The 243,793-nt window shown below is 43.9% G+C and overlaps 11 protein-coding genes, 2 long non-coding RNA genes and 1 other non-coding gene across 34 annotated transcripts; 6 read left to right on the top strand and 8 right to left on the bottom strand.

Annotated features, from left to right (window-relative positions):
* Positions 1 to 862: 862 nt before the first annotated feature.
* LOC117754066 lies at positions 863 to 3,481 on the bottom strand. The gene is made up of 4 exons (XM_034572720.1): positions 3,220 to 3,481; positions 2,004 to 2,114; positions 1,813 to 1,914; positions 863 to 1,291 (listed from the first exon to the last, which is right to left on the bottom strand). The coding sequence occupies exons 1-4, from the start codon at positions 3,415 to 3,417 to the stop codon at positions 1,205 to 1,207; spliced, it is 498 nt and encodes a 165-aa protein (XP_034428611.1). The 5' UTR covers positions 3,418 to 3,481; the 3' UTR covers positions 863 to 1,204.
* A 599-nt stretch (positions 3,482 to 4,080) lies between these two features.
* LOC117754067 lies at positions 4,081 to 5,301 on the bottom strand. The gene is made up of 4 exons (XM_034572721.1): positions 5,014 to 5,301; positions 4,718 to 4,822; positions 4,507 to 4,608; positions 4,081 to 4,405 (listed from the first exon to the last, which is right to left on the bottom strand). The coding sequence occupies exons 1-4, from the start codon at positions 5,206 to 5,208 to the stop codon at positions 4,316 to 4,318; spliced, it is 492 nt and encodes a 163-aa protein (XP_034428612.1). The 5' UTR covers positions 5,209 to 5,301; the 3' UTR covers positions 4,081 to 4,315.
* A 792-nt stretch (positions 5,302 to 6,093) lies between these two features.
* slc4a2b (solute carrier family 4 member 2b) lies at positions 6,094 to 40,041 on the bottom strand. Of its 8 annotated transcripts, XM_034572812.1 has the most exons (25): positions 39,969 to 40,008; positions 32,769 to 32,847; positions 27,250 to 27,421; positions 19,591 to 19,759; positions 19,269 to 19,486; positions 18,228 to 18,352; positions 17,205 to 17,422; positions 15,329 to 15,465; positions 13,550 to 13,730; positions 13,322 to 13,457; positions 12,507 to 12,744; positions 12,308 to 12,416; positions 12,029 to 12,213; positions 11,706 to 11,919; positions 11,420 to 11,626; positions 11,135 to 11,283; positions 10,702 to 10,896; positions 10,053 to 10,280; positions 9,850 to 9,939; positions 9,588 to 9,754; positions 9,183 to 9,436; positions 8,933 to 9,102; positions 8,503 to 8,676; positions 8,168 to 8,255; positions 6,094 to 8,131 (listed from the first exon to the last, which is right to left on the bottom strand). In XM_034572812.1, the coding sequence occupies exons 3-24, from the start codon at positions 27,307 to 27,309 to the stop codon at positions 8,175 to 8,177; spliced, it is 3,705 nt and encodes a 1,234-aa protein (XP_034428703.1). In that variant the 5' UTR covers positions 27,310 to 27,421; positions 32,769 to 32,847; positions 39,969 to 40,008; the 3' UTR covers positions 6,094 to 8,131; positions 8,168 to 8,174. The 8 variants fall into 8 exon arrangements, with proteins under 8 accessions (XP_034428703.1, XP_034428704.1, XP_034428706.1 ...); XM_034572813.1 differs by lacking the exon at positions 32,769 to 32,847 and having other exon boundaries at positions 39,969 to 40,041; XM_034572815.1 differs by lacking the exon at positions 32,769 to 32,847 and having other exon boundaries at positions 39,965 to 39,999.
* A 2,750-nt stretch (positions 40,042 to 42,791) lies between these two features.
* Positions 42,792 to 48,893, top strand: si:ch73-173p19.1 (E3 ubiquitin-protein ligase MARCH11). 2 transcript variants are annotated; one of them, XM_034572831.1, is made up of 10 exons: positions 42,792 to 42,954; positions 44,929 to 45,087; positions 45,183 to 45,662; positions 46,123 to 46,224; positions 47,086 to 47,176; positions 47,619 to 47,651; positions 47,750 to 47,973; positions 48,074 to 48,315; positions 48,396 to 48,494; positions 48,703 to 48,893. In XM_034572831.1, exons 3-7 carry the CDS (start codon positions 45,230 to 45,232, stop codon positions 47,781 to 47,783), a joined length of 693 nt encoding a protein of 230 aa, XP_034428722.1. In that variant the 5' UTR covers positions 42,792 to 42,954; positions 44,929 to 45,087; positions 45,183 to 45,229; the 3' UTR covers positions 47,784 to 47,973; positions 48,074 to 48,315; positions 48,396 to 48,494; positions 48,703 to 48,893. The 2 variants fall into 2 exon arrangements, with proteins under 2 accessions (XP_034428722.1, XP_034428723.1); XM_034572832.1 differs by lacking the exons at positions 45,183 to 45,662; positions 46,123 to 46,224; positions 47,086 to 47,176; ... (1 more) ...; positions 47,750 to 47,973; positions 48,074 to 48,315 and adding exons at positions 44,061 to 44,168; positions 44,291 to 44,430; positions 44,623 to 44,783 and having other exon boundaries at positions 42,795 to 42,954.
* A 94-nt stretch (positions 48,894 to 48,987) lies between these two features.
* LOC117754123 lies at positions 48,988 to 51,444 on the top strand. Its single transcript, XR_004612356.1, has 5 exons — positions 48,988 to 49,162; positions 49,251 to 49,409; positions 49,512 to 49,665; positions 49,933 to 50,045; positions 50,151 to 51,444. It is a non-coding gene; the product is annotated as an uncharacterized LOC117754123 (long non-coding RNA).
* Positions 51,445 to 51,448: 4 nt separating this feature from the next.
* Positions 51,449 to 56,761, bottom strand: abcf2b (ATP-binding cassette, sub-family F (GCN20), member 2b). 3 transcript variants are annotated; one of them, XM_034572821.1, is made up of 15 exons: positions 56,625 to 56,761; positions 55,667 to 55,820; positions 55,328 to 55,529; positions 54,995 to 55,177; positions 54,691 to 54,862; positions 54,238 to 54,333; positions 54,033 to 54,135; positions 53,742 to 53,837; positions 53,278 to 53,397; positions 53,047 to 53,136; positions 52,853 to 52,963; positions 52,707 to 52,769; positions 52,450 to 52,578; positions 52,144 to 52,347; positions 51,449 to 52,049 (listed from the first exon to the last, which is right to left on the bottom strand). In XM_034572821.1, exons 1-15 carry the CDS (start codon positions 56,720 to 56,722, stop codon positions 51,933 to 51,935), a joined length of 1,938 nt encoding a protein of 645 aa, XP_034428712.1. In that variant the 5' UTR covers positions 56,723 to 56,761; the 3' UTR covers positions 51,449 to 51,932. The 3 variants fall into 3 exon arrangements, with proteins under 3 accessions (XP_034428712.1, XP_034428714.1, XP_034428713.1); XM_034572822.1 differs by having other exon boundaries at positions 51,454 to 52,049; positions 55,328 to 55,540; positions 55,670 to 55,820; positions 56,625 to 56,753; XM_034572823.1 differs by lacking the exon at positions 56,625 to 56,761 and having other exon boundaries at positions 55,328 to 55,540; positions 55,670 to 55,820.
* A 1,448-nt stretch (positions 56,762 to 58,209) lies between these two features.
* chpf2 (chondroitin polymerizing factor 2) lies at positions 58,210 to 61,806 on the top strand. The gene is given in 6 exon segments (XM_034572819.1): positions 58,210 to 58,617; positions 58,619 to 58,667; positions 58,670 to 58,790; positions 59,082 to 59,646; positions 59,768 to 59,950; positions 60,367 to 61,806. Coding segments are annotated over 6 exon segments (2,292 nt in total). The 5' UTR covers positions 58,210 to 58,518; the 3' UTR covers positions 61,642 to 61,806.
* Positions 61,807 to 63,698: 1,892 nt separating this feature from the next.
* On the bottom strand, positions 63,699 to 99,811 carry smarcd3b (SWI/SNF related, matrix associated, actin dependent regulator of chromatin, subfamily d, member 3b). Of its 6 annotated transcripts, none has more exons than XM_034572826.1 (14): positions 99,444 to 99,811; positions 79,571 to 79,776; positions 76,259 to 76,348; positions 73,763 to 73,805; positions 71,985 to 72,107; positions 71,668 to 71,793; positions 70,871 to 70,966; positions 68,490 to 68,591; positions 68,141 to 68,302; positions 67,958 to 68,055; positions 67,241 to 67,376; positions 66,886 to 67,008; positions 66,568 to 66,669; positions 63,699 to 66,463 (listed from the first exon to the last, which is right to left on the bottom strand). In XM_034572826.1, the coding sequence occupies exons 1-14, from the start codon at positions 99,453 to 99,455 to the stop codon at positions 66,410 to 66,412; spliced, it is 1,473 nt and encodes a 490-aa protein (XP_034428717.1). In that variant the 5' UTR covers positions 99,456 to 99,811; the 3' UTR covers positions 63,699 to 66,409. The 6 variants fall into 6 exon arrangements, with proteins under 6 accessions (XP_034428717.1, XP_034428716.1, XP_034428715.1 ...); XM_034572825.1 differs by lacking the exon at positions 99,444 to 99,811 and adding an exon at positions 87,698 to 88,247 and having other exon boundaries at positions 71,668 to 71,790; XM_034572824.1 differs by lacking the exon at positions 99,444 to 99,811 and adding an exon at positions 87,698 to 88,242.
* A 798-nt stretch (positions 99,812 to 100,609) lies between these two features.
* nfx1 (nuclear transcription factor, X-box binding 1) lies at positions 100,610 to 112,992 on the bottom strand. The gene is made up of 23 exons (XM_034572625.1): positions 112,705 to 112,992; positions 110,646 to 111,575; positions 109,757 to 109,918; positions 109,366 to 109,443; positions 109,133 to 109,238; positions 108,890 to 108,961; positions 108,648 to 108,787; positions 108,405 to 108,504; positions 108,093 to 108,310; positions 107,696 to 107,793; positions 107,322 to 107,352; positions 107,154 to 107,236; positions 106,626 to 106,734; positions 106,315 to 106,434; positions 106,163 to 106,242; positions 105,841 to 106,071; positions 105,061 to 105,134; positions 104,868 to 104,969; positions 104,640 to 104,777; positions 104,442 to 104,508; positions 102,352 to 102,497; positions 102,149 to 102,253; positions 100,610 to 101,639 (listed from the first exon to the last, which is right to left on the bottom strand). Exons 1-23 carry the CDS (start codon positions 112,721 to 112,723, stop codon positions 101,564 to 101,566), a joined length of 3,285 nt encoding a protein of 1,094 aa, XP_034428516.1. The 5' UTR covers positions 112,724 to 112,992; the 3' UTR covers positions 100,610 to 101,563.
* Positions 112,993 to 116,225: 3,233 nt separating this feature from the next.
* asap1b (ArfGAP with SH3 domain, ankyrin repeat and PH domain 1b) lies at positions 116,226 to 165,788 on the top strand. Of its 6 annotated transcripts, XM_034572155.1 has the most exons (30): positions 116,226 to 116,987; positions 133,744 to 133,816; positions 135,584 to 135,729; positions 137,997 to 138,071; positions 138,529 to 138,578; positions 138,802 to 138,931; positions 141,803 to 141,888; positions 143,795 to 143,870; positions 144,105 to 144,191; positions 144,954 to 144,962; positions 145,223 to 145,323; positions 145,464 to 145,533; positions 147,358 to 147,445; positions 147,738 to 147,786; positions 149,935 to 150,101; positions 152,490 to 152,623; positions 152,860 to 152,951; positions 153,045 to 153,231; positions 154,982 to 155,067; positions 155,938 to 156,053; positions 156,146 to 156,213; positions 157,026 to 157,133; positions 158,028 to 158,256; positions 159,845 to 159,913; positions 160,455 to 160,616; positions 162,161 to 162,239; positions 162,390 to 162,454; positions 162,534 to 163,084; positions 163,734 to 163,856; positions 164,430 to 165,788. In XM_034572155.1, the coding sequence occupies exons 1-30, from the start codon at positions 116,862 to 116,864 to the stop codon at positions 164,502 to 164,504; spliced, it is 3,477 nt and encodes a 1,158-aa protein (XP_034428046.1). In that variant the 5' UTR covers positions 116,226 to 116,861; the 3' UTR covers positions 164,505 to 165,788. The 6 variants fall into 6 exon arrangements, with proteins under 6 accessions (XP_034428046.1, XP_034428040.1, XP_034428042.1 ...); XM_034572149.1 differs by lacking the exon at positions 159,845 to 159,913; XM_034572151.1 differs by lacking the exon at positions 160,455 to 160,616.
* Positions 157,726 to 157,798, bottom strand: trnaa-agc. Its single transcript has one exon. It is a non-coding gene; the product is annotated as a tRNA-Ala (tRNA).
* A 951-nt stretch (positions 165,789 to 166,739) lies between the features above and the next one.
* On the bottom strand, positions 166,740 to 169,106 carry si:dkey-37o8.1 (uncharacterized protein LOC407641 homolog). The gene is made up of 7 exons (XM_034572793.1): positions 168,706 to 169,106; positions 168,451 to 168,630; positions 168,079 to 168,375; positions 167,860 to 168,010; positions 167,460 to 167,716; positions 167,153 to 167,387; positions 166,740 to 167,063 (listed from the first exon to the last, which is right to left on the bottom strand). Exons 1-7 carry the CDS (start codon positions 168,847 to 168,849, stop codon positions 166,957 to 166,959), a joined length of 1,371 nt encoding a protein of 456 aa, XP_034428684.1. The 5' UTR covers positions 168,850 to 169,106; the 3' UTR covers positions 166,740 to 166,956.
* Positions 169,107 to 170,166: 1,060 nt separating this feature from the next.
* On the top strand, positions 170,167 to 200,968 carry fam49bb (family with sequence similarity 49 member Bb). The gene is made up of 12 exons (XM_034572610.1): positions 170,167 to 170,454; positions 179,373 to 179,464; positions 189,592 to 189,674; positions 190,796 to 190,917; positions 191,616 to 191,721; positions 194,729 to 194,868; positions 196,322 to 196,399; positions 198,771 to 198,887; positions 198,980 to 199,059; positions 199,144 to 199,270; positions 199,348 to 199,418; positions 200,187 to 200,968. The coding sequence occupies exons 3-12, from the start codon at positions 189,602 to 189,604 to the stop codon at positions 200,248 to 200,250; spliced, it is 978 nt and encodes a 325-aa protein (XP_034428501.1). The 5' UTR covers positions 170,167 to 170,454; positions 179,373 to 179,464; positions 189,592 to 189,601; the 3' UTR covers positions 200,251 to 200,968.
* LOC117754003 lies at positions 196,923 to 198,753 on the top strand. The gene is made up of 2 exons (XR_004612341.1): positions 196,923 to 197,841; positions 197,938 to 198,753. It is a non-coding gene; the product is annotated as an uncharacterized LOC117754003 (long non-coding RNA).
* Positions 200,969 to 243,793: the final 42,825 nt, after the last annotated feature.

Below are 243,793 nucleotides of genomic sequence, written 5' to 3'. Positions count from 1 at the left end.
GATAATTTACAGTAAATGCATTACAGTCTAAAGATTAAAAAAAATGTATATTGACTCCTGGGTTATTTCAAGTTTATTGAAATAGATATTTTAATAGATGATATTTCTGTCAGACATTTCTAAATCCTTACGTTTCCAAAATCCTCAACTAGAGTCACTATGAAGATTACTCAAATTACTCAAAGTACTGAAAGTATTCAAAGTAGTCAAGTGAGTACTTTTAATATTTTAATATTCAACTGTCCCAGATCAGTATAATAAATACAAGTGGACACACATGTGACTACAGAAGCATTAGAACGACACCTTGTGGTCAAGTGTTGCTGTTGCAATACTTTATGTCCTAGAGCAGATTATTTACAGATTAATAAATTCAATCTAACTAAATTCAATCAACTTTCATTCTCAAATTCCTTCATTTCCTTTTCAGCAAATCCCATTAAAACAGTTCATTCACAATTTTCAGGCTGATTAATTCAAATTCAAATTCAATTTCTTCGCAGTAACTTGGAGGAAACGATTTAAAGTTTGTCAAAGTTTGATTAAGGGTTGAACAATGTGTAAATAAAGCTGAAAATGCAGCTGATTTTAAACTGGAACGTAACAAAGGCTCAGATTTCCTGTGTCCAGCTGTTAAATTCTGTCACAGTGTTTTTTAATTTTACTGTTTTAATGTTTTATTGCATTACTCATTATGATCTGGCGTTTCTAGGACTTGTTCTCTTTGCCCTTATATTTGATTTTCTGAAGCACCTTCTAACTCTGGTTTTGAAAGTTACTATAGAAATAAACTTTATCATTATTATGTATTACTAAAAAAGAAGTGGATTTCAATTGTAGGCCCTCGGCAGTCAAGAGGTGAGAATTGTGAAAGAGTAACTTTATTTGTTGTCGTCGTCTAACAAGTCCACACACAACGCAGATACATTATATCACGGACTTCTCACAGATGAACACAGTCTGCTGGATTCTGCGATTGCAGATAAACCAGTTTTTAATTAAGCTCTCACATCTGGGACTGTTGGAGCAAAGACGATCTCTCATCAGAGCGGTGAGGAGCCTTCAGGGGACGTTGGAGTGAGTGATTACACAGACGCACGGAGCAGCTTAACAGGGCTATGGATTCTTAAGTGTGTTTTCAGATATACTATGATATGAGGCGTGTTATTATATCGAGCATGCTAGTTTGTTTCTGAATATATGTTTAGCGGACGCGTGAGGACAAGAGTGTCGGAGCGCCACTGTTGTAGCTCATTTTTTTGCAGTTCTCCAACCTGTCCATCCTCATTTGCTGAAACACAAGAGAAAAACGCATTAAAGGGTCAGTGTGTAGAATTTAGTGACATCTAGTGGTGAGGTTGCATGTTGCAGCTGAATACCCCTCACCTCACCCTCCCCTCCCAAACAAACTGTAGAAAAACATGGCGGCCTACGTAGAGATGGCCCTCTCCTCATGTAAATATAAAGTATTTGAATATTAAGGCCCATTCTAGGGTGAAGAAAACAACAATTCATACAATATAATTATTATTATATTCAATTTCTGCCAATAGATCCCTTCTCACCTATATTTACTTTTACTATTCTTCTAAGAGTTAAGAATGATTTCATGCTACAGAAAGGATGCTGCTGGTTTATTGGATCTTGTCCACGAAGCAGGAAAAACATCCGAACATTAAAATACTGTAAAACACTTTGGTGTGAGAATAAAACATGGTCGATATCATTGAAACCTATAAAGTGAAAAGTTCCAGAGAACTGTTTGTTGAGGAGACCCCAGCGAACAGATGGCATGATGGGTAATTACAATACCTTTGTAAGTCTGGGTTTCTGGATGCAGTTGACATACGGCTTGGGGTTGGGCTCTATCTGCTCGGCTGCCATTTTGTAGCAAACTGCACAATCCATCAGTGGCTGGGGGAGGAGGCAATTACAGAAAGAGCGTGAAGAAGCTGTCGATGTTTACGTGAAAACAAATGTTTGTGTCCCTGACGTCTGCTCACCCGGTCGTGCCTGAAGGGGCAGTTCAGAGGGTCCAGCTCAGTCGTTCCTTTGGGACACGTGGTGGGTTTCATGTAGAAGTGGTGGTAGATGTATCTCACAGTGAATCCGCCCTGGAAGAGAGCGAGGTGCAATTTCAATATGAGCTAGAGAAGCAGCAAAGAAAAAGCTGGAAACATTTATTGAAAAGGACGATATAATCTGGCAGTAATTATAAAGAATATAGTACTCTTTAATTGTTTTTATCTAATTAACCTTATTAACAATGAATTCCTGATGTAATCTAGAAATTATTTCATTCACTCACATCAGAGAATTTAGTTTGCAACAGTTCAAATATATAATAAGCAAAATATCACTGTTTTGCAGTTGCTTCATATTTCAGCGCTGGCGTTTGTCCAAGTCGACAAGTGAAAGCACTCGATATTAAAACCAGAAACGCTGCCAGTTCACTCTGAGTTTCAGAGAATCAGAGCGTAGGATGATGGGAGGAATGTGGTGTCCCTCCTCCATCTCTGCTGAAAACATGTTGACGTTAAGAGCTTCAGAGTAACCTTGACCTGAAGCAGATGTGAAAACCAGTATTAACCAGAATCCCCTGAAGGCAGAGGCAGAGGTGTCAAAACCCTGAAATCCAGGAACAGGAAACCGAAAGCAAGACAAATCTGAAACACATTTAAAGTGTATTTCCTCTCACTTTTTACAGGTTCAAGTTAACTGTTTAATTTCAAAACTTGAATACAGTCCTGAAAAGAACAATCTGGACTTTTCACTTTTCCCACGTCGTCTCATTCTACTGAGTCAAGTGAAGCTTCAAGCTGAGAACTGATATAAGAGCTGGTAATAATAATAATAATAATAAAAAACTACATTCTTGCCATGCACTTTAAAAAAACTTTAAAAGAACAGCAAGAGAAAGAAGGTGATAGGTGGGTTATAGAACACATTATATGTCAAATATTCATAAAAGCTTTGCAATGTAAAATGTTTTAAGAAGAGATTTAAAAGACATTATAAGGATGCTGCCTGTCTGATCTCCAGCTGATCCACAGATTCTAACGTCACCAAACGAGACCTGGGAACAACCAGCAGAGCTCCATGCACAGATCAGTGTGAACGCTCAGGCACACGGTGGGTTAATCAGTCCAGCATGTAGTTTGGAGCGAGAACATTTATCCCTTTCAAAATCACATGAAAGTAAAGGAACTCAGAGTTTACCGCGATTTCTGACTTAACCACCGTCTTCAAGAAGCGAAAATGATGCTGAACCCCAGAATGCAGGTTGAGCTGCTCGAACGCCAGATCCACTCCCTGCATGTGGGCATCAGGCAGCTCATCGGTAAGATCCTGGGCCTCGGCAGAGTGAAGCCCAGCTCCAGCACAGAGCAGCAGCAGCAGCAGCTCGGCAGCCATCATCCAGAGAGTGTGTGTGTAGATCTGAGCTGAGAGGATCAAGTCCCTCCTCTTTAAAACAAGCCCTATTATGGCCGCACAGTGACACAGGGACTGTCAAAGGGCCAGCTGCTCCAGCTGCTCCAGCTGTTTGTCCCAGTTCCCGTAAACACAGATCAAAACCTGTCCCAACAAAACACTCTCTCAGTGGGGGAGTTTCCAGAAGTGGAATTACACTCATATCGAGAAATGTTATCGCAGCCGTGACTTGGATTAGAAAAACCAAGTCCTGAAGGAATTCTGTCAACACAACTTCATCCTCGCTTGTTGCTGCAGGAACCGAAAAGCAGGTCATTTCCAGGAAACTGAGATTTTCTCTGAATTCAGTCAATGAGGTGGTTAATGAAGGTACCTACTTGTAGCTATTATTGACATTATACAAGCCTCTACAGCCCCTCACCCTAACCATAACCATCCAAACTAAATATCTAAATCTAACCCTAACGTAGACCTAACTCTAACCCTAACCCTGAAACCAAGTCTTAACCCCCGAACAGTCCATTAAAGCTGGGTCATTTGAAAAAGTGAGGACCAGTCAAAATGTCCTCACTCTGTATGATCTATTCTTTAAATGGTCTTCACAAAGATATAAGTACAGGAACACACACACACACACAAAAACTCGTCTTGATTGTTTCACAATTTAAATGTTATCTTTATTTTTAGAGATTGACGTGGAAAGGAAACATTTCATTGCTGAAGATGTGACACAAAAAGGTTTCTCAAATGTTTTGAGTATTAACGTGCAGATAAACAACGTTCCCTCACAGGGAGATGCAGTTAAAAGCTTCTAGTTCAAACAAGTCTTCAGAGAGAGAGCAGAAATCACAACAGTGTTTTTAATAATGTGTTCAGACGGCGTTCAGTCAGCTCCTGTTGATGCCAGTAGAGTTGGAGCTCCGCTGCTGTAGCCCATTCTGTTGCAGTGCTCCACTCTGCCCACCTTCATCTCCTGCCAGTCACAAAGACGGGATCCAAACAGGAAGAGGTTGTATTATTTACAAGTGAAAAGACTGAAATCACAAAGGAAACGAGGGGATTCTGTGGACTAACCTCCGTCAGGGCCGGTTTGTGGATGCAGTGAACGTAGGGTTTGGGCTCTTGTTCAATTTCCTCTCTGAAAGTCTTGTAGCAGACTGCACAGTCGACCAGCGGCTGCAAGAACGCACACAAACAAAAGACACCGACAAGTTAGAACAGGCAGTCGCCCTCTTAGACACATTTTTCAGTTGAGCAACGGCTCTGGAAATCAGGCCAAACTCACTCTGTCGTTCCTGAACCGACACGCCGAGGAGTCCACGGTTCCTCTTTGGCACTTGGTGGCTTTAAGGTAGAAGTGGTGGTAGATGTAGCTCACATCAAACCCAGGCTGAGGAGGAAGAGGAGGGTTAGATCTGAACAACTCATCCATGAAGGGAACTGTTTACAACAGAATCACCAGATTCTTTGATGAGCACGTTTCCCTGAGGATATTAATCACAGTTTATCACAAAAACTCCCAGTGATGAGTCAACTGCACAACCAGTAAATGCCCAATCACAGATATGACTGTACAAGTACCTCGATGTCTGACTTTGTAACGCTCCTGAAGTAGAGAAAATGTTGCTGGATCCCGGCGTGAGAGTTGATCTTCTCCAGAGCCAGATCCACTCCTCCCCTGTAGGTTTGGGGGAGTTTGTCGTACGCCTCCTGTGCGTCGGAGGCGAGGAACAAAGCTCCGACGCTCGACAGCAGCAGCAGCAACAAAGCAGCCATCTTTTTCCCTGTGTCTGTAACAGTGGGGGAGCTGTGATGGGAACCACCCCCCTTTATGAGCAGGGCAGAACATCCAGCCCTCTTTTTACACAAAGACTCAGAGCTGATCCACAACATGAGGATTTAAAGACTAAAGATTAAGGCCCAGACTATAAATTTGAACTCTTTTGACATCAGTGGATTATTAAAAAAAATGATGGATATTCTAGAAAATCTTCCTCAAACGGGTTTAATTTATTTGCAGGACAGACAAAATAGTTCTAAACAATATCAGACTCCCGGGGTTCCACAGGGTTCAATTCCTGGTCCCGCTTTGTTTCATCTGAAAACTTTTTTAGTCCCTTTATCTAATCTATTTTTTTTAAATCTAAGGATTATACCATTGTTCAACTTTACTCTTTTTTTGTTTTTATTATTTAAATCCTTCAGCTTATACATTTTTTTATACGATGTTATGCTTTTTATTTATTTTACCTCTTCTTCTAGTCTTTTTAATGAAAATTGTTGCTTTTCTGACTTGAATGATTTCTTTTAATTTAGTCTGTGTTGTTTTTAATGTCCCTGAACAGCACCTGGAATCTAAATGTGTGTATGAAATGTGCTTTATAAATAAATCTACCTTGTAAAAGCCTCTGGTCGGTCTGAATAAACCATTTACCACCATGTATATGTTTCCTTTCAGATCTTTAAATTAGTTTTATATTTTTACATTTGTGTATTTGCATAGTATTCGCTTCATTTATTTTTCTAATATTTTCTAATATTTTATTTAATCTCAGGGATAGTTAGGGGTTATTTTAATTTTGTTGTGTTGTCGTCTGCAGCCCTGTGACGACAATAAAGAATCTCAAATCTATTGAAAACACGAGGGAACAATCACCAGGATAAATAGAAAATAACTTTTATTTGTCATCAATATTTGAACCATTAATGTACAAGGGAGCATCAGCAATATCCTGTCAGACTTTGTATTGCTTTCGAAACGAATCAACACATCACATTTCACAACGTGGAAAACAAACACTTTGACGTAGGCGGACGACGTTCACTCCATCCACGGGCACAATAAGCAGACACACAACCGACTGTAGTTCTCCACTGCCTTCTTCTAATAAATATACTCTTCAGTGTCACGGCCGTGATGCAGCCACGAGATAAGGGTTTTGTGAAATACTCTGAATAAATCTTTTCTTTTTTTTTCTATAAAAACAGTAATAATGCCTCATATTGCAACAGATAAATAATGGAGAGATGTTTGATTTGTGAGCGTCTGAAAAGTGCAAACTATTGTAACGTGTGTCGCCCCGAACAAAGCAGCCGCAGACACGTGCGGCCGATCGCTTCATGGTCCCACAGGCACTTGAGATTTTGTGCAGCTTTGTGACACCGAACAGGCACAAGATCACAGCGACAGGCAGGCGGAGGTGGGACGAGGAGAGTGTCACATGCACAGAGCTTTAACCGTCCAATGTCACACAGACACAACTTGAAATTAATCACAAACACCGTGTATATATATATATATATACTTCTTAATTCTTTTTAAAAACCTTCCCTCTTAGTAATAAGAATATTGAGATTGTCTACACAGCTCGTGTGGAAATTTGGTCGACCAAGCTCATGAGTGAATAAAAATTGTTTTTAACAATTAGTTCCCTCCCAACCCCCAAAACAGCACGAAATTTGATAAAACGAGGAATGTTATACCATGAAAAATGTGTGAATTAGGCCAAAACAATACAGTTATTGAGATGACTGAACTGCAGCTTATTGTTCTGATCACAAAACTATTTACACGAGCCACGGTTTTGGCACTCGGACACAGACACCAATAAATTACAGCGATTCCCCAAAAACAACCAACCAACCAAACCGAGTGAGACGTCGAAACGAACCATCAGAACTTTAGTGCCCTAAACATGTGCGTGGAGACATTTAGAGTAAATTCATTAATGTGCAACTGTGTTTTTCTTACTTTCACAAAAAAAACGTGTGTTAAGATGTCATGGCATTAGTGTACTTGCATTTTCATTTACTGTTTTTAAATTTTTTGGTATAGCATTCAGCACAGTCCTGCAAGATCTCCCTCTGTTGGTGCTTTTAACTCACGACAGGTACAGACGTTGACTTAAAGCCAAAATAAACTGCTGCGTTTGAGCACAAAAAATTACGAGTAGTTATAGGACAGGCTAAAAATCAATCAGAAGCAATTAAGAGGAAAACTAAAGCTACGCTGATATCGATTCATGGGTTTTTAAGAGGACGCTAAAGAGATAAAACAAATCACATTAAAATACAGTCATCGTTCAGATTTGGTTTCTTTAAAAAGTGCTACGAGCTTCAGGAGGCGGGCAAAGTGATCAGCTGTCTACAATAATACAGGACGAGGAAAAACAAACACCTCCGTATACGGTTCATTTCCTTCATAAGGCGCTTGGTGAGCTTAAAACACGGAGAAAAGCGACAAACTAGAAACTAGCACAAGAATATAAAAGAATGTTTGACCCACATATTCAATGTGAATGAGAGCAACCTTTCAGGGCTTAAAATTAAATCGGTCTTGCACATCTATCTACTGTTAATTTCATTTAGAGCTTCAGATCACATGGATTTGATTTTCTTTCCCCTGAAATACCTGTTTTTTAAAAAAAAGTACGAGTGAAGCACGCTAACGACCACAAAGTGCTGCTAACCATCAGAGAAGCCTCCAACAACCTGATAAATAAAGCTACTTTAATAGTGAAAAGTTTGACTCAAGCAACAACCAGACGTTCTGTGTGCTGGTGACTTGAGGAGGATGATGATGATGATGATGAGGGTCGGCGGTGCACAGTGATGTGGCGTCAAGTTTCTTTACGAGGGCTTCAAGTTGGAGTCGCTGCATCCAAGATGTCAGTGGTTGTGATTGACAGATGACGGTGTCCACTAAGAGGAGTTGACTGGTACGACGAGGGCGTGTAGCAGGGTTATACAGGCATGTGCACCTCCGCGTACTCGTTCTGACAGTCGCGCTCGTCAAACTTTGGCTCAGCGTCGTCCGCGTCCAACTGGATGAAGCAGAGAGACGTCAGAGTTAGCACAAAAACACAGAAAGAGTTCGTCTCACTTGGAGGCATTTAGAATATATAAAGTTCCGTAGTGTAATGTGCGATTTAGTTACTTGTCAATTCTCTGCATCTTTCTAATAGTCAGTGGACAAAAGTAATTTCAAAACAAAAAAGTACAGTGTATATTGCTGCATCTGGGTCGAGGGTGTATAAAGCGGTGTATGGTGCCCCCCTGTGGTAAACTTACACATTCTATCTCTCTGACGGTGAAGATGCGGCGCAGCACGAACATCTTCACAGGAATGGTGAGTATGAGGACGAAGGGGAACGCCAGAGACGCCTGTGTCGACATGACCGCCCACAGAACACCCAGACACACCAGCTGGATGCAGGTGAACAGATGCATGCGCAGCGTTCGGACCTGCAGGAAACAGATTCATTATAAAACTGACACAAGCATTTAGGAGACTCCAAAATAATCGATGCAAGGATCTGAAAATTGTATTTCATTCCTCACAAATGGTGTTTGGTTGTTGTTGCTAGAAAAGTCAACGTGAACCTGACATCTTTCAACTATTTGACTATTTCATTGGTTCTCACATTTAGAAAACTCCTCTTAAATAACGCAAAAACGTATCTGAACAGACCGAACATCAAAATGACCATGAGCGTCTCACCTTGCGTATGTAGGTGTGGTCAGGGTGATACTTTGGTGGCATAAGCAGCAGCATCATCCGCTCTGTGAGCTGGATGCCATTGAGAGACATCACGCCCATGTAGAGGAAGATACCAAACAGGACGGCCAGGGGGATCTGACGCAACAGGTCAGCGATTACAATGGACATGCCTGGAGAGAAGGAGTTTAAACATTCAAAAATCCAAACAGGGGTCAAGAGCAGTGACGAGAATTCAGTGTCCGCCACTCACCAACCATGATGGCGACCAGGAGCCCAGTGACCCTCTGCTCCTTCACCTCCTGGATGCGAGGCTTGTCTCCAGGGGCGACGGCCCTGCTCATGACTGTGAGGGCGTTGACGTGGGTCACGGAGCGCACGGTCGCGGCCGCCATCCACGGCAGCCCGAACAGAGCCGAGGCCCCGCCCAGCGTCACGATCAGCAGCAGGTCCAGATGGAAACCAGAGCCCTTCACCAGCATCCGCTCCTTCTTACTCACTATCAGGCTGCAGGAGGTCGGGGGGGGGGAGCGGTCACACAGAGGGAATCAACAGACGTGTTCATAGATGCTTTTTAAGTCTTGAAGTATTTAGGGTTTAGTATCGAGCGATAAATCAAAAGCAAACACAATATTTTCTTGACTGCAGGGTAACTCACGTGGTGATCTGCGTCTCCATGAAGATGAGGATGAAAACCAGCATAGCCGGGAAACAGCAGGCGAACATCATCCAGACGGGGAATTTACCTTCCGAACCCAGAGGGTTGATGAGCCAGCCGCGTTTTTCGGGACTCGTCACAGAAAGTCCACGGGGGACACTCAGTTTCTGGAGAGAGGATGAAGATGAAGACGGGGATGATGAAGGTCTGTATTGTGACTTTTTGGTTCATTCATTTAAAGTTTCAGTGGTTTAAGTCTTACCTGTGTGTATGTGTCTTCTATGCTGTAATCCACCAGCACCATGATGAGGATGGCGATTGGAACCCCGAAATCTCCAATGATCCTGCGAAGCTAAACACATAAAAACACACATGTATCCTTCATGTACAATGATAAATACGGAGGTGAATATATTATAATTAACGCTGCAGGACCAGTGTTTGAAAGGGATTTCAGCTCCTCACCCTTCCAGGAAAGAACGCACTGTTCTTGAACTTGCGCAGGAAGAAAGCGATGAAAAATGTCCCGGCCATGAGGACCAGGGAGAGCAGCGCCGTGTTGGGCTTGCCTTGGACATTCAGCGGCACAGGCGAGGTGCTGTTGCTCAGAACCAGGGTGGTGTTTCCCATCGAGGTGCCACCTACCGTGCTGTTGTCAAGGGAGCAGTATTTCAGTGGGTGCTCCTTGAAAATCTGAGGGTGTGAATCAGAGCACAACATTGTTACTACAGAATACACACAAACGGCATGTACGTCTGTGTGATTTACTCATGAATCACACTTTTACGTATCACTACCACACTTTCTGGAAAAATTAAATTAGCCCCAAAACCAAGCGGCTCTCAAGTCGGGGCCATAAAACTACGGTAAAGCAAACCATCCAAAACCATAAGCCTGGGTAATGGTTAAACTCTAAATCCATTTAACTTTCAGGGCCAATCAATCACAGATGATTTCAGGTGCACTTGCTAGAAAAACATACTAATTTCGACCCCGGGTTTTGAATATCCTCCAAAGATTAGTCTGTTCGGCTTAGTGTCAGCGGCATAATCTCCCAGCGTGCCAACAAAAAGCTTTTGTAATCAGGAGTTGTTATTTCAAGTTTCAGGCGTACCCTGCCGAGCTTGATGAAGGTCTCGCAGATGAAGATGAGGGAGATGAGGAAGGAGAAGATCTCCTGGGTGAAGCGGGAGACGAAGCGGACCAGGAAACTGCCTTCGAACGCCACAGTGATGACCACGATGATGATGAGCCAGAACCCGATCCAGACGCGGCCTGTTAGGTACTCGATATCGTTCGAATTGCAGAACTGTGAAAACAGAGACAGAGAGTTTTACAGGTGATGGTCGACCAAGTCAAGATCTTTAATCGTTTTAGAAAAATAAATAACAGTTGAAACCAAGTTTTCAGGGGTTTTAAAAAAAACATCTACACAAACAACAAACTTGAAAGTACCTCAGCTAGATCTTCAAATTGTAGGAATATGCTATCACCTGGAGAATCTCTGTGTCAGGTGTTTGTAAGTTGATTCACTATTTTGGACTTACACTGTAAAATGCTTCTTCAAAAACGAGCAGGGGTCCGGAGAAGCCCACGACCAGCAGCGGCTGAGCCCCGAGCAGGCAGAAGATCACGCCCTGCACGGCGGTCGACACAATCAGCTCAGAAACACCAATCAGACCGTCCGTCTTCTCACCTGCAAACGACACACACATTAACACCATAATGGACACAAACAGGGTTTCAAGTTTCACTGATAGACTTCTCACGGAAAGCATGAAAGAGATTTGACAGTAGAGTTCACACGATGGCTCAGCTCCTGTGACACTCACCGAGCAGGCCTCCGAATGTGATGGCCGGAGAGAGGGCAGCGAAGTAGATGAAGATAACCGCAGCCATGCACTGACTGTTGAGGGCGTCCTTGAAGTCGCTGACGTACTTCGGGTAACGCCGCTTCACGTCATGTATCAGGCCACCAAAGGGGCGTCCTGTGCGCGCTAAAGGGTCGGCTGACTTTTTCAGAGGATCGAGGAGGGCCTCTGGGCGACAGGAGAGAGGACATTGTTAACCTATCTCAAAAAGACAGTAAGTCATGCTCCTAAAGTTTCTGATGTTTACCGTTTTCTTCGACGCTTATAGTCTCTTTGAGCAGTTTGACCTCCTGCTCCGCCCTCTTGCGCAGCATCTCCCGCTGGAAGCCAGCGACGGAGCGCAGCAGCTCGTCACCTCCCATGTCCGACGGCGGCAGCACGATGCTGCCGTCCAGGAAGCTGTTGATGGCGTTCAGCAGGTCCTGCCTCTCATCTGCCAGGTAGGCTACCTCGTGGAATTGCTGGATGATAATTCAGCCACAAATAATAAGTAATGTGTGTAGTTGTTTTTTATATTTTTCTGTGTTTGTGTGATTTTGGGGTTTATCTTTAAACAACTCCCTCGCTCACCTTGTCAGACATCAGCGTGGAGATGGAGCGTCCTATCTGGTGGTAGTCAATGCTCGTGCTGGGGGGTCCCAGCATAACAAAGAGGAACCTGACAGGCACAGGGACCTCAAGGACGGACTCCAGCTCCACCGCCTCCAGCAGCCGCACAAACGCCATGGTGGGCTGCTCCAGGAAGTCCACACTTCCTAGAAGACGGCGAGACATAATAGTCAATGAAAGGTTAAGGAATGTAAGTGAGTTTCAGTTGTCCAGGTGTCAAACGTCGTGTTAGTAACTCACCCACAAGGACAACTGTGGCCTCTGCATTTTCAGGAATCTTCTCCAGCAGCTTCAGCTCATGTTTGGATTTGGATCGATGCATTCCAGTCATTAAGGACGACTCCTTCTGCTGAGAACAAACAGGACAGGGGGTCAGATCAGGAGAAAGAAAAATATCAGTAATTGAGATTGTTGGGCCACACCTGAGCTTCAGAATTACCTGTCCATCGTTCTTCTCCACGTCGACACGTGTGTCCGTGTCCACCGCAGCGTGGACAGTGCCCATGAGCGGGTCGGTGGCAGACGGCTCTGGCTGATGGGCGTGGTTGGCACCGTGGTTGGCACCGTGGTTGGCACCGTGGTTGGCACCGTGGTTGGCACCGTGGTGGTGTGTTAGGCTGGCGGCGGAGATGTTCCTGGGGAATGGGCTGGTGTGCTCTTTCTCGTCGCTCGGGTGACTAGGGGAGGCAGGGAGAGGCAGAGAGAGGGTGAGCAGGAGGAAGAGAGGCAGCGACCAGGCATGAAGCCACCTAGTAGCAGGAAGTGTGCAGACGTTCGAAGAAGAGTTTCACGAGTGTGTGGCCCTGTTATTATCCAAAGGGGCATAATTGCGGCCTCTGGGATAAGACACATATCACAATAACCCACAGCACAGATTTTCCTGTCCACATTTGAACTAACATCAATTATAGGTAATAATATCCAACAATGACCTGTAAAGAAGTTTTTACCACCCAGCTGCCTTTTAAAATGTATAAGGTTATAACTAAGGTTGTATTCTAAGTGAGCAGAAAAAAATATTTTACTTCTCAGATTCTCAGACCATCGTCCAAAACCCCCAAATATTCAGTTTACAATAATACGAGACAAATAAAAGCATGTAAACCTTCTCTTTTGAGGCTTTTTTCCATTTTTTGCTGAAGAAACGATTAAAGCGATTCATTGATTTCCAAACTAGTTACCTTTTCTTTTTGTTGACTGACTAATCAGTTAATCAATAGATCGTTTCAGCTCCAAACCGATGTTACAAATCACCTGTGTTTAAGCAGCAGGGCCCTCAGGACGTTGGCTCGGTCTTCGGCTTTGATCTGATCAGAAATGATCATCTGCTCCACCACTTGATGTGCGATGCCGGGCAGGGTCTTCTGGTCCAGGTCCAGCAGCACCGCACCTGCAAACACACACACACACACACACACACACTGAGCTCTGTCTCTTACGAAATGACTCGTGCACACACTTGACTCGGTTTCTCCCTCTTACCATGCGAGATGGTCTTTCTGAGCTCCAGCAAACTGCGGAAAGACAGAGACGCCACGTGAGGTTTCCCCCAGCGGTCCGTCTCCTCCTCCACATCCTCCTCAAACTTGATCCAACGAGCCGTTTCCTTCCACTGCATCTCCTGGTTCTTGTCCATGGTCAGCTCGTTCAGCTCTACAAACACCTACGGACATCACACAGGAGCGGGTGAGACACGACACAGCACGTCTTTACGATCCAGACCAAACAACATGCATGTTCAGTATATGCACAAAATATACCACCTCATAGCAAAAGCACTGTTTAGTTTCCCAGTGGATATAATCACACTTGGATTAGGAGCCATGACTTCAGAGAAGCATCTTGTATTTTAGCATCAGAAAACAGACTTCATGCTTACTGGGATTCTCCAGGTTATTATCCCTTGATGTTCAATTTAAAAAAAGGCAGAAAAAAAAGCCAATAACATCTTTAAAAACCTAACACTAAAAAAGGCGAGAGAGGAGAGACACTAGTGTTCTGTGCGCCTCTTAACTCTCAGCATCAAATATCAATATATAATTCAGGTTATTAACTGAACACCATGCAGGTCAGTCACAGTCCGGAGTGAAGTAAAAAATGTCCAAAAAAACAGGCTTGGAAAAAAATAAATCCCCTAATTTGCCGCCATGTGCCGTTAAACACCTGCTGCATGCCAGTGAAATCACGCTCACACGAGTCAGACCTGACTCTGGCCAGTCACCCAGCCTCACCTTCTGGTACCGAGCCATTTTACCGGAGGGCATCATGACGCCTTCTGGCCGCGAGGCACTGCGGTACAGAATCACCGGTAACGGCTGGAGGAGCGAGACGGTGCAGGAGAGGACTCAAACACTGACACAGACAGCGGCACAAAGGATGGGACCTCACCACGACACACATAGCTAATAGTCCCCACAGCACACACACCTGACAGGGACCTGTTGGGCTGCTGGGGGCTCGGAGCACTGTATGAGTGTGTGTGTGTGTGTGTGTGTGTGTGTGTGTGTGTGTGTGTGTGTGTGTGTGTGTGTGTGTGTTAATAAAACATAGCTCTCCCGCCCTCAAGAGCTCCCAGTGTCTGGTTACTCAAGCTCCCCTCTCTCCCTCTCTTCTTCTTTCCGTGTGTGAAAGAAAAGAACTCATTCATTCATTTTTAATTGTCTCCATCCCTCCCGTTCCCATCCACAAAAAAAAAAGAAGAAGAGAGAGGGCTGCACTAAATGTGACAGAGGAAAAGAGATGGGGGACATTTCCCAGGATTAGCAACAATTTACCGTCATATTTGAGGAAATTATAAAGGTCGGAAGGAGAAAATAAAGATTCAAATATAGAATATTCTCCCACCGAGGTTCATCAAACTGAAAGGATATTAAAAGGCCCCCTCAGTATTTTTTCTGACCATATGAAAAACAACGATTAATTGTTCTCACCTCTTGCTCTGGAAAACTGCGACAAATTCCCTTTAGATTATTTTTCGGGTATTTAATAGACCAAACAATTAATTGAATTTGAGGCTATTTTTATCATCGTACATTTGGATCCTGATTAATTGATTCCATCCCTATGCTGTCGAATAAATAAACCCAGTCACCCTCTTAAATGACACTTTCCAGGTATAGTTTTGTGAAAATGAACTTAAGCACAGATATGGACCTGGGACAGACAGGTTTATATAAGCAGAGATTAAATGATGCATGTACAGTAATGCATGTCTCGCCTTAAATGCCGAAGAGGCTGTATGACAAGTGAGTAATGTTTCACCTCATGTGGGCTATGGTCCTGCTTGCGGCTGCGGGTGGTCGGCTCCTTGTGGTCTTTACCGGTGTGCACCACTTGTCCCTTGGTGCTCTTTCTGACCAGGTGTCTGCGCATGCCGGGGACATCTTCAAAACGATGACCTGGTGGAGAGAGAGGAAACGAGGGGGTGAGACTACACCTTTAACAATTTAAAAGACATTTAAAAAAAAGTTATTCCCAACACAAATCCTAAACGTGACATCCTGCCGGTAGTTTGCTCTGTTCAGTGTGTTTTCTTCAGCCTGTGACACGTTGACCTTTCACCCTGAGTTCAAATCTCAGCCCAGGGAGTCACACAGGGTGAGGCCACTTCTCTTTTGTCTCCACAGCCCCGCAGCAGAGAGTAGGGTTACTCATGGTGGCAGCGCACCGGACTCTGAAAAGGATGCTGAGAGAGACCCTGGGTGGCACAGACACGACGCAGCACCGCGGGCACAACTGTTTCTGTCAGGCGTTACGATCTAAAACATCAACGTGCCTGTCTGCACTCTGTAAACGAGCATGCAAATATAATTTCACAATATCGGAGAGACGCAAAAGCTGCAAAGCAAGGACAGAAAATCTCTTTGTGAATACCAGTCGTCTTACCTTCATCGGCGCTCGTAAATTCTATGTAACAAACAGTGACGCGTTTGAGGGTCTTCATCGATGTTCCTCTATCCTCTCCTCTCTCTACTTGGACCTGCACAATCCTCAACTCTTACTGAGAAGGTGCACTGTCAAGTTGCTCCATGATGTGTTCACTGGAGTGTGAGTCAAGTACGGTGCAGTGAAATGGGGCCTGACTGGCACGGAGCTCTTGAAGGAGGGGAGGAAGGACAGCGGTGGGCGTTGGGTTAGCGCTGGCACGGCCATCTGTCTACGTGACCCACTCAAACCGGACTGTGGGACTTACGCTAAAGTTTTGACAAGATGGGAAAAGTAGTAATTTCTTGACCGGCGTCCGACCCCGCGGAGACGGAGACTATCAGAAAGCATCAGCGAGCCGAGGTGTGAATTGGCTCCGGTTGAACAAAAAGGGAGGGGCGGTGATCTAATAATTCCTATTGTTGAGCAGCAGCCAGAGACACAGACTTTCCCAGGATGATTTACGGTGGCGGGAAGCAGATAAAAGAAGACACAAAATAACTGGTGTCTTCTTTTGAAGACTCCACTTTTTATTACTAAGCCTCATAAAGACCGAACACTGTAGCCGGACAATATCGAGCCTGTTCCTCAAACTCCAGCGTCTCCATCCTGCGTCTGAGGCAGTTTAACTATTCCGCTCGTTCCACTCCACTAATAATTAAAGCTTATGAACTTGGATCCCGTTTTCTCAATTAGCTACCATGATGGCTCGGGCCCGGGTCCAGGGGCCTCAGCTGACAGCAGGAACGGCTAATTTAATTATGCGAGCCTGTCTGCCACACTCTCTGATAAGCTGCTGCTGTCCGCTGAGGGGTCAGCTGCCTGACGTAAATCTCCCCGGCCCTGGACACAAGCCCACGCTGGGCCAGGGGGCCCGGGGACGTCAGTGCAGTGGGGAGCAGACTGCAATGTAGAAGGGGACTTGAGGTGGCCCCCGGCACTCGCACGGATATTTCTGGAGGAATCCAGACGACAACAAAGCCAGGACTTCATAACTGTTATTGTCTAATCACATAACAATGCAGAGGTAATGAAGCTACAAACTATTAAAGCCATTACTAATAATAAAATATAGATTATCTTTACAGAAACAATACGGAAAGCAGAAAGGATTATAGGATCATCCTTCCAACAAGTTTCATCGAAATCCATCCAGGAGTTTTGCGAAAAAGTTAAAGTAAAAATAATCTTTAGACATTTGGTCTATACTCACTCTTGATGCCGTCCAGGTCAGCGGAGGCCAGTGTCTGAGCCTCGCTCTCGTCCGTGGGGATGCGCTCGTACTTGGCCTGCTCGGTACCCGTCATGTTGCCCGTGCGCCGGCGGTCTTGCAGATCGTAGCTGCGGCTGGTGGATGACACCCGGGCCAGTGCTATGTGTTCAGGGGGCCCTGACTGAGAGGGGCTGGAAGTGTCGGATGTGTCCGGCTTACTGGAGAGAAAAGCAGAGAAACCAGGGCAGCTGATTTACTATTTTCCCCAAACATACCTTGTTTACAATTAGAAACTGCACAGGCAAATTGACTCTTCATTTGCCTTAAAACAACAAACACACCCTTTACTGCTCTTGTTTATCATAACTTTCTTTCAAACGATCAGCAAGTCAGCAGTTAAGTTAAAGGCCGCCTTGTGATCCAGATATCTCACCCTTCTATTGATGCTCCTTCTACAATACACACGATTAAATACTCAACAAAACTCTTGGAACAGAATGAACTCACCGTCCTTTTCCTCCAGTATCAAGACGCTCGCTTTCCCTCAACTTTCCCACCCTGGTATAAAAATCCTCTGTGACTATGCCCCTCTCCGACGGACTGAGAACAAGCAGCGTGCCTGAGTAAATGCAGCTTTATCCCAGCTCAGATTCAAACCCTCATGAAGTGGAGAAGTAAATGTCATAGGTGGAGCCTGCGGCAGCTGAGGTGTGTTGTGTCCTCTGGAGCGACAGGTGATATATGGGTCTCTGAGGAGAGGATTACTCTGGCCCATCAGATCAGGCCCAGCAGGCCCACTGGATGCCTGAGACATGGTAACGTACAGTGTGCGCCCCGCAGACCAATAAGACATTGTGTGCCTGAGCGGTCTAACCCAATCAGAACAGCTGTGAGAACACTTCAGCAACATGGCAAATAGGAACATTACGCAATCACTGCAGCAGGTAAAGTCTTATTATGAAGCCGAGCGTCTCTCTCACACAGCGTTTCTGTTTATTTACTGATTCCAAGAAGTCGACTCACTCTGTGGAAGTGACATCCTCAGCGTCTGCTCCGACACCAGACTGTGGTACGATGTCCAGCGATCGGGATGTGTGAGGGCTCTCTGTGCCCCGTGTGGCTGCATGGTCTTCATCGGAAACAAAGAACTGTGGAGGGAACGCAGAGTGTGAGAGCAGAAGATGGACCCAAAATGTGAACGGAGAAACTGAAAATAATCACTCCTCTCTTCTGTTCACCTTAACATCACAACTTGAGTACAGATCGACACTTGTCACTGTTCTACTTTGCTATTTCTGATGTTAATTTTTTTATAACTGAATAAAGTGCAGTCTCACACACAAACATTTGCTTGGAATGTGTTAAAATACGATCCTATAAATCCTGCGACAGTGAAAACTACCTAGTTACACCGTGATCAGGTTAAACCCGGTCCTGTTACAGCCTTTTGATTCAGTGAAGTATCATAATAACAAACACGAAACCCCCGGATGAATAATTCACTGTACTGAAATATTCATAGAGGAAAATATAGTAATGACACGACAGCGAGAAGACAATGGGCCATTTGTTCTGCATCACATTCCTGAACGGCCGTGTGAAGGAATTGATGCAGATAAAAAACAGACGCTTTACATTAACAGGGGTTCTACTTTTCTATGGACAGTTTGAGACACTGAAGGGAAACAAGATTTTAACACAAGCAAGACACGAGTGTGGCTAATACCAATGATCCTTGCAATTGTGTGTTTTACACGTTACAGTAAACTGGATATTTTAAGGTTTTTGATTGTTGGTCAGAGAAAAGAAAAAACTTCTGAAACAAGAACTAAAAAAAGAGGTTAGTTTTTTAAATTAATGAAAATATGATTTAGTTTTATCGATCAGATTATTACTGAGTCAGCAGAATAATCGATAATTTGTGGGTTTCATCCCTAGTTTTTGTATAAACAAGTAAAAATCGTCAATGAATAAAAAGACATTTCAGTGAGTCTATATTAGAATATTTTTACACAAAAGGGGTAAAACCATCATTATAAGACTAATATGAAGCCAAAGCATTACCTCCACATCCCTCGCTCTCTCTGAGTCAGATGGAGCAGAACTTGCCTCCTCCTCCTCTTCCTCTTCATCCTCTCCCTCCTCGATGGGGCCACTGCTGGGAACGTGGCTGCTTTTGTGGTCTTTTTCCTTCTTCCTTTTCTTGCCGCCCTTCTTCCTGCGTCCCTCTGAGGGCAGTTTGGACAGAGGCCGGTGGATGTGGTGAGACGAGTGACGGTGGTCTGCGGAGAAGAAGATGGAGCGGAGACGAGACACGATGATTAGCAGGTGCAGTGAATGTTAAAAGTGCAAACAGCAACTATGATCTGTGTGTGTGTGTGCTTACATTCAATGTCCTCGTCATGGTAGGGGTGGTGCTGCTCATCGGGGACGACAGAAGCCGGGCTGAGGATCTGCTGGAAGCGCTGGACGCCCAGAGATTTGTTCAGGTCCCCATCGTCCTCTTCCTCTGTGCGTGGCGTCCCGTGTAGTGACGAGGCAGCAGGGGCCTCTGGCTGCGACACAAACAACAACAGAACAAATAAGTAAAAATCACTACGTACTCAAAACCTGCTTTTCGAAACAGTATTGTGTTTGCCTTTCACTTAAACCGACACTAGAGGGCGGTGTGGTGCTGTGAACACACCAGACTCAGGGCACCATATGAGGAGTCATCTAACTCATGCATTCTTGAAAATAAGCTTTAGATTAGAAACAATGGCCCCGAGCTTCAAACAGTTCCTTGATTTCCACGCTGTGGTGTGACAGGGATCATGTGAGTGATAAGAGATCTGTTTTCCTGCAGCAGGACGCGTTGCCCCGCTGTGCCCGGCTCTGCTGGTGGGATGTTGTGATAAGGGTTGTCTGGAGTGATAGGTAGAGTGGATCGACTCCTCACCACAGAGTGAATGTTGCTATGACTACGGCGCGGATGCCTCAGATCCCGCGGCGAACCCAACCTGTGGAAACACTCAGGGGCTACACGTCAACTGATGCGCCCTCGGGTGGTTCTCAGGACACCCGACGTATCTGCCATAGATTAGATTTTCCACAGAGCAGCAGGCAGCCACAGAAACCACCTGATGAAATATAAATATCTCTCCTCCGACCTGCAGCTCCTGCTCCGCTCAGTGTCAAAGTCACACTTCAGCTGATGCACAGCAGACCTCGAGATATAATGTATCCATAACTGCAGTGATAGAAAGCAACTGAATCTTTTTTGACATTTGATCCAGTGTCTAGTTATCACGTTTCACATTTAGTACTTTCACGAAGGGAAATATCCCCTTTGAACATATCAGATGTTTTATTATGAATAGCTGTTGCTCACCCAAAGAGGCTGAGTGGGTTTGTTTCCTTCCTGTCGACCCCCTCACTTGATTCCTGTGCCGTTTACACCTGGACTAAACTAACTGTTTATAATATAGTTGGAACAAGCTCCATCAAGACCATATTCATATAATATACCTGTCAAATAAAGCATTTTTTTAGCAGGACTTGCATTCGTCATTGTAATATTTTAAACATGTTTTGCTGATAACGCAGCTACACTTGAGTAAACTTTTGATAGCAGAGGTTTTACTTGTTATAGAGTAAATTAAAGTTACGATATTGGTAACTTAACGTAACGTACGTGTGACAAATTGTTACAAGAAGCATAAATAAAAGTGGAACAAATACATTAATTCAAATTAACTCTTTCCTTTGACTTACACGGCATAAACAACAGCTGGAATCTACATACACATATGGAGTTTCATCCACCCCTGGGTCATGTATGTTCCACTTTCAACACATTAGGCTCATCAAATCCATCAAGAAGAGAAAACGGTTTCACAACACTCACCAGATGTTCACGAACTCAGGGAATGTCCGAAGAACGTGTGAAAACCCGACTCCCATGACCCACACGGCCGTGCTGCTTTTTAGCCTGACCTGTTTTACATGCCACACACAGGTGACAGGAGGAGGAAGCCCTGCACTGGGCTGCAGAGCTGCCGACGCTCTCCAGAGTCAAAGTAGAGACGGGTCAGCCTGTTTGTTCAATATTGACCCAAGGTTCAATTCCTCATATGGCTATTTTTCTGACAGACCAGCAAAGACAGTGAACAAACTCTACATTTAACTCCAGAACAAACCACAGAGACAATGCAGCGCTTTGTAGCCGCAGATGACTCTCACACAGTTTCTTTAAATGGACTTCCACATTAAAAAAAAGAAGGCCTGAATGGAAAATAAACTGCACATTTGGAAATAGATCTAACGTTTTTAAACGAGAACCTTTTTCTGTCAATGAGTCTCACCCTGCGTCCACATGACGTCTCAATATCTAAGTGGATGAGCGAATCAAGAAGCTGAAGAACACATCACCAGGTGACTATAAGCCCTCTGAGCACTGCTACACAATCCGGAGGTTTATTTTTACTGAGCTCTCATTCATATCATGGTTTCCCAGTGAATCCCTGCAGGTGGGAGAGATGCGCGAGGGATTCTCCAGGAGGTGAATTCTCCACAGTCAGAACCATGTGCAGAAAACAAGCAGAGGAGAGCCGAGCGTAAAAAAAAACAGAACTGACCAGAGGACGAAGGAACCTTTGACTTCGGCGAGGAGCTTCCAGAGACTTACCTCGCTCATGGCCCCGTGAGCTTGATCACAGTCGGTGGTTTTTGGAGGTAACAAGCGTCAGAGCTCTCCACCATGACAACACTGGAGCTCTGACACTCAACGCCTTGATTAAGAAGTGCAGGGGGGGGGGGGTATACCTCTGCCCCTGCTTATCAAAGCCTCGTGATACCCTAATCAGAGCCCTATCGGCCAACCTGCCACCTTCGCCTGTCCGCTCATTGTGCCAGGGCAGAATAAACAAGACTGTCAATCTCGCTTTGAGGACAAACGCGGCCTGAAAGGACACGGCGTGTTTGAACAGCTCGGAACAAAAACCTCACGTTGACATTCATCTCCACATTTTAACTTTGCCCCACGAAGCCTAAATATTGACCGAGGTGCTTTTAGTCAATGCGCCTTCAAGGGCAATGTAAATGCAGAGGAACTAAACATGTCACACTCTTCAAAGGCGCATTTATGATGGCTAATATTGACCGATGACATAATAAGAAACAGGCTGGAATGAAATTGGATTTTCAACGTTGTGTGAAAACCAATCAATTTCTACGTGACAAATAACTAAAACTAATATTTGAGCTGGATGGATTTGACTGGAGAGGAAAAAATTTTAATTGCTAAACTATATTAAGTCAAATAAAACAGCTCGTCGGTCTGCGTGCGAGATGGGAGCTTTCCAACAGAGCATAATTCAATAATACACTTCAAGAAGCTAATTCACCGCACTCATCCAATCGATGCATTAGATTATAAAAAAGACTATTCAGCGTACTGTCATGCATTTACATTTTTGAACCCTCATGATTTATGCCAAATATTGCGTTAAAAAATAAGCAGCTCAGGTAATTTCCCGTCTGCTTGAATAACAAATAAGACCTGAACAAGACTCAGAGCCTGTGGTCTGAGTCTGAGGATCACGGAGGCCGTAGTGATCTCTCCAGGAGTTGAGGTATTTCAGTCTGGACCAAAGTGGCGGACTGACAGACGGACGTTGGCATCCCGAGAGCTCGATGGCTAAGATTAGCATTTGAAATTTCAACCCAAGGAATAAAGTCAGCTGTAAAACAACTGTAGGGAAAATAAAGATAATGAAAAGTTCATCTTCAGAAGGAGCAAGTTTCTGTGTATGTGCAGAGTCAGTGTTTCTTCACGGGGTGACGGCGAGCAGACGCTGCAGAGGGAGATTATCTGTGTCGTGAGGTCGTCTCCAATCCCACACAGTCAGCACTGGAGGGGAAAGGGTGAGATAGGGCGGGAATGTTGTAGTGATCCCGGCGTCGGACTGTGTGACCGATGAGTGGCTGCATTACTTCATATCTTAACACGAGTCTGCAAGCAGATCCCAGTGGCTCAGGGTTTCTGATTATGATTGCACGCGACAGAGGTTTAACCCAGTTCTGTCCCACTTGTGCGTTACGCAAGCAGTGATTGTCACAATTCCTCCCATTGCATCATGGTTTCTACTATTTGCTCAGCTAAAAATAAAATCAAATCTAAACTTTCAGCCAAAGACAAACAGAGCATTTGCCTGAGGTAATGTTTTCTCCCCTTTTATCTCAGCTGAAGATGTGATCATATAATTGAGTAAGACGATTCTGCCGAGACGACCACATGCACGTCACAGGAAGTATATGAGGTTGTGATAGAGACGAGGGGGTGTGAACCTACTGATCCTCACTGAGTCACTGATACACTTGTACCACATATGGATGGAGACATGATGATGATGATATATTCTGCATGCACGACATGATCAGGACGCAAAGAAGAAACCAAGAGGTAACAAGAGGATACACCGCGCTACTGTGTAGATTTCAGTCCTGTTTTTTCCATCAAGATCCATTAATTATTCTCTGGGAAATCACTGAAAATGTCCAAAAAACCCTAATCTTGCAATGTCAAAGAAAAAAAAGATTTTAAAAAGTCCTTTCTTGGCCCATGTTCCACCCTGTCACCAAGTTTCATGGATATCGATTCTGTAGTTTTTGCGTAATCCTGCTGACGGAGGAGAACGGGTTTCCTGAATTGTGTGAATTTAGAGAAGTTGAGAACAAACCATGTTTCCCTCTGTGTTGCCCTTATTATGATGAGTCAAGAAAATCTACATTACATGAAAAATAATCTACAAATGTTCTGGTGCACTGCTGACGGCAGATTGGAATGGTTGTTTTAATTTTAATGTTTACACGTGGGCTTTATCTTTATTTCTAAATCTTGGGGGAAACCATCAGGATGGTTTATTTGTCTGTTATTGTTATTTATGCAACTCTGGTTTCTGATTTCTCTCTCTTTTTTTTTTCAATTTATAAATAATTGTGTCTTTAGGCTGGGTACAGAATGTGCATGACACAATTATAAATATCACTCAAATCAATGTTTTGTTCAATCTGTACTAAAACAAGCAAAACACAGTAACTGGCAGCTCGTCACTTTTTCAAAAATCTGAAGTTCATCTGTAATGTTTCCCGAGATTATCTCAATATGTCACCACATGGTTAAAAATGGCCATAACAGGTTAACGTGTTCTGTTCTCCCGTCGAGAAATATTTCGTAATCCACCTGCATGCGGACATTAGAGGGGGGGGGGGGACTAATTAGTGACACATTAAGTTAACCGTGGTTGGTTGTAATTATAACCTTGACTTGCTAATAACTGGGAAAAGTCGTTCAGCTGTTGACAAAGCAAAGAGACATACTGGACTGGACTGAACGTTAACCAGCGTCAGAGTTCGTGCTGAGGTTTCACCTGAAGAAGCAAAGTCAGGATACACATCGGCTCAGAAAACGTCTATTTGCACTATTCAGGATAATGTATAACGACTGACCGGGGATGATAAGAGCGAAACTGAATGTCACGCACACAAACAGAAAGCCAACCATGCTTTAGACGCACATGTCGCGTAGAGTCCTCTGCGCTGCAACTGAACAAACTCACCTTCAACGCATAAAGATAATCCATCAAATAAACACACAGGAGCAGAGCTGCAGCCTTGAGCATAGATAGAAAACTATACTGTTTCTGTTTTTCTATTGTCAACAGCAAAAGCTAGAAGTGCTGCGGCCTCTTCTCTGGAAACTATTTCCCCACTTCAGTTACCCCGCGTCACATGACCGGGGCAGATCTTCAGGGTAGGAAGAAGACGTTACTCAGTTTCACAATGTCGGCCCTTGAAAATCTGAACAGGATTATCTGGACTCTCCCTGGCCACGCACAAAAACACACATTGTTAAGGAGATAATAATTAACTTGGTGCAGTTGGAGGCGAGAGGAACAGCCAATAACGGCGAGGCCAGTGTCACAGAGCAAACATGTTTTTATCTTCACTGAGCTTCTTGAACTCAGGGCTTCCTGCTGGCGCGTCTCATCAAGCGGAGTCACACTCTCGTCCACTGTGTCTCCATACGTTGTTTGTCTTTCCGGCTATAATTAGCTATAAAGACATGCAGATTATGAACAGGCCTGAAAGAAGATCCCCGAGTCATTCAACACCTTCACCGTGAAAAAATTTAAAGTTCAAGGTCGACAAAGTTGCTGTGGGTGTTGTACTAAGGATGGGCCGTGCTGACCTTTAGAGCATCTAACACTGATTTGTATGTGTCGTGACATCACACTAATGTTTTATTTTTTCATTTCTAACCTTCCTTATAACACATTGTTTTATTTGTTTTGTTAAGTTTGGTGCCTGTTATTGTTGAGATATTGTTGCCCCCCCATTTGTTTGTTCGTCAGCAGGATTACACAAACGGATTTCCACAAAACTCGGTGTAAGGATGGGACACAGGTCAAAAAAGAACCCATTAAACTTTGGCGTGGATCTGGACAAAAGGGTTGTCACCAATTTCCCTGGGAAATATTCATAGATCTTGATGAATAAAATAGGTAGAAATCGATAAGCGGACTGTGAACGTGCTCCACTGACTGCCATTCTAGTTTTAAGATGAAAATAGGAGGAAATAAAGGGTATTAAATAGCCCCACATGTAACGAGAGGGTGTCATTCTGTGTCAAAAGGGCAAAATAACTCGTTAGACACAGTTAAATCAATGACCCTTCTGTCTTTCTGCACATCCGTCATGGATCCACGGTCATGGATCCACTTCCACCTCCTACATACTCTGCATTCTCTGCCGTGACAGCTGGGATAAGATTACAAACTTGAACAACACACATGTTGTCCGGCGACCGAGCCCCTTCCAGACTCCGGAGCAGGTAGTGTGTGTACGCTGGGGCTGTCGCACACAGTCGTGGACAGTTGGGAGAGGAAGCAGCTGACAGAACACTGACAAAAGTGCTACGCTAAGAGAAAGCTCACGTTTCCTCGAATGGGGTCAGAGGGAAGAGCAGAACAATGCTGATGCTGCCGAGTGAAAAACCGTGAACGGGACGATTCAATTAGAATACGTACTGTCACTTTATCTCTCATAAGACGTCTCTCCAAGAAGCCTCTATCACTTGTTACTGAGCAGCAAATATCTCATTCAGCCAGCAGCACAGTGACTGATCAGGAAAATGCTAAAGTCAAGTCAGAGAGCATGAGATTTGAGGTGGTGAATCAGTAAGGAAAACACGATAATCCTTATTATTCCTGGAATAAAATAAGCAAAATAACTCTTGGAATTCATTAAACACTGTAAACTGATGATATCTTGCAAAATCAAACTATCTGTGTGTGGATTCTTCCTTTAAGCTTTCGATATTTTCTGCCTCAATATCTTAATGATCCGGGGATGAACTTCTTGAGGAGATCTCGAGTGGAGGAATGCTGCTTCCCTTGGCCGCTGACCAGCTGCCCCCCCCTTGGGCTTTGCCAGCCATGTTTACTGTATCACATCAATCCCACCACGCAGCCATGCAATTATGTTTTTCATTACCGCGTGCCAGTATTACTTTAGTGTTTCCAGCCTCTGGCAGCCCGTCAAGTTAAAGAGAAGAGGAGGGAAACTGTGTTAGTTGTGGGACAACTCACTTTCTCCCGTGCTCTAATGAAAAGGGATAATTCAACAGGCGTCGCTCTCTGTGCGGATCTGAAACGTTTTTTGAGCTATTCTGAACATTTTTTTATTGTTGCTGTCATAAGTACATCAGGGACCTGGCTCCGAGATGCGACTAGATTTGTACGTACATAACCTCGGAGGGATCGGCACGTCCAAAGTACACACTGCGGTGCCAGAGAGGACGGAGAGAGCTGATGCAGCATCAATGTTGCAGAATGTGAACTACAGTAAAAGGCAGGCTTGGAGCTGAGGAGCCATCGTCTCGTACATGAAACGATCACAATCTAACCTAACCTGGTTTGTCGCCGACTCTGGCTCAAGCGTTTCATTGTGCGGCTGATAGCGGTGCCCTGACTGGACAGACTGAGGCCTGTCTGCGTGGACTTACACTGTGAATGACCGCTGCCACGGCATCTGTAATCTGGCTGGGAGTGCCGGGGTTGCTCATGGCTCAGCAGTGGAGTTGCTGCTGGAGAGGAACTGGAAAGCTGGTGTGGATCAGTGCGGCTTTAGCCCTTCTCTTTCTCGCTGGGACTCAGACAGCTTTTGGGCAGCATAACCTGGAGACAGACACAGATCCGGGAGTTAGCTCACATGAAGCTGGAGATTCATAACTTACAGGCAGAGCAATATAGCTGTGGGCAGGTAATCTCTGAATATGAAGCGTGACCAAAAAGTTAAAGGACGGCTGTACAGTATATTGCAGGACATTGGATTTGAAATTAAAATAATATATTTGAGGTTTAAGGTCTGATTTTGGGCTTTCAGGATGTTCACATTCATATCTGGTAAACAATGTAGGACCTTAAGCCTCTTTTACACTACAACCTTCAATTTTAGGACATTGCAGCAGGAGTGAGATCATAAACACACATGGATAAGATTTTAAGGCAAAGACAGTGGACTGTTTTTCATGGTTAATCTCACGGCAAAAATATCCTGGAACAAGCGAGAAGTGAAAATTGGTGCAGAGCAGGTCAGAGCATCGAATGGAAATATACCAGGTGTGTTACTGTCAATGGATCATAAACTCCAAAAGGATATGAGATGAAATATGAAATATAAAGTCTTAATTATGATGAAGATTATGTTGTATTGTGCAAAATAGTTTGTGCCCTTAAATTATACCCAGACTATGAGTTTTCACCCATGCTAAATGCTAACACTACTTAGCAGTAAACACAAAGTACAGCTGAGGATGATGGGATTGTTAGTTTTGCAGTAACAGTAAGTTTTGATGTAGTGGTGGCACTGGTGGAAAAGTGAGTTAGTACAGTTCCTCCTCTAGGACAGTGGTTCCCAAACTAGGGGTCGGGACCCCCTGGGAAATAAATATCATTCTGGATAATGGGGGTTGCATGTCTGTGGTGCAGTTATTTTGGGGGTCAGGGGATGAGAAGTTTGGGAACCTCTGCTCCAAGTAACGTGGATGTCTGTACAAAACTTCATGGCAATCTATCAACTTGTTATATAAACACATTTCAGTCTTAAACAAAGCGTATTGACCAACAAACATTTGCATCCCTTGAGCTTTCGTCACTTCTCTACATGGATAAAAAGAACTGATTCCTACAGTTTATCTGACGTGGTTGTAGACGTCTAAACAAGTCAGACATCTTAAATCTGAGTCAGTTTTGCGTGTCACAGCCAGTGGGCTGAAATGCAAAGCCGAGCTAAACACACTTCACTGTCCTAACACTGTCCGTACTGTGACTCGCAGTCATCTTAGAAGTAATCAACAGTTCCAGGATTTCCTGGAAGGACCTCAAGTACCTTTGAGACCGGGATCCCACTTCACAAACACTAATGGCTTCAGCTAAATGTCAGATCTGTGATGTGGTGGAAAAACTTTCAGACGGTTGCGTTATACTTGAGACATAATAGCAACAGCGGCAGAGGAGGTACAGGCTTTTATAAACAGTGACACTCGCGTGTTTTGTCATTGTGCGAGTTATGATCTGAAGCCCTGCAGAACTTCCCCACCGCCATTCAAGGTCATTAACCATTACTCAGATAAGAGCCAGATAACACAGTGCTACTGTGTCGAGGAACCTTTGATAAGCAGAACAGCACGCGCCTCAGCTAACCTCCACCTCTGTCATTCCAGAGTCTCCGTTATACAATTGAACTGCAGGAAGATAAATAATCATCACTCAGGCAGCCGGAGAAACTCGGCCAGAGACAGATAAGAAGTTAATGGAAATACTACAAGGCGACAATAACGTACAGAAGTAATGAGTTCAGAGATTAAGACTATAGAGGGACACCCTTCGTCAAAGTGACAAGTGTCCCGCCCCCAAACCAATCAGATGATGCCATGTCATGGCTGTCAACTCAGCCATGTTTGTCTTTTATGATAATTAATATTATTCTAATTATTAACTTTTATTATAACATATAAACCCTAGACTGCACCCTTGTTAGATTGGAGATTCAAATTAAAATACTTGCTCACTACATTTATGATGTCATACTCTTCCGCCTCAATAAAATCTTGTAACATAACTAATTGATATTGATAAAATAACTGTTGATGTAATTGTAAAAGTGAGTAAAAGTAGTAGTAGTAAAATAATCCAAATTGTAGAGGATGTATTGCTAAACACAATATTATTAAACAAATTGAAGCAAAGAAGGAAAGAAACTTGTTTCACAGTTATTCTGATATTTAGTTCTGGAAAACTGCCCTGAAACCTTCTCAAAGTGTCACTCCAGTAACATTAACAACAGAGCAATGGTTCCCCTTCAGTCTCACAGCAGAGGAGAGCCCTCTTTGGGTTCACTTTCCAGAGTCACGGTTAGAAATCAAGCTCTCTGGCAGCAGCTATCAAAGAAACGATAAGCTTCCCTGATGCCTGAGCACAATCATATCAACGACCTTGTCGACAGCGAGGGACTTCTATCTACGTTACACTAAAGTACAATCACTGACGAGAGATGTGGGAGCATGAAGGAGCCGGACAGAGTGAACTTGTATTCAGACGAGGATTAAACAAAGACATCACCTTCCTCAGGGACCCGAAACTGAGAGTACACCACACACCGTTCTGGCACCGCTCTACGTTTGCTCTGCCAAACCACTTATCAATGCACCAATTGTTAATTACAAACCATCAGCTGTTCAACTGCGACACAACAACGTCAACTGGTTGGGGACATTGCAATCCGTGCATTGATTTTGATACAGGAGACTACTACGTTAGCTTGGCGTGCTCGAAGATTACTTTCTCAGTAAACCTAGACCCCGGCACCGTGGAAGAGGCTGGGCTGGCTACACAGGGATAAAGTTACAGAACCCTGGGATCCTGGGCAAAAACCATGGGAACCAGCTTATCTACCTCCGGGCATGTCTGTAATAATACTGTTAGGATAACAATAATGATCAGAAGAAAACAATAATACCAACTGCAATCGCCCGAGTAGGCTCGTACATTAAAAAACATAAAAGGTACAATCAGAGGGCTGCATAAGAAGGAACTGATTGTTCCTTGTGTAATATCTGAATTGCCCAAAAGGACGTGGACGAGTGCTGACGCTGCATGAGGAAGTGAGGACAAGATGCTCAGTGTTTCTCCTGGAAGAAGTTCATCACGTCTCCCAGGAGTCATCGGAGTGCGCACACCTCGCAAACTGTTCCTCAAGGAAGACGAGGTGTGTGGCATGTATTTTTCCTCCAGACTTCAAAACCTTTCCATACTAGATTTAGTCACATCCCCAAATTGTGCACACACAAGGGTTTGGGAAAACTATCCTTCTGGGAGGAAGTAAGTATGAAAACAGGAAGAAGGTAACTGCTTCAAACGGAGCCTTGTCACAAGCAGCTATAATCGTTAAAAAATGGAAACATGGCTGTCTTTCTAGTATCTATAATTTCAGACATTTGGAAAGAGTTAACTGAAAGACAAGCGTAAACATTGACCTGGACCTATATACCTGAGCTAATCTGGGTAAATAGAAAATGTGTTATAAACCCATAATGTCTTCCCTGTGGCACTATAGGTTAACTCAATGTGTGACAGCATAAGGAGCTGAGCTGTCATCGTCATCTGTCCCTCGGACAGACAGAGAGGACGGGAAGATCACGGTACACAACCAGGTCAAGTGTGTGAAGATGCTGCTTTGTAGCAAAGAAGTAAGTAAACAAGTAAAAGAATATCAACTCTCTTATAATAACAAAGAAGGAGATTAACACTCCTCCGTTTATATTAATCCTATTTGACTGATTTAACAGCTGACAGTGTGTAACCAGCTGTTTATAGCTTCTGCAGTAACAGGGCAGTGGTTCACTATCTACAGGCCGATCATATAAAGTCTGAGTTCAGGTGAATGTCATATATTGACATATGTGTCATATCTTTAGACGTAGGCATTAGATCAGGTCAGATAAGAGGTTTGGCTTTTTTGAGTCATTCGTGCAGATCTGTCATAAACACTTATGGTGACTAATCCCAGAGATAAAGATAAACATGAAAAGATCTCTTTGGTGTTTATTGATTATTGATAAAGGTGTCCTGGTTACTTCCTGAGAAGAACAATTTCCTGCTTTTACTTAGAATACAAGGTATTTATAGAGAATTAAAGGGGAGTAGGACAGACTTGGTGAAAACAAATCATCAGGAATTAGCCTGGCATCATAATCATAGTGTGTTTTCTCACAGTAGCATTGGGAAGTGATGAGTTAGCACAAAATCCCCACTGAACATCCTACAAAAGGTTAAATATGACCAGACGCTGTCAGATTTGTTTTAATCTAAGTCAAGACCTGTGTGTCAGAAAGGTTAATTTTGTTCCTGACGGTCTTTCACTGTCATCTCGTGTGACCTTTTGGGTTGAAAATAGAGAAAAGGTCCACAATTCCTCCTCATGAGGAGATTAACGTAAAGGAGTGAGACACTCAGACCACTGGAGGGAGTTTACGAGCCAACACAGGCCCGCATGCGACCAAAACCAGTGATCGGCCTGGACGCTCGGCCCGGGCCCGGCTTCAGGCGCCAGCTTGGCTCGTGTACGTTTGGCCACAGACTGAACGCTCGTCTGCAAATTCTATCAGAGAGGCATAATTAAAGATCAGTTCAATAAAATACACAAACTGACAATAAAAAACGTCTCTGCAGAAACGGAAGATTGAGGTTCAAACCTCGGACGCACAGGCCTGGAGGACGAGAGGACAGGAGCGGTGAACGGTTCCTTTAGAGAAATGGGTTTAAAAACAAGAGTGAGTGATTTGCTTTTGTTTAGCGGACAATGCATTATTAAAGAGAGTGAAAACAAGTGATTGTCTAGTTGTGATAATCCCAAGTGACCTGGAGATAATTTGTGGCCTTTTTATCTCACACAGTGACACACAGGGACATTCTGAACGCTGCTGTAACTTCCCAGTAATAAACACTTTTATCGTATGTGTTAGATATACGCAGAAGATGAAATATAAAGAAAATGAGCCCAGTGTTTTGATTCATCAATCACAGCTATCAATTCCAAAAACACTGAATTTAAAGTCGCTCATTTCTGATTTATAAAAGTGGAAAAGCATCTTGTGCCTTCTGAAACTCAAGTGGTGCATTTGGAGAGTTTCTCTGCTGTGCAACCTGTTGAACTTGATTTGTTTACAGCCGCTATGGCTTCACATCATCATCATCATCATCACGGTCCGAGCCTGACTCAACTCAACTCCTCATTCAAGTCGATTGTTAAGAAAGTGTGACACTAACAGGAAGAGTTTTGTTATGTTTGATTTGACCGGACAAACAGCAGCTCGGCTCTTCTAATTAACGGCCGACATAACACGAACAATGGATTAAATTGACCATAACTGCACAGAAAATCCACAAAGTGACAAAGGAGATCAATTGAAAACATGACAAGTGGTTAAGAAATATAAGAAACAAGTCCACGACTGTACCATACCTTTGTGTGCTTACTGCAGAGAAGCCACCGCAGACATTGTAGTGCAATTCTGAACTCTGCTGTGAAGAGCGACCCGATGCTGGTCAGAGTGCAGGACGAAAAACAAACAGAGGGAGAGAGGAAAGAGATAGGGAGACAAAAGAGGCGAGAGTCAGAGATGTGGCGAGTGCGCGCCGGCCGATCGTGTGGCGTCCAGCCCCTCGTCGAGCTGAGTGCTCTCTCAGACCAACATGCACCAACTGATAACAGCAGCCTTCCTCCTCAGGATTATGTTTCCTCCTCCAGCCTGCTGACAAGCAACCATGTGACTCCAGGACCCATTCAGCACTGAGTCAGAGAAGGCTGTTGCTCAGACACCCACCCGCACATACACACACACACACACACACACACACACACACACACACACACACACACACGCACACATGCACACGCACACGCACACTTGTGGAAAATCAATCCCAAAGATTGTTATCAATCTCTAATGTCTTGGTTGTACTTTTTATCCCTCATAAGAATACAGTGTCTACTTGCAGCTCCTCATCACTTGTTGCAAATTTCCACCTCTTTTCACTTCATCTGAATAATTACCTGCAATTTTGCACAAAAAAAAAAAGGATCAGGGGTAAGTTAATAATAATAACAAATTTTAACCAACGCATAAAGCAAAGTGTTGGACAGATTAAGATTATGACCTGATGATGGTGCTAGTGAGAAAATGTTTTTCATGAGGCAAACATTTTCCCATTTCATTGCAATTCCAATCAATCAATTCGTTTTCGAGGGATTTCTTTCAAAACCACAAATCTGAGTCTCGTAGGGGTCCTTCAATTTATCATGGGGACCTTGAGTAGACACGTTTATGTGGACACCAGTATTATAATACTCTGAACAAGACACTGACATGTAGACAGCCTTTTCTGATTACCTTAACCTGAATAAAATCATATTTGAAATAAGCAATAATCAAGTGTTTTCACAGCATTTTTGACAAACAACAGTTACTAACGTCCCCTGGGTTCGGGTGACGACGTAGTGAAGTCATTTTGACGTGCGTCATAATCAGACTCCGCTCTATGATATGTAAACAGGAATCTGAATGGGATACTCTACTAGCAAATAATCAAAATAAGGTCTTAGTCAGAATAAGATCAACAGTCAGAATATTTCCATGTAAACATAGACATAGAATGTCTGTTTTGTGCCAATCTGTAATAAGATGTGATGATCTTGTCAAAGTGGTGGACTGGCCCACGGACGTGGAGCCACAGTGCTGTCATGACTGCGCATGCATCAAATACGTGTTGTATGGTCCTTTAATCACATGAGGATTACATGTGTGGAAATACCGTATCTATTCTAAAACTGACTATTTTAAGTCTACGGCAGTGACAGAAAGTTCCTGTTGCGACACAGACAGTGATCACCTGCTGGAGAGAAGGATTCGAGAAGGATTGGCACAAAAGCCTGGTTTACCACCACGTTCAAGCAAACGATCATTTAAGATAATACAAACCGCAGGACAGCGGGTGAGTCATTACGAAGTTGAACATTGGGCAACTTTACTTCTCGTGAAGGGCAATGCAACTTGCCCCCAGGTTCTTAGCACTAACTTTGGACATGTTTATAAAGCTGCAGAGGATGTTTATTCATTTGTGAATATGTCTCCTCTGTTCATGAAATGAGCAGTGAAGCAATAACGTGTTACCAAATATGTCTTTAATTATTAATCGGTAATGACTTTCAGTATAAGTGTGGATGCAGAAATGTCCACACACTGTATCCTTAGGTAATTCAGAATAACGTCCATCAGGTTTGAATATTTTCACCTAGAATATGAGCCTGTTCTGGTAAAATATCAGTTTTGGTGTAAGTTTAGGGAATTTATACACACCGGGGTGCCGCAGGTTCTTACGCGTATTTGGCAATGGAAAAAATAACTTGTCATATACTGGAGGAATCAACACTATTACACAATTAATCCCACCCAAAGTCATGAAAGCCGCTGGAATAATTGTGTTTTGCAGCGAACAAAGAACAGTCCTGTGATCTAAACAAGTTGCTTACCCGTTCGCCAAAAAAGTGCTGCATTCCACATCAGCTTACATGAGCCTTAGGGCTAAAGAAATACCCAACCCCCGGAGGAGTGTGTGTGTGAGTGTGTGTGCACGTGCATATGTGTGCGATATAATTGTTTGTCCCCAGGGATGTGGACTTTACTGTGGAGTCACATGCATGTCTTGCGGGGAAAAGAAACACAGTCAAGGCCACAAGCAGCTACAATTGAAGTCCACTTCAAAGTCGGGGCTTTCCTCAATCCCAGCAGTGGGCTGATAATAGCATCGTCTGCTGTGGTCAACTGTATTACGTGGTGTGACTTCATGCATGCAAGGACGAGCTGCAGCTTTGTCTCAACCACGAGCATTAGACAATACACTCATTTCACAACACTTAACCTGCACAGAGAAGAGACACTGTCCTCACCCTTATGCTGCTTTGCACAATTTGACGGTTTTAAATTTCTTTGGATAAATGTGGTGAAACACAGAAATCGAGAAGATCCTCGTGTACAATGCAAAACAACTTTCTCTGCTGAAAGTTGTCAAAAGAAAAAACAACGTGAAACAACATTCTTTTTCTACACAATAACATCCCATGCTCAGTTTTCGAGCTATTATCTCAAACGTTCACACAACTCGGGAAAATTCTCTCTCCAGCTTCCTGTTATTCTTCTCTTCCTCCGAGTCTAAAACGAGGCCATATTCCGAGACATAGAGAAAAACACACTTACAACGTCCACAAGCTGAATTGAGAGAAACTCACCAGAACCGAACCCGGTGCTCTCACCCGGTCGAGCCTCCTAATGCAAACACTGCCCTCGGAGACGCTGTATACCTCGGACAGCTGCCCTGTTGGCGGGTCTCTAGGGGGATTTGGCAGTGGTGTATGTTGATAGCTGTGCCTCTGTTGCCTCCGAGTGTTTTAGCCTGAAATAGCTCAGCAGTTTAGAAGTCCCCCAGCCAAGTCCCTGAGCCTTTCAACATGCAGACATCTCTACCTCCCCGCTTCACAGCCCAGTGACCACACGACCCCGCTCGGGGGTTTGGCAGCGTCCGACACTTCGTCACGACTGTGCTAAGTTACTCTTTGTGCACGCAGCCACTGGAACGTGTCCAGTCTCACACCGCTAACAGCTGCACGTGGGTCAACGTATGCCTCATCTATATCTCCCTGTGTCTCCCAGCACAGGCTTCAGGCAGCGGCGGCTGTGCTCAGGGCTGAGATAGCACCTGTCTCGGGGGTGAAGAGGGATTAAAGAGGCAGCTAACATAATGTCAGCCCATTGTCCTCTCCACCTGAAGAGAAAATAAAAAAACACCCACCTGTCAAGCACTTTTATATCTTGAGGAGGGTTATGGTGCACGGAGAGGCAGGTCAATATTTTAAAATAGAAAATGATGCAATCCTTCGTTTGTCCGATTTTTGAAATGAAGTCAAGAAGTCAAGTCCAACTCCATTAAAAATGAATTATTTGACGCTCTAGTCTTAGTAATCTGACTTCTCACAGGTAAACCAGTTTATTCTAGAGATATCCAAATAGATGTTTATGTTTCAAATGCTGTATTTTCCACATTTCATAAATACGTACATTGTTGTCATTGTAGGAGTCTCTCTTATTTTTCAGGTGTATGTAAAGTTTACATAAATTCTGACCTATTCGCATATGGGTGCATATAGGTGCACATATTTTAAACAGAGAGGACATGTGACTTGAAAGGAGGTCATCTGCTTCAAAGTGGAGAAGCCATCCCTCAACTGAGGAGGTCAACGACTCCACCATCAGAAATACTGTCCTGTCATCTCTTCCTAGGAGATTTAACAACCATTCGCACAAGCATAAACGTAGCATGAAGTTATGTATTTTAAACTAAAACATATTTGTGCGGATGTAGCACAAAAATGGTTATTTGCACTTTGCACTTTCTCAGGTAGTATAACGATATCTGTCAGGCTCTAGACATCAGGGGTCTCGATACTGATCCCACAGAAGTTAAATACCTGGGTCAAGTACAACCAGGTCCTGTTGCCCTTGTTTCTTGGCTAATCTTAGACTTCATGTATAATATATTAACAGTATAAATTAGACAGGAGGTTTACTTGTTTTTTATATCCCCCTTACGGCTGCAGCGGTTCTGAAGGTGCGGCACTTCTGCTCAAAAACACATCCAGAGCTGCTCAGGTTGCACGAGCTGCACAAAAGCTAAAAGCACGTTCTCACAGAAACGTGGTAATTGTGAAGCTTAGACGCAGAATGCTTGTGATAACTGTATTTACTCTCATACGACTCAGACAGGGGGCCGGGAAGAAAATCTCCCCACGGTTCTCAGAACGCAGACAAAGGCCTAAAACATCTCACACTGAGGTCACACACAAATCCGCCATTGATCGATTTCCTGGGAAACAAGGTGATGTGAATATGTGTGTGTGACAGATGACACAGGGTTGAACCTTGTACTCCTGTGGGAATGGACGACGACAGTGAAGGTGGATGGAGGGGGAGTAGAGAAGATGGCAGACTATATATATATAGACTATATATTTATGTAGCTAAATGTTTAATTAGACGCTCAGAAGAGACGACAAACAGCAGACAGGTCAGGAGTAGCCTAAACTGTGCACGTTCCAGAATGTGTTGCCAAAGCACTTTAATGGTGATTGAATGCACATTAGCAGCAGAGCAACAACCAAGTAGGGAAACTGAATGAAGTGACTCTGATCTCCAATAGTAAACAGGCTTTAAATCAAGGGGGTTTAGGTCAAGAGATTTTTTTTAGATGTGTTTAGAGACAAAATATTGGGTCTGTTTATCTGCAGAGGGGAAGGTAATATAAATCCGAAGAACCGAGCACCTCTGATAAATAAAAACTTATTTATTATCTATCTCTTTTCCTTCCTTCTCTACTGCATGACCAAGCAAATCACGGCAGGAATGCGGAGACGGTCTGCTCAACTGTTTGTGCTCTGACGGGTTTTTTTTTTTTTCTTTCCTCAGTTAACAATAAGTCTGTTTGACAAATTCCACTGAGGCGAAGGAAAACAAACAAAAGCTGAGCGTGTGATCACAAAGATAAGATGTATGTATGTGATGGGTTCAAGCACCGGAACCGGATTGTGTCACAAAAAGAAGAAATTTCAGGTCGTATTCCTTTTAAAAGATCGAATGAGATCACGTTGAGTGAGATGAACGTTTCAGAATCTGTTATCCTACGAGTGTTGAAGTGCTCAGGTTATAAATAACATCGCAGTGGTTGGTTTCACTTTGATTTAATATTCTCTAGGTAAAGTGTTCCCTCAAATAACCTGGACGGCACATGGAGATGATTTTGCTGAGTCAGCAGAGGAGACGCATCCTTCCTCCATCCTGCCAGAGGGCACGTCCTGACATCTATTAGCCATGTGACACAAGGTATTCTGGGAGTATAAGGTTCCCGAAGTAGGGGGGTTGTAGGGATCTTGGAGGGGGGGTTTCAAATGGATCTATTTCACAAATAGTCAACAATTGAAATAACATTTAAATAACTATTTATGATAGCTTAAAGTGTGGTTCACTGACTGATTCAGTTGCATTCTTCTTTGGGGGTTGAAAAAAGAAATCATTGGTCACAAAATATAGAAACTAGACTTCTAAACCTACGCCAAGGCCCAACAGTCGCCTCATGAAACCACATTTAAATTCACCAGATTTTTATGTGACTCCGCACTAAATCGCACATACTTATGAACATCAGTCCCCTAAACATGCCGGACAAAACATTACCTTCCCACTGGGAGGTTATCAACTGATGAAGATGAATCCAATATTCATGATAGATTAAGGCGTGGTTCACTGACTTTTTTTAGTCACATCCCACTTTCGAAGTTGAAAAACAAAAAAACTCCCCAACCGATAATGCGATAACATTTATAACAATCAGTAGCAGAATTTAAACCTGGCTAGCTCCAATCTTGGTGGACTCGCTAGTTTCAGAGCGTCTACTTTTCCTAACGTTTCCAAATAAACCAGGATCCTAATATTCAACATCTCAGCTCCTGTGCACCAATCAGCAGTGGGATCAGTTACACATGTGTCAAAATAATGTCTCCTGTTAAAAAAACTTCTACTTCACTATTTTTCTACCTTGAACATGCAGAGAACAACTTCATGATAATAATCCTGATTTATATCACACGATTGTCTCATATTACCAACGCTACAGTACAACAGATGTACACAACACACTGTAACTATTGTTATCTGGTTATCTGTTGATCATTTAATCGATTAGATGTTTGTAAAAATCCATAAAACACTAATGCCCAAAGAGACATCTTCAAATCCCACACATTCAGTTTACAGCGATAAGACCGAGAAACTAGAAAACAAACATTGTAGGTGATTTATCGATTATTAAAAGTAGTTTCAGATTCTTTTCCTGTCAAGCAACCAAGTGATTATTCGACCACTTGCTGTCATTCAATGCAAATCTGCGGACTTGAGAATCTATGAGTGTTCACCTCATCATGGAAATAGTTTGTGGATCAATAGCTACATTAGCCAAAATCCACAGTGAACGCATTAAAGTTGCAGTCGTGTTGTGTCTGTATTTCCTCTCATGCGTGAATACGTCCCCCCCTTCCATACGCACACTTGCCACAGAGACATCTTTGTTGTGCTCATGTCACCTCATGACCTGGGAAACAAAAGATACTCAATCCCAATGAATGAGTGATGAATGAATGAGTAGAGCTGACCACACCTCGTCCTCCTCAATGACTCACTCGTCCACCGAACTCGTAAAATGAAACGTAAAATGGGGACATGATGAGGTTCGGATCACGCACGTTCATCACCTGATTCCCCCGCAGCTGTCAGGAGCCGTTTGACCACAAACCCGCCGACACGGAGCCGAGATCAGCCCGGGGCTCGAACGTGTTTCTGCTGCTGTTCCTCCGTGTTTTACCTGGTTGTGAAGCCGAGAGACGAGGAGACGAGGTCCAGAAGCAGAGGACACGTTCATGTCTGTGTGGCACTGTCACAATAAGACACCGGCTAATCACCGGCTAACGGTCTCCGGAGCCACGTCGCCTCGAAACAACTTGAATTTTTTTCGGAGACTCACAACAACAACAACAGCAGCTTATTAAGAGTTATTTACTCACCGGTGTGTTTCTACCTCAAACTCTGTGTGAATGACCTGCTGCTCCACCGCTGTCACTGCGCCATCATGGAAACAGACCCACATTCGGGAGGGACTTTCAAAATAAAGGTATAGGGGAAGTACTCAGATCCTCCCCTGGAACCCAGAACCAGTGAAAGATATATTTTTTAAACGTATTATTATGTTTATTCTATCTGTTTCCTATGTCGTTCATTTTAAATGCTGTGGTATTATTTTATTTGTTATTTTTGATTTTCTATGATTTCATTATTTCATATTACTTTTGATGTTTTGTGTTCTTGTTTTTATTGTCCTCTTTGTGAATTACTTTGTAATAGCTGTTATCATTATTATTATTGTTATTATTATTATGATTATTATTATTACTATTATTATTAGTAGTAGTAGAAGTAGTAGTTCAAGTACAAATACATAAAAAATACGAAGCCTGCAGTGCGAGTAATCGTAAAAAAAAACAATATTATATTCGAGGGAATGACCTTATAGGTAAATTAAACATACCGAAGCAGTATATATGCTGATACAAATGTAGATTTGTATAGTCATGGATTTGGGCCTTTATTTTGGAGGTGACATCTATCTGTTTCCGGTCTCCCTTTGATTATTTCTGTTACTTTGTCACCACTTCTCCAAACTCAAGTTTCTGCGCCTGCGTAGAAGATGATTCACATTTCTGATGAAAGCCTCAGGGAGGATGATGTTCCCGTTATGATGCAGAAACATGACCTCTAGTATCGGAGATTTCATCTGCATGATGATTCATTTATTGTGTAAAGTTACTTCAGGGGCTAAAAGAAAGTCGCATTGTCATTGTCATCATCATTTGAGCTGAACATGATAAACGATTAATCACTGGGCACAAAATCAACCACAAAAACTGTTTATATAAACAATCAAAGCCACAAGTTGAACTGATTTCACTTTCTCTAATGTGAGACTTGGCTGTTTTCAGTTGAATAGATTGTAAAAACTAATACAATTTCGGAAACTTTTAATATTTTGCATAAGCACATGCCTGCCACTCCTTTCCCGTTGTTAGTCATACTATATAAACCATTGCATTAGCTGACACACACGTGGCCACATAACAAACTGACTAGTGGTTCCTAGCCTGACCTGCCTGCATCCTTTCCATGTAGCTGACCTTTCTGACCTCCTACCTTCTGTTGTATTTGAACAAAGACCAAGTGAGGCCTTTCTTTTATGAACCTATAGGTGTCTCTGTTTCCTGTTTTCTGGCAGTGGTGTAACTCTTTGCGTAGAAAGACCTGTACAATTCATTTTGACTTGTCACAGCTCACTTTCACTAAGTGTCCCTCGTAAATGTTCCAGTGAAGCAGCAGGTTCAGCAAGCTCAGATCATCATAGACTGGTTAGTGTGAATGGGAAACAGAAATGTCTCGGCTCTGTGTTGCGTGCGAGCGCGCCCACTAATCACGCACATGCTGTCCACACCATCAAAGTGTAGACCACAAGGTGAAAATGTTATGTAATTGAATTAAAGTTGTAAAAACGAGGCTTACCTCCTTTTGGCAGTAGTTTGGTGCTGTCAACTTGTTCAGGGTCAAAAAACACGCTTTTGTCTCTTTTTCAGATTGTATACATCTTTCACCTTTGCAACATTCTAACACATCAAAGGGATCTATGACCACTGACACTGTGAAGGACATTAAAGAAAACTGACACAAGGAATTATTTGCTTAATGAATCCTTTGAAGTGTTCTTTTATATAAAGGCTTGGATGGAGTTGAGTAATACTAAGTCACAAACAAGTGTTATTCTTTCAGCTTAACCCTTTGATACACAACACACAAGTGACTGCTCAGTTTTTATCTTTGCAGTGAATGAATTTCATCATTCAGTATATTAGGTAATCCCCAATTAATCCTTATTTGAATTTTTCCTTTTTACTACAGAAGTACTTCAATATCTTGTTTTTGATTACCACAAATCAGTGTTTCCCTTTTTCATTTCTTACTTAATAAACAACATTTGTCTTATCACTGTAAAGTTTATGTACGTACATTTTCAATCAGGCCTGACGTGCCCACCAAGTTTGGTGAGGATTCGAGTATGTTCAAGCTGTCAAAAAATTCGATTCATTTTCCTGAATAATCAAACGAACAGCAATAGGGCCTCACACTGTCGGTGCTCGGGCCCTAATAATATATATTGTGTGTGTGTGGTATTTTGCAATATCTTACCCTAATATACCCTAAAACCCAAATATATATATTTATTGTACTTTGTATTAACGTAGATGATAAATTACCACAACATTGGGCTATATTTTTTACAAATCTCCCTCGTATTACTTTATTTGCCTTGAACATTGTAAAAGTTGATAAACGGTCACAAAAGTTTTATATGTTTTGATTATACAAATGGTAAAATCAATATGCAGAATGAGGGCGACCCCTACTGGTCGTTTACTGCAACTGAAGCCAGAAGTTATATCTTTTGAACTTTTGAATATGATTATAGCAGGCTTTCTTTCTTTCTTTCTTTCTTTCTTTCTTTTTCTTTCTCAGATTTATTTGTTTTTCTTTCTTACTTTGTCCACAGAATAATTTGTATATTTTTTACTTTGTCCACAGAATTTTTTTTTTACTTTGTCAACAGATTTATTGTTTTATTTGTTTTACTTTGTCCACAGATTTATTTGTTTATTTTTTACTGGGATGACTGAGGTCAGAGGTCGGGCAGTGGTTGGGGGTGGGACCTTGACTGGATTGGTCCGGGGCCTGTGGGCGGTGTGTTCTCTCCGCGGCGCTGATTGGCTGCTGCGCTGTGGATTTCCTGTCTATCTTGAGCTGTGAGGGGGAGGGGTCAGTGCGGCTAGCATAGCAAGCTGCGCTGCACAACCAACCAGGAAGTCAACAAACTTCCTCACAAACACCAGTTTCTATCCGTGTTTTTCTCCACGGTGAAGCCCAAACAACGACATGAGCTCCGCGCCCTCTTCGGTAAGCTACGCACCGCCTCCATGACACTGTAATGCACAAAATATATTAGCTTGCTAGCTTGCTTTTAGCTTCTATCCTCGCCATCGCTCTCTCCAGGGGCTAGCAGTTAGCCGTCATGCTAACGTCGGTTGTTGACAGCCTCCACTGGACCAACGGACACAACAACACGCCCGGCGCTAGCTCGGAGCTAGCTGGTTGGTTTTCAGTCAATTCACTGACATCCCTGTGACTTGATGCGTTGCACCACGACACAGGCTGAAAGCAACTGCTGGAAACTTCACGTTAACGTAGATGCGGAGAGTTTAAAAAACGTTGAAGTGTGGCTCAGCCTCACTGCATGACGCAAACACAAAGAGAAAATAAAATCTGCCAACTTGTTGTCCTCGCTGGACACACAATGAAATGCAATGCACGATGATATTAATATTGTGGCGTTTAAAGGCAGCAAGTCAATGTAATCGCCCGAAAAACACTCGTGACGTATTTGGGAGAAAACGTGTAATATAAAGAGTACACGTTTCTATCATAGTGGTTCAATGTCATAATCAAAGCAGAGATACTTGTATATACTACACTGTAGTAACAACTCATAAAACTGTAGTAAAAACAGTAATAGCACATTTATTTGCTGTCAAAGATGATATTGATTATAATTTGCAGTCATGATTGGTCATGGCAGAATTAAATATAAGCTGAAAGTCGAGCCTATAAACAGAACCAGAATATTAATCTTTTTTTATGAAGATTAACCAAGTTAACCTTGGTTTGTGATCTATACAATGAATGATTGAGTTCTCTTATGTACCGACACTGTGTGTGATCAATAAATTAGGAATCTAAAAGGTAACGTGTGGATAATTGTTAGTGCAGCTGATGATGATACGTCACACGTCGCAAAAGTTCACAGACATGCAATAATATAGCTCTTAATGGAAATCCGCTACAGACAGTATGAACGACGCAATCTGCCCTTCAGTGGTCTGTTGTTTCCAGAATCACTGATCAGGGATAAAACAACCACAAAGCTAGTTTGGTCAACTGGTGCTTACGGCCTTTATTGGCATGTTAGACAGCTGCTAAGCAGACTGATTGATTTTGTTTTGCAGACTGTCGGGGAGTTATTCCTCATCCTCAGTGAGATGGGTTTCACGGAGGAAACAGATCCAGGCAGCTATGCAGGCAGGACATTTCTCTGTGCCCGATGCAGCTGAGTGGTGAGTGGACCCAGAGCCTTTTCTCAGTTCCATGTGGTTATTGCCATTCAGTAATGCTCTTTTCAGTCCTTAAGGACAACACCCTTCAGTAAATGCTGTGTCCCTCTCTCATATGTTAATAGGCTCTTGCAGGGTCAGTATCCACGGCACAGGTTGGTCAAGCAGTCATCACAGCCCGCTGAAACGCCATTTGCTGCTTTCAACCCACCGAAAGAGGCAGCAGGCACTTCAGAGTCACATCCGTCTCCCACTGGAAGTGGAGGTAAGGCACGAGACGTTTTGACTTTAGAGTATCAAAGCTGTTTTCTTTCTTTAACGCGTCAGTTGGACTAGATATCGATAAATGTATGTCTTAATTGTAATATGACATTGTTATCATACTATTAGTCTGTTTTTAAAATGGCCAAAGAAAGGATGCAAAATTATCTCATTGGACTGTCTCTGGCTTTAACAGCATCCCCTTCACTGGTGTTGAAACCGTCACAGTCATCCAACCTGTCCCCGGACCTGCTACCCCTTGAGTCACGCATCAAGCAAGACAAAAGTGACTTTGAAGACCATGAAAGACAACGTGTTGCTCAGGAGGCCAAGGCAGAGAGAATTCAAAAGAAACAGGTCAGCTGTAAAGAAAAGAAGGACTTGTGACGTCTTCTAAACAGAGCTAACTCAACCAGACTGGCAATGGAGAACAAAATCTCTTAAGGCAAATGTCTGATTCTTATTTGTGGAGTTGAACATTTTATGTGTCTTGTACTGGCAGGAACGCGAATTGGTGTTAAAGCGGATAGCTGAGGATCGGAAGAGCTTGCAGAGGAAGATCCATACCAGCGCAGTCACTGAGACGTCTCCTCCTAGTGGTCAAGTGCAGAAGCTTGGAGGAAATATTCAGACTAATGTCGATAACAACTGCATCCTCATGGTGAGGCCACTGACAAACCTTATTTTCTGATTACATGTGTCAGAATTACAAAACAGACAAATTACAGAAATTGCGGGTTTTGTGCTCTGCTGCAGATTCGGCTGCCGTCCCGGTGAGTCAATCCGTGAACGTTTCCCGGCTGATGCCGCCTCTGCGCAGTGTCATGGAGCACATCTCCGGACGTCACCCCTCCCTGCCCTTCCTTCTCCCTCCTTCAGGGTTTCCCTCGGAAGCGTTTGGGAGAGCAGAACTTGCTTGCTCGCTGCGCTCTCTGGGCCTAACACCCAATGCCGCACTGTGTATTCAGACCACTCCTCCAGAGACGCCTCAGGATCCGCCGAGTCCTGCAGATCCACCGTTAGCAGTACAGAACGAGCCACCTCAGTGCGTTGAGCCTCCCCAGCCTCCTCAGCCTCCTCAGCCTCCCCAGCCTCGTATCCCTGTCATGGAGGGAGCAGAAGGGCAGGACATGGCTCTACCTCCTCCACTACCCAACCAACTGTGGGAAGAGGCAGTCAACTATGCAGGGATCCCTGAAGCTGGTGCTTCACTGTCTGGACCATCTCACTTCTGGGGTATTTTATCTTTTTATACAGAAAAAACAAAGGGCAAAGAGATTTACAAACACATTTTCTTATGTACCTCAGACATGTTTCTTCTTTGTCAAAGCTTGTTTGCTGTGTATTATTATATTAGTAGCGTAGAAAAACACAGGATGTATAACCTTTACTGCAGCCAGACACCAGGTGGTGATCGATATAACCATGACGATGTCATATTGTCCATCTTAAATACAGTCTATGATTTTAACCTTTGACTTTTTTTAAAATTAGGCTTTTGTTAATCTTTACCCTTCCGCCCATTGTAGTTCTCCAGCTATGAGTCACCACACGAGTGACTACATTTCCCTCTGGAACATTACAGCTCGTCCCAGTTTGCAACTATGTGCTCAATTAGTTCAACAAAACCAGAATATCGGATATTATTTACATATTATGTAAATAGATGCTTTATGGTATTTCTGGTGCCCCACAGGACGAGGCCAGAAGCTGGTTGCTGGTAATGCAGAAGAAGCGGCAGGCATAGAGGTCGATGAGGAACCAGAAGCAGACGAAGAACCACCTTACATGCTGAACGGTACTGCTCCCTTTGTCTGAGGTTGTTACTGACACTTCACCCCTCCCTTGACCTTTGTTTGGCTTTCTTTCCCCACCCTTTCTCCTCCCCTCTTCCTGTTTCCACATCTTCACACGTCATCCTCTCCTATCAGAAACAGATGGCCGTGGCCCTTCACTCTCAGCTGTTGCAATAACTCTCATTCAGTTTTATTCTCCCCCCAGACGCCATGTGGGGGAATACGTGATCCGTATAGCCGTCTGTAATTATGTTTCCTGAGTAGACATTTTTTCATGTAACTTCACAATCATGTCAGTCAGGTAGAGAACTGGTGCCTCATGAGAGGATATTATGACTTCTGTTAACTACGATAGCACCAAATTATCTGTTCTATTATGTTTTGTGTGCCGGGGGATGTGTCATCTCATGATGACTCTTGTTCCGTTCATTACATAAGTTTCTCAGTGTGCAGAACATTTGACTGACTGCCATAGAAATGTGTTTCCAGTGTAAGAAAGATTAGGATTAAGAAGTATGTCGGTGAATGCCCCTTCCTGTCAAACATACAGTGCTGAGCCCGACCAATCAGATCTGAGTCCTTACTGTTGGTCAGCCAATCATATTCTGTGTTTCAGCATATGTGGTTTCATTGTGTGTTCAGGACACAGAGGGAAAGTATATTCACGGTTGTAGCTTTCCATAAAGAGAGAATCACAAATCCAGAACAAAAGATGCGGATTCGAGGTGTGGAATTTAAAATTGCGATTCCCTGTGAAAACAGTGGAAACATTTGAGGCTGTAAACGATTCGTTTTGTGGTTCAGTCTGATGATATTGGAATATTCTTGTGAACTACTTTTTGTCACTTGTGTAATTTTCACAGGAATGCCAAGGCTGCCCTTCTTTCCAGAGAACCGGATTCGAGTCGGATTTGAGCCAAGGCACCACTGGCCAGAACAAGGCAATCGACTCAGGTAGGTGTCGAGACAGAACGGCACTGATGTAATGTAAGAACTGTAATGTGCACGTGGTGATACTAGATTATATGGATGACAGCAATCAAAATATACATGGTACTGCCTTTTTAATGTTGTTCTTATTTTTTTGTGATTCCCTTGGTAACTTTGTTAAGAACAGTGCAAAGCATCATATATTATTAATGTAATAGGACAGATACTAAAGTGCATTGCAGCTAGTTGTCTACTTCACAGTCTGATGAAATTCAATTGTGTTGGACAATGTTATCCCAACGAAAACTAGAACACGACTAACCATGCATTCGGCTCTAGGCCCAGTGATGTTCTGATATAAATGCTAATGTTAGCATGCTACATGTACCGAATGACAGTGCTAATATGCAGGTTGTGTGAAGCAGTGTTAATCATGCTCACCATCTTCATTTGGTATTTGCTGTAGTAGAAGTGTAGCTGAGGCTGACCGGTTTCATGGGTAAGTGGTCATAAACGCAAAAAAAAAAAAAACTTTTGAGTGCAGTGAGCGTGGATGACTCGCACACTTTCAACCTTATTTGCATTAAAATGTTCCAGGGAGGGCTCCAGCAGAGGACCCAGCAGAGCCTGAGGGGGCAGGAGGTCGAGGGGGCCCGTGGCTGCAGGTCTGGCTGCAGTGGAGCGTCTTCAACGTGCCGCGCAGCAAGAAGACCCCAGCGCCTCCCAGGGACAGCCGTCGCCACCTAAAAGAGCCTTCAGGACACCCAGCGTACCGTCCCTATGTGCCTTGGCTACTCGAGCAACTGTGCACCTCATGACCGGTGAGCTGCAGCTGTATGACTCACTGATTTTTAAGAAGTGGGGTCTTGTTGCCTTGTTTACTCACTGTGGTCATTCTTGGCTCTGTCTCTACTCACTCAGCTCCCAGTATGCGTACAGCAGCAGTCTGGCATGTCTGACCCCGGAGCTAGCAGAGCTTCTGCTCAACCACATGTCCCGTGAAAGGCTCCTTCGTCCGCGCACCCTGGAGCTCTTCTTCGGCTGCCCGTTGCAGAAGATGGTCCTTAACTGCTACCCTTACTCCACCAATGAGCTCCTGCGGCAGTTGAGGGCCTTTACGGCGCTCAAGCATCTGAGTCTTGTCAACTCACCTCTAATCACTGGTATAAAGCTTTATCCTGGGATGTAGTTTCTGGACTGGATTGGTCAACGTCTGTGCTAATTTATGTTTATCTCCTTCTAGACTCTGGTCTAACAATCCTGTCCAGCCTGGTGAAACTCCAGCACCTTAACCTCGCTTCCTGCAGTAAACTAACGGACTCCTGTCTGCAGCATATCAGAGGTCAGTAGTCTTGTGAACGAGGCTCAGACAGTTATTATACAGGGATAACAAATCATGCAACACTGCTTCACCAGCAGCTACAGTTACGTGCAAGAATGCCAGACCCCCAACATAAGCTGCTCTGTGTTAAGTACTTGTATTAAGTGTTAAATGAGGTTATGATTTTCTTGCTTTCAAGTATTTTTCTTCTTCTTCCCGTGTCTTCAAGGTTTGAACAGTCTGTGTTTCCTGTCACTGGACCATACCAAAGTGACCGACACCGGGATGGTGTTATATCTCCAGTCAGCTCCGTCCTGCCTCTCTCAGCTCAGCCTGAATCAGACGGCGTGACAGAAGCTACGCTGGCAGTCCTTCCTTCATGTGTACCACAGCTGCGACTTCTCAGCATCAAGCAGACAAAAGGTACATCAGCTCTTCTGGCACATTTATATCTTAGTATTGTGTTTAGCAACGTGCACTGTTCTCATGATCTTTCCGTGTCTTGTTTTCCCAGGTTGAGGATGTGTCCGCTTTGGCAGAGATGTCCAGCCTGCAGACGCTCAACCTGGACGGGACACGTGTGACAGAGGCGTCACTGAAGAACATCGCCAACCTCCCTTCCCTGTCTTCCCTCAGTTTGGCGGGAGTTCCTGTTGCTGATGGCAATCATGCCCTTCAGATCATCTCAGGTCCGTAACTGGGAAGGAACAAACGAGATGAAAGAAAACGTCTGTGTGGGATCAAACTCTTATCGTGGGTTTCTACTTTCCTCCCCAGGTCTCAAGTTGACTCACCTCACCCTCCCTGGGACGCCACTCAGTGAACGACAGCGGGGTTGGCGTACCTCTCGGATCTGTCCCTGCTCTCAGAGCTGGACCTGACCGACTACACACAGGTCACAGACCAGGGAGTCAATCAACTCTCCACCATGAGCAGGTCATTCCCATACTCAATAACTGATATACTGTAATGCACACATCTTACTGAGTACTGTTACAACAGGGATGTTGAAGAGTCTCTTGTGTATATTGTGCGTAGGTTGAAGAGCTGTCACTCAGCAACACTCAGGTGACAGATGCGGGGCTTCCCTCTCTGCGCGGTCTGCAGGAGCTGCAGGAGCTGTGTCTGGACCGAACAGCAGTCACAAAGCCGAGGAGTTGCTGATCTCATCATCTGTCTGCCGCACCTCCAGGTAATTTCTCTGCTGGAATATGTCTATTTGACTGAGGATAATCTTAATTCTGACCCTATGTGATGATATCTCATAGAAAACCCAGTGTACAATCACATTAACGTTGATCACATTTAAATGTGATCAACCACCAGCTTTAAAAATGAAAGGGTGAACCTCTGCTCAAGCCTGTCTACTTAATTAACTTAAAATGAACTATGAAATGTAGGTATTTTCTCTCTTTCTGCTTTGTGCTCCTGTTCATTGTACGTCTTTCTGCTTTTGTAGGTGTTGGGGATTAGCCAGCACTCAGGTGGGAGACACAGTAGTGAGGAGAGGTGTGATCCGCTGCAATCAGCTTGTTAAAATTAATCTCAGCCGCACACGCATCACTGACCACGGTAAGCCTCCTCCACTGCCATCTGGGCTCACCCTCTACACGCACACACGTGTAATCTCTGCCTGACTTGGACCAATGTCATCGCGTGTGTATCTGTTCTCCTCAGGCCTCAAGTTCCTGAACACATGCACCTGGCTCAGGTGAACCTGGAACGGCACCGGTGTGAGTCTGATGGGTATTGCGAACCTCCTCTCTTTCACCAACATCAAACAGCATTCGGGCCAGCAACACCCGAGCCATCCCCCCCGATGAGGCGTCAGACGAGGAGTGGGAGGCCCAGTGAGCATCGATCCCCCGGCCCCCCCCCCCCCCGGCTGGGTCGGTCCTCTCATATTGCACCTGAGCGCAGCCTCTGACTGCTGCTGTCCTCTTTTACCCCCCGCTGCCTCCAGGATCACCTGGGAACGGTGTCACCAAAAACACTCCTTCAACTGCAACTAGCGCCACTAATCTGTCAATCACCCCACGCTACGTTGAAACCTTAAATGGGAGGCTTGTGTTTAACAACTAGGGCCGTTAATAACGTTTACATACTGTAACATAGAATCAATCAGTATTTACTCACACTGCAGCCCTTGGTCTCTGGAAGGAGACCACCTGACAAACGTTATAGCTTTAATGTGCAGCCCCTCGTATGTTTGAGACAACAGTGATAGGCAGAAATGTACTTTTTGTTGGAAACGTATAACAGCATGTATTTTCAGACTGTAATGAATACAGATTATTGAGACTAGAAATTAAATGACAAACTATTTAACTAATTGTCTTTTGACCAAATGTGCTTGGTTCAAATACAGATGTCCACCACTGTTAAGTTTGAGTGGATTAAATCATAGGCTGTATATAGAGATGCATGACGCGGAAACCCTTCTGCTTCACGCTTGTCTTCCTCTTAATATACAGCCCATGTTTTAGATTTACCAAGATCTGGGTTTTTTGGCCATTAATGCCCCAACATCACAGTTCTATTTCAGTTTTACCTGAAGGGGCGTTAGACCATGAAGGAGATTTAATACTTTTGGTTTTACTTTGGAATCAGACCCATATGGATGTTAGGTGACTTTTTTTTTCAGACTGCATCCTGGAGATGCATTGGCCTCAATTGATGTTTATAAGTTGGCTTTTCAGATTCTTATTTTATCAAGATTTTTGGGGGGGCAAGCATGCCATTTTCAGATACTTAGTGAGAAGAGTATATTGTAGTGGCTGTATAGATGTAGATGGTTATTTATGCAGCCTTGGGCTCACATCGGAATCCAAAGCAACTTATCATTTCAACGTTTGTCCTTGTTTACAGATGTTGAAGCAGTGTGATTTTTCCCTAGAAGCCTTTGATTTGAAGATACCAGCACTAGTATTCATTAAGTTTAGAATGAATAAAAAGACAACATAGTAGACTAGATGTGCTGTTTTTATGTTCGTTTATTCTGACAAACTCTTTATTGCATTACATTGTTAAATAAGGCAGAACTGCTTCTACACGGAGGGAAAAAAATAAAATAATAATAAGTCAACTTTTAAATATCATAAAAGCTGCTGCATACGTGATGGGATAAAACAGAACATTTGGAAAAAATAAAACTTTTCTATCAACACAGCACAATGGAATGCATTCCAAAATGCACTGAGATGCTTCAGGTGAATCAGCCAATCAGAGTGCAGCCTGAGGTGAAGGGGGGAGAGGGTTGGTGTAGCACGATGCAGCACTGTCGAAACCGAGATGGAAATACAGTACAACATGTTCAAGAGACGCGTCTGAGAAGATGCATAAAGAGATTGTTTCAGTTCTTGTCGTTGGGAGATTTCCTGCGATGCAAATCCGGCTCATCCCGTTGTGAGCCTATGGGTCGTTATACAAGATAAAGGAGTGGCTCAGTGTGATGTTGAATTAGATGTCGTGTGCTTGCTTTTCGATCTTTGATTTCAAGTGCTCCTTGTATGCCAGGATGTCCCTGTTCCACTTTGTGATGGTCTGATTCTCGCACACCCAGATCTCCTGCGCCACCTGAAGGAAAGATCAAAATGTTATAAATAACGGCTCAACTTCACAGCTCCGTTTCAAACCAAACATCCCATGAATCCATCAAATGAATGCGTACCTGCTGAATTAGCCTGAAGTCGTGGCTAACCAGCATCGTGCCGCCGTCAAACTCATTGATGGCCTCTGCCAATGCGTCAATGGTCTCGATATCCAAGTGATTGGTTGGCTCGTCAAGGAACAGCAAATGAGGGGTCTGCTGCGCCAGCCAGGCAAAACACACGCGACACTTCTGACCGTCGGACAGGTTCCGGATTGGACTGACCTGGAAAACACTTCAGGAGTCAATTCAGCGCAAAGACCAAAAAGCCAAAGAGTAAAGTCACACTTTTTGAATCAGGCATCATGTGGAAAATCCTATTCCCACCTGCTGTTTTCCCGTCAGGCCGTAGCGACCAATGATCTTCCTCATCTCCTCCTTTTCTTTGATAGCAGGATAACACTTCATCATGTAGTCCAGAGGAGACAGGTCCAGCTCCAGCTGCTCTGTCAGATGCTGTAACCGAAGGCAGAAATGTGGGAAACCGTCAATTTGAGTGTACGTGCTACTTTTCAAGGTGCGACATGCTGTGAAATGCGATGATTCAGATGAACTTGTGCACTGCAGCGTTCAAGTGCATTTACCTGATGATATCTGCCAATCTTGACGTGAGAATGTTTGCGGATCATGCCGTCGGAGGGTAGGAGCTACAAAGAGGAAAAATATTAAATATTTTCACTCTGAAAACAGGAAGTTGTTGCAGGGTCCTGGGGATGCGTTTTGTACCAACCTCTCCCATCAGCAGCTTCAGTAGCGTTGACTTTCCTGCTCCATTGGGCCCCACCAGAGCCACTCGGGTGTCCAAGTCAATACCAAACTCCAGGTCTTTATATATGTACGGCTGCAGGAAACATCAACAGATGAGTGAGACTGAGAAATAACTGAATTCAGCTGTGTTCATGCTGTGATATGAAGCGTACTCACTGTGTTGTCACTGTACTTGAAGCTCACATTCTGAACCATGATAACAGGAGGAGGAATCTTCCCACAGGCGGGAAAACAAAACGTCAGAGTCTGCAGAAGGGGAAGAGAGGTATTAGTATCAAAAGTGAACGCCCCACCCAGTGAGTGTCACCAGGTCAAAACCACTGCTCGTCTTTAATGAGGTGGTTTGCTAACCACCATTACGAGCCTACCAGTAAACCAGCACCGTACCTTGTCACTCACGACTTTTTCAGTCAAGCCTGACGCCACCATCTTCTGCAGAGTCTTCTCTTTGCTCTGTGCCTGTCGTGCCAGTTTCGCAGAACCGTGACCAAACCTGGCTATGTAATTCTGGAGGAGAGGTGTAAACAGAACAATGAGTGCACATCTTGATTGAATCAGCTGCGAGATGATTGTTTGAAGCCACTGCTTAGAAAACAAGATGAGTCACTGGCTGTGTTTTCCCCAGCAAATTGTTAGTGTCGCGTTTGCTGGAGCCTACACCCTGTCAGCTGATCAAATTAACTTAACTGCCTCAATAGCCACAATAATGGCTAAGAATGGGTTTTGTAGTGCGAAATGGCACCTGTGTCCTTTTTCTGTTAATAGGATTAATTATGCATATTCTAAAAATGTATTCAGTACTGTACAATATGATTACTGGCACCACGTAGTAATGGATTATCTTTTTTTACCTTCATGTGTGTTATCTGGTCCTGTTCCCAGTTGAAGCGCTTCATCTGATTCTCCTCCAGCTCCTCTCTGGTCTTCGTATACTGGTCATAGTTACCCTGAAGTTAAAAATAGATTGGCACGGTCATCCAACGGGTCTTCCCACACACAGAATTAGCAACAGCCTACCCCTGGTTTCCTTATTTAGCAGGAGGAAATCGCAGGAGGCATTTCAGTTCAGGATACGTCCAACACCTTTCCGATGATGCCAAACTTTCTTGATTTTACTTTAAGACACCAGCAAGGGATCTTACCGTGTAGTATTTCAGTTTTCTCTGATGTAGGTGAATGATGTTGGTGCACACACCATTCAGGAAGTCTTGAGAGTGTGAGATGAGCACAAGGATTCGCTTGAACCTGACAAGAACCAACAGGTTGTGTTAATACACATCTCCGCACATTCATCATATATGTACATAACTGTTTGGACTAATACAGCAATGAAATAAGTTAACTTACGTCTTGAGCTCCTCTTCCAGCCACACACAAGCATCCAGGTCCAAGTGGTTAGTGGGCTCATCCAGCAACAACATGAAGGGCTTGATAAACAGAGCTCTGTAAAAACAGTGGATACTTATTTTAGTTTAAATTACAGAAAATGTCACAGAAACTTAATGTATAAGCAACAGCTCTTTAATTTCAATCTTGAATAATTTGGTTCTAATGCAAATACGAGAAAATGTGTGTCCATATATGGGCTACTTCTCTTCCATGGGTGTTACCATAAATGTGTGACGGACACCTGTGTTAGCGTCCAGTGTCGCTCAGAAAACCGTCTTGATTTGAGAGCAAAACAGGAACATTCTGAATTAAATGAGGTTGGTGCCAGATGCAGCTCTGCTAAGAGCACATTTAGCTGCACTTGACACAAAGTAGCTCACATACGATGCCACAGAAGCTCGTGGTCTTTACCTGGACAGAGCAACACGCATCCTCCATCCTCCACTGAAGTCCTTCATTTTCTTCTGCTGCATAGCAGCGGTGAAACCCAAACCGTGGAGGATCCGTGAGGCGCGCATCTCTGCCTTGTCTGCATCCAGCTCCTCAAGACGCTCATACAGCTCCATCAGCTTCTCACACTCGGCTGTGAAGGAAAAGAGATACATTTACTATGGATTTCATTTAGCTACACAAGTATATGCAAGACCGTTGTGAAATAAGTTTCTTTGCTGCATGTCTGTTTGCTCAGGCCAAGTTGTTTTGCGTGTGCCCTCACCGTCCTCAGCGCCAAGTCTCTCTGCCTCCTTCTCCAGCATAATCCTCTGTTCATCCACCTCCATTACACACTCCAGAGCCGTCTTCTCACTGGGGGGCATCTCCCGGGTCAAGTGGTAAATATCGATGTGCTCGGGAATGGGAATCTCACGAAGCCCGATGGCTGACAACAGCATGGATTTTCCTGAACAGAATAAAAATAATATTACTAGCGGTCACAAAAATCTTTCTTTGGGACAACTGCTGGTGCTTAATGTCAACTCAGGGAGACCATCCTGAAACACAGGAGATACACAACTGATTGGAAACATCCTCTGCCACATAAATCAATTACCTGTGCCGTTAAGTCCGAGGAGGCCGTAGCGTCTGCCGGAGTTGAGCTCCAGATCGGTGTCTGAGAGCAGCTCCTGCCCGTGGAAGGTGAGCGACAGGCTGGCAACGTGGACATCAGTGCTGTTGGGGTGAGAGGCCAGAACGCCCGTCACCGCCCGCGCCTCCGTCTTCATGAGCTCGAACTCGTCGAGCTCCTTAGTCAAACACGCGATACCTGTCGAAACAAAAAAACATTGATTCAGAGTTTACTCTCCACATCTGCCTCAAAGTGTGGTGTGCCAGAGTGCCTCTCAGAAAGGGGCTGTCGAGATAAAACTGTGTGTATTCAGATCGGTCCTCTCACCATTGCTCTGAGCTCCGTTACTCTGGGGCTCTGGTTGTTCACCAGCCTCATCGAGCTCATCAGATTTCTTGGTGCGCTGTCGGCCTTTGGCGGCCTCCTTCTTCTTCGCTGCCTTCTTCTTGGCCAAGTCGGATGGCATGGTTGTTCAGGGCTATTCAAACAAAACACAAGAGGACTCAAATCGTAACTGCCCTCACATCGCCATGTTGTGAAAGGGGAGACAGACTCTCGAGGATGCGCGCGAGGATTTCACCATAACGCGATGCCTCTGATCGCTCCAGTCAAATCGGATCAGAGTATGAGTCAGGGTGGAAATGACTAATCGTTGGCGGATGCTGACGTCGACGGGGGGAAACACTTACCGGTTAACGCGTACAGCTCAATTTCAAGGGAAAAGGGGGACCGGTGTTAACAGCAAAAGGCCTAACGCGATTAACAATGGTGGCCGCCGGAGAGCCGGGGATAACGGTGACGCTAACCATGACCGCATTTCCCTCTCGAGTGCCTCTCGGTCCCACCTGCTCGCACGCTGGGGCTCTGCTGGCCCGGCTGCTAGCGGCTACACGGAGCCGCTAAACCCCGCTAACATCAGCATCAAACCATGTCACTTTTAGGAAGTGAGCCGGTGATGATACCGGGACACCGTGGCCCACGCGCTGAGCCTCGGTGTCACACGCGACAATGTACACCACGTCCATTCCCCCCCCCGCCACTAAAATTGCCCCGGGTTAGCTTTTCCGGCTAAGCTAACAACGGTGGTTAGCTTCAACTACCAGGCCCCGCGCCGCCGGAGCTAGCTTGACGCGAGGCCCGCCCGGCTTCGACCGGCCGGCTCCCGAAACGCGGCTAATTCAGCGGCAATCACATTTATCGAACCCGCGTGTAATCCCGCAACGACCGGCGGGTGTTATTCGTTCGAGCCGCCGCTGTCAGTCGCCATTAACGCCTGAATTACCTGTTCAATGAGTCTCTGGTCTCCGGAGCACACCGACGTCTCGTGTCCACTTTTCGCCGGGTGGATGTAGCCGCACGTCGAACCGGCAGACGGACCATATAAGGGGCCGAGGGGCGGTGAGGATCCCGGGCGCCTCCCCTTCCCACAGCACTGCAGCAAACTGGACATTTACAACGAGATTTAATTCATAAAATAATGTTGTGACTGACTGGGACTCGATATTTCATCTTCCTCCAATGCAACTTTTCCACTAAGTTCATAAACCTGATCATGATATGTTGTAAAATGTGCAGCACTTGAAGTTTATAATCAATAAAAACACTTTAACTCAGGCATCTCGATCTCAACCTGTGGAACAGTTTGAATGTGGAGTAAAAACAATGTCCCAACACAACCCAGTTCAAAATAAAGTACAAAGATATGTTTGTTCACAAGGTGCAGAGGATGTGACAATCACTACTTTTATTTTGTTCACTTAATGTTTATTGTTCCTTCATTTATCTTCCACTCTTTTTTGCTATAAATAACAATGCAAATTTGTCTATTTTTGATTTTGGGTATGTAGATGTATGAGTTTGTATATATGTATGGAAATATATAGCTTATGTGTATTATTTATATTGTATTTATTATTACATATATGTGTTGTGCATTATATACAATATAGAGCACAGGTAAACAACATATTTATAGATGTATAGGAAGCTGGTTAAGTACAAGATGATTATTAATAATTAATGACATGTGGAGAAGGGGTGAGATTAAATAAGTTTCTCATCACTTTTTGTAGATTATACTGGATGTGGGATCTGTTGCATTTCTCTCTACTTTTATCAGGTCAATAAACTATATATTGTTAATTTCCTCCGTTTCAATTACAGCTGAAGTGAATAACAATTATATAAATGTGTTATTTCCTCTGTTTATAGTTATAGTGGTGCTCTTATTCTGAGAGAGGGGGGGCCAGCTGGAGTGATGCTGCAGCAGAGCCTCAGTCAGTCAGTGATGATGACGAAGCTGATGATGAGGATGATGAGGGACGTTATTTCTCCTCCGTGCGTGTGTGTGATGAGTTTTTTTTTTTTTGAGGAAGTCAAGTAAGAAAATGGACGACTCCCCCACGGCTCCGCTTCGCGACTCTTTACCGGAACCAGCGACTCAAACTGGGATCTTTACCCTCAAGCCGTCGGCGGAGATGGACTGAGAAGCGACGGACAACAACGATGCTAACATGCTAGCCCGCTCCTCGGTGTTTGTTTCACCTTTTGAGGGTTTTAAACTCCACTAACGACACCTCTGTCACTCATTTAACTTGTTATTCTGTAACGCTAACTAAACCGTAGGTGACAGTTAACTAGTGGTTAACCCTCACCTGGTGACACATCTACGTCTCAGCTACGTTAGTTAGCTCACTTCAGAAGTAGCTAGTCCCCAAAAAAACATTGGTTAAGCTAATTAACGTGGCGTTAGCTTGACAACATTGATGTATGACTAGTTCGTTTATTAGACAACAGGGAAGTCGTATTAAACGCTAATGGTTGTCGTGCTACAGGCATTCCTGTTGTTTAAAAAAGGGGGAAACTAGGTTAAAGAAGAACTTAGCATCACCTTTTACTCTGGTATCTGAGACTGTGAGGCTGGAGAGCATCGTCTTCTAAACGTCAGCTCTGGGATGTGTTCAGATAACCTCTCATCAGAAGATTAGAAACTCACAGGAGGAGACGATAAGGATAATAAAAAACAATATGGGTGATTCCGTGAGCTTCTCCTGACATGTTTCCATTCAAACGTGCTACGCTAGCACAGGAAACCTGACACCTCCTCACATGCTCTGCACACAGACTCGCAGGCAGCACATATTTTCCAGAGCAGCCTCATCAAGCGGAGCCCAGATATGCGTCTGTCCTCGTTGCTGGCCCTGTTCAGGCCTGCGCTGCCCCTCATCCTGGGGCTGTCCCTGGGGTGCAGCCTCAGTCTGCTGATGGTGTCCTGGGACGCAGGGGGACGCCGACGACTCGTGCAGGGACGAGCTGGGCAACGGAGGCTCTTCCAGGGCAGAGGGGACAGCCAGGGGGTGTCCAGGGATGAGGCCGGAGACGAGGACATCCAGCCCCGCATTGTGCCCTATCACAAGGACCCGAACAAGCCGCACAAGAAAGTCCTCAGGTGAGTGAAGGGGGGTCGTGTTTCCTTCATAAACACCTCATGAATGAGCAGAACCATATTCTCCATTAGGTTATAAAGAGCTGTGTGAAAAGTCTGTTTCAGCTGAAGGTTCACTGCAAAAAGTTCAGACCGTTTTTTGTCTTTAAATCGTTGTAGAACCTCGAACAACAAGTTTGATTAATGAAACGAGATGAGTGTTATGAGGGGCATCCTGTCACCTTCATTATGTTTGTGCTTTTATTTTCTCATTTTTGTTGTTTCCATTTCTGTGTCTTTTCCCCTCCTCTCCAGAACCCGATACATCCACACTGAACTGGGCATCAGGGAGCGCCTGCTGGTGGGCGTGCTGACCTCTCGGGCCACGCTGAACACGCTGGCCGTGGCGGTGAACCGTACGGTCGCCCACCACTTCCACCGCACCTTTTTCTTCACGGGTCTGCGCAGCCCCAAGGTGCCTCACGGCATGACGGTGGTGGCCCACGGCGACGACCGCCCGGTGTGGTTGATGTACGAGACGGTGCGTCACCTCCACCAGCACTACGGCTCAGACTACGACTGGTTCCTCTTAGCCCAGGATGACACTTACCTGCAGGCAGACCGTCTGTCTGAGCTCGTGGGCCACCTCAGTGCAGGTCAGGACCTGTACATGGGCCGGGCGGAGGAGTTCATCGGTGGGGAGGAGAAGGCACGCTACTGCCACGGGGGTTACGGCTATCTGCTGTCTCGCAGTCTGCTGGCCCGCCTGCAGCCCCATCTCGACACATGCCGTAATGACATCCTCAGCGTGAGACCTGATGAGTGGCTGGGCCGCTGCATCATTGACTACCTGGGTCTCAGCTGCGTGGAAGTGCACCGGGTAAAGAAAACCTTCAAATTATACATATAAGAAGAGTGTTATTAGAAGTTTAAAGTGCTTCTGACGCTGAATATCCATTGTAACGCTTCTTGTTCTCCGTCAATGTTTGTGTGGCTCACAGGAGATGACCTACCGCTACTTTGAACTGGGGAAAAACGCCGATCCGGAGCGAGAAGACAGTACCCAGTTTAAAAACGCCTTCACAGTGCATCCTGTATCAGAACCGAATCTCATGTACCGCCTGCACAAACGCTTCAGCCAGATCGAGCTGGAATGGACGTACCTACAGATCGAACAGCTCCAGGTTGGTAATACACTGCTCTGCTTTTTTCACTTTAACTTATCTGATGGGACAGAATCCAGTGAGCTCCCACAGGGATGAGTTCTGTGTCACGGTGTAATGTTTGTTCTCTTCACCAAACCCGATGTGAATCATTGCTGAAACTGCTGACTGGTGCAATTATTGTCAGAAAGCCCAAAACAAAGAATACAGCGTTTTGCTGGAACATGACATTTAAAATTTCTGTGGCATGTTATTGTGACTATGATCTGCTGAAGAAGCTTTATTGTGTAAATATAGTATCTGCTGATGATAATAATGGTAATTAGGGCTGTTTTGACTTGATTATAAATATACGTTACACCACAGAGAAAGTCATGTTGTTATTTAACGGATCCTTCTCAGCTTTGGTATGACAGATTTCTGTGTGTACTCTTCAGATGCAGATCAACAACCTGAGTGAGCGGACGCCAGAGGGAAAGGCCGGAGTCACGTGGCCAATAGGAATCAACCCTCCCTTCAAGCCAAGAACCCGTTTTGAGGTGATCAACTGGGAGTACTTCACAGAGGAGCACATTTACTTGTGCGTCGACAGCGCTCCAAAGTGTGAGATGAGAGGGGCGGACCGCGCGGATGTAAGCGCCGTTCTGGAGATCGCGGTGGAGCGCCTGAACGAACGCTACCAGCCACAGCTACGCTTCCGCAAACGCCGTCTTCTCAACGGGTACCGGCGCTTTGACCCCACGCGCGGTATGGAGTACATGCTGGACCTGGCTCTGGAGGCCTATACCCAGAAAGGCCACAGTCAAGTCATTGTAAAACGGGTCAACCTGCTGCGGCCCCTCAGTGCAGTGGAGATAATCCCCATGCCTTATGTGACGGAGGCCACACGGGTGCAGGTCATCCTACCCGTCACCGCCCAGGATCAGGATTATGTCAGCAACTTCCTCGACATGTATGTGATGAACACTCTCGACACCCACGATAACGTTTTGCTCACGTTCCTGTTCATATACGATCCGTTTGACGCGCAGCGAGTCAGCCAGACGGACGTGTTCGCCGGCATCAAGGCCATGATCGGGGAGGTGGAGAAACGCTACGGCGACGTGAAGATTCCCTGGATAAGTGTGAAGACGGAGGTGCCCTCACAGGTGAAGCTGATGGACATCATCTCCAAGAAGCATCCGGTGGACACACTGTTCTTCCTGTCCAGCGTGTGGACGGAAGTCAACGCGGACTTCCTGAATCGCTGCAGAATGAACGCCATCAGCAACTGGCAGGTGTTCTTCCCGATCCACTTCCAGGAGTACAGCCCCGCCGTCGTCTACCGCGACCAGCAGCCCTCCGCTGCCTCTTCTTCTTTCGCCTCCGAGTCGCTGAGGGACGGCCACTTCGACCGCCATGTCTTTGACGAGGCCTGCTTTTACAATGCGGATTACATGACCGCACGGACCAAGATGGCTGCCGACATCTTAGACAACGAGGAGCTGCTGGAAAGCATGGACGTGTACGACATATTTGTTCGCTACTCGGGCTTACATGTGTTTAGAGCCGTGGAGCCGGCGCTCATCCAGAAATACGTACGACGAGCGTGCAACCCGCGGTTCAGTGAGGACATCTACCACCGCTGCGTGCTCAGCAACCTGGAGGGTCTGGGGTCACGCTCGCATCTCGCCATGGCGCTGTTTGAACAAGAGCAGGCCAACAGCACCTAGATCTCACTGGGACCTCTGGTACGTTGTGGTACTTCGAGAGCGTTGAACCTCTAACACACACTCTCTGCCTCGAGGAAAGGAAAGTCACGCAGAATAATGTGAATTTTAACACGGTACTTTTATGATCCACACACTGAAGTTGTCACTCATTCAAACGGAACCGTCTCGTGCGTGGACTCTGACCGAGCGAACGTGTGCTGGTGCTGAGCTCAAAGGTGTCAAATCTGACTTATGAGTCTATATCGAGGAATCTGTCACGTCTAGAGGAAATATGACTCATCAAAGATTCTCCTCACATCTCGCTCCCCGATCGAGGACACAGACAGAACAGTCAATAGCACCGTTGCTGTTCTAACTGGAGCTGAAGAACAATATTTACACTCCATTGAATATATATGAAAAATAAGTTAATAAAAAAAAAAGACTTAATTTCTTAATAATTATTTGAGGAAAAACACACTTGAGCCACAAATCTTCTTTTGGGAAGATGTTGAAAAATAATACTGGAACAAGCTGAAGCTGCCTTTATTTTAAGATATGTTCTTTTTTTTTTTTTTTTAAAGAGGTATTATTATTAAAGAGTGTTATTGCCGCTGTGAGTTGTTTCTTCATTCATTCCACAGAGTTTTCACCAAAATGATTGGTTTCAGTCTCATGAGACAGAAAGGTCACTGTTTAGAGGATCTGTGTTGGTCACTAATGATTCAAAGCTCATGTTCAGAAAGTTTTCTTCTCATAGAATTAATTCTTCCCAGTTTGCATGAAAGCTTGAATGCGGCGCCCGGAGGCAGTGAACAGTTTGTTCCAAAGCAGCCGCCCCCCCCACCTCGTCCTCCCACAGTCAGGCAGTAATTCTCCACCCCTCCCCGGGCCTCCCTGGGTTTTTTGGACAACATGTGTCTTTGGGGAGAGAGAAGTGAACCCAGTGCCCAGAGGGAGGGCCGCGTCTACCTGGTCCAAGCTGTGCTGGGGTGGTGGTTAACCTCCGCAGCGAGATGGTTGAACAAGCTGAATGGCTCTCTTCACACAGCCCTCTCCTCCTCCTCCTCCTCTCCGATTGGCCCCCCCCCCAGCTGGCCCCTCATGTGAGGGGTGTGGGCTCAGGAGAATGGCGGAGCAGCCGAGTGAAAGAGGCTCTTTCTGAGGCTCGACTGCAGTCAGCGTTTGTACAGCCCGGCTGCAGTTCCCAGTGAAAAGGCCTCCACCTGCTTCCTTGTGGTGAGACGGCTGAACAATAAAACGCCTGTTGGCCTCTTACTGATGCAGAAAGTTTAACCCTCCACCAATGAGCTTGAATGCATCACCAGCACTTACATAGTGTGAGAGTTCTTTTAAAGAAGGGCTATGTAGCAGTGAGCACAATTATTTGTATGAATATGGAGAATGTTTCCTCTTTCTTTCCCACTTTACTTACTTAAGTAAATGTGAGTACTTGTTTTTGAATATATGTAGAATATTAAAAAAGTACTTTCTGAGTGAAGGCTACTCTCTGATGCAACAGTCTTGCTTCATTATGGTTGAGCCTCGGCGGCGGCTTCTCATGCATTGCATAAACATAGTGGAGTAAAAAGTAAACATATTTGCTCATATATGTAGTGGAGCACAAGTAAAAAGTACATTAAAATAAATCTACTTGACTTAAGTACAGATAATCTGAAAATATACTCAGGTACAGTAACAAAGTAAATGTACTTGGTTACATCCCACTGCTGTAAAAAGGTAGAAACAAAAGTAAAAGTTAAAACTACTGAGAGCTCTAGTTGCACATGTCTGAGGCAATGACTTTACATCTCAGCGACATTGAAGGACTGTTTCCTCAGAGGATATGAATACATTTTAATTTCTGTATGCATTGAGCTTTAATATGTTAATGTTTACATATTTTGCAGCAGAGCACAACACAGTAAAAATCACTTCTTGTTCCCATGGAGGTGATGAGGACAAAAAAAAAAAAGACACCTTCAGATATCATGGCATTTACAAACTTTGGCAAGCGCTTCTTTATTTACATCCAGGCTGTCTCGCAGTATCACAGCTGTTTTCCCTTCTTTTTTTTTTGTTTTCCTCCTCTTCGTCTTTTGTAAATCACCAAACAAGTTCTGCTCTTTACTGATAAACAGTGTTATGCGTGTGTATACCCTAATCATCCTGTCGGTGACCCTCAGTGTAAACAGAGAGAGGGAACACATGCAGGGGGACATGTCGACAGGTCACCAGGCTTCAGTAACAGGAGACACAGTAGTCATGGTGAGTCAGATAAGAGCCTGGTACTGTGCTGCTCACTGCCGGGGAGCTGCAGCTGCGACTTTCCTCCACAGGAAGGTGCTAGTGATTCAGTGACGACAATGTGAATGCCCTGGCCATACAAAGAAAAGTCACTCTGGGTTCGACACAGGACTAAAATACTACCACCGACTACTGTTCCTCCTCTAACGAGTGCAGTTAATATAACTTAGACCTAGTAACAAAAAACACAGACGAGAAAGTAAAATCACACCTACAGTTAGTTGCTGGTAGGGCACATCATTTTTGGCAAAAAAGTTTCCCAGAAGGCATTTCAACGAGTCTTCACACAGACGGCTATGCCAGCTTCCTTTTCCATATATGTACACAAACCGTCCCATCAGCTGTATTAGTGAACGGAGCATGCATAGGTCTTTGTGAAATCGTCCAATCACGTTTTTGTTTGCTGGGATTAAAAAAAAAACTAAACAGTTACAGCACAGTGCAAAGAAACCCAGAAAAGGGTTCCAGCTAGAAACTGACTGCTGAGAAGAAATCCTCCATCTGACCATGTATACGTACAAGCCGAGTGTAGTGTTAGAAAAAGAAGTGTAACATGAGGTGGTGTGGATTATATCGTGTGTTACAGCTAACGGATGGGGTCGAGAGCGAGGGAGGTCTCCCTCAGCTCCCACGATAAACATGATGGACCTAAAATAAACCACCCCGACCCGAGAGGGGACACAGAGGAACGCTAACATTCCTGCTCTACTAATTCAAAACTCATGGAGCTCCCATCCTGCACCATGTAACTCAACCCGCCCGCCTCCCGCCACATCCATCCCAGAACCCCCCCCAAAACAAACCAAACACATAATCTGTCGTGGACTGTACAGTCGGCCCTCTGCAGGGAAAACAACTTATTTACATTCACATCTCTAGAAAACAAAAAAAAGATATTCATGTAACAATAAAAAAGTGTAGAAATGGACAAAGCTTCAAACCGGGGCTTTTTAAGTGTTTATTGCAATTAGTGTTCCCTCCGCCAAGGAAGTCATCTCTGCAGAACAAAACTACTGAATGGATTTCCATGCGACTTGGTGGAAGGATGGGACCTGAGCCAAGAAGAAAGCCATTCAATTTCAGTGCGAATCTGGACAGAGAGATTCAGGATTCCCCCCCCATTTTCTTTAACATCATCTATTTCCCAGGGAATAATTCATGGATCTTGATGAAAATAATCAGGCACATTTAAGGACTAATAACTATGAGCGTGTGAAATTTGGTGCAGCTTGATTTAATTGAAAGGCTCTTTTGGGCCTTGGCGGAGGTACAAGCTCTACTGAGTTTGTTTATAAAGAACATTTAAGACCAACCCACCCAAAGAGTTTTTCTTCCCGTTTGCAATTTCAACTAAAAACCAGATCTGGATTTTTGTCCATTTTCCGTTTCAGTTTCTCTTCCTCTCGTTGCAACCTTTGGTAAAACCTTCAAACCATTAACTGGCCAAACAATACGACACGAGGAAGAGGCAGTGAGTGTCAACATGTACAAGGAACATCTTGTTTTGCTTAAGGGAAGAAAAGATATTGTGACAATGATCAATACTTGTTTTGTCCTTCATTAAAACACAGACTTGGATCTGCTCGTGTGATAATACTCACAGTTAACTCATCTAATACTGTCGTAGGAATCGCCGTAAAAAGAAAAATCAGTTTACCGGCGAATAAGACTTAAGTGAGACACGTTGGCTGTCGTCAAACTGATTCCTTCAAACCTGAAAATGAAAATCTCAGGTTTATCGATATCATTGATTCCCTGCAACCACCCAATGTGTCCCACCTCCACTTTGCTGGTGTAGTTACTCCTCAGTGTTTCCACAAACACTCTCCTCATGAGAACAAATGAAAAAAACCACACACGGTCGCACCGACGATCAAACCTCCCCGAAAAAATGATTAAGAAAATAAAAAGGTGACACCAGGTCCGAGCTCTTCTGAGGACCAGAGCAGTCAGGTGAGTTTGACTAGACAGGGAGAGACGGTGTGGTGGTGGTGGTGGTGGTGGTGGTGGGGGGGGGGGGGGGGGGGGGGGGTTTTGCTAGTATTTACAAAGCGGAGAGAGAGTGATGATGAGGAGCGTCGTTTATCCGGCAGTGAGACGGAGGATGTCGACCTCTGACGGCTAAAAACATGCGATTAGCAACGGTGTCCTCACGGCTCTGCACAAAAAAAATAAAAACAGAAGACACGAACGCAGCGGACGAGCGTCGGAGGTCTGTCTTCCATTCATGCACATCGCTGCCGGCTTGTGGAAACCCCCCTCAAATTTCCAATTTCCTTTTCAAAACCCTTAAAAAAATGTAATCGCTATCACAAAGACAAAGGCTGCGTTTGTTTTAAGTTACTGACACTTTGAGAGGTATTAGGTTTCAGCAGACTACAGCGATGGCCTCACACACACACACACACACACACACACACACAGACACACACACACACACACGGCTCTGAAATCAGATGCAGAGGTGCAGGAGGGCCTTGGTTTAGGTGTTGCGGACAGCTAAGGCCTGTTCCAGCTCCTGCCTCCTCTGCTGGATCTGTCAGGGAGAGAGAGAGAGAAAAACGTGGATATATGACCTGTCCTCTGCATCTAGAGGAAGAATTAGAGGAGTTCAAAGACGCCGAGGGGCCGTCTCCTCACCTTGCAGTAGAAATAGCGGCTCACGGCCTCCTGAGACCAAGGCTCGTGGTAGAACGCAGACCTCCTCTCCTCCTCAGGGTTCCCCACCACGTCTGTCATTAGCTACAGGAAGTGACAAGGCACAAGCATTCATTTTAAGACTAACATGAAGTATATCGACTTGCAGGTGGAACAATGGAATCATCACTTTGAATCAATCCTCCCTCTAAAACCTGCTATTTTGCTATTTTCCTATTGTTTCCGAGGGAATTTAAGTTGTGCGACGAGCGGCAGTGTGTGTCTGTCTTTGTGTACAAATACAAATAGCAGCTTTCGAACCTTTAAGTCCCTGCTCTGAGATTTGAGCCAGTCCTGGATGTAGCCCTTGGGATCTCTGGAGAAGCTGAGCATGAAGTCCCTCTGGATCTTCAGCTGGTTGATGGACTCAATGGTCTCGTGGATCTGAAACATGAAGAAAATTGTTACGTGTTATATCGTTAATGAAAAAGTGTGTCTCTACACCAGCAGCACCACAACATCCTGCCGTCATAAAATGTGTCTGTTCCCAGGAGGCAGCTTAATTATCACCTCTGCGAGATTTACAGCATCCAAGTAACACAATAATGGATTCAGAGGTGTGTGTGTGTGTGTGTGTGTGTGTGTGTGTGTGTGTGTGTGACGCCGCTGATCTCACCTTGTTGTCGAGTGAGGCGATTTCCTGCTGGTTGGCGGTGGAGAGGAGGAAGCTGCTCATCTGGCCCTTCAGGGGGTCCTCCACCTCCACGTCGATGTCGTAGCACGCCGTCTTCTTCTGGTCATTGGGGTCCACGCTGGCAGGGGTGGAAAAGGAAACAGAGATTAATGGATCAAACCTTAAACTGTTAAACATTTATTTATGCAGAAGTGGCAGACAGGATGGGTTTTCAGAAAATCAGCAATGAGCCTGAAAAGAAAACTTCAAATAATTCCTTAAAGCTTCACCTTCAGATTTTTCGTTTTTTAGATTTATAACATTTTATTTCAGACTAAAAATATTAAATGTCTAAGAAAAAATATAATAAAAAGCTTGAGCAAACATTTAATTATAACAAAAGTTTGATGGTTTAAGATTCTGTGAATAGCCGTTGAATTGAATATATTCAATAGCTTGACCCTGACGTCAGGAAAAAAAGGTCTCCCCAAAAACTTCAGAATTTCAATATGACACAAAAGGCAAAGGACTAATACAAAGAAATATGTATAAAACAAACTCTTAAGTTAAACTCTTCTTTTTAAATACGTCTACATACTTTGACTCCTTGTTATTACAGCCTATCTGAGCAGAGCGCCTCTGGAAAAGGAGATTTTTAAATCTAAATGACAGTTTTCTTGTTAGATGAGGTTCACACAGTACAACAGCAGGAATCTGTACCTGATAACGTGGTTGATGACGATGGGGTCCGGGGGCAGAAGGAGGTTGGTGAGACGCTGGGGGATCTCGGAGAACTTCAGCCGCGGGCAGTCAAAAATCTGCAGAAAAATGTGAAAGTTAAATCATATTTTCTAGCCACACTGATTCTAATATTCGAGTTGTAGCCCAGCGACAGCCCCGTACCTGTTGGAAGTACTTGTCACAGTTGATGTACTCCTTGTCGTGGGAGTCCTGCAGCTTGTTGGTCTTGACGTACTGCCACAGAGCCTGGATGATGCAGGAGCGGGTCTGAGTGTGAATGCCGAGCAGGCGAGCCAGGCGCGGGTCCAGCTTGAACTGCGGAGGCTGTGGGACACGATAACATTGCATCACAAAGAGCCTTCACATCGGCTCCATCACATGGGAACAGATATCGAGCTGTGAAGTGGATTCTGAAATGTTTCTGCAGAGCGGTGGTTTTCAGTTGTGGTGTCATGGAGAAGTCACAGAGTTGTGACAGAGGAGTTCCTGGACAGTGAGGTGTCGCCCTCACCTGGTAGTCAAGCATCAGCAGCAGAGTGCAGCGCACGCTCACGTCTCCGGGCCTCTTCACCTGGAAGCCGTCCGTCTCCTGGGTGGTGGGCGTGCGGTGCCACTGTAGGAGACACACATGCACACACACACATAACACCACATGTTTACTACACACCTCAAACTCAGCCGGCTGAATGTTCATTTCACAATCTATTAATCATAACAGTTTTAATTATTTCACACAAGAATAAGTCTTTTTCTCCACCTCGAGGCTTTAATGTCTCGACAACTACAGGATGAGTTGTCATGAGGTTTGTGTCAGACGTCCACGTCTCCTCAGGATGCACTGTAACGGCCTTGGTGATCCTCTAGCACCACCATCAGGCCAAAGAGTGTAGTGCCGACATGCTACACTAAGACGATGCTCATGTTAAACATCAGCAAGTTAATATTGTTAATTCTTAGGCTGCTGATGTTAGAATTAAAACTCAACGCTCCACTGGGCCTCACCGAGCAGCTAACATGGTTGTTAATCCTGCAAAGGGTTGAACAATGTCAATAACTAAGGATGTTTTCACTTTAATTGTGATTATTTCTTAATATATATTATTATATAAGAAGTTTTAGAGGTTTTAAAGAAAACGTGATGAGGCTGTCAGGAAGTGGAGCATCAACAAATGTGCAAATGAAAAGAAAGACATTTCAATGCACCTGGATCGAGCTCATCTGGATCTCATACTTCAGCTTTCTCTGTGGTTTGGGGCGAGGAAGATTTCTGCGTAACTAGCGACGTGTGCTGAGAAAACCACGAAGGTTAACCAGCAGCTGAACGTTATCTCAGTCAGGATCAACACCATCAGCAGACACCTGATTTCACAGCTAAACCAAAGAGCAGCCTGGCGGAAAACAAGAATGTGTCTTTGTGTCTTGTGTCTTCCAGGACCTCCTCCTTATCCGTCTTATTTACATCTCCATTTTATCTTAACTGCTCAGCAATGCGAGAAGCGAAGCACTTTAAACAGCACATCGAGCGCGGTGGGCGGCAGCCGCTCGGCACACAATACACAGTAATGTTTTCCTTCAGCTCTTCAGCTGACTCATAACAGATTAAGTAGTGATTGTACCTCAAGGCAGAGAAAAAATTCTTTTGATGGAAAATCATTCAGAGTGAAGCACCTGAGTGCCTAACTCAAATATGCTCTTAAAAAGAGGAACCTTGAGAAGTCATAATTTTCCCTCTGCAACTGCTAAAGGGAGTTTTTCTTTTTTTTTTTTAAGTCAACCCATTTTGCGAAGATATAAAGTCAAGGGCGGCTTATGGTTGTTTTTAATAAGTACGCACTTGTTTTCTCCGGCTCTCAAACCTGCATGTTAAAACAACCTTGCAACGCTGATATAAAAAAACTCTCCTCTCTGTTGTTGCAGAAAAATCTATTTATTAAAGAAAAGAGAGGACGGTTCACCCTCTCATTCTGGTTTATTGTTAATTTACTTCATCCAACTGGGAGACAAAGGGGAGCGCGTCGGGTTTGGCTGATTGTGGCGTTAAGCAGACATCACTAAATAACCATTTGAGGAGGAGGTCGTCAAAGACCCTCGTTATGTCTCTGCTGCACTACAATTCAAAGGAGGACGTATTTTCATTTAAATTAGTGTTTAAGGCTCGAGAGGAAAGAAAGAAAGAATGATGAGATGGACGAGACATTTTTATACGTTACTTCGATTTTGCTGATGCTTTTTACCAAAGTACGAATAAGAACATTTTTACACGGTTATATTTGTAACTCCCTCAGCAATGGATCTGAAAACTCTTTTTCTCTGTGAAGACGAAAAACCATAAACCTTTAACTCGTAATTCAATAATAATTTGGTGCAGATCCAATAAGAAATCTGGATCTGGTGGATTTCGATGTGGTTTCATGTGCCTTTCTATTGTTTTCAGAGCCGTAGGTCTGTTTGAGACGGGGAAGAACCCATTAACTTTAGGAGCAGTTTTCATTAAGGGGCAGATGCAGGATTCTTTTTTCCCACTTCCTTTAGCATTGCGCCCTCGGAGAGCCTCAGTTCAGCTGTGTTGGAGCAAAAAATTAGTTTTGTGACTGAAAGCAGGAAATTGGTGCGAGCTCTGGTGGCCACATAGCGTCGATGGTTTGATTCCAGCTGTGGACCTTTGCTGCATGTCGTACTTGTACTCCCCCCCCCCCCCCCCATTATTTCCCGTCCGCCTCTTTGCTCTTCCAATGAAATTAAGCCTAAAAGTATAAAATTAGATACATGGAAACCAAAGAGCCGTCATGATAAGAGCTCAAATGTCTGCAGCCCTGTGGTCGGAGCAGGTTAAAGGTTGAGGAGATGTGGGTGCGTGGGCGTCTTCCTCTGTGCAGCCATGTTGGAACTGACCTCGACCAAGTGGTTGTCAGGACCGTACAGGTCTTTGTCCAGCTCGATCACCAGGCTCTTAAAAAAGGAAGAGAACTTCTTCTTCTGCTTCCCCGGCTGCAGAACAGAGAGACAGACGTGGTCAGTAAATGTCTAAAATGAGATACACACAGAACTCTGTTTAACCACATATGTAAAACACTTGTCTTCGTGTATTTGCTTCTGGCAACATAACTAATCAGAAACCCACAAGAGGCAGAGCGAGATCAGACGGAAAGTGAGACAGTAGGCATTCTCAGGGTCCACTTCCCCCGAGCTCGACCAGAAATATTTGTGGTTTGTGAAACTTAAACGCTTCCTACCGCTGTGAAATGACGGCCTTGCCCCAGACTGCTGAGAGCATCACAGGCGGCTTTTTGAAGCAACGCTTACAGCGCAAATGTATGATCACTCTGTGTTTTTGTTTTTTTTCATGCTGCATCCTCACTCCCTACAAAACCACTTTTCACATCATCATTTTAAATTCAGAGCCAGGAAATACTTTTCAGCTCAGAGTTGTTTGAGCCCCGTCGTGACTGCGGCACAAAAACGACCCGGAGCAGCTCCCGGATCAAAGTGCGGCAAACTTTTTATTTCTAAACGGAAACATTATGATGTCGGTTACTTCAACAACTATTTCCCTCAAACGGAATTAATCTGCCAGAGATGACTCGACATAAGACCCTGAAGCAGAAAACTATATTTTTATGTCGTGTTTAAAAAGGCTATGAAACAAACCGTGTTTTAAATACAGGCGTGAAATAACAAATGAAACTCACATCATCGAGCAACTTCCCCTCAACTCGCAGCTCCCAAGATGCAATGCTGCCATCTGAGTCATCGGCGTCGGGTCTGGCGGGGTTGAAGGTGTTGGAAATGTAAAGCCTCAGTTTACGCTTTTGCTGCTGACACAAGGGCATATTGAAAATCCATCGTTTAAAAGGGGCATTTCACCAAATCTTGGGATAAAATACATGTCACAGAAACCTGAACCACTGAGCGATGAAGTCAAATGAGTCTCTCTGTGCTTTAATGAGACAAAGAAACATTCCCTTGTGGCAGTGTGTCCTCGTGGGGCATGATTTTTTGTCCTAACCTTCATTGGTCTCTTCAGCGCCTCCTGGATGTCCACACGTTTGCGCATGATGGTCTGGTCCAGCTTGCGCTCGAAGGCCAGCAGGTCCATGTAGGCCTGAGACTCCGGCACCAGCTCACGGATCTGCTCAGTGAGGGAGAGAGGACACGCTGACATTAAAATCTATAGACGGACAACGCGGTGGATTAAGAAGTCAGATTTTCTTCAAATATATCATTGGAATATCTCTGAAGGGCTTAAGTGGATTAGCTGTGTCCTGCCTTGGTGCTGGGGGGGGGGGGGGTCCACTCTCCTGTTTCAAGGACATTTTAGCTGCGTACATTAAGTTTCCTGTGACTTTACCTCTAAGTAGCTGTAAGGCTTTATTCAAAGTAGCACAGCCAATAATTAAATGTACGATATGTAACTTCGGCCACTAGGGGCCTCTCAATCTAGTTTGATGACATCCTGAAGCCGCATGGGATCATGGGAAATGTTGTGTTCACCACCTTTGCTGATGAAAAACCATCTTGTCAATAACTAAAGGTTAAAACTAATGAGATATTCAAATCCTATCATGTTTTTATAGCTGCACCATCACATCTACTTCAACATTAAAAAATTCAGCCTGACTTAAAGTATTGGGTGTTTTTTTGAATGTTTGGGATCAGAAGTTTAGAGGTTTTGAATAAAGTTTTAGCTGCATAACATCACCTTGGTGTTAGTTAAACTTCAGGGACCATGGTGGCGTAGAGATTTATACCATGTCCTCATAAAAAAAAAGCCTCATGAGATTATTCATATTCAAAATGATTAAAGCACAGAGAAGTATAACCTTTGATTTGCTTTAATATTTTCTACGTATAAAACTAATTTATTTCCCAAATCGTATTATTCTTGCACGTATAGAACGAGGACATCAGTGGAAATGTCCCTGTGCTGCTGCTCATCATTAATATGGTGCTCCACACCATCCCGGAGACCCAGTGGGATAAAACGAGGTGTAGGTTGTGCCGATAAAAGTCCTCAGAGCTTCAAGGGCTGCTGCTTCCCAGACTTTGCACACTCCTGCGCCTCGCTCCTTCTCCTCCCTCCCTCCCTCCCTCTATCTTTCCTTTTTCATGTTTCTTTCTAAATGGCTGCTTTCATTGTTGCCTCTCATTCCACCTCTATCTGAATCCCACCGCCTTTCACCGTGGCTGAGGTGCCGAGCAGACGGAGGAGTGTGGCAGACATTCCCTGTCCCTGACTCATTATTGTGGAGTGGCGCCCCGGCCATGGCTGTGCCACAATCTCCCTGTCTGGGCTGGGGGATAAGACCTGAGTCCAGACGCTCGCAGTCTCCAGACCTCCGCGGTTCCAGCCCTCGGTGAGCTCGCCAGGACGTGGTGAGGTTACGGCGTGGCTCGGGGCCACAAGCTGAGACCACTGGGTGAGAATCAAACCTCAGTCGGCATAGACTCACCTGTGGAAATGTGGTGATTCTGTCGCCTTTTCGCTCCTACTTGTGGTTTCGCATGACTGTTCCAATTTAAATCAAAGAGTCACCTTACAAATAACAGAATGAAACCCTGAGGACGAAACCCCAGAACCTGCTGAAGCCTCCCCTCATCCTCCCTCTTTTCAATTGGAAATAGCACAGAATCATCTGGCCCTCTGCGCCTTCCAAGAGCCTCTGACATCAAAACCCTGGCCAGGATTCATCTGTTCTGTGCACAAAAGATAATAACACACACACATTCGCACACACACACACACACACACACACAGCAACAAAGGTAAAAAATATGCAGCCTCACCCTTTGCGGAAGAATCTTGTCTGCCATTTTCCTTCTCTTAGCACTGGAGAGAGGGAGAGAAAGACAGAGGGAAAGAGGAAAAAGAGAGCATGTTACTATGGTGACTGATAGCGTAGCACCCAGGCCATCTGCTAAAATGCTGGGCCATATCCAGCACCCCGGCGTCCCAGCTGTGTGTGTGTGTGTGTGTGTGTGTTGTCTTTATGTGTTCTCTGAGATGCAGCGGTCCACCTGGAGAGCGAGAGCGATCCGACAGCCAAAAAAGTGCCACATCGCACATCTTTTGCTTGAAATGTATTACACACACACACACACACACACACACACACACACACACACACACACACACACACACACACACACACACACACACACACACACACACACACACACACACACACACACACACACACACACACACACACACACACACACACACACACGGTATAGATTCACTGGGGCCGCTGCAGCAGGATGTAGAAGGTGACAGGTGCGTTACGGCGTTTTTAGTTTTCAAAAGTATCACAGAGGAGAATATACAGTGTGTGTGTGTGTGTGTGTGTGTGTGTGTGTGTGTGTGTGTGTGTGTGTGGGTGTGTGTGTGGATTTTTTCATTCATGAATCACAGGCATGTCCTGCTGTCTGACAACACGTATTTACTGACACCGTGTTTTTTTTGGGTCGTATACTTACCGATGAGGGAATAAGAACAGTTGAACGATCTGTACCGAGTTGTTTGCCTTTGTCGTCACTTCAGTTTTCTTTTCCTTTTTAAATTTCTAATTAGAATATATTTATTTATTTATCTGTGATATGTGGAGCACCCGTGTAAATTCATGCATGTGCTCTTTTCTTGGTGCCTGCAGAAGGACACGGTCTAAAAAAAAACTAGATGGCACCACACTGCAAAAAGAGAGATTACAAAGAAAGTCTGAATTATGTATTTTTGGAAGATTTAATCTTGTTTTTCTAATCAAAGAGAAATGATCTTCTCTGGTGAAGCTTTGAAAGGTGTAAATAAGCAGAGGGAGTTTTTGATCCTTGGCTGTGCTCCTGTTTTTATTGACTAAATTTAGCTGCATTCACAGAAATGATGAGCATATTTATAGTGAATTACTAAAGATTGGTTGCTTTTTTCCAAGTGATTTCAAGGAATGGTTCAAAACTTTTTCAGATTTTGTCTTCTAACAATAACTACAAGTTTGTAGAAAAGAAAAAACAACAAGATAATATAACCATACCGACATGAGAGTGGTATCAAGCGTCTCATCCAACTCTTGGTAAGGAAGCAAATTTATGAATGACTCAAAATGTCAAACTGCTAATTTAAAGGTCAGATACACAGACTGTGTATTAAGATGGACGACACGTCTTCACTTCCTCTTACTGTCCAGAAATGAAGCTAAATATCCTGGATATAAACGCTGCCGTCTTTTTGGAACCAGACTCAGTAGTTTGTTTCACCCCATTTTCATAGCATCAAATAACTAATCAAAAGAAACTTAATGAAAAATTGAAAACTTGAATGAACACACGTCAGTCTGATAACAACTGCCTAAAATGTATTTGATGTGAACTTTGACTTTTTAGTTTGGCCCATGTCCCATAAGAAGGCAGGTTTATGACCTCTACAGCAGCCAGCCACCAGGTGGCGCTTGAGTCGATTTGGCTTCACTTTTGGGGAGCAGTCATATCATCCATCTTTATATACAGTCTATGGACAAATCTTTTATCGCATTCCAATTTTAGATTGTATTTTATATACAGTAACAGAAAAAAGATTTTTCGTAAGGATTCAGGAAATTAAAATAAATGTTTAATGTCTCATTATTGCGAGATTATTTCTTTAAATTATACATATTCATGAGATCTTTCTGTCGTTATATAATTTAATGCAGATCCACATAATAATCAGGACCTGGTAAAAGAAAATGTTTAGCCTTGGAGGAGCTTTGCACTCTTTTCTACATTTCCATCATCTCACTGTAAATAACATAATTTCCTCCGAATCTATTTGACAGCAGCGATATTCTTCTAAATCACAGAATAATTTGCTTGTTTGTAGAAGGGGGATTTTTCTTTTGCAGTGTGGAGAAATGTTCTACCACGGAGCACTGCACTGATCTGTGGAGCAGGATGTTTTTATCAGCATGCCAAATACTGGAACAAGCCTGCTGCAAGGAAAATTGAAAGATCCGGGGGTGCAGTGCAAAGGGAAACACAAACCTGCATCACAACAATCTCCATTTCATTTAAAAAGGGACTTCAGATTCTGGATTCTACATGTTCTTAATGCTCTAGCTTCAAGTAAACCGTTCCCATCATGCCATGCTCCAGTCCAAAGCATGCACCACTACATGTTATGGAGTCATCTTCTAGGCCCGCACGTACGTTCGGCCAAAACCACTCATTCAGGGAGTGCTGGGCTCGGGTGAAACTACCAGGCCAGAGTCATCAAACGTAAGAAAACTGACATGCAGCAGAATAAACTCCTACTTGGATCCGAGCGTGGGATCTGATTGGGGCTCTCTCATGTCCATCTGCCTCGCCGGCATCTCATTGGCTCCGGGGAATCCGACCGGCTTCCTGAGAATTGGTGAGGATTCGAAGGTTGTCCGATTAGAGTCGACACACTCAGTGGCAGCAAAAAGAGGAGCAACACCTGGTGGTTTCTGGCTGTTTGTGTGTGTCTGTGCGTGTTGGATGTGTGTGAAGTTCAAGGGTCTATTAGTAGGTGCACAACTCCAAACTCAGACAGAGGGATGGGCGTGTGACTGAGTCCATGCACACACAGAGTGCAGCAGACGAGGACCCGGGGAGGCGCCCTGCTCGTCCGAGGGACACGCTCACTCAACAAAGTTTCTCCGTGAACCAAAACAATCATGCTTCACACACACAGACAGACAATACACTGATAATGGACACACTGTGAACTTCAATGGAGACGGAGCAAACAAGCAGTGTGTGAGTTTAGAGTTTTGGTTCAGAGTCTGAATTTGCGAATGTTGCTTTGATTATATGCGATGGGTTCAGAGACGCAGGTGAAGACAACATGCACACATTGTTTTTGTTTTATGCACAAATACCAGAACATTCCGCTCTGTTCAGCGCCTTAAATCTTCTGGTTTATCACCGACCTGCCTCATTCCTGCACGAATCTCACAATGCTCCTAAAAAACCATCAAGTGTCCTAAGTAACCTTTTGTCGTGAGCGGCGAGAAAAGGTTTTGGGTCTGACTTCAAGGACAAACGCGGGGGCAGGACAAAAGATCGGAACAGCGATGCGGTTTTAAAAGGGAGATAAAAGACGAGATTGAAAGTCCCTGTGTGCAAAAGTCAAATTATATGAGGCGCTGGATGAAGCTGTGCTCTGAAGAAGGAAGCAGCAGATCGTTCCAGAGTAACACAACAACACGATGGAAACCATGAAGGAACAATGTTCGTCTGCACTTAGTCTTTTGGAAATGATCATAATAAGCATTATAATAAGAATTGATATAAGCATAATAAAGTATAAGCCATGTTGTTATTTTATTATTTAAAGAATAATTATTCCTGTTTTTTATTTGAAGCAAAGTTTTTAGGAACACAAACATTGCAATTGAATGTATTAATGTGTTACGGTCGAAGTTGTGTAACCTCATCACGGGACTAAGGATGAGAAACTGGTGTCAAGGTCAAACCTCCTGCATCCTCTCCGACCCCCTGCCTGTGGGTGATGAGCAGGACGTACATGTAGTGCTTCCTACGTAACAGAAATACAAACTGTATTTGTGAAAACAACAGTTGTATACAAACAAGCTTGTTAGGACACAAGGTTGAGTATTTATACCAAAGCAAACCAAAATCAAATCCTATTTTTAGCTGCAGATTTGCAAATGAGAGCGTTGACTCTGCAGAGCGAGTGCAGCCGGGACCATAAGGTCTCAATGACACTGCAAACACAGGTGGTTCGTCCTCAGCTGGCAGCCGCCGGGGGGGGGGGGGGTCTGAGTTTTTGTCCAACACGCTCACACAAAGCACCAGAGAGTGAAAGGGACGGAGACACCTGGACCGGTCACCCTGGACCATTGATCAGAGCCAATGCGCAGCCCCGCCGGGCCGCTCTGGGGGTCGAGGCACTGACGCAGGACAACATTTCCCCCGACCTGTTCGACAAGTCAGCTTAATTGCACGAGGATCAATTGTGCTGCAGATACTGAGAGAATGAAACGGAGAAAGACAGAGGTCCACAGAGGGTGCACATCGATCGCCTTTCCAATGACCACACCTGCCTCACACTTGTCTCCTTATACAGAAGATATCAATCCACTCTGTGTGTGTGTGAGTGCGTGCGCCTGGTTTACTGATGCTCAAAACAAAAACGCCAAAACACGACTAGATCCTGACCGTCCTCAGACAGCCGTGTGGACGTCACAAGGATACGACAGATCACCCGACTCTGAAGACACGTGAAGCCTGAACAGAGGAAACGCTCTGACACAGCAGTGATGGGGATGAGCAGGGTGGATGCACACGTGAAGCAAACTGGGGGGGGGGGAATGGGAGAGAGGCTGTGTGCGAGCGTGAAACACTGACGTGAAAGCTGAGAGGAGACACACACACACACACACACACACACACACACACACACACACACACACACACACACACACACACACACACACACACACACACACACACACACACACACGGGTCACGGTTCCACTTCTCTTCCGTGTAATCTTTGAGATTGGATTTTTTAAAAACTGATTTTAGGACAGTATGGAACTGTTGTTGAACAAGATTTTTTTATTATTGATTCATTTATCATTTTCTTTTTAAAAGTTTGAGATTGTTCTTTAAATAACTTCTTTTTTTCTGTGAAGTGAAAAATGTTCCGCTTACAGGGACGGAGGAAAAAAAAGATAAAAGCAGCAAATTCTCACGTTTGAGAAGCTGGAAACAACGAATATTTGGCATTTTTGATGAGTTATGCTGGTGGATGGAAAAACCCACTCAATAATCAGTTACAGTTTTGATCTGTCCACCAGTTCACATATTAACCTGTTTATAATTTGGCTTTTCATTATCACCTCCACCGATGTGTCTGCTCGTTTATTAGCAGGACGATGCACAAACAAATAAACCTGATTTCCACCAAACTTGTTAGGATGAGGCCATTACATTTTTTTTGCGGATCTGCTTTAAGGGGCAGATCCAGATATTTTTTCTCTTAAACTATGTTTTGTGACAAATAAATAATTCCATTTATCAGAAGCCTTTCTTTCTTTTTGTTTCTACTCTGAGAACTAGACGATTGTGTCGGATTGTTCGGCCTTGGCGGAGGAATGTGCTCCACTGGGCGCTATTCAAGTTCGAAATGTTTTGACACAGATACCAGTTTAATACCTGAAAAGCCTTTTTTAAATTTAACACAATAGGCCCAACTTCTCGAATGCATTGTGTTTCAGGTTGACTCATCACAAAGAGCCAGAAAATTACTTTTTGCTTTGTCTGAAATTATCCACTTGTGTGATCAAACACTTAATAAGAGCGACTGAGAAAAGAAACAATTTGGCACGTTCGAGTTTTCACAAAGAAATATTTGGAGATTTGGTTCCCAGATCTTTTTACGTCGGTTGCACCTGATTCCAGAGCAGTTCCATACTTCCATAAAATATGAGTCAGATGTGTTTTTCCTTCAGACTTCCAGCTCAGTTGAGAGTGTAACCACAGCTGATGATGAGCGGCTGCTGAATCAAAGCCATGCAGTGTTAGGGTGGTGATGTGTGGGGGGGGGGGGTGGGGAGCTGGACTAAGACTCACTTTCTGGCCCGGCTCTGGACGGACTGCTGCTGCTGCTGTTGCTGCTGCTGGACCTGCTGGGAGGGGGCGGGCCTCTTGCGACTGGGCTCCATCACCGGGGTGGGCAGGCCGGGCCGCACAGCAGGGCTCCCTCCGTACGGTGGGCCGGGGGGGCCCATGGGGGCGCCCTGGTGGGGCATCCTCGCTCCAGACGGCATGCCAGGACGCTGGGGAGAAACCGAGAAAAAGGCGCGGGGGTCAGACGTGTGTAGAAAACAGTCTCCAGTGAGGTTTCTGAATAATTATAATCTCAAGTGAGTGTTTCTAAAAATACAAGAACAGAAATATTACATCAATTGTAACTTTTATGCACTTCACACAGGTGGATTAAAGACCAACTGGGGAGAATTTTTTTGTAAACATCCATCTTATCTGACAAAATCCTGAAGTTGAGCATCAACAAAGGACTTCACCGACGACGCCTGACAGATATTTCCTCTTTCAAATAAAATTCTGGTTACAACTGGTTTGACTTCCAGGCAAAACCAGAAACTCAAGATCAAAACACAGACAACAAAACTCACCACCTGACACACGTCACCTCTCTCCTGCCTTTGGCAACCTTTGGCAACCATTTAGAAATCAAACAACAGCTTGGTCGGTAAACAGAATTTCGTAATTCAGTGACGTCAATGTGCATGAATCTGTTTTCAAATGTGTGTTCAGCAGAATTGTGAAACTTTATATGGGGTGAAATTCAATGTGGGATTTCTCATTGTCACACACATTAGAGAGAACATGAGCCGTGTGATTTAGAAAACTTTTCTGAGAGATGGACACGTCTCAGCAGATCGTTTTACATTGGGAAATATGGAGTGATTAGAGCAGTGATCGGCCTTGTGTCCATACTGGTGAATAGATACTGAGAGTAATTTACAGAAAATGCAGTAAACAAGAGCAGCCGTGCTGAGGACAAGAGGAACTGTCATGTCCCTGTCGTGTCTTCTGCCTCGTTCTTGCCTCCTTTAAACAAAAATCGGACTAAATGAAGACTCTTTACAACACACACACACACACACACACACACACCCACACAGCCACACACCCACACACACACTAAACAATGCAAACAGTGTCAGAAGCCACAGTCCCACACTCTCGTCTTGACGCCTGGGAACAACTGGGGAACTCTCACCTGTGCTTGTCACTCACATGGCAACAGCTGCCTCCCGCCTCAGTTTATTGTATGAAAAAGCAGGCGGCGGCGGCGGCGGGGGGGGGGGGGGGGGGGGGGGGTGTTTCGCTTGATAGAGCGACATCTTTTCACTTCATCCAGAGCAGAGACCTCCCCTCAGAAAACTCTAAACATCACAGACGTCTACAGAGAGTTCCATCAGCAGTGGAAGAAGAGGTCGTTTGAGTTAAAGCAGAAATGTGCTGCATTCAAAGTCTTCAGCCATGAAATGTACTTTAAGTATTTAAGGCAAATGTACTTTTTGTGTGTGTTGTAATAATTTGATTTTACAAAGTAGACATTTATTGACCAAAAACTAATGTTCTAACTATTTGCACAGCCTCTTCCCCTTGATGTTATACTTACTTTCTGCATACACTTGCATTTAATTAAATTATAATCCAACTAATTTGAGGAACCCAGGGAGATAGGGGAGGGTGGGAGAATCTGATTCGGGGCCAATGAGGCCCCCTGCTGAGTTAATCCTGCCCTGATATATGTTGCATGGTTTGATCTATTAAAATGCATAATACTACACAAACTCATCATGTAGGTGTAGTAGTTTTAAAGTAACTAGCAACTATAACTGTCTAAGAAATGTAGTGGAGTAAAAAAACGTTAATTTAGAGGAGTAGAAGTACGAGTGCAAGCTTTTCAAGCACGTACTTGAGTAGATGTAGTTACATTTCAAGAGTGATAAGCATTATAAGGACCAATGAACCCTAAACAGCAGACACGGTGTCGTGTTGGACATTTTAAACCATTACATATGATGAGATTCAACTACAACAGATTACCACTGTGCACTTGTGTGGCTACAACAAACATTTAAATATATTTATTGAGCACAGAAAAAATTTCATCGACAACAAATTCACTTATTCACGCAATTATATTAAAAAAGTAATTTCCATTTGCACAAATGAGACACAAATAAAACTCTACATCTAAACCTTGCTGTTAAATCATACTGAAGCAGCTGCAGATCAGCACAACACAATATAACTTTAGTAATCTTGTAGGCAATTTGGTTGAGGGAATTTAAAAGAAGGCCAAAAAACAAGATACAAACATCCACTGCAACAATAACCCAATAAAAACGCCATAGAAAAGCTGCTCAGCTGCATTGGGCTGAAATTTCTTCGAAAAATACTTAAAAAAAAGCCATGACACCATTTTGAACCGTCCTTCTGCAAAACACAGAAAACATCTCATTCCAAACCGACGCAGGATCTGTCCCCAGCGCGCTGACAGAACCTGTGAGTGATGGAGAACAGCTGAACGCCACAAATCAGGAGTTCCAGCTCCTCGCGTGCAGCTCACGTTTTTCCAACATCTCACAGTGTTTGTCACGTCTAAATGTGGATTACACACACACACACACACACACACACACACACACACACACACACACACACACACACACACACACACACACACACACACACACACACACACACACACACAGTGTCCAATGATATCTTTAGACCGTCCACAAAACACCCAGACAACAAACAAAGAACACGGTAATAAACAATAAAAACAACTAGATATTACACCACAGACAAACTACATATTAAACTGAGTCAGAATGTGAAAACGTATTCACGGGAAGACTTAATAACTCAGGTCACGACAGCTATCGACAGGCCGAGGCCGACGTATCATGTGCCCTTTGAAATGGTGACCGAGCACAGATCCTGTGATAAGGAGGCCGAGCAGGCGGTGCTGTCACTCTGGCTTGGTGGAGGTGTAGAGGTGGTGGTGGTGGGGTGGGGGGTGGGGGGTGTCGAAGCAACTGAGAAGGGTCTCCAAACAGGGGAGGATAAAACAACATATGGTTGGGGGGCCTCCTGCCTGATTGTTGCCACCTTATGGAGCCTTAAGAGACCCCCTTATTTTTCTGTCTGTCCCCCACCTAAGCTGGACACCAACACCCAAACAGAAACGAGACTCTGAGCGGCAAGACCCCCCCCGCCCAGACAGACTAACAGACAGACAGACAGACAGACTAACAGACAGACAGACAGACAGACAGACAGACAGACAGACAGACTAACAGACAGACAGACAGACAGACAGACAGACAGACAGACAGACAGACAGAGTTACTGTTACCACCGGCTGTCTGGAGAATTTAAGCTCTTCAGATAACACACACAGCCGTAGCTGGGTAATGTGTAAGATGAATTTCCCCTAAAATCCACACACACACACACACACACACACACACACACAAAATGAGCGGTGCTCTATAATCTGACCTGCTGAACCGACTCCAGCTCTCAGCCCAGAGCTCCAGCAGCCAGCCAGCCAGCCAGGAATCGAATCCGCCATGTGGATGGATATCTGAGAAGTGTGTTGGCATCTCTGGGACGGCTGCAGGGATTTGAAGAGGCCAAACTTAACCCACACTGAACTAAACATATGAATCTGTGGGTTGTTACACGGATTTCGACTGGCACCCAGAAAATCTATTAAAAACTGGGGATGAGGTTCCGTGAATGGGACGTGACTCAGACTACGGATCAATGTCATTATTGATTTATTGGGGAATATCTCAAGTGTCAGAAAACGTCAATCATTATCTCCCAAACCCAAAAGATAACATAAAATATGTTTTCTTATATTAGATTTTCATCCCCTGGTTTACTGAATAATGCTACTTGATGTTGTTTTATATATGACAAGCACCACTTTCAAGGCATGTGGTGTGTTTATCCATTATTCAGGATGATTTGTTAATACTGTGTCATCTAACTGTCGTCTAGTAAGGAACATAGTAAATGTAGGATATTTAAAACATGTTAAATGTGTTTTTATATTTTATATCTAATTTAAAGTCCTGCATTCTTGCTTTTACCATTGTAATTTCATAGATCAAACAATGGATCGATTACATGATAAAATAATGAGCAGATAGTTGATGATTCTTAGTGGGACACTGCATTGAGCATCAATTGAATAACTTAAGTGTTTATTCTGATACTGATATCAAACTAGAATACCATCTCTTTGTATAACAATATTTCAAATACAAATCAATAAGCTTGACTGATGGGAATTTTGGATTCTTATTCGACTTTAACATCAGTGTGATAAAGAACTTTGACTCTTTACCATATCACAATGTATTTTGATGGATTTTAACTCCCTGCCTCTACTATCAAACACATGCTAATGGCTTTAATGACGTATTATGATATGTTTTCTCATTAACCTCCAGTGGAATCAAACCACACGGACAGAGTTGGTTTCATGTGCTGATGTCGAGATGTCGTCCTCCAGCTCAGGAGAACTGAGGCGAATGAGACTTAATTTGTGAAACTCAACAAAACAGAAATATGAAACTGCTCTAATCCCTCCACAGAACCCCCCCCCCCCCCCCCCCCCCCCCACGACTCTATTACAATGTTTGTTTGGACTTTGAAGTCACTTCAATGAAACCTGATCATGGCCGGGTCTGTGGATTATCCATATGGCTGTTGACTCTTTTTAAAAAATACATTTCAATGCGGTGAGCACCACAGATGAAATTTCTTTAACCCCAGTTGTTTTGGGGCAGATGCAGTGAAATGACTTGTCTTGTAATTTTGGATACAATAATCTAAACACCAAAATCTAAACCCTCATAGATGAGAGGGATTGAACCTTTTCTGCTAATTTGGGCGAGCTAACCCTTCAAGTGAGGGATCCAGATGTGAGGGGGGGGTGGGGTGAGGTTTACGTTCAAAGGTCCAATCACTCGCTTAAACACAAACAAACTCCGAGCTGCAGATGACAAAGCTACACTGTGTCGTATTATGTTTGAGCTTATCAGGGTTTCCCATGCAGAGCTCTGGAAGGCTTTTCTCATCGCCGCAGCCCTTACTGACCTCCAAACACACACACACACACAGACACACACACACACACACAGACACAGACACACACGCGGCAGAGGACCAACAGCAGGGGGAGGTAAGGCAGATAATGAGAGAGAAAGAAGAGACCTCACCCAGACCTTCAGCCCACCCATCAGTCCTAGAACCAGACCTCGGCCAAACACTCTCCCCCACAACACACACTCACGCAGCTGCTTTGAGGCCAGAACACTATGACCTCTGGTAACCACAACAATGGCGTGCACGTACAGTATTTACATATATTTCTGTCCGAATAAACGCAGCGACATGTGTGTTTCTGTGTGTGAGAGCTCTCTTTGCCTCAGTCAGCCACGAGGGGAAAGGAGAACGTCATCCCTCGCCACAAGCTAACTAGCTGCGCCAAATCATCGCCATATCCCACACTATAAATATTTCTGCGCTCTGCAGCGTACACAGAGAGGGAACCTGCCACAACTATTATAACAAGACTTTTCCATCTTAGAACGTGGGGGAGAGACAGAGCAAAGCACGAGAGAAAAGAGGCAGAGGGAAATATTTGGCTTGGAGCAGCCAGAGCCTCATCAAGGTTAATTGGTCTGTTGAGAGGACACACTCATTCGTCTCATCAATCACTTGGTCCATTGTATCCTAAAGTCTGTCTCCGTGTGCAGGACTTCGGCACCGAAGCCCCTGTAATGACCGCTCCTGTCATAGAAACAATACCTCATCTTGTTCCAGTGTATAAATCTACGTGGTGTCACCGTACGGCCCGACATCGGCACTGATTCAAATAGAGTCACGTCTTAAAACCGGAGCCGAGCCCAGCGTCCTGGAGACATGCACAGATTTGACGAGCTACTGCCAAACAGTCTTCTGGACATTCTCGACGTACTCGAGGATTAGTCAAGCGATGCCAAGTTTCTGAATCAGTGTAAAGGTGAAATTCAGTTCAGCAGAAAGTGGAAACCACAGCCTGGAACTGACATTTATGACGAGAGAGCTACGGTCAAGGCCAAACTTATTCACACAGTCACACTTTTTTCTTTTTCACTCCTCAGGCTCTGAGCTTCAGCACATTTTTATGTAAAATAAAATAATGGATTTACATTAAAGTGCAAATTTTCTGTTTTAATTCAAGTGGGTTTACATTAACATTAAAAAGAGCTGTGTGGGAGTTTTAGCACTTTGAATACAAAGAGGTCAAATTTAGACCGTTTTGACATTTTAGCTGAAAAACGCAACTTTGTGAAACTATGAAAACAGGTTGACTAAGAATTAATGGACAAGCCCGGACATCAGGACCCCAATGACAGGTCCAGGATCAGTTTCACAGGTTGTCAGAGAAATTTGCAGTAGGAAATTATACAAATATAATTCTGTTTCAATGGTTTTTTGACTCCTTTCCTAGACTTTGCAGTTTTCTCTCTTAAGACTGCTTAAAGTGACCAAAATCAAGAGGACCCCGGTGTCCTAGGACTTTGAAATCATGGACCTCAACATTCTCAACGTTCTTCATCTCTTTAAGTTTCAATTTAATACCAAAGGTTTAAAATACACCCAAATAAATGTATTCAAACGAAACAATCTGGCAACGGGGGAATAAATCTTACCCCACAGTATATTTGACCTTCTCCGTACACTTGAGGATTTAGGAAGTGACACCAGGTTTAAGGAAACATGTGCAAAGGTGAAATTCGCTTTAATCATAAAGTCGAGGCCGCGCAGGGTCTCGCGGAGTCAGGTGGACTTGTAAATAATATTTATGGTGAAACGTGTTTGCTGCATAGTTTTGTGTCAAACTATACAGTTCTACCTTTTAAGGTCATTACAAATCGTCCTGTTGGCCGCGGGGGGTTTTAAAGCCGTGAACTGTAATGTCCCTGCTTCGACTCCGGCCTTGACTTGTGTTGCATGTCCATCTCTCTTTTCCTTGTCATGGCTCGACTGCCAGTTCGCTAATACAGAGACATTTGACGATGTCACCTTGAGCCTTGTGAAGTTGTGTTGGTCATTTCTTGACACCGCACCACACAATGAATCTCCAGGCAGCCCCGGCTCTTAAAAATATAATTAAATGAAATTATCCGAGAGAGGGAAAGTCACTCCGGTTGAACAGAGGTCAAACACAGACACGGCTTTATGTTCAGGTTTGGAAATGAATGAGTCAATGTCACAGTTGCACATCTGTTCAAACTCTCAAACAGCAAAGTGTCACTTAAAAAAGACTTTACACACTCTATTTCATTCAGCTCATTACCAAAACAAACCACCCCTGTGCTCCCTGTCCTGTTTTTCACGTGCACCATGAAGCTTGTGGCAATAGTTGCCTAACCTCTAAACCGTGAGCAACACTTGACTTGACATTTCATGCTCGCTTCACATGAATGGGCTGATTGTTCTGCATGATTTCCAGGATTGGCCGTCTGCCTCGGCTCCGTCTCTGCGATACTACGTCCGTTTGTCTCGTGACCTTACAGGTTCAGATCCCCCCCCCCCACCGTCCCGCAGCACAGCACGCCGCCTGGAAGGCTACTCTGCCTGTGTTGTTGTGAGTGGACTCGTCATTTCCCCCCCTCTTCTGTCTGTGACTCCCAGGGAAGCATGCTCAGCGTGCTCCTCTGTTCGCCAAAGGGGGAGCTGGCTGCTTTTTGCTGCTGCTGCTGCTGCTGCTGCTGCCACCGCTTAGCTTCTATTTCTACATATTATCCATTTTCTGTGTGTGTGTCTGTGTGTGTGTGTGAGAGAGAGGGAGAAATCCTCTGCTCCCCATCCTCCTCCTGCTCAGCTCCATCCATCCATGCTGCTCCACTTCTTGTTCTCTCAAGTCATCTCCTCCTCACAGGCTGGGATCCAGGGGGCTGGAAATAACCTTCACATGGCCAGCTTTACCCAGCTATCTCTCGCACACAGACTGCTGCTGCTGCTGCGCCGACTCATGCACACACACACACACACACACACACACACACATACACACACACACACACACACACAGATGCATGCCAGAGCTCAGCTCCTTTCACAGGAATGACGGACAGCGCCACTCACCACTCCATGGACCAGGAACTCAAACAGTTTGCTCTTGGTGGCTTTCCTGGCTCCCCCCGCCGTCTCCTCCGTAGCCATTTGCTCAGTCCCCTCCGTTCACCCTGCTAAGTCTCCCCTCTCCTTCTTTTGTCTTTCCCTCTCCCTTCACCCAGCCTCCTGTTCCCCTCCCCTGCTCCACTTTCCTTCTCTTTGTGCTCTCCTTTTCAGCACTGCCTGTCCCTGACTCTCCTTCTCTCTCTCCCTCCCTGTCTCTCTCTCTCTCTCTCGCTCTCTCTCTTCCCTCCCTCTCCCTCTATTTTGAATGTGCAGCAGCCCTGCCGAGTCTCTCACTGTGTGTCTAGCTCACTTTTTAGTTGAGCTGCCTTTCAGGAGCCCAGTAGGTCCCTTGGAGGTGGAGGTGGTGGTGGTGGTGGGGGAGCCGTGCAGGGGTCTGGCAGGGGGGTTTCAGCCAGCCCACCCTGCTGCTCCCCCGCACAGCTGTTGCATTCCATTGGTAGATAAGGGCACACAGCCGGAGAGAGGCTGCCGTTTGGTCTCGACTGGGGGCTGGGGAGGTTAGAATCAGTAAGCCATTCCCTTTTTCTGCAGCTTCCCCCTGGTGACCAACCCAGAGGCCACGGTCAGCACACACAGAGCTCAGAGTTTGGACTCATTCTCAAAAAAGGACATTGGGCTCTTAAAGGGGCCACGCTGCATATCATTAGCGCATGTGTACGCTCACAAACTGCCATATATGATCGAGCCGTGACGTGGTGGCGATGACGAGGAGGAGGAGGAGGGAGGAGGGAGGAGGAGGAGGGTGATGTTATTTTCCTCAATTAAAAGCAAAAAAAAAGAAAAAAGGGGGACTATATTTGACGGTTTCCCTCTGAGTGGAAAGCATGTGTCACAATGGGAGTGAGCTCTACTGGCACTTCACAAAAGGAGAAGACCACAGCAAGAGCACCTTCATCTCCCATGTTTCTGTACTGGCCTTTGTAAGAGTGCATTCACAGGTTAGGAGAATTTCCTCCAGCCGCCTCATTAGCTTTACCTTTCACCCACTAGTCGGCTCAGAGGCTGCGTTCAGGCTGCGGAGCCATGGCAAACAAACAAGGCTGGTCCGCACAGCAAGGTGACTGTGTCACTTGACACGTGTAATTAGGCTCTGTTGTGATTTCCCTGCGAGCTGGTTTTCCTGAAGCTTCCTCCACAAATTGCAAGAAACTGAAAGCACCCCCCACATAAAAAACAAAAAACACACCAAGGACAGAGGAATGTGATGCGAGGAATAAAGAAAAGACTTAGTGAAGCAAAGCTGAATCGCACACACTGGCTGCTTCTCACTGTGTGTGTGTGTGTGCGTGCTGTGATTTTGAAGCTGTGACGTGACAAGACGTCTAACACTCCAAATTACGCACTTTGGCCGTCGCCACACAGGTCGTTAGTCTGACTAAAAAGCACGCCACGTCGAAGTTGATGACTCTTTCAGGTCCCCTTCCGCCCCCCCGCTCCCATCCAGCCGTCACATCAGGGCAGTGAAATATTCATGAGGTTATTTGAATGACAAAGGAATTGAAGTGGGGCAGATTCAAAGGAAGGGCTTGGCTTGTGACACACGACGGCAAATTTACGCCGCCACGCCGCTTCCTCTTCCTCGGCCCTCCTGGAGTGAAAAGTGTCGAACCAGGCGTCAAAGGGCAACTTAAACAACCCTGAAGAGTTTTAACAGGAAATTGAGAGAAGCACAAAATGCGTACGTCACAAACTTATTCCCACAGAACGGCACAAGGAATATGTAAGAAAAACAGGGTGTCGCTCCAGTCCAGCTCTAAGAGGAACATTCTGCAGTTATTCTATTATCACTGCTGTTTAGCTGGCCTGTGACATCTAGGCCAGAGGTCGTGACCTTCTGGAGGATCTGTCGTCCCTGAGAGGCGTCTAAATGAGCCTGATCCTTCTTAAAGCTTCCATATTACCTATAACACATGATGTAAAGACATGATTACTGAAGGAAAAGTATGGATGGCACCAGCAGCGATCCAAAAACCAATCATACGTCCTTCAGACTTCCTTCACGCCCCTGATTATTGAAACCGACTTATCGATAGACAAACGTTGTTCCCTCCCCATGCTCTGCTCCCAGCATTAGTTTGCTTGGTGGTGACACCTGCTGTCGAGACAGGTGTACTGCTGCAGGTCTGGGAGGCTTTGAGGAACAAACGCTTCACTGTAAAGATGTGTAACCGCTTTCTAAACCCATCTGTATCCTCACTGCAGCATCGCTATGAGTCCGCACCAACATTCAGCATCAGATTAACCTTCCTTTGCATACGACACAGGTTTGAAGTGCATTCCCCACACGGGCAGACAAGGTGTCTGACTCCAATTCCCACAAGGCCAAAAAGCTCAAGCTTATCCACGCAGATTCAGAGACGGTGACACCCCCCCCCCACTCCTATTCCTCCCAGCGACGGCACGTGGGCATTCAACGATAACAAAGAAATCCGGCTGCTCGGGCGATGCAGAAGGGAGCCTTGAGTGCAGGAGTACCCCCTACAGGACCCCCACCGTCTCCTCACCAAAGCCAGTCAGTCTCACCAAATGGTAATGTCCCAGTGTGTAGCAGACAGGGGGGTGGAGGGGGGCTAACAGGGGGTAAGGGAGCAGCAGTAGTATTATTGATGACCAAGAGAGGGAGCATATACCGAGAGCCAGGGAGGCAGGGAGGTGCTGGTGGTTTGAATTGAAGGAGAAATCCATTTTTCAGGGACTGGCTGCGTAGAGGATGAACATAAAAAAAACACACCGGGCAGCTTGAAATGTTATTTAAACATTTAACGGCGGAGACATTTTACTTGGAGCCAAATTCTCATCATTAGATTCGATTTTCAAAGCTTCTTCTCAGGGCTCTTTTTGTAGTTTCTTCACTTCCTTATCTGGCCACAGGAGGGATACACAGAGCTGATTACAGGAGTCGTGCTTCATACAGCAGAGTATAAACTGGGTTTCTATGGCTGCATCATCGCATTAATGTTTAAATTCAAGGACTTTGCTTATGATTTGCAAAGAAAATCAGTTTCAACCCCTGAATCCTCTGCAACCTTCAAAACAACACAATCTGTGGAGCAGGGCTGCGACTCAAGGAAATGTCAGAAGAAAGTGAAGAATGTCTGCAGAATGGATAAATAAAATGCTCACAGATGATATGATGGAATATTGTCTGAAACGTGACCTAAATTATTAATATATATCGACACTGCAGACCCCCCCAAAAATACAAACCCACAAATGTTGTTAAACAGCCCTGTTCATAGAAACGTTGACTGAGAAAAGAGGGTTTTCAGGGTCTTTGAGGGTCTGAAGGATGTAGTGCAGGTTTATATAATCAGGGTTAAGCTGCATTTAATCAAAGAGGCCAACCGGGAGAAAGTAAACTGACTGTAAATTAATTAATCACATATTTCCTCATTCCTAAAATTACTGATTGTGAAGTTTACTATTGTTTTTTTTAAACGTATGAAACGTATAAAGAGACAGTTATCATGAGAAAACCTGGGTGAAGAGAAAAAAGCTTTTTATCAAGTCAATTTAAAGAAATGTAACAGTTCTTCTCTTTTTCTCTATTGCACATGTTTTGTATATGAAATCCCTGAAGAAGATGCAGGAGGCATCCAAAAGGGGCAAAATGCATAGACATGACACAGAAATAAAAGATTTACATGTAAGTATGTATGTATTGGTTAGAAATGCTTGTTTTTGTATTAACTTGTGTGATTTCTCTGCTCTCCTCTCGTCCACTAGTCTGTGCAATAACAATGAGCCGAGCGCCCTGGAAGACAGGAAGAGAAATCCATACTCTTTGTCTGTTTTTCAGCTCAGGAGGAAAAAGGGAAATCGAGTCGGGGAAAACGTATACAAAGAATACAGATTTCTACCAGCTCTGATATATAATCTGCAGTTCCCCCGGTGGCAACGTTTACATACCAGAAACCACCGATGGGCCCCCGTCAACATTATTGTCACAGACAGATGAGGTGCACTAGGGGGAATATGGACTGTAACCGAGGGCATGGAGAAAGTCTGATTCCCTCCCGCCGCTGGGCCCCTCTCTCCTCTTTCTTCAGTTTATGAGCTGCACACAAAACCCAGCTCAAGCCGCTTTAAGGCCGCAGCTCGCGGAGAGCTACTCAATGGCCATCAGCGACCATCAAAGGGACTGTACAAAGGCACAGAGACCTGCACCTTCACCACGGGGGGATTAGAGAGAGAGGACGTACATTCAGGGCCGGTTTTCCAACAGTTAGGCATATGTAATGAAGAGGAACCCGCAGAGAAAGAGAGAAAAGTCTCCCGTGACGGCCGAAAATAATGGAGCATCTGCTGATATTCTGCGATCAAAGTGACTCGGTACAATATGTTATGAAGAAATAGTGAGGATGCACAAAGCAGCAGCGGTCCTGTGGATTTAGTTTTTTAGTCCAAATGTATGTTAAGCACCTAAACTAAGGAGCTGCAGATAAGGAGTTTAGCGTCGACCTTGGATTTCAGGGCTTGTTTGGGACAAAGCATCTTTATCCAGACAGAGTTTGTGGTTCGGCTCGTTGGCTGCTTCCCGTCGCCCGAAAAAAACAGGGAGGCATTGTGGGGAGCAGATGGAAAGACCGAGCAACAGTAATCAGCCGAGTTTGCCCACGAGCAATGAGCGTCACACCGGAACAGGCCCTGAAGCGTTACCTGCTTCGGGGCATTTCCTGTTTGCTGTAGCCATGACAACGGGATAATCTGCCCTGCGTCTGGAGCCAACAGCCAATCGGGTGACAGCGATGTCGACTGCAGTGGCTTCAAAACTGGAGCAGCAGCTGGCGAACCGAGTGAGGAACTACTCCAGAGCTCAAACCGTACAACTGAGAAGAAATCCTGGTTTTTGGGGACAGAAATGGCGGCGGGCGGCTGTGAGTCGGGTCAACGGAGTCCGCGATGACACAAATATACAGTGAAGAACAGTCACTCGCTGTGAATCAACAGAAACAACATGAAAAATAAAACTGGCAGGATACTTAAAATAATTCCCCCACTGCAAACTCACTCTCTCTCTCTCTCTCTCCTCCTCCTCCTCCTCCTCCTCCTCCTCCTCCTCCTCCTCCTCCCTCTTGGGCTCAGTAATAGCCCTGATCTTTCAGCACCACTCTGCCCATGCAGGATGAGAGGGGGAGCCGACAGAACGAGGGCAGGATCGGTATGTGCGGGGATCACGTTGTCGGGGAACGAATTAAATTAATGCACTTTCATGTCAAAGACTTGATCCATTCCTTCAGGGTCACGAGACGCCCATCATCCAAGCAGCAATTAGAGAAATTAATCTATAAATCCACACACACACACACAGTATAAGGTTTCTGCCTGTAATGTATTATTATTTCATTTTCATTCCAGTCACAGAGCCAAGAGTCAGATTCCCAGAATCTTTAAAGACTCATATCGGGGTTGGGCAATAAAATCAATAATCTAACATCCATCAATAGGAATTAAACAAAGGTTCAACATATCGATCTATTGCTCATGAATTGTGCACAGATGAGGAAGTATGACACATAACTGATCTGCCTCAGATTTGTCATTTTCTGCTAATAAAGACTTTAAAACCACAACCTTCAGTCAGGAGCAAATATTACTATTTAAACTTTAAAGAAAGAACAATGTAATTTATCGTGATAAATAATCTATTTCTGAAGTGGTGACTATATTTCCCAATCAAGATAGCATGTTTCATTCTAGTTCATTTTGTACAAGCTGATTTTCTGTTTAGATCGGGAGAAAGAAGCACAAATCAAGTAATATTGTCTTTTTTAAACTAACTATAGTGTAAAGAATTAAACTAAACTAAAGATTATCTAAACATCTGTACATATAAAACCAGGGACATAACTGTTAACTACAGAAACAATGTGCTGTAGTTTAAATGGCTGAACTGAGAGGCTTTATCTATTCATTTTATGCATTGCTGTTAATTACATGATAATTCAAACATTGCACTTTTAAGCGTCTTCAGTTTTAATGACTCCCTCTGGAAGGATCATTACTGCATTCAGGTCTAAGTTGTATTTCTACCGAGGTAAATCTTTTGTGGCAGATTTTATTTGTGGTGTTTTCCAGACGAGGCGAGTTCTCCACTTGCAGTAATATTATAATTAAGAGGTTATATTCTCATATGCCCAGTGTTTCACCATATATATCTTTGGACATATATCCTAAGTCGACATAAACTGGATGTTTGTATGTACATGACACTAGTACTAGATAGTAAAGAACTAGACAGAATATGAAAATGTAATATTTTCCAGGTTCTGCACAAAAAATGTAAATAAAAACCCAATGACTGTATATGGTAATATGGACAATATCAAACCAAGTGAAATTCGCTTTCAGTTTCACCAACAACCAAACAAATATTCATATTCCTCAATCGCAGAGTCGTGAACTGTTTGAATACTAATAACTTAGAATTTCTGACTGTGGACATACTGATTTTGTAAGAAGCAGGAGACACATGCTACAGTGGGAATGATTAACTGATTAATCAACAGACAATTAATCAACGACCAGTTGCGACGACAGGATTCATTGAAAAAACAATCAGTGAATTAGCTGAGCATGAAAATAACTGTCACCAGTTTCCCTACTCTAAAAATAATTTGAATAATCTGAATAATTTAAAGCTTTTACAACTAAAAGGAGAGATGCAGTGTCTGTTATTTGAAATGTGTGCAGCCCACATGAGAGTATGGTGCAGTATCGAGCGCTAACATGTAAATGGGTCAACCAGCCGCTCAGTGAACTGTAGCACCATTAGGACCCAGAGAGTTTGTCCACAACTAACTCTACATTTTAAATGTGAGTAATATGCAACTGGAATAAAAACACAGATCATGTACTAGGTAAGGCAGCGGTGATTACAAATAAACCAGTTGTTATGTGTTGGAGGGAAGAGAGGCCGTCATGTGTTATTAGGTTACAAAGAGCTCGGCTTATAAACATAAAAATATATAATCTCACAGTGGGAATGACACAGTGTTTGGATCAGAGGGCTGCATGATGAAGTGTTCAGTACTAGGATTGTAAATGTACTATATCTACTGTATGTGTGAAATACTGTAGTTTATCACTGCATCGTTTGCCCGTTGAGTCCAGAGGATTAATCGATGGGCCGATATCTAAATCGATGGGAGCTTTTCACCGACATTTTATGTATCTGTGGGTTCTCATGTTTGTTGACATGAAAATATTTATTAACATTGCAGGAAAATGCTTTGACTGTTGGAAATGACGTAGTTTGTCCATCGCAGTTTCAGCTTTTTATCACTATTGTTTACAGTGATCAATACAATATTCACAAAGATGTTTACAATGCAGAAAATATGTGTATTTATGTTTACATTTAGCATAAAAAAGTTTATTTTCCTGATTCAATTCCTACACATTTGGTTGTATTTGTGTTTTCTTTTCATTTACAGTTATTTATGATAAGGTTTATTGTTAAACTGTAGAATATCAATTACATCTTTGTCATAAGCATTTGATAATGACATCTTAGTAATAACTGCCATCTTTTGAAACATATATTTATATTGGCCAATATATTGGAATTGTTTTACTTCCTAATATTGGTATCGGCATCGACCCCCAGAAATCTACAGTCAGATTCTATTGTTTGTAGAGCATTATTACAGATATGGTCAAGACAATAATGGCTCGGAAAATGACAGAATTGTTATTTCAGTTGCAACTGAAGATTATTTACATTAACGATTATTTCGCTCAGTTATTCGATTATGTGTTTGTTATGGAAAAGGTCAGAAAACGTAGAAATACGTCTTCAGATGTTCTGCTTTGTCTGAGAATAAACTAAATTATATACAATTCAATATCATATAAAATAAATCTTCACCTTGAATCCAGCATTTTAGCTTGAGAACCGATCGAAACAATGATTTAATTATCAAAATACTCTTGTCTGCAGGCTACTGAGGGAACGGACTGAAAGTCTGTACACTAATATTTCATGTAATCAATAGTTTTCATAAAGTTTCCTGTCGGCTCATTTGTTTGCAGAGTAACAAAAAGCCATTGAGTCTGCACATTCCTCACCGGCAAAAAAAAGGAAGTGCTCCATTGTCCGTTTATCCAGCAAACAACACAAAACACAAAGCCAGGGAACATTTAATTGGGTGACCTGCTATTTAGGAAACAAAGCCAAATGCGTATAGCGTCCAGATTCTGTCTGATCAATCCCACTGCTCGTAAAAAAAATTCTGTTGACAAATTTATGAGAGACACTGCAGCCGTACACTCCAAAGCCACTTCCACAGTGGAACATTGATCGACCTTGATGAGCCTCCCAAACTACATTTTAAACATGACTGAATAATGTGTGTGTGTGAAGGAGGGGTGGGGGGTAATCCAGTGTGGCTCTCCTTAAAAAGCCAGGTCAAGCATTCAGAGGACTGTAAAAGGAGCTGATCCTCTGATCCTCTATCAGACCTCAGGAGCTGTGACAGCACCTTGCATACTAATGGCTCTGTTCTACTTTTGTGCCGGCAGCTGGGTCAGGGAAGACTGGAGTTTAAAAATTAGCTCTTTTTGTCCTAGTTCTCCACAGAGAGAGCGAGCCGACAAGATTCAGCCACTTCTACAGCAAACATAGGGAGGAAAATCACCAAAATAGCAGAACTATACAGCCTGTAATGCAAAGAAAAAGTGAACAGAGAGGAAAAGACATGAAAAAGGTGGAACAATCTTGCACATTTGCATGAAAATGTGATATATAATCTATCTGAAAAACGTTTTTGCACACAAAAACACTGCTGAGAGATGAGATCCATGGAAAACCAACACACAATCAGCCATTTTCTGCTTATGCAACAATCTTTGTTGACTAATTGCACCCAAACGTCTGTGCCTGCGTTTCTTATTCACACACGGAATCAAACCCAGGAGCACGATGGTGCTCTTTGACAATCAGCAAGCGGATGAGTCACCAGGTCCTCCATGCATTACTCAACAGTCCTGTACATTAACCCAGAGGTTTTAAGGTGCGTCCATTGATTCACAACGTCAGCTCAAACACAGAATAACACACAAGAAAAACAATCCACCTTAAGCTGCCAGTGGCCTTTGAGAGGCACAATGCATGTTCTACCTTGCTCAGGTTGAGGAGTAAATATCTTTCATTCGTCTTTCATTCTTCTGACAGATTCTCTGAGATGCATCTGCACAGAAACTTAAATCTACGGTGGAAGAGAGAGCTCAACGCACTGCAAATGAAGAAAACACATGCAACTAGAAAAAACACGATCAAATCATCAATTTGACGACACATGCGCTGCAAAAACTCACAACACATGCAAATACAGCAACGACATGTTTCCAGGGGACCCAAAAAAGTGATGACATAAAATCTGCTACTCATCAGTGGTGAGGGAACTTCACAAAACATCGAACCACAGACAGACGCATCACTTTTTTGCAGCGCACGTGTCGTCACATCGATGAAGTTGTTGTCTTAATTTGTTCGTGTTCTTTCTATTCTCGGCCACCTTATAAACAGACCCTGTTCACCACGGACAGGTTGTTCTGTATCAATGTTTTTAATAGTCCAGATTATTAAAGGACTTGTGTCCATTCACCGACATCACTCAGTGCCATGCTAGTTGCAATCTAATGCATCCGTGGTATCGTCCAATACCACTCATCTCTCTGTGAGGATGACTGTGGTGTAGTTTTCTTAGCGTGTTGAAACTATTCATGAAGTCAAGACGAACGTTCACTTATAGTCGACTTAAATGTTACATAACCTTCGAAACAAGCCACAACTTAACTTACGAGCTGACGTCATAGTTGTGTTCTGGTACGAAAATGAAAATGGTTTCAAAAGAACCACATATGCCCGAATAAAACTCTGTATCATGTACTTTTCATTTTGGGAAACACTGTTTTATAGCTAAGCTACTGCTTCCGTGCTTATTTGAGACCATTGCACAGCTATTAAATCATTAGCTTAGCGATGCATGAGACTGAAACAGGGGGAAAAGCTAGCCTACGCGCCTGCTAGCTGTAGCTACATTTTTTAGCATGAGGTCGACAACTAGCGGTTTCTTGAAGCTAGCAGCCAGTTAGTTGGGTTTAGCTGAAAGAATCTGGGGGAGCTAGCATGGCAGGTAGCAGTTAGCAAGAAAGAGTCCAAAACATAACACCTTACAGACGTAACGTGCTTTTATACCAGTGTTTGTATTTATGAAACAAATGAGATCTAAATCTAAATCTCACTAATAAGTTTATACATTTTTGCCATCCATCGCTTCTAGTCTTAATGCCAATGTAGCAATATGGCTAGGTAGGATGTTGTTTTGCTCACGATGGCTTCCTGCCTAACGTTAACAGTGAGAGTAACGTTCGTGAAGATGGACAGGGCTAACGTTATATTGAAATAAACCGGTGTTAGCACTGACTGTCTGTGTATTTATCATTAGATCAATGTGTCCCGTCTGTCCTGCAGTTGTGTCTCCATTATCTATTATTATCCATTAGCTGATATCGTTTGTCACTGTAATAACTGATGACAACTCCCAGGGGAAGGTTTTTAAGCCCTCTCCCAGTGAAGGGCCCTTCATATCAAGGGGTTAGGGCCAAGGGAGAGGGGCCCTAAAGTATGTGGGCTAGCTATGCCTTGCTTTTTGTCTCCATGCTAAGCTACGCTACCTGGCTGCTGGGCGAGCTTCATATTTAGCATACAGACATTAAGGTGGCATCCTCGCAGGAAGGAGAAACAAAGTCAATTCCCCCAAAATGTCTATAGTAGTATTTCTATACCACTATAGAGTCTGTGGCCTTTGTCTTTATCTCCACAAACAGTGGAGACGTAGCTGCAGAGAACGTGCCGGCTACAGCTGGAATCTAAAAAATTAGATTTTCCTCTGGAATCAGCAGAAGTGGATCTGGTTACAACTGTGCACCCTGAATCCCCCTCCTCTTCCTCTTCCTCCTGCTGCTGCTGCTGCTGCTGCTGCTGTGTGTGCACCCACTGAACACACAGCCACACTGAAACTTTTCCTGCAAGATCCAAAACACACTCCACACTTGGACACTCCACCATTATTATTATTATTATTGTTACCAGTGTGTGCATGTGTGTGTGTGTGTGTGTGTGTGTGTGTGGAGGCGTGCATGAGGAGGAAGAGGAGGAAGAAGAAGAAGAGGAAGCAGCACACACAGAGAGAGAGACAGAGGATGGATCCATGGATCACTGCTGCTCCTCAAGTGTCTGCTTCCCACACCAGTCAAGGTTAACAAGCCGGAGCTGCTGGTGTCTGCGTCGGCTGGAGGAAAAAACTGGGGAGGGGTGAGGAGGTGGAGGTGGCGGGGGTGAGGCGGTGCAAACTACCCGGTGTGATGATGATGCAGACGCGGGCTGCACAGCCACTGTGGCCCCCTGAAAACACCCCCCACCCCCTCCAACCCCCTTTCTCCAACCACATCCCCACTCAATGCAGACAATTCAACACGAGGACGGGGGGGGGGGAATTAATCCTGCAGCTTTTTTTTTTTTTTTTTCACATGCACAATAAATTGCAGCTACATGAGAATAATATATATATATATAAAAATAAAAAAAAACAACTCCCACTAATCCGGCCTGCAGCATAAAGAAAACACACACACACACATAGGAGTTCAATGGTGGATCAGCGTGCAGCAGGAGCATCCGTACCTTTCTCTCCATCACTATGCGCGGTTTTTTGGGGAAGGGGTCGCCACTCAACAACAGCAACTGTCGGATGTGTCTGTGCGGAGGTGTCCGGGTCCGGGCTCGGAGCTTCTCTTCCTCAACTTCCTCACGGCTCCTTCTTCTTCCTCCTCCTCTTCCTCCTCTTCTTCCTCAGGCAGCAGCGGCTCTTCCTCTCTATCTCTCTCTCTCTCTGTCTCTCTCTCTCTCCCTCCTCCGATCACTTCTCCATTACTGGACAGCGAGGCGTCTGATGAGCGCTGCTGGCCTGTGGGACGCCGAGCCGGGGATGGAGCCAGAGCCCGGATTGGTGAAGCCTCGTTCGGGGGAAGGGAGCAGGGGCGCAGGCGCAGGTTCCTCCGCCGGGGAGTCGATAAAATGAAAAAACCCAACCAGCGGCAGGGAGCGTCAGCAAATTGTACTCGGGGTTTTTATTTTAGAGGGAGGGAGGCACTGTTGTAAAAAATATATTTTTTTAAATGTTGAATACAGGCTGTTTAGAAAAGCTTGTGCAGCAAATAGCTTTTTATTTATTGGGTGTTATGCTTTAATGATGCACTAAATCTGCTCCCTAACTAAGAAAAAACATGCACTTTACTATAAGGCACCATCTAAGTTATAACTGTTAATCATTTCATTATGGATTTGCCAATTATTTGTAGAGAAGTTATAATTTAAATATAATCCACTGACTGGTTTGGGCCTTATGTTGTCCACCTACCTTCTGTTCTGGAAAAGCATCTGCAAATGATCAGGGTCGATGTCCCTTGATAAAGATGTTATCAATAAACATTTATAATAATATAATATTAGTGTATTAGATAGACAGATGTAAATGGATGGATGGATAGAACAGATACAATGAAAGAAAGAATGATAAAAGATAGATAGATGGACATAGTTCGTTCAGTTTGACTCATATTTTCTTTGTTCATCTTCAACTAACAATTTTCTTCATTACCAATTTGGTAAACATGAGTAGTCTATGAAATGTGTAAAACTGAGTCATAAGACCTGTTAAAAGTCCCTAAAGCCCATTTTACAGTTACAGTTACAGTCAGTTTGGCATTTTAAATATTACTTAAACAAGTTGATCCACAGGTGACAAAAACACTTAGCCTTCATTGCTAAGTACGACAGACTTCAGGAAATGTAAACACGCCACAATTTTATTCAGTGATGCATAAAAACAGCATAAAAGTAAAAGGATGGAGGAACAGACTACTTGCTGCTGTTGGCGTCTTTTGAAATGTTTTGGTTGTCAAGAACTGTAGCTAATGATTTAATAAAAAGAAAAATATAAGTGGAAACACTTGAGTAAAATATGCAGCAGTTTAGTGACTGAAATGGTTTGAAAGCAAGAGAAAATCTCATCCTTCCTTTAACCACGACATGAATCCTCATCAGGTGAACAAGTGTGTGACCTCTAAACACTTTAAGGCTTGAGTAAAGAGTTCTTCAGAAAAACGCAGCCCCACATCTGGGTCATAGCTTTGTTTGGAACAAAGCTTTCTCTCCGCAGTGCAGCCCACTCCTACCTACCCACCAACTCAATCAGCAGAGGCTCACTACTGAAGCTTTGGCTCGATACCAGCGAAGAAAACAAAAGGGTACCCGGCAGCTGAAACGCTGCTTGGCACACTGGTGGAGAATCTCAAACAAGATCACAATCTGACAAACAATCTGCTGCTGAGATATGAGGTATTTTGATAAGAAGTGTTTGGACTGATGTCAACAGTTGTTTCCTTTACATGGGGAATAATTTGCTTTTTATTAAATTGTCTTCGATGAGGGAGTGGCCACAGATGAGACAAGGAAAAGAAAACACTCTGGAGCTTTTCAAAATGTTTCACCTTCAGAATCTGAGCAAGTTCAGATCCACTTTAATATCTTAATTCATGAGATGACTTCGCTCAGCACTCCTTCTATTCCTCCTCCGAGATTCGGGGAGGTAATCACATCTGAGAGATTTTATTAAAATGATATTTTATTAGATTTGAAGCTAGAGGGATTCTTATTGATCCTTGATGAACACAACGGTAAAAGCTTTGGCAGATGTAAAGTGATGTTTCTGAGCAAATCCTGAGGTTTGTTCTGGGCTCATCTTAGTCCTGGACGTCAAAATAATCTATCACAGGCTCTTCTTTAACCATCTTGGACCAGGAAGCTCCGCTGGTGACCCTGGAGGAGAAGAAATGAGAAGAAATTAATTTTGAAAGAGGCAGGGAAATCCAGATAAAGTTAAAATGACTGAGGAGGTACAGTATGAGTTAAGTGTGATTCTTAAAGCAACACTAAGCAGCTTTTTTTTACCATAAAACAGCAGCGTCAAAATTAATTTAATGGTTCAGTGACTTGGAATATGGAGAATATTTCCTCTTTCATTCCCTCTCCTCACCCTGAACGTCTGTTCTCAGTGTAACTTTGGTGAGTGGCTACGATCTCCTGTGAGAAGTTTGGAACTGCCGGATAGTCGCAGAATCAAGTCCAGCAGGTTTAAGAGTAATGCTGGTCTGTAGATCCGTTAAAAAGACTTAGAAGTCAGTAAAAACCAGCGTTTATCTCTAATATTCTGTGAGGAAACGTTAAATATGAAGAATTCTACACAGGGTTTGGTGGATTTGTCACAGCGGCAGCTCATTTGTTAAAAGGAAGCCAGGGATAAGGAGGAATCAGGGAAGAAGACTCACTTGCTGCTGTGCTGTTTGATATGAGCGATGGGAGGAGGGGCTCTCCCAGCCGTCTCTCTGTCTATCAGTGACGTCAGGGTTGAATTTGGACACGTCGACTTCCCCCTGAACATTATCAAGACACACAGACATCCTCAAATCCACAATCTACACTTCATTTTCATTAGCGTGGCTCTTTGTGTATTTTGGAACCGAGTTCGTACTTTTGGGCTGTGATGACCACGTTGCGTTTGGGCTCGCTGTCGTAGCTCACGCTCTCCACGCCGTAGACCTCGGCGAGCTCGTGGATGATCTTCCGATGCTCTCTGTTCATGGGCGGGAAACAGTGGCTCCTCTTTGGCTGTTTTCCCTGCAGACATCAGTAATGCATGTCCATTAGGGATTTCTACTGAGAGGCATCGCTGACCTGCTTCACTCTGTCCTCGATACGACTTTTACTTTTGGAGTTAGTGTTCATTTATATACATTTATGCAGTTTTAATGGCAAAGAATTCTCTCTAATGGTTAACTTAGATGTCATGTTAAAATATGCTGATAGAAAATCCACATTTCTGACTTTTCTAATCACTGAACTACATCTGGAATTTATTCTGTGGGTCACACGAGAGGAAAGCAGAAAAACGTTTCTACTGCACAATATCAGATTTATTTAAGCAGGCTTTCTTCCAACTGTTCTTTTCTGGTGAATTTAATTATAATGTTTCAGTTTCAACCTCTTGAAAGTATTCAAAGGATTACATAAATCTGATGGTCAATAGTCACGTTGTCATGCAACCAGTGAAGCCAGGTGGAAAGTAGTTTGTTTTAAGGGTTCACATGTCAGAAAGGCGGGGTTCCATTGATCTAATCAGTCAGATCATAGAGGTGCAAAGAGAAAAGATGGCTTCTCAGTGATTTAGGTTAACTCTAACCCTGTGTACAGATCCAGGTCCACAAAGAAACAATTTTCCTAGTTTCTTTTGGAGGAACCTGCTCACAGCCCTGACCTCAATCCCATCCAACACCTTTGGGATTGAGTGGAAGTGCATGCAGACATCGTCCCCCATCACCCAACATCAGTGTTCGACCTCACTAATGCTCTTGTGAATGAACGAGAGCAAATCCCTGCAGCCGTGATCCAAAATCTGTGGACGCTTGTGGAGTGATTTCAGCGTCCACATACTTTTGGGTTTGTAGTGTATGTGTGGCCTATTTTCTGTTAGCAGGGTCACTGAGCGTGTTTGACAGGACTTTATATAACAGCATACTCACAAAGGAAAAAGGTGGAAAACAAATGCTGGCATGAAAGTGGTCAACCTTCTTTGCCAGAAGATTGTTAGAAAGCGTTCCAGCTAACTTTCGATGGACGAGATTTAATAATCTTGTTTTTTAGGAACGTACAAATCCACACAATACGACCGAAGGTGGAGAATGAAGTCAGTAATGAAACAAATGTGTTTGCAGCTAATTTAAGACGTGAGAAAAGAACATAAAAACCTTTTAGAAGCCGACTCCACAGCCGTTAATATTTCCACTCGTGATTTGTTGAGTAAAAGACATTCAGGAGGTGATAAACAATATTTTATATTTGGCAAGAAATGAAAGAAACAGCGACCTTGGCCGCCTCATCCCTAATTCTCTATATGCACCAAACAAAGCAGAATAAAAAATAAAAAAAAGTCATGTATTTTTCCAGCTGCCCCATGAGGTACCTACTAATTTAGCCCTGGCTTAGAAACAGTTACACGAGAGGCTTGGTTGTACTGGGAGGAATCTGCAAGCTGCCGCAGCTGGTTCCATGTTGGAGGTCCACTGGAGGATTGACCAAGCTCAGAAATAACTGAATATACGACAACTGGGTCAGTGTGCATGCATTAATGTCACACCCAGCCTAGTTTTGAAGCTGTATTTTATATTATTTGAAAGGTAGTTTTCTTCCCAACCAAAAGTAAGATCATGAATAGATCCATGAAACATGTAAGATGCTGTGATCTCCAGTAAAAAGGACGAACGTGATTATATTAAAGAAAGGAAATAGAGGGTTCAGCATCTTTCATGAAGAATCTTGTTGTGTTAGAAGCTCAGTTTGCATCAAAGGTTTTCCTTGAACTGAGCCTTGATTTCGACATGAAACAACCACTTACTAAGGATTAACTTGAGTGCAAGCTCAGGAGTTTAATCAATTTTTCCTCCAGTAACTGTTGCCCAAGTGCAGTGGGCTACAAACACAACCACTAGAGGGAGCATCGCATCCAAACAGCGGTCATCCAGCCTGTAAAATCCACCATTTTGGCAAAAGGATTCCCTGACTCACCTTATTAACCAGCTCCACGAGATTCTTGATCTCCTCTTCTACGTCGGTGACAAATCTCAGATCTTTCCTGGAAAAAGGAAAAGGACAAAAAAAGAGACCCGAGGAAATTAGGTTAAACATTTATTGTCTGTGAAGCTACATAATAATTTAATAATAACAACCAATAAGGACAAATGGTTTCCATGAAAAGTGTCAGACCTGGCGTCGTCTTTGAGGCTGTCGCTGTATATGGAGGGGGAGCGGACGTTGAAGGGGTCAGAGGACGAGTCTATCTGTAACGCCTCGGCCAGGCGCCGGTTTCTTTCTAAGGTAGCACACTCCAGGTCACATTCAAGCCTGAGGAAAAGAAAGAGACACTCAAGGTTTCTGTCGTAACATTAATACTGCATGGGAGTGTCATCCATTATTTTTCCTCCGTTTTTCTACCTGGTTTGTTTCAGCTCCTTCTTGGTGAGGAGCGGGCCGATGTCCATGGATTCGCCGAGCTGCATGTCAGACAGTTTACTGGCCATGGAGATGGCCGTGTACCTGAAGTTCATAAATATGATGTTTCAACCACTTCATACTCAGAAGTCTAATGGCGTTATAGCGGTAGAGGCACTGGAAGAGAGAAACTGACCTCTGATAGGAACTGGTTGCTTCTTGGCAGATGACTGTTTCCTTTCTTCGGCCGCAATCACACTGTAGAGGGACCTGTGGAAAGGAGGGAGAGTTAGACTCGACTAGAAGTGTAAAGAAAACACGAGGGATTGTGGAAGCAGACAAACGCTCTTTGGTTTGTGAGCTGCCATTTTGTATCCTCGAGTCTGACCAAGATGGATGGTACTAGCAGTCAATCACAGAGAACCCACACCCCAATGCATACAGTGTTTTATCGACTATTTGATGCTAAATGGTATTATCGTTTACAAAATAAACATCAGGCTGTATTGTAGCAGACTTGAAACTAACGATCGAGATCATACACTCATTAAGAAAATGTTTACTGACGTTATAAATCAAGTCATTTTCTCATCGACTTCTATAGAAACTGACTTCTTTTTGCAACCAATGGCAACCCTCTGCTGGTCATTTGAGAGAATGTAGGTTTCAGGCACTGCTTCCTTTTCTGGACCTGGAGTCTACATCAATGTTTATATACCGTCTATACTTGTAGTCACAGCGAGACTGTTAACTTCAGTCATTAAGGAAATGCAACACATTCACAAAACTGAGTTTTTTCACTGAAAACACTTTAGTCAGGGTCATTAGTTATTTAGTGAGGAGAAACGTTTGATGGTGGGAACATAAGCTCCGACTCTCTGTGAATACAGATGTAGCCGAGACCATCTGCTTAAACTTTGTCACCCATTTCTCAGCCACCAGAAGTCCAGCTGTTCTCAGTCACAGTGTTTTGTACCTTGGCAGTGCAGGTGCTGCGTGGGCAGCTGCTGCCTTTATGACAGGGAACAGCACACGGGTGGCCACAGTCTGGACGAGGCAGCGTGCAGGGCTGCTGGCAGCTGCCTTCTGCCAAGCAGTCGCCCCGGTGGCAAATCCGTCTGCAGCGGTGCATTTCACACGGCAGCGCTTTGTTACATGTCAGGCCGCAAGAAATTTCTTGAAGATGACATGGGATGTTGCTGCGTTGCTGTAAGTAAAAGAAAAAGAGCATAACTTCACTTTACTCTCAAGAATAATGACAGAATATGAGTTATACACACGAGCTCTGGGGAAGTTACCTCATGCTTCCCCATGCACCATTTCTGAGTGAGGTACGTGCAAGGTGGACACTTCTCTTCACTGTGGCAGTTGTGAAACACTAAACGAGAGGAAAACGTTAAGGACATATTCTTGGTTTAAACACGTGTGAACGCTTATTGTTATATTCTACCTGGGTGATCACACTCGTGTCTCCTTGTGCACAGACTCTTGCACTCGGGTGGTTTGGTGCCACAGGAGATGGGTGGGTACAACACAGAGAGCCCGCAGTGACACGTCAGCTCATCAAAACCTGCAAACGGAAGGAATCACGACACACTTGAGCTGCTACTTAAATGCCAACTATAATAATACAGATGGAACCAAACTAAAACAAAAGATGATGTAAAAACCTTAATTTAGTATTTTGGAATGACAGAATAACTATGTGGTCTGACTGAGACTTGGCTCCTAAACACTGTCGGACCACAGAAAATGACTCACTGGACTGCCAGCAGGGTTCACAGTTGCCACGGTGACAAGGATCCTGGCAGCGGTGGAGGCCACAGTTGAGCTTGTAGCCGCAGATCAGGAGACACTTGTGCTCCGCAGTCTGAATGGACACGGACAGAAACCAGTAACACAACCTCATATGGTCAGTTTGCACAGATTGTGAGGCCTTGAATACACAACACAGGAAACGCTCATCACTGTTATTAGATGTAAACTGAACTGTATTTTAAGTGCCACCTCCAGATGGTGCAAAGAGGAAACGGGAACAGGCTATCGTCTGGCTCCTAGTTTATTGAACAGATGCAACAGACAACACAACAACTGTTGGGCCACAGTAAAGCTGTACAGCTAATTTTCATCTGTTGTCCCTGAGCAGGAAAAATAAAGACAATATGGAATCGTCATATAAAAACCTCAGGTATTCAAAGTAGCTCAACAAGCCACGTTTGCTCTTCATTCTTGAGGTCTGATTGATTTGTGAACAAACAGGACACAGACTCAGATTCAGCGAACACTCACCACACAACACAGCTCCCCACACTTGTGTCGGCCACAGGAGCGTTTCTTGTTGCAGCGCCTCTCGCAGGTGAAGACGAGCTCCTCTGGAACACAAAGCATCACAGTGTCAGGTACGGCTGAGGGGATCTTTTATTGATTTCATTTAATCTGAATTAGTGTAAATCTCACCCTCTTTCTGGATTGTCACACATGGGACTTCCTGAAAAACAAAGATTTTGAATTGTAGTGCTTTTCAATCCCAACCTTGGATAATATCACTACTAACTCTCATTAAATCATCTCAAAATGTTCTAATTCCCAGAAAACATAACTGGGATCTGAGTCTTTTTAGCCACACAGCCTCTAGTGTGTAGATAAATATCTTGTAAAAATGTTTAGGAGTAATGGAAAAAAAACCTGGCTCTATTTTCCCAGCTGAATTCCTTCCACAGTTGGCTGCCAGTTGTTTGTTATAAGAAGACAACTTTCCAATCTTTGGTAACACACATTAAACAAATCAAGTGACAGTGACAAACACGTGTCCCGCTGGTGCTTCAGCCCACCTTGGTCTTGGAGCCACATCTGCATCTGATAGTAGAGGTCAGCGAGCAGGGTCCACAGCTGCCCTCGTGGCACAGCTTCTCACACAGATGGATGGTGTCTGAAATAACACACGTTTTGTTAACTCCTAACAAACTGTGTCAGCTCAAGGTAATACACTTCCTGTTAATAGATTTAAAACAACAGAGCAGGAGTTCAAATCTGTTTCAGAATTAAAACACGAGCCAAACGGAAAAATAAAGAGATGTTACACACATGTTTTCAGGTCTCTCATGAGGCTAACAGAAATTCCCATCCTTAACCACTATTTGAGTTTCAGTAGTTCCTGGAAATGAGTGTGTCCATGCGACGGAACAACAAAGAACTTATTTCTAGTTGAAACCCTCTAGTCTGACTCACCACTCGAGCCACAGGCCAGAGGTTGGTTGCACGTCTTTCCACAGGAAGGGACGGGGTCGGAGCAGCTTTGTCGTTCTGAGTAGCCCAGCTCCAGGAGTTTGGACAGCAGCGTCTGGCTACAGGGACAAGTCTTCACCAGGGTCGGGGAGCGCGGGCACTGCTGGCATGGGCCGCGGTGGCACACCTGCTGACAACTGTGGGCCTCACAGTCCAACATCCTGCAAAGAGAGAGACGTGGAACTGTCAGAGTGAAATAAGAGCTTCAGTATGGATGGATGAGGGACATTTTCAGTGCTGCGCCGTCATACTTACTTTCCACATAATTTTTGACAGGAGAAATGTCCTGAACCGTTAAATCCGTTTCTATCTGTCCCACACGAGACTGTGCGAGTTGTGACTCCGCAGTAACAAACTACAGAAAATAAAACCAGGAGAAAATCTGTTAAATTTAGGCCAGAATTTTAGTTATTTATTCTCATAATTACAAAAAGCTACAATGAGACAAAGGAGAATGTGTTTTATCCGTCACAGTGTTTCTGTTGGGGTGACACTTACCCTGCTGAACCTGCAGCTGGCAGGGCTGACACGCTCCGCTGTGACACACCTGTGAGCAGGTATGTTGTGCACAGTTGAGTAAAGAACTGCACACGTCGGCACACTGGAGCACGGTGGCCTGGCCGCAGCGCATCGGTTGACTAGAAAGAGATCAAGCAATAACAAGATGTCAACACTCAAAGCAACAGGGAAATATTACCAAACTGTGAAGAGGATGACAATAAAAACAGAAGGTGACATACCTGGTCTTCCCACAGACGCAGGATTTGGTTATGAAGGCAGGACATTGTGGACAAGGCCCAGGGTGACATAAGCTGACAACAACAAAGTATTAAGACAAATTATTATCTCTTTTAAACTTATGTATGTAGAGAAGTTTGTAGGATATAATGGCGATGCTACTGACTGCAAACAAGTGAATAATAATAATAATACAGTAATAATAATTATTATATATATTACATTTCTTCTTTCTCAAGACTCACATGTTACAGGGGTGGTTACAGTCCAATCCACTTCTCTTCTTTCCACACAGGTCGCCACAGCTGTGAGGAATCTCAGTGCGCTGCCACTCCGGGTTTGTCATTTTACCTGTCAATCAAATGAATACAAAAGAAATGAGGATGTTGTGAGGATATAAGAATCTCACAGGAAATAGTTTTACTGAAACTGACTGATTTAAGTTGAATTTAATTACACGAGTGCGGCCATCACTCACCACAGAAGCAGGTGTAGAACGTCGGGTTTTTCAGTGAAACGTTCTGACACGCTGGACAACGCCAACCTTCTTCTGAATCTGAAAAACAGCATCATCTCGAAACAATAAGACACATTTCTAAGTAGCATAACATGTAAAGTAATGTCATGCAACACAAAACACTGATGAAACAGCGGGAATACCAAAGCAGTGTTTTGTTAACAGGGCCACAATAAGCTCCCCCTGGAAAGCAGACACCCGACACAGCATTATGACAGGGTGTTATGTTACAGGGACCTATTGTATGTTCTAAGCTACTGTGCAGTCCTCGCCGAGCACAGTCCTGGTCAGCGTAGCATAAAGAGTTCAGAGAGTCCAGAGCAAACACCCAGATGTTATTTAAAGGTCATACCGTCTGCCTGAGAGGCCGGAGATCGAGCCCATTTCTTGATGCAGTTCAGGTGGAAGACGTGGAAGCAGCTCTGGCAGCTCCACACCGGGGCCATGAGTCGGATGATATCGCAGCACACCATGCACTCATACTTCTCTTCGGAGAGCTGTTCAATCAGACACCCTGTGGGGGGGGGGGAGATCAGAGGCTCAGAAGACAGCAGAAAATAACCTGCAATTAACTTCTTTAACCAAAAAACAGACCTTTTGCAGCTTCATCAGAGAAAATTCATGTTCTAATAAAGTCTGTTCACGCCCAGCGACTTAAAAAAATAGGACGATGTGTATAGAATGATATACATGTCACCTACAAATTTAAATAATAACAAACCTACATGTTTACTTGATTAAAGATGAGCTGGAAGAAGCTCACTGCTGAAAAGAGACTGTCAACTAGTGTTGAAGCTATTTCATAGGAAAATGAAGGGGAGGAGATCATGGCGTGACGTATAAATCATTTAAATAAATCTAATTTTGAATGAGCATTAGGTTAAGTAGACACAAACACCTGTTTAAAGATGATATATTATGACTGGAAGGGCAGTCGGGAGAGAGAGCATATACCTCCGCCGAGGCTAATACCCTATCTCACAATGTTAAAGAAAGTGAAAAATCTATTTTCATGATCTGTCCCCTTAATCAAATTGTCTCTAAAAGTTAATGGGTTCTTCCTCTGCCCATTTCCCTCCTTTCCACTAAGTTTCATTAAAATCTATTCAGGTGGTCATCCTGCTAACAGATGATATAATCTCTTTGGCAAAGGTAAAGATTTTTAAGGTTACCATGACATCCTGTACTGATAATGGTGATACAAAGGTCAGGGCAGTTTTTTTGTTTAGTTTAATTCTAACCTGTCTGTGTCTCATTGCTCTGTGGCATCTTGTCCCACTTCCTCAGATCAGGTCTGTGGTTTTGAGGCTGTGTCCGTCTCCCTCCTCGGGCCTGGAGGGGGGTGTGTCTCCCCGAACCTCCTCCAGCTTTACTAGTTGGATTCTGAGATGATCGGCTACGGTCCGAGGTATCTCGACCAGCGGCTCCCCCCTCTGAGCCCACCTCCTCTTGAGACGCTGGTTTAGGCGGTTTGATCGGTCCTTGTCGTCTCTTTGTCTCAGTGTCTTTCCTCTGATGATCATCAAGCTGAAAGTCTGGACCTGCTCTGTTCCTCTGAGTTCTCTCTCTTATTTCTGACGGCTGTTTCTTTGCTTTGGTGTCATCTGACCTCTGAGGCTCTCCTGAGGTGTTGTTCTCCTTCACGTGGGTTCCCCTCTTGTTTTGTTCTACTCTCCTCTGCTCCTGGACAAACTTCCTGGGTTTTTTCGCCCACGTGTCCTGGTCTTCACTGGCGTGTTCTGAATGTCGGCTCACATCTTCTCTTCGCCAGTTCGTCCTATCGGGTCTATCCATGGGATGTGCACCTGCGTGGTAGCCACCTGCACCTCTGTTGCTGCCACTGTGGGAGGAATAGTCACCTCCAGGTCTTTGCCAGCCGGAGCCGGAGTTTCCATTTTCGTCTCTATTCCCGTCTCTCCTCCCTCTCCCTCTGCCTCGTCTCCTGGCTCCCTCCTCTCTCTCGTAGGGAGGATGCTGATGCTCTTCATGATTTGAATTATTAGAACTAGACGGGGGGTTAAAGCACTGCTGCAAGTGTCCCAATTGTTGAGAAGGATCATAACTGTTGCCGCTCAGGTTTCTGTCATTGTTGTATCTGGGTCGACCTCGTCTGGATTTGTGCTGATGAGGCTTTTCGTGTGACGTCCCATTTGGATTGAAGTCAGGTGGGTCTACAGGGAGAAGAAGAGACGTTGATGTTAAAAACCTGAAGGTGTTTGTGCATCAATCACAACCTAATACAGTCACAGCAACTGTACAGTAATTAACAGAAGAGAGCAGGTTATTTCACATATGAAAAATAAACTTGTCATCTCTCTGGTAGACATGGTTTCAAAACATTTCTTTTTCATTTCTGCATTTCAATTTCCTGTCATCTGTCAGATCTCGTATCTGCAATGAGCAAATATTGGTCGATATATCTGCCACTTCCTTATTACTCAGGCTTTAACCTATTGTATTTACTTCTAACTTAGTCCTTTATAGAGAATAAGACAAATAGAAAAGGGAAATATGTGTCGTGGTTCCACAAAACTAAATAAAGACAAGAACAATAGATCAATCTGAACAGCAATAGAAAAGTGTAATAGTACAATAACCCAACTCTACAAATAAAGAGATAAAGGTTAAGATGTTAGAGTTTGTGGAGATATGAACTTTATAAAATATATGTGTATATCGACATAAGGTCAAAAACGAAACCAATCAAAAGTTACCAGAGCTTAAAAACAGCCCAAATAACATATAATAATAATTTTTATTTAAGTAAAGCAATATGGGAGATATGAGCAGACATCAACAAACTTATAATACAGATTTATTATTTATATATAACTGGATTTTGACTATGATGTTTTCATGTTATGTGGACTAACTTCTGTTTTAGGGACTTTGACATATGTTCAGATTAATATCAGGCCCATTGTTATTTTACATATTTAATAATCATTGAGTAACGATCGAGACAAACCTGACAAATGAAAGAACAAAACACTGGAATCACTGCGGGCTGAGATGTTAGCTTAACTTCTGTTAGCATCTGGACTTCAAAGTCCACTCACTGAGATGCTAGGCTAGCATTAGCAACGAGCTAAAAAAAAAAAAAAGTGCATCATTACTGAGGGGAGTGAGCTGCTGGGTGAGGTTAGCTGCAGCTAGCTCAAAGTTCAGGGGGGGCTAATGAAGCTAGCTGCTAAACTCAAGAGTGTGAAACGTCAGATTATAACTTTAAAGTAAATATTAAAATCAGTTCAGTTGAGTTTATGCAGTTTTAAGTTTCTCCTCAGGAGGATGAGCAGTTACCTGAGGAGCCTTCAGCCATTCAGCTCCAGCTCCCGGTTGTTGCTTCTCCTGCGTCGCGAGTTTTGACAACAAAATGGTGAATTTCCCCCGAAATGTCACGTGAGTCCGGGCGTCTGGAGGGAATCTGGATCCTCTCCGCTTTTCTCCAGAAGTGAGAAAAGAGACGAGCGCGTTCAGAAAGAGTCAGAAACCTGCCGCTGGCGCCTCGGCTCACGTTCTCAATGCTAACGAGCTACAGGCTAGCACGGGCGACGTCAAGCCGGCGGGAGTGAAGAACCGGAACTTCCTGTTGGGAGTTTCAAAATATGAAATACAAAATAAGTTTCACGCTGGCAGGTATATTCAAATTTGGATCACTTGTATAAGATTTTTTTTAATTTTTAATTAAAGGCTTTATTTAAAATATATATCATTTATAATATTCATAAACTTAATCTGAGAGTGTTATTAACCTGAACATCCACAGTAAACCATAAACAACTAATAGGTATAGTTGAGAAATTAAATTATTATTGCTATTTTCTCCCCAAGAGAATCTCAGCTAAAATAAAATAAAATAAAATGAAATGAAAATAGAATAAAATTAAATAATATATTAAATACAAAATTAAATAATTCCACCACATGGCCACATGATGGCGCTTTATGTTTGAGTTTACTATGTTTGAGACTTCTCTGGTGGTGGTAAAAAGTATATAATAATAACAATAATTATAATAATATTAATAATGAAATGTAAAACTTTAGGCCCCAGTTTAGCTTTTATAAGTTGTACATAAACATTTATTAAATAGTTTTTTAACCCACTATAAATATAATAGTCGTGTTTAAGTGTTTAATGTTAATGACTATTAATCAGAAATGTATCATCTGTTATGAAAACATACAGCAGCGAATATTAATGTGTTCTCTGATATTGACTTTCATCATCTGTTTAAACAAAGTTAACAAATACACAATAAAACACTTGAATGTGACACTATAATGTGTAATAAACCATTTATTAAATGTTTATATGCAGCTTGTCAAGGTTGAATATTGAGTGTGATCGCATTTTATATATTACTGCTTATTTACCACAGGTAGATTCTTTGGTGTTTTCTATAGATTTACTATTGTATTAAAAAGTTATTAGTGGATTAAAACCTGGTGTAATTGAAAGATTTCCCTCTGCGACCACTGGTTCAAATGTATTATAACTAAGTAAAGCTCTAATATAAGATATAGTGTTTCCCCCTGAACAAGCCGCTGTGTGATCTCTGCTGTGAGAACGAGGCTCAGTGTGTCTGTGGATATTAATACAGGCGGGTGAGAAGTTGGTTGAAAAAAAAGGAAACAGCTTTTGTTTCTTCGGTGGCAGAGATCCCGTCTGTCTTTTGTGTCATTCAGCAGAAGTAACCAGATCCTTCAGTGAGGTTAAAGTACCAGTGCACCAACATAAACCTGTTCACCTAAAAATCCTGCTTTTAAAAGATATTCTTAGAAGAAAGTTCTCACAGTGTCACAAATAAAAGAATCATTCTGCAGAAAACTGGCTCCTGTCAGTGATATTTTATAAAAGAATAAATAAAGCAGTGTGCAGGACATAAGGATCTATATTTATCTTTCTATCTATTCATCTATCTATTGACAAATGGTAAATAACTTTCAGATTAGTCTATAATCACATAAACAAAAAAGGGAACGGCTCCTTTTCCATGTTGCATCGTCATGTTTCAGAACAAGCAAATGGACAAACCACAGATTTCAGACGTGCACTGAACTCAGGACATTATGCAGAGGGGCTGTAAATGTCCATCTCCTTCTTTGAGCTGGATCCGAGGACCAGAGGCCTTTGATGGGAGGAAAATGAAAGAACATCATGATTCATTCGCACCAAATCTAAAATAGATTATGATTAAAGCACGAATGAGAAAATATAAATGTGAGTCACTGTTTATTAAAGTTTTGTCTCCTCTCTGCTGCATCAGGTTCAAATCCACAAGGTCAACGCACAGCCTCAGCAGCTTCATGTTGGATTCAGTCTCTTGTGAAGCTGCTTCCCTCAAACTGACAGAATCCAGGAGGAGTCTCATCTTTTATTTAACTCTCAGCAGTTTAAACTTCACACAAACTGCAGGTTAAAGTGACGCAGATTCAAACATTTCCCAGGATCCTCTGGGTTTTTCAGGGATTCAGCTTCGTCTCTCTGCTGCAGTCGCACAGGCCACAGCGCGCATGCGCACTGTGCACACGCACTCCTCGTCCCCGTCAGCCAGCAGAGGTGGGAGAGGTTTGCGTCAAGTTAAAAACACGAGATACCGGAAACGGAGGATTCGGTTTACAAAAATAAGTTATAATGGTGCATTATTTGATTTGTTGTATTTGATTTCAGATTTTGTAGAGTAGTATCTGCTGTCTTTGAATTTGAATGCTATTTTATTGTTTTAATTTATTTAATTTGTCCTCTGAGAAGCACTTTGTAATGGCCGTTTGAAAGTTGCTGTATAAATAAAGTTATTATTACATTATCATTAACTTGCAAAACACACATGCTTAAGTTTGAAACTCCAAACCCAATAATAACCTTTCACTATATATATTTATATATATATACAAGCAAGGAGGTGTGTTAGGCATTATAGCTGAAAGTAACTAAAGTACAGTTACTCAGGTGTACTTTACCTATGGATTTTTATTTTAAGTCCCTTTATACTTATGAAGTTGTACTACACTACCTTTAATTTCATGGGTAAATATAGTACTGTTAGGTTCAGGCTTTACAGATCCTTTTAAAACTACCCAGCAGTTTATGAGAGTCGTGTACATTAATCTATGAGACTGGATTTGACCCTATTCAATATGATTTTAAAACACTTTGATCATAACATCCTGAGCAGCTGTAATGAAACATGACAAAAGGTCATAATAACAGAAATCATATTTTAGGGACACAATTTGTTCATTCAAATAAAAACGTTCATTAAAATTTAAATATTCTTCTTCTTCTTATTGTTGTTGTTGTTATATTTGTATTACTATTATTTTTATAATAAGTAGTAGTAGTAGCAGTAGTAGTGGTAGTAGTATTATTAGTATCAATATATTTGAATTGTTAGTAGCAGTCATAGTAGTAGTAGTATTGTTAGTAGTAGTAGTAGTGGCAGGAGCAGTCGTCGTAGTAGTAGTAGTAGTAGTGGTAGTAATAGTAGTAGTAGTTGTTGGAGTAATATTATTAGGATCATTATCATTATTATTAGTAGTAGTAGTGGTAGTAGTATTATTAGTATCATTATTATTATTATTAGCATTAGTGATAGTAGTATTATTAGTATCATTATATTTGTATTGTTAGTAGCAGTAGTAGTAGTGGTAGTAGCAGTGGTAGTTGTTGCAGTAGTAGTAGTAGTAGTGGTTGTGGTAGTAGTAGTAGTAATAATAATAGTAGTAGTTGTTCGAGTACTTTTATTATTTGGCTATTAGCTAAAAGTCAACAGGGGCTTTTATGTTGAAACCCTGCAGCGGAAGTCCCTCCCCCCCTGTCGGCCAGCTTGACTGCAGCTGTGGATCCTGAGCGCGGAGCAGGAGTCGGAGTCTGCGGCAGCGTTTAGCGACGAAAAACATCCAGTGCGGCCGAAGAAGAGGGGAGCGAACCCGGCTGCGGCAGTGACACGACCCCGGCGGACCATGGCTGGTGCTCGATCGTAGACAGGGGCCGCTAACGGAGCGCAGTGCGGACGACGAGCGGCGGTTTGTGGAACATCTGTGGCGCATAATGAGTTCATCCGCGGTCCTGCACGGAGCCTCCTCCTCCGAGCTGTAGCCAGAGCCACCGCGACACCGCTTCCCGACGCGTTCACTCGTCCTGCCAGAGATTAGACGCCGCCGAGGGGGGACACAGCCACACAGCCCGCAGATATTCCGCGCGTTCCCTCCCTCCGTGGCCCCTGGGGACCGGTGAAGTCATCCGAGAAGAAGAAGAAGAAGAAGAAGAAGAGTCTTCATCACCTCCAGAGGAAAAGCAGATCTCCCTCCTCCTCCTCCTCCTCTTCCTCCTCGCTCTCCCTCTTTTCTCGTCTTTCATGGTTTTCTGTCTCCGAGCTTCTTCTCATCGCTGAACCTCCACCGCTGTCTCCCTCCTCTTCCTCGCGCCCTCCCCCCCCCCACCGGCCTGAAAGATGCCGGATCAAATATCGGTGTCCGAGTTCCTGTCGGAGACGACAGAGGATTACAATTCCCCGACAACATCCAGCTTCACCACCCGCCTGCAGAGCTGCAGGAACACGGTCAACGTGCTGGAGGAGGTAAGAGCCACGGGTGGGTGGATGGACGAGGGGTGGATGAAGGTCGATTAAACACATTTTAGTGGAAACACCAGGGTTTGAATGGTGGAATCACCTTGAACTAAATCCACTGGTTCGTGTTTTTAACCCTAAATTCAACTGGTGAGGTTTGACAGTGGTGGAGCTAAGATTTTTCTTTGACCAGGGGCTGTAAAAGGGGGCCACAGTTTCCACAGAGGGGGCCAACATCCACGCGCTATTCCTGTGATTCCTTGTTTACTGTCACATCATTGCATATATTTGGAAAAGTGTTTCTCGTTCAAGCACATCGGGAACTAAAAAAGCTCAGAAAATAAGAGCACAGTGTCAGCCTGCCTGGAGAGGATGGATGGATGGATGGATGAATGGATGGATGGATGGATGGATGGAGGTTATTAATTAAACAACACAACACATATTTTAATGTGGAATTTAAGGTGGAAGAACTTTTAAATAAACCTTCTGCTTCTTGCATTTGACCCCTAAATTCAACTGTTGTTCTATGACAGTGGTGTATATAGGATGTTTATAAATCGGGGGGGCCATAAGGGGGCCACAATTTACAACGTCCATGCACAGTTCCTGATTCAGGTGCACATTTAAGTCATTCGTTGTTTACTGTCAGCCACACTTCATTGAATATATATTTTTTAATTCTTCCATGTTCAAGCACATTTTGTACTTTTAAATTATGAGGGCGTTCTCGACTGCTGCACGTTAGTAGTTGTCAGCTATTCCCACAAACTCGCTATTCGGCAACTTAGCCAACTAGCGTAAGTCGTGAGCGTTTGTAGTGTAAGATGATGCTTTGCACTTGTTGTTGTCATCCGATCAGCTACGTTGACGCCCACAACTTTGTCTCCAACAAATGACAATAGTTGCACCTGTTGAGCTGCAGTTTCTTTTTAAAGTGCATTTCTCTCATATTTCACTGCCCCTGGTTCAAAGATGGACGCCTCCCTGCTGTTGAATGAACATACAGAGTGTGTGTGTGGGTGGGTGTGTGTGTGGGTGTGTGTGGGTGTGTGTGTGTGGGTGTGCGGAGGTGAACTTCTTCATCCTGCTTTCTCTTTCCCTTTCTTTCCAGATTATCTAGAGCAATAAAAGAGTGGGGGATGGATGGAATGGTGCAAGAGTGCAGGGAATAGGAGGATGTGCACTCAGGCCTGCAGCTCTCTCTCTGTGCTCACTATTACATAACTCACAGCTTCGGAGCAATTCTGCCAGGGTGTAGAAGTGTGTGAGAGAGAGAGAGAGAGAGAGAGAGAGAGAGAGAGAAACCTCTTCTAGTTGCTGGCAGTCAGATCTGGATTTAACTGTTTCAGGATTACAGAGATTTCCCCGCTCTCTCTCTCTCATCTCAGGACTTAAAGTAAAAAAAAAAAAGACGTGTTCCTCCTGAAAACGGTGCAGATATTCCGCAGGAACACGCCCAAAGTCACACTGTGTGAAGCCCGTGTCACCTCTGATCACGGAGGAGGAGTGTAATCAGGTCAGGCAGGTGGGCTGTGATGTGTAGAGATGTGTGTGTGTGTGTGTGTGTGTGTGTTTCTCCCCCTCACCCTCCGCTGCTGTACTTCCTGCTATGATTGAATTGAACATCACAGCAGGGGGTGGGTGGGGAGCGAGCACCTTCAGTGATAAATGCCAAAACATGACCTCATTTCCAACCTTAAAACCTTCAGCTGTAGACGAGAATCCCTTTGGACCGCAGACAAAAGATGGAGGAAATGACGGCTCCGTCAAAGGTGGAGCTCCATCGCAACCCTCCAGTAGGGATCAGCGTCTGAAATTAACTTTTAACTTTGCCGCAGTGAGTCGGGTTTTAATTAGTTACTTGATGCTATAAAAACAGGGTGAAATGTCACGATGGACCGTTGAGACTGACTCACGATTGGTCGAGCGCGTGTTTCAGCCGGACCTTGACACCGCGGCTCCATCCCCCCCGAGCGTTACTGCGTCGACTCTGCCTCCGAATGCGCAAGATGGCAGCGTTCGTATCCGGGATATTTCCATTTCTGGATAGTGGGAGGAAATGGAGACGTGTCATCCATCTTTATTTTCAGTCCGTGCTTCAGACTGTTAAGTGTATTCCGTCTGAAACGCTGAACACGATACCCACGTTTTCATTTACGCTCCTTTGAAAGTGACTAAATGAGGTTTGTTTGTGGCTAAATGACTGTGCAGCTCATGTGTAAACAATAATGTGATCAGCACGGTAACCAGAGACGGTTTGTTTAAAGGGGAAAAGAACCCAAAAAGCTGAGGCCTCTCTTTCACACACTAGCAGCTATTCCAGCCTGTGCTATCCATCACTCCTACCTTCACTCCTTTACAAGTTTATTATATCGTAGCAGCAGAAAGTCCACCGAAACAGGGCCAGGGCCGTGTTTACCCTGAACCCCGAGCACACTCCGCGTCTGCTGACTGTAACGAGGGAAAAAACGCTCGCGCCGTGAATCACCTCCCTGGCTCTGCGCCTCCGAAACCGAGAGGCTGCACAAACGAAAAACATCTGTTAGAGAGAGAGGGAGAGGGAGAGGGAGAAGGAGAGGGAGAGGGAGAGGGAGAGGGCCGCCATGTGCTTCAGTAGCCGCTCTGGAATTTCTTTTTGCGGAGATCACATGACAAGGAAGACCGTTATTCTGGCACAGAGCAACATGCTCCCCAGTGTTTAGACAAAAGGCGAGATGCCCCTGGAACATCTCGGCGAGGAATAACTCAGACTGGGATCCACCCATGAGACGGAGGCGGCCCGGCTACAGCCAGGAACACTGTTATGTTAGAGTCTGTTATATAAAATTATCCCTTTGGAGACGTGCAGGGACCCAACGGAGCCACTTCAGAAATATAAAAATTGCCTTCGGCTTCACTTTGCCCGGAGAGGAGTTTGGATTTCTGCTGAGCCCTCGAGTTCCTGTCCTCAAACTAAAGAGCGTTCACCTCTTTCCTTTTTCTCTGAGTCATTTCCTCGGTATGTTGACGAGGTAAATTATGCAAAGGTAGGGGCGTGAATATTTAATGCTGTAACCTGAGGGGCAGAGTCGAGTCCGGGGGGGGGGTTGTCCTTCTCTGCAGGCTTCCACTGAGTCATCTGGAGGTGCAAAAAAACCCCTCAAAACGGTCATCCCAGCATCATATTGTTTTAATCTCAATTACTGATCAGGAAGTAAATGACACAGAGAGGAATCGTGAATCACCAGGGTTTCTCACCGCGGGCGTCTCGGCGGAGCACTCAGAGATGTTTACAGTTTGAACCGGGATCACTGCAGAAATATGGAAAACAATGAGCAGCGAGATGCAGAGATAAAGCCCCTAAAAATAACCTCCCAGGCACCGCTGTCGTGACGACTCCAGACGCAGGAGACGGGGGCATTGTGTGTTCTCTGAGCGTGGGTGGCAGAGCGGACGCCGGCTGATGCGTCTGGGTTTTATTTTGGTGACATCTTCGGCGTAAATCAGCCATTGTTGTGGTGTGTGTTTTTTCCCCTCGCTGCACTTCCCAGAAAACTGTCAGGGAAGTTTGGAGTTTGTTCATCCCGACGCGAGAGATGGAATAGCAAGTATCCTGGTTATTTGTTATAGTCAAAGATATAACGCTGAAATCCCCTCAAATACTCCTGGAACACAAAGTCTTACAGTTTGTCGTCCAGGGAATTTAATTCACACAGACACCAAAGAGAGAAAAGCATTCAGATCTTTTGGATTTTCAGACACTGTGACCCAAAAAATATTTCAAGGTTTTAATCTGCTGGAGTTCTGCAGAGTTTCGTTCGTTAATTCACGCTCCAAGTATTTGTTTTCTTAGAACCTTGTCTGCAGATCGCTGTGAAACTAAGGAGAAAACTTTAAAATTGTCATGAACCTGTGACCTTTCCTCAACTGACGCACATAAGCAAACTTTTTTTTACCCTCAAACCTCAAAAAATGAATATGGCTGCAAGGAAATTGGTTTTTTATTTGTTAAATCTCTTTTTTTTTTATATCGCTGGCGACAGTTACGACAGATTTATTTTCTTATATTCACAACTATTGTAGTTTGTATCAAGTTCTATGAACCTAAAAAGCAGCACAGTATGCAGTGTAGTCATAAACTCTCAGCTGTCAATTTATTAGGTACACCTAAAGTCCAGTTATTAAGTTATTCCAGAGAAGTGATGACTCAGTGTTGTTGCAACACAACAAATTAGAGCTAGTTAGTTCATTATTCAACTAATGACTGACTAGGATAATTATTATTTGCTGCTTTACAATAATAATAATGCTCTTAACCTTCATTTCCTACCTAGATTTTTCTTGCAAAGCCCAAAGAGGCGGAAACTCAATGACTTGGCCGACGATAAAAACTGCTAATCAGATTGAGAGGTTTTTTTTCTTCCTGTTGAACAGCAGGAACCAGCCAATCACAAGCCATCACTCTACGACTCTCCCGCTCGTTCCCATTTTCTCTGATATACGTTATTATTAGCAGCAGCAGGCTCCCGTTATCCCCCTGTGGGGCTTGCATTGTCACTCCCTCTCTACCCCACAGATGGTACTTTGCGTCACTGGGTTTGCTTTCCTAAACCACACAGAGCCACGGCAGCGATACAAGGGAAACCCTCAGTGCACTGGCATTCCTTTGAGCGCGCCTCTCGCACCACATCACATGGGCCGGAGCAGAGAATTGTTGACTTTACACTGTCGTTCTCTTCAAGCATGGCTGGGCTTGACCTAATAGGCACAGGTCTTTTATATTCTTACTTTTATATAACAGCCTTTTCAGTCCCGCCATTTTTTAGCTTTAGGTAGTTTGGATGCCATCCTGCTTTTGAAAAAAAACCCCCAGCTGAATGAGGAGTTTTATTCCAAATCACTGGGTTTTCATATTGGAATGAAAATATGGCCTTAAGTTGTCATTCCTCCTCTTGTTTGTAAGTCCAAGGAGAGGAATTAACATTCTTGCCATTCTTTTCAAAGCTCCGGTGTTTATTTACAGTACGTCATTTTATAAGAGCTGCTCTCCCTCCTATCAAATGCTGGATCTTTCATTAAGGTGACCTTCTGAGATTTTAACCCCTTGTCAGGCTGCATGATTCTGGAAAAAACTGCTAAAAACACTGGATCCGTGAAATGAATCGACTAAAATACAGTCATATATTGTAAAATGATAATCTAATGAGCATAAATGAGGATTAATGAGAAACAAAGCCTCTGGAAACTCAGTACAGTACTATGTCAAACTGCATCACTCAAAACGAAGGACTCACTATTAGAAGCATCCAAACAGCCCACAGCTCCTGAGCTGGACACAGGAAAAGCATAAAAAAACGTGAACAAAAGTGTGTGTTTGTGACGTTTGCAGGAATCTGCTGTGTGTTGGTTTCACAGAGGTGCTGTTGTTCGTCCTGGAGTTGAGTCGCAGAGCGGGACATACAGCGCTTGTTAGTTATCGTAGTTCGGAGTTGTTTGTCTGAAAAAGGCCCGAGGGCGGCGGCCTTCATGACATGTTATCATGTGAGGCTTCATCTCCGTCACATGTAACGTCAAGCCCAGCAGCGAGGAGTCAGTGGTCACAGAGTCTGCACAGCAAACACACAACTCTTTTGTGTGTTTGGTCATTTAGCCTCGGAGGTTTGCACCTTTTAGTGACCGAGCTGGAAGCAGACTTTTCACGTTAAGGAAGATTCAGTTTCATTTAGTCTGTCGTATAAACACTAAATTCAAAAAAATATATTTCAGCCAATATATTGCTATTAGAAAAAATCCACATCACTCAGGCTCTGGTGTCGGATACGTAAGAGGATTTAAAAGATGTGTGTTTTGCTGCATTGTAAATAAAGGTTTTCATTATTGTCAGATACTAGATAGATTCCACTTCATTATTCTCCTGACAAATATTTTAAAAAGTATTTTCCCCTTCATGTCCCTGCTTGATTATATTTTTGACTATACTTTGAGTCTCCAACCACCAGAACTGAGGCAAATATGATGAATAATTCAACTCTGGGTTTTTATCAAACTTGGCTTTACATAACAAAACTGAGCGCCGGCTATTTCAGGAGCACAACTGTGTCTGTTTCAATTAATAATGAAGTTATTGCATTTTATTCATCATTTGTCCCCGGTGTCACCAAACCCAATAATTCATACGCTGTGAGGGGGGGGGGGAGATTTTCTTTTTATGTCACGGCACCACAGCACATGACATCTTGTTCCAGTTAAAAAAAAAAGTATAAGTGGTCATTTCCCAGTTTGTCAGTTTGCAATAGTGTTTCTTCACCGCATTTGTCATAGTCAACACACTTTGATAGTGACCATGTTGCTATGACTGCTGCAGGAAATTTAATACTGTCTTGATGGTGACTTTCATTTTCTTAAATCTTAGAGTTTTGTGAAATCAAACATGGCATTGCATTTTAAAATCTCTAACTGGGCTGCGTATGCGAGTCAGTTGCTCCAGACCTCTTCTGGAACCTTTTCCTTCCACCCCCCCCGGTAACATGTCCGAGCGAGCCCACGTCAGAGTGCAGCAGGAAAATGTCGGCAAAATGCACAGCGACAAGTGGGCGTGATGATGACGTTTCTAACGAGCAGCGAAAGCAAAAACTGGAAGAATACAAAAATCTGAGGATTAGAAAGAGGAGTCATAAACGCAGTAGACACAGATGAAGATGTCAACTGGGAAAGAGAGAACTAAATACGAGAGCTCTGGGTGATAATGGCCGACACGGTGTAGAGGTGGCGTAAACAAAAACATGTGATTTCTGCAGCTGGATTAATACGTCACGTCCTGCCTCCTGCTGCTCTACGGAGACCCCACCCCCCCTCACCTGAATGTTACGAACATCTTCCTGCTGTCGCGAGCGTCCGACATCTGTCAGCACAATGCAGGACAATTCAGTAGCACCACAAACAAGATCTCTCGTACAGTTTCCACAAAAACTGAAAAGTCCAGCCTTCACGGAGGCATGATTTACTGCCGGCCTGTTATTTTAGACAAACTGGCCTTTGAACAGCAATTTTCTGTGTAAATGTGATGATAAGGAACGTTTCCAGGCCCAATTCATCAAAAAGAGATAAATCCAAGTATGCAGTGAATGTTGCAGAGTGATGATACATGAACTAAAAGAGCATCCCAAAGAGGGCTGGCATATGGGGGAGGTGTGACTTCAAATCTGGCCCCCCCAAAAAAAATACTAATAAATCTCCGAGGCCTTTTCTAATTTGTCCCCACAGCAGGAGGTGGGACTGTTGCGTTGCTTGTTTGTCAGCTTGTTTGCCGTCTGTGGCTGAAATCTGATAATCGGTCTGTGGGCCACAGCTGTTGGCCTACCTTCCTGCCGCAGCTGCACTGCGTATATCATCAAGGGCTATTAGCCGGCAGCGGATTAGCCCCCCGACCAGACTCTGCTCTGGCATCCTGATTCCCCCCCCCCCCCCCCCTGCTCCTCCCCAGATTTAGGTGAGGAAGAGTGGGTCAGTGTTCACATCTGTCTGCTCGCCTTCCTCACACGGATGGATGGTGTTAGAGTCTCCCTCAGTCGACAGCCATTTTAATCTCTAATGGGACACAGGGACCTGTGAGTGATGCGTCTACGTGACACTTTCAGAAGTCTGGGCTGTCAGTTTGAATAATGTTCGTCTTCAAATGACACTTTCTGTTCATTTATTTAATTCCAGAGTCAAGTCACGTTTTCCATTAATTATTACATCTGTCATGCCACAGGTAGATACAGAAATTTATGATACTAATCAAACCATCAGTTGCCAGTATCAGTTAATTGGTTAATTGACTAATCATTGCATCTAAGATCATTTCTCAGTGACCACCATCCACCCCTACTGTGGATTTAAATACTATTATATCAAGGCTGCACTGGTGACCTGTGCAGGGTCTCTCACCCACCGCTAGCTGGGATTGACTCCCCCACCCCCCCGCAGCCCTTAAAAGATGAGCAGTAAGATGCATTTCAAAGCTTCATCAGCCACGTTCTGAATATAGAAAATAGAGCTGTGACACATCAAGTGTTAAAAATCTGTTGTTCAGCTGCGACAAAACAGCCACAGATGCTCTTAATCCTCCATTGTTTGTCTGTTGTCGGTTTTTCTTTTTATGATTATATCAGTGGTAACATTGTTGTCCTCCAGGATGGCCGCGCAGAACCAGGACACAGTGTTGTCCTGTGACGGCTGCCTGTCTTGTCGTGTCCTCAGGGGTAAACACTGCGTCTCTCTGTGTGTGTGTGTGTGTGTGTGTGTGCGAGCTTTCACGGTGTTTCGGCCCTGGACTGTCTGTCTTCATTTGCATGTGTGCATGTAGCGCGGCCGAACAACCGATGCAGCCTTTCAATGCCGATTTTCAATGCCACCTTTCCCCGGCTGCAGAGATCATTCAGGCAGGAAAACCACCGATGGGCCTTCGACACAAGCTGTTTACTTGTTTTCCTAATTCCCTTTACAGACAGGGAAAAGTGCTGCATCACTTCCTCTTGTGCGCCGTGACTCTTTCTAAGCTACTGTCACTCTGAAAACGAGGGGAAATCCAAGTGGAAATTTGCCGAACCACAGCCCCTCAAGTGGTTCAAGCTTGTGTGGTTTGTCACTGTGAAGTCCCCTGAATGTCCAGTTGCTCAAATGTCTGAACATCCGAATGGCCTGTGGGAGTGGGTACACCTGTGGTTTTGGAGTAGCTGCTCTCTCACCCAGCGGAGTCCTATAAAGTGTGAAACCTGAGACTGGTCTGCAGAAAAACTCCAAGGAATGCCATAAAGCGCTCTGCGGAGTCCTGGCTCTGTGACTTTGCAACAAGGACTCCTGATGACTGAGCGGCGTTTGGGAACATTACTCAGAGGCTAGAAAATTACTGGTACTTCTCATTGTGCATGTTTATCAAAGGAGCACATTCCTTGGCGGGGTGCCCTAAAGATTTACGACACGGGCGGCTGATTGGTAGGAAGCCGAGCTGCCAGGCTTATCCAGTTGATCAATGATAAGCGAAAACTCGATGATAAACGCTTGAAGTAGTTTATTTTAGCTTTTCTTTGATCGGCCTACAGGGCGCTGGCCTGTTACAAAACACAAGTTTTGTGTCTGGTGTTGTATTTCTCTTTTTACTGTGTCATAAATGATCAAGACTTTAACGCTGATGTAATAGGTCGGATGTTCTCATTGTTTTGATCTGTAAGAGCTTCAGCAATAAAGTGTTTGTCTGTGATCAATCAATGAGCCATGCATTGACAATAAAAAATCTAAAAAAGATCCCAAGAGCTTTAGAGATTAAAAACAACTACTTTCTTTATTGATTAGTTAGTTTTAATTATTTTCTTGACTAATCAAATAACTGCGTGATCCACTAAGTGTCCAAAAACAGTCAGAACAAGCCTTCACAATCCCTTTAAACCAAAGTTGAAATAGTCATATTTCTTCTTTTGACCAAACAGCTGCCACAAATCCAAACGTCACTTTTTTTTCCTCATCATAAAAGATGAAGACAACTAATACGTATTTTAACTTAAGCTTCTTAGAACCAGTGGATTTCGGCCATTTTAGCTTTAAAAAAATGTCAAAAACCAGTTGATGAAAATCACCGTCTTCCTAAGTGGATACAGTAACTTTGTTGTCATAGAAACTATTTTAAAAATCTTTTTTCCAAAACGAGAAAAGCCACCATATCGCTCAGAAGATGGAAATGTCAAAATTCCTAAACTACTACTCAAGAGTTAACTTCTTAACCGAAGTAAGTGAGTTTAAGATGTCACTGCAGTCATTTTGTAAACCAAACAAAGAATTTATTTGAGAAAACAATCATAAAGTATTATGTTTTGGCTTTGTTTTCCAACAATTTGGCGTTTTATGGACTAAACGATTAATCAAAACCATGATCAATTAGACAGATGGTGGTAGTTAATCACAGGCCTGAATAGAAAGTGGTTTAGGGCTGTTTTGATGTTCAGATTTGTCTCATTGTTCTGCTGCAGAAAGAGCTTTTATTTTGTATCCATCATCTGCCTGTTCCTCTCACTCTTCTCCTGGTGATGGCTGCTGATAATCTGAATAATGGTAAACATGATACAGAGAGCGGTATGGTCCTTGTGTGATGTGAGTCTGCTGCAGCAGTGTGTGGGCGTAATTGTGAGAACACTCACACAGCTCGAAGTGGTGGGCTGAGTGAGAGCAAGCACCACAGAGGGAAGTTGCCAGATGATGTGTGAATGTAGCACTGCTGCGTGCACGGCTTGACTCTTTGCTCGACTCACGCATTCGCCTCCCGCATCAAGTCTCCGGAGACGTGCTGCAACGAGTCGGCGGCCTCGCAGCTCGGAGAGTCGGCTTTTATCCATCACGTGACCTCGCCAAACTCACCACAGAGAAGCTCTCGGCTGAGCAGCTCCTCTCTCTCAGGGAGGCCAGAGCTGGAAGCCAATCGCAGCAGTAGATAATGGAGTAATGACTGACTTGTATCGACGTCTCTCGGTGGCCAATACATTAGCAGGTCAAGGTTTTTATAACCGATAAATGCATTCAAGCTAATTAGAGCAGCTATCTACTGGTGATTTTCCATGTTTCAAGAGACTCTAAATAAAGATGGACGACATCTCTACACTTCCTCCCGCTGTACAAATATGGAGCCAAAATATTCTGGATACGGAGCCAGATTCTGTGCAGTAGTGATCCTGGAGAGGAGACGGCAGTATCGGGGTCGGGGCCAATACACGAGCTCGACCAATCACGAGTCAGTTCCATCCGTCAATCATGACACTTCACCCTGTTTTTATCACATCAAATAACCAATTAAACCCAAATGACCCGAAACATGAACACTTGAACGTATATAAGTGTGATAACAACTGCCTACAATGACAGAAACTCTCTCTAAATAACATGGAGGGGGCGTCAGCCACAAGGAGGGTGATAAAAAAAAAAAAGATCTGCTTCACTTTTTGAGAGCTGTCGTTTCCTCCACCTTTAACTCTATGTTTAGCACATAAACAACCTACAGTCATAGAGACTCAGTGAACTTTGTGAACGTAGCATCCATCCATGTTATCGGGGTAGACACAATAATATTTGGAGGAAATTGATGAAAATACAAGAGTCAGTTTGTGTAAATTCTCTTTGTTGACCTTTTACTGTCTGTAGCTGTGCTGCAAAGCTGGATTCTCCCTTGTGACTCCATCCTGCCTAATGGATTAGTTAAAAATGCGAGTAAGTGGATGAATTATGGACTCAAGTGAGTTTTGAATTGCAGGACTTTCAGTATTGTTGCTATAGATCATGAAATATTGTGTTTATTTTGAGCGTGATGATGCAAAAGCTTGGTTCCTGCAGAATCCCATTCAGAAAAACAATGATTTCATGTTCATGTTTGGACCTTTAACTTCTAGCTCTGAAAAAGATGTCGTCTCACCTAATCCTTTTTATTTCAGTTGCCAGCATGTCAGATACAGTACACTGGTCATGTGGTCGCCCTGATGCACCTCTTAACCAAAACCAAAACCACTGGCAGTTGTTCACTCTGTTTCACTACCTTGTGTGTGCCTATGTGCCCGTGTGCGTGTGTGTGTGTGTTTGTGTGTGTGCCCGTGTGTGTGTGTGTGTGTGTGTGTGAGGCAAACAGGCCATGTGACCTCAGCTGCTTTTGGAAACGCTACATCCTCTCATTTTTCCCATTCCGCAGGCCCAGAGAAAGGGATGTGCATTTGTTTCCTGCCAATGAAAACGACTCCCCACCCTTCCTGCTTGACTCATGCCACATAGACTCAACAGAAAAAAAAAACAATCTAAATGACACACAGACTTATCTTTTCTGTGAGTTCTTCGTTTGGACAGAACAAGCAAGAGTTGCGTTATTTTCCTCATTTTTTTGTATTTTTGTAGTAGCCGTTGTTTGATTGAAGCCACAGAGGAACTTCATTTGTTCACCAAAAGGCAGAAATAAAACCTAGAAAGTGAACGCTGCTCAGTCACTTTTGTTGTAAATATTCCACTGCAGAGAATTTTTAGCTCAAGTCCATGGATAAATGTGCCACTTCCTGTTTTCTTCTTCCAGGAAATAATTAGCATTTAAGCTCCTCTAAGAGCTAGTGTCCGTCTCTGCTGGGTGCACAGTAGATTTTGCCACAGTGGCACAACTGAGTCCCAGAGAGCTGATGACAAACTGGTTAGTCAGAGCAGCTTCCTGCGATCTCCGCGCTGAAGAATGTTGAGCCGACGCGCAAGACGGCCAGATCACGTCTCCTTGGTAACTGCAGAAATCGTCCGCCCGGTGTGATGCCAAATGCCGAGCTGCAGGAGGAGCTGAGCTGGGGAGGGAGAGTTCAGGGAGGAAGTGAGGACTTAACAGGCCATGAAAGTGACAGAGCAGGAATCTTGAGTGGATCAGCGAATCAAGAGAAACACTTCCCCGGCAGCCAGACAGCGTTGTTTTTACTCCTCAGCTGTCAGCGGAGAGCTGTTGGTGTCATTAGACGGAGTGCTGCCGACCCAGGACAGGACACTGTCAAGCTTGGCTGCTTCCTGCTTCCTGTCAAAGGACGGCTGCAGGGGAAACGGCAGGGCTGCCGGGGGAGGATAAGGCCTCGGGCAGGAAGTGTGAAGTTGAGACAGTGTCCAGTCAGTGATGCCCAGTCGCTTCAGACACCAGTTTCCCTCCCGTTTTCTGTGTTTTTTCGGCGACTAGCGATCAGCCTATTAACCCCATTGGTCACATGAGGTCACATGTTGGTTGGAGGATTTTCTTGTGTTTTGTTTGTATCTTTAATTGTCTTGTTTCTTAAGTGGGGACATTGTCTGGACATTTTTCCTTTATTGATAGTGGACAGAAGGTCTTTTTTGATTGATACTAGTATTAATACTCAAAACAAGATGAAATCCCCCTAGTTTATAGTTTAAGATGTTTTAGGTACAGTCATTTCAGTCTTTGGTGCTGAGTAGCAACACAATCTCTTCATACTGAGGCGTCATGCATGGTCACTCATCTTCACCCCCGTTAATTGGCCATTGACCTCTTTGGCTCCATCTCTGACGGACTTGGGCATAAAAGCATTCTGACACTGACATGTTGACTTTCACAGCACAAATGGCTCTTCAAGGGAGATATTCCTCAGGGGAATAGCACATGATGACGGAACATACTTTATTCCTCGCTTCATTTTCTCAGCAGCGCTGAATAAATCGTCCGCATGCATCACTTTCCTGTTTGGGTGGAGAGACAAATGGCCGCAGATGTTTTGGCATTGTCACGCTAGCTAATCCCCCTGGGTAGAGTGGGATCTCGCAATTGGCTGCTGCGAGATAAAAAACAATCCTTTGACTATATTCAATAGTTGTCAGCCCCTTGGAAAGCAGAGTTCAGATGCATTCTTGCCTGTTGCCAAGGGTTTGCAAAGACTGTGTGCCAAGACAGCGCTATTTCATTGATTTCCTTTATTTTTTTGCCCCTTGAAAAGCTGAGAGAAAACAGCTTCAGCAAACCATCTCTCCCAGTTACATTGTACCGGCCAACGAGAATAAATTTATCATTTATCTTCTGTATGAATTTGTTCTGGATTTTGAATGAATGCACTCGGCCTTGACATCTAATCTAAAGCAGCTACCTAATCAGGTGTAACAATATGAGGATGTATGGACAGTGTAACAAAAAGAAAGTGAATCTTTTTAAAGCCTATTCACGTAGCGGCCGAATATTTAATTAAGAGCACAGACAGAGTGGATTACGGGTGACCCTTGGGTGGCGGTGCCAGCTGCTCTCAGCATGAGCCCCACAAAGGTCAATCTGCCTGCTCAGCCCGTGTGTTGTGCTCCTCATCCTAATCAGCACACGGTACTACAACCTCTGAATAATCACAGATCTACTTTGGAAGGGGTTTCACTGCCGACGGACTCGGACGGAGTGACAAAGGCACTTTTTGGGGAGTTGCAAAGAGGAAAGCCGAGAGAAAACATGGCTTGTTAGAACATGTGCTGGCTGTTACAGGGATTTAATCTGTGACTTTTGTGGTATAACACATGTAATCACATGTAAGAAATTGATTTATTCTCCTTCAGCTTTTAAAAGACATTCATAGATTAGTGTGCTGTTGATTGTCTTGATTAATTCCATAGTTTTTTAAGTAATGACAAATCTCCATCACCGTTTCCCAGAGTGCATGAGTAAGTCCTCAGCATCTTGTGTTGATCAAAACCCAAAGATATTCAGTTTACAGTCATAGAATAAAGTAAAAACACAAACAGAGAGAAGCAGCAAATCATCGCATTGAAGCAGCTGGACACTGGCTGTCATTTCCGTTTGAAAGATGACAGCCAGTGAGCGATTCGATCTTTCATCGACTTATCAAATTGTTGCCAATAGACTTTCTGTTTATCCACAGATCTATTGTTCCAACTCTGGGAAAGATCAGATTATAAGCCAAAGAGAAATCCATCATATTATTAATACTGAGAGACAGAAAAATAATACAATGACAATAGTAAAACATAAATCTATTTTATTTAGACATTGTTGTTTGGGGATGACTCCTAAAAGTGAAGCCGAATCATCTGGATAGGCCCCTGGTGGCTGGCTGCAGTATTGGTCATAAGATACGCCTCCTCCATGTTAGTGGACCAAAAAGTATATGTCAAATACATTTTTCCCAAACATGTTTTTTTGTCATTTCAGGTACTTCTTATCACACCAGTGTTTGTTCAAGTGCTATTTCAATAAGTTTGGTTTTAATTAGTTAGGAGTTGATGCTACAGAAATGTCATGAAACCTCCTGATTGACAGCTGAGACTGACTCACGATTGGTTGAGAGTGGATCTCACCACCGAGGCTCCATCCCCGATCAATACTTTGCAGATTTAAGAACAAAAACGCACAAGATGGCATATTGTGGCTTCACTTCTGGATAGTGGGAGGAAGTGGAGATGCTTTGTTCATCTTTAAACGAAGGCTGTTCCCCTACAAATAACCTTTAAGATCTGAGTGAAGTTTTTTGTCCTTCGAGAATGTTTTCATTCTGTTTGAAGATTTTCAATATAGCAATTATCAAAATGATATACAGAGGTAATAATGGTGCCATTAAATCTTCATCTTGTGCCTGTGTAGGTAAACAGACACGGGGCTAAGCAGTATGAGTAGAGGTCTGCTCCATGTGCAGGGGGGATCAAAAGGCTCTGGCCTGGCAGAACGGGCCCGGCGGCAACAAATGTCTGCTGCCATAATTGGGGGAGAGCCATGTAAAACTGTCCAGGGGAAGGCAAGGACAGCTTAATTATGTTGTGAAATTTAATTAGCCCGCTGTTGTGTGTGTGTGTGTGTCTCTCTGCTGTTAACCGGCTGACCTTGACGTAATGGTGTTTTTGCTGGTGTTTATCATCTATTATGATCAAACATGGCAGAGTTATGGTTGGTATCCCTGTGGTTAGAATGGGCTGGATATGAAATGTTTGTTCCCTCAGGAAGAATTGATTGTGACGAGCACCAATACCGGCTCAGATTTGAAACCATTTGTTCGAGGCAGGTACTGTGTGGTTGTGATGGTTGTGTACACTGTTCCTGTCTCTTAACCGCCTCAGCCTCTCCTGCAGTAAATTAAATCATATTGGGCAGATGGCGCTCAGTATGACAGGTGATTTTCATGTTGCTGATGTGCAGCGAGCAGAGAAATGTCTCCGGGATTGTTGAGTTATTTGTATAGTTGCTGAACCGTTAATCTGGTCACAGCGGTTCACACACATGGTAAATAAATCACAATACAGGACAGAGATGCTTTCAAGCATTTGATTTCACTCTAAAAACTATAACTATAATCATTGCAGGTAAAAGTATTTGAAAACGACTAAAGTCTCTCAGAAGGTTTATATCTGCTGCAGATTCTTCTGTTATTACAAATAAAACAACAAAAAATACAATTGGTAAAGAAGAAAATTGCTAGAGTGAAATTGATAAACTCATATGGTGTTCAACAGAAACAGGTCATCTAGATAATAAGAAGAAGAAAAGACTACTGGAATAAAAATGGGATATAGTAAATATAAAAATATAATAATAAGAAAGGTTTACAATAAAAAAAAAGAGGCTATGAAGTATACTGGATGTAGTAAATGAATATTAAACATTTCACTCAATTTAAGATATTAACTGTCAACTAGAGAATTGTTCGCGGGTGACGTCTTTCACTTAAAATACAAAACTAAACATACTTTGGTGTGTGTTAACATACCTGGGTGGCCCGCTCACGTAAAGGGAAACACTGAATAGTTTATTTAAATTTTTATTGGTCATTATACGAACTCCCTGGTGCTTAGGTTTCTGAACTGTGAGCATTAATCTCTGAAAGGAAAGCGGGACAGATAATTAATTCTCACACTCGCTCAGCGGTTTATCTCTCCTGCATTTATATGTTTCATTGTATCAGAATAAATAACCTAAGCGCGATAAAATTGGAAACGCTGCCTATTTGCTTTGGCTAATGGGGAACACGGAGGGTTTTTCTCCTGCAGTCAGCAGTGTTGAAATAATGATTCATGCCATATTCAGGTCAAGCGCTGTATTGTGAGCTCTCTGTCTAGTTTCAAGGAACGTGAATGCTTTGAATCACTGAGCAAATATCAGCTCTGACACCCTAAGTTCGTGACATTTGCTACTTCATTAAAACTAAGGCTTTGAATTTCTAAAAATTGTTTTGCTGTTTTTTCATGTGGTTGTTTCCAGTATGTTCTTTTTTCAAAGAGAAACCCACTTAAAAACCACTGTCTCCTCCTCTTTCCTCAGGCGTTGGACCAGGATCGAACCTCCCTGCAGAAGGTGAAGAAATCAGTGAAGGCCATCTACAATTCAGGACAAGGTGAGACATACTGTTTCTAGATCAACACTGAATGTTGGTTACACGTTCACAACCACCTCCAAATAAAATCCCCATTGGAAAACGCAGGATTTCTCTTCTTTTTTTTTTTTTTGTCTGGAACATTGGCTTTTTTGGGACAGATGGTGTTTTGTGTGCGTGCGTATCCACATTGTCCCAGAAACCAACACCTGAGTTTGTTTTGCCCGTTGCTGTGACATGGATCCTCAGTAATTTTCCACTGAATTCTTCAGAGAGCAGCCTCCTCCCAGTAAATTGACAGTTTCAGATGTTTGTTCACACACACACACACACACACACACACACACACACACACACACACACACACAAAAACGTTTGTTTGTTCTCCCCAGAAAGAGTTTAGTCTCGTTGTGACCTCTAGAGAAACGCCTGGAGCAGTTCTACGTTTACTGTCTGACACGTTATCTGCTTGTTAAAGTAGTTATTTTTGGTGTGAGACAAATACTGTATGATTTTTTAAAAGAAAAGAGAAATTTATTCATTCAGTCAGAGATTTAACTCCTCGTTGATTTGGCAAATATAGTTTAAGACTTCAGCGCCCAGATTCTCTCCAGAATCAACTTCTTTGTCAGAAATACAACAGGAGAGCGAGTGGTTCGTCTGTTTATGTTGCAGCCAAACAAACTCCCTTTGTTTTAAAAAAAAGGAAGTCGGCCTATAATTTGCCCTTTTCCATCACGTCTCCTGCAATCAGAGTTCATGCTGCACACGGCAGAAGGAGTTCGCTTGCTGAGGAGTCGGAGGTGTGCAGCAGTTCGTCGTCTGCAACTCCTCATTCAACAGCTCGCTGAGGCTGAGGCTCCGTTTTGTTCCATTAAGGCTTTAAAAAATAAAAAAATGGTCCTCTGGAGAAAATGCAAGAAAATAACACGTCTAGTTTTCCGAATTAACTCCGGTGACAAGAACTTAATTATAGTAGTTCTTTTGCGACAGCTTCACAGTAACAGCAGACAGCGGTTTATTTTATAAAAAATGTAAGGTTATCTTGAGGCTATCTCATGATAGTTAGAAATATTGAGTCTTATATATATAAAAACCTTTGTTGGCCCCATAAAATTTCGACCCCACAGATTCGTAAAAACGCTAAATACCCAGGAATACAGAAAATATAAAGGAGAAACAAAAGAAAGAAACAATACAAGGGTTATTTGTCCTCAATGGAAACTACAGCCCTGTTTGGACTCTATTTGAGTTTCCGGTATAACTAAGGTTAAAAATGGCTGCTGCTGCAGGAATCAGCTCCACGGCGCTCGTCTCACCTGACCTCCCTCCCAGGACTCTTGTCCAGATTTGGCATCAGTCTAAACTCGTCTGTCCCTCCAGCTTCTCTCAAATTCTGAGTTAATGACGAGGACGGATGGATGCTGCTGTTTGACTGACGATGAAAATCATGGGTTGAGGTCTCATGTGTCTGTTATTGATTCGCTCGTGTCGCTGCACTGATGAGGGAAACTTTCCGCTGAAGGTTTCTGCCACATCTGTGTCAACATGACCATCCTGGGGAATCAGATTTGAAAACGGCTTTGTTCCACGTGTTTGTCTCTAGCTTTTCAGAACAAAAAGTGATATTACACAAATATTTTCTTTCTCTTCTTTTTCATTTCATCTCACCACATTTTTTGTGCAGAGAACTCCAGTTAGGATTATATATGCATTTCATACTAATCTTGAGCTTATCACATGTTCTGGCAGGTATATTTATCACTGCTTGACCTCTCTGTCCCTCAGACCACGTTCAAAATGAAGAGAACTACGCCCACGCTCTGGACAAATTCGGCAGCAACTTCATCAGCCGGGACAACCCTGACCTGGGGACGGCCTTTGTCAAGTTCTCCTCCCTCACCAAGGAGCTGTCCGCCCTGCTGAAGAACCTGGTGAGTCCAGCATGTCAACACTGGGGCTATAATTAAAAGGAACGTCTTAGGGAGTCTGTCCTACTGAACGCTAACTGCCATCGTGGCTGCTCTTCTTTCACGTGGACAGAAAGAGGATCATTCTCCAGAGAGAGTTTATTCTCCCTGTCTACGCTCGGATAAGTGGTTTAGGATTTGGCTTTACGGTTTGGGATTAGCTTTACATTAGGTTAAAGGTTGTGGTTTAAGGTAAAGGGTGATAGTTGTATCTGTTTGTCTGCAGGTGATCAAGAGGTTTTCTTATGTCTGTACACCTTTAAAAAGAATCACCACAGCCAGACAGTACAGCTGACAGTCAATAAATCTACCTCTGAGTCTTGTATTTCTTTTTTCCAGTCAAGGCTCTTATCCGCCCGCTGTGGATTTCCCCTGTTTCCCCCACGTCTCTGTTGAATGTTGTGTCCTGTGTGAATCCTCTGTGAGGGATTGCTGTTGGAAGAAGAGACAGTCCTGCCTGTGTGGCCGACAGCGAGATTAGACTCCATAAGTGCACTTGGCAGCACTAGGACAAACTGTGTGTCTGTGTCTATATCTGTGTGTGACAATTTGGAAACCTCCTCATATCAGCCACATGTCGGTGCTACCTACATATTTTGCGGGACAGTGAAATTATCTCTGTTCATTCCTCTCGATCTCTTCTTTTTCCTCTCTTTTGACTCCTGTCATTTCCGTTTTGAGTATTTTATCGAGCGAGTGCGCAGACTTCGATAAATTAGCCCTCAGGGCTGCTGGTATGCTCGTGCTCTACAAATTAGTATTGATGAATAATGCTTGTCCTCGATGTCCTACATGTGTTTTCTGGCTTAAATGTAAGGATTTCGGTCCATGTTGGCTCCAGCCTTTCTGCACCTTCCCCTGTGCTTCGGAGAATCGTATTGAATGAGAAAGCGAGGGAGACAGTAACAGTTTCCAGGATGGGCTGTTAGAGTAGTCCGGCACTTGTCCAGTTGAAGATTGATTCTGACGTTGGCCATATGCAAGACAGGCACTTAAGAAGCACATTAGCGCCCATTAAGTGTTGTTTACTTCCTTGACCGCCGCTGTGTGTCTGTGCGGACAACAGGGACTTAAATGCTTAGTAGTGTTGTAAATGACCTTGCTGATCCTGATGGTTAGAGCTGCTGAGCATAGCTGTGGCAACCCGAGCTGCTGGCAGCGTCCAGCTTTTGCTAATTCCTCAAAAGACCCAACTTGCACTTGTGCTGTTTTTGCTATTATGTTTTCTTCAATCAGCAGGAATGTGATGATGCACTGCTCTATAGGTTAAAAGATGACGCTGGTGTTAACAGAGACTTTGCTCATTGTCAAGAAACTCATTTAAAAAAGCCAAAACAACAACTTGACTGTGGCACTCTATCCTTCAAGCCCCTACTTAAGATTAAAGCTGCACTAATCACTATTTTGAAAGTAGAGCTTTTTTGGCATTTTTGTTCTTGTTTTATTTTGATAGAGAAATTGAAGGAGACAGGAAACTGGTAGATAGTAGAGGAGAAACACGCAGCCGGCCAGCCAGGAGCCGGCCGGCTGCACCAGGCATACAGAGTGTGCCCGAACCATTCGGCTATCAGTGGCCTCACTAATCAATATTTTATATTGGCAATACATCAGATGATTAAATGTAATGTGGAAGGACGCACATGAATGATTCTGCAGTTTCCCTCAACCAAACAAAGCGCTTTGGGGTCTTTCAGCTTATTTTTGGGGTTTTTCTGCACCAAAACTTTACTTTAGTGTTGGTTTCCTGTCTCTCATCATTACAGCAACAGTAGAGCTGGTTTTAGCATAGTAAAAAATAAAATAAGATGATAAACCCAGTGTACGCTACCTCTCCACCACCAATCTGCAAACAAAGTTCGTTGAGTGAACATAGTGCAGCTCAGGAGTTGGTGGAGACCAAAAACAGAGCGAAGAGGGAGAGTGAATAATGGATGTAGATTCCAGACATAAGACCCTTCACTGTATTAGGTTGCTCTGTTACCTGCCTGATGTTTAAATACTGGCTAAAAACCAGCTGGAGTGACAAGTACTATATATAAATGGCAGCTTGATTTACTTGAATTTGTTATATCAAGCTTCAGCTTTTCAGACGTTTCTGTCTTTTCATGGTTTTTGTTCATCCCTTAAATATATATACATCTCACACTGTTTTATGATGTGTTGCCTGTGTTTGCTTGTGACAAGAACCACATTATAACTCCTGTCCTCCTTTTCTCTGTGTCGTCTTTCAGCTCCAGAGCCTCAGCCACAATGTGATCTTCACCCTGGACTCGCTGCTGAAGGGCGATCTGAAAGGCGTGAAAGGGGTAAGAGTCTCTTGCTTGACCTTTTCGGGCCCGCCCCCCCCCCCCCCCCCCCCCCCCCATGACACGTTTCAGCAGTGGGCCAAGGAAAAATAGATCCCTCAACTGCACACCTCTCTATCTAACTCTTAGTGCATGTGAGTAAGAGGGAGTTAGACGAGAGATGGGGGAGTTAGGGGTTCAGCTCTTTGTTGCTTTAAGATCACACTGTAAATCTTGGAGAAATAAACACCGCCTCCATGTTGTGCCTGAGGTTAGTGGCAAGTAACTGGGTCATGAACCCCTGATGTTCGAGTACAAGGAAGGGGAGCAGTCACTTGCTGTGCGTCCAGGGAATAAATCGTGAGCGGAGTGAGGCATGTGCTGCGTCTCTGGTAGCGATCCAACTCTGCAAACAACATGGTTCCCATGCTGACCCTCTTTGTAGTTTGCTGATGCTTGCCCTCCTGTGTTTCTGCAGGACATTAAGAAGCCCTTTGACAAAGCATGGAAGGACTACGAGGCCAAGTTGTAAGTGGATAATTAAAGTCTGCTGTTTTAACCCTGCATATTTGCATCACCTCGTTCATTGTCGTGTTCTGAATAATGGATCAAACAGTGTTAGTAACATGCAATCATTTAGTTTGGCTCCTCCAGGAACCGTTGTAGAAGTCACAAGCCTACACACAAAGTCAAGAACATGTGAAAAGGAGAAGCACATTCATCTATTGATTTGTTCTCTCCTCTGTGTCAGTACAAAGATAGAGAAGGAGAAGCGAGAGCACGCCAAGCAGCACGGGATGATCCGCACCGAGATCACCGGGGCTGAGATCGCCGAGGAGATGGAGAAGGAGCGGCGTCTCTTTCAGCTCCAGATGTGCGAGGTAGGTAGTGAAGTGTGACTGTTGACCTCATTAAGAGCTGCATTAACAGCCAGACCACATACAGTGACACACTGTGGCCACTGAAGCAAAGTGGAGGTGGTCTGTCTCTCATTATGATCAGATCTCAGCTGTGAATTCTTTCTATTTCGTGTGACGTCACTCTTGAGATAAATAACCGCCCAGTAAGTTGAAAGGTTGCCCAGAAAAAAACTACAAGTAGTATCAGTAGCAAGCAAGAGCTCCTGAGCGTGCCTATGCCCGTCCACTGCTATTTGCACATTAAGATGTGATAAAAGTGCAGGCAGAATTACGATGAGGAGATTGTTAATGAATAACAGTAATAAAGACAGATGGATCAGACTTCATTATCAGGTTTTATTACCTGGTGTAAATGGAGCCAAAAACACAATTGATGTGGCAGTTTGAGCTGTAATTAAGCAGCCGAGCAGTTATCCAGGTCTTGGAATGTATCACAGCCGTGTGTGCTTTGCAGTTATCCTGCATTAGAGCTGCAGTCTCCTTGGGAACGGTAGTTTTTTTTAAAACCAGAATTGTAAAATCAATTTTCATAGTATTATAAACTGTATTTAGTTTACTGGCCTAACCTTCAAACCCATGGATCTGTCATTCACACTGGCCTTCCTGGTTTTATGTTCTTTTTAAAAATGCTGTTTTTTGATATTCATCATGAATATTTATTTATTGTTAAACGATAACATGTCTTTTACTAATAATATTGAACTAGAGTTTAATATAGTTGACTTTTTCCCCTCTTAGATGATTTGAATAATTTAAAGGATAGCTGCAACACTTGTGCATGAACTTAATTCATGAGGATGGTACGTACTTCACCAGTCTCTACTTGTCGTCCTCAACACTGGACAATGATTGAAAGTCAGTGGGTAAGATTAAGAAAACACAACACTCACAGTCTAATGACACGTGACGAGTACATTTTAAATATTTGAGCAGCTGACAGCTCATAAACACTCAAACTGTTTGCCTTTTAATTGAAGTGTTTTCAGATGTTCCATTGTTTCTGCAAACTTGTCTCCCTTCAAGTCTGTGGCGACACTGTTGTTTTTAGTTGTTTTTTAGTTAATCCCAAAGGCCGTACTTAAAGAAAAGTGACAGTTGGAATTAAGTGCAAAACCAAAGAGAGCTCTTTATGTGCCCGAGAGAATCAGAACAAACTGTTAGAGCTCACTGTGCTTTGCCAAAACCCTCTCTGGTGGTGGGCGGCAACGCCTACGCCTTCTTCACTGTTTTATCCTGTTAGGACTTTTTTCTTTTATACCAAAATTGCATAATGGACCAATGGTTCCTCTCCTGCTGTTGGTTATGTGAACTCAATGCAGCACGTTTCTCTCCCGCCATCTTGATGCATCTTAACATACTTCCATTGTTATTCTAGCTACTTCACAGGCTGGCTACAAATCAAATTCATTAAAGATTTGTCAGAGTATTAATCTGATCCAGACCAAAGCAAAGCCATTTATTTTAATTTCTCCTTCTGATAGCTCTGAGGATGCTAATGCTAATTGCTAAGTAGTGTGGTTGCTCGGTTTAAAACCCTTTCACAGGATGTTAGTAGCAGCTGGAACACTTTATAAACTGACATTTTATCCATATCTCTCTCTATCTGAGGCATTTATTCAATTTATCCTACTTTGTCTTACGTAAGAGACATGTTTTTGAGATTAATTAATATTTCTGAAGCTGCCAGTAACACAGAGGAGACAGAGTAATCACAAACATCAGAGATATCCTAAATCAACAGTCATCCTGGCTGGACATATCACTGCTGCTGCTGTTGTTGTGTGCGGGGCAGTTGCTGCAGTCAGTGGCACAATCTGTTCATCCCACTTAACCTCATTTCTCTGTGTTGCGTGCACTCTCTCGCTCTCACGCTCTCTCGCTCTCTCTCACCATGTTACTCAATCACCAGATTACAGGATGCTCTCACTCTCTCACCCTTTTCATCCTACGCCGTCAGCGAAGGAGTGCGGAAAGGCAGGGATCAGCGGGCTGCATTATATTCCGCCCAGACACGGCAGCAGTTTGAGCGTCGCTGCTCATTCACACAAAAGAGTTCAAACATGCACATGCGGCAGCGCTCTTCAAAACACTGAACCCACACAAGGCTCAGACAAAATGTGGATAATCTCCCGTCCAGCGAGCACAGTCAGGCAGACAAAGGGACAGCACATGCATGCATAAACACATTGATGCACACACACACAGACACGTATGAACCCATGAATCCACATACATGTTATACGTAAATTTAAACTGTGTGTTGGGAACTGAAGCTTAACAACGCTTTAGTAGTTTTAATTTGACTGCGGAGCTGAAAGTGGTCTTTAGCCGTGACTCTTTGTAAATCTCTGTGGATTGGCCCACTGTGGGATTAACTCCGATTATGATTATCTTTTATTCGTTTGTTTAGTGGGAGCGGCGTCTGAAGACATTTGTTTTGAATCCTCAGACACCCAGACGGCGCCGACAAAGCACTTCCTCCGGAGGCTTCTCCCTCTCTTTTCTTCATAATGCTAATATAAAATATTTTCCCTCACCCTTTTGAAACTTTATTTAGATCAAAGCAGAGCGACGGTATTCTCTTGTACTACAAGGTGTTTTCTTCTGTGTTTACCAGTCTTGTCCCCACTCCCAGAGTGCCGAGGCCGTCCTCGCTCGTACATGAAAGGCTTCACGGGGCACTCACTCAGATGTGATTAGCATAATGCAGAGAGTACATACGGCAAAGCAGAGTCTCTTCTCTCTGTGTAACATCATTGCCACATGAAAAACGATCGAAGCAACGTGAATTTCAACTCGTTGATGAACTCTGCACCTCTCTTTATCTTGCAGTACCTGATCAAAGTCAATGAGATCAAGACCAAGAAAGGGGTGGACCTCCTCCAGAACCTGATCAAGTATTACCACGCACAGTGCAAGTAAGTACCACCTTAATCCCCCCAAACCTGATTTTGCGAATCTCTCCTGTAATGTGCATCAAACCCAAGGAGAAGTGGATAACACACCACTCCAGGGAAAAAGGTCATCTCTCTCTCTTTGCAGCTCTAGATTTCAATTTCCTATCACTTAATGTTTCTCAGATCTTAAGTGGTGCATCATTGTGTGTGTGCGTGTGTTTGTGTGTGTGTGTGTATATATATAGCTCTCATAAATATGCACAGGTCCTCATACAGATGTGTTCTGACAGCTGTGGGGTTTGGTGGGTAAATAAGTGGATGCGCTTCGTGCCAGAATCGCAACTCAGAACGCCCCGTCACAGGATGACAAATTCTCTGTCAGCGTTGCTAGGTCCTGTCATAACACCGGGACAAAACAATATACTTCCCTGTTAATCTGTTCAACCTGGGACTCGATGGATAGAGAAGCTGCACCGGTGATGGATTAGAGGCATAAATGCAGCGGATGGAGAGCTGAGTGTGTGATTGCTTACAGCCGAGAAAAGATGGAGATAATTAGAAAGTTTGCGTTCATTTTACGGTCCAGATCATTTCATTCAGAAAGTAAAGCAATAACAGCAGAATTTGGTGTCTGTTAACATCTTGCTCACATCTCAAAACTTCAAGGTTCGCAGTAAATGCGATCCTGAAACTCGCAGGCATGAGCCATCTCCTCGTGTTTGTTATTACTTCTCTCGCATGCCGAACCACAGTCTCTTTCCAAGATGAAAGAGCATGAATAGGGCTGGTGATTCAGCTACAGAGATTCCCAGGGGGCTGCTTTCTGTGTTTACTTTCAGCCGAGCTCAAAGCGTGTGAGTGTGTGATTTCTGTTAAGTAATTTCTAAAGATCACGGAGGCTCTCACTCATCGACCCTAAATGACACTCTGCATTTCCCAGATTTCGCTAGAGAAAAAATGTCATCATCACCGAAAGTTTAGTCGTTCTGTAGATGTATAGCACAGTAAACAACCTGCATTATAAACACTTAAACTTTCTGACACTTGATATGAGGAGTCGAGATGTTCAGATACCATTTTTTCTTTCCTGATAGTGATTCAGATCCCGGGACTTTGGGAATCGTCCAATACAGAGTACCGATCCGATACCGGTGCATTTTCAAAAATTACTTTTTAATAATTAAACGTCTATTTTAACATTTGTGTGCGACTAACACTGTATGGAAGCGATAGTTGCTATCATTGCTATATGGCCTGAATCAGGTTAAACCCTTAGAAGTACAAATACATAGCATAAGGGATTTTTTGGGAAAAGAAAATCGCAGTTGTATCTGGATGAAACTCATATACTTTAAAGACTTGGTATTGGGTCGGTACATACATTTGCGTGTGATCCGACCTGGCGACCTAATGCTGACTAAGTATCGGAACGTCTCTAATGGAGAGCTGGGTGGACTGGGAGGGGAGTAAAAGACAACAAGCACAAAAGAGGCGAAAGAGCATGTAATGAAATGAGGAAAGGAGATGTATGGTAGAAGAGGAAGAGAGTAGTGGTCAGTGGGAGGAGAGAGAGAGAAAGGGGGAGGTCATTAGTGGTGATTTGCAGCCGCAGCGCTGCATTCGAGGTGTGCACCACTCACAGATCTGTAATTGATTTCAGGATGCGCTAAGCACCTCTGCAAATTTCCTTCAGACTCGGCCAGCCATGATTTTCTGTGCCAAGAGGCAAAGGTGCCAGACGGAATCGGTCTATACATTAAACATAAACTGCAGCAGTTCCTCTCTGTGTGACCTTCATCGCAGCCAAGAAGAGCGGATTGTGACGGCTGACATTTGCAGAGTAGTTCCCGTAAATTACTGATGTGCCTCATATTTATTCCAGTGAATGTTAATGTCAGTGAGACTCACACGTTCCTCTGTTCTGCAGTTTCTTTCAGGATGGCTTGAAGACGGCGGATAAGCTGAAGCAGTACATCGAGAAGCTGGCAGCTGATCTCTACAATGTAAATACTCGTCCTTCACCTTTTCACCTCTTCCAACAACTGCATCCTCCAGCTTTGGTTTTGTTTTTCTCAGCAGAATCACAGTTGATGTTTTTGAGAATTGTCCTTTTGTTTCCTGCTGCGTTCTTCATATGTGAAATTCAGAGTCAGGAAAATTGGGTCCAGGCAGTTTTCCAGAGTCTGAAAACAGCTTTGGTGTATTTCTTCCTCAACATAGCTTTATTTTCTCCACAGATTAAACAAACTCAGGATGAGGAGAAGAAGCAGTTGACTGCCCTGCGAGATCTGATCAAGTCCTCCCTCCAGCTGGACCAGAAGGAGGTAGGCAGCTCAGACCCACCCACACACACCAAGGCCAAATCTTTACTCGTAGCAGGTGATATTCCGACTGCACCAGCTCAAACAGACATATAGTTGGCTTAACACCGTCAGGGTAGGCACGAGTCAGCCATTCCAGTCTTATTTAAAACCCCCTTCTCCATGTCTGACCACGCACACGCTCCCACTCGGGCCACTACCCGGTTTGGAGCTTGCCTCCTGCAGCACAGAGCGAGTGCCCAGTGCTGTACCATGCTGGTAGCCAGTGTGTGGTAGGCTTTGCTGGTGACCAGTGTTGTGCCTCACTGGCTGCTCAGTGGAGAGCCACTCACTGCCAGACTTAACACACACGCACGCACATGCACACACACACACACACACACACACACACACACACACACACACACACACACACACACACACACACACACACACATTCAAAACACAGCCAACCCTGGTTTTATTTATCTGCACAGGCTGGTATATCGTTTAGATTTCCCACCATCCCCTCAGTTCACACTTTCACACTCTCAGTTCACTGTTCTGCATGAAACAACCTATAGAGCCTTTCACATTTCATTCACACCTCCTGTAGCTTCTCTAGCTAATAGCACAAACTATTTGAAAGGAGAGATGGTAGATTTCAGTGAGCACACGGGGCGGGCAACACACAATTTTTCACACCCACCGCCTGCACCTGAACTGGATCTTTCACACCTCTTCCCTCTATCTCCCCCCTCTGCCTTCTGCTTGTCTGGAATCAAGTCTAGAAGAGTAAGTGCTGGTGCATGTGGAGCATGCTGGCATCTGTCTATTATGCTTGACTGTTTGGCCCTTTAGAGGTGTTAAAGTGCATGCCCTGTAGATTCTCATCTTCTGTTAGCACTCTCACTTTGTTTTTGAGAAGAGACCCTGTACTTTGGATGTCAGTTTGTTGTGTGTCTGTGTCTGTGTCTGTGTCTGTGATGCATGTCTTTACATACCTCCTCTGTGCATGCTTAGTGTTTGACATTGTTTCATTTGCGTTTGCGCAGGACTCTCAGAGTAAGCAGGGTGGATACAGCATGCACCAGCTGCAGGGAAACAAGGAGTTTGGCAGTGAGAAGAAAGGCTATCTGCTGAAGAAGAGTGACGGGTGAGTGGAGAACACGGCCATTGTTTCAGAACGCTGCACCGAACAGAACATGTTGCATTAACATTTAAACACCAAAGACACGACAGCCCCTTCACTAATGTGTGTACCCCCCCCCCCCCCTCTCTCTCTCTCTCACACAGACTAAGGAAGGTGTGGCAGAGGAGGCAGTGCTCAGTGAAGGGGGGCATGCTCACCATCTCTCATGCCACAGTGAGTATACACACACACACACACACACACACACACACACACACACACACACACACACACACACACACACACACAGACACAGACACACAGACACACAAACTCCCTGACCCCCTCCCACAAGTAACTATGTGAATCAAAGGGAGAGCATCATCATTTGGAAAAGGTTGTGTCGGTCTTTCTCAATCTGGAGGCTTCAAGAGTGGAATTGACATAGATGGGTTGTCATGGCAACAGTGCCCCCCCCCCAACCCCCCTCTTCCTCAACCACCGAGCTCCCCCACCACCACCCCTCCCCCCTCCGCCCGCTGCGCCTCGGTGACTCATCTCGGAGCGAGTGCGAGCGTACTGTATACGCTGTCACGTCTATAGCATTGTCTCCGCTCTGCAGCAGCAGCAGAGAAACAGCTCAGTGTGATTTCCTCTCTTTTCTTGTGTAAATCTTCTGGAAATAAGAAATCCCAGGACAAATAATTGAAGAGAAAATCTGAGACTCATTCATTCGTCGGTTTCAACTCGACATGGATCTTCCTCGGGCCTGCAAACCAAAAAACAGTCATCCTCATTCAAACTCATCTGCCAGAAGGATCAGCTCTGGCAGCGCAAAAATGATCCTGACCTGTGCAGTTTCATTCTTCACATTAGCGGCTTTTATAGACTCAGTGTTAGAGCGCGATGTTTAACCTTCACCCAGCTGCTGCCTCGAACGTGACATCATTCCTGTGTGTGCGCTGGAAGAGGCTCAGGGGAAGTGGTTGCCTCAGATAGAAAATGAAAGGTTTCCGTTTGAAAGCGACTAAATCTTTAACCTCGCTCTGTACAGTCTGACCCGCTGGGTTGTAGTTAGACAAGAGCTTCTAATCAATTCTCCCCATCTACCACCAATCCAAGTTTATTTTTTCTTCAGCCCTCGCAGCAGCTGAACTCTTGGTGACTCTCGTTTGACATGGTGGGACGGCAGCGGGCCAGCAGGGCTCCGAGGCTCGTCATAGCCTGTTAGCGTTTCATTAGCACGTGCCCCGGCCTCTCCTCTGGCACAGTACTGGCAGGAGACAATGCTCCGTGTGCATGTGCCAACTGGGCCCATTATTACAGCACACAGCCCAGCCAGCCAGCACGGCCCAGCTTCCAAATGGGCACCAGAAAAGCCTTGAGGTCAGATTGTTGTTCAACAGTTTGACGGGTTTGTAGCTTTGATTTAGTGAATAATTCAATATCTTAGGTTTATATTTGGATAATGGCAGTGATGTTGATGAATTATGAATATAAAGTCGCCATTTTAATGATCGATTAATGCAAGTTTCTTTATCGTTATAAAAGAGAGAGCTGATGCAGATACTTTTATAAACATTAATACATTAATATTAATATCTTTTCTGCATTGTTTATTCTGTAAAATAAAGGTTTTCATAGCGGTGCATATCGGCAAACATAAACGCAGATACCTTTGTCTGTGAAAGGCTTGTATCGATGGATTTTATCATCTAATCAATAAATTGGTCGGTCTCTAGAAAAAATTTCAACAATATGCATTTTCTAACCTCTTGAACATGAGGATCTTTTGCTTTTTTCACCGTTTTCTTTGGTTGTTGGACAAAACAAATCAATTTGAAGACGTCTCCTTGTGTCCTGGGAAATTCTGATGAGCTTTTTTCACTTTTTTCTGACATTTCATACAATGAACAGTTGATACCTTTGGGTTCTGTATTAGAAATCTTTGCATTAATCATAAAGAGCGTTCAGTGTCTAATATTGTGCATTGTCGGGATTGAATGTCTTATCGTGAAGGGGCCGTCTTTGTAATCCTGAATCTGTTTACGTTTGCAGTCCAACAGGCAGCCGGTCAAACTCAACCTGCTCACCTGCCAGGTCAAACCCAGCACAGAGGACAGGAAGTGCTTTGATCTCATTTCTCGTAAGTTTAACACACACACACACACACACACACACACTGTTCGTGCCAGAATGGATCAGTTACGTAAAGTTACACATTAGCATTCCGAACGTTGGGAAGTAGTTTATTAAACAAAAACATCAAGGAAAAATAATCTGTGGTTATTCAACACAGTTTTGTAGAAAAGAACATTTTTAGAAAGTTATACAACAGCTATCACATGACAAGTCTTATATTTGATTAGTCAACACTGTGCTGTCTGATGATTCTCATTACAAAGCTTACTTAACGTCGTGGTTTCTGTTTTCCACAGATAATCGGACATATCATTTCCAAGCTGAGGATGAGCAAGAGTTTGTCATGTGAGTACTTCAGAGAAAAATACATCAACCACAGTAAAAAGAGCTTTTACTCTTAGTTCCTGAGGTTTGTGAGTTTTGCACTCCTTGCGAAGTCGAAAGAGACTTTTCGTTTCCTATGACTTTTCGTTTCCTTTCACCCAAATCTATTTATTCACTTAGAAAGCCGTCACCTACCGCAGAGGTTGGTTGGCGGATAGTGGGTCGTGTCGTTGTCATCCCTGAAGCCAGGATGTGTTTTACTTTGTGACGAGCAGAGGGACAGTTGAGAGGCTGAGAGGGCAGCGGCTGAATTTGTGGTCAATCTCAACCAGTTTTTTCACACTCACACACACATGCACATAAATCGGTAGGAACACACAGACACAGATTACTGGGACAGTTCAACATTCAACCAAGGTTTTATTATACATACAAACGCAAGCAGAATCACATTCTATGAACCAATAAGTAAAGTTTTTTCCTGGCTGCTGCAGATCAACAGCAGCAGCTCGATGTGACATTAGCTTCTATTAGCATAACATGAGCTGAACTCTCAGCTGCTGAGTTGCATTGTGGGTAAAAAATAAATAAGGCAATAGCTCTTGTTCTGCTGCATCAATTTGAATACTTTTAATAAATTAATCTGTTTGAAAACTAAGATTAACATTTTGCACTTGCTTCTAAATTAAATGTTAATTAGGGCTGCGACCAGATTTGTTAACATTTTCAGCTGATCTACTGGTTATCTGGTCAAGTAACTGACTTCAAACTGTGAAAAATACCAGTTTAAATTTCTTAAAGCCCAAGATTATGCCTTCAAGCTGCTTCTGTTGTCAAACCAACCAAAATGATTGAGTTTGCATTTATGTAAAACATAGAAAAGAAGATGTTTCAGCTCTATTGTAAGTGAGTATGTACGTTTAAGACAAGGCTAATGGAACCATAAAGCCTCATTCAACACATTCACAAGAGTCAAAATGATGAAATAACACGTAAACTGTGTTGCTCCTCGGGACAAACACACTGAATCATTGAAAGAAAACTGAATTCAATCACACTGAATCTTCTTGAGCTGTCTGGACTAAAGCGCTCTCGAGTTGAAACACTCTTTGATTTCTGACACTTCAGTCCTCCGCATGTTTCTCCTCTGATGACGGGAACTTTGTTTTTTATCCTTCCTGTGGTTGTGCTGCCTGGTTCAGTGCTGCTTGAACACTCCTCCATGTACATGTCGTCCTCTGGGATCCAGCCCTCTGCTCCTCGCCGCCCGCTCTGTCACGCACCTCCAGCTGCAGCAGCCGCAGCCTCTTCATGGGAATTTTCCATCAAATATTTAGTGCTTCATAGGGCTCCTGCTTTAGGCAATCATGCTCCCCTTCAATTAGGCTGGGAGCGTATTGTAATGTAAACACAAAAGTGCTTAGGCTCAGCAGCTGCACACCTACGCATCTGCAGATTAAAATATCTTTGTTTTTTCACACTTATTGATAAACAGACAATCTAACACATCAGTCTGTGTGCCCACTCCCTGTCTGGCCTCTGGCTTTACAAACAGTGACAGAGGAACTGCTGACGTCAGGCTCATAAAGCCCACTCTCTGTGTGTTGTGTGTGTGTAGGTGTGTGTGTGTGTGTAGGTGTGAGCGTGGGCCGGTTCAGTGGGTAGAGTGTAGGAGCAGATTGCACCGTGTAGTGAGCTGCAGGAGGCCATGTTTGAAAGGCCGCTGCAGTGTTTCCTGTGTGATTCTTAATGAACAACAGTGTCTGTGAATACATCTGTGTGTGTGTTCCACCTTTTCAAAGGAAATGAATCTGCAGGCACAAAACACCTTTGAAGAATCAAACCGATTTAGCTTTGAGATTTTAATACACCTAATTATTTAAAAACAGCCATGCCAGCAAACAGAAATAAAAATAAAGAAATATTAAAAACTGTTAAGTTAAAGAGGAGTTTTTGTAGTTTATTGCCTCAGAAGTTTTTGCTTAAGATTTATTTATGATTGTGTTTAATAAAGAATATATTGGGTCTTTGGGTTTATGGAAATTTACCTCACTCACAATATTTATTTCTAATCATCTTAATCATGTTAAAGTTGTCGGTTTAAGCAACAAGGACAAATACTCCCTCGTTCCAGCTTCATCTCCCTTCATGGTGTGTTTCCTCCTGCAGTTGGATCTCGGTGCTGACCAACAGTAAGGAGGAGGCGTTGAACATGGCGTTCCGTGGTGGGCAGAGCAGCGGAGGCGAAGACGGATTGGAGGATCTCACTAAAGCCATCATAGAGGACGTGCTGCGCATGCCAGGCAACGAAATCTGCTGTGACTGCGGAGCTGCAGGTGTGTGCTTCTGCTGTGTGTGTGTGTGTGTGTGTGTGTGTGTGTGTGTGTGTGTGTGTGTGTGTCCAGACAGGTTTCAAATATATCTACATACACACCCTCCTCCTGTTTTGTGCTTCGTCATCGCTCACCTTGTTACGGGAAAAGGACAAACAGCGTCACTTCAGCATTTTCACATTCAACTGTGAGCCACTGTTTTATTTAATCCCACGCAGCAATCTGGATTTCTGTAATGTCACAGCCACTGGGGAGACGGCAATGGAACAAGCTGCACTGCGCCTTCACCAGCAGCCTTTAATAAACAAGAGCGTGCATGTACATGCACTAGTGTTGTTAGCATTCAGGACACAATCCCATCTCGGTCCTCCCCCACATTTGGAAGCAAAGACTCAGCACTTAAGAGGGTAGACATTCAGGCCCTCTGACACTTAGCACACACACACATACACACACACTCACTCACATTCCCCTACATCAACACAAACACACACAGCAGCTCAGACCGACGGGAGGGGGAAAAAGAACATTTCTACGCTTTGAGAAGCAACATCATTACATCATGTTCTTACATAAGTCACACACGCTTTGTCGACTCCTGAAATCTGCAGAAAGGGGAGGTCATTTGTCACGTCTGTTCGCTTGTTTCTGCGTATACATGGTTTCAGTAGTATCACCACCAGATGTGGAATAAGGTTGTTTGCTTTCTGTTGTTTTACCTCATCAAATCACAGGAGATGACGCCCCAGTACGGCAAAGGTCATCGTAATGACTCGCAGAGGTCGCCGCCTCTTTGTTCCCTCTGCTTCGAGTGGAAAGAGGACGACTCCATCTTATTTGACATTCTCTCAGGATCTCTGTCTATAACACCCAGCTTTGCAGCTTTAGCATTAAGCAGCTATAGAGGTCACCATGCATCCAGTCATCATGCTCAACATGCACTTTGCGACCTGTCAGCAGCTCGCATCTGTTCATTGTGCTGGGTAAATGCGCGTGTTGAAACTGCCACCTGACGTTTCCACCGTCCTCTGCTGCTCGGTATTCACTTGTCAGAGTGAGACAGAACGACATCATTCACCTTGCAGCATCACTGAGCTCACAACCAACACGGCCGAGCTTTGTGTTTATCGCCGGTTTAAATCTCCCAGATTGCATCAGAGCACCGGGGCTGTGATGGTGGTCGATACAGCGGTTCAGAGCGCACCGCGAGTCCCTGCTGCTACGTCTAGCGGCTTTGCCTAGGTTACACAACAGACTTTATCTGCCTCCTTGTGTACGATGTGACTGAGGTCACTGTTAGTGCCAGTCCTTCAGTTGTCTGAAATATCTATTTTTTGAAATGCCAATAAAATCAATCCAGGCGGTCAATAAATTAGCTTGTGTGAAGCATCCACGTCATTTTCAAGGTTCATGTGGTCGAAATACACACGTTTCATCAGCTGACACAAGATTACATGACCTCAAATATCAAATATTTGACCTGACGAAGATCAGACTGGGATTGAAGTGTTGTTTATTTTAATCAGTGCCGTTGTTTGCTGTCAGGAATGTAGCCTCGAGCTGTTAGCCCATGTGCTAGCCTCAATCAATGACACAGGATTAGAATGCAGGGCCGTGGCAGGAAAATTAAATGCTACATCCACAAGTACATCCTTTCCGTTTATTGAAATGAATTTCTGGGGTCGGATTTGTGTATCTCTACAGGATGTGCCAAATTTGGTTTATCTTAAATTTAAAAAAAATGCAACCCAAAACAAATAAAAACAAGCTAAGCTGATAAACCTATATTTTTCTTGTTCCCCAAGCACAGCGATCAAAAGTAGAAAGTGTAGAACGTGACCACAAAGCTTCAGAGAAGTTTTGAATCAGAAAACTTTTCATCTATTGATAAACGTTGTCTGTGGTTTTTGATGTCAGTTCCTCACAGTTTAAGTGTAATAACTTCTGTCGAGGCTTTTTCTCCTGGGTTCAACAATCACACCGGAATGAATCAATAGAAACACAGAGAAACCAATTCCTCCACTCGCAGCAGCTTTTCAGGGCCACGATACAACATGGCCACAAAATCTATTTTCACTGAGGAGCATGACGGATGCTTTTTATTGCTGGAAAAACTTTAGCTTTTTCATTCGGTATATATCATTTTGTTTTTATCTTTATTTGACCATGTTCCCTGACTGCAATATAAATAGATTCTGGGTATTCAAGCTATCGTATCTCGCTGTATCTGGAGCTTCGAGCTGTTAGTGGCACCTGGTGTGAGACATGTATCCAAATTGAAAAAGTTTTCCTGGACCTACACCCGCTCCACTCACAATCCCACCGACTACAGCGGAAACTCTACACTGCAGGAAGCTGACGTGTGTTTTTATATGTCGTCTTTGTCTCTAGACCCAAAGTGGCTTTCCACCAACCTGGGGATCCTCACCTGCATCGAGTGCTCTGGCATCCACCGAGAGATGGGGGTCCACATCTCCCGCATCCAGTCCATGGAGCTCGACAAGCTGGGGACCTCCGAACTCTTGGTGAGTCAGAGAATCGCTCGAATGTGTGAGTGAGTAGTCTTTGTTAGAGGCAGAAGTCCAGGCCCTCTTCTATTTCCATCTCCTGTGAAACATTAGCAACAGCGAAGGAGTCATGGAAACTGAGGATGGCACAGAATGTGGTTCCTAAAGCAGGAGGGCGTCTCACTCCGCGCTCATCTGGCTCTGATGCTGCTCTGCTTTTTAACATGACTGATTTTTCCCTCTTTCTCCCCCAGCTGGCCAAGAATGTAGGGAACAGTAGTTTCAATGAGATCATGGAGGGAAACCTCACTTCCCCTACACCAAAGCCCACTCCCTCTAGTGACATGTAAGTCCTCTCAGGGTTTCATACCCCAACACTGCACCGTATTCCTTTTCTCTCAAAACACACTTTGATAACAATTATTACATTTTTCCACAGGACGGTAAGGAAGGAGTTCATCAACGCTAAGTACATGGACCACAAGTATGCGAGGAAGACGTGCACGTCCGCAGCAGCTAAGATGATCGAGCTGTTTGAGGCGGTTCAGTCCAGGGACCTGCTGGCCCTCGTCCAGGTTTACGCAGAGGGGGTGGAGCTTATGGAGCCGCTGCCAGACGCGGGGCAGGTGAGTCTGACCTTTGCAGCGGTGGTTTCCAACCCCCCCGGGCTGTGGGACTTCAATGATTTACTCCAAGGCCACAAGGAAATAATATGATTTGATGTGGAATGATAATCTTTTGCGAAACTTGAACGTCATGTGGTGTGTCACACTGCATCAATTGTCATCACGCTCTGTTTTGGAGATGACTAATGTGGAAGTAGATCATCTGCTCATCTGCCTGGTATGATTGAGTTGTGAGTGAATGGAAGTGTCAGAGTTTCTTTGACAGATGTAGAGAAGATGTATTATAATATTTACATTTGCCAGTTGCATAAAAGCTTGCAAACCAAAAGGAGACGCTCTGGTCTACAGAGGATTTCTTTGCTCTGCGTCACCAGCCCTTACTGCTGTCGTCCAGTAACAGAGCTGCAGCTGGACACAATGTTGAGCAAGGTTTATTGGCTCTTGGTTTTTTAACATGTTTACCGTAGCTTAATACTCAAGCATCAGGCGTTTCTTCGCTTGCCGGTGCCATTACCGCTTTGAGAGAAGGATCCACCCATTCGAGCCTTTGTTTTCCAGGGATGGAAGGAAGCACATATCTGCCGCACTTTGAGGAGCCTTCAAAAGATGTATTTTTTTTGTGTTATTTAGGTGAACTAGTCTTTTAATCATGATACAAAACACGGGGAAATTGATGGTCTCGGTTTTAGCAAGTTGCCTGTAATCTTTGCCAACCTCCTGCCGAGACCTCCACATGCAGCGCGACAGTATATTTCTATCACGCTCAGTGATCTCACACTAAACTAGAAAGCCAGGAATATGGCCTCCCCGCAGCTCTGCACATGTTGCTGCAGCGGTTCGTCCTCATGTGAGATTTATTCCCTTCAACCAGCGCTTGACCAGTCTGTGAATTATTTGGTGGGTAGAAATGGGCGTAACGTTTGGAAAATCTTGAGTCATCCGTAATAACTTCGCCAGCAGGTGGGGACATCCAACAACCTCCGCCACATTGTGTGCCTTAATCTCTGTTGAAGCCCTATTTACTGAATGACGACATCTGCAGTGGCTCGATTCACGAGTCAGCTTTTTTATTCTGTGCTTTAGCCTGTTTTCTCTCTCTCTCTCTCTCTCTCTCATTGTACCGAACCGTAAACAACATGGCTGGTGAAACCTAATCTGACATAAATGGGTCGAGGTTTTATAACACAGACGTGTTTTTTTCCCTAATGAAAAATTAAATGTGCGTTTGCTGCAACAGAATGAAAGAGGACATCATCTGGTGAGAGAGGGAGCTGCTGCTGCTGCTGCTATCAAGTCTGACTCACCGATATGTGAACTGCTGCTGTCGGTGCATCTGAATGGCTGCAGACTGCACAGTGACATCCCACTCTCCCCTTAAACCTCGGCACAGATAGCATTACAGGAATGCATGACGAAACACAGCCCATTCTCAAACCTATCGATGCCACCAAATAGACAATACATGTAACCGTTCCTTTAATTTAAGCCTATATCTCCAGCTTTAATGTTGAATCTAAAGAAAAAGCTTTTTACGGTTTTAACAAACCAATTCGGGGGCAATCTGCGAGAATATCCCCTAAAATAGACAAAATCGTAGTTTCTCGTCGGCTTAAATATGATTTTTTAGGAGCCATTTTGTTTACTGCAGCTTGTTTAAATGCTGAAAGAGACACAGAGGGAGAGAATACAGAATGGATGCTGCCCAAGATTGTCTCACCGTGTCTTTGCTGTGTTTGATGGCCCCCTGCAGGAAGCCGGAGAGACAGCACTGCACTACTCTGTACGGACTGCTGACCAAACCTCACTGCACCTGGTGGACTTCCTTGTGCAGAACAGGTAAATCTTTAACTGTCACTTGCAGGAGAAAGTCGGCATGATGTTGCACAAGCGCCCGGACTGACTTTCGGCTTTTCATGCGAGTTTAAACAGCTGTCAAAATGTCTTTGAACACATCAGTGGTTTACGGCTAAATTATGCAGTAAACAACGCTTTGGTGGGAAAACACAGTATTAAATATGATCTGTCTGTCTGCTGCGAGTCTTTCTTGTTCGGCGCTCTGGTCGGTGATAAAGCAGCCGAAGTGCAGAGGAAAGCTTAGCGCTGCACAGCTCAGCTCAGATTCCCACAAGGCAAACAGAAATGGGTCAAGCACTTGTTCGCTGCCTTAATTTATTCCTCTTTTCAATTGTTTACCCACCACTGCTCCTACCGCACACAGTCTGTATGCACAAGAAGCGGGACCCTCTCATTAATTAATAGCTGTGCTCATACAGTGTCATGCTTAGGCCTCATTATTTAAGATATTACTCTGGGAGCTGCAGAAGATCATAAATGGGTTATTTACCGACTGTGGCTGTATAGCATTGAAGATTCTGCACAGCTAATACAGCTAATGCCTGCTGTGCTTTAGTTTTGCTGTATTTAGTTTTTTCCCTTCAGACTTTTAATGTAAAAGACAGATCTTTGTTTGTTTTCAACCATTTTCTCTCACTAAATCCTGGGTAATACCACATTAACCTGAAGCTGCCGGGCTGTGGAAAACACCCTCCGGCTCTTGACCCGTGTCCTGACTACTCGTGTGTGTGTGTGTGTGTGTGTGTGTGTGTGTGTGTGTGTGTGTGTGTGTGTGTGTGTGTGTGTGTGTGTGTGTGTGTGTGTGTGTGTGTGTGTGTGTGTGTGTGTGTGTGTGTGTGTGTGTTCTCTCAGTGGTAACGTGGATAAGCAGACGGAATGGGGGAACACCGCCCTGCATTACTGCTGCATGTACGAGAAGCCCGAGTGCCTCAAGTTACTCCTGCGGGGCAAGCCGGCTCCTGACATCAGTGAGTCACACGGCGAGGTTCATCGTCTCGTTAATGTCATCCGTGCACACGTTTCAGACCCTAACTGTTGACTATCGCTCCGCTCCCCTCAGCCAATCAGAACGGAGAGACGGCCCTGGACGTTGCCAGGCGACTGAGGAACAGTCAGTGCGAGGAGGCAGTAAGTACACGTCTGCCCAGCTGGTGCGTCTGGACACCACAGTCGATTTTTAATGGTCTATAAAGATTTATAAACTTATATGAAAATCACGCAATACAGATGAAATAAGATGAAATAAGATGAATTAAACAACAAGCTGCGAAGCGTTGACTGGACACGTGTTGACCAGACAATTCAGAACACTAGATGGCAGTCAAAGGTCCGTCTCCAGCCGCAGGCAACAATGTCAGCAGAGTGGAAATAATTGTTGATGTGTGTTTGTTATTAACGCTAATATGAGCATGTAGACAAAAAAGCAGCTTTAAATGTAATGTTTCTTTGTGGTACCTCTGTATATTGGACAATTGCTCTCATGTAGAGAAGAACACTAACATATCAGTGGTTTATTGTTCTCCTAATTCTTATGTTTGACCCCAATTTATAGTGTTAATGTTCCTTTTCGCATTTTTTATTGTTTGCTTTTCTTTTTTTTACCTATTTATAGTGTTTTACTTTGTTGTAGAGCTGAGTCTTTTTAAATAATTCATCATTCTAAGTCTTGTTCAAGCAAATAATTCATCAAATTCATTTTTCAAACAGTAAATTCTTAATTTATCTGAATATATTTGGTTGTTAGACGAACATAATGGCACATCGGAATATATCAGCTTGGACACTGTGCGTTTTCCACTATTTACAACAATTTAATAAGAAAAAATACTCGTAAAATACACTGACAAAGAAAATATTCGTATTTGCAATCCTAGACTGTCGCCACTGTACACTGTTGCCTGAGCTTAACTGATGAATGTGTGTGTGTGTGTGTGTGTTAGCTTGTGCAGGCTGCCGAGGGGAAATTCAACCCTCACATCCATGTGGAGTATGAATGGAGCCTGAGACTGGAGGAGATGGACGAGAGCGATGACGACCTGGATGATAAGGTTCGAACACATCATGTTATTGAATGCTACTAATAATCATGCCTGAGGGAATTTTCCTCCAGAGCTCAGGATTTGATTGGATTTGATATATTTTGTCGTCTTTGTGGCTGATCTTCCAAATTCGTATGATATGGTGAGACGTTCCCCGCAAACATGAAACAGAATAGAAACAAGACTTGATGTCATCTCCAGAGAATCAGAGAACAAGAGCTTCTCTCGTGTCTTTGTGTGTCTTTGTGTGTAAAGAATTAGAATAAAGGATGAAAATAGTCAAATTAATAGACACTAGTAAGCATTGATTTTGTGATTTGCAGATAAAAAAGATGTGGAGACATCCAGGGATACATTTGTTAGAGTAATTGACCAAACTGGTTCTCATTAGGTTAATGAACAGCTCACCACAGCAAACACAATGTAAGAGAATCCAAGGATTGATTTTCCAAGGTTGCTGAGATTAACGTTAAGATATATTTGTACCAATTTAAACCATCAGCATTAAGTGACGATGTCAGTTTAGCAAGTAAAGATTCTTTGTTTGTCATTCTACTGCTGCAGACACCAAAACAATGTAATCGTGAAAAAAAAATGTCATTGGAGGATGCGGGCATCGATCCCGCTACTTCTCGCATGCTAAGCGAGCGCTCTACCATCTGAGCTAATCCCCCATGTACTACTGCCTCTCATTCAAAGTGAGCTAGATCCAATGTGCACACTCATACTGTATGGAGGTTAGCTGTCTGAAGGACTTGTAATTTGCAGCTTGTCACAAAATGATGAATTTAATTGCAGAATGATTGTCAATAATTTAATCATCAGCATGTCTGTTTTTTTATTTCGTCCCTAAAATCAATCTAAAGTCTCATTTGTCTCGTGTCCCCCCCCCGCCCCCTCCAGCCCAGTCCCATCAAGAAGGACCGCTCCCCGAGGCCCCAGAGCTTCTGCCACTCCTCCAGCCTCTCACCCCACGACAAGCTCTCCCTGCCGGGCTTCATCAGCCAGAGGGACAAGCAGCAGCGTCTGTCCTACAGCGCCTTCACCAACCAGATGTACAGCGCGTCCACCGACCTCACCTCCTCCCCCGTGGCCGACGGGCCGCCGCTGCCACCCAGGAACCAGGGCAAAGGTCAGAACTGCCTGCTCCGAGCGCCTTTACTCCAGCCTCCATCTCCAGACAACATTCAGTTTAATTTCAGGTTTATACACAGTCGCACTAAATTCAGGAGATTATGTTCTGTTACCTCTTTAGCGAAATGTGATGCAAATAGTCCAAAGGTTGTCTGTACACTTGTAGCTTGTAAAATTGACTTGATTATGTCTATTGATTGTATCCAGGACAGAATTAGCAACAGAAGAACGCTTCGTAATCACTTTTCTGGAAAGTTTTGTGCTGTCCGTTAGTCCACACACACACACACACACACACACAGACACACACCGACAGATACACACACCCTGCAGTGGTATGCAATTTGCCAACAAACAGACCAGAGGGCGGGAAGCAGGTGTCATTAAGATTGCTTACACAGTAAACCTTCAGGAAAACATGGCTGCAGGAGAGGCCAGGGTGGCAGCGGTGAGACAGGCGTGTGAAAGGGAAGCTGGATACACACTTAATCATTAGTCCCGACACATTATACACACACACAGTGTACTGGGGGCGTGCTGTCTCTGCAGTATCAGAATTAAAAATAACACTCCTCCTTCTGTGGGGGGACTGAAGTAGGTGGTTTGAAATATTGCAGAAGCTTACGTTGCAACACATCCATCCTAACGAGTCATTCAGTCCATCAATCTTGTTTTTCTTAAAAACAAAGAAGGAGAGAAACTGCATCTGCTTTCAGTGCTAATGAAGAAGTTTGAATTAGTTTCCTTCTACTTTCACGCTCTAGAAATGTGTGGTAATTGTTGTTTAAACCACCGATCTTCAATTTAACACGAGTATTAACATTAACGACATATAGGCTACATTTATGCTCTTAGTTTTCAGAAGATATATTAAACTTTTTTACAACACTATGCTTGGAGAATGAAGACTAATCAATGAGTTTGCTAAATCGAAATATATCTAACTCCCACACAACAAATGTTACTGATCTCACTCATATTACAGTCACACGCACACCTCACATGTATGTGGAGAAAAAGTCAAGTTTGACAGACGTGTCAGTTACTTCCTTTTCAACCAACTTTTTCAGGAAGCCCTTTAGTAACGCGTGACCTTCACCTTCCTGTCGACCACAGGAACCAGTGTCTAAATTCAGTTCCCAGAAGTCTAGTTCCTGGAGCATCTCTGTTCCTGGAGGTGACAGGGAACTATTCAGATCATTTTCAATAGACTCAGGAATAAAAGTTTTTATTTGACGCACTGGAAACAAGTGTAGTTTTTACTTTGTATTTAAGCAAAAATAATACATACCTGCACAGTGTATAGAAGAACATGCTAACTCTGCAGATGCTCCTGATTATTAGTGCCCTTCTCTCTCTCTCTTCCTCTCTTTCTCAGCGGGTGCTGACGAGCTCGCCCCGGGGGCCTGCTCTGCACCCGCTGCTGCTCTTTTTTCTCTTTGCTTGCCACTGATAAGATTTCATCTTGTTATTTTATAATGTGTGGGAGCAGCTCCTCTTAAGACTGACATGCTGCAGATTCTCTCCCACACTCCTCATCTCGCTCTCCTTTCTTTCTCTCTTTTTTTGTTTCTCTATTCTTTCAGCTCCTCACTTGGCATTCCTCGGCTCTCATTCGCACTACGCCACACTGGCTGGCACCCGACCATACATCAGTGAATATCCTGGTTTTACGTTCTCCTCCTTACTCGGCTGTGTGGCCCATATACAGTTACCCCTCAGTTGTTTCTCCCTGTACAGCTCAGGTTTAAAGGGTGGTGCGATCATGTCCCACCATCCTTGAGCTGTAAACCTTGACCGCAGCTGATTCCTCTCTGGCTGAGCTCTCTATTAGCTGCTCGCACGCTTTATTTTGTCTATAACAGTGACCAGTGAGTGCTTTGGTGTCCAAGTAGAGACAGACAGGCATATTCATAAACACACCAACCTGATAGACACGATATAAACACACTTAGTATCTTGTTTCATAATTTAACAGTTGTATATTTGTGGTTTTTCTTGTGTCCTCATTTTGTCTCGATAAACTTATCCGTGACAGCGAGCAGAACTTTTTTCCATATTTTCCGCTCCTCCTCTCCTTTCCATGTTTCATCCTCCTCTCCTCTCTTCTGCCTTCTCTGGGATTTGGGGGTTAACAGAATGATTTTTTGGAGGTCGGCCTCATCACCTCATGTGTTTTATGTATCGCTCCTCCAGCTCCTCCCCCATCTGGCCCTCCCTCTACACTCACTCCAGGAGGCAGCTCCACCCTGTCCAAGAAGAGGCCTCCGCCCCCACCTCCTGGACACAAACGCACCCTGTCTGACCCACCCAGCCCGCTCTCTCACAGTCCACACAGTAAAGGGGGCTTGACTGGGGGTGAGACGCAAGCACACGTAACAGTAAAGTCGGGCTGGCTCCAGCCTGAAGCCAGAATATCATGATCCTCCAGAGATGCTGGAGGATTTCAACAGATCTGCACTGAAATAAACAAATGTATAGAAGTTTTGATGAAAATAATCTAAACTCTAGGTCCACTTGCCAGCTTTTTTCCAGAGCTTTCACCTATTTTATCAACCGGCGCACAACCTGTTGACAAAATAACAACCTCCGGAGTCAACTCCATGCACTGGTGGATACTTTAACATGCTATTGAAAGCTCCAGAAAAAGCCCTTAAGTGATTATTGAGTCAAATGATAAGGCTGGTGTTATCCTATTTTTTTATATTGTCAACAAAACCCCCAAAAATGATGTGTTTATCCCAGTTTCACTGTCAATTGGTCCCAATGAAATCGTAAAATCTTTAAAAGCAGCTCCCACATGTACAGTATATTGTAAATTCCTTAAACAGCTCGTCACTGTCACGTGTAACAGGATTGTCTCTAACAGGAGTTAATAGTGCATTTGTAGGCGACAATTTTCAGTTACAGATTTAAACGCATTGGGCGTCCTCATGAATATCCTCATGAATATTTATGCAACCAGGCTTGTGTGCGTGTAAACTACAGTGTCCCTGTTCATTATAATGAAGGAACCTGACATCCAGAGTCTGGCTCACAGTTTTAATATCTGGAGAACTACACAGAAATCATACACATACAGTATTTGTCAGTACACTGAATTAACTGTCGGTTGTTCGTATGATTTGTTGACAATAGTGTAGAATATCACCAGCCTCATTCTTAAGGGTTATTTTGTCAAAGAATAAACATTTTAATGCTTAAACATTTACTGATGTTTAGATTCTTAGTGGTTAAGTTTAATTTCACCCTGAACAGCACAAACCATTGGTGCCTTTTTTTTAATTTGCAGTTTATATATAATATAGAATGAAGGGATCTAAATGAAATGTGGATAAAAACTAAATAATGGATGACTGGTTCACCCTAACGACGCATTTTTTTATTCATATATTAATTTTCTTCTTCTTTTTTTTCAATATTATACCAAGTTTTTACTCTTCTGGCTTCTCGCATTTCTGAAAGACACATAGCTACTTTAATATTTTTGAAATGCAGACCTCCTGAAAAGAGAGGTTCCCTTCCAAAGACTTGGAGAAAGAGGAAGTGAAATCAAACAGTCTTTTATCCCATATCTGTAAAATGGGGATATTTTTTTAACTGTAATTCGTCTTGTTATTGTTTGTCCTCCGTGGTGTGGTGTTTGTGGATTCTGTGTCACACGTACTGTAACACCCCACCACTAATTAAACTTTATTTTTGCACAACGTTAGTTTCCAAACAACACGGGCTCATGGAAAGCTCAGCCAGATGACGCCTCCCTCATTGTTTTTTTTTTTTTTCTTTTTTAACCATCACAGCATGTTTATTTATTTCCACATTTATATCAATATAATCTCATGGTGAGCGCTCTGCTGGGGTGTTGAGTAATCTGTTTGTCGTCATTAATGTTGATATTGTAGGAAGTGACTCTACTCCGCCTCCTGTCAGCAAGATGTCTCCTGTGTCTAACAAGTTTGAAGGCATTCCTCAACAGCAAAGGTACTGAAACACATCAACCACGGGGAAATCTGTGGTTTCAGGCGTCTCAAATTTATGACATCACTCACTATGATAAAATACACTCCAGCTGAGATGGTGCAAGCAGCCTCTTAGATTTAGTTTTTGTTTAATCTGGAAATCTCTCCCCAGCACTACTTCAATCAACACAAAGTCCACACTTGGTCCAAGGGTTCTTCCCAAACTACCTCAAAAAGGTAAAGTCTCCTTTTTTTTTAATTAAATTTTAATAGAAAATGAAGAAGTGATTGAGTGATGATCTGCTCCTCTCTGCAGTGGCATTGCGGAAGATTGACACCATACACCACCCGTCTATGGATAAACCCAGCCTTCCTCCAGAGGTCTTCCAGAAGTCCCCGCCGGCTACTGACACCCCTCAGAAGGCTCCTCCAGCGGAAAGGCCTCAGCTGGGAGACCTGCCCCCCAAACCGCAGACGTCTGATCTCCCTCCGAAACCCGGAGAACTTCCTCCGAAGCCGCAGCTCTCTGACCTGCCTCCTAAACCTCAGCTGGGAGACCTCCCGCCCAAACCCCAGCTCAAAGACCTCCCTCCCAAGCCTCACCTCGCCGACATCCCCCCCAAACCAGGGGTGGCTGAGTCCGCTCCCAGGCCACCTCCTGGAGAGACGTTGCAAAGGCCTCAAACGCAACCCCCGCCTCCGCCTCAAGCCCAACCTCAGCCGCAGGCTCAACCTCAACCTCAAGACTCGCCCTCACCTAATCAAGCAACTATCCCGACCCCCTCCCACCAAACTGCTGAAGACACCAATGGGACGCCGGTAGGAACTGCGGAGACGCCTGTGCCGCTACCAAGGAAGATAAACACGGTACAAACACGCTCACCTCTAAAGCTCGTGAACTATTCTTTATTATATGTAGAACTGATTAACTGCAGTTTTACTTTAAGCTTGTCTACTTTCTACTTATTACTCTATTTTTCACCCCCTTTGTGATTTTTAGAACAATATTGGCTTTCTTCTGTCGCAGTTTTATTAATCTATAAATATAAAACATCCAGTGTGATACAATAAAACACTCTGACACTGGCTATCAGCTTTTTAACATTCTGTTCAAGGCCCCAAGGTTTGTTTTAACGTCCTCTTCTGGATTCAGGCAATAATCCTCCTGAGGAACAAGTCCATCACTGCTCCACATTTTATCCGTCCTCGAAAACTTTGTTTTTAAAAACTACTGATGTACTGGTGGTATTTTCTCCTGCTGCTGTCAGTTTGGTGCCAAGAAGCTCTGTCCCCTCAGGCTGCAAATTTTAGTCCTACTTAAAGATACGAAAAACTGAACGTGGTGAACAGCCACTTTTACAGGTACTTTCAAGGGGATTTCTTGTCCTTGAGATTTTCCACTTTGGATTTTGATGCTTTCTACGTCTCTCTGTGTCGCCATGTCTGTTTTACTGTGTTTAGAATTTGTGGTCACAGTGGCTTTACAATTTAAAATCATGTTGAATAATATGTCCAGGGGAAGAGCAAATCCCGCCGGGTGAAGACGATCTACGACTGTCAGGCTGACAACGACGACGAGCTGACCTTTATGGAAGGAGAGGTGATCATAGTTACAGGCGAGGAGGACCAGGAGTGGTGGGTGAGTCCTGCTCCACTATTTACTCTGTACCTCCACTCTCTTGGTTCTCAGACGGTTTCTGAACCACCTTGAAGACACAGAGGCTCCACAGACCTGGTATTAACATCTGTTCTGCGAGAGGGCAGTGTTTAGTTTGTCTGTTCACTCCCAGTATTAAAATGTGTCCTTAACGTTTCTCCTGTGACCACTCCTGTCTGAATGCTCTGTAATCACACATTGATTTGTTTGTAGCCACTGCCACAATATCAACATTATAGTTTTTCTTCATAGCTGCACGCATTCATTCATTCAGCCCCTCCTGACTCTGCTCACTCTCTCTCTGGCTTGAGCTGACACACACACATTGTCGGACATGTCTGTAAACTCTGGGTGAGTGGGGAAGTGAGATCCGGTCACAAGTTGTCACAGGAGACACATTCAGGACACATTTTACTGTCACGTGTGGACAGACAAACTTTAAGCTCTCCACTTGTGAGAGAGATGTTCATACCAGGTCTGAACAGGGTCATAAACACACTTACTGCCAGATCATAATCTTTCCCTCACATACTAATACATGCTTTTTACTTCCAGATCGGGCACATTGAAGGAGATCCGGAAAGAAAGGGGGTGTTCCCCATGTCTTTTGTGCACATCCTGAGTGACTGACAGCCAGAGAGACTTGCACTACACCTCTCCCTGAATTGGGAGCTCCTGTAAATAGCGATCATTACACCTCTTGTCACATGATGAGTGTCTAAAGAAAAAAAAAAAAAACAACAACGAAGAAGAATTAACCCAAGAAGGATGATCTAGCCATGGATTCCTCATCCATGCTGTACAAAGAATGTGTGTATTCTTCCTCTACCAGTATTATCTTAACCCTATAGCACGGCTGTGACGAAGCCACTCTCAGAACCCTAGCACTTACCTAAAAAGTCTATGTTTATGCTGTTACTGTGTATATATGTATGTAAATATATATATTTGTGTGTGAGTGTATATACATGTTTTATTGTACAAAACATGTACCATTGCTCTCTGCCTGTCAGATTAAGCATCAGGGCGGTAGAGGTTGAGTTTTATCTGTATTCATTTTACTGGCCCTCTAAGTAACTATCAGCATATATTTCTGGAAAAAGGACAAATGAGAAAAGGAATGTGAAATAGGTCGCGTCACTATTCGTGTCTTGCATCCCTGTTTGCCACCAGAATAGACTGAAGGTGCCGGAGTCTCCCACTGATCTTTCATTAAATGTACTCCTCGTTCTTGCTTGCTTTGTGTGTGTGTACACGTATTCTGGTTGTTTTACAGTATAGAAACCTGCTGCTACTGTGTGGTGGAATATCGAAGCCTGTGGTTCACTGTAGGTCACTAATTTACTCCTTGTTACACTGTTCACTGTGTGTATGCTCCGTGTGTGTGAACTCTACTCCCATCTCCGCAGTGCTTTGACCTTTTCTGTGCATGGTGTAACAATGACTGGAATTGAGTGGAGTGCTGCGTTCTAAGACGCTCACCTCAGGGTTTGAAGAGCCACTATTAATTAAGCAGGACTCCACAAACAGTATCCTGTCGTTAAAAGCCACTATTAATAACAAGTACAGGAAACTCGACATCTTTAGCAATAACTTGATTTTCTGACAGGCTAGACGTTTCACACCAACCTGTGTTCACAGTTCAGTGTCTTGTAAAACCTCATGAGCTTGAATTTTTATTATTATTTTTTTGTTTGAGTCATGTAATATCATTCCACGTTACTGGATTCAGTACATTTCCAGGTTTGCCTGTGAACCAGAGATGTCTTTTAGATGAAGAGTGGACTTTGTAAAAGGGCTGGAGAGCCGATGTATTTTCACCCGGGTCCTCACTGACTTGCAGTTCTTCCCCATGTTAAGGAACAAACCCATCAAACCCATTGTATCATTAAAAGTGCTGTACTTCAACCCTCAGCCTGCTCCTTTAGTTTTCCTTGTACCGAGTGATTTCAAAGTGTCTTTGTCTCCCTGTGGAATTTCAAAACTCCAGCATTAGAGGGAAAAGTGTATTTTTCTAAGCAGCTTATTGGAGCAACTGTTCAAGATGGAGAAACAAGGGAAATGGTGATTTACAGTCTGCAGGATAATTAGCTCTCATATCTAAAGTAAACAAATCCAAGTTGTAGATTGTAACACATGACAAGTACTGTATCTCTTTTAGGCACATTTTAATTTGAACCCTTACGTTTCTATTCCACATTTCAGAGGGAAATCTTGTACTTTTATATTTCAGTAATTTCACTATTAAATTAAGGGTTTGGAATAAAATTACACGCAAAACCCTTCACACAAAAGCAATATCTTTTTCCACAGGTTTTAAATATCATTTCAGCCAAGAATTCAAAATTGAATTCATTCATTTTGTGCAACATTCATAATCTTAAGGAGCTTCACACAAAAAAGGTTGAGACCTAACAATATAGGGAGAGCAGAGATTTGGGCTGAATATAGTTGAGAAAAGAGAAGTGTAAAAGTTGTGTAGTAGAAAGTTTGCCTCTCATGACTCATTTATTTCAACACCTTGTTTCAAGGGACTCAGACATTTTAGGAAAACACTGAACTAAACTATTGTATATTAGTATATCTATTGTATATTGTAGAATTAGACAAACTTTTTAGAGTGCTATTGGTGCATCAGGTTTAGTAATCCAATAATGTCAGACTGAATCAGTCAAGGGACCATTACTTTCTTCATAATACCGAGTACTTGTATACCTGCATGCAGGACTGCAGTGCATTCACATTGTTGTGGTAGTAATAAGGTTTTGACATTTAACACAAGATATTGAAACTGAAGCTTTACTCTAGTTTCAGTTTTTCTATCCGACACCAGTTCAAGAGCAGATGAGTCAAAAGTCTGAAACGTGAACTTCAAATAATACTTTTATTATCTCGTCTCATTTCACATTTTAAACAAAGTACAACTCAACAGTATCTTTTGGATTTGATATCAACACAGGAATACTATACACTTCAAAACACAAAACAAATACTTTGTGTCAAAACACAAAGATTCAGTCCGAATAAAAATAACTGTACACATAAAGCAGTGATACCAAAATACTGGTAAACAGAAACTAACTCATTTACACACTTGGGCTTTGAGTGGTTTAGACCCATGGTCCTTCACCACTGACTTGATGACGCCGACAGCGACTGTCTGCTTCAGGTCTCTGGCTGCAAAGCGACCTGTGGAGCACAACAAACATGTTACACTTCAGAAGACGACAAGAGGGAGATTCATTTCACATAAAGACTCAAGTAGACTGACTCTGTACCTAAGGGAGGGTATGTGAAGAAGCTCTCCACACACATGGGCTTGATGGGAACCAGTCTGACTGTGGCAGCATCTCCCGACACCAGGGCCTGGGGATTATCCTCCAGCTTCTTGCCCGTGCGTCGGTCGAGCTTCTCCTTCAGCTCGGCGAAGCGACAGGTCACGTGGGTGGTGTGGCAGTCGAGGACCGGAGAGTATCCGGCCTTCACCTTCCCTGGATGGTTCAGGATAATCAACTGCAGACAGAAACACCATCAGGACAAGCAGACATTTTAATGGTTAAACATCTTGAGCTGCTTCGAACAGACCTGGGCCTCGAAGCTGCTGACATCAGATGGAGGGTCCTGCTGGGCGTTGCCGGCCACGTCCCCACGCCGCAGGTTCTTGACGGCCACATTCTTAATGTTGAAGCCAACATTGTGTCCTGGCAGGGCCGTCTGCATCCCCTGGTGGTGCATCTCAATGGACTTGACCTCGGCAGTGAGTTTGGCGGGGGAGAACATCAGGGTCATGCCGGGTTTGAGGATGCCTGTTTCAATCTTGCCCACCGGTACTGTCCCAACTCCTGGAGGCATGAACACAGAGCATTCAACAAGTTCCCTTCAAAATACTCACCTGACTCAGAGGGAATTAAGACGATCAATTAAGTCTGAGGCCTGGAAATCAAGAAGTTTTAATTCCAATTTAAATCAAATTAGTTTTCCTGACCTCCAATTTTGTAGACGTCCTGCAGAGGTAATCGAAGAGGCTTGTTGATGGTGCGCACAGGAGGCTGAATCGAGTCCAGAACTTCAAGGAGAGTTCTCCCACTTGAGTTCCCTTCCCTCCGTCGGACCTTCCAGCCTTGGAACCAGGGCATCTGCACAGACATCCATTTAACACATTGATATGTCACCTTATTGACTTCAAGCAAAATATGTCTTTTACCTTCTGGGTTGCGGTGATCATGTTCTCCCCAGTCCAGCCAGAGATGGGAACAAAGGGCACGGTCACGGGGTCGTACCCGATCTTCTTGAGGAAGCCGCTCACGCCACGCACCACCTCGTCGAAGCGCTTCTGGCAGTAAGGGGGCTCAGTCAGATCCATTTTGTTCACACAGACAATCATTTGTTTGACACCCAGGGTGTAAGCCAGCAAGGCGTGCTCTCTGGTCTGACCACTTCTCGATACACCGGCCTCAAACTCTCCTTTAGCTGCAGAGACCACCAGGAGGGCAACATCAGCCTGAAATCACAGTAGTGGTACATCATTAAAGAGTAAAAACACATATATGCCAACAGTAAATTCAGCGATTTCTACCTGTGATGTTCCGGTTATCATGTTCTTGATGAAGTCTCGATGGCCTGGAGCGTCAATTACTGTCATGGTGAACTTTTGTGTGTTGAATTTCAGCAGTGAAATATCGATGGTGATTCCACGCTCCCTCTCAGCCTTCAGCTTGTCCAGCACCCAGGCAAATTTGAAGGAACTCTTCCCCATCTGTAAAAAACACAACATTAGATGAGTTGTTTTCCAACATTTTAAACATTAGGTTTTAGGCCTTTTGTTCTTCACCTGTGCCGACGCCTTCTCAAACTTCTCCAGCTTCCTCTGATCGATGCCTCCACATTTGTAGACCAGGTGTCCGGTGGTGGTCGACTTGCCACTGTCGACGTGGCCAATGACCACCAGGTTGACGTGAGCCTTCTCTTTCACCATGGCTGAAAGTCAACTTGCTGAGCAAACAAACAATTTTCTCCTGAGATGCAACAACTGTGTGGACGTGTTCTGTAGCTGCTATCAAATAGGTGGGAACAGGCTCTTTGCACTGACTATATAAGCTCCAGGAGCCACTCGGAAGTCAGGTGTGCTGCATCATTAAGCTTGATTGGTGTCAGTCCAGTCCGCTGAGGAGTGACGCTGTTAAACAGTTTGGAAAGAAGGAGAATAAAATGCTGCAAAGCTTTAAAAAGCTTTTTTTCCCAGTTGTGTACAATAATGCAAAGTAAGAAATCGTGCAAATGTTCCAGCTCAAGCTTTAATCATTGTGCAGCGAGCACCTAGAGTCTGTTTGTCTTTTAAAGTCTCTGTGGATCATCTAATGAGCTCAAATTACAGCCAGGTGCTGTGGGTTTGGCAGGTGGAACTATTTCAAACAGCTTTAATAAGCAGCTTCTCGCTGTACATCAAACAAACTGTGATTAACCACAAAGAGAAAACGATCAGACAGGAGATAAAACGTGTTTTTAATTTGACACGAGCAGCTGTTTGTGGAGGTTTGACTGTGTTAAGCAGGAAAATCAAGAGGCGAGGAAACTGTTGTGTCATCAACAATGGTGCATCGCACTTCAGACAATAAAACTAATCACATGTTCTTGTTGCAAGGCTGCGTAACTTTTCCTGTTTTCTATGTATAACTTGTAGGATAAGTATTTTGAATGTCTGTATCACCAGCTGCTAACTTGTATAATATATATGCAACATCTATATCAGAAAAGACATTCCATTGTATTTTCTGATATAGATGTTGCATCACCAGAGATCACAAAGTTTGTGTCCATTCAAGCACAGGCTGTGATAAAATGTGTTCATTCACAACAATGCATTTTTCATTCATTCTTTTCAGCTGTTTATTATCCTGGGGGGGGGGGGACTTGGCTTTGAGTCAGGTGCACAAGATAAAAGACACAAAAACAAAACAATAATAATATGTACATGAATAGGAAAAGTACAGATGTGTTTGTAAAATGTTTCCTATGACATATTAAACAAAAGTACAACACCACAACAATTACATGGGGTTACCTGGGGTCAGAGAGTGTGTGTGTGTGTGTGTGTGTGTGTGTGTGTGTGTGTGTGTGTACATTAGAATAATATGACTCTGATAAAGAAGAGTCATATTATTATTATATATATATTATACATTAACTCGATTTATTTTTTTTAATTGTGTTTTAATTCGTGTCGGTATCGCTCCGCCACAGTAAGTAAACCGGGTTCTAACGGCCCTAATGAAAGCAGCGGTGACACATCGGTGGAGCGGGTCGGAGCGGGAGTGATCCGGTTCGAGTCACGGTTGGCTGGAACACCTCAGCGGGTCTGCGGCGCACGGGCGGGTCCGTCTTCCACTCCACTCCCGCCCCGCAGAGGTGACTCAAACCGAGCGCCCCCCCCCTCCGGCATCGACGCTCCACAACAAACCCGGAAGCAGCGGCCGCAGATCGCTTCTCTTCTCCGCTCGGCTCGCACCGCTGCTGGCTCCGAGCGAGGCGGCTTCCAGCTCCGTCGACCCCCCCCCCCCCATTCCCCCCAACCAGCATCCAGGTAAGAGAAACCATTAAACCCAGCGCCTCATTCCGCCTCCTCCGCCGCCGCCTCCTCCTCCTCCGCTGTCCACCGGTTGCCATTCACCGGAGCTTCTCCCTCACTTCTGTTCCTCGCTGGGGGAAGAAATGAATGGTGACTCAAAAAAAAAACGCGTGTGTCGAAACCAAACTGAGGTTTTTCTCTTTTTTTTATTGAATTTCACTTTAATTAGAAACGTCTGTTTTTTGGGGGTGTTTTCGATCACGTCCTCGGTTTGGAACCGTTAACTTCCTCTTTTCTTTTTTTTTTTAAGCCCAGCGGAAGGTTTCTCAAGGCGACACCGCCGGCGTACGTTTCTCCTTTATTTGGCCGGAGGCATTTGACTGTGACATGCCCCCGGCCCCCCGTGTGTCGGCCGCAGGCCACGTTTAAGTGGGCTCAGATTATCCAGACCCGCACCGTATGGTCCGGATTACGGCTGCTCGCTTCCAGGCGCTGGACGGGAGGCATCTTTAAAAGCTGCTTTAGAGGGAAATGAACCCGCTGACAGCCGCGACACGAAGCGGGTCTCCATAGAAGAGTCAATTCAAGAGTCAATTCAAGAGTCAATTCAAGAGTCAATTCAAGAGTCAAGACTTTCCACTGCCACTCAACTCGGGGTGTGTGGAATCTGCCTCAGCACATAGCAAGAAAAAGAAACAGAACACACAACCCCCCCTCCCCATAAAAACACATCACATAAAAGTAAATGCAGTAAAAACTAGTGCAATTAGAGTAGTGCCTCTTTAAAATACAATCAAATTCAGTGGTAGTTATTGCTTTGAGTTTGTAATAACTATACATGTGCAATAACTATTCACACGCACTCCATATAGTTAAAGCACATTTTAATCTATATAGTCTTTGTTTTGTATTGTATTTCATTTGACACCTTGCTTTTATTTAAATTTTACTTTGGCTATTGCACCGCCGAGCTGACTCGGTTTCTCTCAGTGTGCTGTTGACCCTGTGTTCATATGACAAATAAAACCTGGAACCAAAGAGCAGATGCAGGATTGAGGAGACATTTAGTGATTTGACTGTTTGGATGAGTAAAGTAAAAGTTTTCATTTCTGTCGATATGTTTGTGAAAGACTCAAATCAATCAGCTCAACAGCACAAAAACCCAAATAAATTTAGTTTACTTGTGTGTATAACACAGGAAATTGTTATCCACTGTTTATGCGAGAAAATGATCAAAATTATTTGACTATCCAATCAGCTAATTACTTTTCTGATTTGATAACTAGTGACTGTAGCTGTCAAATACACGTAGAGGAGTAGAAAGTGCAATATTTCCACGTGAGACGCTGTTTAAAGTTGCTTAAAATGGAAATATGTTCGGGCTGGTACCCCAACATTCTCCTCCAGTGCAGTAAATGTAATTAGTGCTATTCAACTACTGGGTCCCAGTATCTTCCAAGAGTCTTTATGTGGTCCACTAATAAAGCTGTCATTAGCTCGGATAACTATCTGACTGGAGTTAATTTGTTGTTTTGTGTTTGCATCACTTGTCTACACAACCATACAAGCAGAGAACGGAAGTGCGTGTTATTTCCTCCCTGCCGTGTTTCTGCAGACGTCCTGAAAGTGGAAGTGAAACGTTCAGAAAGACAGATTTGATGCAACGTCTGCGTGTAACTTGTCTCAGAGGTGTCACGCTTTCTGTTTGTGTGAATTGTGTGAGAGGCGAGTTAGGCCTATGATGAAGAGTCACTTTTTACTTCCTAATATTGGCCCCCCCCAGAAAATCCATATTGGTCAGACTCTCAAAAGGTCTCAATCCTTTTGTTGGTCATTAGAGTTTTCCCTCTTCCTTACATCTACACTTCATGTCTGCTCTCATAGTTTGATTCAGCGTCGCCCTGTAACTTTGGTCTGGAAACAACATGACACATACCCGACTTCTCCCACAGACGTAGGACTGGGAGACATGGTACGACTTGCTGTGCTGTGTCTCATTCTCTTTCTGCTGTGGTGTGAACAGATGTGAGATCAGTCCTAGCGACTTTTAAACTCAGTTTATTCTGAAGCGAACTGAATCCTTATTTTGATCCGTGTTGTATGGAAAACTCTGCAGCAGCAGTTACTCAGATTGCCAAAGTGAGAGGAAATGCCTCTTGCGACCAAAAGAGTGAAATCTGGTGTTGAGTATTTTGTGGCTTCAGGAAGTCACATGCAGGAGCTTTTTTTCTTTCTTCTCACGGCCGTGGTTTGTTAAACAAGCATGAAATGATTATGCACAACCTACTCCCCCATAAATCAGTCCAACGCAGGCAGAGGCATGCACGTTTGGTAGGCATGACCTTTCCGAGAAAATTCAACATTGATCGGATATTGTGTAATACAGAGCAAATGTCAGCTTCCAGGTAAGGAAATGGTTATTTCTATGTGTAAACATATCACTACTGGGTTATAATCTGGATGTAACCTTTTTTTTGCATTAGATTTAACTTTTATTCATGCTTAAATAACAGGAATAGACAAATGTTTAATTGTAGTCAAAATATCCTCATATTGTGCGAACGTAATACAGGTAAATTTGTATTAAACTGTATTTCCACCCACTGGGATCCTCTAAACCAGTAAAGTGAAGATCTTCCACATAGTGTCTTGAGCAAATGTCTTTTCTAGTTGGACCATCTGTAGACGCTGTAGCCGGGCTGATAACATGAGAGGAGAGGAAGCATAATGGTTGGTCATTTTAATTATTCATCAGGTTTCCAGGAGTCGTCTCAAGCACCTTTTAAGACCGAGCCGCTCAGACACTGTTATGTCCATCATTTTGTCTGTCTGTACATTGAAAAGGGAAAACAAACAGTCATGAGAATAAAACGTATGATTGCAATTATGCACCTTTTGTGTATTATCTGATTGGGACATTTTTCGAGTGGCGAGAACCATCTAATGCAGATCACTCGCCTGATCACCCCCTGTGTCGCTGAGACGCTGACTGGAGGTTGAGTTACTGTCGATATGAGCTTCAGTGATGTCTCCTGCTGACAGTCAGACGATTTAATATATTTCCGGCAGCAAATGGACACACACACACACACACACACACTGCATTTTGTCTAGCTGAGTCATTGCTGTAACACACATAGTTGATGTAACATTGGGGTCTGCAGCTTTGTGACATTCCAACCAGTTAACCATGTTAATTAACTATGCAGTGTTTATTTACCTTACTACCGTGCAAAGCTGTGATTGACCCACCTAACCTTGTTTCTCAGCTTTTTATTCAGTGCCAGCACAGTTGTTTCCCCTGCATCGTATTGGACTCATTTGATCTTTAGTAGGTTGACACAATAACAAGTTAACAACGGGCTCAAACACAAACCAGCAGTTCTCTGACGCAGTCCGCAAACGCAACTACATTTTAGTATTTACATGTTTTGCAAGGTTCGTGTTAGTCAGCGTGCTCGGCCAGGTGCTGCTGTGTCTTGGCTTTATACTGAACAGAGCTGTATTGATCTCTTTCCACCGCTTAATGCTGTTTGTGCAGTTGTTTGGATTTGACTTCCTCTGGCTGATTTGGCCTGTTCAGCATGTTTCTGAACATGATCGTGACACAGCTCATTTTAGATTATATGCTTTTTAAAGGCACTCGGCTTACAATTACAGAGACGGGTGATTTGTTCACTGTCGTGGAAGTTGTATTATTTGACAATTATAAAATAATCAGTCGTGGACTTCTCCTGCGTGATCTCATTTCCCTCTCGAGTGCACACGGTTCTCCCTCTTCTCTCACTGCTGCATGCCCACACTTGTCCTTAAGCAGATCATAGCTGATGTGATGACATTCGAGTCATTGGGAGAGGCCGACTGAGTCTCCCCCCCCCCCCCCTCAACCCCACACCCCGACACCACCTCACCCTTTGAGCAGGCCTGTGTTCCTGTACAGAGCAGAATTACTAGAGAGCTGAAATCTATTAAATATCTGACTCTGGATTCCTCGAAACAGTTAATTGACTGCTGTTGTTTGATCACCCTTAAATTATCCATCTGATCGTTATCTTTGTGCCACTTGTTTATTCTGTTCATATACCCATCTATTTATCTATTAGGGTTTATGGTATATGTTTTATGTATATGTATATGTTTTCATAGCATTTATGTCTAATGTGCTGCTGCTGTCTTAGCAATGACAATAGACTGTATATAAAGATCGAAGACATGATGGTGCCCCAAATGTGAAGCCAAATCATCTTGATCACCTCATGGTGGAGAGTCTGCATCAAAAAACTCAAAGTTCACATCAGATACAGAAACCTAAGACTGTTTCTGTCGTTCTTATCCCACTGATGTGTTCATGTGTCTGGTGAGTTTGGTTTCAATCTGTTATTTGATGCTATAAAAAACGGGGTGACACTGACTGGTCAAGCATGTGCATCTGCTGGACCTCTCTACTGCAGCTCCATCCCCCGATCGCTATTAGTCAGACTCTGGCTCCTAATGTGCAGGATGGCAGCGTTCGATTCCAAGATATTTCAAGCTTCATTTCTTGATAGTGTGATGAAGAAGAGACACGTCGTCGATCTTTATTTACAATGTCTGACCAGGACACTTGAGTGAAAGAGCTATTTAATCTCAGTGATGCTATTCAGCTTCTACAACAAATTTGCCATTGACGTTCTTCTCTCTTACATAAGAAAGCATATGGATTCAGAGAGAGTGCGTGTGAGTGGTTTGAATTCACAAAAGAGTCCATACTGTATGTGAGGAAGCATCGAGTGCTCCTGCTCCCTCCGTGCCATTCAGCCCACAAACAGATTTAGTCAACACTGTTTATTGCTGTTAAATGAGCAGAGCGAGATGTTCTAAAGCTGTGGAGGTCGTGTGTGTGTGTGTGTGTGTGTGTGTGTGTGTGTGTGTGTGTGTGTGTGTGTGTGTGTGTGTGTGTGTGTGTGTGTGTGTGTGTGTGTGTGTGTGTGTGTGTGTGTGTGTGTGTGTGTGTGTGTGTGTGTGTGTGTGCAGCCCTTGGCGGCGGCAGTAATATACTTTTGATGTATGTCTCTGATGTGTATGAATCACTGTGTGAGTGCTGGTTTGTGATCTGCTGTGCTGGTAGACTCGAGCATTCCTCTCAACTCTCTCACTTCCGCCCTGTGATGTTGGCTTATGTGAAGCCTTAAAGCATGTGCACGATGAGAGGAGAGAGAGAGCAGCAGTGTCGGATCCTTTTCTTCTTCCTCTTCGTTCCTTCTCCTGCAGGCAGCCAACAGGATGCTTTCATTTGTTGCTCCCTGTGTGCAACAGCAGCATCTTCGGAGTAAATGTGATAGGAAAAAGCCAAGTGGACTTTGTATTGAATCTCCCAACATTAGGCTATAAATAGCAAGGCCCACTCACAAGGGAAGAAAAGCAGTGACGTCTTTCACCTCCACCCCCCCCTACACCTTTCACACATGCAGTGAAAACAGTTCCAGGCTCAGATCGCAGAGAAGAGACATTTGTGTACAAGATTTGTTTGAAATCTTTTTTAAGCAAAATTCATGTAAATTAGTTAAATGTAAAGTGAGTTTCTTTTTCCAGCGAAAATGAATCCATCTCTACCTTGTTGATGCTTCTGTTGTAGCATGTTGAAGGAGGCAGGCATGACATCCTCATGTGGCCGCCCACACGTCTGTGGACACGTAGAGGAGGGTGTTGCCACAGATGGCCGACCAGCAGGAAATTAAGATTTTTTTTTTTTTGCATGAAACTGTTGCTGTGCTGCCCCCGCACCAAACCTTCATCCTCACACTCCTCATCGTGTTAAACAGTCACATAAACCCGGGGAGAAATTCTGTCCCACTTTTTAACTGCAACTGTGAGTTCATTAATATTTAACCATGTCTAGAACATTGTAAGCTGCTGATAAATGATTATAATTCTCCTTCTGGACAAAGATGCAGTGTTGTGGTGCAGGGCACAGGGCTCATTATTGAGGGTTTTTAATTGTTCAGGGAAAAAAAGTAATTTTAGATCTGTGATTAGTGGATTTAAATCTTGTTATTTTTGTATTAAATGGTTAAAGTCCAATCTCGCAATGTTTAAGAAAAGAAAAATACGTAAAATTTAAGCATATTGGCAAATGTAAGCGTAATTTTAATGGCAGTAACACTAACAAACAAACCTCTCTACCTCTGTGTGGTGATTGATTGTAATTGCTCGGCGTGCTGTGATGCATTTCTGTGTCCAGATGAGACGAGCGAGCCCTCCACAACTTATTTGTTGTGACATTTCAGTCCGAGCGTCTCCAGTCCACGGGTACAGAGCTGTGGGAGTTTTCTTAATGAAATGGTTTTCCACAGAGGCTCCGCTGTGCTCCGTTGGCTTCGGCACCTTCAGTCGATATCCCTCCTCGGTCCTCGGCTCTCGCTCGCCAGCAGGGGGAGGGGGGAGTACAAGTTGTCATGGCAACTTGAGTTTTAATGGAAGTTTTATTCAGTGGTGTTGAAACTCACACCACAAGGACGGATTTGTGTCCAAGTGCCTCGTGCTTTAATGCTGTACTGGCTGGTCTTCAATCCCTCAAACACACACACTTCATTTTTATAGCAACAGTAATGTCACATTTATTAGTGTTTTAAAAAGAGTCTTAAACATGTTATATGGGTCAGAACAGTCCCACCACAAAGTCAATTTAGTGGCGACTGTGGCGTTTTTGAATCGTATCACGGCAGACTGAGCTAATTTCAAGCAAAAGGTCAGTTTACGTTTTTTCTCAACAGTGTAAAGAGGAATATAAAGTGTGTGTTGGGAAACCTAATAAACCCTATGTATTCCATGTGCGGGACAAACGGACGGGCTCCACATATGGATCCTATTGATCACCTCAGGGTTCTCATCTACAGACGGACTCGACACATGTGTACCACACACACTCGGGAGCGGGCCCACACAAAACGATCGACCCCTTCATGTGGTACGATAGATAAAAGGCAAACGAATATCTGCGGCATGTCGACTTATTACTGCTCCTGCAAACTGTTTCAGCCCCTCGACATCATCTCTTGTACGCATCCTTCTCTGATCTCGTTTACGCGGAGCAGCTACTGTGCACACTCCCTGGAAGTGACTAATCAAAACAAGGAATTAAGTATTTGAAACAGCAGGATGTGAACATGTAGTTCAGTTTGATTGCTTCTGATCCTGTGGGATTAAAGCAGCGTCGGATCAGTCGTGCTGCTTTACTGATGTTTGTGAAAAGTGATTTTTAAAGCATGTTGAATATCAGATTTTCTTTTTTTTCATGTCATTGATCTATTGACCGACTTGGTCTTTTATTTAAATAGCTTCTTTTAAGTTTTTATTCCTGTAGGATGAAAAGCGTCGCATGTGACAAGCAGACGCCTCAGAGTTATTTGAAATGTTAAACAGTTACACTAGATAACTATGCTGGAGCTGAGTTTCCCCGATAGCCTGGATTTATCTGTTGCTTGGGGGCATGAGCAAAGTTGAATGACGACACACACACACACACACACACACACACACACACACATCATGTGGGGCTTTTTTGTCAGCAGTGAATGACAGTCCTCCTCCTCCTCGTATATATGTATAGTTGCTTTAAATGTTAATTTAGATTGTGGGAGTGAATTCTACAGAAGATGGAGGTATCAGGTCACCTCACATTTATTATGGAAGCTGTCATGAGCAGAGAGGGACTCGACTAAAACACCGCACGAAAAGCACCCATTTCTCGGTGCTATACAAATAAAATTGAATTAAATGACGCGAGCAAGGCATGTTGTTATTTTAATGATCTAGGCTTAATTGCTCTATTAATCTTGACTGTGAAGTTATAGTTTTCGCCATCATGAAGAACGTGATGCAGGAGAGTGGTTTAAAAATTCCGCTCCACATTCTGTAGGTTTAAACATTAACCTCTATTTGAGGGCTGATTTGGCCGCGTGTCACTGTGCCCTCCAGCTGAAGGCATGATGTGTGGCTGACTCCCATGACGCCCTGCCACAGATGTCACCCAGAAGCTCCCCGGTGACATGCCAGCTCTATCGGATCAAGAGCAGGCCGCGGCCAGTTTGCATGAAGGAAAGCTTCTGACTTTTTACGTTCAGAAGGGTTATTTTTTCCTGCTTTTATTTTTGTAGTTTTCACATTGTTGAATTCTCCGGCTGACCCCCCCACAGCCCTCTCACCATTCTTGTGGGTATTTGAAGTTTCAGGGTTTGAAGTCTGATCAGAGTCACGCATGACCAACATTGCAGCTATTGCCGTTCATTTGCATGCAAGCTGTCGAAAAGAGAGAAGTTCCTTGGTACTAGTGGTCTCACAGTCTGCTGAGCTTGTTCTCTGCACATCTTGTGAAACCAGCTTGTGGCTTTTAGAGAATGTGTTCAATCGGAAAACGGAAAATTGTGCGGTGATTTTTTTCCACTAGGTCCTGGCATTTGAAAGGTGTCTTTTAAACGACTTAATTAGTTCGCAGTTTGCATCGGTCGTCTTTTAAATGTCGGGTCGTAAACGTGAGCTGGGTTGAGTGTATTAAGTTATTGCGCTCGTACAGGAGGAAGCAGGGCGGCTTGCAGATAACCTGAAGTGAATCAGAGGAAGTGTTGCACAATAGGAAGTGGTGTATTTTTTTTTTTTATGCACAGCTATTTGTTCCATGTTTTTTTAACTCAGTCTGCACTTATGCCGTTCTCCCCAAGTTAGGCACAGCAGAACATAACGGCAAACCTTTTATTGCATCCTTACCATAACTGTTACAACTCTGGTTACTTTATTTCCCTCTCGTGTGTTTTTTATTGAGTTATAACAGATTGTCAGAGAGAAGTGAAATAACATGCGTGTGCAGGTTCTCTCTCGCTGTTTGCGCTGGGCCCTACTTTGTTATACTCCTGCGGAGAGTTTCATTTAGATGTCGTTTCTGTTGACCTGTGTTTCAGAGGCTGACATCTGCTGGAGGACTGTGACCCGGGGCCACCTGCCAGGCCAGGCCTCCCTGCTCCTGACTGACAGTCGCACAGCTCCACTGCTGGTGAGTCCTCCTACCACGCCTCACCTGTAAGCCGTGGGGAACGTTTGTTGTCGTACGATTGGTTCAGAAGTGGCTACAGCTATTATTACTGAGTAATCTGCGGATGGTTGTGTCAATTTATCCTTTATCTTAGTTTATATATGTAAATTTCAGAGAAACTTGAATATATTTGATGACTGTGACAAAGAAAAGCAGCAAACCCCCACAACTGAGAAGCTACAACTAAGTAATGTTTGAAAAATTCCGAGAACAATTAATGGAATATTAAGTAAGGAAGAGATCTCTTCACAACCAGTGTGAACAGGAGAATTTACTTATGACTTATAAGAGACTCAGGGTTCATACAAACATTCAAGTATTGTCCTAAGACCAACTTTACTGTTAATTTCAATGTCCAAGTCCATATGTTTCATATCAGTTCAAATCATCAATGAAAATTCTCCCATTGGTCTATTTTTATTATGTAAACCTCCAATCGGCGTGTCCAGATTGCATCTACTGCAACACAGTTACTGCTGATTTGGGTTTACGTGTCTATTTCTATCTATCCAAGGATTAAAATCATATCTGATCTTCATTTGAATTGACCGCAGCGCTGGAAAAAGCAGGTCACTGAGAGGAACAGACATAATTCTCTACATCCCTCTGGTTTGTGCGCCTGCATTTCTCCCATTGTTTCAGAAGGAATTTAGGTCATGAAGGACTTTGAATCGATGGAGGCATTTTTCTGTACATGGCTGTTGATACTTAGCTTTCTTTCCACTGCTGGTGTTTCCCGTGCTCGTGTGGGCTCAGTGCAGGTGGGAGGAGAAATCGTGGAACTGTTGTCTCACTTTGCTGTTTTAATACCCAGGTGGAGATATAGCTCTCTATGGACATTGTTCAGCAGCCTCAAGTCAAAAAATAGTCCTCGATCCTGACCCTTGATCTGGATCCGCACATAAATTGAATAGGTTCTTTCCTGACCCACACTGCATCCTTCCACCAAGTTTTGTGGTTATCCGTCCTACAGTTTTTGGGAAGTCCTGCTGTCAAACCAATGACCTGTGGGCAAAAACATAACCTCCTTGCTGCAGGTAATAAATAAAGTCATCATAAAAACAGTCGAAATGCAGTTTGAACATCTTTCTTTAACCTCTTGTTGTTCAGGCGTAATGTTCAGTGTTAAAATAAAAACAATTTAGCCTTTTTTTGCCACCAAGGATTAAAGATATTGAGCATAAATTCAGTTTTTAATCTCTGTGCTTGTACCTTGTGTGCACCAATACAGACAAATCGTTATGTAAGACCACCTGTGGTGCACCTATGCCTATTAATATCATCTTAATGTGCCGTGCTGTTGGTGCATGTGTAACACTGGCTCAGGGGATGAAGTGCATTGTGGGCTGTAAAAAGCAGCAGAGAGATGTACAGTAGGTGCTTCCTGCACCCCCCCTCCCCCCTCCCCAGGCCCAGTGTATTTATGTAACGACAGGGCGCCGGGTCACTGCTCACGACAAACTCTCAGCTCTCGACACTTCTTGTGCGATCACACACACTCCATGTTTTTTAATTTACATGCTGTTGAACTGTTGTGCCTCACAGAGAATTTGCATGTTTCTCATTTTAGAGCAGAGCATTTTAGAAATTTTGTTTCCTGTTCATGTTTCCCTTTCGCTTTCTTTTTCTTCCTTCTCTCACCTCAACCTATTACGACTCATCATTTCTCCCCTGTCTGTCTGCCTGCCTGTCTGTCCGTCCGCCCATCCCTGTTGTATTTTCTTCCTTGGAGATTGTCTCCATGACACACAGCTATCATTCCACTGGCTAAGCTCCTGTGCTTGAATGCTGCACCGTTTTGACAGCTTAGCCTCAGGTGGTTCATATATAGGATCACTAAGTCAGTGCATCCCCACCAGAGAACTGTGTGTGAGTGTCTATAGGCTAACACCAAGCTGCTGTGGTGCTCTGGTAAGACCCAAATCCATTCACGAAAATAGCCTGAACAACGAGCTATTTTAGTTAGCATGCAGTACACCAGCCTGTGGCGGTGCAGGCGAGCAGGAGACGCGTTGCATTATAAATGGAGAATGGAGCTGAGTTAATGCAGCGGGCCGAGTTTTGTGTGAATATGCACAGGATGGATTAGCTCACTAAGCCAAGGGGAGGTGAGCAGCCCGAGGAGAAGCTTTTCTTGGCTCTCCTGTTGCTGGGATCATAACCTGGTCAATACTGCCCCCAGCTGGCGGAGCCTGATATAGTGGATTTTGCACAGAAAATATAGAATTCACATTATGTTGAAAATCCTTGAGCAGAAAACAAAGTGAAAACCGTGCAGATTTATTAAAAAGGAAACACTGAAATATCAAATTGACATAAGTGTTCATACACTTTGCTTTGACACTTACAGTTAAGCTCAGATGCCTCCCATTTCCCATGATCTTATTTAACCGGTTACTACACCTTGATGAAGGAAACTGGCACTGCTCATCAATCCCATCCTAGAGGCGAAGCATAGTGGTGGTAGCATCGTAGTGTGGGGGTGTATTTCACTAGCAGCAAATTTAATTCAATTCAATTCAGCTTTCCCTCGATTTTGACCAGAGTACAGAGATATCCTTAAAAAGATCAGAGCCCCCAGGACCTTCCAACAGGACAGAGGATGTCCTTGAGTGGCCCAGGCAGAGCAGTGACCTGAACCCAATCTCTGTACAGACCTGAAAATAGCTCTCCACCGACGGCCCCCATCCCCCGTCTATCTGAGAAGGATGGTAGAAAAATCCCTAAACCCAGGTGTGCAAATCTTATTGCTAATCCCCGTCAAAGGTGCTTTCAACTAAGTTGTGAGGAAAGGGCCTGAATATTATGTCAATGTGATATTTCCATTTTTGGAAAAGATTAAAAAAGGATTATTTTTATTTTGGCATAAGGCTGCAACATTAGATGAAATTAAAATGGTCTGACTACTTTGTGAATTCACTGTAGATCGTTTTTTAGCTCTAAAATCAGTGATTTTCCAACAAATGCTATACCATTGATTACACTTCCAAACTAAAGGGGTGTCTTTGGCCTCTTTTAGGAGTTCACCTATGAAAAGACTTGGTTTTTTAGATAATGGAAATATCACTTGCTCCACTCTTGAGTCAGCATATGGAAAACGCCCCTGCTCCACTTCACCCTCACAGGCTGCATAGGTAATTTGAGATGATATGTCTAAGTGGGTGTAATATATGGAGTGGCTTGTTATGTCAGCTAAAAGCTCCCGGCTTCTCCTCAGTTATCTATTATTTATGCCTCTGGAGGGCTGACACTGGAACTTCCTGTCAAAGTTCCCTCCTGCAGCCGCACATGTTGGACATCCTGTCAAAGGGCAGATTACCATTAGATTTAGTCAATAATAATGTTGAATTCTCTCCCTTTTTATAAAATAACAATCCCCTATATCTCCTGAAGTGTCAGCATGTGAACACTGGGTGGAGCTCTTGGATCAGTCATTAATGCCACTGCTCATCCCAGGGAGCTGCTACATTATTAGAATCAGATATTTATATTATTTGCTGCAAACATTTTTAAAACATTTTTTGCAGATGACAGCATTTTATTTTACTGATTCAACTCATTTTAAGGTTTCTGGCTGTTCACTTGCAGTTGTATCTTAAAGTACAAGCATCCCTAAAGCTGGTGTGTGATGGTGTACGGTTTGGGAGTGGTCTTCGTTACCCATCATGCACAACTGTTTTCCTCCTCCAGATGGCACTCATCTCTTACAGAAATATAATCTCTGGTGCTCCTCAATGTGACAGGCATCATCCCTCCAAAATCTCCAGCGTGCCCCACCCAAATTCCTGTTAGGTTAACATACTGCGGGGAAAAACTAAGTGAGGTGACGCTTCACAGTATTTCTTCCATTCAAATGAGGCATTAATTTGTCATCACACTAAACTGTGAGGAGTAATCCCTCTGAATGTTGCGGTAGACTTGAGGATGCAGTGATGTTGGTGAGTCACAGTCAGTCAGAAGGTCGGGAGAGTAATGATGGTTCGGGGCTGTTGTGGCAAAAGAACGGGGGGGGGGATCAGTCTGTGAATGGGTTTTGGAGGCAGCTGCCCCTGAAGGAGGTGCTGCTTTGACTGAGGACAGTGAGGCAATATGCTCCTTTTTAATGATTTCCTAACACGTCCTAAGAGGAAGTCAGAGGACTCTCAAGGGCAGGGTGGGTGGGGTAGGGGGGGGGCTTCCTTCTCAGGCAGATGTTCAGCGGATGCAGAGGAGAGTCAAAAGTGGTGAATTTGGAAAAGAGTTCATACAGACATCATGGACTGGTTCCACACCCCTTTGACACGTCTGTCACGCAATGTTTTCCATCCTTCTCTTCATTTGGAGAATCAAATAAACTTTTTGTGGCGCTGATGTAGGAGCCGGTCTTAAAATCAGTTAATTGCATCGTTCTGAAATTCCCTGTCAGTGTCTCTCTCTGTGTTGATGGTGTAAAGTGTTATATTGGTGTGACTGCGGAGCGGCGCTGAGAGCCTCTTCGCTCTATTTCAATGGAGCCAGCATTTTAGCTGACTCTTTGTGTATGTGCCTGTTGCCATGGTTTCCAACTTTCATCTGGTGCCGTCCAAAGAGAGGGGCTTAGCCGAGGATGAGGGGCTGTCACTTTCATCCTCCCCTTCTGAACTGCCTCTCCGGTCAAACTGCCGGCTTCACGTGTTAGTTTCCCTGATGAACACACAGTCGAGATGGGATGTGATGCAGGGAGCTTTTGCAGGAGTTGTTTTTTTAGGCAGGGAATCTTTTTAGTCGTACAGATTAGCTGCTACCTCTGCACAATTTTTTTTGAATTCCTTTTCATTGCCATCATTTGTAGGCCTGTCAGAGTTTTCTCGTGTGGTTGCGAGAGTAGGATGACATCGCTGGTAGCTGATGTCACTTTAAGCACCGCCGTCAGTCGTGCAGACTCGGTTTGTTTTGATTTGATAGAATCTGGGTGAGGGGAGCATTAGCCGATGTTTACTCGGGCGTAACAATACAAAGGCGTGGCTACGAGGTAATCAAGTTCGCCCCCCAAAAACAAACAAATGGCGGCCTCCCCCAAGCCCGCCCCCTTTCCTCATCGCCATGTGTCCCCTAAGCCATTTCTAGTCAGCTGGGTTGAATTGGCAGGGGATGGTAGCGGAGGGGGGGTGAGGAGAAGTTGTGTTGGGGAAGAGAACGTGGCTTGAGGAAGGGGTGGCGGGGGGGGGGGACGCACGCTGGCATGCCAGCCCCCATTCGGGAAGTGCTCCCCCATTTTCTGCCTGTCGAAACGGGCCAGTGTCAGCGAGCTCCGGCGGGTCCGGGTCTGGCTGAGTGGGCTAATGCGATGTGGCATGTCACCCGGGGAATCTAGGTCAAGTTTAAAGCTGCCTAGCGCTGCCCGCCTCTGCCGCAGTGTGACGCTTCAAATCCCTCCCCTTCCACACACGCAATAATATACAGCACTCATCCTTACCCCACATTATTGTTTAGTTTTTAACTTAAATATCATACACAGAGCAAAAAAAAAAGAAAGAAAAATGAGCCATGCATTTCCCATTCCAGACCCATATTATTTCAGACATAAACACACACCGCCGCCGCCGCTCCCCATCCCCCCCCTTTACACACCCCAGGCATGCTCTCAGCCTCTCCACGGCGGAGCCCACGTGACGCTCTTTGCTGTGTCTGCGCCCGGCTGGGGAGGGGAGGGCGTTGTTTTTTTTTTTCATCCATAGTAAAGCGGCAGGGCACGTGGATCCTCATGCTGCAGCCGAGTAGTGGAATGTCAGCACTATATTCCTCCCTCACATTAGCCAGCCATCAACCCCTCGAGCTGGTTTGTGTCGGACGTTGCCGCAGTGCTCGGTTTCAGCTGTGCCCCGCGTGTCGGCGAGCCGGGAGATGAGAAAAGCCAGTGCCATCCGGAGGTCAGGCTGCTGCATGGGCGTGGCACTGTTTTGGTGTCTTTACCAAAATAAGCTTCAGCCTTTTTCTGCAACCTGCAAATACTTGTGGGTGTGGATTTTTTTTTTTTTTTACAGTTTTATATTATATATATTTTATTGATGATCAGTTATTAGCAAAGTGGCAACACGAAGCATCATTTGTGAATATTTTATAAATTTTATTTTTTAATTGATCATAATGTGAATTTGCTGTACTGCATATAATAAATAATGAAATCACTTTAAACCACAATGTGCTCAGTAGTGGAATTAAAAATTCCTCTTCCCTCCACTACTAATCCGCTGTTTTTGGCGCATTACCTCATCTGTATTAATATATTCATGTGCTTTCAAGTCCTACTACTACTGTACTCGCTGCTCACCGGGAGCTCGCCTCCGATTGGCTGCTGCAATGTTTTCAATGGCACAACATTTTTTTTTTTGACTCCATGGATACAGTGAGCTGTTGGGTAGATCGGCTCAGCCAATGGGAGAGGCGCGCGGGCTCCTGCTTGTCAGATTCTGCCCCTGGCCTTAGAAGCAGCCCCCCCCCCCTTCCTCGCAGGGAGCACGCGATGGCTCAGTGGGGGGGTGGAGGGGGGGTGCAAAACAACAACAAGGCTGTCGGCGGGCTCTCTGTGGTGCCCAGGTCATGCCAGCACGTCCGGGTTCTACTACAACTGCTGAGGGAGGGAGGGAGGGGCGGGGGCTTCAATTCCTCGATCTCTCTCTGATACTGTATCTGTGAACTCTCAGCCAGCACCTCTCTCCTCGTACTACACCGTCACCAGGCAACCGGCGTACACACAGGAACTCATATTGCATTTAATTCATCTTTTTAAAAGGAGGCTTGTCATCGTATAATGTGTGGGTTGTCATCACAGGAGCTACAAAGTCAGTTGGTTCATGTTTATGTAATGTGAAAGTGATACTCAGGCTACAGCTTGAGAGAAAGATTGAGGTGTAAAAATTAAAATGATCTAGATTTAATCTGCTCTCTTTCAAACACTTGAAGATTCTCCAGTGGACTCTGAAATTCGGCCACATAAATCCCTGTCCCTAAAGTGACCTCATTTTAAGCGGCACAGGGGAGTTGTAGCACGGAGCAGGCAGGGTTGCCAGTGCTGGCGTCTAAGCGCTCCGAGCCCCAGCAGCTCTGCCAGGCAGCCGGTCCGAGGGCGGCTGAGAGGGGGCAGCAGAGGACCGGTGGAGGCCCCTGCGATTGGTGGGCAGTGCCCGCTTCATCCAGCAGGGTGAGGACGCTGACAGCTCTCATCCCTTCTGAGGCTGCTGGATCAGGTGCTGCTTTCCGACAGCCAGTGAGGTGCCAGTGCTGGCACAGTCAGACATTCAGGTCACATTAGTGGAGGGCAATAGGACGAGGCTGGACAAGGCAGGTGGGTCTTTGCAGGTGGTCACTGGGCTCGACGAGTGACCAACAGTCAGTAGAAAATACTGTCAGTGCAGAGTGCTGCAGGATAAAGTAAGGACAGGAAAAACTGCCTTTAAAAAAAATACCTTTTAACAGGGGGAAAATGCAGAAACCTCAGAGCGGAATTCCTCCCTCAGGACAGACAGACAAGTGCAATAGGTGTCGTGTGTGAAAGAGCATGTCGACAAAATAACATTATTTACAGCATTCAGGAGAAAAGACTGTGGAGAGGTGTATCAATGTTTTAGGTATTCATACAAAAGAAAAAGTCTCAGAGATGAAGGGAGCAGCAATGACAACAGGAACAATGGTGTTATTGTCAGAAGTAGTAGTAAATGTGGGCAGGCACATTTTATATTTAAGCAATCTAGTTGTAATCGAAATCCTCAATCCAACACACAGCAGCTTCTCCTGGATCTGCAGCGATCAAGCACAAAGAAGTCAGTAGTGAAACCGCCTTGTTTTGAACTACACCACCACCGCAGCTGAAAATCCCCAGATTTAAAATTTACTATCAAAGAAAATTAATATCAGCACCAAAATATATCCCATTGAAGAAGCAGGAACTAGATATTTGTTTTCCTACAGTAAACTTATACATTTATATTTTATTTTATATGTATATATATCTTTTCTTCAGCTTGATTCACTGGAGACTGAACTTGAGGAAACATGTTAGAAGACATTGCTTGGCTCCTTTTGACTTTGAGATGCTCTGTTAATTAAGTACCAATCCATTAACTGGATACAGAGAAGGTAATAGTATAAAAGCTTTTTGTACATAAACTTTACAGTCAAGTATAAATTGTCCATTCATCATAAAAAAAATTCTGTTTTAAAAAAAAAAAAAAAAAAAGCCTGTACAAGGTTTTCAAGATGCAAGACTACACGTCGCCCCTCCCTCGTGCACCTCATGCATTTTAAAAGCACTCCATCTCACCCTGTGCTGCTGACTGTGTACTTTGCTCTGTCGCAGCGTCTCCCTGTCTCCCAGCATTACCTCTGTTGCCATGATTTACCCTGTCACCTCTGGCCCTCACTCAGTCACTTTGGCTGTTCACCTGTCGCTCATCCCCGCTGACATCTGCCTGCCGAAGTTTAACTTCATCACCGGCTCCCACATCGACCCTTCTTCCGTCCTCTCTGAGTGCATCCTGCCCGTCTCCGCTCTGTCACCAGGGGTTGAATCTGTCACCGCTGAGGGATCCCCCCCCATCGCTGTTTTCTCTCTACAAACCGCCACCGATCTTTGACTTGTCATATGTCTGTTGACCTGTGCTACTGAGAGAGAGAGAGATCGTGCTTTGTGCTCTCTAGGAGTCGGAGGAACGACAGGACAGAGACATGTGAGAGGCCGTCACTTCTCACTGCGCAGCTCTCGGCAGATGTATAGCTATAAGGTGTATCTATAAACGTCTGTGTGCATCAGCAGCGAAGGTATGGGTGTGACTGCCAAAGCTTGCACACAGTCTTCCTCATCATCATCATCATCATCATCCTCTTCTTGAACCTTCAAGTCACCTCATAGAGACAATGGCAACGTCTGATACTTGCCTTATGCAGCACAGTTGTTGCACCAGGAATTAAAAGCCAGTATTTTCTAAGTGAAGGTCAATGAGACTCGAGTACATTTCTGAGGTAGCTATACTTTCTGAAACATTTTCATTTGCATCTATATTTGCTTGAATAATGGAATCATTTCATTTGTATATTTTTTTTCAAGTCTATCGTCGACATGGAGCTGGAGAGTTTTCGTAATATTCCAGATTCTTTTCATCAAGCTCCATGAATGATTCCCTTGGAAAACAGTGAAAACTTCAAAACAAGCCCTTTCTCACAATGTTAAAGAATGTGATTAAAACATTTCTGGATCCTCTGCCAACCAGGGGCTAAGGTCCCGTCCTTCCATCAAGTTTTGTGGAATTCTGTTCAGTAGTTTTTACTTAATCCTACCAACATACAAACTGACGGACAAGGGAGAAAACATAACTGACTTGTGGAGGTAATACTTGGTTGCAGTTAAAATTTCTTTGTCATAGAATTTAACGTGGAATTCCAACATAACTCCTGGGATGTGAATGTATTTTTTTCAACTATATCGACGAATGGCCTGCACTGGGCTCCTGTAGTAAATAGAAGGCTCTGTCTGTCCCACTGTCGGTACTTAGGTTGGCAAAGGTACGTGAATGATTCATGTTGTGTTTCAAGATACTGCAGCGCACTATCCCGAGGAACGACGTGATTCTGCACAGACGACGAAGTGCATTTCAAATCACGGCGGACGAGCTCTACATCACACACAACCAACAAACTTCATAATCCGCTCCTCTTCTGTTTCCACATGACAACATCCTCTATAAAAGTTTAATTAGTTGCGTCTAATCATGTGCAGGGAACATTTACCTGCTTCATATAAACATAGATCATGTTTGATTTCCCTGCGGAGGCTTGTGGAATTGATTACTTTGCGTACAACTGCCTGTAAATGCTGATGATTGCTGGGTAGAATAAGAGTGCGTTTTCTTTTTATATTCTCTGGACTTTCTGGTGTGACATGTGGTTGTTGAGGGCAGGAAACACATTGGTGTCTATGAGCAGCGGGCACATCTGGGGGGCACCGCTGCATTCGCACAGGCGGTGAAGCCGAGCAGGAGTGAGGTGGATTCAGTCGTTCTCTCCGCCCACTCACTTTACCGCTGAACTCCTCTCTCTTTGCTCCCTATTGATTTGTCTCCCTTTTTCCTCAACAGGTATCGTATCATGGGGAACCTACTGAAAGTTTTGACATGCACAGATCTGGAACAGGAGCCCAATTTTTTCCTCGACTTTGAAAGTGAGTCCTTCTGAAGTAATTGCTCCCCCTCCACTGATATTGATCACCTGAATATCTTACCATAACATTATCAACCACGAAACACTGTGTTCCTCCCAGCGGCAAAAAGGAATAAAACCCACCACTTCTGCTCTTTTCCATCAACCTGCCTCTTCTACACCGGAGTGTGTGCGGAATATCAATCAGGGCAGGGTTGCAGCAGAGCCCCCTCCTCAAATATAAAGCGCTTAAGTTCAGCTGCTGTGTAGCCTAAGGCCCCTCAACATGGCTTGATCCTGTACTGTACTATTCTCACACTTGGCAGAGCCAGAGACTCAGTCATACCTTTAGAGGAAACAATGCCTCGACTGGCTCCAACTGTTTCTAGGTGATTTCTTTTTATATTGAAATAACATCACAGTTTTTATATCTAACAAATAATTTCAATGCAAGATTGATGAAATATTATAAAGATCTCTCTAGCTGTTTTCTTTCTAGAGTGTATTTGCACTTTGCGACTGTTGTTACTCCCTAAAATCTACTCGAAAAGGCTCATTAAATGTAAACAATGATTTATAAAATGGAATAAATTCAAAAAGCTAAATTAATAATGATACACAGCAGAAATACTTTATTATAGCTCCCAGTATGAGCTCGATTTGAGGTGTTTCTTCTGCACGGGAGCAGGAGTTTACATTCATCACACTTGGCAAGGTGCTCTTCCTTCAGGTGGTGGAAAGGAGTTCATACTCCTGTTGCTATTCTTCATTGCCACTTCTCTCAAGGCAAAATAAGAACTCAGAAACCAAACAGTCTCTACACACAGAGCTGTTACAAAGAGTGTGTATATATAAGCCTTTTTCATTTGTCTTCTCTTATCTTGCTCCATTTCCCTCCTATCAGCCAGGGAAGTGGGTGGTGTCACGGATAAATGGGAAGCTTTGCAAAGATGAGATTATTCCTGTGAATTTACATTTACATAATTGAAAGCTGCACATTAAACTTTCTCATCATAGATTTCCTACAGCTGTTTTTTTTTTTTTTTACTGTATGTCAAGCCAGACTGAATATGGATTAGAAACTAATCAGATTTGCCCCGTTGACCCTGTTGTTGTTGTCGTGGTGGTGGCGGTCTGCTGCAGATGCCCAGCCCACGGACGCAGAGCGAGAGGTGTGGGAGCAGGTTGACGTGGTGCTGAAAGACGCCAAGGGGATCCTGGATGAGCTGCAGGCGTACAAGGGAGCGGGGCAGGAGATCAGAGAGGTACGCCCTAACACAAATACCCACCTCCAACTCACGGCAAGCGGAGCTGCTGCAGAGTTTGGAGAGTCTGCTTGTGTCCCGCTGTGAAGAAAGGGTTTCAGATCACACTGAAAGTAGTGGAGGTGTTTCCCTTTTGGATTAAAAAAAGAAAAATGAATAACCTCCACAGGAGACGACTGCTGGGAGTAATTCACAAGGATTGTAAAAATTATTAAGTCATTAAGGATTTCTTGCCTCAGTCTGTAACCACAAATGAATATTGACATTGGAGACATTTTTCTTTAACAAATTTCAAAGTGAAGGAATATTAACACCCCATTTTGTCCACTTGTGGTTTCTCACTGACCAACTGTGAATGACATTGCTTCTGTGAATAATAGGGCTCAGATAAAAGTCTTTTGTAGCAATTGAAAATAAGCAGATTTTTCAAATGTAAAAAGAGAAACTGTCGTTTTCCTTGTCCTCCCTTTATGAGTTCCCCTATGAAGAAAGAAACTAAATTCGAGCAGCGGAATCTTTTTGTGCATCCTCCACGGAAACCTCAAAAGACAATTCATTTTCTTATATGCACCAGTGCACCTCAATACCTTTTTTAAAACAATTTTATGAACAAAATCTGAGTTCCTCTATTATAGACAAGGGTCACTATACAGAGTTATGAGTGACTTTCATTCTTATTTTCTTGTGTATGTTTCTAGGCGATCCAGAATCCAAACGATGAGGCGTTACAGGAGCAAGCGTGGGCGGCTGTCGTTCCCTTAGTGGGGAAACTGAAGAAGTTCTACCAGTTCTCCCAGAGGTTAGGTATGTATCTGCAGAAACACTTTCCTGTTGTCTTGAACGTGTCGGACCCAAACAGTCTCATGCTGCGTTCTTTACCTGTAAAAGGCAAAACCCCTCTCTTGTGTGTCTTAGTTTGTCATGCATTTTAGTGCCATTCTTAATTTTGAGCATCACCAAAGTCCCATACTTGATACTGGGAAGGATGAAAGTCCATGTCCTTTATAGAAAAGGTCTTCTAGTGGCCTCAGAAGCACACAACCTTCATACATGACCTTAATTGTTCACGTGTGCATCTGCAGTATTGACTGCTGAACTGCAAAAGTCAACAGACATGCGACACATCCACGTAACCCACAGCTCAGCCTTATACAAACTCTCTTTGAAAACCCCCACAGCCGCGCATTTCTCAACATGCTGCTTGCATTGCACTGCGCGCTGACCTCTGCGGGGCTATAGGTTGTTTAATTAGCATGGATACAGGGGGGAAGGGGGGGAAGTAGGCTTACTGCTCCCTGATCTTCTTATGACCCTGAGGCTTGAAGGGGTGTGGGGGGGGGGGGGAGCCCGCCATGCCCCAACGCCCTCAGCCCCGTAATCCCAGTGGCGGTGCAGAAGGTAGTCAATGGGAGCAGTGGGCGGCGGCTGCCTGACGGTGGCGGTTATGTAATGAAGTAGGTCACCTCCCAGTCGCGGCTGCTGCTCTATTTCACTGCCTTGACTTTAGGCTTCGGGGGCCGTGATGGCGTCCGCATCCCGATGTCCTGTCTGATCTAAATGAAGCTGAAAGGCCTTTACTACTACAGGCTGGTAGAGCGCTGTGCAGAGCAGGGCCGCCGAGGAGGGAAGATATTCTAGAGGGACCATTATGTCATTTATGTTGACACCCATATTTCCCCATAATCTAACATAATGTAGAATTGAGACATGGATCCTCCCAGAGTTAAGGTCTTTATGTTGTTTGGATTGTTTCACCAACAGTTGGAAACAAACCAAGTATTTACTGTTTGTGAAACAGACGCATTTGAGACGCTGGTAAATATTTGACATTTCTGCTTGATTATGTAAGAGACGTATTTCTCTTGCTCACGTGTTGTTCCTGCATGAAAACTCAAATCTGACTTAAATGTAACATTACTGGCACCACGTACGTTTTTTCTGCTACAGACCAGACTAAAATTATTTTTTTCTGATCAGGATTTCATGTTTTTGACCGAAACTCTGAGAAACTGATGTGAATTTGAATCTGATTCCTCAGAGGTTGTCGGGTCTCGAACAGACTAAAGACGCGCCATCCTCCGTCCCTCCCCTCTCTGCGACTAAAGCGCCTAACATGCCCGCATTCTACTTGCCTGCTCTGCCGTGACCTGATGAGCTCAGACATGCCCCCACGCTGCCGCCGCCCACCCCCCCCCCCCTCCCATCCCCGACTTCCCGACAGACAAGAGTGGCTCATTTCTGACCGCCTTTAAGCATCTCCATCTTAACTCATGTTTTGACTGGGACTTAGAGGGAAGAAAAAGCCACTACTCAGTGCCATTCTTAGTCAGCCGCCTCGCTGCAAACGCCGTCCCGAGCAGATGGGAGTCATTACCGAATGGCAAACACGCTCAATTTACCGCGCAGCGCTGCCAGTGCTCCGTCCGTCCCCCCTTTCTGATTATCTTAAGTCGACCACCGTCTGAATCTGTCCGTTTCTAGGTTATGTTGACATGCTCATCGTCGTGTGTAATCAACAAGAGATGTAAAAGACACTTAGAATAAATCTATCCAGTGCTCATTTGGTACCACGCACAGCTTCTTGCATCAGATGCTGAGCTCGTCTGGGTTATGTCATTATTTAAAAGCGTCTCGGACTAGACTGAATTCTGAGCATCGTCTGCATCTATAAATAAAAACTCCCGCTGGACTCAGTTTTTTTCCTCTCGTTCTAGAAACTATGTGTTTGAAGAAGACCTGTCTTGTTTTATATTATTAGTGCCTGTGCGTCACTCACTACGTTTCACTTAATCGTTTCCTAATATCCCTGCTGGGGCTCCTCATGCATGCTTAATTATTGGTCTGTGTGTATGTCATGTCAAGGCATGACACAGGCTTTGTATTTACTTACTGTCAAAACAATGAGTGTAATTCTGCTTGAATGAAATCCTGTTCCCCTCCACCCCCCCCCCAATTCCATTCCAATGAGATAATTAGTCCCATGTCTCATCTGCATCTGAGCAGGAAAGCCTCTCGTCCCCCCCCCCCTTTCCCGGACCACCCCTCACCCCCCCTCTCCCTCCCTCCCTCCCCCCCAGACTGGCACTGGGCCCTCGGCAGTTTGGGCACCACCACTGTCCCATTATCTGTCTGTGTCCTAATCAGGCTGCTTCAGCTGGCTGACACACTAACTGTGGTTATGATCCACTTTAAGCACTTTTTCTTTGGCCTCATCCACAAAAACACACAATGATATAAGACAGAAAGAATCTAAATCTTGGTTGATGAGTTATGTGGAGCTGTTATGGTTGATTGTCATTTTTCTACCATAACTGTCAGACACTGACTGGGCAAAGCCTCTCAATTGTTAAGATTTGCTGTTATTTCTTATCATTAATGAGTATAACGTTTATATATTTTGTCTTGTTTAAAGTTTTTTTTAATCATTCCCAAGCCTTAAGAAACAATTCAATGTGAAAATATTCAGCAGATGAATCAATGATGAAAATAAACTATAATTGTAATAGTCACTGCACTGTTTTACATTTAGGATTTGAATATTCACTCATGACACATGGAGCGTTTCTTCTTTCACACAACCTTTGGGTTTTTCCATTTCTGTAATATTGTACGGATTCTTCAGCTGTTAACTGGAACCTTGAACAACAAAAACCCGATTTTGAAAGACAACCTGGACGACTACACACATAAATGAGGCTCTGAAAGGCTCAATAAAAAGAACATATATATATATATTTTTTTTTTCTTGTGTTTTTGTGCCCGTCCTCTCAGCACCTTTCCTCTAACACAGAAATCATATTTTTCCCCACAGAGGCGGCGCTGCACAGCCTCCTGGGAGCTCTAACCAGCGAGACTTACGACGACCCCACTCAGCACCTGGAGCGGGAGCAGGCACTGGCCAAGCAGTTTGCCGAGATCCTGCACTTCACTCTGCGCTTTGATGAGCTTAAAGTAAGACACTCTTTAATTTCTCCAACACGTCCGGGGCGTCACTTTCTGCATTTAAAACCTCAAGCTAACCTTTTAGATATTGAAGTAACCTCTGCGCTTTTCTCCTGTGATACAGACCCAACCTCTTAGTCCCCTACAAGCTGCTGACGCCCTTGAATTAGGTTCTTGCTCCGTGCAATTTAAAACCGCAGCCAGTGAGTGCATAATTAGCATTTAATTAGAGTCCTGATACTGCTCTGCTGTTTATAATACAGTGGATGTCAGTGGAATGGCTAATACGGGTTACTGCGGGTAAAGAGGTCTGCAAATTGTTGTTGTCCTGAGTGTAGTTCTGCATAATGTAGAAGGTTTTTATTAATGAAGGAGAAAGGCACCTTCCAGAAATTTATATTTGGCTCGAATTCAGACACAAGTTGCTGATGCGCCATCCCCCCCCAAAAAAACCACCAGGAATCGAGCCCGGGTGTCGCTTGAATGCGCATTGTCAAAAACATGAGGCCTCATGATGAGACAGCGGGTGAACTGGTTCCCCTTACACCCCTACTCCTTAGAAACAAAAACTTACAAAAAAACCCTCCTGACACCCTGAGGCGATTTTGCTGTGATGTCCCAATTAGTGCCCAGTACCCAGGCGGGATGGAAACCCAAAGGTAGGGTTGGGGGGGGGTGCAAAGTGGCATGCTAGGCCTTGTCATCAATCTTTCACACCCATACACGGGCTCCTGACCTAGTTAAACTGTCTGTGTGGCGTGCCGCCCGTCTCTTCTGGTGGACACAGTGGACACAGACTGAGCACCAGTCTATTGTCGCAGGATTAGCCTGCTGCCAGTACAGCTTTGAATGTGACATGCTCATACAGGACTGACGATAATTAGCCACAGGATGAGCTCTCACTAGCGGTGACATTTGAAAGAAGCTCTCTGGTTGGTTGCTTCTTCTTTTTTTTTTCTTCTTTTTTTTAAGAGGTCACCGTAGCCAGATGAGTCATATTTGTAGAAAGTGGTGTCAAAGGAAATCAACTGAATTTTGTGGCTTTTGTTTGAGGCTTTCTTTCTCACCTTCGCTCGGCCTAATGAGACCCTTTATACCTTTTTGACGGCTGCGTAATTGTTGACCCTCTTGTCACAAACTGTACAGCTGCACAGCCAGACTGTGGAGGGAGAATTACCAAATATTCCCTGACAGGAGGAGCCGGGGATGTGGATGTTAAAGCGGGATGAGTGTCAGAGGATTCAAATCCAGTTCGGCAAATGAAACTGTAATTGTATCAGTGTTCTTTTTATGTCATTCGCCCCCCAAAGCTACATTTCTGCCTTGTTGACTAAAATACTCTGTCAGGACGACGGCGTGTTTGATCCAGAGCCGAATGTCCTGCAGACATGAAAAGAAACACTTTCCCGCTCTGTGTGTATTAAAACCCCATTTCTGTTTGTTTTGTTTTGTTTTTTCGCAGATGACAAATCCTGCCATTCAGAATGACTTCAGTTATTACAGGAGAACGCTGAGCCGCATGCGGATCAACAACGTACCGGTGAGCTCATTACGTCCCTCCGCTCTCTGGGTGGTGAAGAGAATTCAACTCGGTTAAAGCAGCGGCAATAAATGGTTTGATCTCAGCCATGAATCAAATATCTACATGCATTTGAAAGGAATCTCTGGAGATGATAAGCTCAGAGATTTATCAACACAATTCTGCAGTTCACCTCAACTCTAGTGAGAGTTTTAGTTTATTGTTTTGATTTTTACTGTTTTGGTTCACTCACTGTTTTAATGTAATTTTCAGCAGCAGCATAAAAAGTTCCAAACCCCCCTTTACGCTACCTGCTGTGGCATTAAGAATTTACATTATTGGAACTAGTACACAAAATAACTTTGATTTTTTAATTTACTTTGTGTAGTCCTTACTGGGTAAAGTAGATTAACTGGCATTGCCTTTATTTCTGATGGGTGTGACATTGCACAACATTTATACAGAATTTCAGCTCAACCTCAGGTAACGACCACAAAACGTTTCATCAGTTTGCTATTTAAAATGCAAAGAACTCAGTTGTGTGTGATTGCAGAGGCAGCCTTTATGTCAACTGTCAGAAGAGTCAGCAAAGATGAATAATGACTTTATTTTAAAACTCCTCATGTTGAGACGGTCTGTGATTTTGAATTCCTTTAATGTTCCCGTGGTGCTGGCCCTGATCAAATTTAAAGATGTGCGTCATCGCGATTCGTCTTAACTCAGACCCGAGCCCTCACTTCTCGTTATAATCTCGGCACAGTTCAGACTGCAGCAGTTGAAAGGCAGGAATGACAAATGAAGTTTTCCGACTGTTTGATCGCCCTCGGGAGTCGAGAGGAGTGCGACGGGAAGCCGCGGCCCCACGGGGAGTTTCAGGGAGTTTGAAGCACAGAGTGGGAGGTAACGGCACGTGGCGGGAGAATCTGATCCCAAATCAGTAGCGTGGCCCAAATCCTCTAGAGATTAAACACTTAATTCCAGGTCAATGCGGATTCTGTAGATGACACCTTCTGGGATTGAACTCTGGTCTGGAGCAAATGAGCGTCTTGGACGAGTTCCAAGCTTCGTTCGTGGTGTGAAAGCGAAGCAGGCCTGCTGCAGAAAAACCTGATAATGAGTGTGTGTGTGATTTAACAATAGATTCACACGTGAAACTACTATTTAATTAATCTATTAATTGACCTTCACTAGGTTTTAGGTGTGTTTAACTTGTTTCCTACAATGTACATTTAGACATCACTGTTGCAGCTTCAACAGCTGAAGTTTTCTAGCCCCTAAAATGAAGAACTGTGGAAATGCGGCTTGAGCCTTTTTATTTAGCAAAGTCCGGGGCTGCGTTTTATTCACTCCTACTTTGCGATATAAAATATAGAAGACATGCATCTTTATTCAGTGGACATCTAAAAGAGAGTTGGTGCAGGGAATAGTGAGGTTTCATTGTGTGTGTGTGTGTGTGTGTGTGTGTGTGTGTGTGTGTGTGTGTGTGTGTGTGTGTGTGTGTGTGTGTGTGTGTGTGTGTGTGTGTGTGTGTGTGTGTGTGTGTGTGTGTGTGTGTGCAGGATGAACAGACACCGCTCTTAGGTTTGATCTCTCTGACATTTACCATTTGGCGAATGGACCCAGACACTTGTCATTAGAACCTGTCACTGTTGAAAGAAGCCCGGGCTCAGTCTCACACAGCAGCAGCAGCGTTTGAGTCACCACTCAGACGACTGAATCATTCAGACATCGGAGATGAAACGCATCTGTCCCCGTGGTAATGTCTTTGGGCTCGTGTGTCGTCATCTGTTAAAGCAGGAATTGGTTTTGATATTTTATTCCCTATTCTGTCAGCGCGGAAACAATGAAGGCACGAATTGTTCTTCATCGTTTTTAAATATGCAGACAAATTTAGAACAGACCGTTGGAGAGATACCTGTGTTTTTTCAGTGAAGCGGCAGAATGTGTCAAAACCAGGAGGTGCAGCAGGGGTCAGCTTATATCAGTGTTTTTCTGTCAGGATTTTCATTTTAATGAAATGACTTTCAAAAGCACAATCCCAGTCGGGCGGCATGGAGACGAGTGTGATGCCAAACAAAACACCTGGTTTCCAAATAACACCCTCACTGTCTTTCCTCCTTCTCAATTCGTTTTTTGTTCATTTTAAAAACAACATTTTTCACTTTATCACAACAAAGAGAACAATGGCATCTCAACACTCTGCTCCATTTAAATACAAATCAATAAGTTGTCTGTATCGAGCGGTTTGGTGAACCGGTGCATCAACCTGGTGAATCTTTGTGAACTCCAGGGTCCGGCCTGTCACCGACTCTGACCTTTGACATGAAAGTGATGATTCTTCAATGAAATTATAATGACACAATTATTTACTCATTGAAAAACTGTTTTCCAGGCGGAGGGAGAAAACGAAGTCAACAACGAGCTGGCCAATCGGATATCTCTGTTCTACGCCGATGCCACGCCCATGCTGAAGACATTAAGCGACGGCACAACAAAGTTTGTGTCGGAGGTAAAACTGACAGCAGAGGCAGCAAGCTTTTTTTAAACACTCGTCTTTGTGACACCGAGCTCTCACTCCTTTTTATCTCTGTCTTTTTATAGAACAAGAACCTGCCTATTGAGAACACGACAGACTGCTTAAGCACAATGGCGACCGTGTGTAAAGTCATGTTGGAAACACCGTGAGTGACTTGAATGTTGACAGAGCTGCTTCACCTGCTGTTCTTTACCTTCGTGGATGTAATCCCTCGCTCATGTCCTGACAGGGAGTACCGCAGCCGATTCGCCAGCGAGGAGACGGTGTCTTTCTGCCTGCGGGTCATGGTCGGGGTCATCATCTTGTACGACTACGTCCATCCCGTAGGGGCCTTCGCCAAGTCATCGAAGATCGACGTGAGTGCTGCCACGGTCGTTCCACTGTTGCTCTTCCCAGCTGACTCTGACTCTAACAGTGTTTTTCTGGTCCTCAGATGAAAGGCTGCATCAAAGTCCTCAGAGATCAGCCTCCGAACAGTGTAGAAGGCCTTCTCAACGCTCTCAGGTAACTTCCCCTCTGCAGATCAGTGAGAAAGAGACGGCTGCTCATGCTGGTGATAGTGGCCCATGAGCAGCAGACAGACCTCTTGGTTTATTTCACCCTCGCCTCCAGTGCGGCGACTCATTCTCTGCTCAGTCCACCGGGGATTTGGTCGTCTGTGTGTTGGGTGTCGAAGCCTCTCCAGAGAGGCCGATTCCATCTGACACCTCGTTTCCTCGTAGTCGTCCAAATTCTACCCGCCTGGGCTAAACACTCACAGCTGCTTGAGCTGCTGAGGCCGTGTCTGTGTCGACCTCACATCTGTATCTCTCTCTCTCTCTGTACCAGAGGCCCGAGGCGGGCGAGCGCTACGCGGCCGCTTGAGGTCACTCTCATCCAAAAGCTGCCAGATTTCCTTTCAGCGACTAAAGCTCGGATCGGACAGAGGATGACAAGTTATTTTAGATGTACAGTGGTGGAAAGTAACAAAGTACATTTCAAGTACAGCTTTACTTTAGACAGGTTTTCTTCAGGGTTATAGAAAGTCTTAAATACATTCAAATATTATGTTCTACTTCTTAAATACATTTAGGAAGGTCTTCATTATGTTGTCCTTCATTTAACTCCACTTCTTTGGCAGCTTGTATAGTTTGTACTGTCTCTGTTTGTTTTGATTCGTATCCTCCAGTATCGCGCAGATGAAAACACAACTTCCTTGTCGGAGGGAATTAAAACATCTGAACACTTCTTCTGTTTGTTGAAATTCACTTATGGCTTTTCCTGTCGCTGCAGGTACACAACCAAGCATCTGAACGATGAATCAACCAACAAGACTATCAAGAGCATGCTGCAGTAGGACTGAGCGGCTGCGCCTGCTTGCCTCACACCCTGCTGGGGGGAGACGCCACTCTCCTGACTGATGTCGGTGCACAGAATGTTTTTGTTTTTTTCTTTTTAAAGAGCTACAGCTCCGCCCTCTTTTATATTGCAAAATGCTACTGCCATTATGAAACGTCTTTTTCTGTGCCAAAAAGATGTCGCTGTGATGTTTTCGATAAAAAGGCCATGCAACAATGGCAGCTAATGAAAACATAGCGGAACCTCTGGTGTTTTTAAAAATGTCTTGTTTTTTTCCCTGTTTAAGGGACGGGAGTGCTTTGACTTGAAAATTTAAAAGAGAGAGAGATATATAGAGAAGTATATATTATTTTTGTTTGATTCGTTATTTAATATTACATCTTCTGCATGATGAAAATTGTCTTTTTCTTTCCTTGTATTTAAAAAAAACAACTAATGGTTCAGTTTAATTTGTCTGCTCTATTGTGCATTATTACATGTTTTGTTATTGAAATGGTACTTGTCAAAATGAGATTTCAGAGTACTGTTTTTATATTTTTTTATAGGTTTTAATTTGTGCATATGACTTTTTTTTCTCATAGTTGTGTTGTATTTTTCATTTGAAAACTTTCAAACTGTGATGTGTGCAAAATCTAAATCAAATTGGGAGCGTGTACTGTACGTGGACAGTAAGTTGTGGCTGGAGACATTAAAAAGAGAACTCTTGTTTTCTACCATCGCCTCGTCGGGTTTGATCTGTTCTCATATCCATGCTGTCGGATGTTTTACTGTAACGTTTTCTTTTTTTATTCCTCACGTGATAATTAGCGAGAAGCACCTTCTTATGATCGATCATAAAAACAGGCAGCGAGGGAGAACGTCTCAGATCTCGCAGCTTCTCTTCTCTTGATTAAACGAACCCAGTGACTCAGGATGAGCTTCACTACCTTAAAGGGACAGTTTCACACAAAAAGCAAACGTTATTCCTCCTGTGTTAAAGCAAATTTGTTTCAAGTAAAATATTTGAATAGGAAAAATAAAACCTAAACCTAATAAGAAAGTTCTGCAGTGCAAAATGAATGTAATCAGATGATCTGCTCATTTAGTTTAGGGTTTGAACTTTTGCTCTCGAATTCCGGCTGGTAATCGAGAGTGAGGCATCTTGAATGTGCAGCAGTAGAAACCCCGCCCTGACGTCACCCATTGGTTTGTGAGCTGCAGTTTTTGAAGCCTCGATTTTAAGCAGGAATGAGTTAATAACAATTTGGGACAGTTTGATTGCGGGCTTATGAAAGACTCATCAAATAAATAAGAAAATAAGAAAACCAGTAATATTTTCTCTTTAAATTCAAGCATTTCGCTTCATGTGCTTTTAATTTGAGCCATGTTCTCTTTGCCTTTTATGACCACTCCATGTGTACTGTACCTTAGGGCTCATTAAAAACATGATGTCAATGACAAGTAGTCGTCTCCCTTTCATAAAAAAAAAATCTTTTCTGGGATCCATTGTTCCTTCTTTCCTCATTTATTAATATGTGTTGTATCTGTTGTGTTCAGTAAAAGAGGGAAAGTGAATCATCCGTTCATTTCACCCTCACGTCTCTAACCTTTGCAGCGTTTTCCCTCCTTCCAGCAGCGTTTCAGCGCGAGCAGGGAAGTTGCCGCTGGGTGGGCACTGCAGCACTCCGAGCATCTAGAACTTCTCAGGGTCAAGGAGAGAGAGACAAGGAGGCAGCAGAGTGTGGATGGGTGTGTCCTCTGCAGCATCACTGCACTAACAGACGAAGGAGAGGGGAGGACAGAAAGTGCTTTAATGTTGGGTGGGTTTGAAAGTCCTTGAGGGAGAGGGTGGGTATAAACTGGAAATTGCTGCCCGGAGCTTCTGTTGCATGAATGCAGCTTGTGCGCGGTTGTGGAGCATGCAGCTGCCTGTGTGTGTGTGTGTCACTGTGACATCTTCTCAGTGGGCAGCAGCATCCTTGTTCTGCTACGGCTGATCTCCCGCTGTGACCCGACGCACAAGCACTCACTCATCCTGCGTCGTCGGGCTGCATCTTCTCAGGTGCTCTGCTTTATCGTGCATGAAAATTATGACGAAAAAATGCGGTTTGCAGGCGTGGCTGACTCAAAAAAACAAGAAAATCCAATCTCCCAAACTGCACTTTGCACCCGGATGCTGTCATTGAGTGAACTTGAAAGTTACTGAGATCATCCTCAAGCATGATATGAAGCAAATATTATTTTAAAGGGTCAGAGAGTTGGATGAGGGGAAGAAAAATGACTTATGATGTATAAAAACCTCATGTTTTACTTTCTAACAGACATTCACTGGTGCATAAATGTGCATTTAGTGTTTTTGGGGGGAGTTGTGTTTGTTATACTGCATCCAAACCTGAAGGTTAAGTGAAGGTGGAGGACAGATGCAGCGCAGGGAAAGACAAACGAGAGGGAGAGAGGGAGTCCTGCAGCGTTTTGCAGCTTCCAGAATTTGACCTTGAGGATTTTCATCAGGTGAACGATGTCGGTCGCACCTGTACAGATGAAATGTCTTTCTCGTGTCCGGAGACGTTAACTCTGCGCGACGTTTGTTGAGCGACTTTTATGACGACTGAAGTGAAGACGTAAAGAGTTGACGAACACGAGGAGAGCGTCGTCTTCCGGAAACAATCCGAAACGTCCATCTTTCTGCAGGACGAACCCGCCTCCTCTCCCTCACAATAACGAGGCCCTTTTTTCTTGAATATAGCAGGTTTGTGTGATGTTCCTGTCACGTCGCTACCCACGGTTTGATATTTGGAGCATTATGTGCCACGGTGAACTGGCACAACTGTCAGTTATTTCTGAGTAAAGAGTTTCTCTAATTCTGGCGAAAACCCCCCCCAGAGGAGCCTGAGAACTGAACTCTGTCCATAAACCACAAGGCCCTAACACATTGCTCATCTGTCTCTGGGGTGAGACAAGTTCGCTTTTCTCAGAAAGACAACGGCTATCCTCTGAGACCACCCCCCCCACCCCCCACCCCCCCCCCTCCACACACAAACACGCTGCCACAGATGCAGAAGCCCCCACCCCACCACCCTGAAAAAAATCCCACTTCCTCCTGTACGTTGCTTTAATCGGTGGAGTCTTAGTTAATCAGTCGTGTCAAAACATCAACGGCTCAGCGAGGATCACGTTTCATGCCAAACCCGAGAGGAGGGTGCTGTAATCTGAGTCCGTTGGGCAGATAGGACTATTTTGTTGGTGCAAAGCATTTGCATGAGCATTTCTCAGGAAGTGAGAAGTCAGTGAAAGTGTTGCTACACTTCGGTGAGAGGGCTCAGGCCCGAGCACAGGTCCTCTTCTAGGACACAGAGAAAACACCTCCTGTTGGTTTCTGCAGTTAAATATAATTAAGAAACAGTGAAAACATTTGTATAGATTTTTAGAATTCAAACATCAGGAGGAAGTTCTGTGCAAATAACAAAGGAAGTAAAGAGATCGTCACATGTCACAGAGAGAAAAGTTCTTCCAGTTTTAATGCAAATTGTCCATGAGAGCAAATGACCCATGGAAGAGAATGATTTAAATAACGAAGTTGGACAAAAGACCGACTCGGTAGGAGGTTCTTGGTTCGAATCCCGGTTAGGATAAGCAGTATAGATAATGGATGGTGGATGGTGGAGTCCCCTTCCAGGAGAAATGCATGCACAGCTTGTAAGTGGTGAAGATTTGCTGCTTTTCCATAATTTATACAACAGTAAACAAAAAAACATTTGGCTCGTAGTTGCAGTTGTGAAATATTTATGCAGTTGTTCTTAATTTAACTGAATCCTTAGTTAATGTAATGTAATATTTTCTTTCGATCTCACCACACAGTCTTCCTCAGGAGCTCGGTTGTCTTGGAGACGCAGATAAAGTATGTTTCCAGTTGTCTGAGCAGCTGAACCACCTTTTCGAAAGATGTTGAGATCCAGAACGTGTTGCTTGTTGATGTTTTATACACCTACTTCACACATCAGTGAGCAGGCGTTGTGTGAAATACGCCTTCGGTGGACGTCATTTACTTGTTGACAGTAGAAATCCTGTTCCTCATGTCGGACCTGACCTCCTGCTGCAGGTCAGCAGACGTTCACACACAGTCACACTGCAAACAACAGCTGGTCCGCACGTCAGGGGACGACACGGAGACGACCGCAGCTTCTGCTCCGAAAGGATTCGGATGTTTCTGAGGTCCACAGTGAACCTTTGGTACCAGACATACTCTGGGTTTACAAGTTATAGTTAATAATTTATGAAAGCTTAAATAACATTTTTGTAAGAGTAACTTACTGGATGACTAGATTTAAAATATAAATCCCTTTCTCACAACCTGGCAACCCAAAGGTTTTTGTTTTTACAAGTAAACGATTGATTAACATGATTAACATGTATATAATAATAATATCTAGCTATTCTTTATTATTCTTTATAAAAAAGCTTCAAAATATTGTGTGATCTTTTGCATATTTCGGCAAATGTTTTCCAGTTTGATTATCACTAAAGCCTGGCAACCAATAAAAGTTATTAATGGTTTACTACCAGTCCTGAAAGCAGAAACAAATACTATGTCGACCATCAGCAATGAAAGTAATGAAATCATTTCAAAAGGTAAAGTTTTGTCTAAAAATGTATCGTATATATGAAAAAACTTCTCTCCCAATGTATTTACAACATATAAAGTATAAATTCAGTGTATCAACCATTAATAAACACATTGTCTATTACGTCTATTAGACAGTGAAGTCAAATAATATCTGGTTATTCCAAATTGTACAGTTAAGTATAATACATATACTTATTAATATTATGAATATAGATAATAAAGCCTGAGTATGAGTATAATAAGTTAAATAAATCATTTAGTTAATAAAAGCATTCCTTAAAACCTCATGAAATATTCATTATTAAGAATTTCTGCTGAAATATCCTCATGACACTCTGACAACTGACAGATTTTGTCTCATGTGGACAAATGTGTTCTGATTCCAAACTAAGAATAACCTCGTAGCTCGGTCCAGACTAATACCTGGCTCGGACATCAAGGTTTTTTTTTTTGTTCATGTAGACAAAACCGTCGCGCTCTCAGTCACTTCCACTTCCAGTTTCTGATGCACCCTGTCTATTGCAATTTCCTCAGACGGAGGTCCTGACGCAGGGAGTCGACCGTTTTCTGTCTTGGTGTTTGACCATAAATCATAACTCTGAGTCCTGATGACTGTGCAACTGTTGTTAGGGTCTCCACCGCCGAGGTCTGTCTCCAGCCATCCTGTCACTGCGAAACATCCGACCGAGCCGCCGGACGAGGGGCTGATTGTCCTGTTCCGGCAGAAAAATGGCGAAATAGGTCTTCGTTGGCTGTTGCGACAGTTTGGAAATGTCAGAGACCCTTGTGGCAAAAGCTAATTAGCTTGGCTTAGCATAAAGACTGGGAAGAGTGGGGAAACAGGAAGCCTGGCTCTGCCTATCAGCACCCCCCCCCCCCCCCCCCCCCCCCCACTTACCATCTTTCCAATCAAGAAACTAAATACACACATGAAAGAGAAATAACAATATATATATTTTAAAAAAAGAGAAAACGCCCTATCTGACAAAAGTAAGACAGGGAAAGATCCAGTCCTGAAGTCGCAGCCTGATCCAGATCCACACCAACATGTAATGGATTCTTCTCTCACCCAAAACGCATCATTTCAATAAGTTTCATGTAAATCTGTCCAGTACTTTTTTTGCATAATCCATCTGACTAACAGACAAACACCTGGGAGAGGTCGGGGGCGACTGTCGTCTAGAAACACACCAAGTTTTGGATGATCGTTTAAAATGTATTTATCCAAATTGTGCTTTCAACTGTATTTACACACAATGCTTTTCCAGTCTTATTGACTCAGAGCAATTTACACACTTTATTCATACACTGCGGAGAGAGAGAGAGAGAGAGAGAGAGAGAGAGAGAGATGAACTGGATTAGGAATCAGCTCCATTAAAGGTCACATGATCTACGTGGTCATTGTGGTCCTGTGTATTTAAACATGGCAAGAAAAACCCATCTTCTTCAGGTGCTGGTATCGACCTTCTACCACGTGCACTGAACAGACGTGTGTCAAGTCTGATCACGTCTGCGGCTTCAAATTGCTGCTCAACAAACAAATATCACCATGAATATCCAGAGGGCTGTGGCTTCAGGGGGTGGAGCGGGTCGTCCACTAACCAGAGGGTCAGAGGTTAGATTCCAAGATCCTTATAGGCGTCCTTGGGCAAGTGTGTGTGAATAGTGTGTGATAGAAAAAGCAAATAGTGGTGCTGTGTGAATGTGATGTAAAGTGCTTGATAAAACACTGTGAATTTACCATATCATTGTCCAGTAAACACATATTTATTTATTTTAAAAGATTAATAATAATAATATATTTAATAAGACATATTTTATCATTGATTTTCACTTAAATCAATACATTTTTATCTGAAACGACAGCATCTTGTCTCCACCGTGTTTCCCTGCAAAGGCTGATGGGGAGTATTTATATTTAATTATAATGCAGGCAGTGTGTGTGTGTGTGTGTGTGTGTGTGTGTGTGTGTGTGTGTGTGTGTGTGTGTGTGTGTGTGTGTGTGTGTGCGTGCGTGCGTGTGCATGCACGTTGAGCAGAGGGAGGGGCACGTCAGCCGGTGCACTGTGCTGCTGACTTTAGCTCCAGCTGCTACTAAACGTTCACATTACTGAAATCAAGCCGCGTTGGCAGCAGATCCACGGTTTCCTCTCCACCTTCGTGCTCCAGAGTTTTCTTACATTACTAGAAAGGGTCGCCTCCGTCTCAAGTGAGGAATCTGGGGGAGCAGAGTTCCCACGTGAGGTTTGATACTTGTGCACGGATCATTGTAGAAGATACAAGAGAGGTGGTTCTTTGAGAGTGAAAATAAAGGAAAGCTGAAGGATGAAAACTCCACAGATTCAAGTGTTTAGAGCTGGAAAGGATCAGTCTATTAATCGGTTTGGCCACTATTCTAATAATCGATTTGTTTGATTGTTTTTATTACTTTTTCTCCCACACAGTCATCTTACAATTATACAAAATAAATCATTTTACAAACATGCACATGCAGGATACAAACACCAAGAGGATCCACCCACAAAACAGTACCAGCATCAAATAGTCCAATAACAGTGTGTCAAATAATCCTGGCTATAAAAATATCTAATGTAAATTTCCTCAAAGCTTATTATACATATTCTCAGGCTCCAGCTGCTTAAATCTGTGGTTTTGTTTCCTCTCTTTGTCCTAAACTTTCTACCTTTAGGTTTTGGACTCTTTAAAGATGTCACCTTGGGGCGTTATTGTGATTCTTTCACCGTTTTTGACCCAATGACGACTCAGAATCCTGCTGCTCTCCGTGCTTCACTGTTACAGACTGATTGTAAAACTGTGTTTTACCTGCTGAGATGCAGATGTGTGTGTTTTTTTATTGCAGTGCAGCGCTCCTCTCTGACCTATTACTCCGCAGGGCGTGTCACAGGAGGAATGGATGGATCCAAGCTGCAGTCTGGCCTGAACACATCTATTTTTCCTAATTTAAGATTTAACATCTTGCACTTCCTGATTCACATCTTAATGTTTCTCTTAATTTCTCTTTTGCATGATTCAGTGATGATGATTCTGGAGGAGAATTATAAACTTCGCCACACACACACACACACACACACACACACATATACGCAGCAGACACACTGGGTCTGGTGTGGAGCCTGCAGGTGGTGCAGTAGCATCAGCTTTGGCTCGCAGCTCTGTCTGCCTCTCCCTGACTGGAGGAAGAGCTGCTGACTGGAACACATTTCCTCCTCCTCCTCCTCCTCCTCCTCCTCCTCTGCTGCTCTGCAGAGGGAAAACACTGATTCAGCTCTTACGGGAGAGTCCAGTCTCTGGGGTGAGTGGGGTTGGGATAACACCAGCGCTGCCAAAGACACCCACATCCCATCCACATCATCCTCTGACACACTGTGACCGCACACATGTGGTTTTTAAATTCTTACAGGTATCGATTGGCTGTTAAATCTATCGATCAAAGTTCCGGTGACAGTATTTCTGCTCACGTTTCGGACCTTTGTTCTCTTTTTCACTTCCTCTGACAGAGAAGGCTTCACTAATGTGTCAAACCCATACGTCGCTGCTCTCAGTTACTATTTCAACATGCAGCATCGAGGAGGGAGACGGTTGTGAGTGTGTGAGACGCCTCAGGGTGACGATAAGCCACTGAGCCCAGCTGCTGGGTGGACGACCTTCTCTGGTCTTTACAGCCTGGCAACACCCTCACACCTTCTCAAGCCCCTGCAGAGCACAGCACCCCCCCTGTCCTCTTCTTCTTCTTCTTCTTCTTCTTCCTCTTTTACCACCACCCCCTCCTCCTACTACCAGCCAGCAGCCCCTCATCCTCGCCTGCTGCTCTTCCATGAATAATGCAGGGGGCCTCCTCGGTCGTCGCTACCAACATGCCATGGCATGTTTTATTCACACCAAAGTCAGACAGATATCCCGCTCGCCACCGGCCAGATCCGTGATCCCCCCCCCCCAGCCTCAGAGACATCATCGGTGTGTGTAGTCTGCTCGCTCTGTCTCCTTGACCCTCACGTCCCATCAGAGGACGGCCAACGCAGGTTCAGACGGAAGAACAGACCTGGAAGTAAATATTTGCATTCAATTCTGTTCAGGCCGTCACATCCTGCTGGAAATAAAGGCTCCTGATTCAGTCAAACACTTTCCTTTGACCTTCAGTCATTGGGGCCGCTTGGATTTTAACAACTGGCATCTCACAACCTGGTCTTATTAACACAACCAGTCTTTAAAGCATTAGTGAACGACTGATGAAAACAATTAGAGGTGGTAAAAGTACACACTTACTTTACTCAAGTAGAAGTACAGATACTTGTGTTAAAAACAGTACAAGTATAAAAGCACAGACCTTGAAAGTATAAAAGGGAAATGTTCCCCCTGAGAGTAATTTCTGTCGTCTGTATCTGTGCAAAACAAACCGAGAATCATGTCACATGAATATAGTTCAGAGACTATCTGACTCAAACCTAATTTCAGATAAAACATAAAACAATAAACTAAAAACTGGGGTTAAAAGCTTTGTGAGCATGAAATATGGCCAGGAGGAAATGTATTGAATGAAATATTCTTAATTTAATTAAGTGCAGGGACGGGGAATTTCTCGTTGCTCTGCTTTGTTGTCAACGACGTTGGCTGATTCTTCACTTTCTTCCATATTGTTACTTCCTGTCCCGCCTCTTCTCCACAGTTCAGTCTCCCGCTCTTGTCTATTTCCTCTTTATACGTCTCTCACGCCGCGTTGCGTCTTTTGTGCATCACGTGATCGATACACAACCAGGAATCGTGTTGTCTGTGTGAATCCTTCTTGATGTTGGGAAGGTACGGTGGGCGAGACGTCTCACACAAGTGCATTAACAGAAAACACACAAACAACGCAACACGAACGCCAAAGCCACGACACAACTGCTACTCATTACATTTTCAAAACAGACTCATTATTTTCATTTAATGCATTTGAGTCATTGCCTTTCCGCTTTGGCCGTGACATCTCACACAAGGGTATTGACAGAAAACACAAATACAAAAGACGCACAACGGAAACACAATCACGTCTGTTGTCGCTCACTTCAGTTGTGGTCGTGTTTCCAATGAGTCTGAATAGAAAGTACAAATATTTGTGTTTTAATGTGGAGATCAAAAGTAAAAAGTCGTCAGAAATATAAATACTCAATTAAAGTACACATTAAATCTTCATTTTTATGTGTATACCACTGTAGTGGTACAGTAACAAAGTAAAAGTACTTTCCTACCGCCGCAATAGCGACAACTTAAACCCTTTATAATCCCTCTCCACCCAGATGAATGTGATTTACCTGGAAGCACCTCTGCTCTACATCCAACGCCACACACTGTTGATCTGTGCCAGTGTTTTGCTGCAGGTGAGACGTCCCGCTCCCTAAACCCAAACTGTTTTGTGTATCATGTGCACATGTATGTAGTCATGAGTATGTGTTCCTGTTTTGAAAACAACACGCTCCCCTTACTCCAACAGACAGTGTTGCCACATCAGAGTTCTTCACCCTTATCCGGCCGTTCCGTCACCCCCGCTCGTTATCTCACGGCACGGTCCGAGGAGCCGTGCTGGTCATGCGTCACCGGGCCTCCGCGGCCGTGTCAGCGGGGAGTGACGGCACTTTGGGTGAAACCATTTGTCTCCCTGCGGGACTCATGTCTCTGCACCTTTTTCTGAAAGCACTTGATTTATTGTTCATTTGTGTTCCTCTCGGCCCTTAACGGTCATTAGCAGGAGAAGGATCCAGGTTCGGTTCCTGGGATTTCTGTGCAGGTTCGATTCCGTTTCATCCCACAAGTCAGAGAAGTTCAGCTCTGACGGACAGGGGGATATTTTCAGTCAAAACAACTTAGTTAACTGCCTCCCTGTCCCCAACAGGTAGGACGGTGAGGACTCTTTGTGTCTGTTCTCACTGATCTGTTGCATCATCCCGTCTCTCTTTAGTATGCATCCTCCAGAATCGATCCCTCACCTCTGCGCAGTGAAACGTCCAGTGTCCAGATGGTCCAACGTGGCAGCTTCTTCATCCTTGGAAGCGTCGTTAAGGAAGTTTAGCTCCTGCCAAGCATGAATACAGCTCCATTATCTCTCCTAGCAAAGACTACGAACACTTTTATTATCAGATATAATACATATATTCCTATTTTAATTTGATTTTCAGGTGCATTTCACTGATAAATATTATTAAAGAAACATGAGTGAATATTTTCACTCATGTTTCCTGGTTTTGTAAAGAGGCCTCACTGACCCACATACAAATAATACCTTGTTTTGTTTTGCAACAAAGATTTCCATATATGAGTATGACTCATGTTTATACTTTGACTGTTTTACAACTGTTTTAAGTCATTTAAAAACTCTTCTGAATCCCACGACTGCTTGAAATCATCAGGACATAAACACTTTTATAATCTTAATGAGGAAATGAAAACAAAACCCACATTGTTCACTTTACCTCAGAGATTTTATGGTTCTGTTTTTAGTGTTTTTGATGAGAAAGTAACAATAAGTTCTGTGTAAAATATAAAACATGACAATAATATAATATTTATGTCAGAGACAGAATGTTTGCATGTTCTCTCTGTGTCTGGTTCTCCAGCCTCCTCCCACAGGTCAAACACATGCAGGTTGTGTTTGGGTTAATGGGATTCTTTAAATTGGACGTAGGTGTGAATGTGAACGTGAACAGTTGTTATGACCTCACAAGGTTATATCCCGTCTCTCACCCAGTACCATCTGTGATTGGTTCAGGTCTCGACCCTGACCCTTCAAAAGGTTAAGTGGTACAGATAATGGATGAATGGAAGTATCACTGTATCTTTGGGCTTCTATGAAGATGTTTGGAACTAACATTGTAATTGTAACGTTTGCAATGGTCAGGTGGGATCCACTGAAACTGAAACCATTAAAAAAAGAGACACAGTTTTCAGTTTTATTCCAACAGATGTATTCATTCATGTATTTCATAAAATTTATGAAAATGTATGTATTTAAAGAATCATTTTCTAGATGGTTTAACAGTAGATAAAACGTCTCCGGCTCCTCAGGCGAACATCAGCCACCCAGTAGGTTTTATTGGCCCAATTAAGCTACGTTTTATTTCCCCGACAAACAACATAACAACAACTTGGGCAGAGTCTGTGAGTTATTTCAAATTCTGTTACATAAAAGGAGAAAATATCTTGAAATAAATGACATCAGTTTGTGAATAAAACCCTTTAAGAAGAAGATAGTGATGATGAGATAAAGAAGTGCAGAGGCCCTGAGGGTCAAAACACAAAGAAAACACAACATTACTCTGACAAACACAAAAAACATTCAGTAAATGTTGTTGTGTTTTGACCCTCAGGGCTTTTATTTTTTCAACATTAAAAGATGTGATGATATAAAAGAACATATGAAAGGTCACAGTATCCAAATATATGGAAAAGAAGTGTCAGAATCATACATGTTTATATATTGGTTGTGTTTTTCAGGGCTTTAAAAGTAGAAGGTGTCCCTAATATTGTCTTGGCTTTAACGACCCACTACACACTCTATGACAACCTCATTTAAAGGCCCTTAAAGCCGTCATTTATGTGTAACATGCCTCACTTTATGGATTGTGGATGCTGAAATGCCCCTTTAGACCCAACAGGGAGCCTCCTGGGAATCTCAGAAAATCTGCCTCCTGTCCCAGTTTGGTAAATAGAGCCTGAAAACAGATGTCGCTGCTGAGATAGCTACCAGAAGAAAGGACAGCGGGCCCAGTGGAGCGGTGCCGGCTGACAGAGGTCATGTTCTGCAGCGGGAGAGTAACCGAGCACATCATCGAGCGCTCGACTTGACCCTCGGTGAGTTATTGTGTTTGAGGCGATCGGGTCCGCGGGGAGGCCCCCAGTCAGATCACTTACATCCCCGAGCTACCTGCGGCGCTACATACCGTCCTGAGAGGATGGTTTGTGTTTGTAGGTGTAAGGTCGAAAGGTGTTAATAATATTACTGTCAGGGGAAAGCTTCAAAAGGAAACACAGCTGAGGTCAACTTTGAGTTTTTCCTGCGCTAAAATTCATAAAATATAAAGCTGCTGTGCAAAAAACTCTCCCCCCCTTCCCCTCGCCGTACGACGGGTTCCCATCACTCACTCGAGGCTTACTTAACCAGAACAGTGGAGATGAAAGCTTGAGCATTCGAGTGCCCCCCACTAGATCCTTTGATACCCAACCATGAAGTATGTCTTAGAGCTTTTAGCGTTCCTCACTCTGGAAATCAGTCAGGATGGGGGTTTTTTGTTTTGGTCTCTTGGGGCAAGGAGGTCCTCACCGCGATCGCGTTCCCTGAATTGACTCTATGTTGTTGGGACTGTTGAACTGAAATGCACCGTGCCGCGGCCACAGTTTGTCTAATCTGACCACGCTTGTTGCTGCAGATAGCACCGGCCGTTTGCTGAGCGTTACGGGCGAAATAGATGCAGAACCAGTTGTGGGTGATAATGTGGAACAGTTGTGCATTGTCTTCTCCAGATACAGAAACACAACACGGCCTCCTATCACTTCTCCTCTGTTTTGACCACAGATGTCTATTAGCCGAGGGCCTGTTTTTCTTTTGGGCACTCAGCACTTTGTCCGTTCTGGGGAGATTTGGGTAATGGCTTCCGCTCGGCTTAGGGAACGTGCAGACACACTTCATCTCCACCCCCTCGCACAGGCTTTCCTCATCAAAACGCTGAAGCTGCCGAGGAGCCGCCGCCTGCCCGGGCCCTCGTGGTCTCAGCTGTTCAGGCTCTGGAGAGCATCGGGAACGCTCAGCTGTCTCTTCCTGTTCTGAGCCCCCCCCCCGCCCCTCTAACCACCGGCAGTATAACCCCCAACAGGATTGACAGCATCTGTCAGCGTCACTCACTCAGCAGCTTTCTGATGTTTGACCTTTTCAAATGGGAATGTGCTAAAACCGAGATCACTGTTTGTTCTATCATTATTCTCAACTGCTCCTGTGCTACGAAGCGGCTGTAAATATCCTCTTTGTGCCGAGTATATGACTTCACTTGGAACAAATTACCATATATAAGAGTATAAGCAGATAAATTACCTGCCGCATCACTTCTCGTTGACCTTTTCTTTCAGATTGGAAACCGGGCACAGACGGGACAACACCACACCTTCACACTTTTTCTGTTTTCTTTTATTAAAGGTACTCGCTGATCCGCAGGCTGTGCTCCCCACGCGGGGGGGAAGTCGTTTGTCAAAGACAGATCCCCTCGGGAGCTCTGCAGGATTTAGGGGTTTCCTCCAGTGTTCGCGGGGAACATTTCCCAGAGTTACACTCATTCTTGACGAGTGAAAGCATCGAGAGGGTAAAAAAAAAAAGAGCCGCCTCTCGCCTCCATTCAGCAGCGCAGGCCCCTAATCTCTGCTGGGACGGCCCACAATAAGAAAGGAAGGCTACTCATCGAGCACCAGCCCCTGACAATGGACAGTTTCATGGTAAACCGTGGACTGTGAGAGCGGCCAGAAACTTTTAAACACTTAAAATGCCTCAGATGTTTCAGAGCCACATTCCTCCGACACGCTGCGATAATTACCGCCTGTCGCTGATCATTGAGCTCTTGTCATTTTTTTTTGACAGGTTTATGAGCAGTAGTTTTGAATGACACACGTTTGTGTTACTTTTCAACACAAACAATACACACGACAACAAACAGCACATGAACAAAGTGTATTTTCTCTGAAACATCCACATTCAACTTCCTCCTTTGTTTCCATACGGTATAAGAACATACGTCAATCAGGAGAGAATCACATGGAAATGAGTTAATTAGAGTAAAATTAAATGTATTGTCAACACGATGGAAGCTTCCTTTGAATTAGATGCTTCAGACGTGAAGGAGAATTTCCCTGGAGCCTCGACACGTGGTTGGTGGAGATGAAAACGGAGCACGGAGGCTTCTGATTGGACGGTTTGAAGGGAGATGATGAGGTGGTGCAGAGACGAAGGCGGGTCACTCGTTGATCGTGGTACTGAACTGACAACTGAAGACAGGAGAGAGAGAGAACATCTTAAACTTTGACAGCTCACAGGTGATTGGCTCAATGGCGAGAGGGTCAGGTTGTGATTGGACGTCTAGAGGTAGCGGGAACTGTACATGTGACCTAGGAGAAAAAAATCACAATTTTCCCAGAAACTTTAAGAACATTATTGGCAAATTACAGACTCATGGGATAGAAAGTTGCACTTAATTGTTCGTTTTCCCACTGCACAATAACAACATGCCGTCTCTCTGTGTGTGTGTGAGTGTGTGTGTGTGTGTTTGTGTGTGTGTGTGTGTGTGTGTGTGTGTGTGTGTGTGTGTGTGTGTGTGTGTGTGTGTGTGTGTGTGTGTGTGTGTGTCCAATAGAAACTGCCCTGACCCGATCATGACCTGGATAAACACGCTTCACTCATTTATACATCACACCTGCTGCAAAACACAAACACACTTGCCTGTGTTGTCCTGTGTCTCCAACCAGTTCAGTGTAGTGCACCAGAACCAGTGGCCTAGTTTTTTATCACAACAGCCAAGCAAAGCTAGAGGACGTTTTGGTGAATAGCAGCAGCCCCGGGAGCCGGTGGCGCTCTCCTCTTCTGGTGTTGTTGCTAGGAGACAGTGGGCCTAAAAATCTGGCTTTGACGAGGTGCACCTGCTTCTCGGGGTCTGGCACATTCGGCGTCTGCACATTCAACACATGGGAGGAAAGAAATAACTGATGTGAGCTGCATGAATCCCGCACAGGGGAAGTTCTCCCGCTCTCCGTCCTGCTTCTGGTGATTAGGAAACTGAGCCGAGACGAGTGTAAACTCTTCGGGGACAGATGTGCACGTGCAGGTGTTGTAGTGCACGTCGCAGTTTAAAGGGATGGTTCGCCCGAAAATGATAATTCACTTGTTATCTCCTCAGTGCTATGCCGATGGAGGGGGGTGGGTGAAGTGTTGGAGTCCACAAAGCACTTCTGGAGTATCAGGGGTAAACAGCGTTGCAGCCAAATCCAATACAACTGAAGTAACTGGTTCAAATTTGACTCGAAAAGCCGTCACTTACGTTATTTAGCCGTGTTCTTAGCCTTTCCCTTTAAAACCCACTCCCCAAACCGCCCTTGTCCGTCTTAAACTCACTCTGCCTGAGCTCGAGAGTCGATAAAGGACAAAAGGATTTAAAATCGTGCAGCTTTTGTGAATTTGAAGCCGAGCAGAGCCTCCTCTCTGAGAGTTGCCCCCCCCCGAACAGCTCATCTCCATCAGGTTTTTGAAAAGGTGCAAAGAGACTCTGCTGTTTGTAAAATTGGGTCAGTTACATTATAATGCCTCAGACATCTCCTGCTGGGTGTTAGCCGAGGTGATAAAAGCACGTAATGTGTGATTATAAAACTGGAGGTTGGGCTTTATGGGGTAATCTCCAGTTGCTTCAGTGTTGACCAGTGTAACAAACATCCCACAAGAACAACAGCACCTGAGCATCCCTCTCTCCGCGTCTTCCTCCTTCTGTGTGGCTGCCGGGCTCGGCCGTGCACTGTGCATGTGTCAGGCTGGAGCGCCTCCAGCCCCAGTCTGGAAGATGATCAGCTGCATGACAGAGTCCACCAGGGGAGCGAGGCCAGCAGCCAATAAACACCTCCGTATACCCGCACTCTGACCTGCTGAGCTGCAGAGTGCTAATTGTGCTGTGGGTCATTAGGCTGAACGCAGGCGTATCTCTGACCCAGCCTCTTCGCAGGGTTTGACCTTGTGCTGGGCGTCCTGCGTGGAGCCGACACTCTATGTGGGATTCAAAAAATGACTCATGTGAGCTGGAATTATCACTTTGTCAGACATACTGATGAGGAAAGTGACCTAATTTCCAGATCTGTACCGTGTGAACTTCTTTAATAAGCTTTGTTCTGGCTGCTTTTTGGCATCAAGAAGAAAAACAATTGTTTTCTTTTAACCCAAACTTCAAGGATGTGATTCAAACCCGTTGCTGAAGATTTATCCTTGTGTGTTTATTGTGTATATTTAGGTACAAGTTTAACTTTGTTCAATCAAATGAAGGGCAGAAGGGAGAGGGAGTGGGAAAGCCGAGCTCCAACCAACCATCGACCATCGACCCTCTGCGGCCTCACAACGAGCTGAAGAGCTGCGAGGCCCAGGTTTGACGCACTGAAGGCGAGTCGCCGTCTGGAGCTCACTCAGGTGGAAGAGAGCCTGAGCTCACGCAGAAAGACAGAGAGCCGCAGTGGAAACTGTGAAGGACGAAGCAGAGGTGAACAAGATTAAACCTCAGGAGCAGAAGAGACGAGGACAGGAGCGGTGGAGGATGCTCTTAACAGACTGAACTCTTCTTTCCTTACCCACTCCCCTCCTCCCCTTTACCCTTCATTCCTTACCCGTACACCTCTTTGTGAATATGTAAATAATGTGCATATTGTGAATAAATATAATCTCTGTATTATCATCCACCTCTATGTGTCTTTCTGGTTATAGAAAGAGGATTCATGGTTCTGATCCAGATCAGAGGGTGGATCCAGGAATCTTTTATCACGTTCTTAAATACTATACTAATACTAATACTAATAATAAACTTTATTTACATGGCACCTTTTAAAATAACGTAAATAGAGTATGATTTTTATTGGCTTCATAGCAAACAGATAGGAACACTACACATATTTCCCATGCAGTCACACATCTTAACAGAAGACAGCAGGATTCCCCTTTTTTTTTTTAAAACGTGGATGGAGGGTTTTTATTTTAAAAAGTGAAAGCGGCCCATTTTATGACCCTTTTACCTTTCGGAGAACCCACCTCTGAAAGCCCTCAGTTATTTACGAGCGTGCTCAGGTCAATGGGCAGCTCCATTTAAGATGCTCAGTGAGGCAGATGGAGAGAGAGTACAGTGAGACTTCAGGGAGGACGGGAATCATCCGCTCTGCTCGTCTGATGCGTGTCTGGGTCGGAGCAGATGATACTTAACAGCGTGTTTGATGGGTGCCGGTGCCCGTCGGCCATTTGCTTCTCCGGTAGTTTTGGGAACAACAACCTGGTGCCCGTCAGAGTCTCTTTCTTGTGTTAATGTTTATTTGCTCAGTGGGGCCACGGGGATGCAGGGGAAAGTAAAGTAAACAGGCCTGAAGCTTTTTAAAGCTATTTCATACAGCATGTAATGGTCCGCTGCTGGTGACTGTGCAGAGGGGATGGGATTCTCTGGTTTGATGCAATGATACCAACACTGTATATTTTATTATTCACATGTTTGATCCCCTGGAGGAGTGGCCAACAAACATCCAACACTGATTTCCATCCAAAATCCAAATTTCCACAAACTCATCTGCAAAACATCTGTAAATGATTCTATTCCCTGCTGATGCTGATTTGTCCCAAGTAATTCTGCTTTGGTTTATTTGTAAAGTGCATATTAAAGCAGGTGAGTGGAATGATATCATGTCATTATCCATCGCTCCAGGGCCTGTGTGGAGTGAAGAGCCGAGCACGAGAGAGATTCAAGGTTTTTAGAGTTTTTAAAGAAACTGAGATCAGTCAAATCAGTCTCTTTGCTTTTCTTTCAAATGATTCAGTAAATAGTTCAACATAATTAATCTAAGATTTAATTAATATGAAAACAGTCCCCTCAGCCAGAAAACCTCACTAAATTGCGGATTAAATTGCACAAACATGTAACAGAAGCTTTCTTTGCCCATTTCGCATCCTTCCACCGAGTTCTTGTGGAAATCCAAACAACAGTTCTCACACAATCCAGCTCACAAACAAACAAACAGACCAGAGTGAAAACATTACGTCCTTGAGATGGTGGAATATCAAACTCCCTAATCATCGGCATGAAAGTAAAATTTCGTCTGTGAGCATGAAAACTTGGAGCACAAAAAACTGGTCGCCAACATTTCAAGGAACATTTAATTACACTTCCTGCAGCCTTCAAGTTAAATGGTAATAAAGAATAAAGACTTTTTTTCCCCATTTTATACCCAGTGGCACTGAAATCCTCTAAACTGACTTTGCAGCCGAGTACTGGAGGAGAACATTTGGAAGGCCTGAACCTCTCGGGTGATTTTCCCTAAATGACAGATCAGCAATGTCAAAAGACGTCGTCGGAGTCTGAGGGCCACTGAGGAGGTTTGTTATCGGGTACCACTCCCACATCCCCCGCTCCCACCGTGGAGGAGCCTTTAACCTTGAATTCTTCCACGTCAAGCAGCATCTCCATCAAACAGGGCAGAGAGGCCCGGTGGTTCGCGCTGATGTCGCAATCAATCTCCCTCTGCCAGCAAACGGGCACCTTTCACCAGGTCGCACGCCGAAATCAAACAGCGAGCAGCTTGAGTGCCATCGTGCGTAGAAGATCATTCAGTCTGAACGTCACCATTAACGGCCATGTTCTCTCCTGCAGGGGACACCGGATTCATCCACTGACGGCACACTTCTCTGGAGCCGGGGATCGAACCACCAAAATTCTGGTTAGTGGACAACCATCCAGTGACACTTGGTTGTTGTTGCTGTGACTGGTTTTGTTCTGGTGTTTTTTTTAGATCAAAGATGAATGGAGTTGGGATGTAGTTGCTGGATTCCAGTGAAATGTGTTGTCCCATTCTTACTTTTCTCACCAGTTTTCCCTCAGCTTTGTTCCAGGCTGCAACATATCGTCCACAGATTTGTTCTCGAAACAGTCAAACCTGAAAAAAATAAATAAAAAGAGCCACTTCTGCATCGGATCTCAAACACCACCGCCTCATCATAAGCGGTTTCCCGCTAAGATAAATAAAATCCTGGTTTCGGTGGTCTATAAGCAGCACGTTTCAGGTTACTGCTGCCTGGCAGGGTGTGTTCTGGCTGCACATTCCCCTTTGAGGTTTGGGCTCGGTGCCTGAGAGGAGCGGGTTCATCCACCAGGATTCACGTGTCGCCTCCTGCTCATCTGCTCACCTGCCAACCAGCTCCTCATTCCGCAGCTTCCACTGAGGTCAGGCCCCGGATCCGATGGAGATCTCCGCGAGTCAATGAGAGCGTCCTGCAGCCGAGAGGAATGTGGAGCGTACATATTCTCCACCTCCTGAATGGACTGTGTGTAACAGCTTTAAATTATTATTGTCGACCATTTGAGAATTAGATTTCTATTTCAATCTGCTGACAGTGAAAATGACAGTGCTCCAGATTTATTGTTTTGATTTTGTCTTTTAACTTCCAGTTATTACACAACACACAACACTTTTTTAGTCTTTTTCCAGACCGAGCAAATCCCTAAGAAGAAGAAAAACATATATTAAGTCTGTGTTAATGAGAAGAGACGGGCTATGAATTCATTAGCTATAGCTATTAGTTAGCTAATTAGAAAGGCTCATTTAGAAAATTAGCCAATGTTAAGGCATTAATGTTGCTGCCTCCTAATGCACCCGGAGCAGCTACTGGCGATCTCAGCTCTAAATTGATAAGATGCATCAGTGCAGAAATGATCAAGTTCTCGATCAAAAGCAACAAAGACATTAACCAAATCTTTTCACGTCCAATTCTGACTTAATCAAGTTAATTTAAAGCCAAAGAGAATCAGCCTGAGGGAGACATTTGTCTGTCGATATGTGCACAATCACATCCGTGCAAATATCCAGCGTTGTGTTTCTCCACATGTTGGAACGTTCTGCGAGGAGAGCGACACACGGGCGACTTTCTATCGTCACTCTCTCCTGCTCTTTATTGGATTTGGAGAAGTTTACATTCCAGCAGTCGCTGCCGAACTCACCACACGAGAAGGAAATTTGTTTTTCCAAACACATAAATTAGCCTTCATCCTAAACTCCTCCGCTAACTAACCTCAACCTCGCTCAAGTGACGTATGAAAGCTCAATGTTCACAATAGGATGAAATAAAGTCGGATGTTTAGCATTTTTCCTTGAAGAATTAGGACTAAACAGCATTTTTTCTTTGCTTCGTCGTAAACATTCGCCCTGAACAAGTCCATCATCTGATCTTCTTTGGTCCTTTCCAGGGAATTGAGCTACTGGATTCTCCTCTTACTTCCAGAGTGTGTCGTCCATTATCCCTGTGATAACTACAGCCCTTTAAGTTTTGTCAAAACATCACCTCACCTTTGAGAATCTGAAATATATCATCATATTGTTTTTAAAGCAAAGTGTTGAAGAACATGAGAAAGGCAACGATTTGATCCTTAACCTTCACGTCTCTTATTCTTTACACTCCTCAAATCCAGTTAAAGGGAAATCATTAAGAATAAAAGTGGAAGTACAGGTTAAGGATCAAGCTGCGTTAACCCTTTGCTTTTAAATAGAAAACCCCAGAGATCAGTGCTGCTTCACCTTTGAGATCCTGAACTCTTGTAGCATTACTCAGTCACGTTCCTTAAGGGTTAAAGAACCTGAAGAGCCCAGGACACTGGGCTCAGCTTGATCCATAACCTCCACTTCCGCTCTGATCCTTAATGTCTCCCCTTAAATGTCTCTGGTATCTGAGCGCGATGAGAGTGGCCCAGATGTTGGGATGTTTGGACCACCGCGGCTCGGGTCGGTGACACCGGGAGGAGGTGCAGCACTTTAGCCATTTATCCCAGCAGGAAGCGAAGGGCTCCTGTTATTAGTCTGATGTAGCAGAATACACACAGACGGTCTCAGAAAGTTATTTTCTACTTTACTTGATTGTTGTGGATTTAAAGTGAGAGCAGACGTGGCTGAGAGAGGTGTGAATCGTTTAAGGGGAACTTTGATCAAACTTAAGGTTTTCCAGATTTCCTGCTCTAATGGAACGTGTGAATGTGAAAACCCTTTGTTTTTGTAAGTTGCTGGATAGATTTTTAACATTTCATAATTATGGAGAACATGTTATTCTCCATCAGAGATACGGTACGTTATTGTATGATGAGATTTATTCTGAACACATTTATTTTTCTAGTTTTATGTTTTGAGATTTTACTAAATTAATGGTAAATATATACAGTTTATCATGTACATTATGTGAAACGTACGCTATGTTCATTTTCTTGCTTTTAATCTGTTTCTTAGAAGTGGCTCAACTTCATGAAAGTGTCGTCCAAATCTGTCCAACTCACGCTGCTGCATGAACGTACAAATGCTTTGTCCTCTGCAGGCTACTGTAGAAACACAATGACCAGCATGACACTGTCCGTGGAGGCAAGACACGCCCCCTGATACAAAAGGCTCATTCTAACGTAACAAAAACACGACGGTATTTAATTTATAAAGGTTATAGAGTCACTATAATATACTTATGAGAATGATATTCCATTTATGCAAATAGATGCTTTTATCATTTCTACACACTGTATCTTGAATGCACCACCAACGAAAACTACAATATACTCTCGTCTCCATTGCAGTTGTATTTCCACAACGACAATAATGTATGTTTGACAATAGTACACATTGTTTTAAATGTGTTGATGTGCAAATGGATTTTTAAAGCACACGTTAATGAATGGTAAACAAATCAATCTGTAAACCAAGGCTTTGGTTTTGATTGCACCTTTAAATTATCTCTAAACAAACGGTGGTAAATGGGATGAAACAGAAAATGCAGACGGAAATAAAGGAAAAAACATAAATTATGCATCGATCTGCGTCTGAGGACATTTGCAGCCACAACACCAGTCACAAGCAGACGACATCTCAGGGCTCCTCCGATAATAGGAGTTAATAAACACAACAACCTAATTACGTTTCATAATGGAGACGACTAGCATGTCTCAATAACACAGAGGGGGGTGCCGCTTGAACAATGGCGTCCATCGCCGGTGGGGTGGAGACCTCCTGACCGTGACACATTCACCCACGTCAAAAAATCTGCAGACAAACACAGAGGGAAGCTTTTAGTTTTTTTCCACGTGATGGTTGGTCTGACAGAAAAGACCCGAGGCTGCAGAGTATTTCTGTTTACAGACCAGACGCAGGTCAACTCATGAGATTTACACACAAGTGGGTTTTGTCTCCATAAATCTTCTTCTACAGGTTTTTGTCGAACAAAGATCTTTAAGATTTATTACAGCGTCCCACCTCTTATTATCAGCCATTATCTAGAAAATTCCTACAAGAACATTGATGAATTTTGAGTCACTTCACAAAAACCTGAATAGAATACATTACAATATAAAAATCACGTAAATTACAGAATTAAACTAGGATTATATAATATATTGTAAAATCGAAAAAGAATTTACACTGCTTTTGTAAACAGTAGACTAGAATTACTATAAAGCAAAATGAAGAAAAGATAGTTTGCAGGAAGAAACTGGATAATAACATAATGTCTTTTACTTTACTTTTTCTTTTTTCTTCTGTATTCGATTGAACACAATCAAAACTCAATATTCTTTTCATCTCTATCTTTTTCTATTAGAAGCATGTTTGTTGGTTGACATTCAGGGATCAGATCAGTTTAATTAAACCATTGTTGTGTTAAATCAAAGTTATTGTAAGCAGACTGACTGTAACGTGTGCGGAGCTCTTGTCTGACCTCTGACCTCTGATTGACGGTCGTCATTGAAACCTGTCACATCACAAATCTTGTCTTTGGCAGCGACTGTGTTTCCTGATAAGTCGACATAATGGAATATTTAAATATGTGTTCTATACAACTGAGATGCTATTGTTTCCAACTCTGCTTTCAGTGTTCAAATGGATTTATTTGAATGTCCCCTGCAGCACCTTGAATCGACCTCAAGTAAATCTTGGAAACACACATCTGTTTATACGTCTTCTGAGCTGCATTTGTGGGGTTAATAAAGTTGCATTAATCCTTTTGTGTCACCAGATGGAGCTACTCAAAATCTGATGAAGTGCATTGAGATGAATGAAGCTTCTACTGGCAAGTCACCTGAATCTCTGACCAAGCTCAGACGTACAGTTGCACTGTGGGTAATGTAGGCACCGGAGATGTGGAATAAGAAAGTCTCTTAAATAAAACTTTGATATATAAATGTGGGTCATTTTGCAGGACACAATAAAGGAATAACCCACTCGTTCTCCTTCTGATGTTGGGCCAATAACGACTTGTTAAGATCTCCTAGTCAAACAGAGGCCTGGGATTCTGACCTGTTGTCGTGCACTGCAGCCGCTCTGCCTCCAGGCCACAGTTAACAATGTCCTGTTTCATGTTCGGAACAAAAGAACCAAACTAAATCCTCCTCATATGTTCAGGTTGTGGGAATTCCAAGCCCTTCCCCTGGTCATTAAAGCCGTCTAGCAATGAAACTCAAGCCTCACCTTGACTCAGGGACAACCTCGGTGACAAAATAAAAAACATGCAGGATGTGCCTAGAAAGAGTTTGCTGTGCACGTGCGTGAATGCACTATTTCTATTTTAATCTCAGGTGGAAATGTTTCATGTTCACATTCTTGGAGTGCAACACCGAGGACAGACGAGATGTTCATGCATCTGTCAGTCGTGTGTGTGTGTGTGTGTGTGTGTGTGTGTGTGTGTGTTTCTCTTCCCTGCAGCTACTCCATGTTCAGGATACCTGGCTTTCATGCTGCTTTTTTCCTCAGCTACTGTGTGTGTATACAGAAAACTCCCTAACTAGCTGATTTATTGGGCTACACAAACATCATACAAACCCAAACCTCATGTGGACTAACCCTGTTCTTACCTCGGGGCTACTCTTTTCCGGCCTCTCATGCCCCTTATAGAAAAATGCAGGAGGTTGTGGGGTCAGCAAATTCATTGCAACGAAGGTGCTACAAGCGAGAGCGACTCGTTTGATCTCAGCATGGTGCCTGTCTCAAATAAATTAACCGGCAATCAAGGCTATTTAGTTTGGTTGGGGGCCATTTGTGCAGGCATCATTACCTTGGCCAAATTCAAGTATTTATGGGAAAACGTGTGCTTTGTCCTCACTGAAACTCTTTGTAGAGGCTAAATGTGCAGTGCAGGGGTCCTGCTTCAAATCGCTGTGACTCAGTACCCCAATGATGAACTTTCAGGGTAAAAGTATAATAACTTTTTTAATGAACACATTGCAGAGGTGCTGTTTCTCCCGACTTCAAACGCCCCTCGTTTCTCATATAAACGAAAGGCACTTATTGCAAACAGAAGCCTCTGCGTTATACTTGTCTCGATACATCAGTGTCTTTCCAGTCGATACGGGCCTCGAGTTGAACTGCTGTGTCATCACTCAGTCCAGACGCCTGTTGTGATCTCTTGATGTTAACTGTGCCAATGGAAATATGTTATTGAACAAAGTGAATGGCACCTCCAGATTGAAGCTGCTGCTCTGTGCAAACACCCACCACAGACCCACGTACTCCCCTGTCGCTCTAAACCTGAGACGACGCTTCCTCCCCTCTGCTGCTTCAGTAACCATCACAGTTGGAGGCTTCCACACCTTCTTCTGCTTTAGTTTCAGGCCCAGCGGAGCCAGGCCGGCCTTTCTCATATGCCGTCGGTGGGTTTCTTCCTGCCTCTGCGAGCTGCCGTGAGGTCATCCACCAGCACTCCATTACACGTCTGTGTGTTCGCCCACGTCACGGCAGCAGCAGCGTGCAGGCGCTGGGCTTTCTGTGAACGCAAGACAGAGGAGGTTTCCATGAGGAGGAAGTCTCGTCATGTGGCCGGACTTCCTTCCTGTTTACAGTAAGAATATGAGAAAGTCATGAAAAGCTTTTTTTATTTACTTCTACTTGATTAAATCCCAAAACAAGTTTGATACTTAATTTACTATTGGCTCTGCTGACACTGTGCATTGAATTCTGCCTTAAAACACATCTTAGAGTCACTGTCTTGTCTAAAACAGCTCGATCATATCTCAGTTATTAATCTTTTATGTGGTTTATCTATATTTGGAGATGTCTTCAGTTGTTTTTTAAATCTTTTTTACTCCCTTTTTTGACTCGTTAATTTCTGCAGACTCTTTAATCAGCTGTCAATAACATTAATAACATTAATAACAATAACATTTTGTTCAATGTTTATGATCTATACTGCAACCAGCCACCAGGGGGCGATCAAGATGGTACGGCTTCACTTTCAAGGAGCTGTAATGTCATCCATCTTTATTTACAGCACAGAGGGATTATGGTTAAATAAATCACTTTCTGTCCCCTCAAGGGTCAGCACCACTCAGGCAGCTGGCTATTTTTGTCAGTGGTGTAAATGTCAAAACAAAAATTGCGTCATCGAAGCTGAGCGAGTCCACTGATTGCCGTTGTTACACTAAAATTAATTATCCTGATTCCCATTTTGCCATTTTAAATACCAGTGTGGCTGCAGCCTGAATGAATATTAAGTGCAAAATCGGAAAAAGTTTATTAGGTGACATAAGGTGCCCTAGTGGTCTGCGTAGGAAGAGGCAGCCAGTTGAACAGACCAGAGAATCATTCATCTAAGGGATGTTTGTCTTTCATCCATCAAACGCCATATTTCCACGGCCGCTTGTCCTTTTTCTGCATAACTGTCTCCTTCTGCCCAGTGGGACCTGCTGATGTCGTACCAATGATTTACAGCGGTGAGGAAAGACTCCAACTTAAAGTGGACACCACGGGGTCTGACATGTTCTCAGGGGGAAATACTATGTGTGAGTTAGGGGGCGGGACTTCTGATGAACCTGCAGGACTCATAACCATAAATACCCATAAACACTGGGTGTGTACGCTACCATAGGTGTAAGATGTCCGCTTGTCCCTGTGTGTGTGTGTGTGTGTGTGTGTGTGCGTGTGTGTGCGCGCTATGTACCGTAACATGAGCCAGCAGAGTGTCTCCAGATACACTCTCTCTAAAAGTGGGGAGAAGTCAACGATGTACAGTTTCTTGGAAACAGAAGTTGCTGCGCAGTGTACTTTGCTAAGTTAGGACACATCTGCCTGTGTTCACACACACACACGCACGCACACACACACACATGCACATAGGCACAGCTGAGATTTATGAAGCTGTTTTCGTGGAATGCCGAGCTGGCTCAACAGATCCTCGCACAACTCACATTGCAAGTTAAAAAAGACACAAAAGTGCCAAGGGGCCAAAACTCAATTTGTGTCATATGTTGGGGGTTATAGGTCAAGGAGTGTCAAAGGTCATTAGGGGAAGCCGTGTACATGTGTGTGTTAGACAACATGAGAGAACATCCACAACCGCAAACAACAACATCATCTCAACAAATCTAAATTACAGTGAATAACAAGTTTGATATATTTGGAAATGAAAAGCCCAGATTTTGGCTGCTGTATCAATGGAAACCCAAATAACTGTTAGGTTACCGTAACATATGATTGGTGCGGTAACACACAATCGGTCATCCATGTGCTGAAGTAGGCACTATTACACAAGTCTCCAGCAGCATGTGTCACATGTGCACGGACAGTCGGTTGTGTGTGTGTGGTGAAGACACGGCCCTGATATAAATATAGGAGTTCAAGGAACACATCCAAACGGGCAGCTGCACTTTCACGGCACTGGTAATTGAATACAACTGAAAGGTTCGCTGGAATGACACGTGCCATAAGAAGGATGACATACGCAGCGTTTGAGTTTCCGTGCGCAGATTTAGGCTATTAAAGGTCATAAATATTTTAAATCTGCCGTTTGTCCGCGCGACTCGGATTTCGAGCTTTAAGTTTCGGGGGGAGTCAGGGTGAGAAGCTGGGGCCGCGGTGGAGAGTGGACGGCGGCGGGGGAGTCACGGTCACAGTATGTCCTGTCCTGGCCCCTCTCCTGCAGCGAGGGCCTGCTTGCTGACAGGGGAATGACATCACCAGGGGGGCCCTTTGTCCCCCTTTTTGGGAGCGTTGAAATTCTGCACACAAAGGCTGCGCGCTGCTCCTATCTCCAGATCTGAGTGGACGCAGCACTTTTGAAAATCCCTAACAAGATTAAACCATAGTGCAATCAGCTGTCAGTCCACACACACTAGCTGCTTCTCAGAACTCACATAGGAGCTAAAGCCGGCTGTTCAAACTAAACACACAGAGGCCACATCCAAAACCATAGTGGGAAGGATGGGAAACTAGTGACAGCAGGGACTGGTTGTAACTTTTCAGATTAGAAGCCTTTTATTTATACGTCCACATAAGAGCTAAAAATACAGATAATGCCTAAACAATGTAACTTCTTGATTTTTTAAAAAAATACATCATTTTTTTTATACTTACGGTCCAATTGCCTGAAGCCTTCCTTCAAACCTTACACGGTAAGTAGTGAGGATATTGGTTGGGTGGATATTTACAACTCATATAGGGGTTTAACATAACTGTCAGATTTTATGACGTAGTAATTGTTATATAGAGCAAAACAGATGCCATGAAGTCAAATTCCAACCCCAGCTCAGCTTTCAGGAGCTTATTTTGGTCTAAAAGCTCAAATGATGAGAAGATGTTGACGTCCTCTTGTTGTTTGTACCTCTCTGTTGGTGTTGGGTGCTTGTTCCCAGTCGCTGCAGGATCTCTAGGTGCGTTTCCCTTCCCGTTATGTCAATGTGCCCCTGAGAGCCGCTGACTGCACGTAAATCAAGGCCGTACACAAGTGGCATCCTTCATCCTCTTTAATTTCAAAGAAAGGTCTTTCCTGTGCTGGTACACTCAACCCCTGTGATGCTCGTCTTCACAAACACATGAGTGGCTGTTGCTGCTGTTGTCCAGATGTAGACCCGCAGTATCTCAGTATTTTCCCAGAATACGACATAACTCAAAAAGCGCATAACTCAAACGCACAGGATGAGAATAAATTCCGGTGTTTTGCGAAGGGTTCGTTCAATGTGTATCGCCGCCATGTGTCAAGGTTTCACTACTTTCGTTCTTGTGCAGTTGCTCCAGCCTCTCTCTCGAATAACAAGTTGTCCTTTGTGTGAGGATATGAACAGTTAATAACTGAGAGGATGGTCCGTTATGATACGGCTCATCATGTCGATTTTCAGTATTACAGGCCCGGACTTCTCAGTAATCCTTGCGTCAACAGTCTGTGTGGTGTAACTCTCACCAACACACTGTACGCAAACAGTGATAACACCCTGGCATGTGGCCGGGGATGTAGAGTACATTACAAACTGGGACATTTTCAGCTACCTGCATCGTTTCTGTATTTCTTGGTACATGTCTGATGTCCAGGAGCAGATGGTATAAAACACTGTTGTACATTTAATCATAAAATATGTAAGAACTAACATTTCTCTTTATATCATCTCCATCAGCTGCTGTGGCCGCCAGGTGAGCGGAACCTGCCTGAAATATAAAGCATTGCTCAATTACATTTGGGTGACAGATCCGGATCAGGAGGTTTTCCCAGGGAATAATTTATGGATCCTAATGAAAAACAATCAGGTATATTTAGGGGACTGATATCGATGAGTGTGTGCAATTTGGTACAGATTGAATATAAGGGACTATTGGGCATTGGCGGAGGTTTCTGCTCTGAGTGCAATTCTAGTTCGGAAAATCGAAACCATCATTTACTTTTCAATCCTCATTTGTTTCCAGTTTTAAGACAATTGCAATAATTCTCTTTGAATACGTCAAGAACATGTTTAAAATTGATTTAATATGAAACCGATCTAATGAGCAGGTTAATACACTTCATTGGACGCTGGTACTTTGCATAGCTGCGTGTCAGAGGCGCATGATCTCATGTAAATTCTGAATGGGACTCAATCTTAATTAAAGGACCAATTAAAGGAGTTAAAAGTGGAACAATAAGTGCAATGTAACGGAGTGTCTGCTTTAATTTCAGATCTGAGACATTAAGGAGGGGACGAGTTGACATGAAGACCTTAATGAGGAAGACAAAACAGTGGGATCCCAAATAGGTCAGGTTTCCTTAATGAAGACAAAAGGCTAGTGAGGCCAATTTGATTGCTAAGAAAAGCACTGGACATTTGACTTAACTTCAAGTCACAAGCTTCATGAGAAACGTTGAATCTTTGCACCAGTCGTTTAGATAATTGTGGAATCGACATTAAGTGGAAATAAAGTCTTTTAGAGTCTTAATTGAAAACAAAAATCAATGTGGAACAATTCATGAACAATGTGCAGTTGAGTAAATGATTTTATTTAGTTGAGTCTCTCTGAACGGAAGTACTTTTGTTTGAAGTTCCCCTCCTTTTAAATGTCAGATTGAAAATGTACTGTCGGAGTCTTCGTAACGCCGCCCGTGTCATCGGATGAGTGCGCCGATGAATGCAAATCTGTCACATCACTCCAAACAAGTCTTTTGAGGAATTAAGACCCTATCAAAGTATGGACGACCTCTCCACCCCGCTGACCCCGTCACAGCCGCCTATAGATTCAGCCCCTGCGGGTCAGACTGGTGTCAAGCCTTCGTGGTTCAAAGGTGAGAATAAGACCAGTGCCATCCTGGAAATTAGACCAAACTAATTGTCCATCAGTCCACTTTAATTACAGCTGAGACAAAAGGGGGTCTAGTTCTGCCTTTCCAGGGCCATAACACCGGCCATGAGCGGGGGTGGGGCGGGGCGGGGGTTATTACGGATGGAAAATTAAATTATGCACGCTGCAGTGCGCCGGACACAAAAGCAAATTCCCAATTTAATTAACAAACAAAGGCCCTGAAACCAGAAGCATGCACTGTAGATGGGTTACAACAGATACACAGCCATCTCTCATATTTTTCTGTTTTGCTCTTTGCGTATTTCATGTGGTATAAAGATAATTGAAATATCTTCTATCTCTTTTAAATCTGCATTTCACACAGAATTTGTTCTTTGCATACACACCCACTCAAATCTATTTTAAATCCATCTCTGTTTGCTTGAACGTGTGTTTTTAGATCTAAAAAACTCCTTTTACCTGAACAGACCTCATTGTTTATGTCAATCACCGCGGCTTTAACTTCAGCCGTGTTTACCATTCATTCTTGTCCCAGGGGTGAAATCGGACCCTTATTAAAGAGCTCCTCGTCCGGGGCTAAACCCTTTGCGCCTACGTGGGAATGGTGATGAGCATATTAACATTAGCATATTAGCACGCTTGCGGCTAGTTGGTAGTCTGGGCCATTCCCTCGGTTACTCCCACAGCAGCCTGTTTAACCCAGTCAGCAGCAGGGATCTCCATGTGCAGACAGTCTGCTGCTCCCCAGGTGAAAGGTTTAGTGCGTGTGCTTTGATCAGACGATGCCAGTGGATTCACCTTCCTCTGCCTCTGCTGCATTGTGAACCAGCTCTGGAGGATAGAGACGTTGGTATATATACCCTGTTCCAACCCATGCCTCCACAAGGAATCCTCTGGCATCGTAGCGTCTCCTCAATTCTGTGCGGAAGAGGCAACAACACGTGAAGCACTGAACCCCAAAGACGCCATAAGTGCACTTAAGTGCGTAGGGGCCTTTTTCTCTTGAAAGTGCCCTCAGTGGGAGGACCAGCGGAGTGTGCAGGAGTGGCTCGGACCTGCATGGAGCTCGTGCTTGGCTCTGTTGTTGACCTGATCTATGCAAATGGCCGAGTGTGCTCTAAATGTGTTTCGTTGTTGTTGCTGGTGGCCATTAAGCCGCATTCCGTATATCTCTGCCCAAAGTTTGCTGCCCAAGATTCAAGCCACGTGCGGCGGCTCTGCAGAACCGCTATAGAATATCCTCCTGCAGGCAATTCCTCACAGAGCGGAATGCCTATTTTTGGCCAGACCGGTGCATTTTTCCTGCTTTGGGGGGGGAAAAAAATAAAAAGTGGAATCCTCCTGACAGCACCGTGGAGCAGTCACAGCCAGCTGTTGAGTGTTGTTTTTAAGGACTCTTACTGTAAAACATGTGGCTGGCTTCCTTAAATCCAGCTATTTGTGGATGTATAATTGCAGTCTAGACATGCTTCTGCTTTTTAACACTGAATCTGGAGTTACCTCTGAATCCAGAGGTGATGCACACACGGACTTTGTGAAGTGGACTCAGAAGTGAGATCAGGAGAAACACAGATTGAAAATGTTTATCAGCGTTTAAGATTAGTTTGATTTCGGGCTTAAATAATTCTATTTGGGAAACACATCTATTCGATTTCTTTCCCTTTTAGATGAGGAGATTATTCCCTCTGCAGTCAGGAGCTCACCGCCCCCCCGAGCAGTATCGATCGTCTCATCTAACTCTCGGCTGGAAGGTAAATTACCATACTTCCATATTACATACATTTTCACTTTTCAATGACACGATGCCCGCTGGGGGAAGCTAAACCATTTATTTTTCTTGAATGCCCAAACTATTGATCCCAGCTGGATCTTTGTCAAGTCAAAAAGAAATTTAGATCTGGTTTCCACAGCCTTGCACATGAGCTATCATATATCAAAATGTACTCAAAATGATGTTAATCCAATTTAATTGAATTCTCATTTTACGGTACGTTAATCGTTAATCATCTTGAGATATCTAACACCCCGTTTTCCACGAGCCTTCACCGTCATGTGCTCCCTGAGTTTTCATGTCAAACAGACCAGTATGTGGGGGTGTGGAAAAGATCCAGACAGGAAAAAAGTCTTATTTTTGACATCACAGCTGCAGAATCAGGCTCCTATAGTGAAGTATGAAGGAGGTGAAGTGTTTCGGGAGGAAAATGAGTTTTCAGCTCATTGCCGGGGAGTGAAGGGCCCTGGAAAATTGGATAGTGCATAATGAAAATTCATTAGGTTTGAATATTACTTACACTGAATGTTATCTTACACAAAAGATCATAACACATCATTATGTGAGTTTAGTTCCTTATTTTTGAATAAGGCTCTGATATTGCTTCTATTAGAAACATGTGGATTTGCCTAATGGCCGGGAATTACATCTGAGAAATAATAAATCTGTCCGTATAGGAGAGAGTGTACATACTGTACACCCCTGAGAGAACAGTGCGTACATTTAATGTAACATATGTCTGTGATATAATTCAGTGGACAGGTGTTTAATAAATAAATCTGCTTCAAGTGGGATTAGGTTTAATTTATAGATGAATAACACGTTTAGGGTTCATGTAATGTACATGCAGTTCTACGTTACAAGCAGTTTGTCCTTCATGTCCGTGTTGACAGAGAATGATGAATTCCACGTCCTCCTGTACACGCAATGTAAAGGAGAAAGTCCATCAATCAAAGTGTCCTTCAGGGGAGCTGTGAAGGGCTTGATGTTGCGCAAACAGTAATTTGACTCATCCATACCTTTAACGGGGCCCTGGCGGTGTCACGTTGTTCCCCCTGCGCCGGGCGCCACAGTGGGGATCTCCGCGACGCCCCGACCAGGACTCCTGCATCAATCTGGAATTGTCTCCTTGTTTGGAGAAGAGAGGCCTAATGGGAAAAAATATACCACCTCATCACAACCTCTCAGGGCTGCCATAATGGAGCATCCATGGTCATTAATAGAGCGTACCTCCCACCTCAAGAGTCTCTATTCAGTCTCTGTCATCATTCACGGCCATCACTTCCTCAGAATTTAATGGCTTTGGAGGTCCCTTTTATCCCATTGTCTCTGCACCTCTGTGTTCCTTCCCCATTTAGGAGCCCGAACCAGAGGACAGGCCTGTTAGTTGGGCGTTGGGGCTGACCTCTGCACCCCTTCACCGGAGAATCCTTCAGCTTTGTTTTGGGCCTCTGTCCCCCTTGCCAAGGCAAATCAGACCCCAGGCGGGTCATGGAGAGAGGGAGCCACTGGGGGTCTCATTGTCTTCCCATTCACATCATAGACAAGTGGCCCGGAGTGGACATCAGACGCTCCCTATAGCCACACACACTGAAGGGACAATGTCCACACAAAGTGACAGCTCCTATTGGGAGAGGAATGCATGTGAATCGCGAGGGTTCAAAGAAGCACGCCAACAAACCAAGCACATGGGAATATTTGATTGCCAAGCGCTATTTCTCCCTCTTCTATCTTCTGGTGACATCCACACAACGACGAGGAAGATTACGGTCAGAACCGTTTATTATAATGTAAGGTTCGTCCTATAGCATTGTTAATGCATTAGGAAAAATATCCACAAGAAGCTGTACATTGCATTTTCCAAGTGCTTCACTCGGAAAAAGCCTTGAGGAAACCAGCCGGAGATCATCAGGTCTGACCAGAACAGGCTGATTCTCCTCTCCGTGCTTTAGGGGGCAGGAGAGAACCAGAGGAAAAGATTGGCTGGACCTCACAAGCAGGGCCGAGGGGTCGGAGCGAGTCTGCGGCTGGGAGTGAGATTAGGAGGCAGCTGAGAGAGGGCACGCGGGCGTCCTCCACTGCACATTCCCGCCATGGCCCGAGGCCAGGAGCCGGGGATTAATAGAGACTAAAGAGAAGGACCGGCGTTGGCAAGTCACCGGCAATCATCTCCGTGCATTTTCTCCTCGTCTTTCTGATGACAATGTGCATTCGAATGCATGCAAATCAGGGTGCAAGGATTAATTTGGAGTAATGTGCCGAAACCCATGCCGCGCTTTAATCACAGATTCATTCAATTACCCTCTTGGACACTTGGCAGATTTTGGGCACATTTGCACGTCCATATAAAATGTGGAGCATGTTGCTGTTCTCTGTCCTGATGCTGCACATGTTCTCATCACTCGTTTTCTCATCTAGTCTCCAGTGGTGATGCGGTGAGATTAGAGCACCAGAGCCTCCTGCAGATCTATTGACCAACAACTCATTGGCTCATCACAGGACACACTGCTGTTTTGTCAGCCCTGTGAAAAGCAGCTTAAGAGGTTCATCTTTAGCGATTCCCGCTGAGTTGGAGCCGAACCTGAATAGCGGCCTGTAATAGTCTTTTCAGCGTCTGGTCCAGGTGGTTTCAGTCTTAGGAGGAAACTGGACATCCATGTTTGAGACCAGATAAGTGGCTGCTTCCTATTATCTCCCCTAATCAGCCAAACAAGACGGAGACAGGTAACAACAGGGAGGCCGCGGGGTTAAAGGGCTTAAACATGTCCCGCATGAATCATCCGACATTTCTATTTTTCTTAAAATAGCCTAAAAGCAAAAAAACAATCGATTCGTTTTCCAAAGTGCTCGAATAAAGGAGATAAGGATCATTGTTTTGTAGTGGATTAAAAAGCAGGAACTGATACCAGAGCACATGACAGTGAGCTCACAGTAACTTGACAGGTAATGACAGTAACGATAAGACTGCTGATTTAAGCAAATCGACAAACGTCTGAAACCATTAATTCATGTGGGAGCCACACACACACCCACACACACACACACACACACACACACACACACACACACACACACACACACACACACACACACAAACACACACACTGACACTGACACTGACACTGACACACACACACACACACACACCCACACCCACATCCTGTGATCATTCTAGACAATAACCAGAGAAATACGGATCTGACCTTTCTTAAACTTAGTCCCATGCGGGTAAATAACACATTCATGTTCAGGGCTGGGAAACACCCGGGGGGGGCTCCAGGCCTCTGTACAACACACGAGACAGTTTGATTGGGCGTGTGAGGATAGTCATAATTTAAAAAAAAATTCCCTCAGGGCAGGCCTGTGATGAGACTACAGTTATATTCGCCTATATCGGCCCAGCTTGACATTTTTTGTGTGTGGGACAACCACTTTGAATCGGTACCAGCCCAGTTACAGGGTTGTGACGTAATCAGTCTTCAAGTGCAGCCTCTGAATTGCGACACAGCTTTTGTCTGTGCTGCCTTTTAGGTTAGAGAACACTCCCAATCTTTAATTCCCCTTTTTATCTATTTATTTATAATTCATTTTCCAGTTTACATCCCTTTGTGGAAAGTATAAGATTTGATTTCAAGGTGGCGTTGATCTCACTTTTAAAATCATCGGTAGAGGACAGAAAGATCCTCAGCACATTTTAATAATATTATTATATATAATAATAGTAACACTTGTAATTCTGACTTCTGTTCTTTGCAACATTTCAACACGTTTAACATTTGCTGAAGAGTTTGTTGGCCTGGATCTTTGTGTGTTTAACTCGTTTTATTTTATTTGAACACTTTCCATCCGTTTGTATTTTTTGGATTGTGTTTACGTGTGTAGGTGTGTCGTCTTTGTTCCAGGATCAGGAGTCGAACTGGCACCTGATTCATGCAACACAAGCACAGGCTCTTTCATAAAGATGGAGGATTGTACTGTACGTGTGATGTTGTCAGACAGTGAGGAACAAACAAACTTTATTAGGAACAGTCAGGTTTTTCCTCTTTATATATTTTTTCCTCCCAGGTCTTAAAGAGGATCAATTGAACCCTGAGGTCTCTGCGCTCGCCCCCTCACCTCTCGTCCTTTCACTGTTGCCATGTCGACGTCATGGAATGTGATGTCACTGCCTGAGCACACACACAGCACATGCTCTCACCTGTTTTCCGCAGCAAACCAAACCACAGCAGCTTCCTTCCTGTGCATTTCCTAAGACGTGTTCAGTGAAAGGCCTCGTGCATACCTAGAAAAACACAGGGAAATCAAGCAGAGTGCTGCACATGTTACGTGTGTCATCCGGGGCTGTGACGGACAACAATAGATTTTGTCTGCTTTTGTGTTATTTTTTTGTGTCTAGTTCTGTGTAACTCGCAGCGGCTAAATTTAAACGTTCTGCGGCTGCACGTTCTTTCGCGAACAGCTTTCTAATACATCAAAAGCTCAACGTGTGACAGTCTCAGGCTGCGGCTGCGTGCACGCTCAGGGCTCGGGACAACACACTGATAAAAGAACACCAACTGCTTTTCATCTTAAAATACTCACGAGCTTCTACGTTCACCTGAGAACAGATAACAGACACGTCTCCTCCCCAAACACGTCTCTACTCTAAGGAAAACCATTAACTCACGTTCGCTTGAAAGTCAATCTCAACAATGATGCCACGAAAAAAAAAAAAAACCTACATGACTTTTGTGACCCTGTGACCCTTCACCAGGTTTGTTACCGGGACATTTTAAAATGTCTGGGCCCCATAATTAGCTTCCTTTTGAGTTTTTAGACTAATAATAAATAAGACTATGGTCTAATTAGTCCTGTCACAGAATCGTATCAAACCCATACAACATTCAACACTACTCATAATAACATAAGACATCTGTAACTTGGTGTGTTGCTTCGTTCAGTTGTGTGTCCCTAGTGGCATGCAATGCAGTTCTCTGTCTCACACGACAACTTCTCTTTGGTCTGCATACCTGTCATTGAGTCTGTGAGAGCGACATTCTCCACAGATTACGTGAACTTTCTAAGAAACGCTGCACAGAAAGAAACACTTGTTCAGATCCGTTCCAAATGGCCGTGGGCAATTTCCCAACCCTGCACATAATTTCCTGGAAGTTCAAAAGTTTTTGCATTATCCTGCTAACAATGCTGGACACAGTGGCACAATATAGAGGTATCGGAGGTGTGGTCGCTGATCATTATCTCGACAGACTTTTGCAATCTTAACAGGTTTAGCTGCTCGTGGTGTCTCAACAGCACATGCTTAAGTTTATTTGAGTTTTTAAAGTAAAGTTTGAGCTTCATATCGACCACACAGACCTGAGAGCGGTATGAATCTCTTCAAAATCGCCCGAACTTTGAACGTCATCGGCCAACACTGGCTCTACTGACAAAATGACACAGGTGATGTTTGAGGTGATGAAGGAGCTTCATGTCCATCAGGTCTGTGTCTGCAGACGGGACAAAGGTCGGCACAGACTTCTACAATTAGACAACCAAACAAAAGGCAATGCTAAACCGACTTCGGTCCAACTGTCTCGTGCACACCGTGCACAGAAAGAAGTGCCGTACACGGCGTGGAACCACTTAACACGCTCAGACTGCCAAACAGCTGGTAATGGCAGTTAATCATGAACCTTTTTCTTTCTTTGGCAGTTGACACACCACACGGTTCGACTTCTAATAATACACGCGCACATTATTCGGGCACACTCGCACACGCTCACCACACACGGCCCGCTCGGCGCAGCTCCAGGCCTTATGTGTGACTGCCGTGACTGGTTATCTCCATGGCAACGGGAATGTTGGCCCTGGCGAGTGCCAGGAGAGCAGCTGGTAGGTAGTGGCAGATTAGTCTCCAAACAGATTTACAGCCGGTCAAGTACGGCATGGCCTTTAAAACAGAGGAAGAAATGATAAAGAAGCCATTAGAGTGAAAGAAAGCAAAGAGAGGATCGAAGCACCACTGACGCAGAGGAGAAACCTCTCCTGAGTTGAGGTGTGGAGTGTGTGAGTGTGAGAGGAGCTCGGAGGGTGAGAGTAAACGATGATAAAAGAAGAAAAACACCACGATTCCGTTTGTTTGGACTCCTGCTGTGATGCAGTACAGTGAGAAATGAATTTTGAACCGGCCCATTATGCTTATTACTCAGTTTGCCTCTCAGGTACTTGTGTCTATGCAGATGAGGGAGATCAGGGAACACTCGCAGTTAAAAAAATGAATTTTTAGGTCAATAAACAGCTTTTTGAACTAAGTTATTTATTATTACAAACCAAATGAAAGCATTAAAAAAAACTACAAAATTACATACAACACCTAGGGCCAAAGGTCTTTTACATACAGCCGTGATTCTTAATAGAAAATATGAATATACAGTGTGTCACGTATTTACAATCACAAAAGCTCACAAAAAGCATTCTTCAAAGTTTAAACCGAGAATCATTAATTCCTCTTCATGTTTATTTAGCCCGTCTCCAGTGTGTTGTACGTCTTTTCGCGCCCTCCTCTCGAACATGACCCCACCGCTGCTTATCACGAGTTCAAGTGACAGATCTCCTTAGTGGCCGTGGCTAATTATGACAGGACGACATCATGGGGCGTTGTCAAAACTCAGCATAGGGAGGGTGGATGGTTGAAAACACGCTGGATTGAAACACCGGACTTAAACATGGTGGAGCGGAATATTCATTTGCTGCATGCTGACGATGCAATAGATGCAAAATTAAGTTTGTTACAGTGGTTTGCACTCACAGGAAGAGGGTTCTTGGTTTGAATCCCGGTTCGTCCAGGATCTTTCTGTGTGGAGTTTGTATGTCCTCCCGGTGTCTGCATGGGTTTCCTCTGGGTCCAGAGGTGTGGATGGTTGTTGGTCTCTGGATGTTGACCCTGTGATACGAACGTTACCTGTCCAGGATCATCAAAGATCAAGCATGATATATAATAATCTCATGTAGATGAATCCATGTTAAAACATTCCAGATGAACTTTTGATATTTCCAGCTGCTCCCTGCATCCTCAAATCCAACTCTGAAGTTTGAAGCTTTGTTTTTTTCTTTGCTGTGTTTATTAAGACATGATTCAAAATCCACGTCAGTGCAGGGAATAACGATGTCGCGCGAAGCCGTGCGCGCCCTCCTGGCTTCATCCGCCTTTGCGTATGCAATTGTTTTTATGACTTTTAAGAAAATGTCGAAGCACATTGCTCATCCTGACAGCAGGTGATTTAAATTCAAAACAAGTGTGTTTCAGGAGACTCGGTGTCTATTTCAGTGTTTTATGTCCGCTGCAGTCACGATTTACTGACTTTTACTGCTGCCGAGTAACAGAGACATAATTTGAAGTATTCCTGCTCTGAGTGGTAATGAAATTCAAGTACAGAGCTTTTACATGGATGATGTGTCCATTAGCGGCAATACTTTTAAATCTGATCTAAGTTGTGCATATAATCTGGACACAAATAGAAGACAACATGTCTGCCACCAGACAGACGAAGCCCATCAGTCAATAAAAAAATAAAAAGACTTAAAAACGAGTGGCAGCCTTCCAGCATTTGAAAAAAACACTTTAAAATATTATTATTCCATGAAGAATTATCATTTAGAATTGTTCCTATGATTAATATCACACACTACAACCAAAGTTTGTACACTGCCAGCATTGCCAGACCATCCATTACCAGTCACCGTGGGACTGATGACTGCATTGATTCACTTCGACTTGCTGCAGTATTCCCAGTTCAGTCTGACTCAGGAATATTTGCCCAACAAGCCTCCCTTTTTTTTTTTTTGCCGCGCTCATCATGTTAACACTTGGCTGCACGCTCCGGCTGCTCGTCTCCCGCAGAACAGATAAAAGGGAGCGTAATCAACAATGAAGGTGGTGATTAGCGCACCATGTACGTCCCATGTTTAACAATCAGGGCTTGTTTGTGCAACTTTTGGTAAATACTCGTGAGGAGGCGGGGGCTGTTAATGTGTGTGCTCAGTTGGCAAGTGGTCAAAAGCATCACTAGCCTACCAAAAGGCACTGGCTTCACCTTCATTACCTTAAAGGCAGCAAAGACACCACTGGTGACCTTGTGTCAGCTTATCAAAGATAATCACCTCTACGCTGAGGAGCTACATGCACACAAGATGAGGAATAGATAGGGATTAAGCAGGATTCGAACCCCCAAATGAACAATTAGGAACAAGTCGAGGCATGTCCTGCCGAGCGCCCCACTGCCATCCTATCAGCGGGTGAGCATGAAGTGCAGCATGAATCCACAGACTGTTAGGAGATCGCTCTGTTTCTACACAACCAGCAGCTGCCTGCTGCAGCTGTCCGGGGACGCAGCTTTAGAGAAAATTCAACAGAACTGGTCAAAACACACCAAGAAATCAGAACAGGTGGAGAGAGAAAAAACATGCAGCCATTACAAAGAGGCTCGCTGCACAGATTCATCCATGAACTGAAAACACGCTGCGCCTCCAAACAACTGTCAGTGTCTTATTAAACATGGCAGGATCTGTGGATGGATTAGTGAGCGAGCCCACCGGACAGAACCAGAGGGGCCGGGGGGGCCGGGGGGCCGGGGGGGCGACCGACTGTAAACAGTTTTAAATAGAAAGTCAGTCAGATGATTGTAAAGAGACTGAAAACAACTGTAGAGATGCAAAAACAATATGATGTATAATCACAGATATGCAATAGAATAAAAACGCAAAACAGCTACACAAAGACACAATAAGTGTACATAGAGACACAATAGGGACACAGACACACACAAAATGACCACAGCTATATTAAGACATAAAACGTCCAACAAAGACACACATCAGGGGCAGACAGACACAAAATAACCAATAAGACACAAAAATGACAAGAGAAATACAAAACTGCTACACAGAGACACAAAATGTATAGAAGAGACACAACAGGGATGCAAAGAGACACAGATGGACCACAGGGATGCAGCCACATCATTTGTCAGTCTTGCGTCTGTGCAGAAAAGCTTTTAGACGTCTCTGCTCTTTGTCTCGTACTCTGTCCACGACAAGATCCACAATGTACTCGTTGATTTCACGAGCCTCGGCCTGAAGGCTGCTCTGTACAGCTCTCGTCGTGTATCAATCGGAACCGTAAAACATAACTTTTTAACGACGTGGAAACACACAGGCAAAATGAGCCAGTGTGTCTTAAAAGCCCCTCTTATGTAATTCTGTAGCTTGTAAGTTGGCTCGGTGCCTCTCGACCTAATGAAAGAGCTCACAGAGGAGCTCAGTCTTCATTTTTTTAAAAGACGGCTACTTCCAGACATCAGGGCCTTAAACTTGTCCTGAATCTCAGAGACGCGGGGACAATGGCCTCAGATTTTAAATGCATAGAGAGAGTATTAGTCAGAGTTCAGCGAGGTGCTGCTGTACGAGTGCTATTACCAAACTGGGCCATATATGAGGAAGGCTGGCACGGTGTCAAATATCTGACAAAAAAGGGAAGAGCGTGGAGTTCACCGAGGCAAAACTAGGTGCTGCGTGCCGCTTTTTTAAATGATACCAAGCATCGTGTGTAATTCAACCTATTGAAAATGGATAAAAGGGAGTCACTGCTCATCTTGAATTGTAAAAAGTCATAATGATGTTGTCTTTATTCCATCTGAGGGCGCTGATTTCATCATTTCATTGACTTTCATGAAAGACACACTTTCTTTGTTAAAAGGGCGACAAACCCCCCCCACCCAGAGATGATTTTCACTTTCCCTACAAAACAAACCATCTCTCTCAATAGTGCAGAATCAAAACCACATTTCTTTTGAACCTCTCCTCTGGTGAAAATGAATCAAAAAGGACAGTTTTCAGTAATACTTTCCGTCTGAGGCCCGGTACCTGTGCTGCAAGAGGCAGACTTTCCATATAGCGTAATTATATATTCATATGAACCAGTGTGTGGTTTGTTTTGAAGTGGGAGAAGAGTGAAGAAGCGCAGGCGGTTTCTGCAGCGGTGGTTAATGGATAAACAATAGACTGCATTCTCCGCAAGGCCTCTGCTCCTTCCCCCCTCGTCTTTTTATAGACGCCTTTTCTTTCTTTTCAGCGTCTCCCGGCCTTCTCCTCTGACATGGGGTTTAAACCGAGTCATATCATTAGGGAGTCAAGAGCATCTCGGTTGTGCCTGTGAGGTTTCCCTTCTCGGTTATATAATGATCTTCCCGTAGGCCTCTTCTGGCGTTGGCAGCGCTCCCTGCCTGCCTAACCCGGCCCAGCTTTGGCCCGGCTCCAGTCCAAACAGAACCCACTTTGTCCTCGGCTCTGTCTTTGGCACCAGCTGTTCATGCACGACTCCAGCAGCTGACTCCTTTGTTTTACTTACAGCCGTCTTTTTCTTCTTACATCACCTTCTTTTCTCTTTCTCCCCCCCCTCCTCCTTTCAGCGGTTTGATCTGTTTTTCAGACCTCTCTGTTCCCCCCCTCTCGTTCTCTCTCTTTTTGTCTAATTTCTATTGATAGTTTTTCCAGCTCCCTCTTACCCCCGCTGTCTGCAAGAGGAGGCTGTTAGTGCTGTGATGTATGAGGGCAGCTGATGCCCACCTGCTTCCCAGCAGTCAGTCTGGAGGGTGTTTCTGAGCTCCGCCATTATTTGCCGTACAGTCGGCTTTACTGATGAATCAATACCAACTGTCACACCTGTCGCTGCTGCGGGTAAACACTGGATCGCTGCAGATACCTCATTAGTGACACTGACTAATGAAGCAATAATTATATTTCTTTTACCCTGCCAACAATCTGTCACGATTGCTTATTTGTTTACAACGTCAGGATAGACCTCTGAAGCTGGGTGAAGTCATATTAAACCGGGGGGAGGGGGGGAGAACAGGGGCGTAATTAGCGATGACTTACGGCCTTGGCGAGCGTTTCCTCTGCGCTTAATTTGAAACGGTAAAATTCATAAGAAGGTGAAATCGGCTCGGTAATTGAGAGTCTCCGAGAGGCAATTCACCGATAATCGCTCTCCTGTCACTGGCAGAATAGCTGAGAATCTTCCTCGCTGCTATCTCGGCTCTGCACAGGCAAACGGACGACTGGTGACCTTCCCTTCGTCGGGAATAAACGATGGCGTCTGACAGGCTGATGAGCGGTTTCTAGTAACGTCCCTGATCAGATGACGACCTGCGCCAGGGAGGTTGTTTTACCTGCGTTGTTTGTCTGTTAGTTAGAAGGATTACAGAGAAATACCTGATGGATCAAAGGGGGATCCAGGATTATTTTCTTTGCGTTCTTTAACATTTCAACATTTTCCTTAATTTCTCTGAGAATAATACATTGATCATGTTTAGGCGACTGACTGGTTTGCACTCTATTGCCAATCTCGTTTTTAATGGTTTCCACTGTTTCTCATGAATAAATCTAACAAAGAGAAGTCTTCAATCTCCAGCTACATCCATACTTGTAGGTTTTTATTGGGAAACGGCAAAAAAAAACAGTTAATCAGCATTGATTGTCGTCTCCTCAGAAACTGTAAGACAGAGCGACATTCAGAACAATGTCCACACTGAGGTAAGATGTCACAACCCATCCTGACTCCATTATTTCCTCCCTACGGCAGCTGCCACTCACAGGGTAATTGAGCAGAAGGGTATTATTGATTTGATGGCTAATTGTGTGTTGGACCTGAGTAGCTGTGTAACTGATAGATGGGACGGCTTTATGGGCCTGTTATGTATCAAATTTGGATTTTACGCGGTGCATCTGTCAGATTGGGCTGCCGCCTCCTTCCTGTTAACAGCTCGGTGTGTGCAATTGATTTGTGCTGCAGGCGTCTCTCCGCACTGGGCCGTCAGTCCTGAGTGACATGTG

Source organism: Hippoglossus hippoglossus, chromosome 20 (genome assembly GCF_009819705.1).
Source record: "Hippoglossus hippoglossus isolate fHipHip1 chromosome 20, fHipHip1.pri, whole genome shotgun sequence".
Lineage (NCBI taxonomy): Eukaryota > Metazoa > Chordata > Actinopteri > Pleuronectiformes > Pleuronectidae > Hippoglossus > Hippoglossus hippoglossus.
The sequence above is the reverse complement of the archived record's forward strand: the minus strand, read 5'-3'. Positions and strand labels throughout refer to the sequence as shown.

Coding starts and splice junctions, on each gene's coding strand:
- LOC117754066 (XM_034572720.1), bottom strand. CDS start 3,417: ATGATGGCTGCCGAGCTGCTGCTGCTGCTGCTCTGTGCTGGAGCTGGG. Junction 2,115..3,219: donor TGGTTAAGTCAGAAATCGCG/GTAAACTCTGAG, acceptor GCTCTCTTCCAG/GGCGGATTCACTGTGAGATA. Junction 1,292..1,812: donor AGAAACCCAGACTTACAAAG/GTATTGTAATTA, acceptor CTTGTGTTTCAG/CAAATGAGGATGGACAGGTT.
- LOC117754067 (XM_034572721.1), bottom strand. CDS start 5,208: ATGGCTGCTTTGTTGCTGCTGCTGCTGTCGAGCGTCGGAGCTTTGTTC. Junction 4,609..4,717: donor GTCGGTTCAGGAACGACAGA/GTGAGTTTGGCC, acceptor GCGTTCTTGCAG/CCGCTGGTCGACTGTGCAGT. Junction 4,406..4,506: donor ACAAACCGGCCCTGACGGAG/GTTAGTCCACAG, acceptor TGTGACTGGCAG/GAGATGAAGGTGGGCAGAGT.
- slc4a2b (XM_034572811.1), bottom strand. CDS start 24,865: ATGCTCAAGGCTGCAGCTCTGCTCCTGTGTGTTTATTTGATGGATTAT. Junction 17,423..18,227: donor GAGGATGTCACTTCCACAGA/GTGAGTCGACTT, acceptor TTTTCTCTCCAG/TAAGCCGGACACATCCGACA. Junction 11,284..11,419: donor CACATTCGGAGGCCTGCTCG/GTGAGTGTCACA, acceptor TGTCGTTTGCAG/GTGAGAAGACGGACGGTCTG.
- si:ch73-173p19.1 (XM_034572831.1), top strand. CDS start 45,230: ATGCCGCCTCTGCGCAGTGTCATGGAGCACATCTCCGGACGTCACCCC. Junction 45,663..46,122: donor TGGACCATCTCACTTCTGGG/GTATTTTATCTT, acceptor GGTGCCCCACAG/GACGAGGCCAGAAGCTGGTT. Junction 47,652..47,749: donor GAGGCTGACCGGTTTCATGG/GTAAGTGGTCAT, acceptor AAAATGTTCCAG/GGAGGGCTCCAGCAGAGGAC.
- abcf2b (XM_034572821.1), bottom strand. CDS start 56,722: ATGGTCCGTCTGCCGGTTCGACGTGCGGCTACATCCACCCGGCGAAAA. Junction 55,821..56,624: donor ACCAGAGACTCATTGAACAG/GTAATTCAGGCG, acceptor TTGTTTGAATAG/CCCTGAACAACCATGCCATC. Junction 55,530..55,666: donor CGGAGCTCAGAGCAATGGTG/AGAGGACCGATC, acceptor GGTATCGCGTGT/TTGACTAAGGAGCTCGACGA.
- smarcd3b (XM_034572824.1), bottom strand. CDS start 87,775: ATGGCTACGGAGGAGACGGCGGGGGGAGCCAGGAAAGCCACCAAGAGC. Junction 68,303..68,489: donor TGCTGATGCTTGACTACCAG/GTGAGGGCGACA, acceptor CGTGTCCCACAG/CCTCCGCAGTTCAAGCTGGA. Junction 66,670..66,885: donor CTCAGAGCAGGGACTTAAAG/GTTCGAAAGCTG, acceptor CACTTCCTGTAG/CTAATGACAGACGTGGTGGG.
- nfx1 (XM_034572625.1), bottom strand. Junction 109,919..110,645: donor GAGCAATGAGACACAGACAG/GTTAGAATTAAA, acceptor CCCCCCCCACAG/GGTGTCTGATTGAACAGCTC. Junction 107,237..107,321: donor TGTGACAATCCAGAAAGAGG/GTGAGATTTACA, acceptor TTTGTGTTCCAG/AGGAGCTCGTCTTCACCTGC.
- asap1b (XM_034572155.1), top strand. CDS start 116,862: ATGCCGGATCAAATATCGGTGTCCGAGTTCCTGTCGGAGACGACAGAG. Junction 145,324..145,463: donor CTGCTGAAGAAGAGTGACGG/GTGAGTGGAGAA, acceptor TCTCTCACACAG/ACTAAGGAAGGTGTGGCAGA. Junction 162,455..162,533: donor TCCCAAACTACCTCAAAAAG/GTAAAGTCTCCT, acceptor TCCTCTCTGCAG/TGGCATTGCGGAAGATTGAC.
- si:dkey-37o8.1 (XM_034572793.1), bottom strand. CDS start 168,849: ATGGTGAAAGAGAAGGCTCACGTCAACCTGGTGGTCATTGGCCACGTC. Junction 168,631..168,705: donor TTGAGAAGGCGTCGGCACAG/GTGAAGAACAAA, acceptor TGTTTTTTACAG/ATGGGGAAGAGTTCCTTCAA. Junction 168,011..168,078: donor TGATCACCGCAACCCAGAAG/GTAAAAGACATA, acceptor ATGTCTGTGCAG/ATGCCCTGGTTCCAAGGCTG.
- fam49bb (XM_034572610.1), top strand. CDS start 189,602: ATGGGGAACCTACTGAAAGTTTTGACATGCACAGATCTGGAACAGGAG. Junction 198,888..198,979: donor CAACAAAGTTTGTGTCGGAG/GTAAAACTGACA, acceptor GTCTTTTTATAG/AACAAGAACCTGCCTATTGA. Junction 199,060..199,143: donor AAAGTCATGTTGGAAACACC/GTGAGTGACTTG, acceptor ATGTCCTGACAG/GGAGTACCGCAGCCGATTCG.